Source organism: Phalacrocorax aristotelis, chromosome 1 (genome assembly GCF_949628215.1).
Source record: "Phalacrocorax aristotelis chromosome 1, bGulAri2.1, whole genome shotgun sequence".
Lineage (NCBI taxonomy): Eukaryota > Metazoa > Chordata > Aves > Suliformes > Phalacrocoracidae > Phalacrocorax > Phalacrocorax aristotelis.
Window position 1 is genome coordinate 156,659,145 of NC_134276.1, and position 288,358 is coordinate 156,947,502.

The 288,358-nt window shown below is 37.1% G+C and overlaps 5 protein-coding genes across 13 annotated transcripts; 1 reads left to right on the top strand and 4 right to left on the bottom strand.

Annotated features, from left to right (window-relative positions):
* Positions 1 to 20,481: 20,481 nt before the first annotated feature.
* WASHC3 (WASH complex subunit 3) lies at positions 20,482 to 37,588 on the bottom strand. Of its 2 annotated transcripts, none has more exons than XM_075074962.1 (7): positions 37,381 to 37,588; positions 35,633 to 35,731; positions 33,264 to 33,329; positions 31,702 to 31,830; positions 30,000 to 30,107; positions 26,019 to 26,083; positions 20,482 to 22,669 (listed from the first exon to the last, which is right to left on the bottom strand). In XM_075074962.1, exons 1-7 carry the CDS (start codon positions 37,429 to 37,431, stop codon positions 22,585 to 22,587), a joined length of 603 nt encoding a protein of 200 aa, XP_074931063.1. In that variant the 5' UTR covers positions 37,432 to 37,588; the 3' UTR covers positions 20,482 to 22,584. The 2 variants fall into 2 exon arrangements, with proteins under 2 accessions (XP_074931063.1, XP_074931056.1); XM_075074955.1 differs by having other exon boundaries at positions 30,000 to 30,110.
* Positions 37,589 to 46,773: 9,185 nt separating this feature from the next.
* On the bottom strand, positions 46,774 to 72,546 carry NUP37 (nucleoporin 37). Of its 2 annotated transcripts, none has more exons than XM_075074936.1 (10): positions 72,443 to 72,546; positions 70,915 to 71,134; positions 68,573 to 68,697; positions 67,529 to 67,601; positions 61,377 to 61,471; positions 51,724 to 51,814; positions 49,011 to 49,192; positions 48,443 to 48,493; positions 47,964 to 48,057; positions 46,774 to 47,131 (listed from the first exon to the last, which is right to left on the bottom strand). In XM_075074936.1, exons 2-10 carry the CDS (start codon positions 71,068 to 71,070, stop codon positions 47,018 to 47,020), a joined length of 981 nt encoding a protein of 326 aa, XP_074931037.1. In that variant the 5' UTR covers positions 71,071 to 71,134; positions 72,443 to 72,546; the 3' UTR covers positions 46,774 to 47,017. The 2 variants fall into 2 exon arrangements, with proteins under 2 accessions (XP_074931037.1, XP_074931045.1); XM_075074944.1 differs by having other exon boundaries at positions 72,188 to 72,491.
* Positions 72,543 to 183,423, top strand: PARPBP (PARP1 binding protein). 7 transcript variants are annotated; one of them, XR_012657439.1, is made up of 11 exons: positions 72,545 to 72,675; positions 73,850 to 74,002; positions 79,576 to 79,806; positions 81,705 to 81,815; positions 83,362 to 83,532; positions 85,901 to 86,055; positions 103,042 to 103,225; positions 109,863 to 110,041; positions 114,348 to 114,434; positions 124,386 to 124,512; positions 125,163 to 125,250. XR_012657439.1 is itself a non-coding variant. In XM_075074906.1 (11 exons), the coding sequence occupies exons 2-11, from the start codon at positions 73,850 to 73,852 to the stop codon at positions 183,355 to 183,357; spliced, it is 1,440 nt and encodes a 479-aa protein (XP_074931007.1). In that variant the 5' UTR covers positions 72,545 to 72,675; the 3' UTR covers positions 183,358 to 183,423. The 7 variants fall into 7 exon arrangements, 6 of the variants coding, with proteins under 6 accessions (XP_074931029.1, XP_074931007.1, XP_074930992.1 ...); XM_075074906.1 differs by lacking the exon at positions 125,163 to 125,250 and adding an exon at positions 183,317 to 183,423 and having other exon boundaries at positions 114,348 to 114,429; positions 124,380 to 124,512; XM_075074891.1 differs by having other exon boundaries at positions 114,348 to 114,429; positions 124,380 to 124,512; positions 125,166 to 130,789.
* Positions 125,868 to 127,130, bottom strand: PMCH (pro-melanin concentrating hormone). The gene is made up of 3 exons (XM_075081858.1): positions 126,882 to 127,130; positions 126,186 to 126,387; positions 125,868 to 125,917 (listed from the first exon to the last, which is right to left on the bottom strand). The coding sequence occupies exons 1-3, from the start codon at positions 127,128 to 127,130 to the stop codon at positions 125,868 to 125,870; spliced, it is 501 nt and encodes a 166-aa protein (XP_074937959.1).
* On the bottom strand, positions 170,668 to 228,609 carry IGF1 (insulin like growth factor 1). The gene is made up of 4 exons (XM_075074973.1): positions 228,335 to 228,609; positions 223,835 to 223,991; positions 188,515 to 188,696; positions 170,668 to 179,006 (listed from the first exon to the last, which is right to left on the bottom strand). Exons 1-4 carry the CDS (start codon positions 228,395 to 228,397, stop codon positions 178,947 to 178,949), a joined length of 462 nt encoding a protein of 153 aa, XP_074931074.1. The 5' UTR covers positions 228,398 to 228,609; the 3' UTR covers positions 170,668 to 178,946.
* Positions 228,610 to 288,358: the final 59,749 nt, after the last annotated feature.

Sequence of the window (288,358 nt, forward strand, 5' to 3'; positions counted from 1 at the left end):
CATTTATTCAAAATTCAGTGCAAAAGCTATTCTGCGTAAAGTTCATGGCACTGTGGAAAGATCTGAGAGGTCACCAGGTAGCTGTAACAGTCTTAGAAGCAACAGATGAACCAGGAGCCAGGCTTCAGCAAACACTCATTTTCTCAGGAGTGTGGAAGCTTTCCATTGGCATGGCTTCCTCTTGGTTTCGGGGGCACGGAGATGGCGCCATTTCTTATTTCTCCCTTTGTCCTCTGTCCTTCTCTGTTACCTAATACTCAATTCACACAAATTGTGTTGGCAAACAGCTCTCCTAGTATGTTAGTATTAGGATGTGGTTTCTATGATTCTATTCCAGAAAACATCTTTCTTCATGACAGTCAACAAACTAGCCTTACTTTCCTCCATTTTGTGGTCCCAGTCCGATGTCTGGGGAATTTAAACATATGCAGGTAGTAAGTCATGGGTGCCCTCTGACCTGACTGCTGACCAAAATCAACTCTCAGCTGAGATCCTGCCTACAGCTGGCATGGCTAGTTAGCTTAAAAGTGTTTAAACCAAATATTCAGGGTAATTATAGTATTATAGCAGATTTTAAAGGGTGATTGCCAGTGCTGTCAAAGGGTGAAGCTGACATTTTTTTCAGTATCCTTCCTTGCCAAACAGCTTTAAAATTTGAACATTATTATTGTGTTAGCATAGCTTTTTAGTGTTGAACTGAATTTAAAACATGCTTGCTGTTTAGGGTAGGCAATACAAAATCCCTATTGCTACTTTCCTGGAATTTCAACCAAAAGGAATGGTACAACATTATATAATCAGATTTTTTAAAAAATCAACTTGCAGTTTTACATGGCATCTTGTGTCTGCTCATGGCAGCCAGAACTGAGCGTTGCCATTGAAAACAGAGAGTCATGGCAGTATATTCACTCCAAAAATACCTTCTGGTTGCAAAAATATTTAACAATGTTAGGACTAAAGAGGAGTGAGAGGAAACTAAAGAAAGACAGGGTTGGAAACTGTTCATTACACTGTCAGATAAAAATTCAATATGGAAAAATGCACAAACAGACAAATAAAAAACAATTTCTGGAGCAAAACTGCAGACCGCTGAGTCTTCCTGAGTAGGGGGTGAAGAATGAAAGGGGGTTGACTCTCACACCACCCAGTTAAATTCAGCGAGCAGAAAGCACTGTGCATCAAGCATTCAACTCAGGACTGGGGACAGATAAGTCTTTCCCAGATTTCTAGAAAGAATAGAAACACTGCCTTTGCACATACCTCTGGGCTTTGCAAAAACAGAAATTTCGGAAACCGAAATCCTAGAAATGTCCTGCGTGCGTTATTGAAAGCATCCCATAAATCATGATAGCCCTTACATGGCATAGCAAAACGGGAATTAGCGAGCTCTCAATTTTCTTCAGGGGGAGCTGGAGATGGGTTGTCATCTGGAATACTAAATTATGTAACCTTATGACAGAATCAGCAGTTCTCCTGAATTTTTGTCAGTTTTGTCAGTTACTCTCAAGACATGCAGACTCAGAACCAGGTCTAAGGTTTAGAAGCTGAGAGAACAGATAAGAAAGAGGAGATCCCCTATAAAAGAAAAGGTAGGACTACAGGAGTTTGCCTCAAAGCCTGTGGAAATTAACATGCCACTTGTCACTGGCCTCAGTGGAAATAAGGAAAACATAAAGAACTCTGTATTATCCTGTAATGAATATACAATCAATTACATTAAATGGCAGCACATAAAATTTTTCTCCAGTTTCCAGATACTGAGGATCAACACCTTGGTAGGTTTCTTAGGAGCAAAGATATATTGTAACTGCAGTCACAGGACCTGGAGAAGAGGTACCTGCTCACAGGTGGCAGTGGATCGGTCGAGGAGACAGAGCCAGGAGGATTTCTCCTGTCTGTGGATTTTCAGTGTAGAATTTGGGATGACAGGAGATTGTGCTTGCTTGTAAAGGTCCCCGTGTAGCTTCTGGTGGGAAGACACCAGCTTGTTTGGCAGTCTCATAGGGAACACAGGAGAGTTTTTTGCCAGCAAAATGACAGAACTAGAAGAGGAGCAGAGCCTCTGAAATGAAACATACCACAAGATGGGAAAACAGAAACCTAAGTCAGGAGCCTCATGCTCATCACTGAAAATTAAAACAATAAAATAAAACTGAAAAAAAAAAAAGGGAAATAAAAACAGTGAAATTGGAAATAAAACGGATATAGGACTACAAACCTCTGGTGAGTCTAATGGACCAGTACTGATCTGGGGAGGAGGAAAGGGAAGAGAGCTATGCTGATGCAACTGGAAGAGCCACAAGGTAAATGACAACCTGTCAAATAATAAGTAATGAAGTCTTAAAACATCTGTTGACAATCAGAAGAAGGATATAGGCAGCAGAAAAGGGTGGAGATGGCTTTTCTTACCTGTGTTTATACTGGGCTGCATTAGGATCAATCAAATGTGCTGTCATACTTCATCCAACCAAACCTACAGAGTGAATTCTCCTCTCCTAAACATTCTGCACAGGAGGTAGTTCTGTTAGTCTACCGCTAAACCATTGTTTAACGTAAAATATTGCTAATCTGAATTCACTTCTTAGCATATGTTTGTTGCTGTCCTGATCTTTTTTTTTTTGGCCTATTGTGAATTTTCAGTATCGTTTTCTTTAAACAAGGGAACACAGTATTCAGAAAGTGCCAAACAACATCTTTATAATTATAATGAAATCTCCTATAGAGCGTTTCCTGTTAACTTTCATAGTGTTTTGAAGAAAATTCTTTTGAAGGCTTTTGTAGGCTATTGTCCAACATATCTGGGGAGTCTGTTTTTCAACATCTAGTTTTACTCTTCAACGTTTATTTATGGCCACTTCAGTGCCTTTAACTTCCTAGGATTTAAAAATATTTTTTTAACCAACTTACTCATCTCAGATTTGTACAAACTTGAACAGAGACCAGCTGATTCACTCATAATTAAAGTACAATCACAAAACCTGTTCTTAAAACAACTTCATTTACAGCTTGTGTTCTTTCCAGCACTGTGCATGAACAGGCACACATGTTTCAGCCATGTACAGCTACACCAGACTGATGCAGGGTACAAACAGGGAGCTATAGAGGTTGAAGTTTACAGCAGATATTGTAAACAGGATATGAATTCCAGTGCAAGTTCCTTTCAGGAAACCTAGTCGTTTTTGTCACATTTTTCCCCCAGTATTTTTTTACTTTGTTTTTAAACCTGCTTCTTTTTAAAAGATACCAATCTGTGTCATCTTTCCCCCACCCACTTAGCTACCACCCCTTATCAGAACTGCAATTTAAGATCCTAGAACAAACTGGAATGATTTAGGCTTATGTTATTTCCTGGCTGCTTATAAAGGTCAGAGTAGCTGGCTTCTTCTTGCATCTACATTTACAGTGATGGGAGCAAATGTTTTTGTAATGAATCCTCTTAAACTTGAAATACAAATCCAATCACATTCTGAAATGTCCATTCCCTCGAGATCATTTCATGTTTGCTGCTGCTTTTGATTCTCCATATTGTTCATGGTAATTCTTCTGCTGGTGCTGTGTAAACTAGTTTTCCTCTGCCACTCAGTTCTGTGCATAACATGCTGCTTTGTACACAGCTCATTATTTCCTAACATCTACCTCTAAATAGGGACAGTGCTGTTTCAAATAAGGCAGAAATGACTAAGCCCATCATACTACCGCCCAGGTAGCCTTAAGACAGCATGTCTTTGTGCAGATGACATTGCCGTTGACATCTGGCATGCCACACAGAAAGAGAGGATTCTTTGCCTAGTGGTTGAAATGTTCTCAATCAGTAAATGCTTAAATGTAGCTGGAAATTGGCAGAATATGAGGGGTCTCCTGTTAAGTAGGACATCTGCCTGTAGGATATTCCAAAAGAAGGTCCTAGGAAGGAAAATTATGAAGTGAGAAATTGTTTGTGTTAAAGCTAAAGTGTTCAAAAACCAAGTATTGTTATTAGATCTGAATTAGCTTCTCTGATGTTACATCAAACCTTACTAGCCTCCTTTTAGCAAAAAGCTGCGGCTGTTGCTTAACTTTCTGGAACGAGCCATGAATTCCATTGTTTTTCAGAGGCTGTGGTTTGATTCCCAGAACCAAAATGAATCTGATTCTTGAGCTGGCATATACCCTTAAAGCATTCCTAGATCAGGGCTCTGAAAAGAGAGGCTTTGGTTTCAAAACCTTTTCCACATTAATGGGTTCCTTATGGGTGATAATGGTGCAATTATGACAGATGAAGAACCAGACTGAGCAGTGGGCTACGCAGCAGTCGCCCTTTTCAGATTCATTGGAGAGGAGGAGTAGAGGCTGAGGGTGCTTAAATTTGGCCTCAGGAGGAAAACACGATCTCCTAACATGCCACATGGTAGCTGCTGTGTTAAGAAGGCTGTTTATGAGAGGACTCCTTCAACATCATCAAAATCCTGTGGAATCTTTCCACTCTGCTTAGATTTAAATGACATTCTGTTCCTGTCATGCTTATCTGCTTAGCGTTAACTACCTTGAAAAGGCCTTTGAGAACCGTTTGCAGAACCGTGTACCCCCCCTGCTTACTATTTTTGGTTGACAGTAACTTATGAGGCAGGTAAACAGCAGTGGTAACCAATACCACTTTAATCGACTGACTATTGAAATACTCAGCACGCACGTTACTGGTGGGCTGGTCTGTATAACTGCTGTTTCCTGTTCGTCATCACCTGTCCAGCAGTTGAATGCATTAATTAAATTTTGTCCTCAGTTCTACAAATACCTACATGCTTGTAGCTGAGCCTAGGTATGGTTCAATGACTGGCCATGAGTTCCATGCACTGCTGTGAAACAACAGATAAAAATTAGCTTCTCCTGAAAAGAAATAACTACCTGTACTATACAATGACATAACATTAAGGGTATCAGAGAGCTCAGGTTGGAAGGCACCAAGTGCCTTGGGCTATCCACCTTGATACACTGGGTTAATCAGCAGATTACAACTGGCACTCCATTTGTCATAATCTTTAATCTCTTACCCAGAAATGGTGCTTCATGTAAAGCAAGACTGATAAAAACGTGTTCATTTGCAAGAGAACCCAAAGCCAAAGCTAACATAAATTTTGTGCTCATTTACCCTCTGCCAAAAACTACAGGCTTCACAAAAGAGTTTGCTGATACCTTTATGGCAACAGTGTTGAAATGCCCAGCAGACTTGGCAGGCTAAGTTTTCAGCATTCTTAAGGCTGAAGATGTAGAAGTCTTGGACAGCTGTCTTCATCACTCCAGTCTGCATATGTGACCTCATCTTTGACGTGGCTGTTGGAATACTGTCAAAAAACATATCTTACCTCATTAGGTAGCAATCAGAACTATCTAAATGTGATCTGGATGATGCGTCCAGATGAAACAATAAGTGCTAGATGGAAAGTTTCTAAGCTATCCTTTGTGTAATATCCTTTTGAATGACTGATGCTCCTCCATCTGATGTAGTCTAATCAGTAGGTGTTTGTTTTGGTTTTCAGGAAGTGGTCTCCAAATGGTTGGTTTATCCCTTTTTTTTTTTTTTTTTGGTATCAGTCCTGTATTTAAAATTATTTTATGCTAGATGGGGGCAAAAACCTAAAGAACAGGTAGCCAAAAATCAAGCATTCATCAGATATGATGGCAAAAATTAACACCCGGGACTTATGCTGTGATTATATTAGGTTAGGAAATTTTTTTAATGTGCCTGGACCAAAGCTGCTAGTTCCTGTCTTGTAGAGATATTCAGGGCAGCAAGGCTTCAATATTCACGTGGAAGAAGCCCTTAAAGGCTGCTGAGCACATGGGCCTATATTTAAGAGGGCATCCCAAAGAGTACAGCCGCATCTCTCTCTTACCCAGCACATAAGGTTTCTTGCAGTTTCATAATGGAGTGCACATTTGCCATGCAGGTTCATGAAGCACAGGGCATCACCTGTGAAGAAAGTAACTAACACCTTCATTCAGAAAACAGGTCTTCCAGTTTTACTGCACAAGGGTGGAAGTAGCAATGAAGAAATTCTCCCTGGCTATGTTACATGTAATGTAATACAGTACCGACCCTTTTGCTCTTGCAGCAATTCACAATGAAGCAAGCAAAGACAGGTGACAAACTTTTCTTATGAAAATCTACACCCTTGGTCACCAGAATTCAATTAGACTAGAAAAGTACTATATTAGTACAATTATTAATTATTAAAGCCAAGGAAGGTCTTCCCTGGGAGTTTGGGAGTTTGGAGTGTTACCACTATCCTTAATTATCCATACACCAGGCTACACCTCATGAGATGAAAGACAAAAGCTGTCTTTACAGGAATTACTCTGGGCTTTTTGAGGAACAAATGGCAACAGCCTGGGCAGGAAAGTCCATTCATTCTGAAAGAATACACCTAAAACCAAGAACTTTAAAAAAAAAAGTATTTATCTCTTTTCTGGAGGCAGGCCAACCCAATGAAGAAAATCAAACTGTAAACTCCATGAACTTTGTATGATGCTGAGATTTGTTTATTTATGACAAAATGGAGAAAAAAGAGGCAGGAGCACCTATCTTGTAACATGAACTTTAAAGTGTAAAATAAATATAAAGCTATGAAGCAGTCAGGCTCAGGAATCCAAAACAAAGTTTGTTCAAAACGTGAGCAGAGGCACAGCTGTCACAATGCTGACTTAGCATTCTTCAGGTTTAAAGGAAAGTCAAGTCCATCAGTATTTCCACATCCAAGTAAATCGATACCTAGCCTTAGCTGCAGACACTGCACTCCTTCACAATCCTTCATCAGGGAATCAACCAGAATGTCAGTTGTCCTTGAACACACACAAAAAAAAACCCAAACCAAACAACACGTGAATAATTGCACAGTGATATCTTATTTCTGCCTTTCATACAGAAGCCAAATTGGAGTTATAAGTTGTCATAATTTCAGTTATGGTTTGGAAAAGTGATTCCCAAGCAGAGTTTGTGAACCACTAGTCATCCACAGCAATCCTCAGAGCCACCAATGCTCCGGCCTCCTGGCAGATAAAATCTGAAGGTTGACAATAGTTCATTGCTTTATCTTTTTAAATTGTTACTGACTTGGAATAATTTTTCTCTCAATTCTTTTTCAGAAAAACAAATTCTTTCTGCAGCCATTTAGGTATTACAATGAGCTTGGTTTCCAGCATGTACTTTAGGAAGTGTATATTTTTGTCCTCACTATGTAATTGGCTATTGCAAAGTGCCTACAGGAAATTTAGAAATAAGACAAGTTTTTCAAGGGTGACTAATGCTTTACCTGGAGAAAACAGGCTTTATTTTGCACTGTCAACATAATTTCTTTAAAAATTTTGGTGAACGTTTACATAGCATATTTCCAAAATGTTAATATGCTGACAGATCAGTAAATATAAAACTGAAATCAAATGAGAATTGGAGTTATTCACTCCATTTGTCAGGAAAGAGAATTTGCTCTCTGAATACTTGCCTTTTTCAAGTTAGAGGGCGTTGAGGTTATTTTCCAAAGATCTGCCGGCACATGAAGGAGGACATGTATTTCCATGTCTCCCAGCCTAACAGCGGCAGGAAGGATGGAACCATGCTACATTTACTTTATCGTAGCTCACCAAAACAAGGTTTCAGCTGTGGTTTTAAAGAAGCAGAAAACATGAATGGCCAGCAGCAGCAGCTGATGAGAACCAGAGAAAAGGGCAGCCCACTGTGAGACGGACAGAGGGCTACGTGCGTTTGCCTCCAGCGGGCTCCTATAAAATGGAGGCTGGGACAGACACCTGCGGGCTCCCGGCTGGCAGAAAGGCTTGTGCCATTTGTGAAAGCTGAGCACAAGGGAGACAAAATCCCAAATAGGGGCCATTGCAGTACACCATGAAAAAAAAGCCAGTCGTCTTTACCGCTGCCCTCATCCTAAGTTCAGTTCGTCACTACAATAATCTTGGTGTGCGAGAGAATATTTCCCCTGTACCCTCCCATTCTTGTTCCTGCTTGCTCAGTTTTTGGTGTCTTGCTGACAATGCTCAGCCTGGTTAAGTAGCACGACTCCACTATAAATCTCAGGTACAGCTCTGTTCTCAGCAAGTTAGACCAAATGGCAGCTAAAACTCTGGCAACTCCCTGCAGCCTGCCTGCAGGAGGACTCCGACTTTTCCTGCCTTTGGTGGATCAAAATCAGTGGGAGGCAATTATTGTTATTTTTAGCAGAAAGCAGAGTGCAGGAACCATAAACTGGCTGGACAGGTCTGAAATGTGGAAAATCTGAAATTATACAAAGGCTTGTTTTCAGTCCTCATTTATTGTTATAAAGCAGCAAAATCTGACTCTCTTCCTATCACTAAAGCTTTCTCACTGACTAGTCTGCCACATTTCTGTTGGCATCTCTCGCTACAGGTGACCTTGATCCAAGGTTTGTATCTGTGATTCAAGCAGTAATGAAGGAATGGAAATATTTCAAATATTGAATTAGTTTGGACCGAATGTGATTTTTGAGCACGTTTGGACAGTTTTCCTTTAAAAGAGCAATAAAGAAGCAAAAAAAAAAAAAGAAGAAAAAAAATCCCACCTTTTAAATTTAGCTTTCTGCACTAAGGTGATTAACTCTCTTCCATCCCACTCCCCCCAGTCACCCTGTGTTTTTACTCTAGTATTTGTATTACCACTTTGAGAATAAGTTCCTCCTGATTTTGCTTTGTGGAAAACTATGCGCCAGCTTTAAAGACTCTACAGTAAGTTTTTATTTATGAGTCATTTGTACCAAAACCAGACACTTTTGGAACTGAATGCTGCCAAGTCAGGACATCTAAGGAAAACAAAACTGAAAATTTAACATTAAATCTTTTTAAAGTTCCTTACAATGATCTGACAGCAGAAAAGCTCCTGCCTCTTGTCATATTTAGAATTTCATATTTTATCATATGTTTGCCTAATTGTATTGAAGCAGTCAGATGTGATAATTTCTATTTAGGTAGCGCGTCTGTGCTTTTGCACCAGTTTAAACATTATTATACTTGTTATTTTAAAACAGCTGATGCCAAGCAAATTTTTGGAGCAGTCACCCTTTGACCACACATACACAGGTAATGATGTGGGACAAAGGTTTTCTCATATTTTCTGCTCTACCCACACCTATTGGGGACCTTAAAGAACATTTATGATGCTGGCCTCAGTTGCTCTCTCTCTTTTTGTCTTGCCATGATGAGTATATGATCAGAGCAAGTGATGTCAAAAACCAAAAAGTTCCTCTCTGCAACACACTGTTACATAGTCCCACTTTTTCCTTGGGTCCTTCTTTCCCACATGCACAAATCTTCTAATCTTCTATGTAGACAAGAAAAGGAATGAACGCAATGGTCAGTAGAACTTTGTCAATCAGAAATGACTTCTAGCTTGCAATTCAATCCACCCTTTTGCAAGTACAAGTCTTTTTACTGCAAGGATGCTAGGGAAATTAATAAGCAGATGTTACAGATCTTATATTGATGGTGTTAGTAAAGACCAGAAAGACTTATGGCTTTTCAAATAGGAAAAACCATGTAACTTGATATTTCCTATATGCATGTTTTGAATATGAGACAAAGTATGGGTTCTCTTGATCATTCCGTTCCTCTTTGGTAATAAAATCCTTCTAGACTAAGTATGAATTAATCTAAAAAGCTACATATGTAGAACAAATAGGAGCCTCTTCACTCCTATTTTCTAATTCAGTGCAGGATTGGGATGAAAAAGAAAGCCAAAACACCTCACAGTATAACATAAAAAGAGCAAAATACATCATATCTTCTTTAAGGCTATCTTAGCAGCTTTACACAAATATTTCTGGCTGACCATAAAGATTTGTAATATTCCAAATGTGACCAAAATAATTGTTTTAAAGTTTCATACAAACCAATTATACCTCCTTCCAAGTACTTAGAAGTCTTTAAAAATCAGGAACAGAAAGCTAGTTTAAAAAATGTTCTTTCCAGATCTTTCTATTAAATCTTTCAAACGTTCACTTTGTCAGATAGATTGAACTCACTTGCTGAACACAAAATATCTACACAAACATAGATGAAGACTTTTGCATTTGTGGAATTTAAGCTACTGCCCCCCCCAACGCTCAAACGAAAGACGCAGAGTCATACTACCTGCCGTTTTACTAGATCGCTTGTTTGTTTGTTTGTGTGTTTTGTTTTCAGGGAAAAACGAACTTTTAGTATCTCTGTGGTTCCACCTAACCAATTAGAGAAAACCTGCTACCGTATGGGACGTACGTCACCACTTCTGTGGTTTTTTATTTGCTACTATCTTTTTTTTCTTATTAGGAATCCAAGTCACTAACCATGGAAAAATACAAGTTTACTGGAGGCTGCAACTGAGTTTTGACTCTGAGGAAATGCAGTTCTAACTCATTTCCTCAAGTGCCTGCCTATATATTCGGGGGTGGCCAAAATACACAATTTATACCATTTAGGCATTCTCCAGACATTAGAAGTGGGATACAATTTTCTTTAATCCTAGATTTGCCCATTCTTCCAGTTCACCAGCCAAAAAAACGTGTTTAGAGGATGTGTTATAGGTGCCTGTGGCAACCGGGTATGTTTATCAGGGCATCTGTTGTTGCACCTTTTTACTGCTCTGTCAGAAAACTATTTCCTTTTATTACAATTGGAGTTTTCAGTTTTCTTTCAAGAAACCCCTCCAATATCCAGAGTCTTTCGGTGTGTGCTATTAGTGCCAAAAAATAAAGTTTTACCAGACCTCTTCCCAACATCTAATTTATATGCACCACTGCCTATTTTTTATTAGGTGTTATTTGGTATCTTTTCCACACTATCCTTCCCCACACAAGAAGAATGAGTCAACCCCTTTCTCTAAGTCTCTGCTGCTTATACGTATTAAAATTTCAAGCCAATCTGGGATTTGCAACCATTATCCGTTTTTTCCCATAAACATGCAAGCTGTAAATTGTCAGTTTTAAAGCTACCTGTGCAACAGAACAATTTGAGCCTCCTCTGCAAGTGTACTGCCATTTGTGTTTCAATTTTGCAGTTATGCTCTGTATTTCCTTAGGGAGCTTCCCATTTCATTATCTTTCCTGGACAACGGTGCAGGGCAGCCATTACTTTCACGGTTTTTGCACATGGTGTTCTGATGTTTTTAAGCTGAGGGGGGCTCAACAGAAAATGTTGAGGCAGAAATGGCCAGAGGAAGCCCTACCGTGGGCTGCTGTGCAGGTCCTGCATCCTACCTGCTCTGGTGTGTTGTGGTGCCAGGCTGGGTGCTACCGGGGGCACTGTCCCCACTCAGCACAAAGGGGAAATGGGCCAGCAAAGATTTTACTGAAAGCTGTAAAGTTCCTGTGGGGCTGGACCTTACTGGGAGGAGAGGGATGATTGAGGAGGCCAATCACCGCCTTGAAGCTCTTTGAGAAAACCCTCAGATCTGATTTTCTAACTTGACTTCAGACTTTCCTCCCCACTACCATCATGCTTGGGTGCTTGTCTCTGGACCTGATCCTGAATTGTAAACTCAGCCTTACCTCAGACCTGTCTCATCACTACAGACTTGCCTGGTGATCTGGACTCTTGGTCAAACTTGGCTCCTGTCACTTGGACCCTCTCTGCTCACCTCGCCCGAGGTCTGTGGGACTGTGCCCATGCTGGCCAGCTCTGTGCCCTGCTCTTGCCTTGCCACCAGCCTCAGCTCCCGCCTCGCCCCCCCTCAGGGGAAGAGAACCTGCCCTTGCTGCTCCCTGACAAAAACTTCCCCTCTGATATAAACGCAAGGAGACTGAAACTTCTCAAAAATACTATTTTGTAAAAATACTAAAAAAAGGAACTGATTTTTTCTTCCTGACTTTCTCAAGAAGACATTTTAAATAAAACTTTTCAGAAACAAATCATCCCAAGAAGGGCACCTGGTCTGGAATATTTTGCCCCAATGGCTGAAATGTGGCAGGTCTAAAAATCTGCTCTAAGTGGCTCTGAAATTTTTATAAATACTTCTGTGCCATTTTGCAAGAAATGGACGTGGAGAATGAGGAGAAGCACGGGAAGCGGGGACTCGGCAAGTCACCGAGGCATCATGAAGGAGCTAGAGGAAGCAAAGGGAGCAGAAGATCAGTCTTTCCTCTCTGGGAGCTCCAGTGACTCCAAGGAAAGAAACACGAGCTAAAAATTGACTCAAGCTTCTGCTTCACCATCACAGTGTAAGAAAGCATGCAGGAATTTCAAGTGGCATCTTGACCAGTTGCACTCAGAGCTGACATACTTTTGGGAAATATGGATGAACATCTGGTTTAGACACTCAAATATTACTCCTCCTATTGCCATGGGATTGTTTATGCAAATGAATGTCATGCAGAAAGGGCTTAGAAGGAATGAAAAATATGACAGCCTGTAAGTTAAGACACTAAATTGGATAGTAGAGTGAAAGGGACTCTTAAGTCACATTCCTTAATTTTTGCTTTTCTTTAATCTCAGTGACTGATGTAACTATGGGGAAAAGAAAGTCTTTGTTAATGATTTAATCCTTTGCCTTTCACTGAAAAAGCCTGTGCATATAACATAGAAAAATCATAGGGCAACACTGAGAAATACTAGCACTGGTGTTTCTTATATTTGCAGTTCACATGTAACTATGTTATCTTGGCAGTAAAATGGAGCTGATAGAGCTTAGAGCTGCTGCAACTTTCCCCTCCCCACGTACCAGAGAACCAAAAACTGGAGACATCCCTCCTGAAAAATTAAACATTTTCAAAAATACTTACTTTTTTGTGTTCTGTTCACCAAATTCTTTTTTGTTTGTTTTCTGTGGTTTTTTTTTCCTTTCTTCCTTCCTTCTTTCATATGCAGCACAGACCATTTACAAAGAGAATTACAGGTGGCTTCCTGAGAGTAATGATCCAAGAGAAGAGGAAAGGGACAGCAGCCTTAGGATGTTTTCTATTTACAAATCCTAACCAAGAGGTTTCTGTTCCCTCTCATGCAACTTTACAAAACTGTCTTGAAAACAACAACCAAGCCACAAAATTATTCAGCTACTACTTTTCCAACATTAGTATGAAATAATTCCGATATTGCACGCCCTAGTGTTTTGGGGTTTGAGTGTTTTTTTCACTTGTGTTTTGTTAAAGAATGGTTTTTGTAAGGCTGACCTAATGTATTTGTGACTTCCCTCTGGGACTCCTGAATGGAAGTGCTAGGGAGGAGAAAAGCTTTTATGTGGCTTTCCCTTCCCCATTTCTTTGCTGATCTAGAACCATCTGATCTTGGCTTGTGCCAAAAGGCAAAGAGACCAGAGCTGTAACTGTGGTGTAATGGTTGCAGTGATTTTACAGGAGGTTTCATCACAATGTTCCCCCCTCTTCCCAAATCTTGAGAAACAGAAAACAATAAACCAAAGAAAAAACACTTCAGAGCAAGGTGAGGAGAAGCCAGGAATTAAGGAACTTGGTTGAAATTAGGATGGTAATGTGCATTGCTATCGCTTCATGACTTAATGAACTTCAACAACAAGCCCAAATATTTTTAAAGGCCTTTGGAACAGCAGAAAAGAGAACTTCTGATCTCTGAAAACACCGAAGAGGTTTTACTGTTCTTTTTCAAATTACCAGCTGCTATGGTTAAAAACAAATCCTGCCATCATCTATTTTGTTAATTCTTTGGTTTTTCAAAAAAACAAGTGTAACTTGTAGACCAAAACCTTGTGTAGGTCACTAAGGTTGCATAAAATACTGTGTAAATGCTGTCATAAAACCAAACAAAGCAAAATTATTCTGCCGTAAATAACATGTGGTTACCATTTGTTTACAATTTAGTCCAGCTATCAAAACAAGCTAAACATTCTGATAAATTGTTCACGGTCATTTTGTAAAGGACACAGATTAAGGGAGGTATATCCAATATCTGCTTTTCTAGTGTCAGCCAGTGCTGCTGCACCTCAGCTCCCTCTGCCTGGGCAATACGTAAGCTACCAGAGCGCTCTGGGGTCAGGCTACGTAGGGTGATTGTATACGCTGCTCACTGCATTTTCCACTGACGAACCGGTTCCACTGAAGCCATCCTAATATTTTAAAAGCAAAGAAAGAAATGCAGTGAATTCCCTCTTTGTTTCATTTCATTATTTATGAAAGAAAGGGTTTATAAAGAAGAGTGGGATTTGGGGTTGACAACACATCATTTTCTTAGTACACAAATGACTTAAGATCAGCAATTGTAATTTGTCTGGAGGATAAACACGGAAATATTTTGCACTAAAGAGCTGTTGGAAATGATGTGCAGAGGGGGAATGTCTGGTTGCCTGTGGAGGCTGAAGGGAGGCTTGCTTCAAAGCCAAGTTTCAAATATCATCTGTTTTCACTATAACACTATGTAACAAAACAAGCCTCAGTAAAATTTTCATTTAAGTGGGAGAGAATTTAATTGTTTTGCCTTTTTTCACTGTCATCTCTTCACTAATTCAGAAAGATGTTTGAAGGAATTTTGTTTGCTTGGGTCTTGGACATAAATAAAGAATGTGCGCTGCTCAGGAACAGATGAAGTGTTGCAAATTGGAACTAAAAATGTAAACATGTTGGGAAGTTAGGAGCGTGCATGTGAGAATGTGTATGTGTGGATGCATTTTTTTTGTGGAGTGGAAGAGCTTATATAATAAAAACTTTCAAAATCTAAGGGTAAAGGCTCTGTCCATAATCAAGGTAACCATCAACGAACACTTTTTTCTTCCCGGTTCACTGTGTTTTCATATGTAGGCTAGAGAAAAAGAGATCAAGCAGAACTATTAAGTGAAGACTGGCACTGAAGTTAATCTGCTATGCAAACCTAAAATCAGAAATGCTGTCTATCTTCTAGCTAAGTACGAAGTGCATGTGTTACTGGAGATAGGACACAAACTGCATCGGTGCACAATTGCTTGTAACTGACACACATGAAACCTGGAAGGGATGAGCAAAATGACTGCTGATCCTAAGTTTCTCTCTTATAGCACTCTTGGCAGGTGATTCCTGTGTGATAAGGAGTCTCGTACAATAAGGATGCACACTGAAAAACGGCCAAAGTGTGGCATTCGAAGTTGCATGGCTAGTACCTGAACTGATTGCGTGACATTAATAGTGGCTGTAGCTTGATTTTGTGCTCAGTGTGTGAATAACAGGGTAGTTAAGGTGCCCAAGAGGGATGTACTAAAAGCTAACAGAACAATACCACAACCCCTTTTAAAAAAAGAGAAAGGAAGCCCTTGTGGGGGAAGGTGGGGCTCGTGGCTCCTGAAGTCAGGTTATTGGGTCAGCAGAGCCCCATTGTATATAGTCTGGCAAACCTCCTTACTGACAGCACGTCCATTACTTATCACACTGCCCTAGTGAAGGCATCTGATGCAAGAATCCAGCGTCAAATACTTGGGCAAGATTGAGCAATTCAGTCCCCGGGAGAGGTGAGATTAGCAACACACCGTGCAGCAGCCAGCTGGGGCCTGACGATGGGTAGCTGTACTTTGTGCTGCTGGTGGCTGAGGCTCATTGTTAATGCCTGGAAATCCTGTGGAGGGCAACAGTGTGTAATGGAGCAAAGGGATGATGCCCAGGAGAGACAGGTCCGGGAAAAAACAGCTAGTGCAATGTGTGCTGATATGTATGATGATATAGACACAATAACTGAAATGGAAAAAAACGTCCAGAACAGGAGAAAGACAAGTTTGGTTACGCAACCCACTCTGTTTACACGGCAAAAAGAAAAGTTTGCACTCCCACCTGATTTTCTGAGGACTGCCTTACACAACACTAGCACAGCGTGGCCCACTTGTGAGCACAATATAATCCCCGAAGAGAACTGTCCTATTGTTCCTGTCCTCTCTGCCAAAGCTTCAGTCACCACAAAAGCATGGTATCTCTCTTCATCCAAGCTGGTCACATTTTGAAATGTTTTCTGGTAACTGTACACTTACAGCAAGAAGTTCGGGGAAATGAACAAAATTTGATTTCCTAGGGAGCTCGAGCATGTGTCTGACTGGCTTTGATTTCTAAGACGCAAGCTCTACAAGTACATTTCCTATACCAGGGCTACAGCCCATGGCCTTATGCTCGCAAAAATCTGTTGGGAGATAATGGAAATGCTGCTTAGTGAACCTCAGGTTCTAGCTGCTGGGCAGACTGGTCACCACTGGTTATAATCTCACTGGCAATGTATCAGTGTTCTGCTGATTGACCCATTGCCTGAATAAAGAGAATCCAGAATTGAGTTAGGGCGGTAACCAGAGAGGTCTAAAGGCTTCTGGCTGATGAAAGGGCCTAACCTGAGAGGAAAAGCATAAATGGGTACTTTATAACAACTCTTGCTGATATTGACCACTTGGGATCTAAGGAGCCTTCAGCCAGGATGCAGCCTTTCTTCAGCTCAAATACTATTACAGTATCTCTCTCTTGCCCAGTAACTTACCTTCATTGAACCCATAGGGACCCTGATCTTTGAAATGTCTTCCTCTCTCCTCTACCAAAACACGACTGAAAACTAGCCAATACATTCTGAAAGTTGAGGAAAACTAAGGACAGACACATGTACAAAGTGATGGTGTTTTCATAGCAGGCTGAAACACTTTCCACAATTACAATGTTATGCAGAAGCTATCAGAGTCATCCTATAAATGGAAGACCTCAAAAGAGAGACTTGCATGGTTTTAAACTATGGTAATAGGTCAACTCAACGAAGTTTGAAAGATGCCAGAAGGCTGGAAGAACAATAACAAAGCCTAGTGTTTACAAAGAAGAGGAGGCAGACATAAAAGCCAAGTCAGAGGTGAAGAGAAGTTACAGTAAGAAAAATACTAATAATAACCCCCCCACGATACTTTAAATGTATTCAGCTGCTTTGAAATTATCTACTCGATACATGCTTTTGTGCAGGCAGGCAAGCTTTTGACATCAGTTCCCTAAACCACACCAAACACATGATAAAGCATTACGAACCATTTTTCACCTAATCCATTATTACAAAAATACTGGCTGCCGCCTACTTCACCCTTTGCTTCTGATGATGCCCAGGCAAACAAGACAATGTTGTTCAAGGTTTCTTGGAAAAAATCTCCATTGTTATTATTTGGCAGTTCCCTAAAAGCACTGCACTGAGGAAAAAGCCAATGATGAAACAACTGAGAAAACGATGCTCCTCGTTTTCTCTGTTCATCCCACTCCCTACTTCTACTCTGCTTTAAAAGTAGGTAAACTGGATCGAGAAGATCAAAGGATCATCTCCGCATGCAAAAGTATTCCTTTTCAAAGAGTGTCGGGAGGTGCTATAGAGAAATCAACACCGTAAGATGTTCATTGTGAACAGTTTAGCTCTCACTGGGGAAGGATTCCCCATGCCCCTGAAAAACAGTGTGAACTGTGCTACAAGAAATCACACAAGGATTATGGAATCTGTTGGGAGCATGGAGTCAGCTGAACACTAGCGAGCATTTGTCTGAAAGCAAAAAGGATAATCGCAGTTCTTAGGTGAGTTGTAATTTAAAATGGGCCTTACAAGTTTTTTCCACTGTCCAATTCTTCACAGCAGGATAATTCAAGTGTGCTCAAGTTCTCACTACTGCAAGCGACATAAAGGGTAAGGTTCATTGAACAGTTGATGGTAATCACCTATAAAAAAACCTGCTCATATAAACATAAAAAATTACTCCCAGATCCCCTTCTTCTGACCCGTCCTTTTCAGCACTCAGATGCGTGCTCTTTCCAGTAACATATTGGTCCCAAGCCTAGCATCCACATTACTAGAAGTTCTGATTCCACAGACCAGGACAGAAAGTGATAATGAAGCACAAAAAAGGATTTCTTGTACAGAGGGAACAGCACGTCCTCACATGGATTACACAGCTTTCAGGTACAAGCTCATATCCTAGAACACAGAAAAGCTTGATAAGCAAGAAGTGTATTACCTAAATCAGAGAATACTATTACTTACCATTTCATTCCTTCTGGCAGAGGGTACCAGCTATGAAGTCTGATGCAAAAAAAAATCCACTGTCTGCAAAGTGAATGTTTGTTCAGAATTCTCCTTTCTACCCATTTACCTGAAAATGGGAAACAGGCTGAATGAGAAAATAAATCCACTTGTTTAAGGTCAAGACACTGGCTTAAACAAGTTTAAAAAAACCGAACCAAATAAAACTGGGTGTTCCATGCTACATCCATCCTCACCCAACCACCTGCATTTTAATTTAGAGCCATTTAAACTTGTTTCCTCAAAATGAGTAAAAGTATGTGGAGACACATCCTATGCTAAGCTTCTTTCTGTCACTCATTTTCTGTACGGCATGGGCTACATTATTTTAATTTTCTGCTTAGTTTCCCTCCTAATGACCTAGCCCATGGAACTCCCTTACAGCAGTACTGCATTAGCGAAGTTAGACAGTCAAACACAAGGCAGGAATATCCAGAGCTCCCTGAATTAATGCAAATGTTTTTGGAAGCACTAACAAACTTGTGATTTAGCACTGAACATCAACCTCTGCTCACAGCTGGAGTAAAATCTTGGTGGTGGGAGAAGGGAGTGCCGGAGCACTGCAGTACTCCTCACACCTTCCATTAAAGTACTGATTTTTACCAGAGACAGAACTCTAACACGAAGCAGCCACAGGCCCGAGCTAACGTGGCAGCTCCCATCTTGCCTGTAAAGTGGTCTGAATGGAGGCACCGCCATGTGAAGTTTCAGAATAACGCCTTGGGGTCTCGTGCAGGCAGTTGACCTGCATTCATCTCAGGCTGCCAAATTTTCTGAAGAGTAAGAAAATACACGTTCTGTTTTGCAGATAAATCCAGTGCAATGCTGTAACCGTGTATCAGCTTTTCAGAGATAAAACTGGATTCCCAGAAAGCTTAAGACCATGATGAACTTCAGTTTCTTGCTATGCAACATTGTGGAAAACAAAATTGACCTGATCACAGACAACTCAGAGTGCTGATCTTAGTGATATTCTCTTTTTCCAAGTACAGGCTATAACTTCTTATGACTTTTTTTCACAGAATGTCAAACTATACACTTAGTCACTGCTGTAATTAACACACACTGGAAAGAAAAACAAGACAGAGGAAGAGACCGGCTTGGAAAAAGAACCATCAATTTTCTTTTCAAATGTAGCTGAACAGGAGAGTTGAGAAGGAACAAATTAATGATTAAGAGTGCTAAATGAGGACTTCAGTATAAAGTTATTATCATGTCCAGATGTTGTTTTTCCCTTTGACAGTTGTTTGAGGTTTCACTTACATAAATACAGATATGCGTCTAGTCTTACGGCACCGACGTGCATTTAAAATGCCTGTAATAACTTTGAGAAACAGACCTTTATACATTCTGCACACCAGATCACCTGCAAAATGAGGAAGATAGATAGTGATGGGGTAAAAAGTTTGCTTAAACATCGAGTACATAATCTACTAATAGTACATATTTAATATTAACAGATGCATTCAACAGTTATTCCAGCAACAAGCTGAAGCAGTTGTCATGCTTACGAATTGTAATATTGCCCCAGATGATGATTTTAAATCCATGTAAAATTTGGGCTTATTAGATGCGTGTGAGTGACACACCTCAATGCATACTGCATCTTTTAAAAGGTCACTGCTGGTGGAAGCTTTTTAAAAGTAGAAGTAACTTAGAAACGGACTTCTTCCCTTGAAAGTACTACGTATATCTGATTACTGTGCAGCCAAGTTGAAATAGTCCCTCCATCTTCTATGCCAAAACAGATGGCAAATAATGAGCAAGTTGGAATATTCTCTGCTTATAGTATTTAGCTTGCGGTTACGGACTTTCCAACTTTCTGGGTTAGCACCATCTCACCAGAAAACCGTTGTAGATCACGGAGGACTAGCACAGCTGACATAACTCAGTCTCAAACCAACCTTCCCATTCTTAATAGCTTCTTGTGTCAGCATGTGTCCTAAGCTGAAACATCTCAGATTGAACTTGGCTACAACCGAAGAGTACAGGGATGTGTTTAGCAGATGAGACTGGCAGGAATAGTGGAGCTTAATGCGGTCAGAGGTTCCAAAGGCAGTGGAAGCATTATGGCTGCTGATGCACTGAAGGTAGAAGGGGAAGGTTTTCTCTTTTTCTCCCTGGTTCCTCACAGTTCAAACACTTGGATTTTTACTGCGCAGCGTGCTGCCACTCAAGTGGGAGAGGAGGCAAAGCGGCAAGGGTTTTTCTTAACGTTTCTGCAAGCCTACCAAGACCGCACTATTCCAAAGTAAACAGTTACCCTGAAAAAAACCCAAGTCTTAAGCAGTTAAATTCAGCATGCCTGCTAATGAAATAGTTATTCTATGACATATGTAATTATCCCTCATTTTAACAAGTGACAGTAGGCTTGAGGCTTTCTTTTTCATTCCACATAAAAATACATCTGTAATGATGTAAAAGACAATTGATTTTAGGTTTTTCAGACTAAAATTATCCAAGAAGTTTCTTCAAAATGATAAACAATGGAAGTCATACCTCCTTAACTGTGTTTTGGTAACCTTTTTTATTTCTTTAAAAAAATAATCAACTAGTAAGCCTCAAGTCAACTCCTTGAATCATGCTACTCCCTTACACAGGTTAACATCAGTTCACAAGTATCAAACATACAGTCCTCATAACCCCAGTCTTCCCCAAATTTTCTTGTTAGAATAGCAGCGATGGGACGTTCAGTCCTCCTCTAGTCAGAGTGCTAACATGGCTTAGGTTAATCCAATCCCCTATTTTCAAAACTCTCCTCTTCAGCTAGCAAATTGATGCAACTTCAGCGTAACTAGTTTTGGAGAAATATGAATTGCAGCGACTTCAGAAGAATTTTCATTATCTTGTTTAAAACAACATATGGGAATTAAATAGAACCACAGCTTTCGTTTACAAAACATAGCTTTAATTATACAGATTGCGTCAATGAGTTTTCAAATACAGATTTCCAAAAGTCACCAGTGTTTTAATCTATGCTTTCTGAAACATTATTTACTTTTGAAATACTGCTAATACGTTAATATTTGTCAAGTCTTACCAAGTGTTAACTACTGAATATTTTTGTTTAAGTGTTCAATAATAATTAACTCATCACTGAAATGTCATCTTCTAGACATTCTCTAGTGCATATGTGCTCTCGTAGGGATTCAGGCATTACTCTGATTTACAGGTTATGAAGAGCTTAAATATGTCTGCCAGACTGAAGGAGGTGCCATGCTTAAGTTGCAGGGGAAAAAAAAAAAAGCAGCTAACCTATTGAAGGGACATAAATAGCTATGAGAGAAGATAATGACTTAGTCATGAAAGCTAACAACTTTGTACACTTAGAGCTTCCATTTTAGTCTTTTCTTGGTCTTAGGAAGAATGTGAAATACCGGAAAGCGAGTGATTCCCTGGCCCACAGCATTCTGGGATAATCACAATAATCTGGGGAATTCAAATAGACTGTGCAAAATTTCATGTGGAACAAATTACATTAAAGAAGAAATGTCATTTTTGAAATGAAGTGTCATTTTTGACTCATGGAGTAGATTAAGTACTTCGGAAGGAAGTCTTCAGAGCCAGTCAGGCTCCAAGTGGATTTCTTTGTATTGTTGCCCAATGCATACCTCAAGAGGTAGCAGGGTAGTTTTATCATTATACAAACTAAATTTTGTCTTCTTTGCCAAAATTATCAGCAAAGGCACCAACTTGGAGGTGATTTCTTACCCTATGCAAACTGCTCAGCCACAGCTCCTTTCAAATAAGCCCAACCGCAGTCAGAAAGTGGTTTCTACTGACCCATGTGACAGCAAACAAGCAGCAAGAATCTGGTATGCCATTAATAATCCTCCAGTCACTTACTTCTTTCACAGTGCCATTTTCAAACCAATCTTGCAAAATTTGTTGCTTTCTACACCACTGTCACCTGTATTTGATAAATCAACTTTTCCACGCAGCAGGAATTGAACAACTTTGTACTGACTCTAACATGAAATTGAATAGTGGTATATGCTTTGAAAACAGATTCAGATTGGTTTTCAATGTATTTTTCACTTGTATTTTAGTTTCTTTCAAAACAGAGCGTCACTAATTGGCAATCACCATGAGATAGCTGACTTCTGTGTAATTCTTGTTGCGTCACTTCAGAATATAGTATATCAGAAAAAAATACACATCATCAGATTACAATTAAATATTTTCATTTCGAAAAGTTACTTTACCTGTATGTTATGGGACAGAAGGAAGGCAACTTAGGTTAAAAGCGTTATAGAGAAAAGCCAACAACAACCAGATGCAGTCTTAGAGACCTGGAGGCTTAGAGGTGTGGAATTTTTAAAGTTTTACAAAATTAGGACTTCTGAAAAGTCTAATTTCAGAAGAATTAGAAAAGAATCTGCAATGATGCAGCATAAATATTGCAAGGATCTCCCAACTAATTTTCATGGTGGAAAGGTTCAGGTTGAAAGACGCTGCCTGTTCAAACCTTCTGGGAGAGAATGTGGAGGATCTTAGTTCTAAAAATGCTGTCAGATAGATCACGTCACCCATGTGACCCACGCAAAACCTGCTCACGCTCCAAACACATCAGCACTTAACAGAGGTTTCCAAAGGCCAAAATCAGTCTTTTTAGTCACTAAATGAAGATTCACTATCAGAACTGTCTTCTGCATTCCCATCATCTCCCCAGGCAGGCACAGGGGCATCTGGGGTCCTGCAGGCAACAAAAATGTTGTATGTTGTAAATCCTAGAAGGCAGCTGAGAACACAAGCAACTTAGCATGAAATGCTAACGTCCTTTCACTACAATTGCATGCACTGTATATCCACAACATTTAACACATTAACTGTTTACAGTTTACAAGCTCACACCTTATTGGTATTGCTTCGCTTACAACTGAAAGATAAAACACTAGAAATTGTAACTCATTGGATATCAAAACTCTGTGGACATCAGGTTGAATGCACACCTTTGAGGTTATCGGAAGTAATGACAGATAGCAAAGAAGTGGCAAATACTTGTAGAAAGAGTTGAAAGCAGTCAATACTGATTAATTCTCTTTTTTTCACTCTTCAGAGGTTCTAGGACTGAAAGGAACATGCTGTACACCATTAAGCAGTGTAAATAGTACGTGAAAAAAATAAGACAGGAAATGAGCGATATTGTATCCAACTAAAACTGCAGGGATAATTTAGAGAGGCAAAAAAGAATTACTCAGAGTGGAACTTGGCTAGAACACTGGGTTAAATTTGACATGCAAGAGCAGCCATGGGATTTTTATTGACTATAAATGATCAGATCTCTTGTATTTAGTTTTGAAGAGAATATTTAAAATGGATCTTAACACTGTGTCAAAACATTTGCTCAGGGAATCTACTGGGAATGAAGTGGAGAGAAGCAAGCCATCTAAAGACTAACTAACACTACTGACTGAAGCTGCTGGCTCTCCCTGGAGTCTCCCTCCTAAGTATGTAATGGGTTTGACAATACAAGCCAGTCTGAGCCTGGTAAATTCTTAAACCAAGGTAGAAAATATACACGCAATTATATTTGGGGAAGGGCAAGAATAATCTTCACAAAAACTAGCTTCCTGTGTGATAGTTAACTGCTCTCTTTGATAAAATATTACATTTTAAACTAAGCTGACAATCATATTATTTGTTCCTTTGTTATTTATCTTGGGGCTACCCCTGTGTGTCAGGCCACAGAATTTCTTTTCCAATTTTAGTTCCGTTTATTATAATTCCTCTGCTGGAAATCCCTAAGGTACCTTTAAAGTGTTTCTAAACACTTGGGGTGCAAAAATGAGAAGTGCATTAAAGAACTGTAAGAGAGCCTTCTCCCTCCCCCCTGCACACCTCCAAAATAAATGAAGAAAGCGTTTGCTTTCTCATGCAAATACCACTTCACAATATTATTCCTTGTTGCCGTGGTAATGACAAAACAGAAGAGCTGTGCAAAGACATGTGATCTGGAGAGACCAGTGCAAAAACTCTCGTCTAGTGAGGAAAGGAAGATGGCAATGAATTCCTTTAGTTCACGAGGGCAGGACAAACTCTCCTGGAATTGTAGACAGGCAAGAGAGGAAGGATAAGAAACAAAAGTTAAAAATACATAAACTGGGAGCTTGATAGAACAGGCAGTTTTCAAACTCTGTAAAAAGTTGAGAAAGGAGCTATAACAGAAGTAGAACAGCTGAAGGAAGAGAGTATAAACCACTCCATATTATTAGAATTAGCATCTCTGCAGCCACAGAAAAATGACACTCGGTCACCGGCAAGTAGCTGGGAGAGGCTGCAGTAAGTGACTGAGCACAGAGCAATATGCACATTTTTCTAATTTTCACTAGGACTGAGTGAGCAGGCCTAAGTAACCTGAAGACCCAAGAAATGTAGTGTGAATGGCAAGATACACATTAGAAAAATAAAAAGTCTATGATATTGAGAGAAGAAAGCAAAAAGATTAGAGCAAAGGTCAGCCCTGGCTCCTTAAAATATTAAAAAATCGCTTCAAATACCACCAATTCTTCAAAGAGGCATTATGCACTTTGCCAAATAATTAGCTTGCTTTAACCGTGTAGATTTCCTATACAGTTTTCAAACTAGTAACATTTTAAAGAAGATCTGCCTAAGCATTAGTGTCGCACACAATCTTTGAAGATGAACTTTGAGACCAAACCCCAAACGTATTCTGTGAGCCCCAATCCACAGTTACAATGTTTCTGTCTTAACCCAAAAGACAATTCAAAAGCAGGTACTTTTTTAAAAAAAAAGTTTTGAAATTTTAACCTGTTACCTTATTTTTATGTACTAAAAAAAAGTCCATCCAGACATGAAGAAATAGCAGCATTTACAGAAAGGTACAGACCAGAAACACAGATTAAGAAATACACCAGAGTTGAGACATATATAGTAAAACCACGTTTGATAACCCTGTCTCAGACTTGCACAGGTTCTTACTTGTGTTCTTTTCCTTATTTTTCATTTGATCAGTAAAAATATCAACTGAGAAATAACTACTTCAGGCTTATTTGGACACCAGGAAGTAGCTGGGAACTACAGTGACATAATGTATGACAATACCTCAGTTTTCGCATATTTTTATTTATTTAATTAAACAAGTGGCTGCCTTTCCAAAATGTAAAAAGAAGTGGGCTTTCTAATATACTGACAGTTTCTGAAGAGGATGCAAAAGTCTTTCAAACAGTGTAGTGGGTATGAGGTAAGACGGAAAGTTACTGTTTTCATCAGTTATCAGTTTAACAAATTCTGTGAAATACTACAGTAAAACTAAATTACATGTCAAATGTAAAGTAAGCTTAAAGTTCATGCTTAAGGCCACACAAGTAGCTTTGAAAATGAGTATCTATTCTTAGTAGTCTTCATATCAGGTTAGCTGATATGTCAGCTTCAACTGTCAATGTTGAAGTCAAGATGTACACTCCATCTACTGAGGGAATCTGGAAACAACTGTGTTGTCCCTCATGCATCCAGCAAAATAAAACAGCTTGTTCTTATTTCTCTACAGTAATGACATTTTGTTATTGAAGTGTTGGAAGAAAACCTCATACTCTAAACAGTACAGTGAAAATGGCTACTGACGTATTATTTGACTCCTCATCGCTAAATGCACATTGTCAAATGTTACCTTGTAATTGCTATATCCTTTTCCTTGAACTGCACTACTCTGCTTGGCTTGGAAGAAGCCTTCCATTTCCTCTCAAGTCTGAATGGTAAAGTCCTGTAACCTTCTGTTTGGGAGGGTGCAGTACCCATGCATTTATATTCCAGTCTCCATATTTCCTGGGCCTCGCCTTGGGCTAGACAATACTGAAAAGACAGCTCATACCTGAGATTGCATCCCTCCTCCCATGGTACTGATGGCCCTCTTCAGACCTATAAAATGCTAAAAAATCCTTTTGTGGAAGACTTCAAAACCTGTTCTAATGGTGATAATTTAGATTCACAATAACATGAAAAAAGCTTTTCTAAGCATACATTTTTCCAAGGTTTTTAAACACATGGTTGCATTCCAGCCCTACTGAAAGCTACTAATTACTTACTCAAGAAGATCTGGATTTAGCCCTTCAGAAATCATTTTGTTTCGTATTGCCATTACAGGAACACCCTGTGTAGGAAGAAGAACAGTATGAAACTACTGGACACAAACAGGTGAACTAAATTCTACAGGTTCTTTTAGGCTACACTTTCATATGAATTTATGCATGGCACTTGTTGAATGAAAGCATGGAATGATAATCTCAGTTGCCACCTGTACGAACCTAGAAGTGAGAAATGACTGAGATCAAAGGCCCTTTTAATCCTCCCTCATTATATTTACGGCAAAACATCTAGGGAAAGTTGCAGGGAGAGAATCAGGAATGGACAGATATATTTGCAATTCATGCAGACAAAACCAGGAAGCTGAAATTATGTGTACGGATGAGAATGTGAGGAAAGAACAAAACAGCACAAAGACAGCAGAGAACAGTTGTGCTTGAAAGATAAAGACTCAGACATGCTGAAGGTACAGCCAAAGAAGGAGGAAAACCAGGAAAGTACTCCGGAAGGATACTTCAAGGCAGTGCTAAAAATCAGAAAAGTCTTTTAAAAGCATGCAGAAAAAAGGCCATGACACCAGAACAGAAGCACAATTTAAAAGTGATTCCTCTGAATACACGTACTTGTACAGTCAGGCTTGAATCTCCTATGACCTGTGAACAGATTTTAGCCAGCTATGTACGTGTTAAAAAAATCCCTTCCTTTCACTGCAAGTCATTCCACAGCTTCTGCACTTTATTTTATTCAGCAACACCTAAACATGCTCTCATCTTGGATCGAATAACCAAGAACACTTTGACCTTAGGAGATACATTCCAAAAAACTGTTCCTATGTTTCCACTAGAGTTGCTCAAAGACAACTTGTTGCTTTGCCATCCCCTGTTGCAAACCATCAGAAACGCCACCTGGACCGCTGCATGCCATGGGTGGGGGGCCAAGAGGATACAATTTCTAATTTCCAAGGGACAAAACTACTGATGGTCTAGGAGAGGTGAGGAGAGGCCTCACAACCTAAATGAAAAGTACCATAGGATTCTTCTGGCACAGGACGAATATCTGTTGTCCAAAGTAAGTAAAGTAGTGATAAAATAGAGGGCAGCCATGACTAATGTTCCAGAGAAGCATATGGTACTAGTGACAGTTGCAGTAGCTAACCTGGCAAAGTGAGAGCTAAGCTAGCTGTGTTTTCCTTGTGCAGTTTCACAGTAAGAACCACAATCAAGACTTGTTTGAAGATTCTGGAATAGCACACAGAGAGGTACATAGTTTTAGCAATCTATTGGACATATTGGCAAAAATGTGACTCAAATAGTTGTGATGTATTAGCTTGTAATAAAGAAACCTCTCAGTAATTCACAACTGATGTACCTTACAAAGGGGAAAGCATTTTAGTATTTCATGACAGTTTAAATCATACCCTCATTCTAGTACAGATTTGCACACGAGGGACTGTGTGTCTATACACCATCTTGTACTATCTAATGCTTTTTCCCTTGCTTGACTGCTCTTGGGGTTCCTTTCCCCAGCTCAGAAGTCACCGATGAAGTGTCTATGCATCAATTCAAACAATGTGAAAACCAGACTGAGTCAGATCAGGCAAAGCAGAATTTGAATTGGCTCTCAATGACAGGGGGCTTGGTATATGAGCTTCTAAGAATGGATCGGAAATGGATACGTTTTTACGTTCATACTTGGAGAAGCGTTTTATTCCAAAACTGTATGCATCAAAATATGTTAACTCTCAGTATCCTCATATATCATAGATTTACAAAACTAATCTTAAGTTTAACCAAAATACCCTTTAACAGTGCACTTTTTCCCTGAAGGAAAACTAGTACTATTGTACCTATATCTGTTCATAACACGATCAGGGCACTACGATTACTTCATGTTTCATACTTTCATATCTGGAAAATCAGAGCCTAATACTGCTGTGACCCTAAATCTTACTAAAATAAAACAGACAACTATTTTAAATCTAAACAGCAACAACACTGAGCATAGAGGTCCACTGAAATGGCACAGGTGTACTTTTCTAACAGAGGAGCCAATACTAAATTTCCATCGCATTTGTCTCTGCCCAGTAAAGATTTGAAATAATCCAAATCACTACACATTCAACACAGTGTACCCCAGCCCTACGCCCAGCCTGGACCTGCAGTTTGGGAAGTGTGCAGGTCCTGGAGAAGCCACAGTGCAAGTAACAATCTTGTTGCAAAATAGGTTTCAGTCCTCCATAGTGCAGAAAGAGGCAGTCCCTGAAGATCAGTGCACTCTCCACGTCTGGGTTTTATTTCAGTCCTTTAAAGCACAGATCAATCTGTACCAGGCCAGCCCATATCCTGGCGCCTGTGCAGTCATGTCTGGTGTTTAGAATCAAGTAAGAGTAATTTTACTTTAAACATGAAGTTTATCTGAAATCGTAGACACTCTTCTCACACTGTCAATAGGTGTTCTGAATAATAGAAGTATTTATTGTAGCAAATACGATATTGCTTTTGTAAGTTTTGCTTGAATATGATTGTTGTATATTTTAAAAAAGATGAATTTAGCACGGTCATCTGCACGCTACCAAAATGAGTTTGTTACTATTTCACAGAACAGCTATCTTCAGTGTAGAAGAAATATCTCCTCACGGTGCTAATTCTTAAATCCTGCAAATACTGTGAGCGATAAATAAATGATTAGTTCAAACATATCTTCAGTTAGAAACTTCATTTGGGCAAATAAATGACACTAACTGAAATACTTGACTGGACAAGAATACAAGTTTGGCAAATCAAAAACACACATTAATTTGTAGTACATTAGTTTGACGCTCCTACCACACTGTTTACAACTGGCAGAGGAGTCACCAGAAACTGCCAGTACAATGGATAAATGTGGAAAGTGAGATCTCATTCTTCTAGCAGTCACCAAAAAAAAAGAAAAAGCCAAATCAGACCATCCAGCACTTTCACATCCACTTTGAAGTCTGGCATTAAATCAACACACTAGCATAGCGTTCTACTCTCTGCTACTACCACACTGCTACGTTTTCCAAATGGTTTGTAATAAGTTAGCCATAAAGTGCCAATTTGTGATTCAAGTGAAAAATAAGGTCTGGAACATCATCCAATGTACCAAGCACACCAATTGTAGTAATTGCTCTGACGAGGGAGTGAAACCATTAAGTTACTTTTAACATAAGCAACATTTTACTAATACTATGACACGGTCATATTTTCCAGAATTATAATATATACTTTAGAGGAAAATTTCCACTGACAGCTTGAAAATAAAGACAGATTTTTTTTTTCTTTGTTTCCAATCTCATTTTTAGTTTCATGGACATGAAAGAAAGAGCTCTTAAAAAATGCCACCAAGAGTCTCCCATTCATCTTTTCACTCCTTCATTAGTTTTCGCACATGTAAATATTGAGATTACATTCATTTTTTTCCTATTTATCTGTAGAACAGCCCACAGATAAAGAAGTAAATAAAACTTGCATTATGACTACCAGGAAAACTGAAGTGGAACCAAGTACTGAAGCAATTCTATCTCTGTTTTTGAACCCTGCAGAAATACTCCTGCTCTGGACTATACTAGCAAAGCTGCATTTTGTACCCTACAGCAAAACCAAACTGTAACCATGTCTGTGTGTAGGGAATGACACCAGTTCTGCCAGAATAACTACACTTTCAGTGGCATCTTCTGTGACTCCAGGTAATACCACTCTGCGTTTGCACATCTTCACACCTTCAGTTCACAAGTATATTGGCAGAATTTTGTAGAACAATCTTGCCTGAAACTGTCTGAGGGAATATATTACATCACCTCATTTATTAGAGAAGATGTGCTAGAGATACTGTGGTGTTATCCTAGCTTAAAGATTACTGATGCAATATATGTCTTCAGACATTTAAAGTTCACTTACAGCTGCGCGTGATGTTCCAGGTAAAAATACTGGAGTACCCAAAGTGTGAGAAGAGAGCTGACTTACCACTTGTACCATTTTGAGGTATCTGGCATATCTTGGATCCTTGGCCACAGTTCTGACATTTTCTGTTACTACCTCCGTTTTCTGTAGCCCTTCTTCAGGTACGTTGTTCTGCTGTATGCAAAGAATATAACGCTTGAATGGTTAGGTATGCAGACCAGAAGCATAGACAGATTTCAATCCATAAAATTTGTAATTTAAGCGTAAAGTGCAACTCTTCTTACATCAAGATTATTACAATCTACATTCATAGTATTAGAGATTTCCAAGATATATGAATACAGAAAGACAGCTCTTTTGTTATTGACCATTACAAGCATGATTTTATACTTTTAGTCACAATTTAAGTTATTGCACAATATGTGGGAAAATATGTCTATACTAGCCCATTAAGTTTGTTGTATTTAATGAATAGAACAGAACTAAATTTAAATGCTTACTTTAGAATTTTTTTTTTTCTAAGGACTATATCTTTATATTTGCCCTAGTGGTTCAATGCATTTTTTCCTCAAAGTATTTATTTGATTCTCTGACAAATGTTTCATACAGATCATACAACTTTTAAACTATGCTTTTTAGTATAAACCAGTAACCTAAAGGATAACATAATGAAAGCAAAGAACCCTTGAAAGTAATTAAAAAAATGAAAACTGACAAGAAGCTATAGTACTATTTAAAGGACAATAGAAAACTGCATATTCACTATTAAACTAGCCATTTGAAAGTAGCATTGGAAACCTCCTTTCAGGAATATCTGTCCTTACTGTAATACCTGAGAGAAGGAACACTTTAAGGAAAGCACAATAACTGGGAGTCATTCTCTAACATGACTGAATGACACAATGCTAACTATCCATCCTGACTCCCACGTTGCTGGCTGCAAATTGGAGTTACAATCTTCAACAGGCAGGGAAAGGCCGCAGAGTACTCCAGCTACTGCTGCTCCACAGCAACTTCCACCAAGTAAGAGAATGAGCTTGGAGATTCCCAGAAAAGAAACTGTAACAGGAAACTGAGGAAAGAACTCCCATCTACAAATGAGCCAGAAAGCCTCACTTAGTGATGTGGTGATCACAGGATTTAAGTTTGGGTTAAAAACCCAACAAAACAAACACACAAAAAACCAACCAACAACAAAAACAAAACAAAACAAAAAGAAAACAAACAAACAAAAAAATAAAAAAACCCAAACAAAAAATTAACTGCAGGGATCGGATCTTAATGTTGATCACTTATAATATGCTGGCATTTTCTGTACATAGATGATACTATGTAGAAAACATTCCCTGTAATAACATCTTTAAAATAAAGTATGCCAGAAAGTCCAATTTGAGCTGAAAGCTCACATTCTAAAGGAAGGAGAAAAGAGTTGGAATTATGTGATTCCAACTGTTATTTTTATTCATGACCTTCCCAGTCCCCTGATGTAATTCATGTTCATGCTTTAGCGTGACTGAAGAAGAAGGGAGGCATTTGCCATTAGATTTTACTTCATTCTAAATACTTAAGCCACATATTCAAGAAATGGTACACCCTTTTTTGTCACTCATTAAAAGTTTCATTAGTGAAAAACATAGCTTTAGATCTTTACAGTTGATAGCTCTATTCCAATAGACTTGCTTCTTCTATCTGTTTCAAATGAGACTAGAAACTTGACGTGGGGCGGTATATTCCCTCAGTGTATTAGTTATGCTTCAATACTCACTCCAGTTTGAGGTGACACAGCCGTCTGCTGATCCGTAGTAGCTTGTGCCACAGGACCATTTGTAACACTATTCATATTTGCACTGGACACTTCAAATTTGACATCTTCTAGGCCAGGGATAGAGGATAACTGAACATGCAAAATACCAACAAATAAGCAATGAACGTACCATAAGTCTATGTGTACAATAAAATCTGCAGTATGCTGCTTACCACATACGCACAGGTAGGTTTCACATTAGCAAAATCCTAACTTTTTACCACTAGTTTTGGTATTTTGATTGGAGGGGGGGAAAAAAACCAAACCAAATGATTTTTCTCTTCAGATGGCTTCTACAACAAAACCCCAAAACACTTCATTGGAGCTTTCACTGTTAACACAGGGTTGCAGCACAGGAAAGGCTTCAACACCTTCCCAGCATTTTGCTACTGCACTTACCAACCACGCAAGAGCTGTGCCATCTTCTCTGCTACTTCCTCTATAGTGAAAGAAATCATGACAAGAGCAGCTCTCTTACATAACAGATGGGTGACTGGTTACAGATTTTCCAATTTTCTACATCTTGACTTTTTTTTAAGGAAATGCTGAGAGTGGATATTAAATACACCATGTATTTATTTGAAGGACACTCTATTTAATGTGATAATGAAGAATTCCGCAAAAATTACCAATACTGATTATGTCTAAATATTTTGAAAGAAATAAGAGTTTGAATGCACTGTTTGCACTACTACAGTATTTTTTTCACACAGATCTTAATGAACGGTTTCAAAATGCCCTACCCCTGCTCCCAGAAAAGTCAGCCGAAATTGCTTCCATTGTTACTGAAAGAAGGATTGGTTAAAACTTTACAGTGGGTGTTTCTCTGGTTTGGGGGTTTGTTCCTTTTTTTTCTTTTAGAAAATTATATGATAATACATGACTACAGATTATATCCTTTTTGTCATTTTAGCTAAACAAGTAACATCAGATACATTTGTGTTAGCTTAGATCCAACTCAGGTTATATTTCAATATCAAAAGGTTTACAAGGCATCTATCTAGTTAATTATAACAGCTGAAATATGGTCTGGTAACATTTACAAAGATACTTTTGCTTTACAAAGGGGTCAAAGATTTCTTATTAGAGTTTGCGTGGCAAATGCAATTTCATACTGCAGCCCTGCAACACAAGTTGCATATTTTAATATCAGAAAACTCCCCTCCACCTTCTTAAAACCAAATGTGGTAATAAAGTCAACACAAGTAAGCTGCCATGTAGTTCAGCTGCCCTTTCAAGATCCAAGCGTTCCCCTCCTATTCAATATGCTTAACAGAAACAAAACCAACATCTCAGCTCTGTGCTGTTTGTTCCTTTCTTCCTTATCAACTACATGTTTAAATGTTACACAACAGAAGTGGCAAGGCATGCAAAGAGAGAATTTGCCATGTGAACATTTTGTATTAGCTCCTTCAAATCATTATGAAAACTTATTTGCTCAATTCACACTACGAAGAGGAAGCTAGCTCATGTAACCTAGGAGGCTGTCACTATTAGAAAACAAAGTCTGTCCATATACAAACCTTTGCATCCAAAATATTGAGTGTTGTTTCAATTTGTTGGATACGGAGGGAGAGCGCTGACAATTTCTAGAATAGAAAACAATTAGGATGTGAAAACACTTGTACATCTAAAACATATAAAACAGTTCACACCTAGCTAAAAAAAAATCACTTTTGTCTTCTCCCTGCTGAAGGCAGAGTGCAAATGAGATTATAACATTATGAAAAAAATGAAGCAATGACATCCCTTTTTAGTACAGTAGCTACAGTGGTTCAAATTTTAAACACTTTTACTAGGCAGTTAGTTTTCCCATATAATGACTGACAGAATGAAGACAGGCTATGTACAAAAGAAAGCCAAAGTAAACAGGGTATTACTTTGAGCAACTGGAGAATAATGGTAGACATATTGTACTCTCACCGTTACCAAAACATCTTTCTTCAAAGCTTTTTCCAAATGTTGAAGATGAAAAGTTGTGGTGTGTGTGTATGTAACTGAGCAAATACAAAACAGAAAAACGTGATAAAGAATGCAGCAGGTGATTGAAAGTCCTATATAGTCAAAATGCAAAGTGAACCAGAACTAACCAGAAGCTTTATATGCTCCAGGTGCACCTCAATCAAATTTTGACACTTTTTTTTCTTTAAAATACAGCTTAAGTTTTTCTAAAGTACTCTATAAGAACTGTCACTCTTTTAACTAATCACTACCATACTCCACCAGACCTGTCCAAGTGAAGCTGGCTAGCACGCTGGCTGGCAGATACGTACCACTCTTGACAGCTTTCTGGCATGTTGGCAAGATTCTGCCTGGCTCTGAAGCAGAACTTTAACACCCTAAAAAAATGGCAGTTCTGCCAATATGCTAGAAAAAGTAAAAAGAGACTGACAGGAGTTAGTCTTTTTGGAGGGTGCACTGACTTGTTTACAGATGGTTCTTTGTTCATGAAGAGGAATTAGTTCCTACTGAAAGGAACTATGTGCCCTACATGTAGCTGGGGAAAGGGGGTGAAAGATGTACAAAAGACAGTTATATAACTTTACGGGTCAGTTCGACTAGTCAAGAGCCAAGACATTTAGAGTTAAGGATGGTGTCAGCCCTAATTTTGCATTTCTTGGCTTCTGTTGATTTAGACTGGGACCTTTCACATTAACAAACACTCCTCAACTTCATAAATACAAAAAACTTTTCAAGGAGTTTATAAAGCAACTATTTAGTCTCTCGGGTAACAACATTTTCAGGTTATCTAATAACTGCTTTATTCCCTAGACTTCACAGCGTTGCTGCATGCTCAAGATGGCTCTAAATACATGTTCTGATTTCCACAGTGCCTATATAAGAGGTAACATTGAGATCACGTGACAACTGAGTTTTGGACAACTGGCAACAGCATCACCAGGCAGTTACACTGTCCCACGTATCAAGTTATAATAAGTTTAAAAATCTAGAAAAAAAAAACCACTTTTTTTTTTTTCCTCTGAAGCTCCATATGTTGATGTGGTAGCCAGACTTTATACTTGTCATGGGTCTGGCTCTAGACTTTACCAACAAGTAACAGAATTTCTCAGGTTACATGGCTTAGTCTAATTGGATTTGACTGGTGCCCTAGCCCTGCTGGCTAGGGTTATATAGTAGTCTTTGTTGAATAAACTAGCAAAGTTACAGAAAAACCACTAATGACAAAAAGGTTAAGCTCAAAGCCACATTGGAAACACCCTTTCTACAAGCGAGGAAGCACTCTTGTCCTGTTCAGTGGACAACTCTCATTCTGTCAGTCTGCTGTATTTTCATTGACACTAAAGTCACTATAAAAACTTGAACCAAAATATTTTTTTCTCTTTTTTACAAGACACTAAAATTAACTGCTTCGTGTTCCATACTAATCACTTGCCAAAGATGGGTTTTTTTCTGCATCAAAGTTACTAACATTCAGAGCTTAATGTATCACCCTTTTAAATTAAAGGTAGTAAAATCTGAAATCAAGTTTCGATGCAATATCCTAGGACACAGATGAGAGGGATACTGACTGTCAAAATGGATTCAGCACCATAGGAATATGGCATCCTTCTTTCAAAACAAGACAATATCCACAGATGGAGCTGCTCGGAACAAATTTAATGCATCAAAAAGTTCAAAGACTGTGCCAAACACAGAAGTTTAAGGAAACAGGATTAAAAGTGGTATAATCAGCAGTTCATGTGGATATCTTGGGGGAAAAAAAATCCATCTTAAGCACTTAGTCAAGGAAAAGCCTTGAACAGAAAGCAGACTAATTTTTTTTTGTTTAAGCTACCAGTATTATTGCATCAAAAAGATTCAAGTGAATGGTTCCCATTTCTAAGATTGTTTTCATGGTATAAATTGACAGCTAGGAACATAATAAGCATACCTCTTCACAAACCGTAGAAAAGCGGTTGAGAAACTGCACGGTGTGAACTACAAACTGGTTTAGAAATGCTACAGTTCTCTTCTGCTGAATAGCAGGAACCTGCATTAAATAATATAAGAAAATTAGATTATATATAAGATGCCACCTCACATTTTGATTCAAAGACCTGTTAAAAATGCAAATGTTTTTGAATAAATTATTTTAGAAATCTGCCTTAAGTGTGTTTATATACATATAAACTTTTTTTTTAATATATATACATATACATGCATACAAAACCTTTTTTCACTAAGAATCTACTAAAATGACAGTTGAAAAGTCATAGAATACACAGAAAAGGCAACAAAATCCACATAAATGAAGGAGTGTTATTTAAGAAAACACTTTCAGATGAAATTGTGAATGTTCCTGAAGAACAAGTGTCAAATTTTTTTAAAAAAGAGAGGAAATCAGAATCTTTCCTTCTGAAGCTTAAGAAGGAAACACTTGGTCATCCATACAAATACTCAGTTACAACCAACACCACAGTCAAAAATAAAGAGCACTGAAATTGCTGTGTCAGTCTTTAGTGGCTACCTGTACTTTTTCTTATTTGCAAGCCCAGACTATCCTAAAATTACCCTTTAGCATCACTCCTCCAAGTCAGATCTGATGCACACACACTGTTCAGACTAAAAGGTGGAATGGTATGTTTGTCAAAAAAAGCCCTGGTACTCATAACATAACAGACAGTTGGCATTTTTATTTAAACCGTGATAGAAGACTGGAATCAGTAACATTCACAGAAATGTTTATGTATGAAGTTATAGTGCCTCAGGGTTAATTACTTTGGACAGTTGTTTAAGTCTTAAACTTCACACAGGAAATTACTCTATGGAATTGTAATTGGTTAAAGTGAAGGATTTACAAGGAAAAATATGTGCAGCCAAACTTCAGCTGCACTGAACAACAGCTGGTGAATGTAGCGACTCTGGTCTCCACCTCTCCTTTGGTCTTCCATTTGTCAGCGCAGCCTTTCACTACACTTTGCAAATCTTAACACCTCCTGATTTTCTGCGAGATTGTTGTTGCTACTATCTCAAGTTTTCGGTCTGTGCACGTGTATGGAGGGTTTGCTGAAGTTCAATTCCTGAGTTCCAGAACAGTCAAACAGTGCTTACGGCCGTATCAGAAATCTACGGGGTGGCACAAAGCATGGGAGGATCATCAGGGCAATTGGAACTGTCATGTCTTTACCCTATATTTAAGAAACAACGCTAAAAAAATGGTTTTGCATCATTAAGACACGAGCAAGCAGCTGCGCACGGGACTGGCTGCGCAGTTCCAAGACGGAGGTGGCTCAGCCTTTAAATACAACGCTGTCCCAGCACTCCTGGCGAAGCGCCTTTGGAAAACATGAACACCGCGCTCCCGGGGGCAGAGCTGAAGGCAAGACGGGCCGCCCTGTCCTCCCGCGCCCCCGCGGCGGAGGCCCGGCTGCCGGCACGAGGCCAGCGAGCGCCGAGGGCGCCGTCCCGGCGGCCCCCGGCCCACCACACGGCCGCTCTGCCCGCCCGGCCCCGCACACCGCCCCTGCCGGCCGGAGCCGTCCGGGGAGGCCTCGGCCGGCCTCAGAGGCTCTCCCGACCGCCGGGCCGGGGAGCGGAGCGAGGCGGGGGCCGGGGCTCGCCCAGCACCAGGGTCAGCGCAGCCGCCGTCGGGGGAGGGAGCGGGAGAGCTCCGGAGCCCCGGGCAGCCGCAGCCCGTACCTTGGTGAGGTCGATGCCGGAGCCCACTATGGGCAGCCCGTCCTCGTCCATCCCCGCGGGGGAAGATGGGGGGAGAGCGGCCCCGCACCCGCCTCCCGCCGCACCCCGGAAGCCCCCGGCGCTCCGTACGCGACTTCGCCGGCCCGGAAAGAAAACCTGCACGGCGAGCGGCGCGGGGCCGTGCCCTGGGCCTGCGCAGGCGCGGTCCACCTCGCCCGCCGCAATGCATCGTGGGAAGTGTAGTCCGGGGGACGGGGGGGTTGTCCCCGCGGGGCCTTGGTCCGCCCCTGCGGCCGGGCGACCCACAGGCCCAGCGCCTTGGCCAGGCGCCTCTGAAGTATCCGCGCAGCCCTAGCCAGGTGCTGCTTGTCCGGAGGAGGGCCACGAAGTTGCTGAAGGGTTTAGAGGGGAAGCCGTATGAGGAGTAGCTAAAGTCCCTTGGTTTGTTCTGCCTCGAGAAGAGGAGACTGAGGGCAGACCTCGTTGCCGTCAGTAGGCACCTCGCAAGGGGAAGAGGAGGGGCAGGCGCTGATCTCTTCTCTCTGGTGACCAACGGCAGGACCCGAGGGAATGGCAGGAAGATGTGCCAGGGGAGGTTTAGGTTGGATATTAGGAAAAGGTTCTTCACCCAGAGGGTGGCAGAGCACTGGGACAGGCTCCCCAGGGAGGCAGTCATGGCGCCAAGCCTGATGCTATTCAAGAAGCACTTGGACAATGCCCTCAGAGATATGGTGTGAATTTGGGCTTGTCCTGTGCAGGGACAGGGGTGGGACTTGGCGATCCTTGTGGGTCACTTCCAACTCAGGACATTCTGTGGTCCTATGATAAGTATAAATGCATTGCTTTCCCCAAAACTTGTGCGGTTTGTTCCATAAATCGTCCCTGTGGCTGAGGGACCCTGGCCAGGCTAGGGTGGAGGGGCCCAGCACTGCCCTCCTTCAGGTCACATTGGCTCACACTGGTATGGACAGCACTCTGCAGCCTCAGGGCAAGGCCCCAGGTAATGCAGGTTGTGAAGATAAAGCATCTTCCCTGGTGGTCAGACATGGAAGAAATAAAGAGAAAAGCCAGTGAAGAAACTGTTTCAGCACCCATATGGGTAATTTGAGTGCTGAAGGACCACATTTTGAATATGGGGAATAAAAACAATGAGCAGTGAATGACCTTGGGATCTTCTGAAAAAGAGAAAAGCGTGCCTGTAATCATGTTACAAAAGATTCCTGTACCTTGATGCTTAGGCAAAAGGAAAAAGGGGGTATGGTAAACCTAGCTGTGACCTAACGTTTTTGTTTTGTTCAGCAGAACCCATCACTGCTTTCACTTGATTTTCAAGCTTAGGGTATAAGTTGGTCTATTCTGTTTCAGCCAAGGAACCTCAGAGGTACCAGCCTCCGAGGAAAAAGGGACTAGACCATAGTTTTCCAGATATTCCTCTGGAAGAACTCCTTAACTGTAAAATAACCAACCTGGTTTTTTATCTTGGGGTGGTTGCTTGTATTATTTTTTCCTTTATGACAGATTCAAAGGACTGATAAGACCATTTAGAAGTGGGGTACTAATACAAACATGGGTTGAACCACTGAAATGGGTTCCATCATCAGAAAGGGTTTCCCATCTCTTTCTCGCTCCCCACTGATGGCTATGTGCACTCATTCTACCATTTGTCAGTTACAGCACACAGTGAACCCTTCCTTAAGGCCGTTCAAATTGCTGTCTTGGCAGAGAACTAGTGAAGAAGAGGGCCTGTTTTCTGCTTGGTTCATGCTTTGAATGAAATCAGCCACAGTGTGCATTGAACAGCAGAGTCTGGTGAGCAGAGTCGGAGAGTAGGACCTTGCCGGCTTTGGTAGCAAAAATACAGATAACTCTTCTTCCATATGCAACTTCACCTGTGACATTTCAGGAGAACAGCAACAGAAATACTACTTCGATGGACAAACACCTGATCCTTTATGTTGTGCTTGACTGAGCTCTGCCAGCCGAAACTGATAGGCGCAAGTGAAAGCTTAGGAATGGGACCTGAACTCCTGGTATGGCCAATTTGTCTACCATCTGTGTTAATAAAATTTTGAGTGTGGTGTCTACAGTTATACACAGTTATGTACAAGACATGGTGAACTGAACAGAAAGTATATTGGACCCCATCTTGTATAATATTAAATAATATGGTTTCTGCATCTTCAGCAGGTCTTCTATGAGCTGACATCTATTCTGTGGGACTGATTGGCCAGACAACTGATTGGGATCAAAGCCATTAAAGGACAAGTCATTAAACATTTGAGGACATGTTGCCCCTGTGGAGACTCAGGAATGGCAATTGCATATAGATCGTGTATCTAACCCCCAGGCTGATTAGCTATGAATTAAAGATGAGAAATGACCTTTAAACCCCCAAAGACATGGCCCCAGACAGACCATTGCACAGACTTGTGTTTGTTAGTAAACCCCAGCTCGAACAATATATGGAAATTGCATCTATTGGGCTATTCCATGAAAACTACTGTTGACTCTCAGAATTTATTCTTATGTTAGCCAGGAACAATCAGTTTGGAAAAGAATCTATTCTTTGGAAAAGGGACAGGATGTCAAACTGAACACTGAATTCCCAGTCCTGACGTCTGGACTAAGTTTTGGAGAATCTATGCTAAGCAACGAAACATGCTAGAACAATGATATGTGCTATGTTTGTCATAACACTGGAACAAAACATTTCCAACAGCTCAACCTGTTAAGTAAGACTTTACTTCATTTAAATTCTGAGGTTGTGGACTACTGGAAGGCAAGATGAATCAGCATGATTTGGGGTCCTTGTTTACAGCAGTGAATCCAAACAGAATGTAGTGGAGAAAATATTTGGTGAAAATTCTTCATGGTAACATGTAAATACTTTTACATTTAATAAAAAAACCCTGTCTTAAATTTAGAGCAATTAAGAATCTACCATAGTCTGAGGCTATCAGTAGGAAGCTTCTCATGTGATGAGATGAATAAAAATGCACTAATTACTTTAATACCGTGATGATTAGAACCCAAATGTGCTATGCTAATTTTGGTTTAAAATTTAACAATATGCTCAATTTACTTCTAAATTATTTCAGTTTGCTAAGCATTTTACAAACTTATATGCAGAATCCATGGTAGCTATACATAGAGCACCTAAGTCTGTTCCTCAAGTTTACATAAAAGTCTCATGTACTGAAGGAGCTTTTCTTTGATTTTATTATTTTCACAATATATTTATTACTAACCTGCTGTCACATGCACCTCCTTATTACTCTCTTACTGAAGTACTATAGAAAAGTCTTTTTGCCCATACTGTTTGAATTATTGAGCAATGTGTTTCCTACTGTTTTGGAGCGATGACATGCAGTTGGCAATTTCTCACATCTCCCGAAGGAAGGGCAAGGGGTTAGCCTACACAGTTCAGTAGGTTTAATCTAGCTTATAGCAATTGTGCAAATTTTTGTTGGGAAAAGGACCTGTTTGTTTAAATTCTCTAAGTGAATTATCTTGCCACCTTAATTACCTCAGAAAAACCCATTAAGTTATATTGAAGAATTAATCTCATTTACCATAAAATGTCCATAACACAAGTTTTCCAGGCAATGCCATGGAAATTTAATAATGTAAATGCTTATTCAAATCTTATCTGAATCTCTTGGTCTGCAAAGCTGGACGGGAAATCTCACAAGAATATGCTCTTGTGTGAACTTTCTGTTACTTCCTGCTTTTACTTTGGCCAAAAATACTGCATAAAAAAGTGCAACACAGCACTTTTTCTCCCAGCTGGAATTAGGAAATGCAGGGTATGAAAAGTGAAAAACACAGAATAGAGGAAAATGATCCAAAGTATTCCAAAACCTCTTAAAAAATGTTTTAATTGGTTTGCTAAACTGGAACTATTAATGACTGAACCCCCAATGGGAGGATTTATAAAAATAATGGAGTGATAATATCCAGATTTACAGTGTGTACAATTTGAAAAATGTATTTTGTACCAGCACCCATACTGGCCAGTAAGTGTCAAATTAAGGGATAGATACTGTACAGTACGTAACTGCTGGCAGTTTGTACCCTACGTATGTGTACATATATACCAGGCATTTAAAGACACAGTCATGCGGCTCCACCTTTCAGTGAAGATTAAAGACTTTAACTGTTACTCAAATGCAGCTCATTTGAGCATTATAATTTTGAAGATGTTACCTTAGAGGTGCTTTTGGAGTGCAAACGCTGTGTGTACAGGAAACTGACCAAAGCTTTGTCTTCATCATTAGCAAAAAATACTTGTCTTTAGCATACACTAAAAAGTAAAGGCAACAGCATGAGTTTCAAAGCACTGAACCTGATCTGCTACATATATTTTTATATTGCACAAAATCAGGGCCTCTTGTGAGTTGCAAAACAAAACTGCACAAGCTGTAAAAAACTGGCAAGTGCTACTGTAACTTACCATGTCCATATGCATTTTGTGTGCTTATATACTGTTACAGGCCCCAAGACACGATATTCTGTTAGAATCAGCACAGAACTCAAACAGCTATACAATTGAGAGGCAAGTTAAACAGAAACAAAAAAAACTGATCCAAAGAAATTTCCAGACATGGTGTCACCTGATCCTCCATAGGGGCAAAAGTTGTTTTTACTAAGGTGGCCCAACGAACAGCTGAAAAGGTCAGAGTGTGGATTAACATTTTTTTTTTTTTACTTCCCATGGAGTCTTCTAAATCCATGCTTGCAAAGGGTATTCTGGCAAATCTTTCTATATGAAACTGATATTGCCTCAACTATTTTTCCCCAACTGAATTTTTTAAAAAAAGTCTATCTCAATGTGTATGTCAGAATAGGTACAATTTAGCAAACAGAAGGTTCAGAGATTTACCGACCCTTGAGAGTTAAATAGACTGAGAAATACAAATGTCAGGTGTTATGTGGGTTCATTTAAAAAAAACAAAAACAAAAAACCCCTGAAATTAAATGATAAATGGTTTGCAGTTCTCTGAAAACGGCTCTTCAAGTTTCAGTTTACCAAGTACTGTGTGCTAAGGCAACATCAGAGGATTAACTGATTATTTTGTTCTGTACAGATGAACATGGGGAGCATGCTAGAAACATTAGCTGCTCTTTTTTTTTTTAATACCTATTTTATACTGGAAAGACGTAACACTAAGAGCCTTGAACTTGGCAAGACCATTCCAATCCTTGGCAAATAGTTTTAAGTAGTCCTTAAAAACAGAGAATTAAAACCAAGCATCCTAGCTTCTGAATTAACTACAGAACAAAAGATTTTCTGCCCTCTGCCCCCTTGGGTTCTGAGCAATTCTAATTAAAAAAAGTGTTAAGACAAAATGCACCTGCACATACCTAATGCAAATTGCCTTTGTCAGTACGGGTGCCGAGTATAGCGTGTGGCATTCTGCATAGCTAGGTGCTATGTAAAGCTTTGCTCTGAGGATAGACAGAAAAAAAAAAACTGTTTCAGTTTCACTACACATCCAGGGGAGCAGCGCCCCAGTCCAGTCCTTCCTCTCAGACCCACAAAGATTTTTAGCTGTGTCTAGGAGCCAGTTAAACCTCCTGTTAAGCCTGTACTGTTCGGTCAAGCTATAGATACGAGATGAACAAAGTGCTGTGTCTTGAAGCATCGTCGTGCTTAAACTGCAAAATAAGCAGACACACAGTCAAGACTGGAGTCTCTTCCAAACCCATCTTAAAGTTAACAAGTTGTGTAAGTTCTAGCCCAGCATTTTCTTGTTTCCTACACACTGGGATTTCCTTTTGGTTGCATATATTCAGCCACTTGCTTTTAACTCTCTACTGCCCAAGCCAAAAAAGGGAAAATTTATTTTATGGCTCTCAGTCAGCCAATTCCATGTGGCAAATACTTCATGTGTACCTGGCAAACAGAACATACAAGAGTTATACGTTGTATGGACTCCAAGGCCATGAGTCTCACATAACACCAGTTGTTTGCACCTCTCTGGAAATGGTCCCCTGGATGGTGGCAGGGACGGGAGGAGTCAGACTGCCGCTTGGCACCAGAAGCGTGCAAGACAGAGTAACTCCACTTGCTCCATTACAAGGGAAGAGCAGTGAATGTCCCTACACCATGGCTGCTTATCCGCACTGTGAAAATTGCACCTGCATGCTGGGGCATCGTTTATGTGGGTTCTGCATCAAATAGCCAGCCTTCTGGAGGGAAGTAAGAATTTAAAGCACAAATAATACATTTTATTGAGAAATAGTCTGCATTCATTACACTCACCTGTAATGAATATAGAGATTTCCACAGAACACATGGCAAGTTCAAACAGCAATGAGCAACTGGAGGCCTCCCGTGAAAGGAATCGTCTGTCGCACAAGCTACTGCACAGCAGCTAGAGGAAGGTGGGGCCTGGTTAATTCATATCTATTAACTGAAAGCTGAATGTATGGAAATTCCGTCAGTACCACAGGAAGAATCAGTCTGAAATTTTCAGCAGATACCAGACCAAGACATTCTGTTTTAAAGTAATTTAAAAATACTGAAGTAGGAGTTTTCCTGGGATTACCATCACCTCCACTTTACAACATAGTATTCTGAGGTGGTTTTAGGATGCAATGTTTGCATCAGTTTTGGCCAAGAAAATGATCAGAAACTACTGAAAGAGACCCATAAGCAAAGATGGAATAAAAACATTTTAAACGTACTCACATGCAGCTTTGTCATGAAAATCAAAGGAGACCTATTTTTATGTCTCATTCCATGATCAAAAAAATAACCTGTTGTTTCTTTTACTTCAGAAGTCTTTCCAGTTCTGAGGGAGGAAGACATTTCCTCAGGAGTCTCAGGGAAAAGACATACACAGGTAAGGGAAAAGCTCAGATGAACTGCAGTGTGGTATTTTGGCTCAAAGTTAATGGCTAACTGGTCAGAGATACAAGGATATGTTTGAACATGATCAAAGGTGAATTGAGAAGATGATACCAAGGGCGTGATACCAAGATGATACCAAGGGGAAGATGCAACTGCTAGCTCTTGCTCCAGCACCATTGCCTCTAAGGACCGTCCCCCTAAACTATTGTAGGATAAAGCGAACAGGCACCGGACAACTCCACCATTAAGACAAGCAATGAGATGCTCAGTGAAGTAGCATAGTGAAATGCAAACCATTCAGTCCGGTCCTCTATGACCAAAGACTGTCCACAGAAAACACTACAGCAAAGATGTACAGCAGCATTTTCACTAAGTCTTGGTTGCACGCTAAGTACTCACTTTTGAGACCCATTTGCACTTTTATCAACTTTTCTGTGCAACTGTGCTTGTTCTGCACTTTTGACATTTTCTTACAGCCAGCTGGGATAGCCAAAAGGGTTTTATAGGGTTAACTTATTTTTATTAAATCTGTTTTGGTTGCACTGTACACAGGTGAGTGAATGGTTTGAGGGGAAAAAAAAAGGGGATCAAAAGATTGCATGTAATTTATTCCAACTGGGCACTACTGAAATACCAAAATATTTATCCTTATTTAAGTCTGTTGGGTACCCTGACACCAGGTCTTGTTTACCCTGTCTTTGTGGCATCCAGCTCTTGGATTTAATAATTTCCTTGCTTTCTGTACAAGAATCTCAAAGACTGCTTTAATAATTACCTCTTTCATTGAAAGCCTAGCAAAGTGAGCGGTCTTTGAGATTTCAGTATTTTGGACTCCTCCAATTTTTATCTATAGAAGTTGTTTGGATTTGGAATTACTTTCCTCCAAAATTAGCAGAATTAAATTCTGTGATAATTTCAGGTTTTGTTTCCTTATTAAGGATAACTAGAGATCAAGCTGCAGCAGATGGTAACCCTGCTGGAAAAAGTAAAAAACATCTTCCAAATAGTTTGAAACTGTCCAATTATATCACAGTTTATGGAGACAGGGATATTATCAGCTACACATATGAAAACTCACGATCTGTGCTAATTATTGCTTTTTTGTTGGTTTTGTGGCAATATTAAAGAATTGCAAGAATTTTAACACAGCAGAAAGTGGTGGTGACACACAAAAAGTCTTTCTTGCTTAGAAGAGGGCAAACAAATTCAATTTGAAGTACATATGACAATCCACAGATTTAAAAAGACCTTCCAGGGTTACAACAGTATCAAGTATTTTACATTGATAAATACAATCCACTGATTATAGCATCTTGGAACAGGTGGTGAACATCTTTTAGTTTGTTGGTAACTCATGTAAATCTCCAAATGCACACAGTAAAAGTTCATCTTCATTTGCTTACTGCAGGTATTAACAATTTTTCCAGTAGAATGACTTTTTTCTTGTTTTTAATTAGTCCACAACCCAGAGTTACTTAAAAACCTTAATGAGTACCACAATTAGAGGAACATGCTTTAAAAGAACAATAGTACTTAACAGAAAAAAGGAACGCAACTTTTCCAGAACAAGAAGTCTTAGAGGACTGCTTTACACATTTGACTTTTTAAAGTGAGAAGTCAGTAGAAAAGCTTTGTGAGTAAAATAAACTTTTAAACCTTTAAGAAATTAAGTCCTTTCTCCTATGAAGGATGAGATTCAATAGACAATACTGAAAATAGATTAATCTATGCGGAACTTTATATTCATCTAAAAAGGTAAATTTTCGTGGCAGTTAGAAAGCAAAATTTCTCAAGGATAAGAAACAGTGAGAAATAAAATATGGTCTTACTTTTTAAAAAGTGACTGTAATCTCACTTTTTTGCTGTCCCAGTTCTGAATTGGTTGTATGTGTCCAGCATAAATAGGGACAAACAAAAGAATATTTTGAAATCTAACTACTGCCAGTAGGGATGGCTATGACGCTGCAAGGAGCTGTTACACTGGCTGAACAGCTTGGTGTTTCACTTGCAAAGGCATGCAAAAAGGATACTGAAGACAGGAGTTGTCTCTGTCTTTTACTTTTTCCTTTTTTACATCGTTTCTGGGTCTTGTCTAGAAGGGGCAATAAAAACATGTTTCTAGAAAGAATGTCTGATTTTTCTGTAAAAAGCTGGAAGTAAAAGGCTGTAAACAAAAAAACCTCACATGCTGTTTGGCAAACTTGAAGTAAACCCCTCTGTCATCTTCAGAGAAATAATACTTACTAAAATTATCATTCTGTTTATACCATTAGCTTCTTCACTGGTAGTAGTAACTAGCTTATTCAACAAATACATTCACAGACAACATTTTATGACAGTACATTATTGCATTTCTTTCTTACAAGACAGTGATGGTTGGGAAAGTCAGTACAGAGACAGGTGTTTTTTCTGTAGGTACTCTGGACAATTTCCAAGTACTTGAGCTGTGTTAACTGAGTGAGATTGCCAGACCGAGATTGCTGGATACAAAACCTCTTAAAGGAAACCACTTAAAAAAATTAATTTCACACCAAATACCATGTTAAAAAAGTGTACATTTTATTTTAAGGGAAGTAACCCAGTATCAGATGTATGATAACTGATTTTACAGAAGCTTTTATATTTGCGAGCTAAAAATCAAACACAAATGTTTCGTATTTTACTTGTTCCTTTCTTATGTTCCCCACGTGAATAAATACCAGTACAAAGAATAAATTCCTTTGTTTTCCTAGGAAAGAGACATTATGCTGTAAAGTTTCATACTGAAGGCAAATGATTATTTTACATTTCAGTTACCCAGAAGAAAATTTTATGATCTCCTCCGACTGCACATAGTGGAAGAGTTCTATGCCATGTCAAACCAGATCCTACAGCTGCACTGCCAGTAAGAATGGGCTTTACAAAAAAAAAAAAAAAAAAAAAAGACAAATATCAATACAACCTACCATATAAATAATTACTATACCATATATACCAAGTTGCAGAGACAAACAGACCCATAGATTTAGTGCTCCTTCACAACTACAGTTAAAACACAACAGAAATCCAACTGAAAAATCTGTTAATCTGCTACTTAGTTCCAGCAGCTACTTACTAAATTTAAGTAAGATGCAGCAAAATATTCCATTATAACAAATTGTTTCAACTATTTTCATTATATTAAAACTATTATTACTTTAAAGGTTTCTAAGTTTGAAAGTGCACCTTTTTTAAGGAAATTACTTCCTGTTATTTAAGTGTATTCACAACTAGTATATTCGGAGGAAATATTTTTACTCTAAGTGTTACAAATGTATACCAACTCCAGAAAAACCAAAATATTTCCTATACTTTACATTCATTGTCGCTGGATATGTTTTAATTAACAATTTAAAATTAGATCAAGCCTGTAAAATACAGAACTGGCTGGTTTTAGCCTCTTTAGAATTAGAAATATTGAAAAATTTATTAAATTAACAGGTTAAATGTGTTTTTCTTCCCCTTAGCACAGATAAGGCAAAGCAAAATAAAACATATAGATGAAGCAGCATTTTAAATAACAGGTTAAGCGTGGTGTGATTTTTTTTTTTCCTTGGCATGGATGACACAAATCAAAATAAAATAAGTAGACCAAGCAGCATTTCTGGATTGTTTGGGCTAGTTTTTAATTGTAGTTTTTAACTATTTATGAGCCTGATTTGAATAGAACAGATGCAATTCCAGTCAAAAGCTGAACTCAAAAATTTACCTGGGGATGTCCTAAATGATGGATAAGCAGTTGAGTAGTTGTCTTTCCTGGATATCCAGTGGTTGCAAACAGATTTTCATTCACTCGAGACCACCTATGAAAAAAATGAACGTACTTTTCAAATATCTCTATCAGACTATCAGAAGTGCACACCAAGTGGAGTTCTCTCCCTTGTCATTAACTGTGTGAAGCTGGCAGATATTGCACTAACACCAGAGAAATAAATTCAGGGAAATGGCTTGTAAAAGATTCACCACCCGCAGCCCCGTATGCATGTTGATGTAAAACAGAAAAAAATCATAGGAATGTTACACATAGATACTATATGTAGGTCATTCACAAATTTCACAGACGTTTACAGACCAGGGCCCCATAAAAATTATTAAAGTGAGACACAACCAGGTCCCTAAACTCACAACTGCTTGCACGTAGACAGGTTTATATAGACAAAAACCACAGAACAGAGACAACACTTATACCTGAATAATCTGGCTCGATCAACATGGACAGGTCTCTTATCCTGTGGATAACTAAAACAGACATTCAGGGTAAAAAACTGTTCTGCAAACAACTACAGCTCATGCAGTATCAAAAGCAAGTATCATTTAAACAGTGAAGGGGACACGTTGTCTACCCTCTGTGAAGAAGCTGAGGGAAAACCAGAGCATTGCTGCACCTTACATCTCAAACTGGATAACTACTTCAGTTTTCCCACTCCAAATTATTATGGTTCAATAATTACATACTTATCACTTAGAATGAAATTTTAACAAACACATAGAACTTACAGTGAGAGGTAAACAGTAGTGAGGTGCTGTCTCAAGTGGACAAAAAGACAATGTTGTTTTTAATAAATATTGATAGATAAAGATGAAACAAAGAATGCCAGGGAAAGATCTGTATTGATTTCATAATTCCTGATGAACGTTCATTTATTTACTGAATAGGTGATACATAGTGCATTTAAGTGCTATATTAGCAAACCAGCCACAGCTTTTCATGTACTGATTAAGAAAATAAAGGAACCTGTCTCATGTATAAAAATACCTGGAGCGAGTGATATCCCAGATTAGCCAATCACTTCCAGCAACTGCTCCAATTTTAAGAGTATTTTTTAAACACCAGTCTGCTGACATCAGCGGCGTTTGTTCACACTCTAGGGAGAGAATGGCTTGCTGCGTAATTAGATCATAGAATCGTATTGTTCCATTCTTCTCTGCTACCATCAGCTGTTAATAGAAATTTATAGAACGCGGTAAGCTTAGCATGTAACAGATCTTAATATTTTTATCAGTACTGTTTAACACCTTCATCAGTGACACAGGCAGTAGGGTTGAGTGCACCCTCAGCATATTTACAAGTGACACCAAGCTGAGTGGTGTGGTTGACACGCCTGAGGGATAGGATGCCATTCAGAGGGACCTGGACAAATTTGAGAAGTGGGCCCACGTGAACCTCAGGAGGTTTGACAAGGCCAAGTGCAAGGTGCTGCACCTGAGTCGATGCAACCCCCGGTATCAATACAGACTGGGGGATGAAAGGATTGAGAGCAGCCCTGTGGAGAATGACTTCGGGGTACTGGTGAACGAAAAGCTGGACATGACCCAGCAAAGTGCGCTTGCAGCCCAGAAGGCCAACTGTATCCTGGGCTGCATCAAAAGCAGCATGACCAGCAGGTTGAGGGAGGTGATTCTGCCCCGCCACTCTGCTCTGGTGAGACCCCACCTGGAGTGCTGCGTCCAGCTCTAGAGTCTGCGGTATAGAAAAGACAGAGACCTGTTGGAGCGGGTCCAGAGGAGGGCCACAAAAATGATCAGAGGAAGGGAACACCTCTCCTATGAGGACAGGCGGAGAGAGTTGGGGTTGTTCAGCCTGAAGAAGAAAAGGCTCTGGGGAGACCTTTAGCCTTTCAGTACTTAAAGGGGGCTCACTGCAGGGGGTTTGGACAAGATGACCTTTAAAGGTCCTTTCCAACCCAACCCATTCTATGATTTTATGATTCTACTCTATAGCAAACCTAGCATACTTTCAAGCAAATATTAATAGTATTAAAATAGGTAAAATTTTTCACTTTGTACCAGAAAACATTCTCCTGAACACTCTTCCACCAATAAATAAAAAGTACTTTTACCTATACAACTGTCACATTATTATACATAGTGATTACATTATTTTATCTATATATATCTTCAGATATCTATGTATATAATTTTTGCACTTGGAAGCACTAGTTCTTAACCAGAGATGCACTGTGCTTTTAGAACTGTAAAGCAGAAAGTTATTATTTTAAAAATAAAAAAATTCCTGTCTGATTACAAAGATCTGACTGACAGACATAGTGCTGTACAATGAAACAACAGTATTGATCAGTGTAACTGTAAAATCTGGATTCACACTTACTGAATTTATATACCATCTCTTGCTTCATCCTACAACAGTTTGCAACAGATTTCATCTAAACTTTTTCTATTAAAGTAACATATTCAAGTAGTTGTTTATCATGTATTGTAGAAAGAGCTTTCTGATTAAATGAAGAGCTTTTTTCCATGAGGCAATGATGGTTCTCAGATAATCATGAACAATAATTAAGGAAGGCAAAGAAGCATTAAAAGCAATACTCCAATAACATCCAAGTTCATTTGGAAGCAGCGAGCTGTCACCAAAACATGCTCTTTCGCAAACTGAATGACATGGTACAATAAGCATTTTGACCTGCAATAAGGTTTTCAGCAACCATCAGTCTCAAGTTTTACTAGCTTTTAGAAGGGGTTTTTCTTTAAAAACAAAAAAAAAACAAAAGAGAAAGAAGCAGAAAAAAAATCCCATGCCTACTCTTTAATAAGGGTCAAAGAAAAGCAAGCTAATATGTAAGATTGGTGTAATATTGCAATATTTTGGGGCTAATCTAGTAATTTTTCTGTGCTAACGAAGTTGCCCAGTAGCAGAGAAGCAAACACACCCAACTGTAATACCACCTGAATCAACAGTTTTCCTAGATTTCTTAGTAAGGACCAGATATTGAAATTGGTGGAAAGTGTGGTGAGGATAGAGATCCTTCTTCCCGATTGCTATGTAAATATTTTGATACCTTATTTGACTGCTTTTCTCTGTTTTAAGTGTGTGTTTTTGTGGCAATCTGAACAACTATTTGTAGATGCTTAAGACAGTTATTGACTGGCACAACAGGAATAATAAATCCAAGATTGCACAGACTAGACCATTAATGAAGCTGAATATTTTGGTATATATCAGCTGATTAATCCTCCCCAGTACAATAAACAGATAAATATAAAATCACAGCTTATTGATTTGTTTTGATTTTTCAGCACATACTTCATATATTCCAAGCAAGAACAACAACAAAAAAAATCCCTTGCTAACTTCAGACAGATCCTTTTCAAAACTTGGCATGCTTTATAAAAGTCTCTGTTATTGGTGAACCATGTTACCATGGCTGAGAAAAACTTGAACTTTTCTCTAGTAACTGTAAGTTAATATGGAATCAGCAGAATAGTTATCAACAATGTTTGATGTATGTAATTAGGAAGGAATATTTCTGATGGGAGGAGTGAAGGACTGAGGATAAAATGATGATTCATTTACAGTCACTTCACATTAGCAGATCCAACCAATATCCAGTTACAATGTACACTAGCTCCCCAAACTTCAGTCTTACCACAGCATCAGAAATTCATACTTTAGATAAGTCTACCCTCCTGTTACTTTAAAGATGGTGAGGTGAAGATCTGGAAAACACAACCTTAAAAGCCTCTTCAGGATGCCAGCAAACACTCATTCCAGGAGAACGTAAAACAAAATGGGCCTTCTCATTTCCTTCCAAATCCCAGACCCTAAAGCAACAAAAAAACAAAAAAGGCTAAGTATAAAACTATTTATTGCCATTTGACTGCAAAAACTTCCAGTGCCTTAATACATTTTCAGAGGAAGTGACCAAATTAAATACTGTTTGTGCTTTATCACTTCAAGAAGTCAGTAAAAGCGGTCAGTGCTGAAGTTAATATATTTTACCATGTATGAAGGTAAAATATAATTTTAACATTGATGAACTAATAGTTCTGTTTAAAAGGGCAATGTCAAGATAATTTGGCAAGTTTAGTGGTCTAGACATGAAATCTAGATGATAAGTTCCCGCTTTATTAATAAGTCAACACTACAGCCTTTGTACTATACCATAAATAACAGTAAGACAATACAAAGCAAGAAGGTCAGCTTTGGTCCAGATGATAAAAGCAATCTGGAGTGAAGTACCAAGCAACTTAGATCACCCACAATATCACGTAAAGGATAAGATCATGAACTGAAGTATTTTGTTTGTCTAACGTATGAATTTCCATGTTTTCCTGGTAAGACAAGATTGAGTAATGGAAATTTAAGAAGCTAAAAATGAAGCTAAGGCAAACAAAAGGATTTACGGCAGAGGTAACACTAGCCCAGAGGGTCTTGGCAAGCTTCCAACAAATAAATCAGATGTGCCAGTTTAATCTGTTCCTTTAGAAGCACAGAGGGTATACATCAAGCAGTTTTAAAAAAAAACAGCCTTAAAAATCAGCAATATTTGGTCAATATAGATTGACAGGGAAGCATATGCTGAAACACCAAAACGAGGTTAGGTGATGAGTGAGTTTTCTTTGGATGCATTTGATATGACTGTTAATGATCCATGAAGCTACTTGGTTTATAGAATGCAACAAAACCAAAACTGAGATTATTTTACCTCACAGCCAGTGCTCAACTGCCTCTTTTCCTACAAAACCAGTAGCTCAGTTGTAGGACAAAGATATCACAGTTGTGAATATCAGTATGCAGCCTTGCTCTTCAGACTATTTATATGCATTTTGACACTGAAACATACACATATATTCTTCCTCCCTGACAAGCAAAACCTTAGAAACAGCCAATTTTTTAAGTAGTGTTCTGCCCAGTCTTTTGAGTTAGATGAGTGGCTATGTACTATTATTGTTTATTCTAGAGGATTTTTGCTGACTTCCTCCAGACTTTTTCAGTTTATATCTCACCAGGGTGCTTAGAGCCTTATATTTAAGAGATTTAAAAAACCCTCTTAAATAATACATCATAAGTCTAGACAAAATATATGGGAATAAAGTAAATATATTTAATGAACAATGTTGTTTTCTTATGCCAAACCACACAGATCAAATATTTGTTTTCCCTGTAGAAAACACAGGGTCTCTAATCTTGAAGGATCAGTGTCCTTATTAAAAAAAGTCAAAACAAAAACCTGACAACCGTTTAAAAAATGAAATATCTACTTGATTAGGTAATTTAGAAACATACAATACTTTCTTCTACTGCCAAAAATTTTGCCTTGTAGATTTGTCCAAGCCAAATCAACACTTTCCATGTGTATTTACTGTGCAGGGAGAAAATTATGATATAACAGAAGACGGTGAATCATTTTGGCCAAAGGAGCATGCCATCATGTTTCCTTCCCTGAAGTGAGTGAGGTTATTAGGTGTTGAGACAGAAATTTATGCTTTCTACCTCCCTAACTTTGTTGTTTCTAAAATGCCAAACTTGTATCTCTTAGTTGGTAAGAATGGTAAGATTGTCAGTAACAGTATAGGAGGGGGGAAAAGGATAAATGCCCCTCTTACATTTTCTTCTTTATTTATTGATAACAGAGATGGTATAATTTAGTTTGAAAGCAAAGCAAAACAAAAAAAAAACCCCAAGCAATACTTATCAAAATAGATCCTTGCCTGAATGGATCAAATCCATGCTGGTAGGGAAGTTTACAATTACATATGTATTCAATTAACTCTTTTCAATATTTCTTTGTGACTAACACAAGTAAAAAATGTGCAAAGACCAAATATTTAGCCAAACTGAATTTCAGTTACTCAATTACTCAGTAATCATAACCAGATCAGCTACAGATGCTAAAAAACTCTCTAGTTTTGTCCACATTCCTATCACGTAAATCAATCCAAGACGACTGAGCATTTTGTCTCCTATTCAAAGCCCTTGAAACTTTACTAATATTACTGTGATTTTATACCAAAGCAAACTAGTGTCTACTTTTCTCCAAACATCCTTATTTTTTATAACCCTGAAATGTGTCATCCTCTTATCTCTCCTCCTCCCGTAGCAACCATTGTTGTATAGACTTGTTATTTGGTTTATGGTGGTTTTTTGATATTTTTAAAAAAAAGCTTCCACCATAAATGTAAAGGAGAAAAGTTTGAATAACCACAGTTGAAATAAGGGCCAAAGTTTGAATAATGGAAAGCCTCAAAAATCATATGTAATCTGCTCAGTAAATTATTTATTTTTTATGTAACTAAGGATTGAGAAATTATATGCTGCAGTGCTCACTAAATTTAAACTAATACAAAACACAGATAGTTCCAAATGCCGTTAAAGAAAATGCTTGAGGTATTAGTACATTTGTCAGTCACATCCTATGATTAAATGAGGAAATGACAACCGTAGTTATCTCACTGCGTGAAGATATTCAAACTACCTTGGAACAACTGTATCGTATGTCATATGCATGAATGTAGATAATGACATGCTGCATATGTGCAGTAATTTTATCACACAACGGACTTCTATTAAAGTTGGCAAAGTATTTATTAGAACATCTGAAAACCTGTCCTGTAGCAATGGAGATGATCCTTATTTTATATTCTAACTTTCTGAATAACACTAACTAGAGAGCAAAACCAAATCCTAACTGAAAAAACCCATCATTTGCAATACTAAAAGAACAAAACCATATTGCAACCTGCAGGCATTTCTCAAATCCCCAGAAGATGGAAGTAAAAAAGGGAATTCTTTTAACATAAGATTTCCAACAATTTTAGTGAGTGGGGTGGGGGCTAGAACAAACTTTGACATCTGATACCATTCCCAACCACAAAGCATATACTTGAACCATTACTCATGGATTACTGTCTGACCTACTCTTAAAATTGCCCAACATGTTTTTTTTTTTTAAATAGTATCTAATGTAAACACCCCTTGCTGATGTTGTTTTATATCTCTGTCAGACATATTCCACGTGTGAGGAAAATCCTATCACCTCTGAAAAAGACTAGAAGACTTTGGAGAAGGGAGAGATTCCTGCAACAGAGATCACACAACACAGGCAAAGAGCAAAGTTGTTCTTCACAACTGTTCTGTTCTTTCAGAAAAGGAAAATGGAAGTGCAGGGATCAGTTAACACTGTGGAGAATACAAGCAACACTGGCTGCCTGGCCTTGTCTCAGGTCTTCTGCCAACTCCACACGGAGGTGGTTATCAAAGATCCGAAGGGGTGCTAGGTAGGACTTGAAAGAACAGAAGGCTGAAGTGGAACTGTTTGAAGTATAGCTCTTCTAGCTGTTCAGAGAAAGAGAAATGTGTAACATTAAAGATAATTTCTAGTAATTTATTTTTTTACTGACAAAATAAAGAATTGAAGTTTTTATGAATCAGATAATGCACTGCCCAAATAACAGTTCACCGCTGCAGAATCTGTAGCAGAATTAGGTAGCAGAACTCCCTATTCAGCACACTGTGCAAAACAAGCCACAAAAATGACTGCACGGGGAGAAAGAGGAAATTAATCTGTGCTGCCTAGCACTAATCAACCAGGCACAGCCATCAAACTGTATGCGATTAACCTACAGCTTCCTAAGTTTGTGCCTGTAGAGCATTTCCACCACTTATTTTTGATCCATGAAATAAAAGCCTTTTTGGAGAGCAAATATGTAAATACTCTTTCAGAAAGTTGACCCACGTTCACCATTTTCTTTTGGTGGTCAAAGAAAATGTCAATGTTATTAAAGAATTAGTAATTAGAATCTTTCTGATTTTAGCATTAAAATCCATGTTACCTCGGGCTTCTTGTAGTATCTACTTGGATATGCAAGCATTGATCTGTTTTTCACTGGTGACTGTGGGATGTAATTCTGATTATACCCAGCAATATTAGTAGAAGTAGGAGAGGTGGGAGAGCTGCATATGTACTCTCTCAAGTGTCCCAAATGACTGTTCTTTGCTAATATGCATTTCAGAACATGCACACTCAGAAATAAGTCCAAGAAATACACACTACTACTACTACTGCTACTACTAAAATACCCTTATAGTTATCTAAAGTAAAACACTACGCAGTATTTTTGCAAAAACGTGAAGCTTCAGTTGTATATTTTGACCAAAAGAAAATTAGCTGTTAGTGATCAGCTTATTGCTTCCACTGTAGACAAAAAACTAAATACTTCTGTGGGATGACTGAGAAACTCAGTTGAAATTCTGCCAATGAGTTTGTAGAATACAAGGTAACTGCTAAAACAAATCTCATGCAATGATTTCTATTTAGAACAATTTATAGGCTAGACTATGTTCTAGGACTCTGTGACCCTTAACATAAGTCAAAATGTGTCACACAGGAAATAGCTACCATTTCATCGACATCTTTTGAAGACTTCCTAACTAAAGGCTTACTCATCTACACTTAAGACCACACTGAAATAATGTTCCAAACATTTGATTTGGAACGTGATTTTTTTTTTTTTGTAAGCTGACTGGATACTGTAACAGGAGGCCAGTTAACACTCGTATAGTGATTATCAGGTGCAACAGAAGTTTTTGGTTAATATTTGCATTGTGGCTTTAAAGTATAGCAGAAACTGTGTGAAGACTACATTTGGGGGACATTCAGAAATGCAAACAGAAAGTGTGCAAAGTCATAGACTAGTCTTTTAAAAATAATTCAAAAGTCTCCCTTATTTTCATCAATTATAATGCATAACTAGCTTGATAATTGTAATCAGCATACCTCAGAAAGGAAAAATACTTTGGTATGACATTTCTTATATGAAGAGACACTGGAGATTTCTATCACAACAAACAGATAAAGATAGAACAACATGAAAGAAGATAACTTTTTTTAACATTTTGGCAAAAACCCATAATTAAGTGTACTAGGAACGGGAAGAGACAAATAAAATATGATTTTGGAGGCAGGAATGAGTGAGAATGGCAACTTTTCAACATAGCTAAAGACTGAAATATTTATTGAATTAACAAGGTAAGACTCAAGTGCAACAAGTGCTGGCAACACATTAAAGAACACAAGACAAAAAAAAAAAAAACAAAAACAAAGAGTTACCATTGGCCTTCCTTCATATTGTCTAGAGAAAGACCCGAACAAGATAACTAAGACTGAGAGTACCCTGTAAACAAATATACTACAGATTAAAAAACCCTGAAACCAGACAAAACACTACAATACATTTTCAGGCTCTAGTTTAATTAGTTTCCAATTGTATCAAACGTTTCCCCTGAATCTCCGTCCAGGGAGCAAAACTAACCTTCTGATGGACTGGCATTTGTTGTATTTGCAACAGAGAAGGCTGAACTTGACAGTGACTGATAAATAAATTTACAAAGTCCTTCTCTATGAAGCAGCATGAGCCACGGCATAAGTAACTGGACAGAACTCAAAAGAGAATCACAGCGCAAGCACAGTCACCGATAAAGTGGGAGATAAGTTAACTGTACATTCTTTTCTATTACACACAAAAAGAGGGGTAGACGATGTAGTTTAAGGAATAATGAAAAGAAAGAGGGAGGGAAGGGGAGAGAGGGATGGATGAGTCCTTTTCAGCTTTTTAAAAACACAAGTCAATCCAGCACATAATGACCATAAAAAATTGCCGTGCTGCGTTGTTAAGGGCCTAATGCTGACAGTAATCTTTCAGTTCAATATGAGGATGGAGTATGAAGTGGTTATCAGTCAGATGGAATTAACCTTGTAACAGTCAGAAGTTAATTTTTAGCATGCATATGAGACTAGTGGGTTTTACCAGGATGGTATTTTACATGAAATTCTTCAAGAAACATCAGTGGCAAAAACTACCAACAGTGGAGGGCTGTCTGTTAAGCTCGTCCCGTTTTCCAAACATTTCCTATGCCCTTTTTGCAGAGGATTTGTTAAGTCTTAGAACAAAACGATCTGTACATCTGAATCCCTGCAGCCTCCTATACTGCGTTTCCAAATCATGATGAAAAAGCCAGCAATATTTTTTTTTTTCTTAAGAGAGTGATGCACAGGGAGTTGCACACACAGTTCTCATTAGCAAAGTGGGATGCATGTGTTCCTACATGTAATGCAAATGTTCAAAGTAGTATCTAATGCTAATTTTAAGGAATTAAATGAAATATTTCTTAAAGCGACCATAAAAGATTTTTTCATATTCATTAAACATGCTCTTATGATACCAAGAAATGGACGAGCAACTTACTTCAATTACACATAAATATTATACAGAATTTTTAAAATGACCTATGAAAGGTAGATCATGAAGAACAACAACTACATATAAAGGAAAACAGATTAAATCTGAGAAGCAATTTACTCTTTTCTATCATGACCAAATTTGGCTTTCAGCAGAAACGTATAAATATCCTATATTTGATTTTTTAAATGTATACACAAGATATTTTATTTTCCATTCAATTGTACTCAATATGTTGATATATGACATAAATAAAACTGATTCAAAATTTGTTTAATAACAGTAGCTATTTCCTCTGCTAGTCTTTTACTATTTTCTTTAAATTTTGCAATCAAACTTTAAAAATAGTTTTATTTTCTATTTTCTAAGAGTAAAGCAATTATGAAATCCATAAAAAGGACAAATACAGGAAAATACAAGTTCCTACAAGTTCCTCAATATTAGTTTACTATATATTACAGTAGAAAATAAGCAAGATAGAAATTAAATATATGCTTGTGAACAGCTTCCTCCATCTTGTAACATAGCCATCCTTGGGACAAAATGAAGGAAGTACCATATGATATTTAAGACCCAGGATTTGAATTTTCAATTAACTTTGCAGATGTAATTTTAACTACAGGAATTTTGATCTTTAATATAAATACAGTTGTAAGTAACTGCAACATGGTGGGTGTTAAGAGTCTTCCGAAGCTGTCTTTCAGAAAAAGCAATTCTATTTAAGGTTCTATTGGTTCTGAGATTCTCAGTGCAGAGAAACATGAGATTATTAAAGCATACAACATATTTACATACCAACACCTCTTCACTTGTCTATGAAGGCACACAACACTTTTTTTCACAACTACATAACACAGATGGCTACTGCATTTATTTTTATGCAAGAGTATTTTTAATTCAGTTCTACTTCACAGCTGGGAAAAGTCTTGTGTTGTGAGACCAACACGGCCAACAGAGACTACATACAACAAACAGCAAGAATTCCTGAATGACAAAGCAGCAATTTAAAGGTAAGAAAATTGAATATATCACCACAGCCTCTTCAACCAGTATCTGACTTACGCTGTCTGCCTTCCAACCGAAATGACTGAACCCAGCTCTGAGATATCACTGTTGCAGCAGCTTGTGGCAAGATTGTTTAGTGCATGAAAACTGAAAATTTGGGTTCCTTAGAGATCACTGCTAAACTTAGTACTAAGTGAAAACCAGGGAAGATCGAAACATGTTTGTATATATTCTGTACATACTGAGACATCAAACTCTAACAGAACAACACCCAAATACTCAAAACTTCATGTTCTTGTACTAATGGTTCTAGAACTTTTTTCCAAAGGTATGGACAGATGATATATCCTGAGAACAATTTCAGGACAGAAACTCAGTACAGACAGAAGAATTATTCCTCTTCTTACATTACTGCTGAAGCAAATTACACAGTAAGTAAGGAATGATTTTGCTAAGTCCCAGGGAATGCATTTTCCATTAGTTTTGAAAGTGTAACCTTTAAATTCAATAAAAAAAGTCTTCATGCTCCACATGCATGAATGGAAAAAATAAGAACTCAAGTAGCCAAAAAAAATCCTACTTATTTCCCATGGCTTTTAACCAAAGACTTTATGGTTTACTGCATAAAATGTCTTTCAGAGTTACTAAGTTGAAATCTTGATAGTATACATTAAATTAATAATTTTTATTTCCTTTTAATTTAGTATCAGTTAGACCACTGGTTTTAAACCCATTCTCTTTCATCCCGGGAACACTAAGCATGTCATAAAATAAACAAGGAAAGGCCACACACTCGAACAGCTCTTTGCCGAATAAGCCCAATATTAGTTTAGATTTAATGAAGAAATCAAGGATAGGAAATAAATCAGAACAAGCTATGAATAAGTCATACATTTCTACTATTCATTCCTAATGATTTTTTTGGGAATATGGACAGGGCGTCTATGGAAAATCTGCCTCCTGTTAAAAGTAGAATTTCTGAGTTCCCTAGGGATGTTAAAATCACAGGCCTTTTAGATTTTCAATTTATGTAGGACAGAGTAGCTCAACTAAAGCTACTAAACTGTGATTTATGCCAGTTGATGACCTACCCTTGACAAAATCTCATACACAGAGTAATAATTCTAAGAGCTATTCCCTTCTCTCTTAGCAGGTAGAGGACGGCTTAAGTGAAAAATGACTTCCCCCCCCCCCCCAGTAGTACCTGGTCATTTATATAGGAATTGATATGGTGGCAACTTCAAAGAGCAAATATATAATCCATATAATCAGAGAAAAAGCTGTAACAGTTCCTTCACTGAGACAAATTTTCAGTTACCACAGCTATTGCAAAGAAAAGTTGAAGATGATGCTTTCTCAAGTCTCTTGCTTCTACTGCAATGACTTGCAAAGCCTGCACAGCCACCCTCCTGATCTCTTCAACTGTGAGCTACGTCGGAGGCATAAGAACAGCAGCTTTATAGACTCATGTGCACTACTAGAAGGTGAGTATGGGGGACCTTTTGACAAGGAGATGCTGTCCTACAAAACCTTAATCAGCGTTTTTTGAAGTATTTAACCATGTTTTCTTTTTACTTCCAGGTACAAATAACTAAATACATGGATTCAAAGCAGCTATAATCATGGTATTATGAGCTGCCAGCCCCACTGTATTAGTATGGTATGGTCCTTAGTCTATGTAATCCCACCTCTCAGTAAGGCTATTAAATTTTGGTAAGTGGACAAGTTCACATACGTATACTGGTTTTAAACTTAACTCATCTGATGACAGAATGGATAGAGAAGGTCTGTACAGTTCAGTGCTGAGCTATGCATGTCTTTTCTCTCCTATTCTCATGCCTTTTATTCCTGTCCCAGCAAGGGAAATCACAGTGTACGTAATTTCAAGACAGAGGAGTTTGCTTCAGGAGGTATCCAGTTAGTTCAAAATGTTGCTTTGAAAAAAACCCCAAAAGTCAGAACAAAAAGCCAGTCCACAACCTAGCTAATAAGACTAGTCCACTTGTTGTCTTGTTCGTGGGCCATAAAGGCCTACTAAAAATAAATAAATGCTTATTTATTTAAGCAAACATACAAAGCATACATGCATAGAAAAAGCCAGCCACTGCTATTTCAGTAATGTTTTGAAGAAAATGCATACCTGCAGGTGTGATCATCACTTACACTTGCAATTTCTTGACCTTCCTTGGGTGCAAACACCAGATCATTAATGTAATCTGAGTGGCCATCAAAAGTCTGTCAACAAAGAAAAAGAAATACTTTTACCTTACCTGTACCTTTTACCTGTTCCATCAGTCCACAAAGTATTTAATAGACCCACTAAAGGAAAGATGTACGAGTGCTAAAATAAAGCTATCATTTTACATGGAAGGTACAAAGAGTATTTACCAGTAACTGGAGTTCTTTAAAAATATCTAACTCGTGTAGATTCACACTGTAGGTAAAAAGACCCCCCACTATTCCTTGCAGTTATTACAGAGGTCAGCTTGATGATCTTGCTTCACAGAGATCAGTGAAACACACCTGAACTTTTTATCCTCCTTTCAATCACTGAATTTCAAAGGTAGAAGATAATAAATCTCAGAAAGAGGAGAATGAGCGGGAATTGAATGTTTGCATCATCTACAAATTTTAAAGAACTCTCATTACTGGTAAGGAACTCTTATCTCTGTATTGTAGTTTTTACTAGGAGTTCCTGCAAGCAGCAAGAGAGTTTTATCCTGAAGGAATAATAAACCAGCCACTTGTCCAGTATATGCCCTTTTCCAAGGAGTCAGCACACAAATTGCCTAAGAGGATATGTCCACTAAAGATGGCCGACCAAAAGACTACCTTTAGAAAAAAGAGTGAAAGAAGATGAAACAGAAGACCATGCATGCTAAAGACTAAGAAAACTAAAAATCAGGAACAACAGTACAAGCAAACCCAAGGAAGCCATATAACACTTTAGCCATTAAGCACAATTTGTATTAAGCATTTGAGAAGAACAGACACAGCGCTCTGTACTCTCTGCTTTACATGCTGTTGTGCTGAAGAGGAAAGAAAATGGGGTATAGTGCACACTCTTCTTTTACTGTGAATTAATAGATCATCCATTCTCAAATAATAGGATATGAGCACTCACGGTGTGAGTGTACATGTGAACTCTCACTCAAAAACAAACATTTACAGTTGTATCAGAAAGCATGAAGAAATTTCAAAGGGAACCTTATTACTGTGTAATTGTTCTTGCCTGAAGCAAGAACATTTTTATTTCTAAGTACTGAGAATAATTTACCTATAACCAAAACCAACTTAGCGCCATAGCTTTTCTGAATAAAAGCAAAATCCTAGTTTTAGTAAAAATTAAAAGTTAGATAATTTGTATGTATTAATTTGTATGTATTTTGAAGGCTCTTCAGCTATCTTGGCCATAATATCAAGACACCTTCTCCTCCCTCCCCCCCCATTCCCCCCCCCCCAATTCTACTAAGTGTTTTGTACTCATCTACAGACATCAGTAATCTTTTGAGGTTTACAGTATCTTCTCAAAAACCCAAGTGAAAGAACTTACACGCATTTAGCATCATGCAAGCGTGCAAAACTCATCTCGTTTAGGGGCCAGTCAAAGTTTAAAGTACATTCAGATTCAGTCATGTGGGACGAAGTATGAATACATCATCTCTGGTCTCATCAGAAAATCTGTAGCTAGTTAAGATATCAGTTTGCTCCATCTGAGAATTTACATATATTTTCTCTCATTAACTACATCTATGGGTTTTTTTAGCAGAAATATCACTTAAAATTTTAAGTGAGGCAAATGGCCATGTGTAGATGTTGTATCTGTTACTGTTCCATCGTTTTCAGTCCCACTGATTAACTCTCAGGGCAGAGCTGCTCTTGTTTTGCCCAGCAAGGTATCATAAAAAGGAGACGAAAATATCCTCTGTATAATAGCATGACATGGAGAGACTGCAGAGGAAAACAAGGTCGAATGAAGACAACCAGTTGAACAGTTTTCTGGAAGGAGAACACACTATTTGTTCTCTAAGTGTAGCTATTCTGAGGAACAAACACAGAACTGATAAAAAAAAAATAAATCTCTCAAGCATGCACCATAACTAAATCCCTCACTCTAAAAATTTTATGAATGCCTCATCAATTCAATACAGAAACATTTTCAGCAGCCAACTTAATTTTTTCCAATAGCTCATAATTTTATTAAAACATAGTGGATTATACTAGAACTAAAACATCCTAAGATGATGCTAAACTATTTAGACAGAAATGCCAAGTCTTTTGAAAAATTTTCAGTATTCTGAATTGAAATACCCTGCCTCATTTTACTTCCACAGTTCTGATGAAATATGCTTTTTATTAAACAAAATTTGAAGCAGGAGAAGGAAACCACAATTAATTTCCAAATGAAAATCTTAAAAGAAGAAGAAGATTTCATGAAGATCCATCAGTCATATTTTACCTTTTGTTTGTTGTTCTGGGCTTGATCCAGCCCATAAATTTTGGATTAGTCGTGTTGACAAAGTAATGGAAAACTGAGTATACTTCAAGTTCCTTGTTGATAATTACATCAAGACAGTTTTTCCACTGGGAAAACAGAGTAAGATTACTCTGTCTATCCCTCCAGAAGCAACACATACTAATTATTTACTATAAAAGCCAAAATGTTCAGAGATTACATTTTGACTGTAATCACATACTTCCTTCAGCTTTGTTTGCACATTTTGTACCTCTCCTAAAAATCCCACATGTATACTATACAAAGTGCGCACTGTACAACGGATCAAAGTCTTCCATGTGTTCTTCCTGAGTTCAACCTCAGGTTTATGAAACAGCTTTTCTGAGGTATCAACTGACTGTCACTAAGAAACCACCGTATCAAACTTTATTGAAAGCCAGCTCAGCATAGCTCACCGAATATTTGTTAACATCTGAGATTTTGCAAATACAACTCAGATTTACATGTTACTTTCTTCTTGACAAGTATTTAGTACAATGATTGTCCAGGTATAAGAAATTAAGATGATCATCTGGACAAAGTATTTTCTACACTTTTTGTCAAAAAAACCCAGAAGATAGTCTCAAAGACAACATTTTTACCAGTATAAACCCGCTACTCTGCATTCTTCCTTTTCACTAATGCGTTCCTCACTATTAGGTAAAAATAGGTAGTTTTTAGCTGTTTTCTATTGTTTTTAGTATTAGACCAAGCCTGACCCAGTAACAATATGGATTTTTACTTTTTTCTCAGTCTCAGTACATCCTTAATGAAGTTCTTAGACTGTTAATTCCAGTGATGGACCTGGCATAAACAAAGCTAATAGCTTTACTGTTAAATTCAAGCCAACAGTTCTTATCTGTATTGCATAAGTACCAAACAATCTTTAGTCTTCGGTACTGTCAAAAATTAAGAAGAATCCATGATACCTTCAGCTGATGAAGAAAATCAAATTCTGTGATCCTTCTGTCCACATTAGATGCTGGAGGAACTTACTCATATCAACTGCAGTTGAATAATCAAGATATTGTAATTGCTTGTTTCCTTCTGAGGCAAAATAACTTCTATACTTCTAGTACTTACAGCTGTGGCTGTCAGCCTAAATACCACTTTCTAACATGCAACACCTGTTGACGTAATGCTCTGTGGTCTCTACACCCACTACCTATCATAAAACAAATTATTCTGATGTGCTATGCAATGAACATACTTTTGCAGAAGTTTATAACTGCAAGTCAGGACTTCTTTCTACACAAAATGTTCTAAGGGTAGATGCATCAGTTTTCCAATTATCCTTTTTGTATAAAAAAATAATTGCTCTCTTAATGGAAATGTGACTGTGGCATTTCAAATTTATTTCTAGGCATCCAGTCAAAGCTACTGTGTAATAAATTCCCCTAAATTAGAAGTGCATGTCTTAAAGTGTCATTTGTGTTGGTCAGATACCAGAAAAAAAAATCTTGTCAGAACTGGGAAACCACTAACCCATCACAGAAATTCTGTTCTGAAACAACAGCACTCAGACTGTGCTACTGAGTAGCCCCCCCTTTGCTTCCCTGGTTGTAATATAGATCATGCATTGATAATAAGCTAGAAAAGAATCCTCTCATTGATTATATTAAAAATTATTTTTATTTTAGAAGTGCGTTGTTTGTAATCTCATTCTAATTCAGTAATAAACATCTTATCAGAATTCTTCACTAGAATCAACTTGCTTATTTCAACTTGTATGTTAAACATTTAGGTGTGTTTGTGTGAAGTTATAATACTGATTATTTCTCTGGAAGGAATTAGTTCCTAATGAGCAAAAAAGCAGATCCCATTAGAAATTTCTAGTGTTAAGCCTGGGCTGTATTCCACATCAATATAGAGAGTCTGAAAGCTGGTGTAGACATCAACTCTACTCTGGAAGGTACTGGAGAACCTTTTGCTAAAGACCAGATGATGCAGGGACAGGAAGAGGTACGATAGTTATAAACTATCACAGCTGTCACATTCAATTTTTGGCAAAAACACATAAAATTGTTGATCATTAATTAACCCCCAATAAAAATAATTAACAGCTTTCATATTTATTAAACGTGGAAAAACCCCCACTCATCCACGGCTTGAACCAGTGTCCACTGGAGTCAAGAGACTACTCATTAATTTTAGCAGACGGTTCATCAGGCCCCTTGTTAATCCAGAATGAATAATAATAATAAAAAAAAGAATTCAGCATCTGAATTCAGCTGAATAAAGCCTGTAGTACCAGGTTCATCCATATGTTTGATTATTCCCACTTATTAACCATCCATCATCTACACTGTTATTAATGATTTAATTCATTCTCTTCTGCATGATTATGTACAGTTCTACCAATTTCTCAAATTGCAATAGACACACATAATAAGTAACTTTACATTCTGCTAAAAAGTTAAAAGATTTAACTCACAGCTTAACAGTAAAGCCTGTTGTCTGCAATATCATAAAACTGGCAGATATTGTATAAATAGATAACTTTAATAAGGGATGACAGACATCAACTCACAAGCAAACAAGATTAAGAACTTTTAGAAATACTTTGTCAGAAGTGCCACCCAAGTGGATTGTAACTATGTCAGTTATCCCACTGCCTGGGTAACAAAGCCATATAAGATGACCAAACATGCAGGAAGGAAATTAACGATATATGCATATACCAGGTAACATAAGTATTTTCTTTAAAGAAAAGATGTTCTGTTTATTAGTAACATTCATCTTTACTTCTTATGCCACGCTTTTATTCATTCCATTATCAGTATGGCCACATAACTGACATCTGCAATTCACTTAGTTTCTGTATGACAAATGTTATTGTCTTACTAATATGAATTACCAAACCACAAATGAAAGTTTATAATTTTCTCATTATACTCAATACACAACTCTCCCCAAAAAAGGCACTATCGTATTCCAAAGCACTAAAAAAGAAGGAACCCTTTCCCCCAATTTTTTTAGTATTAATTAACCTTTCTTATTCTGGGACATTGTTTCAAAGGCAGAATTTTGAAGAATATGTACGCATCCAAGTGACATAGGAGTTGACATGTCTTGCAAACAAAACATATCTCCAGAAAACCAAGCTTCAGCTTATGAAGTGACGACAATATTTAGACTTGGCTTCTTTGATATCACTGGTTTAAGAACATTACCATCTACACTGAAAGAAGGGGAAGTTAAACTGTATTTGAAGAAGACATTTCCTTTGTTTCTATCTTAGAAATAAACAAGTGACAGCTTATGGACATGTTTAGTGTACCTGTCTGCAGTTATGCACTAAATTCAGTATTCTTTAAGTTTTCTATTCTTTGAAAAAGTTGAACTGCAACTTCCCCATGAAAGACAAATTACTAAATTTGCTTTTCTTATAGAGGAGTCCAATAACCAATACCACATAAAATTTTACAGGTGTCTATATAAAGGAACCTTATCCAACATGGTACTTGAAATTCACCTGTAGAACATTCTGTTTATGAATATATTTTAGATGATCCACAAGCCTCTACTTCTTTTTCTTCAGTTTGGTTAAATGTTACATAAATAATTTTAAATCAAAAGCTCACGTAGCTGATAATTACAGTTACTCCCACTTTAAAGGCAGACAGGTATATACAATACAATGATTTTCCCTAGAGATTATGGATATAGGATTTGTCACAGTTCAGAGCTCTATCTCATACAGTACATTAAGCAAAATTGGGCAGAAGGGCAGTTAAAGATTAGACTTCACTGAAGATTAAATAATTTTTTTAAAAAATCAGCTTAGCTGCCCTTACCTTAAATTCATTCTTGTCCTGCAGGTCTGAAGTAAATAGCCTTAACTTCCTATCGGAAGCCGCAGTACAAAACCTACACTCAACAAAGAAAAGCACTTTAGTCAATTAACACTGCAATAGTGGACTTTTTATCAGCTTCCCTTCAGTTTAAACCTGCAAAGTGTCATGCAAAGGAAAATTCAGATTTTGAAAAAACACCAAAAGCTTCTATCTTAACTTTTCTGCTTTGGCAACAGCAGAGTTATAACTGGAACGTATTTATAAAATAGTGTGTATCAAGTGCCAAGAATACTTTTTCATGGAAGGAAACGCAGAACATTTTACAAAGCTAAATCTGAATCAACTCTCAATTCCCTTCAAGGTCTTTCATAACTGCCATTGAAACTTCCCTTGGAAGAAGTGAAGTGGCAGAGCACATAAAAGAACCAATATCAGTGTTTAAAATACTGAAACATAAATTAATAAACCAATTTCTAACATATTTTAAACAAAAGACTGTACAAAAACACAGCAGTAAGCAACCATCATAATTTAAGCAGCTTACAAGCTATTGAGAACATTTAAATTAAGTGTTTAATAGTTAACTATCTTTCTAGATTTATACCTCAACAGGTTTCACAAATAACATCTGACCTACTACTAAACAAACCCCGTACTATGCAGACCATTATAAACAGCTTTATAAGGCAGGCCATCACAATAGCCTCATCCTTAGTAAAGTTCTTAAAAGAATCCCTTCCTCACAGACAGACAAAGAAAGAATCAACTACATTTTAGGTCCATTAAAATAATGACTAAGGAACAAAAAATTTATTTACCGCACGTTCATTGGGGGAGGTGCAAAGGACACAAGAAGTAGAACTAAAAACCAAAAAAGAATGACTGCAAGAATGAAAATGTTGTTCGACTGAAGCGTTCAGAGACTTTGTCAGTGATTTCTAAAGAGTTAGATTTCACCCATAAGCTTTAAACTTAATCCAATATTAAAGAATTAGGGAAAACAGATAAGAGACAAGAATTCACTGTACTTATTATTATAAATACCTTATCTGGGGAGGTAAAGCGTCAAGTCTAGTTTCTGGACTCCAAGCTATGGCATCAACTCGGATTCCATGATGAAACGTTCTTAGCGTCTTATATTGCATGCATTCCACTTCCACATCCTCCTCCTATAGAAATATTGTAGTTAGCTAATCCTGAACATCTTGATGACTTCTAACAATTCACATTGATGTGAAATTGAAAGGCTTTCAAAATTACATGTAACTGCGATCTTTTTAGATTGAAACGCCCTCAAAATGAAAACCTGGAACATAAAGAAAGTATTATGAAATGTACAAGTACTTAAAAAGCCATGAAATCATTACATTCTCAAGCCAGAGGCCAATGCAGAGCACAAAAATCAGAACCGAGCCACAAAGATGCTGATTCTTTGCCATTCTTTGTAGAAGTAACGTCTTCACAGATACAACTACAGCCACTCATAACAGCATGTTAAGTACACACTGCAAGGAGAAGAAACAATGGGAACAAAACCAAGCATTCATTTAAGCTATCTTCTCTCCAAGTTGTTTTTACACTACGGAAAAATTCTAGCATGACCAGAACAACATTCTTCAAACAGCTGTTGCTAGAAAGATACCCTGTGCCATCTAACATGACCAAAATTACTACCTTGTCTGCTCTTCCCACTGGTGAGCACCCTGATTGGTGGAAAAGATGAAACAAGAGTTGGGGTTGTGGACACAGTCAATCAGCTGACCTCTAAAAAACTTTAAAAAGTTTTCAAAACATCTAATAGAGTACCTCAAAGAATATTCCTACAAAATTTTCTCTGTCACAATTCTGCTTTAACGTAAAGAACCCCTCTGTATGCCCTCTGCATAATGTAGAGGCAGTGAAGAACCTAGCTGAGCAAGCATGAACTTATCCAGAGTTTTTCAATGCTTCTTGAAGCAAGGAGCAAGAATGGCATTTTCTTCCCCTACTAAATACTCCATGACTGCACATGTGGAAGGGAAGGGAGGATATGAAAGTTATAGAAAAACTACTTTGTACCAGTGGCTATCAGGTTTTTATCAGTTTCTTTTAAGGACTATGCCAGAAACAAGATAGAGAGCAATACAGATGACAGTAGGTTTTTGTGGTTAGCACTAGGTGCTTCTCAGAAAATTTCCAACAGTAAGACACTAGGTAATAATAGTAAGACCAGTTATGCTGTTAGATAAGGTACAAAAATAATACTGTATAATAGAGCAGTGAGTTGAAGAAAGAAGCTTAAAAACAGATTCCAAAGATAACAGTTGCCTCCTATTGATTCTTTAAGCATCTAGGCAAAAAAAAACCCTGATTAAAAAAATCTTACACAATATAAAAATAGAGTGTTTTACATTTTAAAAACTTTCATAATATGATGACTTTAAATAGTATCAAGATAAGAAAACATATTTTACTGTTTCTAACAGTCTGTGAGAGAGATCCAATAAGAACAATTGGGAAAGCAAAAAAAAATTAGGTAACTATTTCTACAGTCCTTCCTTAAAAGAAGTATCTATAAGATTAATGCAGACACTTTAGTTGTAAAGTTGAAAGTGGTTATAATCTTCGCTGTTTCCCAGGCTAGCTGAAAGCTTTAGAAGATAATATAAATAGCAAATTTACATAGAACAAAATATAACTGTGCAAAAAAGGAGCCAATTACCCTGTGGTGATAAAGAACAATGTACTGCAAATATTAATTCACATATTTCCAAAGCTCCCCGCTTGAGTTCTCAGACAGCAGTCACCAACATTAGAAGGATATACTAAAAAAGGATTTATCTTCTAGTAGAGCACTCCTGTTTTCTTCGCAATCTATTCAGGGGGTACAGTGACAGAACAAGAGGCAATGGTTTTAAACTGAAAGAGGGTAGGTTTAGATTAGATATTAGGAAAAAATTCTTTACTGTGAGGATGGTTAGACACTGGAGCAGGTTGCCCAGAGAAGTTGAGGATGCCCCATCCTTGGAAGTGTTCAGGGCCAGGCTGGATGAGGCTTTGAGCAACCTGGTCTGGTGGAAGGTGTCCCTGCCCAGGCAGGAGGGTTGGACCTAGATTATCTTTAAGGTCCCTTCCAAGCCAAACCTTTCTTTGATGCTATGATTCTATTCAAAAGGAACTTTATACTAGCAGGATGGTAGTTTATACCTTTGTTTCATATATATATACTTATTTTCTCAAAGAACAAATATCCCAGACTTGTTAACGTAATAAACAAGTAAAAAGGTCCCCTGATTACACGGGGAGGGCAGGAAACAGGAAAGCAACCAGGGTCTTTGTGCAGTAGAGGTGCTGGCAAAGTAAGTTTCAGGAAACAACTAATAAAATTAACAATAACACAAACTAACCTGAAATCTGCATGTCCCAACAACTACGTAATTACTGCCACCATATGCAATGAGGGAACATGCATCTCCACTATCAAATGGATTGAATTTTACCACGTGCACATAATCTTCGCAATCCACTGTGTAAGCAGGGTTTCTAGTAGAATCTTGCTTCATTTTCAGTGGACTAAGTCAAGGTATTATGGAAGTGATGTCTTCTCCAAGATGAAAACCTACATTCCTACACAGAAAGTTTTAAAGAGGATGTATTACTCATCTGCATGAAGAAAAAATGTAAAAGGTATTTGTGCCACAACAAATCAGAGTTTTCTGTAACATCATATTTAAGAACACAAAAGCTGCACTTATGCTGATTATTTTAGATGTAGCATGTAGTTTCACCAATCTAAAAGATTAACCAACATACATTCAAAAATGTCCCTACAGATTTCAGCAATAACTGCAGATTTTGTTCTACTGCTGGCAACCCAACACTAAGACATTAAGGAACTGTACGCACCAGAAAAGTCACATACAGAATTTTTAGATTTTCAACTAAATGACAAGGAATGATAAATTGCTGCTTGCGTGCCTCTTTTAAGACTATATGTGTCTAAAAGCAGAGTTAATCAAGACTGCAAAACTGTAAATTAGAATACTGTAATACATAATATTTAAACATGGTTTCATGACTTAAGCCACCCCGTGTGCAGAACACCTGTACCTCTGTGTACCAAAGAATTTGTTCTTTACTGTATTCAAACAATTTTCAAGAAAATCAGGTTCCCGTGCTAGACCACAAGAGGCCTAGACACACGATTGATTTCAGAATCACTTCTTTTAGTCCAAGTACAGATTTGACACTAGTTTAAGCCCTTTTGGGAAATCGGACCTTTAAGTAAACGCCACGTGGAAAAAAAACAGCTTTAAAGCTCAGACCTTTGACAGATTTTGCTGTGCTAATGGTCTGAAGGTCTCAGCACGCAAGACTGAATATTTTGCTTGGGAGCCACTCAAGCATCACTGAGACGCAGAGGCTCTCCGTAGTTGCAACGCTGAATTATTAATATGACAAACCACTCCATTAACACAAATACTTTAGCCAGATAACTTGTCCAGTTATGCTCCTAAGGCGAAATGCAAATTTTAACTCTATCCATCGTTTTCTTCCTTTAAGGCTTCCCGCGAACACAGGCCTCCAGACTAGCTTTAAGCGCAAACACCAGGAATGCCACTACCTTCATTCTGTTAGGAAACACAACTCGAGCACCTGAGCCGTGCGGGTGCCCCTTACCTCCCCCGCCTCCTCCTTTAACCTCCTGCTCCCTCCCTTTCCCTTCAGGCCCAGCTGCTACCCCCGAGCGAGGCTGCCAGAGGCTGCGCCCGTCCAACACCGCTACCGGCCCTCAGGCGAGGGCAAGGGCCCGGGCTTGATCGTACAGCGGGCAGGCCGGCCCGGCTCCTGGGCCTGACGGGGCGAAGCTCCGGGTGCCCCCTCGGGACGGGACCCCCCGCCTCACACACCCCTCTGCAGCCCCGAGTCACCCACCGGCACCGCCACAGCCTCTCCCGCCAACAACCAGTGAGACCTCCCACCCCAGGAGCAGCAACCCTGTGCTTCCGGGTCAACGTCTCCCGCTCGCTAATTGGGCAGCTGCGGAGGATTTAAATTTAAACCGCCGGTGAGGGCAGTTTGGAGCATCAACCGTCTTGCTGTAGGAGCAGCTCTGCTCTCCTGGTCCCGCAGAGAGCTCCCCTAGGATCGCCGGAGCGACTCAGCCGGTCCGCGGGCTGGGGCGGGCGGGCGGGCAGGGGTCCTCCCGTGGGAGAGGCGGGGGTGCCGCGGCGTCGCGTTGTGCCTGAGGTGGGGAGGGGGCTGCGTAGGGCTGGGCTGTGGCGGGAGGGACCTCAGGCGGCCACAGCCGGGAGAAGGACGGGACGGTAGTGGTAATGTCGGTTCTTAAGGTTTAGGATTGGAGGCTTATTCGGGTTCTTCCGCTGGGCGCTTGCGCTGGGTAACAGGTCTTGTCCCTTGGAAACCTCTGAGAGTGGGGGGAGAGGGAGAGACGACTCCAGAGGGATTTTTGTCTGTCCCACGCTGACTTGTAACTGCCCACCTGTTTCATCCTCCATGGCCTGCGTGTGTCCTTCATGGCAACCTGAAATAATAAATCAGGCTGTTTCTTTCAAACATTTTGGAGAGTAAGTGATGTGCCTTAGTTAAGTGAAATAAGAGGAAAGGTTGGTTTTATGTTCTGACAGTAAATGGTATGGGTATTGCTCCTGTCACTGCAGTGTTAAGGGAATTGTGTTCCAGGGAAGAACAAGCTTGAAGAATGCAACTTTTTTAAGGAGTCTCGTGTACCTTGGCAAATGCAAGAAGGTGAAAAATACCAAAGCATCAGGTAGTCACATTTAGAACTGGTATTGAAACTCATTGCCAAAGGAAGTAGGGGAGATAATGACTTATGGAGTGAAAAAGAAAAAAGACTATATAGGTAGCAAAAGCATTTATAGATGTCTTTGTTAGTAAGTCTTAGAAACACTATATCTCTTGCTTCTAGGTTTAAAACATTCTAATAGATACTGGTCTGAATGTATGTTAAATGAGGATAGTGCAGAAGGTGCTCTGTGGGGCATTCAAACTGGCTGCTTTCAGAGACAAAAGACCGTTGTATTTGTGATAATGTTTATTCTTTTGTGTTGGCATAGGATACAAGGAAAGTAAGGGGTCCTCATAAAGACATGTCATACATAAGCACTTTTAACCCCTTATCTTCATAGCAAGGCAAGACTCACTAGACTTATTTTAGTGGGAAGAGTTTATTCTAGGAACATGATCTGCAAGAAGATACCACAGGATTTGCACATCTTATTGGAAGGTGAAGAGGCACATAGGTGTCTTGCATAGTTATAGTAATGTTTTTCTTTTAATTATTTCCATCTTCTACTCTAGATGATGATTGCTTTCAAGCAAAAAATGTTGAACTTGCTCAAGTGTTTCAGAAAACAATGGCCTTTATTTTCAAACTCTGAAAGGACAACTGTATGTGGGGCAGACTGCATGCTGATGGCATTACAGCTGTCAATGGCTGAAGTCAATAAACAGGTTAGCATTCAGTATGTTCTTTGTACTTAATACATCTCAAACTTGATTCGCTTACTGTAATGTTTGCTTAGACATCTATTTGAAATGGCTGTTTTGGTCACTTCATTGTGTTGTTTTAACTGGGGATCAGATGCAGCAAGGCACTAAAATTGATATGATTAAGCACACTCTTGAATCAGGGCTTAGAAAAAGAACCACAAGACAGATGGGAGGATGGAAGTGCTTTAAGTATGTATCTGAGTTCTAAACTATTAATATTAAAAACTACTGTATTTTTCCTGATCATGTAACTTCTGTTTGGTTTCATCAAATGTTTTGAGATGCATCTTTTTTTCTGAGTGCTCCGAAATGCTTTGGATTGACATGAGAAGAACGAGTATAAAACTGACTTGATATAGGCTGCATGAGTTGTGCTTACAGCAGTCAGTTCTTGGCTGCTGTTTTTCCTGAGGCTTATCAGATGAAGACCTAGATGTGTAAGTTGAGTATCTTGGGCGCCAAAAATGGACTGTCGTGGTTCAGCCTCAGCTGGCAACTGAACACCACGCAGCCGCTCGCTCACCTCCCCACCCCCCCCACCCCTGTGGGATGGGGAAGAGAATCAGACGAGCAAAAGAACTTGTGGGTTGAGATAAGCACAGTTTAATAATTACAACAAAATAATAATAATGATTATGATGGTAATGACAATAATGTTAATATAATAAAATGGAAAAGGAAGGGAAAGGGGAAAAAAAAGGGAAAAAACCCCACAGAAACACGAACGATACAACTGCTCACCACCCACCAACCGACGCTGCCCATCCCCGAGCCGCAATTGCTTCCACCCTCCCCCGGCCAGCTCCTCCCATTAACATACTGGGCATGACGTTACATGATATGGAAATATCCCTTTGGTCAGTTTGAATCTGCTCTCTTAGCTGTGCCCCCTCCTCCCGGCTTCTTGTGCACCCAGCAGAGCATGGGAAGCTAGAAATGTCCTTGACTAGTACAAGCGCTACCCAGCAACAGCCCAAAACATCTGTGTTATCTCAACATTTTTTTTTCCATGCTAAGTTCAAAGCACAGCACTGTACCAGCTAGAGTGAAGAAAATTAACTCTATCCCAGCTAAAACCATGATAGTATCCAGTACCAGTAGGAAATATATGGCCTTCTTTGCATATGTACAAGAAGCGTCTGTCAAATGATGAATAGGAGATGTAACCCTTAAGTGCCTTAAGCACTGTGGCTTGTCACAGCTGGAATATTGGGCATTAGTAATCATCTGAAACATACAAAAAACTGTTGCAACATATGGTCAGGCCTTTGCATGTGTCTCATCTAATGAGGACAATTGCAATAGTCACTTTGATAATCTACAGATATCTTTTTAGGTCAATAAGCTTAGTTATTGATGAAAACGAATTACCATTGCTGGAAGACTTACCCAAATGTTGCATAGTAAATTAAATGCATAGTACAAATCTTTAGTCAACAAAACAAAACCAAAACCCCAAACAAAGCGAAGACCTGCTTCAGTTTGTACACTCCTAGTTGCAATGTATTATTTAAAAAATTACCACTTGTACTGGAAGAAGCTTATATCTTGGAAGAAATATTTCCAGAACCACTATTTAGCTTAACTAAATTCATCACCAGAAAAGGCTTGTAGGAGGGACATAGAATCACAGAATCATTAAGGTTGGAAAAGACCTCTAAGATCATCAGGTCCAACTGTCAACCCAATGCCACCATGTCTCCTAAACCATGCCCTGAAGTGCCATGTCTACATGGTTTCTTTAAACACTTCCAGGGATGATGACTCCACCACCTCTCTGGGCAGCCTGTTCCAATGCCTCACCACTCTTTCAGTAAAGAAATTTTTCCTAATATCCAATCTAAACCTCCCCTGACACAGCTTGAGGCCATTTCCTCTTGTCCTATCCCTACTGACTTGGGAGAAGAGACCGACACCCATCTTGCTACAGCTTTGTTTCAGGTAGCTGTAGAGAACGATAAGGTCTCCCCTCAGCCTCCTGCAGGCTAAACAACCCCAGTTCCCTCAACCTCTCCTCATAAGACTTGTTCTCCAGACCCTTCACCAGCTTTGTTGCCCTTCTCTGAACATGATCCAGCACCTCAATGTCCTTCTTGTAGTGAGGGGCCCAAAATGGAACACGGTATTCAAGGTTTGCCCTCATCAGTGCTGAGAACAGGGGCATGATCACTTCCCTGCTCCTGCTGGCCACACTATTCCTGATACAAGCCAGGATGCTGTTGGCCTTCTTGGCCACCTGGGCACACTGCTGGCTCATATTCAGCTGGCAGTTGACCAGCACCCCCGGGGCCTTTGCTGCCAGGCAGCTTTCCAGCCACTCTTCCCCAACCCTGTAGTGTTGCAAGGGGTTGTTGTGACCCAAGTGCAGGACCTGGCACTTGGCCTTGTTGAACCTCACACAGCTGGCCTCAGCCCTTCAATCTAGCCTGTCCAGATCCCTCTGCAGAGCCTTCCTTCCTCAAGCAGCTCAGCACACCTGCCCAACTTGGTGTCATCTGCAAACTTACTGAGGTCACGCTGAATGCCCCCATCCAGATCATTGATAAAGATATGAAAAATAACTGGCCCCAAAACTGAGCCCTGGGGAACACTGCCTGTGACCAGCTGCCAACTGGATTTAGCTCCATTCACCACAGCTCTTTGTCTTTTGGGTTGGAACAACTTAATTTATTAGAATTACTCCTGACCTGTTTTTGTATGTAGATTGTATTCAGTTGCTAATGGTGTGTGTAGGTAATTATTTCATCCAGATTAAAGTTTCTTAATGTGAAAATGTCAGGAAATTAAATAAAACCTTTGAACTAGACATGAGTTATCTGCCGTTACTGACATAGCAAAGCAAGGCTTGTCGCTCAGTTGCAGGGTGTTTGTGTCATGTTACAGAATGAATTACATGACCACATAATACTGCTTTTTTTTACTCCTGTATACTGGGGAATTCTTTATATACCAGTAGTATTAACTCTGTTTCTTTGGTGAAAACTAGAAAATTTGCTACAGTTGCAAAATTGTGTTGCATATTTTCTGAGGTCTAACAGAAATAGAAGGAAAAAAGCTGAAAAAGTTTAACAGCATGAAGTGGGGACTGGAATGTAGATCAGAGAATACAGTGTGGATGAAAATAAGGAGTCTAGTTGTGAAAGAGGAGGGGATAAGAACAAGCAATAAGGAAGTCACAGATTTCAGGGGAAAGAAGAAGTGGTGGTGAGGAAGTTGGCATCGGGAGGATGGAGAGTATGGTAGTATGGAAACGTCTGAAATAAACATGGCTATGAGAAAACAGAGATTGTGATGGACATTGGATAATACACCAAGATTTTGGAACAAAGTGAAAACAGGCACAGAATATAAAGAGGTATGGATGTCTAGGGAGATTAGCAACTCCTGGCTAAAATTTTGGAAAGGCAGAGAAGAAAACAGGAGTGAAAGTCCAGGGTCAAGATATGAAAAGCAAGTTAACAAGTAATTGGTGAATAAAGGACCAAATTCTGAATTACAGAAGATGGAAATATGTATGTAATCCTGCATCCCAAACCCTGTGTTTTGTCTCTGTTACCTTTAGCTCAATCTAATTAGTAGCCGAATTCTCTGCTACTATGTATTATAATTTATATAAGTAGCATTAATGCAGTTAGTTCTTATTGCGCATATCTTGGTTTACAGGGATTGAAACTGATTTTCTGGCTTCCTCAATGTTGCAGTCTTTAACCATTGACAGTACAGTTGTCTCCTTTACTGGCAACCACAAGAGACAGGCTCAGATTTCTTGCAGTTCCTTGTACCCCCATGCTGAACTAGAAAACTTAATTAAAATGCCTGATGCTCAGTGAGCTGATTCTGCACATGCACACACACACCCACCTCCCCCCAATCTGTGAATCACTTGGTTTAAAAAACAGTACTTTACTGAAAGTAAAAAAAGGCAATGTCAGGGATTAAACAAATAGGATTATGTATTGTACCTAATCATCTTTCTTAGAGTGCAACAATAACTGGTCTTTCCTCTAGCTTCTAGCTTCTTACTGATACAGATGGATGTAGCTGGCTTGCATCCTACTTCCTTCAATAACACTTCACTTGGGTTGTGACTCAAATAGCAGGGGCTTTGTCTTTTACTCAACTTGTTTTTAAATTTCTGTGAATGCCAGCTCCACTATCGATTCCTATCTGCTGTGACACTTTCACCTTTTTGTTTGCCATTTGTGGCCTCCTGCCCTGCCGTACTTGTAACCTCCAACCCTGCCAGGTTTGCTAACAGCTTTGGTTCTTCAGTTATTTCTGCTTCATACATGAGATTATGTAGTCCATAATGCTACATGTACAGTCTCTCTCATTCTTAGTGTCTTCTGTTCTTCCATGTAGAGATAACTTTTCAAGAAAAGTTTATTCCTTTTTTTCCTTTAGTTTAGGACTGTACAAAAAAACTGCAAGCTTATTCCTTTGCAGTTAAGTGTTTGCTCTTCTAAGAAGTGCTTAGGCATGATTACTTAATACACCCCTACATATAAATGTAGTAATAGCAGATGCTCCCGCCTTGATGTAAAACCTTTACAAAAATATAATAAATTAATATGTAAATTAAACATTATTTTAGTCATTCCTGTTGATACATTTTCTGCTTCTGTCCACCAAAGGTCAACAGAGCACTCCTCTCAAGAGTTGGAAAGAAGAAAGGGACTCTAACTCTGATACAAGCCTCTTAAGTTACTTTGTGATAAATTTGAATTTTCCTTTTTTTTTTTTGCCTAGAATAGGAAAAGGTTCTTCAGTTGCTAATAAAATGCTATTAGTGATTTTTCTAGCCATGTATTTGTTGTCATTTATTTACTTTATCTGCTCTTTTAAATTAAGTCTCTGTTAATCTCTAATTCTGCTTATTTTCTGATACACTGTGATTCTTTTTTCCTTTTTGGAGTTTGGGGAGAAGGCAGGGGGCACATGGAATGTAATTTAATAATTTTGTCAGAGGGAGTGGCCCGATAAGATTGTAGCCTATATTATAGAGTTAATGTTAGTTAAGGTACTAGGAATGGATAGGTATGCATTGCTTGAATGTATTTGTTAGATCTATGTAACAACACTGTCAATGTTATGCTAAAGTATAACTGTACTAACACTTTGTTTTTGGACATGGCATATGTTTTCCCAGATTACTGCTTGAAGCAAGGTAACAGAGCTATACTTACTGCCTTTGAGATGTAAATGCCTGACATGCTGAAAACTATTTCTGCAAATAAATAACTTCATATAAGTAGTAGTCCTGCAAAGGCAATATGTCTTTTCTTATGAGTAAAGTTCGATATACATATCTGGTATTTTAAAGGTCAGGAACAAATACTGCGTATAAGAAACTCAACTATAAAGGCAAAGCACTGGAAGAACTTCACTATAAGTAAGACTTTGCTTATTAGAAACTTAAAGATTTAGATTATAATAGATTTTTAAAAATATATATATGCAGCTTGGTTTAGAGTTATTTTTAAAGCTATGATGAATACAAAACTTAACATTTTTGCTTTTTCCTATTCTATTAGCACCATGGAGATTTCACAGTATCACTTAGTGATGTGTTGGAAACTTGGAAATATTTGTTACATGACAAACTGGGATTATCATATGAAAACATGAAAGAACCTGAAAATTATGCTGACCTAAAAAAAGCCTATCATGCCTTCTTAACAAGAAGCAATATGTTAGATCTAATAGACGTATGTCAGAAGTGCCATGGTCTTGGACTTCTATCTGAAGATGAAAGCATAGCCCCTGTAAGTATCTTGTTTGTTTCATCTCTGTTATTGTTGATATATTTTTTATTCCAGATATGGATTTATGAGACCTCTAAATATACACAGGAGCTCTGAATTACTGCCAAGTTACTTTGCATTTCTGTTGGGAAGCAGATGAGTTTAAAATACTGAATCTTTTAAAGAGATCTTAAATTCAGTCAAAAATTATTTCTTTCTGTTGCCCTGCTGGATGGGTAGGCCCCACAGCTCTTCTATGATTATATCACTCTGCCAGTAATGAACTGAAAAATGAACCATAGGGATTTGATAAGACTGGAACAAAGCTCTATAATTACCACGTGTCATGGAGTTTTGCCTGTATGTTGATATCTAGTAAAAATATTTTTAATAGTTATAATTCTTAAAAGCAAAATCTTCCCTGTACTATATGTAGTTCCATGTTAGATTTTTTCCAGAAACAAGAACAGGTTCCACTCCAGCCACTCAGCAGCTCTGTTGCACTTTACTGCAGCTCAGATACTCTTATTACACTGCATGTGAGGCCATGCTCTAGGCTAGAGAAGTTCTAGTGTGTATTCCATTTTTTGGCTATGAAAGTCTATGAAAAATGAATTTGATTAATCTCTGTTATTGGATAAAATATATGTAAGTAGCAATTAAGGTAAGTTGAAAACTCAAGCATTCCACATGATTTGATTTGATTCTGCGCTCTCTAGAGCATGGAAAGGTCAAAAACAAAGGATATTGATACTCAAAAAATTAATGAATGTTGGATTTAGAGGCACATACTTCTAGCTTGTAATGAAAATTAAAGGGGAGTTAATTGTCTGCTTTTACTGCCCACTCTCAGCATTGCAGACTTAAACCAATTATTTTTTATTTCATCTTCTGAATTGTATCTATGTTTAATTAGATGGTCATTTTAATATGAGGGAAGCTGTATCAGTAACTGAACATTAACTGAGCTGTGTTATGAACACACCATGAATTGCTGGTTACAGCATGATTAAAACCACTTACTTGCCAGCCTAAGTAAGAACAAAAGATGTTTCTCCTTGAGAAAGTGGCCAAATATTGGAACAGGTTGCTAAGAGAGGATGTGGAATCTCATCTTTGGAGCTATTAAAAACTTGGCTCAGCATGTCACTGAACAACCTGGTTAAACTGGTCCTGCTTCAAGCATGGGTTTGAACTAGATGATCTCTGTAGGTCCCTTTTAACCTAAATGATTGTATGATTTTGTGATGAGTACGCTTATAGCCAGCTTGCCTACTTCCTTTAAGATTCAGAGAACCTATACTCATGCTCATGTGATTTTTAGGCACAAAAGGGATTATAAGAACTGAAGTTGAGAAAGGGCATAGAAACTGCAATTTTATTAAAATTCTTTTTCTTCCTGTTTTTGTGGGGAAGTTAGAGAACTTGGGTTGGTTAATAAGCTCTTACTAAACATGGTATAACATATTAAATGTTCTCCAAAACATAAGCAGCTGCTTTTAGTGCAAGTGAATTACGTAACTCTTTGAGATATCTTTTCTAAGTTAACCACAGAACCACAGATTAGCAGGTTGGAAGGGACCTCAGGGATCATCTAGTCCAACCTTTCTAGGTAAGAGCACAGTCTAGACAAGATGGCCCAGCACCCTGTCCAGCTGAGTCTTAAAAGTGTCCAATTGCAACCACTTCCCTGGGGAGTTTATTCCAATGGTTGGCTGTTCTCAATTTGAATCTTACACCTCATTTCTCTAGTGAAACTGTTGTACTTTTAAAGACTAAACCCAAAAGTAGGTTGTAAGGGCTGTGTTAACAGCAAAACACTAGCAAACTGGCAGAGACATAGTTTCACCAGGTTTTAATACTACTTTTGCTTTCTAGTCATCTTAATATTTAAGTTTATTCTAATATTTTCATTAAAGGTTCAGCTGCTGGAATTTATTTCTGGGGTAACGAATGAACAAGAAAATACTCGTTCTGTTCTTTCTACTCCTTCTACACCAGTCAACAGACAGGGCCAGGAAAATGTGAAGGTAAAAATTATTTCTGTCTCTTTTGTAATATTCTGTTTATATTGAAAAGGTAAAATATAACATAGTTTCCTTTCCAATTACTGGTGTTAAAATGTTGCTGGTTTAAAAAAACAGAACGTGTATTCAAACTCTATCACTTGTGTATGTTATAGATGTGTGTATGGGGCTAAGCGTAGAAATTTATATTCTGGAAGACAGTTCTTTTATGGCAGGCACTTGATATACACTTAATCTGCTTTGAAACACCAGGGAATAAAGTTTTCTAGAAGTATGCCATCACTCAAACATTGTCTTGACTAAGAGTTAAATGATTTGCCCAATGTTGCAAAGTAAAGAGGTAGGTGAAGTAAACTTCTTCGATTTCTTTGTATTAGCTTGTACTCCCTCACATACAGAAGAAATCTGAATAGCTGCTGTAGTGGTAGCTGTAGCAAAGCAAACAAGGTTTGTCAGTCTCAGTAGAGGATTTAAGGACTTTCTGGGAATACTGGATTCTTACCTTTTACCCTTTCAACCCCTAAACTAATCTCAGAATACTATACAACAATGCTTGAAATGCTGGAGCTCTGGTAATTTCCAAACTTGCTTTTCCCATGATAAGTGGCAATATTTGGGTACAATTCAAAATATTTCTGAACAAGAAAATATTTTTCTGAACTAAGGTTGTCCCCTAGATACTAGCACTTCTACCACTAACATAATGGCTTTCTTGCTGCTCTGACTTGTGTAGTAAAAATATTCCTTGCTCTTTTTTCCTTCTCTTAAATCTGTCTTTTCAGACTGTCACACATACACAGGTTTTTTGTGTTTGGTTTTTTTTTTAAACTGTGTACATTTGTTGTATACATCCCATCGAATAAGAAGACATTCCATAGCAAATACAGGCATTTCTCATTACCTTTCCTTTTGTTAATGGCCTTTTTTTGGCCTTTGCTTCCTTTGCTTGTGACAAAACTGTAAATTCTTCGGTTCTGGGACTGTTCTTAAAAGGTCCAGAACAGTACTGTAATATAAGCAATTACAATGTTATGTTTTGGTTATGTGAATGGAGCTTGGTCACAATTTATGTCCAAACTCAGTCAGTGGAGTTTCTGTGATTGAAATCCCCTGGGAGCCAAGGGAAAAATTACTGAATCTGCTACAGAGCTGCCGAGTTGTTTAAAATTTTAGCCTATTTGAAGTTGATGACAAATCCTTATGTGGTTTAATAGCACTAGTATTTTGCCTTGGGATAGAAAAGAAATATCTTTGAAGAGGTTTCTAAGTAGAAATTGATAGCCAAGTTTAATAGCTAGAGATCCAACCCCCAAATATTTTGTGACTATTCAAGTCCAGTATATGTAATTTTAACATATTAATCATACTTGGTCTTGTCAATACTTCCAGAATCCCCATACATGAAGTAACATTTGAAATTATGCAAGGTGAAATTCTTACTCTTCCAAAGATCATATCAGTACATATCTAATTAGCTTTAAAAAGCAAACAAAAACCCCCCATAATTTAGCAGCAGGATAACCAATTTGTGTGATGCTTTCTTATACAGGTGACAATCCTGGCAAAGAAGTGTTTGTGTTCATATTTAAGTGTGTTGGTGAATTCTAAGGATGATCTGGCATTGGCTCATATTCTAAATGTTCCTGACAGAGGACTTGGTAGAGAAGCATTCACGAACCTAAAACATGCCTCACAGAAGAAAGAAATGTCCATTTTCCTGGTATGTGTGTTAAATGAAATTTGCTGGAAATCAGAGGCAATGAAATAGATCTGTAAACATAAAATGTTGCTTTAATCTCATACACAGGACTGACACTTGCAAGCCAAGTCAAATACCACCATAAACATGATTTCTAGATTAAAAAGGCACAACAGAGATTCTATGTTTGGTCATGAGCTGTAAACATGTACGGAAAAATAATAGTGTGCATGTGTACCTCTAGAGCTCTGAAGTCTGATATTGTAAAAACAGGCATTGAGACTGTTCATATCAAACAGTGACAGAAATCCTGAAAAAGTTTACTATCTTAAACATGAATATAAGATATGCTTTTTATTATTGCTTTTAAAATTTTGAAATCGTGGTAAATAGTTTGAAATAAGGTCACGAGTATGCGTATCAAAGAAAAAAGATGAAGAAAAGGTGGCATTAAACTAGATGTTGCTGCTTACCAAATACCTCTAAAAGCAATGAGTTTGGGTTAAATAAGTATCACAAAGCAGTACTAACATCAACAAAACCAAGCCACTAACAATGCATTACAATGCATGTCAATTTTAAAGTGCTGTAAGTATGTATTTTGGTTAAATAGTAAACCAACGTTTTCCTGTGTGTGTGTTAAACTTGAGATCTTGAACCTAAAGTATTTCTGTGTACAAACTGCTTTTCTTAGAGCAACCTGGTGACAAAACCCTGCCTTTGACATGCACACTAGAACAGAGGCCAAAGTTTGAAAGGGCAGTATTGCAGTTTTCAGCTTTGACTCAGAAATTGGGGTGGGTAATGCTTTCCAGCCATTTGCAACTTGATCAGTCTTGAAATACTCTTCAAGATGTGATTGATATGGGATGTTCCTGCTCATTTTATTCTCAAATTCACAGATCTGGAAAAACAAAAACCTCGAGACAGTGGTATATTCCTTCCTCCATGCCCTTGTATAGGAATACAAAAAGCTACAGTATCAACGTGCAGTGCTCACAGAGGCTTGTTGCTAAAGAATCTAGTTTGGTGTGTGAGGTGTGTTTATACTTACAGTAGTTACAGGCAGCGCAGAGCCATCTCAAAAATAGTTGGAATAAGATGAGTAAGAATTCTTTCTGCAAAGTACCACAGTAGTCCCTCATATTCAAAATAATCAAATTTTGCATGCAGAGTGGCCTCAGTGTAGACAACAGCAGACCAAGGAAAAACGGTACGGGTATGTAACAGTCACTGAAGCAGCTGTGTTCTCAGACTTTTATGGTTGAATAAATATGGAAAATTTGTGAAATCTCAGTTCCAGGATTAATTATTTTAGCTTCTAATGCTTTGTTAACATTGTATAAAAAAAAAAAAGTATGTGTTTGGACTGGATTTATTACCTCTTCCTCACAGTTGCCAGAGGGGAAACTTCTCTACCATGTAAAGAAGTCGTCTTTTCTGGCATCTGTGTCTTGTAGAAATCTTACAAAGCCAGAATATTTTCCATTGGGAAGGCAAGGTCCTATGAACTGTACTTGATCCACAGGAAATCTTTAGCACAAAGGCAGGAATACTGGCAGGTTTACTTTCTTTGCTCGAGTAATTCCAGTTGTACTCTTTCCAGTCCTAAGAGCTTTATGTTTTAGCCGTATAGTCTGAAATAAAAATTTATATGTAGAATTAATATTACTGCATCTGTGTCAAGCATATTGGGTTGTTATCTTTACTTTACCTTTCCAGAGAACTGCTAAGCTTTTTATTCTTACTGTTATCTTAAAATTTGAGGGGTTGTCCTCTAAGGCTTACTGCTTTTGGGACATGTCTTGTTTTCAGTGTCTTTGTAGCATATAAAAATATATGGAAACTCTCAGAATTGGGTACCTGTGATGACAGAAGCCTTAACTGTCATAATTTCTCAAAACCTTTGAGTATACATTATTTTTAGTTGCACCTCTGCAAATATACTACTGAAGTCAACTTTTACATGCTTATGTTAAAATTGTTCTTGGGTCATAGACAACCCTCTGAATAAAAGAGTAGTTTTTGTGAGGTCAGTGAGAACATTTAAAAAGCAGCAACAACAAAAAAAATTCTATACCCTCTGTTAATAAAGTTTTTTTCTAAGCTGTCGAAAGGCCAATGTAGATATCAAATTAGCTGGCTCGTTTTCACTTTGGCTTGTGGGTTTTTTTTATACTGCTGCATTATTTAAGTATTGATCTTGCAAATATGTACAGTGAGATGTACAGAGCTTGTCATTAAGAGGTATTATATTGATTTCAGTTAAATAATTTCTGCTAATAGCCAGCTGTTATACACTGCTTGCAAATCTCTAGAGGCTCACTTCAACATGCGTACGTTTTCTGTATGTCTACAGTTTCATATTTGTGAATATTTCTCCTAATAGATGGCAACATCTTTTATCCGAACTGTAGAACTTGGAGGAAGAGGCTGTGCATCTTCATTATTTGACCCCTTAAAAGTCCATGTAAAGGGGCTTTCAAACTTTGTTAATTTTATTGACAAGCTGCAAGAAATTGTTGGTGAAATCTTAAATCCAAGGTAAAAGAATTCCTGTTATATTTTGGTCTTCTTGAGCAACTTTTTTATTTTCTTGTGCATATGCCTCAGAGGGGAAATCAAAGAAAATATAATCATTTTCTTATTTAATAATTCAGAGAACAGTTTACAACTTAAACCTTATTCGAAAATATAAATATGTGAAAAATAACTGGGGTAAGCTTATAGATTTTTGAGGTTATTCTTTGTATTGAATTTTTATCAAATCAATGTATTGTGGCTATTTGGTTAGTTTCCTAGTCGTAAAAGAACTTCCAAAGACTTCAATCTAGAGGGTCAGTGGGAACATAAACTGGTATCTTCTTTACTGCTTAGTTACTTCCTTAATGACTTCGTTAGTTACTTCCTTTTTGTCATTTTATTGTGTATACCCTTATATAAAGAAGTCTTTATTACTGCTGACGAATGATGACATTGGTTATTTAGCCTTTCTTTTCTCTCTTTAACTACATAAACAAAGCATAAGAATTATTTCTTAGGAAAGCTCTGGTGAAGTCACTGATTTTTAAATGGTTTTGAAGACCTGAAGTTAGTCTTTTGGGCAGGCTGATAAATGAGAGATCAGAGAAGTGTAAGTGTAACACAGGAATTTGAATTGGTAAGTTCTGGCATTACTTCAGAGAGAAGAGCATTTTTCTTAAGCATTATACAAGTTAGGAATTTTTTTCATTTATAATCGTTAATTTTTATATAAAAAACTTTAGCAAAGCAGCTGTAATAGTTCTGTCCTTGATACTAAAGAATCTTATTTTGGTTTGAACTGAGTCTAATCCACCCAGTTGGAAACAAAATGTTATAAGAAAACCATAAACATTATTTGAATTACCATTCAGATTGCACTGAAGCTGAAAGTGGGAAGTAATTCTGAAGTTGTTTTGCAGTTTTTGTTTTACTTGAATTCTGCTTCTTAGTTCTTTTATTTCAATATCCTGGATGCCAGAAATATGCTGTCTGTCATGGGGATTAAAGAAAACTCTTGACTCAACAACTACTGTATGCTTTTTTCTTTATTTAAATCATATCTGGCACTTTACATTGATAAGAATGAGAAATGAAAAAACATTTAGGTGCATGAACTTACTTTTTAGGGTGAAAAGACCATTTTTTCAGGTATATGCGGTTCAGCAAAGTGTAACATAAAATGCTACGTCTTGTTAATTACCCTTCTGTTTAGGGCCTGTGAGAAAAAATCAGAGCAGGATGGTGACTAGGAAGTATCAGTTTCTAATTGGGAGAGTTCTCTAGAGCTTGGAAATTCTTTTCAGCATTCAGCCATTTATTCTGTTGCTTTCTCTGCTGTACCTGCAGTCCTGTTTATTCAGGAATATAAATCTTGTTAACATCAGATTCTGGCATGTTCATTAGGTTGCATGTATACATGCAACACACACACGGCACTGGAACAGGCTGCCCAGAGAGGTGGTGGAGTCACCATCCCTGGAGGTGTTCAGAAAATGTATAGACGTGGCACTTCAGGCCATGGTTTAGGAGGCATGGTGGTGTTGGGTTGACAGTTGGACTTGATGATCCTAGAGGTCTTTTCCAACCTCAATAATTCTATGATTCTATGTAGGTGTTGTTGGTTTTATCACTGACGAAGAATGGAAGCTAGCTGTACTGTGGTGTTTCTAGTGTCTCTTGTACTTTACTGTATGGGCTTTATAATATCACTATTTAAAATATTACTATTGTTTTTATTTATGTATCTGTATAGTAGCTCAGTGCTTATAGGAATATACCAATCAGTTGTCTGTCTTTGAAAGAATCTTCAGTATTATTGTATTGAAGTTTTCAAATATTATAGGACTAGAATACAGCTTAGAAACTGTAAGGGTCACAACATTGGTGAACAAAAGGTGTTTTTCTTAAGTGTTTGCTAAGCCATATAAGCAAGGACTGTCAGTATGCCCTGCCTATGATGTCACAGGTAGATGCACTTTTACACATGAAACTTCTCTAGTTCCGTTACTACTGCAATCTAAAGAGCAGAGGAAAAGAAGCAGCGGTGCAGTAAAAGTTTCAGCTGCTTAGTCGTTAGAGGCCTGCTGAGAAATCTAAGAGCAAACTGGAGAACCTGTCTGCAGTATTGCTGTTTCTCTGATGTAGAGATTAGCCAAGCTGCAAAAACTAGGTTTCAGTATTTACTATAAAACAAGAAAAATACTGTAATTTTGGTTGTTTACTTAATGATTAGAAGTCTGTTATTTCTGTGTCATCTTGTTACAATGGAGATCTTATGAAACTTAAACTTGCATAAAATACAAAATAGCCAAATAAATGCTGGGTCACTGTGGAACACATGTTGAAAAGAGGCTTTCTTTGCCTGCCTGAGTCAGGCTTCTTTGCTTTGGAAACACAGAAACCAACCTGCAGATGTTAGACAATGTTGGGATGTGCTTAAGACTATTTTGAGCATAGTAGGAGATATGGTGCAACCAAGTATCTGCTAATCTATAGGGAATAACAAAAATGTGTTTCTAATCCCCAAGTCTTTTGGCAAAGAAAGTGAACAGTAGATGAGATGAGGGAAGGGAAAGCTGCTGAACAGAGTGGAAATTTAATGAAACTATGATGATTTGATTCAAATATGGGACAAAATGTAAGCAGACCTGATAGCAGGAGAAATGGGAAGATGTAATGAACTTTGGTATCTTCAAGGTGTGTTCACTGAGCAGAACGAACATTAATACAGATCTCTGGAATTTTGAAATAGTTCAAGTTTGCCTCTCCTTGTTCTCCAGATGTCTATGATTAGAAGAAATCACTGGTCTTTCAAGAATCAGTAGCATGGACATTCCTTAAAGTTTGGGATGCTGTAAAACTTGCAACTTTAAAACTCTTCACAAATTCTGTACATACAAGAATTGGACAATTTTTATGCAATAAATAGCTTGGATGTTCTACTTTTTGTCCGTTGCTTGACAAGAAACATATCAATGTTGTATTTCTCAGTGAAGTGGATGATTATTATACACCTGAGGATCTGGAAATTCTTTTCTGTTCGTATAAATCAAAAAGTGCAGTACTAATCCATCATTCTGAGAATCCTTCTCTCTTAGGCCAGACGATAATGCTTCTTGCATCTGGAAAGAACTTCTTGTTCTGGAATTACTTTTTTCAAGTTCGTAAAAGATGTGTATGACTTAAAACTGAATGATGGAAAGGCATTTGTCTTACTGGTTACTGCACTTGTGGGTTCATATAGAGGGGTGTGTGTATGTATACCTATATATACTTTAAAAGCCCCCACTGAATTTGTAGAGTAGCAAAGTTGGTAGATGGGGAGTAAGTTTTCTTCTTAAATTGGGCCCAGACTTTGCTGTAAGCATTGACCACTAGGTGACACTATTGCACAGCCCACATTAGTAGCTGTTCAGATATGAAGTTAGAGGTATTGTTTTATTCAACACATTTGAATGAGCATTATGCTTTGGAGTGGGTCTTCATTTCAGGTCCGTGAGAAGTCTTCTACAGTCAGTTGTGGAAGTTATACAGCTTGACTTGATCGTGCATGTGGATTAGTGCATTGAGTTTCCCCTTGACAGAGAAAATGATATTTCTTATGTGTTGTCTTTGTGAAGCTGTGATTACATCTGCAGATACAGTAGTATTTTGGGAGAGAAAGCATATGATACTTTATCTGGTCTTGTGCTGAATGTTTGAGTTAATTGGATAGTGTTCACATAGCCCCAGAGTTTTGTGTTCTAAAGCTGATGGGAAGTTGTGCAAGCATGTGCAAAACATTTTCTATAGGATTCCTTAAACTTAGTATCATAGGATAATTCAGGTTGGAAGGAACATATGGAAGTTTTTGGTCCAATATCCTGCTCAAGCAGGGTCAATTTTGTGGTCAGTCTATGTTAATCAGGGCTTTATTCAGTCCAGCTTTGTGTAGCCTCCATCCTTGGAGGTTTTCGATCTCCCTCTTGGCAACCTGTTCCACTGCTTGAGTGTCCTCATGGTGAAAAGTGTTTTTCTTTATATCCGGTTGGGACCTCCCTTGTTTCAATTTATGCCTGTTGTCTCTTTTCCTTCCACTAACTGACAACGTGAGTAGCCTGGCTCCATCTTCTTGGTTACCACCTTGTAGGTATTGGAAAGCTGTTAGTATATCCCCCTGAAGCCTTCTCTTCTCCAGGCTGAACAAGCTGTTCCCTTAGCTGTTTCTCATAGGGCATGTCTCCCTGACCATCTTGGCAGTTCTCTGCTGAACTTGCGCCAGTTTATCAGTGCCTTTCCTGGACTGGGGGGCCCAAAACTGGATGCAATATTCTAAAGTTTGTCCAACAAGTGCTGATTAGAGAGGGATAATCACATTCCTCAGACTACTGGCTACGCTACTGTTGATGCAGCCAAGGATACTGTTGGCCTTCTTTGCTGCCAAGGCATGCTCCTGGCTCATGGTTAGCTTGCTGAACATGCACCAAGACTCCCAGGTTCTTTTACATAAAGCTGCTTCCCAGACTGTATCATTGCAATGGGTTATCCCTTTCCAAGATTTTCCATGTTCTGTTGAATTTCATAGGGTTCCAGTCAGCCCATTCCTCACGTCTGTTTAGGCACCTCTGCATGGTAACTCTGCCCTCAAGCATATTGACTGTTCCATCCAATTTGATGTCATCTGCAAACTTGATGAGCATGTATTTTTATCACTGAGTCACTGTCGGAGATACTTAAAAAAACAGGTTCTAGGATAGACCCCTATAGTACGCCCTTTGTCACTGGTCTCTAGTTACATTACAACGTGTTTACTACCTTCTGAGCCTGGTCATCCAACCAGTCTTTAACTTGTCTAACCAAATGGGTCTATCCATCTAGACTGTAACATCCACACTTGTATGTTGAGAGTATTTTCTGACAGTGTTGAAAGCCTTGTTACTATCAAGGTAAATGGCATCCACTGTTCCCTGTAATTCCCTGGTATACAAAACCAGTCATTTTATTATAGGAGGCAATCAGATTGGTCAGGCATAATTTACACTTGATAAATCCATGCTTACAGCTACTAGCCGCCACCTAATCCTCCACATGCCCAGAAATGTTTTCTCAGAGAACTCTATGATTTTCTCAGGGAACAAAGTAAGGCTGATGAACCTATGGATCCCCAAACTGTCCTTTTGGACTTTTTTCAGCCATTTGCTTTTTTCCCGTTGTCAGGGACCTCCCCTGATCACCATGACTTTTCAAAGAATGCACAGAGTGGCCTTACAGGGACATCTGGCAGTTCTATTAGTTCTATTAGTGCTCTTGAATGCAGCCCATTTGGTTGTATGGAGTTCTGTGGCTCAGTTCTGTCAAGTAAACCTTGACTTGGTCCTTATCCACTGCTGGCGGTTCTTTGAAAACTCTCTCTATTCAGAGGCCTGGGAGACCATGTTGGTGAAGACTGAGGCAAAGAAGGCATTGAGTACCTCAGTTTTATCTGCAACTACTGTTGCAAATTCTCCTGCCTTTCTGCAAAGGTCCCTCATTTTCTTTGTTCAGCCTTTTAATACAAAAGCAGCAGGTGAAGCCGCTTCAACATTTCTTGCAAGTCTCAACTCCAGATGAGCTTTGACTTTTACAACAACATCCCTAAAAGCCTGGGCAATGTTTCTAGATTATTTCTTTGTAACTTGTTCCTTCTTTACCATCATGTGTAAGGCCTTTTTGCATTGAAGCTCTGTCACCAATTCACTGTTGAGCCAAGCTGGTTTACTGATATTTCTACGTTTTCCTGAGAACTGTGATTGACTGTTCTTGAGTCATTGCTGTCATTAATAACAAGGCAGCTTTCCTGAGCTCCTTTGCCTTTTAGAACTTTCTCACATGGGATTCCATGTACCAGTTCACTGAATAAGCTGGAATTTGCTCTCCTAAAGTCACAGCCTATACTCTGCTACTTGCTTTCCTCGCTCCCCTAGGATCTTGAACTGTACTACTTCATGATTGCTACAGCCAAGACTACCATCAATTTTTTTTCCTCCAAATCCCTGACCAATTCTTCCTTGTTTGTGAATAGCATACCCAGCCCTGTGTAACCCCATGGGTTGCCCATCCAGTATCTCTGACACCCCCTGGAAATCTTGACTGTTTGCATCCCATTGTGATGCTCTTCCAGCAGATGTTGGGGGGGTGGTGGTAAAGTGCCCTATAAGAACCAGGGTCTGTGATACAGAATCTGCTGAGAGTTGCTTTAAGAATACTTTGCCTGTTTCCTCATGTGTGTTGGGTTGTCTACAAGGAATTCTGACCCTGATTCACAGGCTCTCAACGAGCCTTTTTTCTGTCCAATAGAGGAGCTCCTCCATACCTCTGAGCTGCTCCTGCGTGTAGACGGCACTCTCCCACCTTGTCTTTCCTGAAGAGCTTGTTGTATTCATCCTCTGCAGGACTCCAGCTGTCAGGCTGCCCCGCCACATCTTGGTTATTCCCATGAAGTTGTAGTTTTGTAACCACGAGGAACTTATATTCCTTCTAACTTGTTTTATTGTGTTTTACTGGATAAATCTCTTTACACTGTTTTAGAATATTTGCAATGTACTGTTTCTCAGTAAAATACTGAGAACTTAGATGCTCTAACCTTAGTTTCTCAACTCAGCGTCATTGAAATTAAGAATATTTTGGTGTTCAGATATTTGCAGTGAAAGTTACTGATTATATAGCATGACCCAAATTAAGACTATATTACCATTCTACCATGTTAACAAACAATATGCTCATTAATTAATTAAAAATGTTCTTGTGTTCTGAAGAAACAGAAAATATCAGAAAGGCTTATGTAAGAAAATAATTATTTTATAAGAAAAAATAGAGGTTTAAACCAGACTTTTAAAAAATTTTCTCTGAAAATGCTTGCCACTTCAAAGATTAATGTGTTTTAGCAGAATTTTGAGGTAAATTATCTGCTTTACCTAAACATTTAACTTTATAAAGGAAATACTGATACACTTTAATCTGATTTTCTTCATTTAAACTTAATGTTGAGCATGTTTTAAAATATATTTACAAGTAAATAATTTTAAAAATAAACTTAATTGTGGTTTAAATTGGATTTGCAAGAAAATAGAAAACTGAAAAAGTTGATATTTTAAGGGTAAATCTGATTTAAGATACGACACTTCAGCTGTGATGTCTTAAGTGCTCTAATAGTACAATACTGCATTTAATTAAATTATTTTTGTAATTTGCTGTCCCTTAACTTCCTATTTTATGCTGGTGTTGGAGAATACACTGACCATTATGTCCTAGATATCAAAATTCAACTATAGTCCCTTAGTATAGTCCCTTAATTAAAAAGAAAACATGGAGGCTGTGGTTCTATGGCACTTTTACATCGGTGCTGGATTGAAAAATTTTACCCTTATGCCATCATACAGATATAAAATTACTAGTTTATCTGTTTCCACGGCCTCCCTTTAATCCAGATTTGAGAAGCATTCTGGCAGCTCCCTGCCCATAATTCTAATCTCGATAACTTCCAGTAAATTGCAGGAAAGTGTTTATGCCTATAGGGAACTATTAAGTAGGATATGTTATGGCGGAAGAATGAAACTGTAGCATGGAATGCGCGTGGCTGCTCATCAGGAATCTTATTCTAAGAAGAATACTTGTTTAGTTTTATAGTAGCTTTGTCACCAGACTTGAGTACCACCGCTTGATATGGAGAATATTCAGAATTAATCTTGGTGAGAGCAGACACTGACAGAGCACCAACTCTGTTTTTTGCAGTAAGTTGTTGGGAAAGTACCAGCTCTTTTAGATGGTGGCATTCCCTGAGGAAGAGTCACTTTGATTTCTTCCACCAAGCTAAAAGATGGAAATTTTTGGCAAGACAGCAAAAGCAGAAGCAGCAACATGGAAAAATACTTAGCAACAGGATTCTTTTTTTACTGTGCTTTTATCGTGGACCCAATAGGCTGCAAAACTTCAAGGGGCCTACGGTAGGGTCTTCGCCTAATACTTAATTCTTTATGGTTTAAAACATTAGAGTAATAATGCATACACCCATTGTTTGAGGTGGAATTTTTGAGTACTATGAGTGTTCTGACATAGTTACCTTTTTTTTACAGATATATTTAAAATTTAGGTAAGTTCACTGATAAAATTTAGTTGTTGAAATTTTGAAACCTAAATTAACAAGAACTAGTAATTTTTTTAAATTTATGCATATAACATAATTAGAAAAAATGTTGGGTTTGCTTTAAAGGCACAGTTACTACTCTGTTAAGAGCAGTTGTACTTTGTATTGTTTCTTAGATAAATTTTGTTCTGCTCTTCTACCCAGGTAGATGAGGTTCTAGTTGACATCCTGCTTCTTTGCGTTAGATAATAGAATTAGATCACTAGTCTCTTCATACAGTGCTAAATTAAAAAATTGGATAACTGTTTAGTTCTTATCAAGTTCTAAAACAGCTTCCTAACTCCATAATAAAGAAAAAGGCTGTGATCCCGCCCCACCCCATGGTCACTAGCTGTTTGTAATCTGTTTTAAGATATTTGTTCCTACTACGTAAGTTGGATAGCTATACATTTGTCATCTATTTTTTACCTCGGCTGGACACGTTGAAATGAATGAATAAAAATGTTGACCTTAGTATAATAGAATTTTGATATATTCTTTTCTGTTCTTGGAATAGACTTCAGGAGTCTGTTCTGCTTTTTATTAGATTTTGAATATTGTCCATATCCTCAACTCTTTTTTTTTTTTCTTCTGTATGGTACTTTAGTCTTTTCCACAAAAAATATATTTCCAGCAAATAAATAAAAGTGCTTATGCATCATACTAACTTTGCACACTAAGGCCCCAGTTCTGTAAGAACTCTTGCTGATGTCATTTAGATTTTTAGATGTAAGCAGAGTAGCTTATCTGATAATCTCAGTAGAAACAAAATAGACAAGGCATACACTTAATTTCTTATACATTAGTTACTTCAACATTAGAAATACAGTTTGATAAGGAAAATGAAGTAGAAATAGATAAGACTGAGAGGCAAAAGGGTTCAAGCAGCCACAAGATCTGAGAATATTTTTAGTAGAAGCAACCAGTGACAGAAGATATGATTTATACAATGCCTAGTTAACAGGTACAATTTTATATTGTACTAATTTTTTTTAAACTCCTTTTAGGAGCACTGATGCAAATAAGGCATTTTAGTATGTGATTCATTTTATCTTCATGTAGACATCTGTTTTTCTCTGGCTACAAGACAGTTGAGACGAATACCACCTGAACTGTCTACTCATCTTTTAGTGCTGGTTTGTGCTGAAGATGGTAAACCATTCCTTCTGTCAGTTGATCCAAAAAGTTTGGGAACTTGTTAGTTTAGAAAAAAATATGTTAACTGAATATTGTCTGTAAAAGTAAACACTCAGAGGCTGCCACTGAAGTCTTAGCTCAGTCGCCTGAGATGCATGCATTAGTTAACATAGTCTTTAATTGTGTGATCACGTGCTTTCCCCTCACCCACCCACCCACCCAGCAGTCCTGGCTTTTGTGGATAGGAAGTAAGAGTGTAAATTGAGACTGTGTAATGGAAGATGGTAATGTTTGTTGGACTCTTTCCAGCTGCTGAAGCAAATGAAGAATAGTACAGGCCATCAAAGAAGGGAAAAGGTGCTTGGTTCTAAGTCTGTTCTGCTATGGACTTACTATGGAGTACTGGACAGACATGCTGATGGTCACGTTTGGACTTTGCTGAGTCCATTCAGTGGAAGATCACTAGTATACTGTTGGATTCAGGCTTTTGTGCCTGAACGTTCCCTGCCGCACAGTGGAAGTTGGTTGTTTCTAAAGGGTTGGGGGTTTTTTAGTGTTTATAATTACTGATGGATTTTCTTTGGTTATTTCTATCACAGATAAAGATAGCAGTGAGTTTTCTAGTTGAGGTTTCTTTCAGTTCATACCTTTTGAACAAAAAAATACTTCTGCATGTGACTCTGAACAGGAGATTCTAAAAAAATTGCTATTTTTCAACATCTGTCATAGTGGTAACTGACAGATATTTATTGCTAACTGGATTTGATAAGAGTCCTCCTTCAATATGATTTAAAAGACCATGGATGTGAGACTGAAGCACTTTATCCTACAGTATTTCATGTCAGCAGCCTATGAACGAAATGAAACAGAGAAAGCTTGTTAGCAGGCACCCTGACTGGGAAGGACAAGGTCTCCCAGGCTCTCTATCATCTTAGACAAATTACATTGTTTTGTTTAATGTGTCAAGTTCATTCTTTAATTCAGTTAGGTTTCTTGCTTTGCTTTCAGTATTAAAAAGAACTAAAATTCCTAACTCTTGCTGCGGTAAAAATTATCTGAAGACAGGTGACCTTGCCCATGTAATTCTATATTCGAAACAAACCTTTGCCCTTCTGGCTGTTAGGAACTGCAAAGTGGACAACAGTTTTCAAGCTTATTCAATTTGTAATAGAAAAAAATATTTATACGATGCCAGGTATTTTAAAGTTCATTTAGGTTCAACTGATTTTCTACATAATATAAACATATAAAAGAGTAATATCAGAGCAATCTGGCATAGGGTCTCTGTTGGGGGGGGAACAAACCAACAAAAAAACCCCACCACAAACCCAAAAACACCTCCAATAAAACCCAACAACAACAACAAACCAAACCAAAACCCCAACATGCTTTTAGTTAATCTTTTTAAACCTCACTAACATTGAAGTCCTACTTGTTGATCTGAAGTTTCTCAGGAAACTTATTTGATTACTTTAAATAGAGCTATTACATTTATTGTTGAATTAATTTATAGTTTCATCTTCAAGATGGTTATTTGTTAAGTTGGGTTTTGATCCAATGAATTTTCTTTTCTGGGAAAAGGATGATACTCTTTTTACCACAGAAAGGACTCTATAAACATGGACAGTGCCCATGCCATCTCCATTTGTGCTCCAGATGGCATACATCAAGACATTAAAAGAATGCCTCTCCTACTGAGACTGGCTTGACCATACTTTTTGAAACTGCTAGATGTGGTTAGTTAGGGCTTTCTGTAGAAAGCTTTGAAATATTAATGAAGCAGCACAAATGAGGTAGGTTCAACATTTTATAAATATATTCAAGACTAATAAAACAAACCTTACCACGTAACTTATTTTATTGTATCATATCCTGGTGTAAAATAGCATAACCTATGGCACAGTGTTCCAGTAGTAATCCACACACATTAGATCAGCATTTTATGTCTTGACCTGTTTATATAAATTCTAGTTGAAGTATGAAGAAACTTTTCTTTTTCTTTGCTCCAGTTAGTACTGTGTGTATGTGATGGGGAACTGGAACTTTTCCCTGGAAAAGAAGGAATATGGGGAGAAAAAGAGATTAAATGAACTTTACTTCTAATAGCAAATATCCTTAGTTGGCATCGGGTAGTAGAGGCAAAAAAATAAACATAGAAAATGTTTTTATCACAGTTTTGTGGTTTGGTTTTTTTTTTTTTTCCTTGGTGAAAAACTACAAGGTAATCAAGTCACATAAAGAGCATAACATTTAAATAAAGGGCATGATTATCTTATTTAACTGATGCCCAGTGCTATATGTATAATAATACTTTAACTTCCAGTATACATGTATATGAATGTAAAATGTGTGGAGATTATAATGATGTAGATAAGCTCAAGATATCTGTAGACAGAAAGGACTGAACCTGGTTTTCAAGGACAACTTCAGTCAATCTTTCCACCTGCTTATTTGTCTTGGAGTTCTAGATTCAGCGCAGTATTCATGGAACAGATACTACTTATTTAATACAATGCTTTTCTTATTTGAGGGTATTGTTTTGGAAAGTATCAGTTTAGGGCTGAGGGAAATAAAGCCGTTTTGGCAAGATGCGTCAGGAGACTCGGCTACAGTTCTTATATGCATCTCTGAGACAGAACTTTTCTTCAGTGGTGTTCTCTTCTTACCTCTTGACAACTTGCACTGGATGACTCGCCCCCTCCACCCCCGCCCTTGAACTTTTCATTCTCTTGTGGTTAGACTTAATTGTGGGTTTTGGAGCAGAGGTATGCCAGCATCTTTTTTCCTTTGCCTTTTTTTTTTTTATTAAACTATCCTTTCTAAAATCTGGATGGTTCTTGACCTGTGTGCAGAGAGACTCCACATGGTGACTTTTGGTTAAGTGCACACATGGCGCTTAAATTTCTGCAAAGCACAAGTTTTTGTGTTTAACCAAGCCTGCAAATTTAATGTCAGTTGAATAATTTTAATCTGTAAAAGTTAAAGCTGAGAATTGTGTGGAAATATTTGATTCTGACCTGGAAAAAAAGCCAAAAAAAGTTTCAGGTTAACTTCAGGTTTTCTAAGTTACTTATGGGAGTCTTGTTCAGCCAGAATAAGCCAAAGCAGCAAGGTCTCTGGCCCAGTCCTCTCCATGTATTTTAACAGGAAACAATCTAAACAAGCTAGTTTTCCTCTGACTCAATTCCTATGCTTACCTAGCACTGCCCACTTAATTTATATTTTATATGAGTGTAGACACGCGGAGTTTCATTTAATGGAGGTTCTCCCAACTAGAATTCTAAAATTCATCTTCAGAATTTAACGTGTACAAAACATACCTTTCTTTCAATTTGCAAGGTATCCTTTTAGGGTAAGTAGGCAGGAATACGGAGGAAGCCAGTAAGCATGGAGGAAGTTGAAAAATTAGTCATCATCTTACTCCTGGCTACATCAACTGGAGTAATAAAGCCACTGCTTTGGGTTTTTTCTTTGGCAAAGCTGTGATTTGCAGCATCATAGATGTATCTAAAAATTCTATCATAGGTGCCAATAGCAGTTCAAGAGTTCAGGGTGTGTGAATAAATATGGAGTCATTTTGTACAGTCCATGGTATAGTTATATCAAAACTATTGGTTTCTGAGCTACACTGACTGATGTTAGGTTACACTCAACATGCTGCATTTCTATTTTGATTTGGACTATAAATCTAACTCTTAAGGTGAAAAAGAAAAGTAAACTTTCAGTAATTCTGCTGTTAAAAGCAAGACTTAACAAGGTACCCTTTTTTAGGGTTGGCCATCCTATCTAATTATTAGATGTTGCAGAAAAGTGGCCAGTGTTTCTTAAAGTCTGGAAAAAACCCTGTAGGTTAGTTGGAAGGGAAGATGGATTACTGTAATAGATCATGAAGCAGATTAACTGCAAAGGAAAATTTCTTAGAGCAGGAACGACAGGCCACACCCAAAGGGTGGTGATAAATAGCTCCTTTTCCAAGTGGCAACCTGTCACTAGTGGAGTCCCCCAGGGATCAATATTGGGCCCAATGTTATTCAATATCTTTATAAGTGATCTGGATAACAGCATCAGGTGTAGCCTGATGAAGTTTGCTCATGACACCAAGTTTGCTCAAGACACTCCAGAAGGGAGAGCTGGTCTGCAGGGAGATCTGGATAGGCTGGAAGAGTGAGCCAGGAAGAACCGTAAGAAGTTCAACAAGGAAAATTGTAAGGTCATGCACCTGGGAAAACATAATCCAGGAGTGCAGGACAGGCTGGGATCCACCTGGCTGGAGAGCAGCTCTGTGGAAAGGGACCCGGGGGTCCTGGTGGACAGAAAGCTCAACATGAGTAAACAGTGTGCTGCTGTGGCCAAGAAGGCCAACAGGATGCTGGGTTGCATCAAAAATGGCATCACCAGCAAAGATAAAGAAGTCATTATCCAGCTCTACTCAGCACTTGTCAGGCCACACCTGGAGTACTGGGTACAGTTCTGGTCCCCTCTATACAAAAAGGATGTGGACAGGCTGGAAGGGGTCCAGAGAAGGGCCACCAAGATGATCAAAGGCCTGGGAAGCCTGCCATATGAGGATAGGCTGGGAGAACTGGGTTTGTTCAGCCTTGAGAAAAGGAGGCTTAGAGGGGATCTCATCACCATGTACTTGTACTTAAGGGGCAGCTACAAAGAAGATGCAGACTCCCTTTTTATAAGGAGTCACATGGAGAGGACAAGGGGGAATGGACACAAGTTGCTCTTGGGGAGATTCCAACTGGACATGAGAGGGAGATTTTTCACAGTGAGAACAGCCAACCATTGGAATAATCTCCCCAGGGAAGTGGTTGACTCGGCCACATTGGACAGTTTTAAGATTCGGCTGGACAGGGTGCTGAGCCATCTCGTCTAGACTGTGCTCTTACCTAGAAAGGTTGGACTAGATGATCCCTGAGGTCCCTTCCAACCTGTGATTCTGTGAATTCTGTCGTTGCTTTTGCTTAGGCTGTGTAAAACTTAAAAAACAAACAAAACAAAACAAAACCCCAATACCCCAAAAAAACAAAACAAGAAATCAGCAAATAAATAACCCCAACACTAGCAAACCAAAAACCAAAACAAAAACAACCCCACAACAAAAACCCCACAAACAAACAAACAAAAAAAAAGCAACAAAACCCCCATAAAAAAAACCAGGCAATCAAGCTCATAACTGAATTTAGCATCACAAGCAAACCTAGCTTCATTGGAATTTTTTTGTCAAAAAACATGGTGACTAGAAGGCTGGGGTTGTTTTTTTGCTTGTTTCTGTTTAATTTTTTGAGTCACTACAGACTCAAAAATGTCACCGCAGAGAGTCTACGTTACTTTAAGGATATGAAATGTGATTGTATAACTTCAAAAGAAGGGTCCACAAGCACAGCATCTTGTCTCCAACACTGGCAATAAACGCGTGCTTTGTAAGAACAGAGAAAATATTTATTATACTTCTCCTGAGTGCTGTCTCAGTCTCTAATTTCAGTTCAGTGTATTTTATGAACTAAGTTCTACCTATTTTTCCTGGGAATCAGTTTTGTGTTGGGTTGGGGGCTTTTTGGTGGTGTGGTGTTTTGTTTTTAAAGTATGGGTCCATTGTGCCTATTGTTCTGTTTTTATTTCTTTATTCTTACATGTGTTATCAGCTGGTGTTCAAAGGTGAATATAATGTGGTATGTGAAAAAGTAAAAGTGGGGAGGGAATCAAACCCCTTATAAATTAGAGCTAAAAATAAAATATAGGCTACCACAGTTTGAAAAGGTTGAGGAAAATAGGCAGAAAGAGAATGAAACTGAAGACAAAATGTCACGAGGAAATAATTAAGTCCTTCTATACATGATGTTAAACATAAGATAAATGATTGCTTGGTGGGGTGAAGGGATGCTTGATTATAATCAACTTTGTCAGTCTGGATGATGGGATCATGTTCTGGAAAGACTGGAGAATTGATGACAGTTTCCAAATAGCATGCAACTTCAATAAAGCTTTTGGGAAGAGATGCATTACGATATAGGGGAGCTGAGTGGTTCTTGTAATGCTTTTTTTTTATTTGCCAAAATGCAAGTAATGGTAAAACAGTCTTTCACTTAGTGTTTTCCATGTGTACTGGGCAAAATTATTAAGCTTTTAACTCAAGGGGTTTATTCTGTCTTTCACTAAATCTTCATTAAAGTAGTCAAGACGCATTTGCTGCCTCTATAGTTTAATATTCTCTGAGATAAGATCTGTGATCCCTAGCTAATTTATTTAACCTGTTTCATAGTCATAGTTCAGAGAAGTGCCTCCTAACTAGCAATTCCTACCTTCGTACCTCCATATGGCTTTTGCACCTGTTTACCACACATTAGAGAATCACAGAATCATAGGGCTTGGAAGAGACCTCTGGAGATCATCTTATCCACGCCCCCTGCTTGAGCACTTACACTTACAGATTGTACTTACAAAATGAGCAGTTCACTCCTAACACTTGGATTTTCCATTCTTGTGATGATACTATGCTCTCTCATTATAAGCTTTAAGTTATTTTATTTTATTAATTTTGAGCAGTATTGTTGAGGGCAGCACTTCCAACCCCTGAGTGGAAAGATGCACTTATAAATGGCCAAGTGGAATTCTTGGAATTGTAACTGCTCCCCCTCATTCACCAGGTCTGGGTAAATCAGGGTGCACTGTCACAGGAGCCTCAGTCCCTGTAGCCATTTTTTGGACACAAGATCTTTGGGTTTTCTTGTGATTCTTCAAGAATCGATTATTTTTTTCTTTTTTTTTTTTTTTTTACATACTCAGGATAATGTGGTCTACCTGGCAGCCTGTTATACTTCCATTTTTATGGAATATGTGGACCTTGCAAGTCTGAGGGATCAAGACATGGTATAGTTCTCTCAGTACTGCCTATTGGAGCATCATTTGTACAACTGTAATTGCTAATCACTTGAGTTTCACTGGGGAGAGACCTGGTAGTTCTAATCCAAAAATGATCCCAAAAGTAATCTATCATACATGCAATGTGGATGGTTCAAGGTACAGGACCACAAAATGAAATTAACAGTTTAGCTGCACTTACAAATAAATGCCTCCTTATCCTCTGTAAGAAGAGTTGAAATGAAGCTCCTATATTAATCAGATTCAGCTGATTAACATAAATATATTTTTGATGTCAAACCGTATGGACACTTAATTATTAATCTACTAAATTTTTTTCTGTAGGTGTTTTTCCTAGTTGATGAAAAAAGAGATTAATAGTGTGTGCCTTTATGGAAAACAGTGATGGTCATCTAGTCTGATTACTATCTATTTAAATAAAATTGAAAGCAGATTGATATTTTGAAGCACTTTCATGAAGCACAAAAGACTCAAAAATCTGATAAGCTGTTAAATTGGAAAGCATGTTCCAGTGAAACATTTTGTTTACACTTAACGGCTTATAGGCAAAACAGTAACTGTAGGTTTAAAGAAAGTACTCTTCTCTGAACTTGTATGGAGAAGTTAGTTTTGTGTTGCAGCTTAGTGTTAGTAAATGCTGAATTCATTACCTTTCCTTATATTTTTTTTTTTAGCAAACTATTATGTTGGACAATACTTCTACACTGCTGTTTGATTTAAAAGATCAAAGCTGTTCTCTGAAGCATTTTGATTAACTGTGAATACTGGCTATGTTCAATGCTAATAGGTATACTAAAGTGCTGCCAAGATTAATGTGGAGATGACCCTGTGCCTATTTTCAGAATTGCAGGGGGGCGAATTCTGTCAACAGTGAAGATGCATTTGATAAAAGGCCGAAGCAATGGGGATCCTTTCTGTCAGGCAGTAGAGGAAGCTGTACAAGATTTGGATTTGAAGATTAAAAATATTATCGATTCACAACATGAAGTCTTGACTGCCAGTACTACTGGAGCCAGTCCAGCACGGGTAATGGGACTTCTTTTGTTCTTTTTACTATTTAGCTTTGCAAGAAAGCAAATGTCTTTTGCCTGTTTTGTTTCTTTTTCTATTTTTTAAAGAACTTTATATAGAGTATTATCTTTTCCTAACAGCACACAGCAGTGTCATTTCCCTTACACTGTGGTTTTAAACTTGTTGAAAGACTTATATTTGAGGATTACAGTGTGGATTTCAAAAAGCTGATTTACTTAAACTAACCTTTTTACCTCAAAATTCTAAATAAAATATCCTTCAAAAGTTAATTTCTTCCTGGAGTCGTTATAGGCGTAGATACTCGTAACTGCCAGATTTGCCACTAATTTCAAGGCAGTAGAGCTATAACAAATTTCCAGACAAAAACCTTGTGAAACTGGAATTAAGATTTGAAAACATGTGTCAGTAATTTTGCTTAAAACACACAGGTTTTAATTAGCTCAGCATCAAGTATTTCTAGGGGTAAGGCATTCAATATAAGGTTAAACATGAAAGAAGTCCAAAACATGGTGAAATGTGGAGTGGGATGGGAATAAAAATAAAACCCCAAACAGTCAGCGTGTAAGTTTTTCTCTTTTAGTGTTTCAAGGCACCAATGAAGCTGTCAATGATTTTAGTTTCTTGGAAGAATTCAGAATATTTACAGTTCTTTAAGTCAGGTGTGGAGAGCAGAATACAGGCTATTTGTGGTTTCTGTACTTTGAATCTGCTCAGGTTTATATTATGATCTTTTTTGTGATGAAAACATCAACCAGCTTTATTTTATTTTACATTGTTGATATATAAAATGTTTAATGTCATGTATTTATGTCTGGGAATCTTTTATAGATGCTTTGAATGTGTGTACTTGTTAGAATGCTTTGTTTTATGAAATCACTGGAATTACACCATGGTAACATAAGATTTTAAACAAATTTTAATCAAACTTCGGACATGCTTTTTTTTTCCTATTAGAGCTAAAAGTAGCCAGACTAGTGGCTAGTTAAACCAGTTTAATTGTGTGTTTCCACGGAGGAGTTGGAATATATATTTCATCCTCATTTTCCTGTTTCCCCTGAATCTTTCATTACTGTATTTCCCTGTCTCCATTCCATATCCTTCTATTCCTTCCTCTTCCCCATCTGAAAAATTGACCACTGTTATCAGTTCTGTCTTTATTTGGCTACTTGTATTACTGATAAAAGTTTTTAAAATTTATATCATTATAAGCCAGGTAAAACTATTTTAATGAAACTTAATTCTTCAGAGAAATTCACAAAAATATTGCTCTTCCAAAATGCTTCGTGTCTCTTATTGTTCTCCATAGGTCAAGTGCATAGTCAAATGACTCAGTAGAAATGGTTACCAGTATCCTTGCTGAGGCAGAAGATAGTAAAGAAGGTTGTATCCTGATGTTGTTAGGAAATGTGGTTAAATACTTAATCCCATTGAGAGCAGCGTGAAGTTAATATTTTTCTCAAAATGGACACCTGAGGGCAGCTTATGAACTTAACTATATTACTGTGAGTCTGTGGTTTGATGCTGAAGTTTTTGCCTGTTCTTGAGTTGAAGTTAATTGATTGCTGGAACATCCCATCTACTCATGGATGGGCAGATTCTATGACAGTTCTCAGTGCGGAAACTTTGAGTGCATAGCAGAGGATCATGGGCTTTAAGCTAATCCTTTTCACCATACCCACTACACTACATCCGTACTCACCACAGTATGATCACAGAATTAAAGAATCATAGAATCGTTAAGGTTGGAAAAGACCATTAAGATCATCGAGTCCAACCACTAACCTATCATTGCCAAGTCCACCACTAACCCATATCCTCAAGCACCACGTCTGCCCTTGTTTTAAATACCTCCAGGGATGGAGACTCAACCAGCTCCCTGGGTAGTCCAATGCTTGATAACCCTTTCGGTGAAGAAGTTTTTCTTAATATCGAATCTAAACTTCCCCTGGTGCAGCTTAAGGCCATTTCCTCTTGTCCTATCACTTGTTACTAGGGAGAAGAGACTGACCCCCGCCTTGCTACAACCTCCTTTCAGGTAGTTGTAGAGAGCAATAAGGTCTCCCCTCAGCCTTCTCTTCTCCAGGCTAAACAACCCCAGCTCCCTCAACCTCTCCTCATAAGGCTTGTTCTCCAAACCCTTCACCAGCTTTGTTGCCCTTCTCTGAACATGATCCAGCACCTCAATGTCCTTCATGTAGTCAGGGGCCCAAAACTACACACAGTACTCGAGGTGTGGCCTCACCAGTGCAGAGTACAGGGGCACCATCACCTCCCTGCTCCTGCTGGCCACACTATTCCTGATACAAGCCAGGATGCCATTGGCCTTCCTGGCTGCCTGAGCACACTCCTGGCTCATGTTCAGGTGGCTGTCAACCAGCACCCCCAGGTCCTTTTCCTCCAGGCAGCTTTCCAGTCACTCTTCCCCAACCCTGTAGTGTTGCAAGGGGTTGTTGTGACCCAAGTGCAGGACCTGGCACTTAGCCTTGTTGAATCTCATACCGTTGGCTCCGGCCCAACGATCCAGCCTGTCCAGGTCCCTCTGTAGGGCCTTCCTGCCCTCCAGCATATCAACACTTCCACCCAGCTAGGTGTCACCTGCAAACTTCCTCAGGGTGCACTCAGTCCCCTCATCCAGATCATCAATGAAGATATTGAACAGGACGGGCCCAACACTAAGCCCTGGGGAACACCACTCGTGACTGGCCACCAACCGGATTTGACTCCATTCACCACCACGCTCTGGGCTCAGCCATCCAGCCAGTTTTTAACCCAGCGCAGAGTGCACTTGTCCAAGCCATGAGCAGCCAGCTTCTCCAGGAGAATGCTGTGGGAGACAGTGTCAAAGGCCTTACTAAGTCCAAGTAGGCAACGTCCACAGCCTTCCCCTCATCCACTAAGTGGGTCACCTTATCATAGAAGGAGACCAGGTTAGTGAGGCAGGACCTCCTTTTCATAAACCCATGCTGGCTGAACCCGATCCCCTGGTTGTCCCGCATATGCTGCATAATGGATGTAACGAGCCATCAGAGATGATTGTAGTCTGGATGTGACTGATGTGCTGCTCAGCACTAGATCTGTCAAGCTGTATTGGGTTTGCATGGCAAGGTTTTGGTAGCAGGGAGGGCTGCAGGGGTGGCTTCTGTGAAAACACACCAGAAGCTGTCCCCATGTGAGACAGAGCCAGTTCCAGTTGGCTCCAAGACAGACCCACCGCTGGCCAAAGCTGAGCCAATCAGCAACAGATATAGCACCTCTGTGGTAACATTTAAGAAAGGGTAAAAAATGCTGTGCGATAGGAGTGAGAATACATGAGAGAAACAGCTCTGCAGACACCAAGCTCAGTGAAGAAGGAAGGGGAGGAGATGCTCCGGGCACTGGAGCCGAGATTCCCGTGCAGCCTGTGGTGCAAACCATGGTGATGCAGGTTGTCCCTTTGTAGCCCATGGAGATCCACACTGGAGCAGATATCCATCCTGCAGCCTGTGGAGGGCCCCATGCCGCAGCAGGTGGATGCACCCTGAAGGAAGTTGTGACCCTGTGGGAAGCCCACACTGGAGCAGGTTCCTGGCAGAAACTATAGCCCATGGAGAGGAGTCTATGCAGAAGCAGGTTTTCTGGCAGGACCTGTGACCTCGTGGGGGACCCATGCTGTAGCAGTCTGTTCCTGAAGGACTGCACCCTGTGGAAGGGACCCATGCTGGAGCAGTTCTTGAACTCCAGCCTATGGGAAGGACCTGCACTGGAGAGGTTTGTGAAGGACTGTATCCTATGGAAGGCACCCCACACAGGAGTAGAGGAAGAACTTGAAGAAGGAAGAGCAGAGATGAAGCATTAGAAACTGACTGCAACCCTTGTTCCTCAACCTCCTGTGCCACTTGGGGGAAAGAGGATAGAAGAGTTGAGAGCGAGGTTGAGTCTGGGAAGAAGGGAGGGGTCCTATTCCGATTAGTTGGCAATGAATTACATTGATTTCCTTAAGTCAAATCTGTTTTGCCTGTGCTGGTAATTGGTAAGTGAACTTCTTGTCCTCATCTCAGCCCCATGAGCTTTTCGTCATGTTCTTTCTCCCTGTGCTGTTGAGGACAGAGAGCAATAGAGTAGCTTGGTGGGCAACTGGCAGCTAGCCAAGGTCAAGCCACCACAGCCTTTTTGGTACCCAATGTGGGGCCTGAGGAATGAGAGATAAGGACAGCATTGGGAGAGGTAATGGGCAAAATGTGGACTGAACATTGCTAGAGAGCGGAGTAAGTGTGGGGAACTTTTGTTTTTGTAGTTGTGGTGAAGGGACAAGGGGTGGACTGTGTATAAATTGTCTGCCTTTGTGGGTGTTACGATGGTGCTATTTTGATTTTGGTGTGGGGAATTATTTTGATGTAAACTAAGTTTGTGAAGATTGTGTGATGAGTGTGTATATTAATGATAATTCTTAAATATGTGATTTAAAGAGTTGAGGGGTAGAAAAGGGAGCTTAGACAAATGTTAAGCGACTGGTATCAAATTGTATATTTTAGTGGAGCTTGGTCTGGAAGAACATTTTACTAAGCATATAGAGTGGTAGGTCACCATCACTAACTAAAAATAAAAAAAAAAGAAACAAACTGAACAAAACCAAAAACCCCCATAAGTTTTCCAAATGAATTTGAGCTGTGTAAAAAAAAATTAGAGCATCTGTATTGTTCCATTAAGATCTCAGGACAGCAAAGGTTAATGCTCTCTGTTGAGTTTCACATATAGCCTGGGGAGTTTATTGTGTTTTCTTTTTTGCTTTATAAAGAAACACCCAAACCCTGATGCTATAATTTTTCAGAAAAAATGTTCTCTATTTATGGTTTTGATAGGATGTTATGTTTTTTTCATACATAAGAGATCGAATCATTTCTCTGAGTGCAAACTTAAAATATGATCTTGAGTGTAGAGCTGAAAATAATGCCTCCATTAGCTCCTGGGAAGGCTGCTTCCTCATAAAATGTACCTAAAAGGAGTTACTTTGTTTAAAAAATATTTGCTTTTCTCCTGGCAGTAGCAGTTTTCTTCCATCATTGCTCAGTTTTCCTGCAAATACCTGTTTTATAAGAATCTAGCACTCCAGGAAAAGTTATTACTTTATGCAGTAGGAAGCACTACTTTGTGCTGAAGCCTGCATGAGTGACTAACAGAAATTATGATTAATTTCTTCCTGATAAAATTACTACTGTAAGTGGAATCTGGCTGGTGTTTCTGGAACTAACCTGAATACTCTGGGGTAGCTAATGGTCACTACCCTTGAAAGGCTGATGAACTGTTTTCTTGAAAAAATAATTTGTGTCATGATTTTAAGCTTACTAATAAACAAGATTTTTATGGCAATGATTGTTGTTTTGCCTAAAGTTCCCATTGTGCCATGGACAATAGGATTTTAGTCCATGGTTAGAACACCGAGTCACTACTGTTGTAGTACATGAGATTTCTGAAGGTCATCTTTTGGCACTTAGGAGATGGCGTTATGTTTTAAAGATTATTTTCTTTTTTTCCTTTGTGTGTAATCAGTCAAGATGATGCCAAATTTGTACTTTTCTCATCAAGACAAATTTACTGTGACACACATGACATATTATAAAAATCTATGATGTGGTGATGTAATGACTGAAGAGGTTGAGAATAAATTTTGAGGAAATTAAATGGTACTGAAATAGGCCAATTCTGTAAAGCCAAGTAACAACCATTTCTGTAATTGCTATTTCTAGCTATTGATTATAACTTATAGTAACTGACTGACATGTGTTGCTATGGTTTCTTGAAAGCTACATACACTAATTGATGTAATCAAATAGAGAGAGAAATAGAATTTGATCTTTTCAAGACTGTGTTTAAAAGCAGTTAACTGATTGGATAAATGCAGTTTATTGCTTGTCCTGTCCTTCTGAACAAAGTCAGGCTATTCAATGTTTCTATGTAGTGGTAAATAAGAAAGCCTATAGTTTTTAAAATCTACTAGTGTGTATTAAGCACTAAATTTCTCTGTTGAACTCCTAGTACTTTTAAAGAAACATATAGCAAACTTGCAGTTCTTGCAGTCCCATAGTGGCTATGGAGTTCTACATCTGTACTGCTGACTGTAGCATTGAGCGCTTCCAGATGTGGATTATTATTATTTTCTTTAAGGAATTCTTTATTCTTGTGGAAAATTGTGAGGAATTCATCCTGTTCCAAACAACAGGAGGTTGTGCCAAGTACCTCTGTTGTCAAATCTTGATGGAAATCTCACTTTTAACCAACTACTTTAGCAGATTCAGTTAGTCAGAGGAGTTGGACTTCACCAGAATGTGTTTGTGTACCCCATAGCACTCAAACTGGTTGTGAGAAAATAATATGTTAATTTCTGCTGCATTGTTTCATCATAGATTTGTATATTTTTCTGTGTGACTTGCTCATCAGTGTATACCTCCAGCTGGCAGTGATCTAAATGCTACTAATTGCTTGGGATGAGGAAGAAACTTTCCCATGGTCAGGTTCCCCGTAAATGCTTACTGCGAAAGGGAAGGAGGGGATTCTCACACCTTATGCTGATATGGGTTGCTTTTGGAGGTGAGCTATTGGTCTGGCTTGCTGACCTTTCCTGTTCTATGTTCCTTCTAATTTTATTTACTTTCAGCCAAAATTGCATTCCATAAATCATGGCACTGTGTATTGTGGCAGAGATACTATAAAGGTCTTACTAGTTCTTCTGGATGAAGAAGCTGTCAGTCCTCCTACCCAGAACAAAGCAGAACTATTATACGATGATGAAAGCTTTAATTTGTTTGGAATCACATCAGTTTTGACACTCTTCAGGTGAGTGCTAGAAGGTTTTTGTGTTTATGTTGGGTTGGTTTGTTTTTAAAGATCTTGTACTGAGTGCCTAACAAAGCATTGATATTACTTATGTAAAAGAAATGGCCGAAGTGCAGTCTGTTGTGAGGTTATGTGTAAAGGGAAAGCATTCTTAGAACAGTCTCAAGTTCTCAAAAGTGTTTTACCTCCTCATTTGCATTTTCTGTGATATCAAGATACTTTTGTCATATGGACTTTTTGAGTTAGTACATTTCTGGGCTGCAAAAAAAAACCCATGAAGGAATATCCTTTGCAGCAAACCTTCCAAATACTCACCTCTTAAGTTGAGTTTGAACTCTGAAGTTTAAATACTGTCTGTTCAAGAGATTATTGGATTATATCCTGTTTTCTTTCTACATAGTATTTATTTTGTGGAGGCAGTTTTAAATAGTTAAATAGCTTTTCTTATTATGATCCACCAATCAGGATAGTATTGCACAAAGGACGTTGAAACAAATTCACATGCATGAAGATTTAATAGTAGGATCTGTAGCTGGTGGCATACATCTACTCTAACGGTGAAAGTTCCTTTTGGGGAAGAATAAAATCAAAAAAGGAGGGAAGAGGAAAGGAGAAGAAAGAGAAAACTCTCCCTGATGGCCAGCTGGGAGGTAAAGCACCCTGGGTTCCCAGACAAGCATCCTCTGTAGTACAGTGGTTGATTCCTCAATAGTGCTTTTCCCAAGGTAACTATATTGTCTTCATAAGGACCTGTTCAATTTCTTTATAGCTTGTCCCTGCTTTTGGTACCTTCAGTGGTGATTGTGGCACCTGTTCATTAGGGCAGGGGCTGCATGGCCAGTTGCTTATGAAACTCTCTGCATGAACATTTTCAGGTTCTGTAACACAAAAGAAGAGCTACAATGTAAAGGATAGGAAAAATGATGAAGAAGGGGTGTTTCTTATTCTGGTCGCAGTCATTTCCTCTGAGAGCCTACCATAACAACACTGTCAGTGTATGTGGGTGTAAGGCTGTGAGGATAACAGCAGGGAAAGAGAAAAACAGTGACAGGTCCTAAACTGGAAGATGTAAGATCATAAAAGTTGAAGAATTTAAGTGTTCCATTAGATTTATCGTCTAACCTCTTCTATGAAACCAAAGGAATGAACACATTCTAAAAAAACTTAAAAAGATTAGTTTCACTAATAAGAATTGTAAATAAGCATGTAATAATTTTTAGTATAAAAGGCAGCTTGTAAAAACATATTATGGAGTATATCTGTCACCTCTCAAATATCTGTGGACAGCTGTAGCTATACATTTCTATTTCATTATGTAACAAACTTAAAATAACCCTGTTTACAGTCTCTTATTTTTCCACTACTGCAGATTCAGGAAAATTGATCCACGTTACTTTTTAAATTGTTTCGTTCATTTAATAAACCTCACAGTGGTTGTATTTTCATCAGAATGAAAAGGTGCTTAATCAGACTTAGGTTAATGCTCTATGCGAATGGAATCAAGGCCCACCTGAATGCTTCTGTATTAAACACTACTATTATTCAGAGCCAGAAATCTTGATTTACTTTTTTTAAGTAACTCTTTAAAATGGGTTTTAAACCACTTATTTCTGAATAAAGGTGCCCACCGTGTGCTTTAGTTTCACTTACCTAATTTGATTTTCTTCAGCTGAATTAATTTTCTTGATTTTTTTCCCCAGAAGGATAAGACATTTGTTTGACTTAAAATCTTCTTCTTGTAGGTGTAAGCAGGTACTGCTGTCTGGGAATTTATATTGTAAGCTAGACAATTCTTGTGTTTTCCTTAGTAATTCTTAGTGGTCAAATTGTTTTAGGTTTTATTTTTCCACTGTATATTATTTTAACAGTATCTGTGTGCTTCCATTTAAAAATGGATTCAAAGTAATTTATTCAAAGTATTGAATTTATGATCCTAAAGAAACGTTTTAGGAGCGAAAACTCTGCAAAAACTGAAATGAAACTTGCAAACACCACCTGTTCTCAATTTTTAACAAATCTTTGTCTTCTGAATTTCTCTAGAAGCTTTACTGTAAGGCTCAAATTGCTTTATGAATGCTGAACACCTTAATAGTACACAGGATAGTAGCTAAGGTGTTACTCTGACTTGCTTCAATATACAGGCACCTTTATGGTACAGCACTTTTTTGTTAATGCTTCTGTCACAAATATTTGATCTAGAATGTTTGCCAGTCCGTTGTCAATAGTAAATCTAGAACAGTTTACAGGATAAAAGGCAGTACCTTTGGCAGTAAATGCCACTGCAGTTTTCAGATTCTTTTTGCTAATCTGATTCTGAGTATCAGATTGTTGGTCGCCTCATATCATATGGTAGTTATTGTATTGTTTTATGGTCTTTGATCACATGGTAGATATTGGTTTGAGGTTTTTCACAGTGCTTTCTGTTATTTCTATAGACTTCATTACTGAATAATTGTAAAATTGAAATATATTTTATGAATAGTTTTGTCTGGGTTCTGGTTGGTTTGAGACCACTGTTAGTTTTCAGGTGAAGACTGAGGTTAAATGAGAGCACCTTTCTTTCAAAACTTGAGCATTTCAGGAATTTTTATTGCTTTGTTTGACTTAATAAACTTCTAGATCAATTGGGTAGATTTATCTCTCTGCACTGAAATCCTGCGAAAAAGCTACTGCTGAGAAGCAGCTATTGTATTGGCTTTCTTTAACTAAAAGTATTTTCATTGTAACTTGTGAAATGCATGCATATTTGGGAACTGAAAATATAAGCACTGAAAATATATTCTCAGTGTTTTAGAACATCCCAACCAAGCCGAGTTTTTTCTTACTTAATCTGTCCTTTAGTATATCTGGCAAATATTTTCCTTCTGTAAGCACCTCATTGTAATATTCTGGAAAATGTTCCTTTTATATATGTGTTATAGAAGTTCAAATAAAAAGGTTTTTTTTTTTGTATTTTGAAGCTGTATGCAAGGCAGAAGTGTGCTATTTTTCCCATAGTACTTTTAAAACTTTTTAAGCAAATATAAAAATGTAGTGATGATATTGAAGTCAAAGTAAGGTGATTCTGATATAATTAATGATATTCTTTATGGTTTAGAGTTAAATTTTGCATGACTATGAATTACATATTTTCATAACTTTTTGCAATAAAGGTTCTCTTTTTATAGTTTTGCAGGTTCAACAGGTATTCAGGGTTTGAGGCAACTTTTTGTTTGCCGTTTTTTATATAATTTCCATCAACTTCATATCCTATTATTGTTAAAGCCAGTCATTACTTCTTGCTCATTTCTTATCTTGCTTTTAAAAATTTCTTTCTATCTAAGGAATACCAGTGTTGGTGTACAAAACAAAGAATCACTTGAAAACCCATATCTGTGGCCACTGAAAAGGAAACTAACTTATCCATGCACTGGAGAAGCAGTGATGGTTTAATCACTTGCTTATCCTGAGGAATCATCAGTTGCTGGAAAAGTGAGATGCTGAGAATTTTGTCATTGTGGGTTACAAAGAGGACTCATGAACCAGAACAACAGCATAGACAGGAGCATGCTGAAGCTACGTATTTTGGCAATTTAAATAGCAAAACCATTGCAAGGTTCTGCAGAAATTTTGCACCAGAGGTAAACAGAAGAAAGAAAATAATGAGCTAAATAAAATAGATTTTATTTATGGAATAATTGAATTGAATGACATAAACAATGAGTTATTTTTTAAAAAAACCTGTCCTCATATGCATACTGGCCTGCCATGAGCATAAACAGAGAACTATTTATTTAGAGATGTACAGATTAGTTCTTATTTTGAGACCAAAAAAATCCCCTCTTACATGTATAAAATATTTTTTGCATTATATACCTAAAAATTTTTCATTAATGTACAGAAATATTCACATACTGAAATACAGGAGGGTGGAAGTATTTTGTTTGTGTGAGTACTTCTACTGAAAAGTCTGTAAATATGAGGAAAATTATTCTAGTTGTCAACCAGATGCTCTTCAAAGGGGTGTAAATAGAATGGTGACTTGGTAACTCATCACCAGCATTACAAATAATAACACTGTGGCTGCAGAACTGCAATATTGTAAACATACTGCAAAATGATACCAGATATTGGAACTGTAGATTTGGTTTCATTATTCTGCCATCAGTTGTGGAGGTACATGTGGTTACTTAGGAAGCGAGAAAACAAAGTAAGGCTTGGAGAATGAAGGTACTTGCCTTCCTGTTTCTGAGGAAGTTGGTATGGTAACTATTTTTCTTAACTAATTCCTTTATATGTTCTAAATACTTATCTCTTTTTAATATAGATCTCCAGCACAATCCAAAGGAACTTCTCCAAAACCTCTTAGACAACGCATTCAGAAATCTGTGGATGAAAAACAAAATAAGGTACTGTGTAGGAATTGCTATGCAACTGTAGATGCTCTGAAATAATAATGCTAAAATGAAAATGAAGTGTTAAAATTCTCAAATACTTGGCTAAAATGTATCCTATAGCTAAAGAAATGTAATTGTGATTCACTTGCAGTAATTGGCCCAACTTGAACAGTGTTGTAATATGAATGGAAATATCTAAAACACCAGAAGAGAAGGGCTTTAAACTTAAAAGTGCTTCCTGATGAAGATCTCTTAATGGAGATATACTGAGTTAATCTATATCTCTTCATTTAACCATCTGTGCATTTCAGGACTACAGAAATAAAACTGAAGCTATGTGAAGACAGAGATAAAACTGAACACAGGCATCTGATTTCAGTTCTGATAGTATAGGCATTCTAAAAGTGTAATAATGACTTTTTCATTGCATTTTTTTTGGGGGGGATGCTTTTTATTTGTAACATTCTGAGGACATTTCCATAACATTGCTTTGTGAACAATAAAATAAAGATGCTAATGTTTGCTAGTTTGCTGATGAAATGGAGCGTAACTTCAATGTTTCTGAAAGTTGCAGTCTTCCAGTGTACTGCATTTTACATAGTCTTTTCTCCTCAAAATCGTCAAACTTGCATGTTGGGACTATGGAAAGAGGGAGAGCTTGTATCTTCCACAGCATTTCAATAGAGAGAGCTAGATAAAAGTAGTGACTTAATATTTTTTACAAACTTTGTCCAGACAACAGGTAAAAATGCAAATGTAATTAGTATGTAAGGAAGAAAACAGGTGTTTTAAGCCATCAGAGTTAGTTCTAGAACAGCATAATGGAAAATATCTTTCTGCTACTGGACATGAGGTGAATTTTAACATATTACATGTTTGAGGAATAGAAAGTCATTAAAAGGAAGTAAAATTAAAAGCACTGTCAATATGTCCAGCATGTTTTACTTCAGTCTGAGGTTTGGGGGTTTTCTGTTAGGTTTTTTTTTGTGTGTTTGTGTTTTTGTTTTTTTTTAATGGGTTGGGGTGGATGATAGGTGTTTTGGATTCATGCACTAATTATGGAGAAATTGAGCTTAAAACTCATGGGCAAATTATGAAATATTGAAGCTGATAAAGGATCTTCATTAATTTAACAATAAATAGCATATTTAAACTGCAGCTTTACTCATCAAATAGCAAAAATGTGATATGCTGTTTGCATAATACATTGAAATAGATAGTTTTCTTATCTAAATGGAGGTTTTGTAGTTAGATTCATGAACAGCTATGTTCAGTATCGAAGTACAAAAATTATTATCTAAAAGTAATTACCTGTCACCTTTGAGACCTTTTCTGGAAACTTAGAAGTTTTTTGACAGAAATGATCAAAAATATGAGCCCTGAGGCTGATTCATATTATGAAGCTTTTTAAAAATACTTTTTTGCTGATCAAAAATACCAGATTAGCTACAATAATTTCTGTGCAAATAGTTCTTTCAGAGGTCTCTGAATAATTGAATGAATTCTACTTCAGAAGCAGGAATTGCATGCAAAGGTTCATCATTACACTCTCCTGTGCTGCTTTTGTTGTGCCTTAGTCTGATAAGGGTTCTGTGACTCCTATGATCCTTGTTAATACAATACAAGAATCTGACTTTATCTGTAGGACTCTTGTCCTAGTCTTGCTTCACCATGACTGATGAAATAGAATGTACCTGTAGCAAAATAGAATAAAACACCTGAAGTTTTTAGACAAAAATTTTAAGATCTTTCAGTGAACTTCTAGAACTGATTTTGATGCTCACCAGGTGCCTAATATTATTGAGGATGACTATATTGAAATATAAATGACCTTTTGTCTTATGAAAACCAAAATTCAAAGAAAACAAGCAACAGGTCTAAAGTCTGGGGTCACACTTCTAAAGTTTCTTTGGCAACTTAGAAGACTATAAAGCTTGTTTATAGTGTTATCTTTTGCAGATTATGTCTGTGATGGTGGACTCTCTTCCCCTACTTTAGCAATGTGGATGGTAAAGTGTGATTAACATGTTAAACTGAATGGCTGCTTGGAGCTGTACAGCTCAGAGCAGTGTTGAGGCTGCTAAACTGCCTCTAGTAATCACAATCAGTCTTCTTTATGGCTTTCTTCCAGTATATCCTATTGTACCAGAGAGACAAAAGTACAGCATGGAACTGAGGCCAAATATTTCAAGATGATTTTCCATTTTAAAAAGTGAAAATAAAAATCATGCAGTTCAGAGTGTAAATGTTCATCAATTATGTATCAGCATAGAGTCCTCTTACCCAAGATAAGATGCCTGAGTGTTTCACATTGTTTGCAATTCTTTTTTTCTGTGTATCAGCCAAACATTGTGATCTAAAGTACACTATATTCCTGTGAAGTCTGGAATTATTCTTCTGGTATTCCTATGTTCATTTTAGTCTTGCTGCTTCTTCCAGTCAACTAAAATTGCTGTTGCCAAACAGCTAATGACTTTTCTAACTAAAACTGAGATAGTTCTCTGCCATTTGTCTTTGATCTCCATCCTCTCACAAAAAATCCTATTTTCTTTCTTGAAATGTTAATTTCTCATTTTGTCTTTTTCTGGTTTTCTTTCTACCTTTCTAACAATTTCTACAGAGTTTGTTTTGCATGCTTCTACTTCCTTTTATTCCTTTTTCTATGAAGACTTTATAGCGCTCTGTCTTTCTCTTGTGTTTCTATGCTTTCTTTGTGGATGAATACATCTACAAACAGAAGTTCAACTATCATCTTTATATGAACAGTTCACAGATCTACATCTGACCTAAGGGTCCCTTCTGTCAAAACTGACATCTTCTGTTATTTCTATACCATCCTGTGAATACCCAGCTGTTTATCTTGAGGTGGTATGTCTATCTTTCCTGGTATATTCAACATTGAGGACAGTATCCTACTTGTTACTCTTTCACTCCATAACAACTCTGGAATATATTCTTCTCTATCCATATGTCCACTCCAACTATAACTTATTAAAGGTTTATTTTGCTTTTTGATGTGCTGCCATGTATTTGTCTTGGACGTGATAGTTGCAGCTTTGGCCTATCTTTCTTCACTGAGATTACTGTACAGAAAGTTGTTATCAAAGTGATTAGACGCTAGATGCCATTCTCCTCTTTGCCATCTCAATCTGTTCCTTTAAGTTGTAGTGGAAAGAAGTATCTTCCATCTACCTATCCCAACCCATTGATTATTTCTGATTTGCTGCTTTGAGATATCTCTCCTTGCTTACATTCAGCCTGCAATACCAGTCTTCATTGTTCATTCATTAATTTTCAGACTAGCTCTTTCAGCTGTTTGTTTTATGCTGTTTCTTACGGCTGAAGAGATTTCCTATAGGTATCTGCAGAACTCATTATCCTCCTTTAAAACCTTTTTCAGTACCTTTAAATCAGCCTCTTCCCCAAAATTTAGCAGTGCTTTGTGTTGAGATGGATGCCCATTGAAATGACTAATTTCAGTTCCTTTCTCTCTGAATCCATACATTTCTTGTCTTAGATTGTAATGTCTCTTGGTAGAAATAAATTTTGTTCTGTCTTTACTGTGCAGCCCATAGCACAATGAATTCCTTGTCCATGACCATACATCTCAAGTGCAGTGGTAATATTTATCACCTTACACTGAGTATCAGTCTTCATTATTATTTCATACAACCATCTTGAAATGTGTACAGGTTGCTTGTAAAATTCATCGTTGTAAATTTTGTTATGCATAATAAACTCATTTTAGCAATCAACTCAGAGATACCATCATATGTTTTTTGAATAAGACAATAGCAACATAATGGTTCTTCTCAACGTCAGTGACTCTTCTGAGAAGTTTCTTATGCAGTATGTGTGATGGTAACATTAGTTCCATAAAATTGTCCTAAGGACCTTTTTGCCATGCTGCCTTTGATAGGTGGTTAGACAGTTACTCTATAGTACAAATTCATGATCTCTCATTAGAACTTGTCCAATAAAAGTCTCCTTTTCTGTGATATTTGAGAGGGGAAGAAAAACACTGTAGCAACGATTAGTTTGGTGGTATGCTGAGTCCCATCAAGATGTATATGTTGAATAAAGAAATTTAGGAAAATCTAGAAAGTGAAAGGAGAAACACTTCTCCAAATTAAAAAAAAAAAAGGAAAAGAATTCATTATACCCTTATGCCCTCTCCTTTCTTAAGAGGAACTGACCACTCAACTTCTACAGAATTATGTGGGGGAGTGCAGAATGATGATAATTAGACCTAGGACAACATCATGCATATGTGTTTAGTATCTAAAAATATGGAGGGTGGATGAAGTAAATGGGTAGCTATGAACTGGAATTGGTGTTTAAAAATAAAATAAATCTGTGGGTATTTCTGTTGTGCCAAAATAAATTCCTGGCAACAGTGAAAGACAAAGAAATATTTTGTCTTTCAATCCTCATTAAATACTGGAAGAGATGCAGAAAGATCACCTAACTATAACGGCATTTGTTAGGAGGCAAAGCTGTCGCTCTTATCCTTTGAGGAGAAAGAAGCCTGGGGAACTAGCGTGTTGCATTTTTTCATTCTCTCCAGCAGAAGCAGGTGAGACTGATAATAAGAAACTCAGTCTTCCTTTGAGAGACAATTCAGAGTTTCAAGTCTGTTATCTATAGTTTAAGTGAAGTGTCTTCTGGTGTATGGTATTTTGTGGAGGGAGTCTTTAATTCAGAAAGCTCTATAGAACATCTATTGAGTTAAGTCACTTGTTGTCAGCTGTTCTTATCACTCATTTCTGCTTTATAAAAAATATGTAGGAAGTTTAGTTAGACAGAGGAGAGGTATTTTATCTAGAAAGGGTTCATCCACCCTTATGTCTGCTTCTTTGAACCATACTTCCATTTATCTAAAATGGGTAGATACCCTATTTATTGTTTGACTACTTATTTTGTTGATTTCAATGGGGTTATGTAAGTTCTGCTTATTGGTGAGAGAGAAGAATGGAAGGACTGTTACAATCACCTGCTTTGTTTAGGTTAAAGAGCGACTTATGACAATAAAAATGTTGCATGATAAGATTTTAATCTTTCTTCTGCACCAGAGAAGATTAGACTTTCAAGGTGTATGTAAAATACTGTTCCTGAACTAATGGTATTGGGTGAAACTGAGGTCTTTAGGAGTTAAGAAGGAAGGAACAAATGCTATTAGGCTGTGAGCATGCAATATATGAGAGTAACAGATCTTTTTGTGTAAACTGAGGGTTGTTTTGGCCTTTTGATACATTGCTTTAGAAATCCTGCTGCATTGTTAACACATTCACCCTGAAGCAGCTGCAAGGAATTTCAGTAGTTTGGCATGTTTTTTTCTTAATGTAACTGGATACAACCTTTCCTATATGAGGCACTATTTCCCTCCAATTGGGAACATAACTGTAGTTTTAGTTTTAAAAAGAATTTGTGGCTTAAGAACTCTAACAAATCTTGGCATGCTTGAAGTTCATTGTAATTTTACTGTGTATAGAAATTCTTCCAAGTAAAAAGCTCCACAAAGCAAAAAATCCCAGTCTGCCTTTCTCATGTGACTTGTTCATGCCTATATAAAATGACTTAATATCTAGCTTCATGCACTGTTGTTATTTTTCAATGCTTAGTTCTCTAAATGCTGTTACTTGAGAGAATTTTTTTGCCTATTTGTGATTCCAGTACAAATAAACTGTGACTTGGAAAACTATCAACAGGAAGTTATCAAGAGTTTTGTGTACGTCCTCTATACTTGTGAGCAGAAAATTTGTAGTAATAGAGAAAACAATCTTCCTCAGGTAGTAGTCTCATCTATTGTAGCAAGAAATATTTATTTCTAAGTAGAATATAATTATGGAGAATACTAAGCTGACTAGTAGTTTCAATGTGTGTAGAGTATGCAAAAAATTAGTACCTGGAGGAGAGAGGGGGAGGGGAGAAATAGGTTATGCTCAGCACAAAATCTGAAGAATGACTTTATTATTAGTGTCAGTTGATAAACCACACTTCTGCAGAAAATACAATTTTTGTTTCTACAAGACCCCTAAACTACTTCCCTACGATCCATAGCTGTGAGTTTCGACTACTTTTGAAACCAAATAATGAGGCAATTTGAGGCTAAATGTTCTCAAAACAGTGGTAGGTTAATTTGGGATAGCAAAAGGCTGATACAATGTAATGCTAAAAAAATGTGATAGTTTCAGTACAATAAAAGCTTGCTATTACCTGAGCTATTCAGGACATTTTTCATGTTTGAATAACATTCTGCCTTGGTTTGGCAATGATACTTAGCATTTATTGTTGTGTTACTCTTCCCTTTGCGCTCCCTTCCCTTTTTCAACTTTCTGTTTCAACTTACCGTTAATACTTTTTTTTTTTTTTCCTAAAAGGACAAGGGTAAGGGTGGAGAAGAGACACTTTCTCTTTTTATCTCTTTTCCTCTTCCAAATAGTGCTCTAATTGTTTGGCTGGAAAATAAAAACATGTGTTTGTTGTTACTGATGTAGGTTTTCAAATTCTATTATGCCATTCCAGTGTATAAAAACCAAATCTCAACATTCTTACTGACTAAATATTGGCAGTACTGTCTGTATGCAGATGCTGGAAGGAGATCTGGAATACATTATCAACTAACTTTTAGAAATAAATAGAGCACGCACCATTAATATTTCATATAAAAGTGAATGTTTTATATTGGCATCTTGAGCAACTGAAAAACTTTTTTAGATGCAGAGGTCAAGGTGGGAGAATGTTCTGCTTTGTCTACTCATTAGGACTACTAATTGACCTACATGTGCTGAAACACTGTCCTAAATTTGATCATACTTTCTTCCAGCTGAACAGCCGTAACAACGAAGCCCTCTTTCTGACATGCAGCAGAATTTCTTTCTTTGTATAGGGATAACAGCAACATCCCACTTGCTTGTGAGGAGGAGAGGGGATAGTAAATCTTAGTACTTTGAACACCATTCGTGTGCAAGTATTTGATTAGCAAATTTTCCTTCCAACACCATTTGTTCTCCTAGAGCTGTGGGTCATTGGAATGGTGCCCTCAAAGCAATGGATTTCAGGGAATTTATTGTAGAAGAACTCTAATTTCTAAAAGCTATTTGAAGCTGTTCGCAGGCTTCATTATCTGGGCATCAATCAAGTTTTAAGTTGCTCTTTTTTCTTCACAAACATTCCAATGGAGCTCTACTTTTTAGTTCAGCACTAGACTTGTGCTCTTTTGTTCTGCCTTTGAGCTATTAAAATTTACTTTTTGCTACTTCACTCAGTGTAATACAGTTGTTTTTACTAGTAAATACACCTTCCTGGACTAGTTGGGAAGTTTGACTTCTTCAACAAATTTAGTCTTGCACTCTTGATTTCTATATACCCTCTACATTAGAACTAGCATCAGCTGAAAAAGTGATATTTAGTAGACCTTTGTATACTGTTTGCTAAACAGTGTGATGTTCTGAGGCATGTTTCAAGCTTCAGTGACGTTGAAAAAGACAGAAGGGTTTGTGCTGCAAGCTCTTTGGTATTTGAGCTTGCCTTCTGTCCTTTGACTCCACATATTCTAATCCCTGAAAACTGAATTAGTGAAGTGTTGGATGGGAGTGGTAAAAAGAAACCCTGATGTTCAAAAAAATAACTGGATTTATTGTTGGTTATAGAATGATAACTCTCAGGCTTTCTTGCTCCAGTTTGATGTTCTTCGTGCTGTGTTTATTATATCTTCATTAACACAGCACAAATTGTAGCTTGCTTGCCGCTTGCAATATGAATATGTGCTAGAACTCTGTGCAAGTTATTGTTGCATAATTTTGGTGTGTGTCATTTGCTAGGCAATAATTAAGAACTGGGGGAATTTTGAAGATTTTAGATGAACTGTTCAAGAAACATAGTAAATACAGGAAAATATTGTTCATTAATATTACAGTAACCTTAAGCATAAAGGAAGTTTTATATTCTAAACATTATAGTTGTACAATAGGATGTTGATTAATTTTAAACTATATTAGAGTTGCATTTTCAATTATTTAAAATTCTTAAGCTTATTCTGGCTACAGCTTCTCTACCCTTCCAAACCCTTTCTGAAAAGAGTATAAAGTTAATGACATACACTTAATGACTCAGGGAGCTAAGGCATAAACTTGAAGCACACAAAACCATGTAAATGTCTATGTATATAGTCTTACCTTATGGTAAATGTTTGAAGTACAGAGTAGATTAACACTTAAAAAAGATTAGAATTGTTGAGCATCAGGCTGGCTATAGTTCTCCCTTTTAAATCTGCCTTTCTTTCACAGGCTTTTCTCTGGCACAGAGAAATTGCAGTTTGGGGGTTATGGACAACTGGGAAAATTGGGTCTTTTTAACTCTTGAAGGGATTACTGAGTTTAAAGTAAAATTATATATTTAGAGACATGTTAAGTCAGAAAGACAAACTACATTCCTGTAAATAAGTGGGATATTTGTTTCCAAAAAGATTGTAGGTGTGTTCACCTAGCCAACTGCAGTATCATGAAGAGTAGTTCAGTTGCATCTCAATGATAAAAAGCTAGAGGCTGTTAGCTTATATGAATGAAAACAGTATCTGATGAAAGTGGCATAAATTGTGACTGAATTTTGTGGATGAAAGCCAGTGTGAAAGGAGGTTTCTAAGAACATATTCTTTCTTTCTGTCTAAAACTGAGATTTTGAGTTGGAAAAAAAATATAAGGGTCAAACCTGAACTGTAAGATTTAAACATGCTTGTGTTAAGGGGAAAAGTAGACTTGAATAATGCAAACTTTTTAATCAGAAAAGTGGCTATAAACCTCTTATTTGACAAATCATTCCTGTTACCTATATATATCTCAACATTTACTTTGTGACAATGTTTCTTGCTTTTCCTTTTTCCTGATATTTGCACTGTAGCACCTGTTCAGCTCAAATTTGTTTGAATTCACCTGTGCTCTTGTAATAGAATTATTAGCTAAAAATCCTAATATATTGTCATTATCTGCTCTGTGCTATACCTTTCAACATCGTTTGTAGAATCTAGTAGACTTTCAAATGGAAGTGAGGGCAGAATTTGTCTTGCAGATTCTAGAGCATTTGTGATAAATTGTCCAGAAATTACAAAGATTGACCCTGAAATTCTAAGCTGATGTAAAGCTGTAACTTAAGTGTAAACTGAGGAAGTTTTACCTGTAAGTATTGATTCCATTAAATATGGATCTATTAATTTTATTGAAAACTTTGTTTTATTTTTTGTAGTTGAACCAATTACTTTGATTTACTGGTCCTATGAGACTAGGTTCCCTGCCTCCAAGACTAGGAGGTGGAGATTAGCGTGCAGAACCAGATACAATAGTGTTCTTCAGTATTGTAGGTTTCTGGCAACTTACGCTATATGGGTGTGTTTTGGCAAATGTGGAGTTAAACATTGTCATTCAGTGAGGAAATGGCTTTATTCTGTGAGTAAATAGGAAATCTGAAATTTGCCAAAGAAAGATCTGAAATAATTTTTTATATTGCAGTTTTAAGCATAAGTATATTGAAGCTTAGTGTTTATTTTACTGAACCCTCAGAGATGGTGACCTGTAGAAGTGTGATAATTGACTCTAGTAGCAATGACAGCTACTCAAAATGGTAGTGTCTGCAGTCATTCAAAAGAGGGGACTAACTTAGACAGAAAATCTTAGGTTGAAGCTTTAAAAGTTAATGTGTAATTTTCTGAAAGAGATTAAAAAAGATTTAAAAATTATTTTAGGACTTCAATAGAATAATTTATTAGTATTCTTGAAAGCCTTTACACTCTGTAAATGAATGCTTCATAAATATTTTTTACGTGAGCATACTCATTTTTCTGGTATTTTAAATGATGTAAAAGCTTTTAAGACAGAAGAATGGGGAAACTCATTATTTTGCCAGTCTTGCAGGTGGTATCTTTTACTTCTGGTAAACAATTAAAGCTAATACCAGGTTGCTATTTGCAGATGAAGCAATCTTCAATCAAATCTCAGTTTGCATGTACATATAAAAACGACTTGAGTGGAATAAAGGGTCAGCACTTCCTCAACTGCATACATCCTGCACCAACGCAACATTTAAAAGCTAGATATCTCACAGGTAAGCTGTAGTAGGATTGAATAAGTACATGTGATAGCTGGTATTTCAAGTGTTATCAAACAAGGCTTTAGTAAAACTCCAGTATAAATATGTTTTCAAGAAAAAAGACATCTCATTGCTCTGTGTATGCTATGATCAGTTAAATGGCCTTGCATTAAAATAGTAATGCTAAGGCTTTGAAAATATAAATATCTCTGAAAATATGTATTGATGCTATTTTAAAGTAAAAAATGAATACATTTTACATACATTATGTAATGTTTCTTCTTATTTTACAAAAGTAAGCTAAGAAAAATTTGTATTTTTGCCCTTCAAAAAAGGGAAAAATGTTTTACTCCACTACAAACCATATCATATATATAATTTCTAGACCCTTTAAGCATATTTTCCAATATCTTAAAGCTATAAGTCCAATTCCCTGAGTTAGTTGCTATTATGTATTTCTAAGCAATGTCATTTTAAATTGGCAGTACACTTAGGAACACATAGCAAATGTAACTGCAATGACCAGCATAGTTTTGTTTTACTGATAAAGCACTAGTTTTGATTTTTAAAAAATCATATGACAGTCCTATGATAGAAAAAGGATGAATAATCCCAGGTAACTTTTTATTTCTTCACATATGTTTTTTGATATTCTTACATGACAGAAGGTATGAATTCATGTCTTGATGTACCAGTGCTTGGAACTATTTCTGAAAATGTTCACCAGACTAGAAGTTATACAGAAATGGGAAAGCTGAGCTGTCAGCCAAGAAACAAGAACTCCAAGAATGAACAGATGGATCTGAATAATGACAAAATAATCTGTGATAAGGAAAGTGAACCATCTTTGCAAAGAAATGCTAAAAGACCTAAGGCTTCAAACAACCTGCAGAAGGAATTGGACAGCAAAATAGGTGGAAAAAAAAGCCATAGCAAAACTGCAAGCAAGAATAAGTTGATTGCTGGTCAGGCAAAATTAACTGACTTTTTTCGACTGTAAGTTTTTCTTTTGACATACGTGGTCAGTTGACCGGTTCAGAAGTTGTAAAACTTTGAGAAAAGGGTGAAAGTCATTAATTGCTTCCTTTCATACTCAAATAAATACTCAAAGTAGCTTGTGCGTAATATTAGACAAATACTTAGAAGTCTGGATTATGCAGAAGTCTTTTATTTTTTTAATAACAATAGATCATTAATAATTACAACTATGTTCTTTTTTTGGTAATGAATTATCTTTCCCTCTACAATGTGATGGGAAAGTATTTTTGGATGCGTATATATAGACACACTAAATAACAGTATCTTCAAATTACATTAAATACATAATAAAATGTTTAATCTTCAAAGAAGGTGGTGTAGATCACTAGATTTCAGACTTGCCAACAAGGTCGATAGACTCTTCCCAGCATACACCTGAGCACTACGGGGAAAAAGAAATCTGAAAGTTTAAATCATCAAAGGACTGGAATTCTTTATGGTCTCTGGAAATATTAATTTAACAAATGCCTTCTCCCCTGCACACCAAATCACAATAGATGTAAATTGGAAATGCAAGATTTTTCAGTCTTAGGAAATCCCAAACGTGACATAGGGTTTCTAAATGAACATTTCTCAAATTGCTATAAAGACATTGTATTATACTTTACCAGAATGAAATAATTTTTGTGTAAAAATGCAAATACACTTACTGTCAAAATCCCTTCTTCCTATGGGGAATTTAGCTGAATTTTCTTCATCTGCAGTCTCTCTCTCCTGTATTGATTCAATATTTTGAATTTCAGTGTCCGCTGGAAAAGCCATGGGTCCCTTCAGTGCAAGATAAGGTAGTTGCTTTCTACCCAAGTCGATAGGCATAATATGGTTTAAGAAATTGTGTCTGGAACCTGTGTCCTGTTTTAAGGGAAAAAGAGTAGCTGTTTATCAGTTGTGTTCACTTTTTATACTTTATACTTAGCAATGACTGCATGTATTTTGTCTTTCAAGGTGATATTTTAAAATGACCTGCATTACCTCTTTGGGAATTGGTTTTATGGTGAAGAACATGATAAAATAATAAGTCTTGTTCGGTGAAGTTAAAAACCTGTTGCTGCATATAAGGAGATGCTGAATCAAACATAAATCCAGGCTTCCCCCTCCCCCCCGCCCCGAAGTTTTGGCTACATATAGTTCTGTAAAAATCAGGTTTCTCTTATTTGACTGTTCAAGTTACACATTTAAACTCTTGGAATTACATACTTACAGTTGAAAATTTATTCTTGACTATAGCATGCTAAACTGGTACATTCCCCAGGTTATTGCTTTAAATTATTGTACGTGTTTTCTAAAGGGTTATAAAGAGAATTTACATTTTAAAATTAAGCCAAAATGTAAAACTGAAAACTTACCAAAAACTTCATGGTTCTGTCATCCTCTTTGTCTAAAGCACTGCTGTCTTCAGTCTTATAATGCTTCAGCAAAGGTATAGCTCCTCTGTTCGCAGTTCTATCTCCATTTTGAAGAGTTTTTCCTAGTTTTAATGTGGCTAGCAAGATATCTTCATCTTCCACTTTTTGCAGAGACTTTGAAACTGAGAGTAGAAAACCTTGAGAAAAAAGAGAGAGAGAGAGAATTAACGTGTATGATGAAATACACATTCTTAGTTAGTTAACGCTTGCATAGAAGTTAAGCAGTTCTCAAATTTTAAGAAAGCTTTTCCAGTTGTAAATTAATACGTTCTCCATCTCTGCCCACTTTATATATTTTACCGATTGAATGGAAACTGCTTCAATGACTGATGAGTTCACTCTTTTAAAATGACTCATATTAAGGAGTAACCTTTTCTATAATCCTTCTAATCCCATCTGTTGTTTAGAACTACTTAAACATTTCTTTAGCATGGAGAACTTGTTTCTTTGAATGTTTTTAGAACAGCACAGATTAATTCTTTTTGATGGATCAGTATAACAAAGATCACAGGAAAAGTGATGCCCATTTGTGTTTATAAAGCCTTACCTCCAATTAAGAAGATTTAAGAAAAGGAACTAATCTACATAAGTAAGCAGGACTGTTGTAAAGGTGTGATCTATCATAGTTTTTGATCAAAATTGATTCACTAAAGAGTTGAAAAGCTTGAAATTTAACAATAGCTTAGACTGCTACTGTGCTAGAGCTGAATTAATTTATATTTTGAAGTCCATTATGTCAGGTTACATTATTTAGAGCTTATGTTTAGAAATCTTTATTAATACCTAGGTAATTATATTTGTCTACATTGTCTTTCTGAAAATGGACCTTTCCCAGATACAAATTATAATATAGTTGGATATGCTCGCTAAGAATGTAGAAAGAAAAGTAGACTTCAGTTTTTCATTTAAGAGTCTTTGAAGTCTACCTATTACCCTGTGGAAGGAAATATAGAGTTTCTGCATAACATAATTTTATTTTTTTAACCTTATTTGAAGGTGGTGCCATTTGCTTTCCAGATTTAACTACTCTCTTAATGTCAGTGATACAAACCACCTATTCAGTGGCTGTGTACCTCTTAGGTAGTTCCCATCTCTTAAATTCAGATTTGTTTTAACCTTTAGGTTAGTGCTAGGAACGAAACATCCTGCCAGTCAAGTCGAACCACTATGAAATTGACCAAGAAACTGACTAAGCAGAAAGAGTACTGGTTCCCACTTCTTCACTCTTCATTTCACTTTTTCTCTGTATTGTCATATACTAGGAACAAAATGTAAGTTTTCATTAGGAAAAGTGATTTCTAACAGTGGTAGCGTTTTTTTTGTTGTTTTGTACTGATTTTCTGATGGTCTTCACTAGTACCTACCACTGATATGGTGTGAAGGACAAAGATTGGTATTTAATAGCCTAGACAAGTGTACAACACAACAATGGTAGCCACAGATAGCAAGTATCCCTTTTGTCTTTATACTTGTTACAAGTAGTCCAGGAAGAACTATATGTGGTGTAGCATGATCTTAGGGAAGTACAGACACAGTAATAATGATTCCTGATGAAAACAGGCAATGATACAACACTAATCCATAGACTGAGGATGTCATGTAGAAGAATTGACCAGCATTGTTGGATCTGTAGTATTTTCAATCACTGTTCACTGTTAAACTTCCTGGAAAAGCAGACTGCCTTGCCAAAGTAACTTCTTGGTAAGAAGTTTCCTGGGAAAATATATCCTGCTGGACTAAGCAGATTTTGACTGAGACATTTTGGGTATACCCACTTTTCCCCCGATGAAGAAAGTGCATTTAATCCTTTCCAGGCAGAGCGTTTCTGGCAAACAGAATTATCGCTTCTCATTCTTTTAATTTCCTTGCTGGAGAGCCTGTACTTGCCTCTGGGCAATTGAAGTGGTTTCTTTTCTTTGACTTTAATTGCCTGGCTACAGAGGAGACAAATTTGAAAGTCAATTGTATATGGTTTTATACTTCTAATCCAAAACATCCCTTTCCTAATTTGTATTCTTCCCTCACATTCAGTATTTGTACAGTTTTGTTTAATTAATAAAGCAAAAGCCATGTATGCTCTGTAATGGTACTTTTCACTTAGCTCAGCCTAGGCAGAAGAGAAGGAGTGCTTTGGAGCTGCCATTGGCAGCAAATCTTCCTCTTTGTATGTTGGTATATGAATTAAGAGTTGGGGAGCAAGCTGTCCCAGTAACTGTGTAGGTGGCAAGAGCTTCTGTTTATCTGAGGCTATAGTACCCACAGGTATGTAACATATATCAGCCATGGCTTGCTTTCAAACACTTCTCTTTCATTTAAGATAAAGCACAGTTAAAATAAGAACAACTGACCTGGATGAATTGGAAAGTCCATCTACAGTGTCTATTTAGTTGTCTACTGTGTCTTTAAACTGGTGTCCATGGAAGAATATAAGATCAGGACAAACTTGTGGTAATCACCCAGTATCCTCTAGTGCTTCTTGAACTGGCTGTTAATTTTTAAGGATTGCTGAAAATCTGAGGTTGTTCTAGTGATAATTGGTAGAACCTCCTAATTAGACTGTGAAGAAATTGATAGTGTATGTCTAGAAGTTCAGTGACTTCTCTGCCTCTTCAGAGCAGTGGCTAACATTTGTACACCTGCAGATTAGCGATGCACTGTGAACATCTCTTCATTATGCCTTTGGGAATCCTAACACTCCAATGTCTGCATTTTTTCCTTTTCATCTTGAAACTTTCAATTTTAGTGAAGATGTAAAATGTTTTAATATGCCAGCTTCTATGTTTTATCATAGTTTATCAAATTGGCTTTCTATTTTCATGGTAAATATTAAACTAGTACTGCTTACAGAGCAATAACAATTATTTTGAGAAACTCTTCTTGCTTCTACACTGCACCTTGTTACTATGAAATATGAACTCTTAACATCTGAAATCTGGTGTGGTATATGTGAGTAAATAAAACATGGGTGATAACGTGCCTGGAATCCGACTCATACTCATTTTGAATTCTTCTAGGAATAGGTTATGAAACAATTGTAATAGTTTTATTTGGTCTTGCAACTACTGTAATTGCCATGTGCAAGTGTTTGAGCCTAATTCCTAGTATTGTCTGAAAAATAAATAAAACAGGTGTATCTTGTATAAAGCCAAACATTTTTTTCTCTGTACTATTATGAGAATTGAAAAACTTTGCTGTGCAAGAGAGAGCATTTAAGCAACCTTAACAAAACATTTTACTGAATCTTAAAATAGAACTGAAATACCTGGTCAATGTTAATTTGCCCAGTAGTATACTACTTCTGACTTTAAAAGGTGGTGGGTTTCTGTTTTCTTCTGGGTTTTTTTTGTTGTGGTTTTTTTTTTTTTGGGGGGGGGGGTTGTTGTTGGTTTTTTTTTTTTTTTTTTTTTTTTTTATTTGGATCTTGTAAATTTTATATAAACAGCTGTATTTCACTCCTTTTTGAGTGCAGTCAGAAGATATTAGTCATTTGATCCGAGAGCCACACATACCGAGACTTTGGAAGACTGACTTAAAACAAAAACCCAAACTCTTCAAAATATGCTTGTCCATTTGTGTGATCCTCTAGTAGCAGAGGAGGAAATGTAGACTCTTTCTTATCCCTACAGAATGTAAAGGCATGGAGTTATGTGCATGAGACCTATATTTCCAGGGCACTTAAAACATTTCAGTGTTTTTGAATAACAACAAATAACAACAACTTTCTCACTTTGATAAATAACTTAATGTATTTGATTTTTTTGTACTGGGAAAAAGAAATGTGTGGCACTTATTAAGAGATCCATTTTGGCAATAGAGTTAAAAGTATGCATTATGCATTGTGTCAGAGACTTTGGTGCATCTGTTTTAATTTCTCAGGCATAATTTTTTTTCCCCGATCTTTTTTCTTGTGATCTTGGATAGAGTAATGTCCTGGTTTTGGCTGAGAAGGGCTTAATTCTCCTCACCATGGGGGGTTGGCTACCTTTCCAGCTTCCCGCGCTCTGCCGCGTGGCGGGGGGGGGGGGCTGGGAGGGGCGGGGCCATGGTGGGGGCGGCTGACCCCGACTGGCCAATGGCAGGTTCATTCCATACCATGTGACACCATGACCAGTATATTGAGGGGGGGGCAGTTGCGGCTCGGGAGCGGCGCAGCGTCGGGTCGGCAGGCGGCTGCGGCGTGTGTGGTTTGTTCCCGCGGTTCGTTCCCCCTCCTCCCTCCCCCGGGGCTTTGCACCTCTCGTTGTTCTCCTTTACATTGCATTTCTGTTGTTGTTTCTTTTCATTTTAATTATTCACCTGTTCTTATCCCAACCCACGAGCGTTACCCTTCTGATTCTCTTCCCCATCTACCGGTGGGGGAGTGAGCGAGCGACTGTGTGGGGCTGAGTTGCCGGCTAAACCACGACAAGTAAAAAGAATAGACTGGTGGTATTAATTGTTGATTTGTGCATTTTGTTTGGCACTGATACAAATGGAGGTAAAAAAAATACCAGAAAGGATTTATTTGCTTGGGGAGCTGCGGTTCCTTCTTAAGCCTTGACGAGGAATCCTAGATTTTCTATGCTGGTTCTGGGCTAGCCAGTTGTTTTGCTTCAAAACTAGAATGTAAATGGAATCTAGCAAGCACATTTGACAGGAATCTGGCTACAGCCAGTCAGTAGGAAGTAATGAGGTTATGAACTGTACCTGAAATCCCAACCCCTCCTTGGGTATTAGCCGTGTCACTTATATTTACCCATATATTTGCTCATTGCTCATTTTGGACCCAGGGCCTGGAACTTTTGCTTCAAGGTGGACACTCTTTCTTTCAGTAACCTTATCACCTCATTATATAGGCTGTCTGTCTTAAATTCCTAAGTGTTTTTGTTCCAAACAACTCCCACTCCCAACCCAACAAGCAGGTGTCAATGTGCTATTAATGGAAAGAATTTATGATCAGCAGTTCACAGGACATAACAGAAGTAATTATCATGCTTCACTTTTGACTGTGGGAAACTAAGACTCTTGCCTAGCACCGATTCATTTTTCTTCCCTGATGAATTGGTAGTCGCTCAGAATCAACAAGTTGATGTAGCATGAAGCAGGCACTATGCTGCTTATAATGGGACAGCTCTGGGCCTGTGCAGGAGCACAAGTTTGGAGAACATCATCTGTTTATGTGGCAGTAGAATGTACAAGGAAAGGGTGGGGATGAATCCCTGCAAACTAGGTGACTTTTACTGAATTTCTGCGCGAGATCCTGAATAGCCATTTCAGTCCTCTGTTGAATTATAGTCTATGTATTAATAGAATGAAATGTTGCATTTGTTTGTGTTACAAATAAATTTCACAGTTGGGAAAACTTTAAAATATTTTCTACTGTTTGTTGTTTTGGAAGGAATTTCAGAATTTCATTTGGAGGAACTACATAGAAATGTACGTATTTCTTAAGGAATTGCACAGCTGAAGAACTAGAGTGTTGCATGTCTAGCAAAAGATAACGATAGGTGTATTGGTCATTGCATCCTTTCTTACTTAAGATTCTTCCTACTCAATAAAATGATCTGTTCTTGTGGGAATAATTTGCCAATACAGTATGCTTAAATTTAATTGAACTGTTGTTTTCCCTGATTAAAAGCAAACAACCCCCCCTGAAACCAGCCCTCCCTCCCAACAACTAAGTTTCTTATTCCAAAAGACCTTTTGCAAAACAGTCCATATGTAACTGTTTTAAGAGATTCCCAATTAATCAGTAAAGTGGAAAGAGAATGGAAGATTCCTCAAGCAATATGAGTTTCTCAATGAAGAAAAAAGCAGTGCTGCAGATGAACATGCTGTACTAAAGCTAGTATAGCTTTAGTATATGAAAAGCTAGACTAAAAGGCAAAAATTGAATAGCAGAATTATTAATATTGACCTATTGATTACAGCAGATTCAAATACATTTTTATCTGCTCTTAGATTGAAGATAAATCTGTAAGCAGAGAAGCTCATTGGTATTATAACCCTTGAGTATAGCTTTGGACTTCAGAGTATAGATGAAATCCTTATGTCATTTTTTCAAGATTTATTAACCTCAATCTGCCTTTAGAATGCTTTGCGATGTCTGCCAGAATGCCCGGCTTTTTTGTATGTCTCTTTAGACTATTTGGTTTCTCTTCAGTCAACTGTACCTCATCAAACAAACTGTACTTTATATATCCATCTTTGCAGTTACATTTGTATTCTGTAAGAAGTGTTTGAATTAGTCTGTTTTTGTGTAAGAATCTACATTTCTGAGAAGTCCCTAGTGCATGAAGTTATTGTGGATGAGCCACAGTCGATTTTTCTGAAACCAGCCAGCAGCAGGAACTTCCTTATAAGCATAATAAAGAGGCCGAGAAATATGGGGCCCCTTTTCTTTGCAGGCAGATGAGAGGATTTCAGCCAAGAAAAAAATACAGGAAAAAGCAGGAGGTACAACTGCAAGTTTGAATTTTGAGTACGTGATATCTGGGAGATGCCATGAACCTGGTTATCCAGTGCAAGTCTGCTAGAATTTCTGTGCTTTCTACTCTTCATCATTACTGTTCATACAGTTCTGATAGTCTGAGGGGAGTAATTTGTTTTGCCTAATTAACACTGAGGCAAGAGAATTTCTTTAGAAGTTTGCCTCTTGAAAGTGCTGGACCAATGCTACTGGAACCGTTAGTGGATCAAGCCCTCTAAAGGGCAGTGAATGCTATTGCTGATACACAATGATCATAAGACTGACCATGGCTTGCGTTTGAGAGGAGCGGCAGTTCTTCTGTTTGCAACTTTATAAGAAGGAAGTCTGGGTATGGTAAAGGAATGTTATTACCAATATTGTCACAAGTCTTATCCGTAAGTTCTACTGAAGGTGTATTTGTGTTCCACGCATGTTGGTACAGGTTCTTTTAGAAAGCTGAATCCTCTGTTTGTGTAATGAGAAGTTGACATACTGCCCACATGGGGCTATAAGATGAATGAATCCAGCTCTACCACAACTCCTTTTCACAGACCAGGCATACAGTAAATCAGCACTTTGTAAAAATCCTAAGACTTGGTTGTTCATTACCTGTTTTGTTTTTTTTTTAATCAATAATCTTAATTTTTATTTAGGTCTTTTTAACATTTAATTCCCTTTTAAAAAGATTGCATTTTCATCTGAGTTGTTTCTACTATGCTTTGTTCTTATGAAAGAGTAAACCTCAGGTTTTAAGAATTCTGTTTCTTCTGAAGCAATAACATTGCATTATGAGTCCACAAAGTATTTTTACACTGCTTTGGATGTGAGGTACATACTTGAGATATGCTATTTTGTAAGTAATTCTTGAAATGAACATGAAGGTCAGAGGTGTTTACAAGAAGCTGTGATGCCTAAAAAGAGCAGAAATGCTCTAGTGTACTTTTCATGTGGTAAGCTGAGTCACATACCTATGGCGTCATTCTGGGTTTCTCTGCCTGGGTCCCGGCACGAGGAATCAGATATCTTCTCATTCTGTTATTGTGAAGTGAAATTCAAAACCTACAAAGGTCCCATCTGCTATTCTCTATTTTATTTGCCATGCCAGTCCTTGATTCTGACTATGCTACTGTTTACTTCTGCCATTCCTATCGTATTAGCACTGTGGTGTACAGAACCTTACAATATTTGTGATCTTCTAATTACAGCAGTAGGTCGTCGTTGCAATGCTTGTGACTGTTATCCAAGAGCTAGGGGTGATACTATGATTTAGTGACTATTGTATCCTTTGTATCCTTGCAACACTTTTTCTTGACTATGATCTATGCCAGCAATCTAGCCATATTGTACCTGCTTCTGTTATATCAATTACAGTGAGGTCTTTTCCATCCCAAACTTGAACTTTGTATAAGACTGAAATATCTCTCACAGACTCTGAAGAAGAGTTGAGGCTGTTAATCATACCATTTTTACACTGTATTACCTTTGTCTGCAGATCAGACTGTGCTACCACTGATACTCAAAAGTACAGCCAGATACTTATAAAAGTTTTCAAGAGTTACTGCACAGAATGGCAGTCACACTGGAGATTCCAGTGGAAGCTGTCCAGGAGAAATCACATAAGTTTCTGGATGTATTATGTACATCTATGCCAGCATGCCTTGTAATTCCCATAAATGAGGGCCTGTTGGAGTCAGCCAAATGACTCTGGCAGATGTCTGCTTCTCTAGTGTTGACAGTCCAGATGGGTGGATTGTTGTTATCCACTGCTTTCAGCAAGCTTTGAACAACTCCATAAACACTGGCGCCGGGATTGTTAACTGTGGCAGCAGTCCACTGGACAGATGATCATCAAGGTCTACAAAGATCAATGCCACAAGATAAAGAATTACACAAAACTTTAGTTGATTAGAAGCAAAACCAACCTGCTTTTAAATTATCTCATTATAATTAAGAACCAATGCTGTTTTAATCAGGGATGTCTTTCACTGAAGATAGCATTGTTGTCAGTGAAATATCAGTCATTATTTGCATTGATACAGCATCATGAAAGGTTTGCCTTAGCTAGAGTTATATTTTGTAAGACACAGTTAATTTCCCAGTAAAAAATCATAAATGGTTAGCCTAGTATATCCCTGTGTTTAGCACTTGTTTGTCATACCTTGTATTTTGAATATTAAGGGTAGTTTTGCCCAAAGGCAAGCAACATCAGTTGTTGTCTTTGGGAAACGTACTGCTGCAAGGACTTTCACCAAATATTATGACTTCAACTTGGTCATTCATTTAGATGCCAAATTTTGGATAAAAGTACTGTTTGCAGCTGAAATTGCTGTCTCACCGTTTTGGTGGATGCTCTCTACCATTCATAATTGTATCCACATTGGTTCGCATTCAAAGAATAATTACTTGCTGACAGAATGGCTGACTCTCTGAGATGTTACCAGCATGCATCCTATATAACATACTCTGTTTTCATTTTTGCTGGCCCTGCCTGCTATGGACATTGAGTTGTAAGGGACTTTTAAGGGAGCAAGTATTTCCTGCCCTTTATACTACACATGTGGGTATGAGGCAGCTAAGTACACATAATATTTATATATGAGATCTTTTTTAAATGGAAATGGTACATATACTTGAAAAATAGAACCAATATAGATTATAGTTTATAGATTACAGGTTCAGCTGGATGACTCATTGCTACTTTGCATGGATAGTGATTCTTTTTGGATATATAGTGATTTGCCAGTGTTGTTCTGCTTAGGATCTGAACTCAGCTATAAATTTTGTTCCTCACTGCCTACTGAAGCCTTGTTTACTGTATCACACTTCAAAACAGCTTGCCCTTCAAAATAATGGGCCTATTTAAAAAAAAAATCAAAATCCCCAGTGCTGTGTTAATTAGTATTATGTAGGGGTGGTACAATCTTGAATCTCATCTGTTTTTGACAAATGTTTTTCTTGATCAAAATGGAAGACAGAGATTGCATTTACCCATTGCTTACCTAAACCTAATTCAAACTTTTTGGAAACTTGAGCTACCAATCATTTTACAAATTTCATGCTTAAAAATTGCTGTATAATGAAATTTTAGGCATTAGTTTTTTTTCTGAACTGCTAAGACTGGATTCAGTTGAACTCATTTACAGTTTCTAAGATGTTACTAATATGCAGTCATGATCAAGAATTGGTTGCTACTACCTGTTGATTCAGAGATTCCATCTATAACTATAATCATTAATTTTAAATAAACATATTAGACAATTCCTGGTAAGGAACAAACAGGTTTTAAGATCGGACTTTGTCATAAAATCTATATATTCCTGCCTGCTGGAAGGGCAACACAGCAGCTCACAAGCAGTCCAGGAGACATCTGGAGTGCGCTGATGATGACTTCTTGACACAGGTTGACTGAAAAGCTGATGAGGGGAAGCACTTTGATGGACCTTGTACCTATAATTAGGAACTGGATGTGAAGATCAGTGTGACCTTGGCTGCAGTGACCATTAAATGGTGGAGTTTGGGATCCTGAGAAGAAAACAGGGCAAATAGGATCACAACTTTGAATTTCAGAAGAACAAACATTGCTCTGTTTAGGGTTCTGCTTGGGACAAACCCATGGGGTGGAGTCCTGAAGAGAAGAGGGGTCCAGGATTGCTGGATTACCTCCTCTAAACTCAAGATTTGTCCACCTGAAAGTTAAGGGAAGGTGGCAGGAGGACTGTGTTGAACAACAATAAGCTTCTGACAAAACTCAGGCATAATCATAAAGGATGTGGAAGTAGGGACAGTTAACCTGAGAGACTATAGAGAGACTCCGTCTGAGTGTGTGAGGACTGGCTTAGAAAAACCAAAGACCAGATGGACTTGAATCTGGTGAGGGGTGTGAAGGGCAAAAATGAGTTCAAAAGCTTTATCAGCATAAAAAGGGGAGGGATTTTGAAAATATGACTCTGCTGCTGAATGGGGCAGGAGACTGGGCACCAAAGGACATAAAAAGTCTAGGGTACCTAATGCTAGTTTTGCCTCAGTCTCTACTGATAGGATTTGCTTTCAAGAATCCCACATCCCTGAGGCCAGAGGGGAGTATCTGGACTAATAAGGACTTTCCCTCCATAGAGGAGGATCAACTTAGAGGGCATATAAAGAAACTGGACATACATAAGGGGGATGTCCCTGCTTTGAGCAGAGGGTTGGACTAGAAGATCATGTGAGGTCCATTCCAACCCCAACCATTCTGTGATTTATAGTTCCAAAATAATTTTTACATCTCAGTGGAATCTCATGTTGGCTAAATTTACATTTTCCTAAACGTTAGTATATCATTAGCTTAACTTTCTTTTAATTTATATCTCCTGCTTCAGCAGATGTATGTTTAACCTGCATTGTCTACCTGATTTATTAGTTCATCTACCAAAGAGTCTGGAATATTGAACAAAAATGCTTTCTTCAGGATGTAAAAGAGAGTGCAAACAATTTAAATAACAACATGATCTGTAAGTGTTCAGATTGAACTGGTTTTCTTCCTGATCTTTTGTCATAAAAATTATTCTTGTTCATTTACTTAATTCATAAATATGAGTTTAACATTTAGCATAAGTATTTGTAACCTGAAGTGATGAATTTTCTGTCTTGCAAGTCAAAAATATGTCTGGCAACGTCACTGCTTTTTGATAAAAATAATTTATCATGACTTTTAATTGTAAAATATAATTATATTAACATATTTTGCATTTGTATGTTTAATAAAGCCATAGAACATTCCAGAAAATGCAATACAAGATTTAAATATGGAAATGTTATATTTATTGGTGGCAAATGATGGAAAGCCATATATATAGCCATACGTTTATTGGTGGAAAGTGGTGGAGAGACATTTCTTTTTTTCATATTTAATGAATGAGCAACAAGTGCGTATTTATTACATTCTATAGGGTTGTTAAGCATGAATAGAAACAGAAGTTGGAGAAAATACAGAGAAGTCAACTCTTGCGGTATAGTTCCACACTTCTTGAGTTTTGAACAAAGAATGTGACCTATTTGACTTCTAAATCTGACTTAATTTCTGATTTATGCATAACATGTAATACTGGGTCTAAACTTAATATATACGTTATCGAAATCATGGAATTATATGTGAAGAATTGTGTAAGATATGGTGATGTCCAGGGTAGATGCCAACATGGTTCATTTGTCTCCTCCTCACATCTATAAGTTGAAAGAGGAAAAATAAATTCTTATCATTATTATGATATTTTTACAGTAAACTAGTACTTAAGAGCACTTATGTATTGGTCCTTATTTGGCACTCTCCTTGCACCATCATTTTTGATTACATAATCTCTTGAATATTTTTGTAGATGAAGTCATAGATAATCTTAAAAACCAACAGTGTTTTGATGTTAGAAAAATGTATCAATTGCAATCATCTGGATTTTTTCCTGTTGTTGAATTTTCTTTCATAAACAGGCAAACAGTTCTAGAATGGTAAGGAAATTGTTTATCATCAGCATACTAAAATGGGTACAAAAGCTAAACAGTTAGATGTGACATTGATTATATTGAATAAGATTATCCCTGCAGTATTTGCCACATGCTGATTGTGCAAAATCATGCTTCCGATGACGTATTTAATTGCATTCCTTTAAATATTTTGTCATTAGAAGTAGGCAAGCTCTACATTTTGCTAGGTATTGATTTTAACTTTACATATTTTTGAGAGCTGTAGTGCTTAATGAAAAATTGGTTTTAATTATGAAAAGAATCTTATATAAGTCTTCCTTCCCATTTTAAACACTAACTTGTTATATTTTGTAATCATTTAGAGATGAAGCTTGTTAAATCTGTAAGTGTTTTATCAACCGGAGGAGGTCACTGAAGTTAAATTTCTAATTAGACTTAAGCATATACCTGTTTTAGGAAACAGCAGAATTTGGCCATCAGATAATGAACTAGGATAGTGAAAATGTGGTGAAGTAGAAAGCAGGTTGGTTTTATATCAAAAGTACTTGTTAATTATTGTTTTAAATATAAAGATATTTATACTGATGATACATTCTGTTGTTTATTTTGAAAAGTTTAATATATGTTGAACTAAGCCTGCAAACGAAAATGCAGTGTTTTGTTACCTGAGTGTATGTGCCTAGATTTACAATCATTTGAAAACATAGTGGGTCTCTCACACAGAAATTTCACATGTGGGAGGTTGAGGTATTATGCTTTAACAAATGTCCAATGCATGACATATAGTGTCATTGAATAAATTATTTATATACCATCTGCTGTAGAACAATTATTTTAAAAATTAAAAAGTCTGAATGCAACTCTCTTGCATTCCTTGGTCAAAACCAGCCAGAATACTTAGTTACTATTAGTCTAAAAGAGCTCATAGGTAGAGCAAAATTAATATAAATGCAAAACACTTCTGGTATTCACCAGCAATAGCTTTTCATTAAAGTAAAAGTATCTGTGTAAATATATACATAGACAAAAACATAGTGAAGTTACTTATCTTTGGTAATCCTGGGACTGGGAAATGGGTCTCACTGAGATCTTTGCATTGACTTGACATTTCTAGCTTAGCCAGACAATGAAATATCTAACCTTACATGTTAAAATGTCACAACCTTAAAAAAAAAGTTGGCATATGAATGAATAGAACTCAGCCTAGAGTTGGAGTATTTGGGGGGAAAATTCACATGGAGGAGTGTAAATGTTTCTCTGTCAAGTTATTTAGAGTACTAATAACAGCAGTACTACTATTAGTTATTAGCTTGTGGGAATCCCCAAATGCTAGGCATGTTAGTCTTGGCAAAGGCTGACAAAAGGCAGGTAATGCAGTCAAAGATTGGTAATAAATTTTGTAATATTGCATCATCTTTCAGTCTCTAGCACTACTGGACCTTGGAGACTGCTGGCTGCTTTCATAAAAAAGAGTAAAAGAGTCAGATATGTATGTAAATTTTAATTCTAACTGTGAGCACTTGAGTTTGCAAAAGAGAAAAGGGGTACATTTGCTACTCTGGGCAGAAGAGCATACATCCTGTGAGGCTTCCAAAGGGAAAGCCTAGAAGATTGCTACTGCCAGCTGGTGAGAATGGAAAGCATCAAGTCAATAGACTGTAAGACTGGTTTGCGGTTTAGACATGTTTGTAGGTCTTGCTGATTAGGAAAAGTTATGCTGTGAACTAAACATAGCTTTTTCCCTTTCAAGCTGATAATATGCTATGTCCTATTTGGAGAAGAGAGCTTTTATGTTTTGCTTGTTTGAGTAAGAGTTGTTCCTTTCATTACTGCTAAATTTTTATGCTCATTTGCGGCTGTAAGTTCTTTCTTGATGTGACCCCTGTGTGCTGAACAAACAGAAGCTCTCACTACATATTCATACCCAAAATGGTATACTAAGAGCAAGAAACTGCAACTGCACAGTAGTTGCCTAACGATAGCATTTAAGCATGGCTGACTATATATTCAGCCATTGAAAAATGTATCCTGTTAACAAAAGTAATACCTGCATAGGCGATTATGTTCATGCACGCATATCTAAGAGTGTGACTGGCGCCTGGTATTTGATCTTTTATATAAGCAAAAATCTTTCGTGTAAAGAGAATAGAAGCTATATTTTTGATATGTAACAGTATCAACCAGAACTCTACTTTTCATGTTGTCCATCTGCCACAGTTAGGTATGCAAGAGGTATTGTATTTGATTTTGCATGTATTTTTCTAGCATACAACAGGCAAAAGTATTTTTTCAAATGTTATGAACTATTCACTAACTTCTACAGCTTAATCTTTAGTTTTAATTATTATCATTCCTCCATTAGTGTAACATGCTCTGCTGTTTCTGTATCATTTATACACAGAATTGGGATGCTCTCTCCAAAACATCATCCTCGCATTTTTCATAAGCAGCATTGTAGTTTTAAGGTTTCACGATCATTTCTGGTGGGCTTTTTTATGTATAATAAAGCTTGTAGAATTCTCTTAAGTGATTTCTGTATCTGCTCTAGTAACTTGCCATTTAACTAGCATATTTCAAATCCACTTTCAAAAACCGCAAAATATGGGTTAGATTGTTTTAGCTGTAGGCTAGTGAGGAAACAGCAGGTGTTTTTATAGTTGCCTGTGTACACTGTATCTGTTTTTAAGTTATAAGGAGCAGAGGTTACAACCATTAAGATACCTTTAAAAGGATATATTAAGATAAAAAGGGATTTTTTTAAATATAATTCTAACAAAAAATGTTAGGAAATTATAGAACACATTTATTCTTTGTTAATGCATTTGTTTACCACATAACGTATTTGTAGTCCTTGAAAATATTATGATTTTGCAACCCTATGGAGAATCTGGCCTTCTAAAATAATAGGGCAATGAGATGTAATCCAGCTGTAGGAGTTCAAGATACACATGGAGAAGTTTAAAAGATGAGCTGGAGCTGTAGTTAGATAATAAGAGAAGCTTTGAGCTAAATTCTATAACTTCATCCTTTCAATCATCACTTTCCTGATGTGTGTGGTGATTTGGGATCTGGGTCAGCTAAATAACATAACTAGATTTTGTGTGATTTATTCATGGCGTTCATTTGTGACTTCCAGAAGTGAAATGTGTTAAGCACTTAATAAAAGAGTCAAAATAAGACCTGTCTGAAGCCTTCACAGGTATACAATTATCACATTCTAACTGGAACACTTGTTAAAGTGTGACCTTTCATATAAAATACATATATATACACCCATAAAAATGCTTTTCATTAAGAAGATATTCTGTGGAAGTATATTTGTGCTAAGTGCTTCTGGAAGTGAGAGACTACTGGTAGCAGGAATACTATACATGGAGGGGGTGACAAAGAACTACTGCAAATGAGACTTGATAAATAATCACATTTGCTTCATCCTGTTTAGAGAATAAAAAGAAAAGTGGATTTATACCAAAAAAGCACTTAACCCCATTTCTAACTTAAGCATGTCAACAGTATAGCCAGTGATTCTCTCAGGGACCTCTTGCATTTTGCAGCACTGGCTCTGTGTTACTGCCCTGTGTTACAATGATTACAGTGTTCTATTGCCATCAAGATTCCTAAGATGGTTTTTAATGTCATTGTATATCTGTTCATCAACTACTGCTGCATAACTTGGGTAGGTAGTATACAACAGTAGGATTGCCAGTAGTATAACAGCTATTTCCCAGTTCTCCTTTGCTGATTTCATGTGTAATCAGGGAAATTTAGTGTGATGATGAAGAATATTAGTTCTTGTTACTGGCATTTAATTTTACCCTCAAATGAGAATGCTACATGAAATGTAATTCAACTGTAATACAACCCTACACTGATTTGGGAAAAAAAAAACCCCTATTCTTTAGCAGAATGCTGGGGAACAAATACTTCTCTCTGACATGTACCATCTCATTTAATTCTTAGTTTTATGTTTGGCTGGCTCCAGAAACTGATGGGAAGTAAGAGCATTTGCACTGCATATTTTACATGTGCCTCACTAGACCTAAGTAATTTATTCACCTGTAGGTTATTCACTGAGATATGTACTTGTGATTTAACACTGTATCTGAATAGAAGCTGAATTTATTGCCTAACCTTGTCTGATCTGGAAATAGGGAGCAAAATTCACAAGATTCTAAACTGGGGCCCAATGGTCAGGCAATTTGTATGCTATTTGGTTTTGATGGAACATCTTTTAGTTTACACTGAGTGAAAATAGTACAGGTGATCATGGCTCCTGTGAACAGTCTTTCCTATTCTCCCCTTAAGATCATTGTATATAATAGTGAGATGAACAAACAAACCCCAAGAAACTTGGGGTTAATTGAGCACAAGGAGGATGTGCCACAAGAAATTCCATGTTCTCTACCCCAAAAAGGAATGTTGAAATTTCTGACATGTACCTGATGATCTTTAGCCTGACTCCTTAAGGAAGTAAGACTTAGATAGTCACACTGAAAGTGTAGATTCTGTAAGAGTGTGTTGTCAGCTTCTACCTCTCTGCCAATTTCAATCAAATTTGTTTGGGGGGGTGGAGGAGGAGTAGGGATCTTTCAGATAAATAACTTCCTATCATTTTTGTTAAAGTAAGTGGTTAGAAGCAGAGAGACCCATTAAGTTTCCTGACTGAAATACAAGCTTCTGTCTCAGTTCGTGCTTTCTTAGGCTTTAGGGTATGAATGTGGTTGAGAGTTCCAACTGCAGGAAAAGCTTCAACTGGAGCTCATAATAATGGCGTAAGTTTGAAGCAAACTAAGCTTCATTAGTTCCAATACCCATGGAAGTGTTGGTTACGTTGAAACTGAGTACTAGCTGATGCAGCAGCATTCAGAAAAAGGAGCATGAGGTGGAAAATTAATCCCAGCTGTCCCAGTTATTTATTCTATGACACTGGACAGTTACTTTTTCTGACCTTTTTGTTTTGTTTTTCTTCCATTCAAGTGTCCTGTAGCCCAGGAGACTGTTAGCCTTCTTTTGCAGCAAGGGCACATTGCTGGCTCATGCTCAACCTCTAGGTCCTTTGCTGCCAAGCTGCTTTCCAGACAATTTACCCCCAGCATGGGAGGTATTTTTCCCCAGGTGTAGGACTTTGCACTTTCCTTGAACTCCATTAGGTCCCGGTCACCCCATATCTCCAGCCTATCGATGTCCTTTTGAATGGCAGCACAACCCTCTGGTGTATGAGTCACTCCTCCCAGTTTTGTATCATGAGCAAACATACTGAGGATATACTCTGCCTCATCATCCAGATCATTAATGAAGTTGTTGAATGGGATTGCACCTAGTACTGAACCTGGTTTACACCCTGGGGTGCATGGCTAGTTACTACCCTCTATCTGGACTTTGTACCACTGATCACCACCCTCTGGGCCCAGCCATTTATCCAGTTTTTGATCCACCTTACTGTCTGCTCATCCAGCCTGTGTTTCATCAGCTTCTCTATAAGGATCTTATAGGAGACAGTGATGAAAGCCTTGCTAAAGTCTAGGTAGATAATATCCACTGCTCTCCCCTCATCTAACAAACCAATTGTTTCACCATAGAATATTATCAGGTTGGTCAAGCACGCCTTCCCTTTCGAGAATCCATGCTGAGTATTCCTAATGACTTGTCCTTCATGTGCTTGGAAATGGTTTCCAGGATTAGTTGTTCCATCACCTTCCCAGGGGTAGAGGTAAGGTTGACCAGCCTGTAGGTCCCTTGGTCCTACTTCCTGCCATTTTTGAAGACAGGAATGACATTTGATTTCCTACAGTCTCAGCCTCTTCTCCCAGTTGCCATGATCACTCAAAGATTATTGAGTGGCCTTGGAATGTTGTCAGTGAGCTCCCTCAGCACTAGGGTACATCCTGTGAGGGCCCATAGACATATCCATGTCCTGCTTGCATAAGCATTCCCTAATCTGATCCTCTTCTACCAAGGATAAATTTTCCTTGTTCCAGACTTTGCTCCTGGTCTCCAGGGCCTGGGCTTCTGAAAGGCTAATCTTGCTAGTAAAGACTGAGGGAAAAAAGGCATTCAGTACCTCTACCTTTTCCGTGTTCTGTGTCACGAAGACCTCTGCACCATTCAGCAGTGGGCACGTGTTTTCACAAGTCTTTCTTTTGCCACTCCTGTACTTAAAGAAGCTCTTTTTGTTGCCTTTTGCATCCCTTGGCAAATTCAGTTCCAAGTGGTCTTTGGCTTTCCTAAATTCATCTCTGCATGCTCAGTGTCTCTATTCCTTTCAGATTTCCTGTCCCTGCTTCTACCTTCTGTATTATTTCCTTTTTATGTTTGGGTTTTGCCAGTGTTTTGTTCATCCATGCAGGTATCCTGACATTTTGCCTGACTTCCTGCTCATTGGGATGGACTGCTCCTGAGCTTGGAGAAGGTGATGCTTGAATATTAACCAGCTTTCTGGGCCCCCTCTTCTCTCCATGACCTTATCACATGGAACAATACCAAGCAAATCCCTGAAGAGGCCAAAGTCTGCTTTCCTGCAGCCTAGGGTTGTGATCTTGCTTTTTGCCCTCCTCTCAGGACCCTGACACCACCATCTCATAGTCACTGAAGCCAAGGCTGCCTTTGACCTCCACATCCCCAACAATTCCTTCCCTGTTCGTATGAGGTCCAGCAGAGCACCTCTCCTCTTTGGCTTCTCTGTCACTCGGGTCAGAAGGTTATAATCAGTGCAATTTGGGAAACTCCTGGATTACTTATGCCCTGCTGTGTTGTTTCTCCAGTGTATATCGGGATGGTTCAGGTCCCCCATAAGGACCAGGGCCTGTGAGCATGACACTACTTCTACCTGTCTGCAGAAGGAGTCATCTGCTTGTTCATCCTTGTAAGGTAATCTGTAGCAGACATCCAATATAATGTCACCCATACTGGTCTGCTCTTTAATGCTTATTCATAAACTCTCAGTTGCTCATCATCCACCCCTAGGCAGAGCTCCATGCATTTGGCTTGTCCTTCCTAAAGAGCCTGTTTCTCTCCATTGCAATGCTCCAGATATATACTACTCCATAGTACCATGTCTCCATGATCATAACAAGATCATAGCCCTGAAGATGCACACAGATCTCATTCCTCATGTTTATTCACCATTCAGCAGGCATTAGTGCACAGGCTGATTTCCCAGAAAGAGTTTGAAGGTTTTTTCCATAGTGTTGCCTTGGAGGAACTTCCTTGCTTACATACAAATACTTGAGGTGACCCTACTTAAGCTCCTTTGTGTTCATTTTCATTCACACCACCACAGGCCCTTTGCTCATCAACTGGGTCTGTCAGTCCCTCACAGGGCTGCAGGTAACTCTCTCCTTCCCCTCTCGACACCTGAAAGCCTAAATGTCTTCTGAAAATGAGTCTTCATTTTCTGTATTGCTGAGGCGCTTTTGAAAGTTTTAGCAAAAGAAAGTTATAATCTCACTTACTTTAAAATACCTTAATTTTCTTCATTTGTCATTTAATGATATACACTGATAGATAGCTGGACAGATATTAGTCATTGACAGGCATTTAAGAAGCATTCATGTCATTTATTGAATTCATATGTCTGTCTGGAAGACTGGAGAGAGCAAAGTTTAGCAGGTAAAATGATTATACTTTCAGTGATGATTTCTAAGTTGTTTGTACACATTTAAAGCCACAGTAATTCATGCATACTCTAGATGATAGAACTTCACCCATTTATTTACAGACACATCTGTAAATAACCTTGTGTAGAATCTTAAATATCACCTATATCCTTCTTGGAAGATTTAAAGTAAAGAATTCCCACTCTGACAGTGTGCTCCTTACTTCTGTATGAATTTATTGATCGTTAGTTTCAATCTCTTTGTTGATGTATTGGATTTCCATGGCAAGGTTTTGGTAGTGGAGGGGCTACAGGGGTGGCTTCTGTGAGAAGTTGCTGGAAGCTTCCTTATGTCTGACAGAGCCAACGCCAGCCAGCTCCAAGGCAGACCTGCTGCTGGCCAAGGCCGAGCATAGCAGTGAAAGTGGTAGCACCTCTGGGATAACAGATTTAAGAAGAGGAGGGGAAAATGAAAACTGTGCAACAACCTGCCACTGGAGAGAGGGGTGAGAATATGTGAGAGAAACAGCTCTGCAGACCCCAAGGTCAGCGAAGAAGGAGGAGGAGGAGGTCGTCCAGGCACCAGAGCAGAGATTCTCCAGCAGCCCATGGTGAGGCAGGCTGTCCCACTGAAGCCCATGGAGGTTAACGGTGGAGCAGATATCCACCTGCGGGCTGTGGAGGACTCCATGCCAGTGCAGGTGGATGCGCCCAAAGGAAGCTCTGACCCCGTGGGTAGCCCACACTGGAGCAGGCACCTGGCAGGACCTGTGGACCTGTGTAGAGAAGAGGCCACACTGGAGCAGTTTGTTCCTGAAGGGCTGCAGGCTGTGGAAGGGACCCATGCTGGAGCAGGTCATGAGCAACTGCAGGCTGTGGGAAGGACCCACATTGGAGAAGTTTGTGGAGGACTGTCTCCCATGGGAAGGACCCCACGCTGGAGTAGGGGAAGAGTGTGAGGTGTCCTCCCCCTGAGGAGGAAGAAGCAGCAGAGACAACATGTGATGAAATGACCAGAACCCCCATTCACCATCCCCCTGTGCCACTGTGGTGGGAAAAGGTAGAGAATTCAGGAGTTAAGTTGAGCCCAGGAAGAAGAGGGGGGTGGGGGGAAGGTGTTTTGAGATGTATTTTTTATTTTCTCATTATCCTACTCTGATTTGATTGGTAATAAATTAAATTAATTTTCCCCAAGTTAAGTCTGCTTTGCCTGTGACAGTAACTAGTGAGCGATCTCTTCCTGTCCTTATCTTGACCCATGACCCTTTCCTTACATTTTCTCTCCCCGTCCAGCTGAGGAGGGGAGCAACTGAGCAGCTTTGGTGGGCACCTGGCATGCAGCCAGATTCAGCCTACCACAGTTGACTAGCTAGTCAGAAAAAAAACAACCTAGTATTAAAAGCTTGATCTTCCTGTACTGGAAAAAACTAAGTCACCTATTAACCTTTGTTAGACTGTATGGGTTAGATTTCTACAGTCATTGTCTAGTGTAAAATATTGATTTAATGGCATAAATTACATAGTTTATTATCATAATATAGACTGCAAAACGACAATCGAACTTATTTTGCTCTAAGCAGAGAAGTTTAAACTTCAAAACCTTGCAGTGAAATATATGTTGAGATTATGACCTTTGAGAATACTTGCACATTGTATAATTCATTGCTATCCTGTTATTTTGATTTAATAACATGCATAGGTTTAATATACCTGAAACTTTGAACCTGAATATTCAAATGTGATTTTTGCTGTTGCTGATAATAAGGCACATGTTATAAAACAGTAAAGTCATAAAAATAATAGAAAATGTATTACAAAAAAGGAAAGCAGTATTTGTGTTCTGTTGATACCCATTCAAATACACAAAAGGTGTGTTAACCTGTGAAGTAGTATACCATATGCAAAATGACACTGTTTTCCAAATATTACATCATATCTATTCAGTATGACAATAGCTTTAGGCATGAAATAAAACTTTGATTGCCATTGTTTTAGACTTATGTGGAAAGATGCTTATGGTGCTCCTGGAAATGCTGCATCAAACTGCACTTATTTCCCAGATTTATATTGGGCTAAAAGAAGTCATTAGCAATTTGCATTTTGAGAGCATTGTTGGTACAATATGATGGTGTGAGTCACCAAAAGCTTAGTGACATAAAGAATTACAGCCTGAAGGAAAAGAAATATAGTTTGCCCAGAGTACTGCATCTGATTTAGTATATTATGATCAGAGATTTGAATTGCCTTTTTATATCTTGTTTTTCAAAACATGAATTTAGTGCTGTTAAAAGGTACTGACTCAGAGTTTTGAAACAATTCCTCTGTGTCCTTCAGCAGACACAGCCCAGGCAGCAGCAATTTGTGTCTGTGAACAGATGTAACACAGGCAGCAGAATAGTGATCTTCCCCACACGATTCAACTATGTGCCTTGAATACGACTTTAAAGCAGTGATGGCAAGCTTCCGGGTTGCATGTCAGAATTGTCATGTGTTCCCATTGTCAACAGAACACAGAAGATTGGTGTTTGGTGCCTTTACTGCTGGTGTTCATTTTTCCCTTGTCTGTTGCTTTCATGGGCTACTATGTGAAATGGACTGGTGTGATAATGATAGAAATATTAGCAGGTGATCAAAAAAATTTATTCATCATTTAACCTTTAGTTCCCATAAAAGGCAAGATAACACTTCAAGGAGACTGGGCATATCTCAAATTCTGACTGCTTCTTAGGCAGCCTTAACTGGGACTATAAGAAGTGTAACTTCCTACGCTTTCTGATATAAGCAGATCTTTCTTCAGAATTAACTATGTATATAGTTTTCCATGGAAGAATATTTGAAAGGAAGAAAGTAAGCACTAATTTTGAACTGAAGAAGTGGAAGAGACTGTGATTTCATTTATGGGGAGCAAACAATTAATTTAGGATCTATCCCATGGAAATATATTTTATCTTAATTGATTAAATTACAATATTTTGGCCAACTACAGATAAAATAAGTTCTTTTGGCAGAGTAATAGGCTTCGATTATCCTACACTAAAATTGACACACCAGTTCTGAGCAGTAGAAGTTTTACCTACATGGGGAAATTTCAGTATAAATAAATGTGAACCGCTTTTAGCCGCAGATATTTTAGGATCTTAAATCTAGATAAAATTACATTTAGAGATTTGTTTACTGATAGCTGTTACATGTGAATATATTTCTTATTCGCATCTTGTGGAAAAATGGGAGGAAATCCTCCACGCCAATTTTAACCTTTCAGTTGTTTCCATTCCAAACTGCATGAACTCTTATTCTACCCAGTGTTCACAACACTGTCCTGGTTAGTTCTTTTTTCCTCGACGCTTCTGTTTGTAGCCATATGGCATGTGAGAAAGGGGGAATAGTATCAGCTTTTTTAGCACAGGCTTGCCAGACTGCACAGTAATAGGAAAGGCTGCTGCTATAAACCTCTGCTGCTGGGAGGCCTCATCTACTAAACCTAGCACTGTTAAAGTCCAGCATTGACTTTGTAGATTCAGTGGGTTAACATCATGTTGATGCTTTTGTATTCTATAATCCTGATATACAGTGATACTGCTTGTAACGATGTTACTTCATATTTTACAACAATTTTTGACTGATGTTATATGACTGATTTTTCATAAGCACTGGCACTTTCATAAGCACTGAATGGAGGAAGAATATTAATTGGATAGCTTTATTTCTTTAATTTTTTTGTCAGAAAATGCACATGGCTGGAGGACACTCAGAAAATCCTAACAGTCAGATACAGGATAGTAGCGGTAGCTACAGGTTAAAACCTGATCTTAAATTCTTTTGAAGAAAAATGCTGTAATGCTGGGAAAGCATATAGACTTTAAAAGACAGAACTTGTAAAACTTAAACTGAACAGTTTAGGACAGAATAAGATACTGGTGCTTACTTTGTATTTTAACAATAGTATTATGATGGCTCATCAGTACTGTTGACAACACAGGAAAAAAAGAAAACCAAATTGCTCTGTGAAAACTTTCCCATTTATGTTCATAGTTCAGACTAGAACCCTTCTTTCTGTGGGAGCATTAAAAGGATCTCATTCTTCTATGCATTATTATTACATAAAGCTTGTAGAAACTTCCTGTCTTTGACACCTCTACACATTACCAAGATTCTTGAAATGTGCAGCCAGTTCAAAGTTGTTAGAAAAAGATAGATGCACTGCTTCATATATGATGATCGTGAAAGATTTATTTCTCTATGTAACAAGTATAAAAATATTTTAATAAGGAAAACTTAGCCTTTTATAGGTTTTGTTCCTTTGTGTTTTATAAAAATTATCACAAACTAAATTTCATGCTTATTATGATATAGATTCTTTTGTGTATGCTTCTGCCAAAGAATGTTAGAAGAATTCTTAATTAGGTTCTATTAAAGAATTTTTTAAATGCAATTCAAGATGCTGAGATGCTTTTTGCAAAGTGGGTTTTTTTTCTTTATGTATAAGTAACACACCAGGGCACAACTTCTTTTTCTGTCAAGGCAAATTTTAGTGGAGCATAAAGCTTGGCACAAGCTTGTTGCTCACCATAGGTATTTCCACAGTTATTCTTGCAGGATTCTTTAGCCCGACAGTGCACTCGTAGGACTAGCTAATCTAGCTGCCTAAAAGAGACAAGAAGATAGCTTTGTATACTTGTGCAAGGTCCTATCACCTGGCAAAACTATTCTTAGCATAAACAGTTAAAACACTTAAAAGAATTCATATTATTCTAACATCTCCTACAACGTGTTCATTTGCTGGTTTATTTTAAAAATATTTTTAATTGGTTGAAACACCCAAACCAAACAAAACCGTAAGCCCTCCTCCCTCCCCCCAAATCCAACTTTTACTAAGTATCAGTATATATTGGGAAGGCCAGAGCTGTTTAGTATAAATTTAGACTAGATCTAAATTGGCCTTCAAACATCTTTTAAAATGCTTCATTACAGTCCAAAAATATGTCTTTGGAGCTTGCTTAAACTCATAGCTCTTGGAAGCATGAATACATCTATTGAAGTTACTATGATGTTAAAATATATTGCTTTTACAAGAAAGGATATTAACTTCTCTGTAGCTGCTTGCTGCTATTTACTAATGAACCTGGATGACTGTAAGAAATCTAGAAAGTTACAAGAAATCTAAGCAGGAAAAAAGAGTACCTGTATTACCCAGAAAAACTCAGCTGCAGTTTCAGCTGCTTAAATGGAAAATCCTCACCAGCTCTTTTTTGAAAGTTCCGTGTAAGACTTATATGACTGTGAGTCTACTTAACTAGGTGATGAAACTAATTTTCTTCATGGAATGTTTTTTTTGATTCTTATCATTTAAGTTTGCTTTTTACGATGATAACATTTTGATAGCAAGAAAAATGAGCATTTTGTTTTCTTAATTTGCTAATTAAAAGTAGGAGAGATTTCTTCCCCCTGTCAAGTTTTTTTGTGAGATCTTAATTTGTTTCTGTTTAACATGGAAGAGCTAGTCAGCAGAGCATTTGCACTGTGTGCAGCCACTTTGTAATTAGTAGAATAACTGATTTGTTTGCTTGGAATTTTGTGTATTCTGGTGTGATGCAAAAACACTGAAAAAGATTGCAGGGGAAGGTCAAGAATCACCATCACTAGCAATCTCTAAAGTCAGTCATGGCTATGTCCATCAGTGTTTTTATTTTTGGTAGTCCTTGCTTTAATGAAATAAATTCCTAATCCCAGGATTCTCTTAGATTTTAAATTGCTTTGTGCCAGACACATTGCTGTCTCTTATTTGGTTGAATGCATAGTTATGATGATTCATTAATAGATAATATATTTAGTCATATTTTGTGCTGAAAATAATTAAAATAACTCTTGTTAGAACGTGGATCCAACTACTAGATTTAGATTCTTGCATTATGTCATCATTCTGACTCATTATGCCCTTTTCTCTATAATTTTAGAATACATACATTACAGGTCTATCTGTCTTGTCTGCTTATAACTTTCACTCATAACTTTCCTAATCACTGAAAGTGTAAGAATCAACGAAAGCAGTAACAATTCCAGAGACAGTAAGAATGAATTATATGCATATGTATAAAAAGAAAAAAATGTTGTTTGATTGAAGTCTTGACTTATGAAAATATAGTAAGAAACTTGTGGTTGGATGCAATATTTTGAAGCACACAGTTTTTCTTCTAGAGTTATTGTGTAGAACCTTGTCAGGATCCTAGGTAGTTCTTTTCTTTATTGCTGCTGACAGTCACCTAACTTCTGCTGCATGATCTGGTTTTGGCTGGCAGCTTGGGGACTTGGGTCCCCAAGTGGAGGGCAGGCTCTGCACTCGTAATACGTTTGAGAAAGAATTCCATTGAAAATCTAATTAAATAGCAGAAAGCAGGTAAAGGGATTAAAAATCAGGGTTCATTTTTAAATCAGCTATTTTACTTTTAGAATTTAGGAAGTAGCCCACCTGTGAAGAGGGAAGTCAGCAAGATGGAACTTGTGCTTTGAAATCCTTCAGCCGGTGATATGTATAGATGGACTTTTCCTGAGTGAAGCAAAATTCCTTAAGGTCACTGAAGTTTTATTGCATCTCTTACACGATCAGCAGATGGAAAAAAGATTGGCAGGAAAAGAGGAACATAAGGTCCAGTGAGTCCTATCAAAAAGTCTCTAGTGCAATATGATGGCCAAGTACAGACCTTACAACTAAGAGGTGGAAGGAAGTTGTAAGCACTTAAATCAAGGTTCAGCTTCTGCTTGCATCTGTCAAAATTTGTATAATGTCTGGCAACACTTTTGGCCTTGGTGATAGTGGAAAGATACCTAAAGACCCACCAAACTGATCTCATTTTGGGAGGTTCATATAATATCACCTATCCAAAACCAGGCATAGACAGCACAGAGAGGTGATATATGTCTCAGAGTTAGGTATACAGCTCTTGCCTCTCATTTCAGCACAAAGGGTCTCTGACCTCTTTACCTCTTGTCAGAGTCAGTGAATTAGGTGTTAAGAGATTGAAACTGCCCCAGCAGTGAGATGGGTCAGTGAGAATAAAGCCAAAGGCTTCTTTTCTTGATTTGGCACTCAACTACTAACAAGAATTGCACCTTGGACTTCAATAGACTTTAAATACTATCTTTTCAGGTTGATCAGTAATCTAAAAACTGCTTTTTTTTTTTTTAAAGAAATTGTTGCTCTTCCCTTTTTATCTGCTTGATCCTCCTTAAAAAGGTTATATGTAGTGATGATATTGCTCAGTCATGCAGCTCATCCCATGGGTTTTGAGTAATAGCAACTGCATTAAATATATGTTCAGAAATGAACAATTCTAATTGTAGTTTATATCAGAGTTCTAAGAACCGAGCTGATAGGCAGGTAAATTCTTTACTTGCTTTTTGGTGACGTGATTTTTGTTCTTGGTGGTTTGAGTTTATGTTAAATAAGTGTTCATTTATTCCCACTTTTTACCCTCCCTTTTTGCTATTAAATATGTTTCTAGTTTAGCCAATAGTCCTTGACTATTCAGATGGAGGTGATCCAAACCATGTAATGCTCTTTTACCAAGGAAAGTGAACTTCTTTTCTATACAACTGTTTACCTACCCAGTGATTCACTTCCGAAACTTCATTTTTATTTGTACAGAATGTAAGATCTATGTTTGGAAACATTTTATCATATCCAGTTTATAAGTTATAGATTTCCTCAGAGAATTGTCACATAAAGAAGCAGTGGTAATCACTGTCTGCACATTTATCTTCACTGTATGAATGTGATGAATTTTGAGAGACTCCACAAAGAAATTTCACAGAATCACAAGTTGGAAGTTGGTTCAGTATAACTAATCTTTTTTTTTTTTTTTTTTAAAAAAAAAGGTTAAGTGTTACTATCAATGTCAGTATTGCCATATGCATAAAATTTGGCCATGAGATCCAATTATTTATTTCTCCTAAGATGGCTCAACATCCTATATTTCCTCCAAGATTAGTATGAGTTCATTCTGCACCATGTCAAATTATATTTCTAATCTAGGCCAAACCGTGTGTGAGAATACTTTTTTCTCTAGTGGAAAAATGATATCTTGGCTAATTCTTGGCTGGTATTTATTTTGCTTTTACCTGGATTTTTTTTCCTTTTTTTTGTTGTTGACATTTTCTGTGCAGCAGGAAATCTTGTTTTCAATCAAATATACTTGAATGTTTTAAGAAAAATTGTTCTTTTAGAACTGAGGAAGTTAGGTTTATTTGAAAGTAAGATCGTAAGCTGACAGTGGAAGTTGTCTAAAGCAGCAGCAGTTAAGGAAAATAAAATAACTTCAGTAAATTAACTTAAATTTAAGAAATCTGTACTTGGATGTTGTCTGATTGCAATTCCCATTTCCTACTAGCTAACTGAAAGCTTTATATAATTTCCACTAACACAGGAGTCTCAGCTCATATTATTTGGCCCTTAGCTGGATTTCTTCTAATTTCTTTTCAATTTTAGTCAGAAACCCTGTTGGCATTTTAAGAGATTTGCAATCTGTAGCAGTCATATTATACAGAACAAGAGGAAGAGTCTGTGCTTGGTCTTCTGTTTAACAGGAAAGCTGTCTTCAACAGAAGTGCTCCACTGCTATTGCTTTTGCAACATATCATTACAATCAGTATCATTTGTTCCATGCTTTTTCAGCATCTGTGAAGCAGCAGCTGGTTACTGCTTTCTTCATCATCAAAGTGCTTTCAAGGACATTGGACTAGAAACTTCTAGGAGAATTTTATTAATTTGCAAACACAGAAATATGAGTATTTTAATGTTGCTTTCAAATGTAGGTCAAGTAAGACATTAAAAATATTGGGGAAGGCTTATCCACCATAAGAATGTGTGCGTTGATCAAATATGAAAAACCTTCTTGGAAGCAATGGAATTTTCTTCCTATAATTTTGATGATTCTCCATTATTTTGACAATTTTGATTATCTTCTTTATAATTTCCTTTCATTTTGCTAGGGATACCAGAAATACAATTGATCCCTTTAAATCTTTTTGTTGACCTAAAATGTCTGCATTTAATACACTTCACTCCACAGATTTACGCAGCTCTAACACAAATAAACCATCTTCAAACAGAAATCTGGGCACATTCTAGCCACCTCTAAGCCTTCTGCAACATTAGACATCTACAAATAGCACTGAATTGATAGCCACCAGCCTACATTTTACATATGTGAAGTCTGGCAATAAAAGCAAAAAGATTTGGACATTTCAAATTAGAAGGCATCATACTATAGGCAGGTCATTTGCTTATTTGTTCTTATGTGTAAGTGGGATTCCATTTTTATGGTAAAGCTATCAAGGAATGTATCATGAAGAGGCAATTGCCGTCCTAGCTGATCATCAACTTCTTTTTAATAATAATTCAACATAAACTTGGGGAAGATAAGGTCCAAAATGATCCAAAATGATCAACACTTGAATGTTTTCAATAGGTAAGAAACAGTGGTAGAGGCACTATGGGACATAAGAATATTGGATCATCTCAACACTCTTTCGTATTCTTTATTTACTTAAGGGCAACCTGTTGCAGATGTTGTTAACAATAGCTGAAGTCTGATAAAATAAAATATACAGCTAAATTGCTTTGATGATACTTTAAGATGACAACTGTGTGCCATTTGTTACACCTAAAAATGCAAACTAATTCTTGCTTTCAAAGTTCTTTTAGAATGGATGAGACTGGTGATTTTGCAAAGAGACACTTTGCTGTTCAGATATTTCCACCTATCAACATATTGTTAAAGTATCTGTAATTTCATTGTACTTCCTTTGGTAAATATAAATTCAAGGAACTACTTTAATTAGCTACTCTAATTAGGAGAACCTAATTCATTTTATTTTGTTGTTATGAAACCATAGGATTGTTGAGGTGGGAAGGGACCAACCTCACTGCTCAAAGCAGGGTCAGCTACAGCCCATTGTTCAGGACTGCGTCTGTCTGAGTTTGAATATCTCCAGGGTGGAGAGTTTGCAACCTGTTCTGGTGTTTGACTACCCTGACAGTAAAAAAAGGGTTTTTTGTTACATTTGAGTGTAATTTCCATATTTTACATTCCATTGACTCACTTGTTACCACTGAAAATAGTCTGGCTCTGACTTCTTTACTACCTTGCATCTGATATTTATACACACTCATAAGATCTCCCCTGCACCTTTCTTCTTGTGGCTAAACAGTCTCAGCTCTCTCACCCTCTCATCTTACCTTAGAAATTGGAAATTATTTTGGATAGTTGAGGAAAACATCTTTTCTATCTTCCTAACACAATTCTAAAGGTTATTCCAACTCTCCTATTGATGTATTTTCATTATTCCCAATAATTTTGTTATAGCTTTGCCACTGCTGATCCTAACACCGCATTCTTCACTCCTCCCCACCTATTAAAATCTCTTGTGTCCACTGCATGTCTCTTTAGTATGTAAAGTAAAAGGATGTGTCTAATCAAAAAATATTTCTCATTATAGTTTGAAAAATCAAAAAATTACAGTCAGTGTCTGCAGTTGTACTACATTTAGGGTGTAGTGATTGGAACTTATATTGTGGAATACCAAAGTACCTGCTCTTCTTTTGATTTCTGGCACTAGGAGGTGAAAGTGGTCCTTTCAGATAATCAGCCCAATGCCTTTTTTTATCCACCATCTTTTTTTTTTTTTTTTAAGAATAAGAATGTATTGGTTTTGGTTTTTCTTTTATAATGCTTCCTTAGCGTTTGTGGCTCACCCTGTTCACACAATCATTTCCTCTTGGTTGATAATCTGTTCTTGCCTCCCTCAAAATGGCCTAAAAGCATTTCCTCCCTTTGCCTTTTCCAGCATTTCTGCCTGACTTTTTTTTTTAAATAAACAAATTAAATTAAAAAAAAAAATCTCTAAGCTAGCCTTTCCAAACTGGCAGCCTGGTTGCTGTAACCCTGAATCCCCTTGAAGCCAAATGCTTTAAGGCCACTTGAATTCAGGGAATTGAAATTGCCCAGCAAATGCCAAGAACTAAGATTACTCAAATGGTCCTAGGGAATTAGGCTCCAATTTTTTACTAAAAGCCTTTGTGAGGACATCACCTCTAGTTCTTGGCCCTTTAAATTTGTCACTCTTGGTTATATTTATGAAATTGCTCTTTTATTTAAGTGCTTTAAAATTCCAGCAAAACCACTGACAGAAGCTATCTATGTTTCTCCCTGATTTCTTTTCTCAGTAACATTATCGTATTTCTGACTAGCTTACCTTCTTCAAAATGTCTGTCCCCTTAATTATTTAAATGAATATTCTCCAATTGCATTAAATGCTGCAAGTTTGCACTCTCAACTGCTCTCTTCTCTGCACTGACTTTCAACAGATAAAGGTCAGTGAGGGACAAGAAATGTGACCTCAAATGAAAAAGACCAGGCAAAAGGCATTTCGTGAGGTTTGCATTCAGTAGCAAGTGCTAAACATTACAATTTTTACTCTAATTCAGGTGCTTACTTGGAGATGCTTCATTCTGGTCAAGCATCTTGGAATCTCATTCTACAGAAATATGTAAGAGGTTTTCAGTCTCTTTCTTGCAAATCTTTACATCCATAAATGAAAACATTAAAAAATCAATAGCAGAACACTTTTTTTCATTGGAGTATGCCTTAAGAGTATAATTCTTTCATGCAAATTGCAGGATATAAAAGTAAATAATAAAACACATGGCTATGAAATAAATCAAGGTATTGTGGTTTCCTAAGTACTGAGGATTAGGGATACTGCATCCTCAATCTTTTTCTCTCATTGATTTGAAAATGAAGATATATGAACACCATCTCTTTTTACTGTTGGAATATTCCTCCACATTCTGATAGTAACTGAAATGAGGTCAGTTAAGCATATCCCTGCCATACGGTATCAGGGAACATGGCAAGGATAAAATAATGTAGAAGGAACTTTCTTTTTCATATTCTAGATGTAAGTGTAAAATATTTACTGGATTATTAGAATTTATCCTCTTTCTTCCTCTTCCTTTTTTTGTAGTAATTACACTTTTCCTTTTGCTGCAGTGTTAGAAGTACATGCCTCAAGCACGCTGAAACAATTGGGTTTTTGCAAAGTCTTTTTAAGTCCATAGTGTATCTCCACGCTGATGGTGGACTTTGCTATCTTACTTTTTTAATCCATAGTATTATAAGAAAGATGAACAGTTTTTTTAATTAAGCAAATTTAGCTGTGGAGAAAGAGGGATTTTTTTTCTGACTTATTGGTTCCTGGCATGTGCTGCTGTTCTTCATATTAATTTTTAGATAGCATTTTCATTTATCAAATAAAGTTTCATTTGGAAACCCACTGAAGTTAATGGTTAAATTCCTTTTTTTTTTTTTTTTTTTTATTTCCTTCCCTTTTCCCCTTGCCTATGTGTTTATGAGCTTTGTTATTGTGGGGAATGTTATGACAGTATTATCTGTATAAAAGTTTTCAGTAACTGCACCATACTTCAGATTTGTCTTGCATCAATCACATAGATCCAAATTCTATGATTTCTAATTGGTAAAGTTCTTGGCTATAGTAGAAGTTTTCCTCAATTTAAGACCTGCAGCATTTGGCCTGTAGTTTTTCCTGTACTAAAAGAACTTGATCATGTTTTCATGAAATAAACATAGTATTCTTTTCTATTGGTTTTCCTTTCCAGGATCTCATTTCCTCTAAGACATCTGGCATGTAAAATTGGCTGACAGGAATGTTGCCTGGTGCATGAGCCTTGGAATGTTAGCACTCTAATACTCAGTGCCATATCATGAGGGTGTTTTTCATCATGTTGGGAAGGATAAGTTTCCAATTTATTCTTGTGCACAGGCTCAGCGTTTTTGTTTTAACAGTGCCTTGACGAGTTATATGTAGGAGCCGGACCTCTAGCTAGTAGCATATAGAGAGCAATAACTTGTTTAAATAACCAGTCTCAAAACAAGACAGCAAAACTGAAAGGCTCGATTTCCTCTACGAATTGAATGGCATTAATACATTCAGAATGATTGTAGATTATTTTTTTCCTAACTTGTGTTTTTACTTATCTGTTACAATGTTGAGGTACTGTAAAAATATTTGCTTACCAAAATAGTCATGCTTTATGTCTTTCTCATTAAACAAACAAAACCAAACTCCAGTCAACCTAAAATCATTCTTTAGTTCCATAAATATAAAAGTAGAGGTTTCCATTGATCGCACTAGATTTTGGAGAGGGCTCTTAGGCAGGCTTATAGCTGACTTATTTTTAGTTTTCTAATATAAGGAATGTATAATTGAAATATTCAGAGCTGCTGTCACCTACTGCACATAGCATATATGAGTGGTATTATTCTTCTGTTAGTCAGACTTGCATCACATTTGAGCTGTCATACATTCAGCTATACTGAAGTCGGGGAGCTGCAGCTCCTCTCAAAACCCTCTAAAGGTTTTGTGTCTGTCATATTAGACAGTGAGGTGAGTGCCAAATTCACTGAAGCTCTCCGAACAGAATATTTTGAGGCTACAATTGCTGCAACAAGTTAGAGAAGTAGAGCTACAGAGCAAATGGGGGTGGGTGGAGGAGAAGGCGCAAAATGAGAAGGCAGGGCTGAAAGCAAGCAAGCAAAAAAGGATTTATTGAAATCAATGAGGAGAGGAACCAAATATACACTGCTTGAGCTTCCTCAGAGGTACTCTGGTCAGTCATTGCTGGTATACTTTCCCTATGCATCAGTATCTCAGGCTGTTTTCTCCTTGATACCACTGCTCCTCTTTCTTGCTCGTAGCAGCTTGACACTTTCTAATATGTAGGTTCCCACTCCGTGATGTATTTTCCTTTCCTGTCTGGTTGTCCTTAACTCTGCATTATGCAAAAAAATTGGCTTTTGGCTGCTTCACATCTGTGGGATTCCCAGGGGAGAAATCAGATTATTTTTATCTAATCAACAACAAATATAATAGTGAAGAACCCTACTAGCTGTATATATCTTCACACTGGCACTGTAATATAAGTGTTTAAACTTTTAGGATTTCTATTGCTATGAAGGTAGAGAGCTTGCCTTGATGTCTTGTTAATGAAAGATAGCAAGTCATCAAAAATATGGATTTTTTAAAAAGAGGTCTTATTTTAGAGAGCAGAACATTTTGCATGCCTAGCATAGCCTTGAGTGTCTACTGAGAATTTGCACCAGAGACAGAACCTAAAATAATATAGCCATAGAAAAGATACTGAATGAATCTGAAATCTGTGCCTGTTTCAAATTTCAGCTATTGCTTTTGCACAAAGGAAATAGTTTCTTGTTTGTCAGATGTAAAATAAGGCTTACGATATTACATATATGTCCAGCCTAGAGGAACATTTTCTAAAGGTTTGAAAATAAGTTGTTTGTAATTTTCAGCAAATTAGGTAGTTTTGTCAGAATGCTGTGTGCATATGAATTTCAAAATTTACAGTAAAACCAGATTTCAACACCTCCTATGCAGAATTAAAAAGAAATGTGCAGAATATACATTATGAACTAAACTATGCATATCTGTAGCATTCTGCTAAATGTTTAATATTTATGTTTTGCACTGTATAGATTAATTAATGTCACCTGCCTCTCAGACAACGGACAATGCAGTTGATGGAACGCAACAATCATTTAACGTATTTTGTTTACTTTGCCATCTCTTCCCAAGACTAAAAAAGCCCAAGCCTTTCATGTTTCCTTGTATGTCATGTTTCCTAGACCTCTGGTCATTTTTGCACCCCTTCCGGTACTTTTAATTCCACACCATTTGTGGAATTTTATATAAAAACTGAGTGCAGTACTCCAGTGGAAACTTTAATGCTTCTGGAATTGCTATATTTTCTTTCAAACTTCTACTCCTCCTCCCCTAGTTTGAAAGATTCATTTTACCACAAACTAACTCCTTTGAAACAGCATGAACAGTTAAGTAACCTTTGTTTGCTAAATACGAAGAGTATTTCATCTTGTATCATTAAATCTATGTGTAAAGTATTAGAAGAGCCTCTTTTTTTTTTTTTTTCCTTCTTCACTCTGGTCTTTTCATACAAGGATGTGAGAAATTCCTCATCACAATAGTTGTAATTTTGGATCCCTAGCATCATGTTACATGAGTGATAAGGCATTTTCAGTTGCTATATGAGAAAGCTTGCCACAATTTCTCAGTCCTAGATTTTATGCTAATAGAAAGGTGAAGCATTAATATTTGAAATGTTAAGTATCTGCTACGTTCATCCTATGTGTGGTAGGACAAAATAATGACACTTTCAGGGGACATTTTTCTCCACTGCTTAAAGGGAAGGCATGGAAACAAAAAATTCGAGTGGCTATACATAGGTGTGATGAATGACTGCAAATCAACAGAGGATAAAGATGGAAACAACTTGGATATTCCTCTCCCTATCTTCTCTCTTCGGAGTCAAGCCAGATGCTAAGGTAAAGATAGCAATTAAAGTTAGCAGAAATGAACTGTAATATCAGAATGACTTGTTCAGTGTCTCAGGATGTGTAAAATTCTACACTGAGGTAGGTGTGCAGTAGTTAATATTGATGACCAAAAGTAATACTTCAACCCCAAAGCTGTATCCTGATATTTAGAGGTGTCCCTGGGTCAGCTGGCATTCCTCTCCAGGTTTCTACTCTGTATTAGCTCCTCTGCATGCCCTAGAATATAAAAATGAGAATTTTGAAACAATTGTTTTCACCTGAAAATGCTGCTTTGTCAATACATAAACTTCATAGTCTTCTATATCAAAATGTTTTTTCAGTGGCAAGTTTAAATTCTTGAAATGTTCCATAGTATATTTTCCAAATACAAGTTTGAGGCAGTCATCTGACTTTTCTTTTTAAAGTAGGGAGACATGCACTGCAATTTCTTAGTTACAAATCTCTTTAATTTAAGGTGAGATGAATGTTTTTCTTCAATAATTTTTCTTCAATGATGAGGCGCTTACATGCTTTTACTGCTTTCTTCTTGACACAATATGTAAACAGAGGTGTCACTACCAAACCTTTGAAATGAGCAAAATCTTAGTCCTCTTCTGAGCATAGTGCACAATGAATAATTGGCACGCCAATTTAGTATATTGTCTTTTCCATATTCAAAATACTGTCCAAATCTCATCTGATTAAGCATAAAAAAACCTCTGTCAATGCCATTAGGCAATTGATGAATCCTAAATTTTTCATTGTCTCCTTTTGTTTTTCACAAGACATTGTTAAATTGCATGTTAGTCTTTCCTCTCGGTCTTCAGATCAGAGACTGAAGGAATTGTTTTCACAGTGAGATATTTTTTTAAGCATTTCTTTTTTAAATTAAAGTTGGAAACTTTAATCAGCTGGTAAATTAGTGTGTACTTGTTACAGCTTGTCTGATGTTCGTTTCCCTCATAAATTTTTTACAAGAATCTTAAATCTTAGCAGCCACATGGTGGTTAGAAGAGGGGTCTCAGCTAGCAGTGATTCAAAAAGTATTGGTTTGTTATCTTCTTGAATCAGCTCCGGGGTGTGTGTGTGTGTGTGTTTGTCTGTTTTGAAGCTTTTGCCCTTTTGACAGGGTAACATCTGTTGTGCAGCCCTACTGACAGCACAAGTGAGAAATATGTAGCAGTTGCTGATTTCTCCTCATTCAGTATCACTTGACTGCTTACACGATGCAAATTCTTGTTTTGGACCCATCTAGGCATTGATTTCTCAAGAGATTATTAGAGAAAGAGATACAAAAACCCATTACCATCTCTTTTGGTGGCTGAATTTCTGTGTATGTTTTTCCAGGAGACCAATGAGGCTACATTTTGGTAGAAGAATAGTAAAAAGAAAGCTGTTAGGAGTACATATATAGTTTAGATTGCAATTGAAACTGCTACATATAAGTGTTTACAGTGTTTGTAGAAACAGGTATCTGTTTGTTGGACTTTTTAGAAGTCTGTGATACCTGAGGACTGTACTATATGGTGGTTTCAGTAAGATTTCTAGGCTGATGTCAGAATACCAGCTTACTGTCTTTCACCTTCTGAATTTGCAGTCTGGTAGATTCTGATGTCTGATACTTCTATACTTAACTTTTAGGATGCTATGTTAGAAGTGGGATAAATATATTTCCTATATATATACCTGATATGTTTATCTAATACTATGTTCAAATGAATGTAATAGCTTAATTTTTCTTTGAAGTTACTCTGAAAAGTCTGGGTTGTCTTTATGTATGTATTTTAGTACACAGGTTCAATTCTTCATCAACAAAGACAGAATTTGAAACAGTGACTAGGAACAATGAAAAGGCAAACTTAAATGTGTGAAACAGCGTTGTCCCATGCTATATAAAGACAGATAATCTCTTTGTAACTGGAAAAGGATGCCATAAACATTTCAAAGGCCTTGACAGTACTTCCAATTGATTTCAGTAGCTTCCTCGTCAGATCTATCCTACACTTGGTGCCTTATTTCCCAAATCTAGGGTAATAGAATGTCTGTAGAAAAATATTCTTTTTAACAGCAGATACAAAACCAGTTGGAATTCTGGAGTGCAGCTTTTGGTCCTGTTATGGACTAGCTGTATATTTTTTAAAAAGTTAGCTAGAATTTGCTCTTTCACTTTTGTCTGATGCAAAATGAAGATAATTCGGCTTAATTTTCTTCTGAAAAACACCCTGAGATGTTCCATAAGTAGAAAGAATTATTCATTCATGATCTCATAATGTAATTATCTGTACTAGTTACTGTCAATTTTTTATGTTATGTTCAAATTATATGGCATACCACCTTAATAATGTGTTCAGGCTTCAGTGATCTGAGGCACCCCATGACACATTTCTAAACTGAGAGTTTTAGAGGGGCCTTCATCACAGAGTATTATATAAATACTGTTATGTTTCAGCTTTTACAGTTTTTGCATTTGTCCTTTCAGTTTCCTGAAACTTTTGAGGTTAAAGTTTTACAGATTTATCCTCTCCCTGAGTAGTATCTGTAATTGTATGTATGCTCTGAAATTGGGGAAGTAATAGACATTTCTGTGAAAGGGGCAAGGGGAAAGAATCCACTGTGTTATTATATATTATTGAGTATTGGTTTTAGCCAAATATTGAACAGATATTTTCAGAGTGGGAGAGACATTGCAAATAAAAGTTGTATTTGTTTGTTCTTTTGTTTGCATTGATAGATTTATGAACCTTTCAAAACTTTATATTGCACATTAAGTCAACTTTTTGTGCAGCTGGAAAATCCCTCATCTATACAAGCTTGGCCTGCATACATCCATGTACCACTAATGATTCTCACCCTTTCTGGTGCTTGAGAGAATTTAAGAAACTAACATAACAGGTCAGGAAGAAATCACAGGGTGCTGGAGAAATACCGTGGTGTCATCAGTTAAACTAAATTTTTTAACCAAGGTGCCAGGGACAGCTTACCTGCATCTAACACTACTGTGCTCTGGGATATTGGGCAAGTTATTCTGTCCAACTCATATTAAAATGAAAACATCACCATGCATTATCCACATTTGAGGGTGTGAAAGCCATAATGAGGGAGGTTTTGTAATATTTTTTGGAAATTTTCAGCTTTAAGCAAATAAATTATTGTGTTTATCTGCTTCTGGGAATCTGGAAGGAATAGTGAGCACTGCAAAGGGAAGAACAAAGTTTCTTCCTCATGGCCTAGACTTACTGTCTCATGCAGAAGCCAGATATCATGGAAAATGGTCTCCAGAGAGATTCTCTGGATGTATAATTACTAGAACATGAGGGATGGGGAAAGAATGTTTAGCACTGATAGCTTTTGTACAAACAAACTTGTGCGCACACAAAACAGTAGTTGAAAAGAAGCAGAGTGAGAAAGAAGGCACTTACAGTATTGATGAATGCTCAAGATGTGCCAGAAAGGGTAGTTTTAGAATTATATGGTTAGAATTATATATTATATAGATTAATATTATGTAGATTAATAATATATATTATATATTTTATATATATAGAATTATATATATATTAGAATTATATAGGTTATATGGATACTTTCTAAGAAGCTAATTTTAGAAACAGCGGTGGCAGCTCCTTAATTACATTTTACCTGAAAAGCAAAGATCCAGCTGCATAAAGAAGACCAGGGAGTGTGAGGAAATGAAGAGTTTGTCTATTGTTAGAAGGCAGTGAAGAATCTTACTCTATGAGAAACCTCTTTCAAAAAATCAGAGAAAGAATATGTGGATTTGATGGGGTTTGCATTGGTAAGGGAATAGAAAGAAGGAAGAAGTAAAGGAATGGAGAAAAGTAGTAAGAGAGCATATATTAAAATGGTAACTAGCAGAACAATATCAAATCAAGGGATTTTTACTCTGACGGGAAAGAATCAGAGCTATATGAAATATAGGAAGCCTGAAGTTTATACTGTTATTTATTTGAAAGGCATACAGTAATTTAAAAATCCTTAAATAAAACAAGGTTTAAACATACCTCTTATTAAATATTGTTGAAAAATACCAGCGAAGGAAGTAAAAAGCACATCCAGAGAGAGAAATTAAAAAAGCATAAAACTCACTGCGTAGCTTTCCACTGAAGTAGCAAAAGGCATATAATGAGTTAATAAAGAAAAATATATAATAGTGCATCTATATTAATAGACTTAAATTACATGGAGAGATACTTATGGATGTAGAATTATAATGATTTCAATAACATCCTTTTTATTAATAAGAAACATTATAAGTGGGCCTACTTATGATACATATTTACATACTGATTCAAGTACCTTGCAGTATCTTGGCCAAAGACTCAGGTGCCATTCCTATACTGGCAAGTCTGTTACTGCACTGGCACTTAGAGCAAATAAGTTGAAAGAACCAGTCTGCTTCCTTGTTGAAGGGAAACAGAAATGCAAAACAACTGAAAGACAATCATGCCAACTAGAGAATGTCTTTATTTAGTGCCCAGGAAATTTCCAGTCCATCTCAGAACAGAACGGTTAGAAAGTGTGTTGACCTTACCGTCGAGATTTCAGCAGTATTTCAGAGCCAGACTTGCTGGCCACCGGCATTCTACAAGATGCAGAAATGCAAGCTTCAAACTGATATAAAGGGAAACCCTAGATGTCAGTGGTTACCTAGAAAGGCAGTAGAAATGTCTCCATTTGAATATGAGATCTAAGTTTGTGAGATGCTAATGAAATTCCTTGACTCGCTGGAGTCCTTGGGTAGTGATAGGGTTAGCATGCTACAAGCTCAGCTATTAAGTTATCTTGTTTTTGTATTACAGACAGTATAAACACTGAAATAGAAAGCAAAAAGTGAAATTAAGGATAGGAGGAAATGTTTTAATATTAACTGGCACTGCTGTTCTGGCTGGCATAGCAGAGAACGTGCAGTATTTGAACTAAGTTAAAAAGCTGGGTAAAAGAGCTAAATGCTGTTTAGAAAGAATGAGAACAATAGGAAACGTGTTCAATAGTAAGTTATATTTGCAGAAAAGGCTAATTTGAGTGTTTTGTCTGAAGTCAATTTATTGATTGCTAAAACAACAACGGGATGTGCTTAAATCAGTACGGGATTGTGTTCAGCACGTTAAATTACCAAGAAATTTACTGACTGATTTGGCTCTAAGAGCTAGGAATGAGGTAGGTGTGCTTAAAAAAATATTTGAAGCTGGGAATTACCAGCAATGATAACAATATACAGATGAAGATCTGCAGGGAACGCAATGATTTGAAGAATGTGAAATGAATAAAACTATCTCCTTTGCACAGTATGAATATAGATTTTGGTAGGGATTCTGCAGTCAAGTAATTTCAATAAAATCCATATGAATCCAAACACAGGTAACAGACTGATACTTCTGTAGGGTGAACTAGAATACAAATAATGGCTGTGGCAGAAATATAAACTATTTGAAAGAATTAAAGAAAATATATATCTGTAGTACCAATAACTATACCAAAACTAAACAAAAATTAGCAGCTTCTCTGTAGCCTGTTAATGGTGGAAATAACTGATTTTCCCTGCTCTATCTGCTTTTAAACTTGAAAGATCTTAAAGTGATTGAAGCTGTGTAGTGTGTTGTGCGCCCAAGCTGTTCCACCTCAAGAATGAAAATACCTCCCTCTTCTGTAAGCCACACTGGGATCTGGAATCCATTCTGTATAGCATTTAAGTCTTCAAAGGTTTATTTTCTTTCAATTTGCAAGCTAATTGCAGTATGCATAGAATCAATGGGAGATGTGATTTGATTCCATTTTCAGCCTGATGGCATTCAAACCTTTATCTCTCACTCCTTGACAGCATGCCCAAATCAGCAGACTTACTAGCTTTTTCTGTTGAAGGACTGGGAAGGCATTTTCTGCTTCTCCTATTGCACTGGACCACTATGTAGCAAGAATATAAGATATACAGAACAGAAGGAAAAAGCAAATAAAAAGAGTGAAAACATTACTTAGAGGAGAGAGCACATGCTGAGGAGGCGAGTCCTAGAGGACTTGGATCCTGGTCCAAATATAGTGCATTTTAATTGAAATAGTTGTTGTATTAAAGGTTAAGTCCAAGCACTCCCCAAACAAACAAAACCAACCCAGTGGTAATCTAGAAATTCTGCTTTAATCTTTGTTTTATCTCAGTTTGACTAACACTCTTCTTCCTGTTCTGTTCAATTTCTTCTCAACATTTTGGTTGTCAAAATACAGAGATGACAAATGACTTCTTTTCAGAAAGCCAGCAGAAAATCTGTGTACCACTGATGCATAGTGCAACATGTGCAAACTGTTATGAATGTTAATAACTCTGTCACCCTCTCAGTTGGTAAAACATACTTCTCAGAGGTAACTCCTTTTCACAGACATGAAAGATTGGCTTAGAATTACCACTAATCAATGTTATCTAAAAAGTATGTACAAGAGATATAATAAGTAAAATATAAGGTTGTAAGCCAAAATTAAGGCAATAATGTGTGACTAAAGGAAATTTTAACCAAGCATAAAACAGCATGAAAATAGAGGACAAAAACTTACATAGCTGAATGAAGTTGGCCAAGAAGAAAAAGATCAGTTTAGTTCTCCACACATAATATCAGCTCTGCACTAATAAAATAAGCATTTCTTCGGTGACATTTTTAACAGCTGCTGTTGACAGTCCTAATTTTTACTAAGCCTACAGAAGCCCTGCTGGCCTTTCAGTAGCAATGGATTTGTAGACTGATTTTTCTTTTTAGCTGTGATCCAAAACCAATTCCAATTAGGGCAATGAATAAGATAATTTCTCAGTAAATCAATATCCAGGCTGGGTTAATTCACAGCAACTCTTTGATCAAGAAGTTCTATAAATTAAGTTATCTGCATCTGAGGAAGTGCACAACTGAAGAAAGGAGCTGGTGACTAAAATTTTGGTTTTTTTCTGAACTATTTATTGGACGTTTCCTTAATCCCTGTGAAGTGTTTTGATTTTGATTGTGTTAGCATAGCTTGCCATACAGCCGTATTTATTAACACATACATGTTGTCCACACAAGACTGAAAACTTGTGGTAATGTATACAATACATAGAGTTAAAATATTTTAAAAAATTGTGATTAAGATTACAAATGAATGGATTCTTAAAATGTTCCTTGGCCACGTTGCCAAATCTACAAGATGTTGTGGTGTCTGTTAACTGCATCTCATCATCAGAAAGTAAGAATGAAAATACATTTGTTATTGTTGGGTGATTATTTTTAAACAGAAATCTCCATAAATTGCTCAGGTATTACAATAAGACAGTGTGAGTTTAAAAATTATTGGCTGTGAATATATAAATATACATAATTTTGTGTGAAGGGGATTGTGCACTTAGAGTCTAGAACGGCTACTGTGCCAGCAGGATAAAAATACAAGAATTCAGAGTACAGATAAGATGGGGAAACCAGTCCAGGAAACTGTTTTGCACTGTAGCCAAAATCAATATCTAGGGAAAAACGATAGAACAAGGCAACATGTGGTGAAACTTTCCTACCCTCCACTGATTTACACTTTAGGGATTTCTTGGGCCAGAGGCCTTCTTTTTTTGTGTCTATTTGCATTTGCAGTGGTAAGGCTGACCTCAGGCCTCCCAGAACCATGAGTTCACTTGCAGAGTGAAGTATTGCCCACAATAAAAGTTGGAATTATGAAGCACTTAAGCCAAATGTAGATACACAAGTTCTTGGGACCACATGGGGTACATATGAGGGTGATGCGGGGGCTATGCAGTATTGTTGTGAGGCTACTCTCTATCATATTAAAAAGGTTATGGCCACTGTGGGAGTTTAGTGACTGAAAAAAGGCAAACATTACACCTATGGGAGAGGACCAAGATCTGTGGAGATACAAGATGGCCTCAGTACCTGGAAAGTTATAGAAAAAAAGTCTTCCTCAAAGCTGTTTCCAAGCACATGAAGGACAAGACGGCAACCAGGAACAGTCCGCATAGATTTATCAAGGCATAATTGTGCCTGATTGACCTGGTTGCCTTAATATCGCCCATACACTTTATGTTCTTACCATTCACCCCTTCTCCAGCTCATTTAGGAAAAGGGTGACCAGTGTGGATGCTAGAACAGATTGCAGCAGGATTTCACATATGGTGCCCCTCCACTACCGACTAGCCATTTTTCCTGATTTATTTTTTCTGCTTTTTAATCAGTGGTGTTGACATATGAAGAACTTCCCTCTTATTTCATGACAGTTTAGTGTTTTTAAGAACTTTGGATGAGGGACCTAATTTACAAGAATTTTGAAAATCCAAGATCACTCTGGTCTTTCTTGACTACATCCTTGTCCTTTCTTCCAAAGAGCTCCCAACCGATACCTGAGGCTTAACTTCCCAACCAACATCTTCCTTTTCCAGCAAGATACCATATTTATCATACAGTATTTATCATACAATATTTATTTACATACCCACAGATTCTGCTCTTCAGAACCATTTAAGTGATGGAGATATAAGGCATGGTAGTTTGTAGGTCCTTAAATATCCCTTGGATATCTTTGAAAGAGTCAGAGCACATTAGCTACCACCTAGCTCTCATATAGCAAGGAGCTTCTGAGTGAGTGGCTATATACCAGAGTCCAACTTATCTTCATCTGTGGGTGAATAAAGTTTGTTCCTTGTCATTCATTAATTTTATCTAAGATTCCATAATTCCTTCTGCTGACACTTCATTTTATCAAGGCTTCTGAGTCTCCATGTCAGTCCTGTCTTAGGAGTGAAGCCTTCTCATCCTATTAAGGCATGTCCTGATTTTGGTGTATTCTGAGAATTGAAATGTATATGCCAGGGAGGAGAAAGAAAGAATGCAAATTACTGCAAAATCTATGTGGATGAGGAATTTTCAACGCATTTTTTATTAACCATAATCCTTTATTAGACCTCACAGAGGTGTAAACTATACATACAAATACATTAGAAAGATACCCTCTTAAACAGTAATGCTTCACATTTTGGACCTGATACCAAGAGGGTTGCAAACATTTCAGTACATTCTACAAACCAAAGGGTGCATTAGCCTTTATGTATACAGAGTGACAAAGCCCTTTACTGAAATCAAAGTAGATAAAAGTGAAAATCAGTCAACTACCTCTTCCAACCTTTACCTACCATAAATGCATATAAAAGCCTTTAAAAGCATGAATACACTATTATTTATGGAGCAAAGTTTACTGTTCTAGACAGCTTGTAGAGAGAGGGGAAGAGAATGGTCAAGATGGCATTACATGAACTGCAAACTAGCAAAAAATTCTTGATTTTTTTTTAATATTTGTACATATTAAGAGCTCCGTATTTTGATTTATTGGTTGTTACTAGAAAAGCTTATAAGTGCTAAATGGGGAGAATAGCGCAACAAAGACATTGTTGAGGTATTTGGGGGATTCTGCAACACAATGATGTTACATACACAGTATGAAATATTATTTGTCATCAAGTAGTGACATTGTATTATGAGTAAGCACAAGAAAATAAAAAAGAAAGAATAAATCCAGTTAGAACTTTAATAGAGAGTTTAAATGGTTTTTAGTGAATGAACATTGAACACTTGTCACTGTTTGGTTATAATGACTTGAAATGTTGATAGTAGCATTATTCAGTAGTGAAATCAGATATTCATGTATCCACATTCATGCTTGCGTCATGGAAACCCCAGTTTTAGTCAGGATACCAATTGAAGTCCAACAGTGAAGAAAGGGAGGACAGTTAATATTCTTATTGGAAAGGGTGTCCTGAAAACCTAGTGCTATTGATCTCTTCATTTAGCACTTCTGGGTGGCTTTGCAGGTAATTTGAGGAGAGAAAGCTCATGTATGATTTGATTATCAGCAGCAGGTGGTGCTGCTTCTTCTACTTTAACTTTGTTTCCTAAAATCCTGAGGCTTGATAAACATATTTAATATTCAACCCAAGGACTCCAAGGATTAAGAAACTATAAAGCAGAACCATCACATTCTGATAAAAGCAACGTGAAGTATCAGACTACAGTTGAAGCTGTTCAGAAGATTATGAAGTACCAGTATGCTTTCAGTGGAGCATTTTATGACTCATGTTTGATGAGGCTTAGTTTAATCAGGCAACTATTATCATTATACACTTTTAACAACTGTTTTTTTCATCTTCCATAGGATTTCCATAGAATTCAGTTGAACTAATTCCTTAGAAATGGTAATAAATGAAAAGTTAAGACTTATATACTGTGTCATGCAGTGTAACTTGCATGTGTTTTATTATATTAAAAAATGTCTCTAAGTGGAAATAATGAAGAGTATTATAGTTCTTATGTAGTATTTATAGGAATTTGATTTGAAATTCTAATCTAAAAAAAAGTTAAGATAGAATTCATCCCTGCGCACAAAAAAAGGACATTGTACCTCTTTCATTGGTAGCGCTTTAGTCTATTGGTCTTAGATCCTTTGTCTTTAATCATTGTCAGAGTAGGCTTTTTTTTTCATACCATAAACCATTTTAATGCCAGTAAACCAGGAAGAGTGGAACATTAATTTGATTTTAGAATTTACAAAGTTAAATATTTCATTACCAAATATGAATGTCATTGAATCAGTTGTAAATGTAGTTATCTGGTTAAACATTTTTCTTTAACACGAGTACATGAAGCATGATTCTATTTATCAAGATAGAATCCTTTTTGTTCTGCAAGTACTTTGTTGTTGCTTTAGAGGAATGAGATGATACTAATGAATGTAAAATACAGTAAGATGGAATGTCTTAGATTTAGTTAGAAAATGGTTCATACATTTAAATTGTGGAAAAAAAAATGTCCCAACTGTATTTGTGTTGTTTAAGAACTTCAATCAGGTGTGAATATGTAAATATTGTAGGTGGGTGTATGCATGTTAAATATTTGTGGGAATTTTTAGCAGCAGAAGTATCAAGGTGATGCTTTTTATGACTTTTGTGAACCAAGCTGGCAAAATAAAGTTATTGAAAAATACAGAGAAATCAAAAATTATTATAAATTATTTGAGATATAGGAATTTACAGTGCTAAGTCTTTTCCATTTCTGAAATAAGTAAGGGTACTATAGAGAGGCATGAATTATTCTTACAAATAACATCTAATTGACAAATGGATAATTGAGGTGATATTATTAAATGACAGAAATTGTCATTCTTCTCTGTTTATATTACCCATTAGTCTTACTTTGAAGGGATGCTTACACATAAAAAATCTCACATAACAGAAGTTATCTGGGGAAGAATGAAATAAAACTAAATTTTTAAATCAATGTTTCCATAATAAGGCCCTCAGAGTTATATCTGTATTTTATATCTGTACTTAAACAGATAGATAATTTGCTTGATGACACCAAAGAAGTGTCTCATGATTTAAAAGTCAGGTCATTTCTTTAGGTGTGAGAAACAAAGGTAGGATCTAACTTGTGACATCCATATTATACAAAGGTCTTCTAAAATTAGGTTCCAGTTGGATTATTGACCATAATCCATGAGAAATGATGTGTAAAAAGCAACAAATTAAAATTTTACTGGAGTAGAAAAAGAAGAAAAGCATACATACATGTGCACATACACATTATGACTTTATATATATATACACATATACATACATATGTCTGCGTATATGTATATATCTATATATACATTCACACACCCTTTATGCAACTAGTATAAGATTTCCTAATGTAAGCATCAGGGAGGTCCTTCTTGTTTTAGTCTCTGCTAGACTGGTATCTCTAGACTGTACTATATGTAATCAAGTTTCAGATATTACCATAACACCCTTCATGTAAAAAAATCAAAGAAGATTTATATATATCAGCTACTGCGTGTTTGGACACCTATAGTCCAGTAGAATATTCCAATGCTGCGAGAAGCAAAATGTAGTGTAGAATTAGAATGAGTAAAAACTTTGTGTTAATAAAGTCTTTCCTTCTTTCAAGACAACATTAATCTAGTTGTTTTACTTAACGCTATTTCCACACATGAGCTGGATAATTAATAATCTCATCAAGGCAAATTCTTTATTTTTTGTGGATTGTACCCAAGAGGAAAAAATCTTAATCACTTGAAAGCCTCATCTCCTCCTCCTTACCCCTGCCACCCAAATCAAAACAAAGTGAATAAAATAAAACACCCCACCCCCCAAACAAACAGACAAACAATAAGATTATGATGCAATAGTGTTTTAACTAGTTTTGCTGGGGGGAAGGGGAGGGAGGAATTAATGTTAGTTTTGAATAGAAGGTTGGCATTTAGAAGACTTGTTTGCACTGAACAGTATCCTTAAAAGAGGGACCAGTATAGGTTGAGTCCCCAAATAAATTATTACTATTCCTTTTCAGACTAAAAATAAACATTTTAAATATATTGATTATACCTTCATCAGAACATAAGTACTATATCTAGCCTATAGGTTCCAAGAATCTCTATTTGGGCTTAATTTACCATCATTTCAAAACAAAACAATGAAATGTGTAATTTTGCACATTAGGATGTTCATAGTGATCACATAAAGTAAAAAAAAAATTCACAGACTGTTAGCCATATATTTCAACTTTTTCTCACAATTTGAAACTAGTGAGAATTAAAAATAGCATCACTTTCTTGTTAGGAATATTTATTTTCATTCTTTGTTAAAATCAGGTGCATTTCTTTGTGCATTTCTTTTGGGGGGCATGCCATGAGTGAGAAGGTGATCAGGTAAAAATAAAAATGTGTGCTCAATGGAAATCTTGATCATACCAAGCCACTGACTTTAAGCCAAACACTACACTGATTTCAGGCGAGAGTGTGGCTTAAAAATCTTTGGTATGATATAGGACATTAATCTGTACAGGCTTTCAGTCATATCCATTGTTTTCTGACTTCAAATGCTTTTCTTCATCTGTATTTCTGACTTGGAGTATAGATTCAGAATTGCATTTCAAGTCTATGAATTTTTGTGGCATTTTGACTCTTATTCCTGCCCCATCTCCACCAATTTAAGATTTCTTTGCTGTTGCTAAGTGACAAAAAGTTGAAAAATTATGGCTAGTTGTATTTCTACTTTAATAACCATACCTATATAATTGTCATTTTCATACATTAAAAAAATATTTATGCTTTCTTTTATATTTTAGTCAAGTACTTTCTTAAACAAAACAATAGCACCACTTTGGCATTGTTGGCCAAATCAGTAACAGGTAAAGCAAATATGCATCCACTTTTCTGAACTTGTGTTATCATGCACTTGCTTGTTAAAATGGAGACCCAAGAAGATGCAGTGCCTGGCCTAGGAGCCAGGCCATTAACCAACTTGAACAGTTGATACTAAGTCAACGACCAGCTCGTGGGCAACTGAACATAGCTACTACTTGTGTATGGAATTCACTTCTGCAAAGAAAGCCTACCACTAATTTACCCTTTAATTTTAAAAACGGAATTGACAGTCTAACCTGTCTTGGGCAAAAGTTCCCAACTTTAATGTATCTACAGAGACTGTAAGCAGTATCCCATTATCTGATTTTATTTTTTCTCTTATCTGAATGGAAGAAATGAGCCTCATACAAGTCTTTCACACAAATATAAGTATAGGTTTGTAAGTTCATTTTGAGCTGAATTTAGATTTTATTAATTTTCCATTTAAACTCTTAATGATTAATTATTGTATTATGGAAATGAGGCTTAAATTTTGCTACCTTGATGAAAGAGATACATTAACTTCAGTGCGTTTAGATTTGTAGTCCTTTTTGAACTAACTGAAAACAATGAGACATAATTCACTTTTTTACTTCTGAACTTCAGTGACATTCTGTGGAATATTTTGAGTTATATGTCTATTCTAGAATGCAAAAATCTGTGACTTCTGTCATGTGATTTACATGATATAGAAGGATGGAAAGTGGGATTTTCTTTACCACGTAAGTGATTTATTAGAATCAATGCCATCCAGTGGGACCCCTGTTCCTAAATATCTGGAGTGCTTTTGAAAATCCAGCTGAACCCTTCAATTTCTCTAATTAGAGGTTTTTCAAGTACAACTACTCTGTACTTTTGGGATGGAGATGTTTTGGCTCATGCTTCACCTTCTTTAAGTAGTGGATTTATTGAGATTATTAAGCTAATGCAGCCCTTTCTCTTTCACACAGACTGGTATATCATGTGCTCCCTGCCATATGACTGGAGATTTCTTATATGAGTACGCATTTCTCATCCATGCATTTCTCACCTCTACAGTGGTGGAGCTAGTCTCCATCTTGTGATACCATTCATTCTCTAGCAAAGCAAAGTGTTGCCTTTGACTCCTGTAGCTATTCGTTATTTATTGTACTTTCTGTCAAGAATTGTTCTAATTTGTTTAGACAGTTGTCAAGTTCTGATGTTATATATTGCTGTCTATGAGTGACATTTTCTAATGATTTCTCAACAGGAGAAATATGGTGGCATGAATGTAAGTGCATGAATCACAAGATAAAACCAAAATTTGAATTAATTTACAGGAATTAAATTGCACAATGGTGTAAGGTTATTCAGTTATGTTAACACTGCATCAGTAAAATTTTACCTACAAAGAAACTTGCCACTACAGAGATCTGCAAATTGCTTTTGTGCTCACACCTTTCCTCCCTCCTCCCCTTAGAACTTAAGAGGAGATAGGGGAGAGAAAGAGTCATGGGACACAAAGTGGAAATTTGTGTTATATCTGTGATAGCAAAACAATGGCTTATTCTTCGAATGCATTTCAGAATTCTTAACAGTCATTGAAATAAAAATACATCCCTCTACATCCCCTCTGCCGTAAAAAGGCCTGTGAGAGCTGTGACAGCTACCAGAATTGCTACCTCAGTTTATTGAATTGGTGGAAAATAATTTAAGTTAGTTTCCCCATCTCTTTCTCTATATTTTCTTCCTTCTTCAACATATCTATCTCTGGCAGTGACAGCTGTGACATATTCTTTTTATTCATTTACTGTTCTGCTTTTATGATGCAATGGCAGCCTATTGTGCATATAAACATGCACATCACAGAAAGTGGAGGGTTTAAAGGGTCACACAGGAATACATTGCATTTTCCTTGGAAAAAATATAAAACCCAAATTTTCTATGGGAATAAAAACTTGTTAGACTTTTAAGACCTACTTTTCCCATCTGTTTCACAAGAAACTGTTGAGGAGCTGTACAATATGCAGCCTGCAGAGATTCTTCTCTTGTGTGTTAATCAATAGTTCAGTCATCTATTCCCATGGATGTAGCAGAAAGTAAGGCAGATTTGAGCCTTTAAAAAGAGATATTTCCTTTACAGATCTAATCTAACATCTGATACAGTGTCCTCCCTGCCCTCTTTGGGGCTGACAAAGGGATACTTCATCTCTTGTCTGAGTTTGCCTCATGCAGAGTGGTGGGGGAGAAGAAGTCGAGTTGCAGCTCTGGACAGGATGGAACAGTGCATTCTCCCCTGCCTTCTCTTCTCTCACAGATAAATTTGTTGCTCACCTTGGGATATGGTTGGCTACCTATCTCTCTTTACTGCATGCCCGATCTAGCACCGAGTTGGTCTACAAGGATGGAGCATAGGACACAGTGTTATTCAAGGCAGAATCAGTGCAGTACCTACCAAGGTTACATGGCAGAGATTATCTGAAAATATGTGTCTCCCACAAGAGTGCATGAAAAGCTTATGTGAGTAGCAGTTTGAAGGACTTTATGGTTCATCTCTTCTTGAGAACTCTTTCTATACTGTAATTTGGTGATTAGATTAGCTTTTCTTACAGAGAGATGCAGCAGCCTAATTAACAGTCAATTTAGTCACATCTGGTTGTGGGAAGAATGAAAATGGCAAAGAACTTGAGTAACCCTCTCTCACGTTTGAATAGAATGTTGATATTTCAGAAAGATTTAGGTCCTGATGGGCTACCCTTTGAAGTCATTTGAGGGCTGTTTTTCAAATTGTCTTCTCCGGGCCCAGACACCTATGAATTTGTGTTCCACATTACTGTGAGGACACCATCCCTCAAACATCTAAAAGGAAAAAAGTATCTGAATTTTCTTTTGAAAATGGGAAAGTTATTTCCATGTTGGAATTTGAAGCCATTTTATTTCATTTAAAGTGAATATTTTAAAAACTATTTTGTTATTTAATCTTTGGCTTGATCTTTTCATATTTGCTTTTTCTTATTACTGTTTTGGCCAGACCCTTTCATGTAACAAACTATAAAATAGCACCGTTGTACTATAAAACAGAGATTTTTACATACTGTTTGATATATGTGTATTATTGATATGCTAAATTTTACATACTGCATTATATGGAGGAAGAAAGAAGTTACCTATACTGTTGCAAAATAATTACCTGGAAGAGTCATTAATGGTTTGAGAGCCTATGTATGCTTTAACTGCTTTTAAAAATCTTTTGTCTCACAAATTGCAATAAACTGCATCTTTGCAAGAGAAGGAAAAATAAAACTGTCTTAAAACAAATGCATCTATAACCCATATTCTGTCAAAATGCCACAGATGGAATTAATGGATGTTTAAAACGGTATATGTTACCTTACTGCTGCTGTTACTGGGAATGTCAAACTGTGCAAATATGAAGGGGTAGACAAACAATGTTATCAGACACTGTAAAACAAACAGCCTGTTGCTTGTATAGAAGTGCAAATAAAAAAAACACCACTTAGACAAGGCTGATGAATGACTCTAGCAGCCAGTGTTCATAGGTTAATTTAGTGCAATTGGATCCATCAAAGGCCCATAAATTTGTAGGCTTTTGAGGGGCACAGGACTTTAAGAGTTTTTGTGCAGGACATTTAAAACAGGTTAACAAACAGTAATATATCAACCACAGAAATTTTTAGCTCTGGGCTGGTTAAAATGTTCTGTTCTCTAAAGACTTAATATTGGAATGTTTAGTTGCATTGTTCACTGGGAGAATGCCCATTGGTTGAGATTGCATCAAGCTTATTAAACCATAGGTTTTTTTTTTTAAGTCTTCCAATGTTTAACAAATAATTTATTTACAGCAAAGTATCCTGCAGATGGCACATTCATTCTTCATTCTTGTGGATGGCATGTTCTTACATTCTGTAGTTTCTGTTTCCTGTGTTCCCTCTACTTGTATTCTTCAAATGCACTTCCTGAAGGTGTAGAAAAAAGAAATATTATTCCAGATAGGTTTTAATATGCTGCATGATCAAAAAACTCATATTAGAGGGAAAACAGTTATCCTGAATGCTGGAATTGCTGGAGCCCTTCCTTCACTTCCCAGAGAACTAAACTACACAAAACTTCTGTACACTAAATTCCCTGTTCTCCCAGGCATAAACACTTTAATTACTGCCATTGTTGATCTTGGCAGAGGAAACATCTGCATACTGGAATGTGGATGGGCTTAGACAACCAGTAGGTACCTAAGATTTTCTTTCTTTCAGAACAACGACATATGCAAAAGCAGGATGTGTAGGGGCCAGGGAACTTTAGAGTTGTAAGTGCAGGATTTATGGACCCTCCTGGGCTTTGGTACCCAGTGGTCAGAGGTTTTCAAAGTTGCTGAGTGGGACCCTGTTACCTACATTTTGCATAAATGGCATATTAGATGTGTAAGGTTTTGGTTGGATAAGGCCTTTCAGAGGATAAAAAGTGTGGGTTCACTGCAGGAGCTGCAGCCAAATAATATTTATTTTCAAAAGAGACAAGGTCATGTGCCAGGCAAATCAAGAGGTCTTTGGAATGAATAATGCCCTTAGTTCATTATCCTTCCATGCACCGTCCAGTTTCCAGCAGCAGTGATGTGTGTAGCATATATCTTTCAGTTTGATTTCCATATTTGTCATGCTTGTAAATATTAGCTGGGCCCAAATCTTTGCACATTCTGTACCAGACTAGAGGCAGAATTGTTAAGTGACTCTTCATATTTATAATCCTCATCAGAAGTAAAATTCTTAGTTAACTGAAATGGTGTCTGTTGGCTTACGAAAAGGCAGAAATTGAAAATCTCCCTAAGAAAGGTGAGGCATGTGTATGCAGTTCTACCACTGCATTACCTGCTATTTAAGCCCTAAAAAAAAAAAGTATCTTTAAAATTTAAAAAATAATGAAATTTTTGCCTGCTTTTTGATGGGCAGAAAGAAAATGGAAGCTGATTTGGTGCATTACATTAGTTTTGTGGGTTATTTTTTAAATTATTTCCTATATAAAATCCTATTCTATATATAACTTTTCCATTTTCCTCCAGTATCTATTAAACATAAATCAGAAACTGGCAAAGAATCACAAAACTTGAGCTTGCATAGAGCTTATTAATTTTAACTGGTTTTGGATTGGGTTCTGGTGGATATGAGTTGAATTATTATTTTCAGAATATAAAAAAACCCCAAGCAGTACTTGTAATTGTTGAATTAATTATACCACCAACAAGTAAGAACACTGAGCCAAACTAAGATTTATCATCACTGACAAGCCAAATTTGTTAATAGGAAAGTATTAATAATGAAGAAATGTCTTTGTTAGGAATCTGCCATTGTAGACATTCTTAGTCCAAAATGCAATACTGCATGAGGAAGAAGAGCTTAATCATCTAGTCACTATTCCTGTGATCAGTTCAGTAGGATACTGGCTTGTCTTCATAAGATTTTGCTAACACTGCTGTAGAATGGATCCTCTAGCATGGATCAAATACAGAAACAGAAATGTCAACAGAATTCTGCTTATCCATAAGTGAAAATAATTTTTGCTGTTTCGTTGCTTGTTGCTCTTCCAGCCTTTCCAACAGTACTTTTCTGTCTTTAGTTTTCCCCAAGTTGTACCTTATTTTTACCCTGAAGTACTCATTCTGGTTGAACCCTTCATTTTTCACTGATTTTCACTGAAATCATCATTGCAGCACTTCAAAGGAGTCTGCCACTGTTAAAGATACTGCCTTATACTACAAATACTTATACTGGTAACAATGAATTAAGAAAACAGGAATTTCTTGACTCATCTGCCCTGTTTTTTTTCCTCATGGCAACAAAACAAAACATCCTTGTCAATGCTGCCCTGAGGTTTCCTCTTTGAAGAGAGTTTACCAGCATATAGGAGAAGTTATATGCTACATTTTATTTGCAGAAAGTCATACATTCTTAAAGGCAGCATATTCATGGTCTGTAAAATGGACAGTGAGGGCCTTATTATGAAACAACAGCCATTTTGCATTTCAGTGGCTTTCAAAGTATACTTAGATTGAAAATTAAATATAAGTTTCCAAAATGAAAATATAGATTCCCTCCACTACTGTCGTTGTCCGATGTAAAATGTCTTTGTGATCCAAATAAAGCAAATACTAAGATGCAGCAGGGTTTCAGTTATAGCTTTTAATATTGACATGTAGATAGAATAATACACAGGCTACCTTTGAAATTGAGGGAAGATGGCAGGTTACTTTTAGAACAGTTTCTCCTCTGGAATCAGCATTTTGATGAATAACTACAAAGAAGTATCACTGTTGCTGGCAGCAGTAACATGCATGCCAGAAAATGCTTTGACCCACATAACATATTTTGTCAAGTATGCAATGTTGAGACCATTGGAAAAAAAAAAAAAGTGTGAATTCCTGAATCAGGTTCTCAGACCTGTGTTTGCACTGGTTTAGAAAAGCTTGCCTTATTTCTTAAATCTTTGAAAAAAGGTAATTAGAAATAAAATTGTTATCTGTGATAACAATTTTATTATCAGATCTTCTGAGCTGATATTCAGACTCAGACAAAGACAATAAGCATTTTAAGATGACAGATGCAAAATGTCAGCTTTGCATAAGTCAGCTGATGAACAAAGAAACTCAGACCTGTAACCTATCACCTTAAGCATGGATCTGTGGAAATGGGGCAGCATTTATCATAAGGATAACGACTACCTCAGTGATAGTAAAGGTCATTTAATTAAGATGGAAGGGTATTGGAAAGCATGCAGCAGCATTCTTATCCTATTAGGATGGACAGTCAAACCTCACACTGGCATTAAAAGATCTCTTGCTTTATTGGTAATAAATGGAAAGTCTAATGTTTGTAGTAACAGGCATGATAACTTAGCTACAAACTCTCTGGGGTCTCTTTGAAAGCTTTTTAGTTCTGTGGGCAGTGTGATCAGTAACATAATAACAAGGCTGGAAAGTAAGCAATGGGAGAAAATAATTTTCTGAAGTGAAGATGCCAAGTTCTTCTATCTGTTACACTTAAAGGTTCCCTCATAGGCTTGGTAATGTGGCATGGCTGTAATGCAAATTAGGATTAGTGCCATTGTGCATATTTTGGCCTGTAAATGTATCTGTGAGTTGATACTGAGCCAATTGCAAAAGAATCTGTCAATCTTAGAAAGATTACTGAGAAATAATGCAATACTTTTTCTGTTTTCTTAATGGCATTTTCTTAAACTAAAAATTTTAGCATCTTTCCCCTCTCTCTCTTAGTCTGACTTAGTATTTATTTAAACAGTGAGGATTAGATAAAATCTAAAAAGGATTTTTTTGAGAATCTGCTTCCTATTGATACTTTGTTGGTAAAATTATTTATGTGTATTTTCAACATTTGAGGCCTAAAGAAGAATAAGGACTAAAAAGCTAAGGAAAAGCAGAATTATATCAAGAGGTACACCTCTTTGGTCCTTTTGCTCAGGTTACAACAGGATGGCTTGGAACTGTTTTTTTTTGCTTTCCCTCTTCTTTTTTTACGGGATTTTAAAACCAGCCTTAACAGCTCACATTCACATGACAGTTTTCAAAGTACCTTGTAGCCTTAAATTGATGAGAACTTTGTGCCACTGGTTCTGTGACACCGCTTCATTCAAAAAGGTCAGAGTCTTTCCTCACATACACAGTTGTGGAAATAGCTCAATTTCCTTTGAACAGAGAACAGTTGTTTTTCAAAGTTCTATTCACTAGTTTTCCAAATTGCTATTAAAACTTAAATAATCTACATGATGTACACTGAAGACAGAACTATAATTCCCCATCTTGTTCCTGTTTTGCAGCTTAAAACTCTAAATGCAAACCTAGTGTAATTATAGGTGAAACCATTACTTTGCTTTCTAGCACAAACACAGAAGTTTTCTCCCTGTTCCTTACTCCTACCTTACTAGTTGATGCATTTGCTCATTAAACGAGATTTTAGTCTGAAAGCAATGACAACAATTATTCTTACAGTTTTAGGCTAAAAAAAACCCCAAACTTGATCTATAATGTGCTTTGTTTTTCACACCTGTTCTCTTTGTTAAAAATTCAGGGACATCTTTCTTGTGTTTAGAAATGCTGATGTATAATTAAATTGTGTCCTCTTTAATAATCTCTGATTATATACATAAGTAACTGCAATTAAGGTAGAATTTTATGGTGGTTTTGTATTATGCAGTAGATCGCTACCTACTTTTTATGAGTTATGGCAAGATGAGTACCTAAATATCTCTTATTTTTCAACAGTAAGAATTCTACTGAAAGCTTTCAACAGAGTATTCAAATAAGCAGCAAGTAAATAAAATGGGCTTGGATGAACATAATTGATGAGTGTTCATTAAAGGAGTGAACAACAGATGGTGCAGGTTGGTTGGATTATTTGAACAAATGTGTAGGTTTTCCTTGTTCTTAAAAAAAATATTATTTCTCATTAATTTTTGAAAGAAATTTATTACAAAAGAAAACAGCTGCAAGACTAATAAGAACATTTGTTGGATTACGATTCTACAAAAAATTACCTATTTGTTTAAATGTACAAGTGTTTTAATAAAATTTAGTTTTAACAGTATTTTAGCTCTTTGTTTTACTGGGGTCTTGTTTTGATTAGTATTATAATTAATGCAAAAAGGTGAAATACTAAATTTCAGTAGCTTAATTAAGGTGGTCAGAAGCAAAGAAAGGGATTTTGTGTAATATTAAATTCCTTGAAATTTGAAGTTTTGAGAAGACTGAAGATAGCTTAATGAATATCAGTTTCACCACAAAAAAAAAAAAAAAAAGATAGAGCTGCAAGAGATCAGAAATCAAAATGTTTTGCTTTGGAAATACCAGAATATTCAATTCCAGCCATTCCAATGTGAAACTTCTGACTATCTTTTTTCAAAACATCTTTTTTTTTTTTCATTCAGTGTACTAAAGAGATACAGAGAGCTAATTAATGTTAATAATATAAATATTAATACTAAAAAGGTCTATACATTGAAGTATGTTAAATAAACTGAAAAAAGAAAACCAATCTTTATCACCCTTGGTCTTAGTGTTGCAACAGGATCTGAAATTATTCTATTCCCTTACCTAAATAGTCCAGAACTGTTGTCCTGAATTTTTTTTTTTATTTCATCGATCTGAAAACTAAACGGAAAATCAAATTTTAATCACCTAACTTTCCTTAGGAAGCCTATTGGAGAACACTAATTATATTACCTATAGTTCTTGCATATTTTATGCCATTTCTATATTTCGGGACAGCTGCTCTTTTACTAAGGAATCTTAATGATCAGGGCAATATATTCTAGAAGACAGATTGACTGAATATAGGTTTTACGGATGGAACCTATTCTACTCTAAAGGAATAATTTACCTTTGCAGGTGAAGTTCAGAGGAACAGAAACAAAAGATATAAGGTAAATGGTTTACTAAATCTTAACCAGCTATGTTGGTTTTGTATAAAATCTTCTTCAGGTATGATTTTTAGAGCAACACATGAATGGTATTGAAAAAACTATATAAAACTAAAGCATTTTCTCATTGACCAACCATTGTCCAATTGCCACCAAGAAGACAACTTTTCTTCTATGCCAGATTTGAGCATTTAAAAACAGAACTGCTACTTCACTGTATTTTTCCTGCGCTCCAGCTTGAATATATTTATTGCTTAAAGCTGGAGAAAGCAATATGAATGCTCCAGAAGCCTCTCAAACTACAAACAGGTTTTCATCCCAGACAGATTTGCTGACCCGGACAGGTTAGGTGACTTCTGCAGGCTTCGACTCAAAGAATATGAAGTATACCAGGGATTAGGGGGGACACTTCTTTTTAAGTAAGGGACACACACGCTGGTGAGGGTTTGGTATCCTTTAGATAGGTGTCTGAGAAGCGCACCAATAGAAACTGTGTATTACTGTAGTTCACAACTTACTCAAGGCCCGCAGTGATGAAATCCAGCTGGAAAGATACTCTGAGTTAGCCCATCTGCTCACTAGAGACTTTAGGGTGGTTAGCCTGTAGCTATCACATTGTGCTCTGATACATACTTCATTTCTCTCCACAAGCTATTACGTGTACTTGTTGCATTCATTGGCTGCTCCAGTTTAAGGTAATGTCGTCATGGGCTGAATGCAAAAAGGAGGTGAAAGCTGGGCATCTAAATTAGGGTTTACTTAAGGTTAGGTATGTGCCCCATTGTATACAGCAGCTGAGGCAATAACAAAGTGCTTCTAACTTCCTTCTTTCTAAATTTCTTTTCTGGTGAATCTGTGAAGTATGCTGTGTATATAATGCACCTAAGTATGTCATAAAAATGTGGTTTTTTTTTTACTTTTCAATAGACTTTTATATTTATTTGTGAGTAAAGGTCTTAGAAGAGGACAAGTAATGATCCTATAGAGAAAGAAATATTTCTCTTGTTAGCTACAAACAAACAGAGCTCTACACATACAGTCTCTGTAACTGGATTAAAATTAGTTCTTGATGTTGGCCTCAGAGTGGCAAACAGGCATTTTGGGGTTCTCAGCCCATGTTAATCATTCAGTGCCTGGCCCTCATCATTCAGATTTGTGCATGTAGTGTACCAACACTTGTCTGTAATCTAACGGTTAAAGATCAGCTTTTAAACTAACCTATGAACAGAAGACCAGCCCTGCTCCATCAAAGTAAGTTCTTCTACAAAACTGTGCATAGAAGGAATGATCTGCTCAACCAATAGGGAAAGTAGATCACTTACAAAAAAAACTTAAACCAAAACACAAATCCTGGATTTGTCTACTAGAAAAACTATGAGGAGATACCAAATAAAAACTACATTAGAAGTATAAAAGGCATAAGAAATTGATCGTGTATGCAAACTGAGAGTAACTGTACAACATCTTATATATTCCACTTAATCCTGACTTAAATCTTGTTTCTAAATAAGAAAATATTAAAGAGGTCATGTACATTATCTTACATATATATTAACTTTATATGTACATGTATCTCATATAACATATAATCTTAAGAGAGAAAAATATGCTAAAGCAGAAAAAAAAAGTCAACTGAATAATAATTTGACTTTAGTATAATTAAATTTTTCATTAAAATGAGTGACATATCAACACTATGAATTAGCAAAATGCATTCATATTAGGGGAGCCTATCCAAAGAAGAAAGTATGAACCTAGCATTGTCTTTCTTAATGGAGGCATGTACAGCTGCAAAAAGAAAAAAGAAAAAAAATAATTACATAAGAGTAAGTACCAGAGCTTTTTCACATAGGGCTTTTCTTAACGAATTCTGTTTCCCTTCTCTTCCCTTCCCTATATTTTACATTTATCCATCATAAATCTGGATTACAGTTTCTCCTACCCCTTCCATATTTTGTTTCCTCAATCTAATTTTCTTCTTCCACAGATATTAACATAAATTTCAGATTATTTTTCCCATCAGATTTCTGTTATTTTGTCACCAAGTTCCCATCAAGAAGGATTTATGATTTTTCTGCTTCTATTCACCTCTCTGCTCCTTTTCCCTTACATTTTATTTGAAGGTGATGTTTTCTTTAATATGTTTTTTTTTCTCTGATTTTATTTTCTCTCCCCTTTTCTCGAAATTCTGTCTATTCTGTGTGATGCACCATGGTTCATTCAGTTCCTCACTATTTCTCATCTTCTCAGCCTCTTTGATCTAATTCCCCCCCCTTTCTATTCCTCTACTCTTCATTGTCCTTTTACTGCCCTTTTCACTGCTTGATTTTTTTCTCCTTTCAATTTCCTGGATGATTTCTTCTGCAGCTAGATTCTCGCAATTACTACATAATCCCTCTAATTTTTTTCTTCTTCTAGTATCCCCTGTTGCACTCCCTCCCCTGCTGCTGCAGAAAGATACAAGTCCTTTCTTCTGTTCTTTCCTGTTTGTAAGAAAAAGTGGTTTCCTGCCTATCTTTTGAACAGGGAAGAGGATAGCTGCCTAAAGAATGACATCATTCCTTAGCCCTCCAAGGAAAGTGGTGTGGAGATCCATCAGAAAGCTGGCAGGTATCTTGTCTCCTTTTACTTGAAGTTACAGAATGTTTTACCCATCACCTTAGCAACAAGTATGGGAAGGAGCACACAGATTACTGGCCAAGCCTGTTCTCTTCTTTCCCCTCAAGTCTTAAATATATGTGCCCAGACAGGAGTAAACCACAGGGTTCTCCTGCCTATAGTGGAGCTCTACCTGAAGAAGACCTCACGTGTTGTCATGTATGCCTTTTGAGATGTTCATGGCTAAGGTGATACTTTCCAGGAAGAATCGTACAGACATTACTTTAAAAGGTTGAGAACTCCTGAGGAAGAGGTGACAGGATTCCATTCTGTGGACTGACTTATGGAAAAGAAATGGGTGCTGTAACAATTGCAATTGGTCTTTGCCTAAAGATGATGTGAAGGAAATCAATACATAGTGCTGGTGTCCTGGCTTCCTATAAAATCTTAGGATTTCATGCAGTTCAATTTCTTACAACAAAAAATTTTCAAATAACTGCAGGAGTGTGGCCAACATATGTGTAGGACAGACAGGGTCAACAGCAATAAAGTATATCACTAGAGGCTTACAGCAGATGACAGATAACATGTAAAACAGATGTTCAGAACTCAAACAGGGGAGACAGTTGGACATGAGCTTAATGGTAGCCTAGCCTAAGATGAGTTTTCTCAACTGCAGGCTTTGTTGAGGAGAGGTGAGATTTAACTACATATGTGTACAGTATATTTAGTATGAAAGGACAAAAATCTGGATACTCTGAGCTCCGCAACTATATAAATAATACCAATGAATATTTGAAGTGCTTGGAAAATATACATATTAAACATTAAATAGTTAAAATGAAGTATGTAATGATTGCAATGACTATCCATTTAATTTACTTCCATAAATTAAAAAAAAAAAGCCAAAATAATGAGGAAAGAAAAAAATGATTTGTTCGTTTACATGCAAAATGAATAGCAGAAGACCTGTGTTTTCCCTCTTGATCACTCACTCTACCTCTTCCTGAAAAGGAAGGATGAGTGAGGAGGTTCTGTGTAGATCTGTTGTTAAATATTCAGTGTTTGGTTTCTCTTTTGAAAGAAGTGTTAGGTGCAATTTATGATTGGATGATGTGAGTGCTTGTCACTTACTACCCAGTAGCAGGATGAAGCCTCACAGCTACTAGCTTAGCAATTCCATCTTTTATTCAGTGTTCTAAGAGATGAGATAGAACACACCATTTCCTAGTTATTTCCTACCACAGACACTATTTTCCAAAACCCCACCAAATCTCAGTGTCCCTAGTAGGCAGAACACGTCAGTTGTTTACTACGTTACCAGCCTTGATAGAATTTTCCTTCCCTAAAATAGGTAGGTTTTTTTTTTTGTTTGGTTCATTGTTTTTTTTTGTTTGTTTGTTTATTTTTTGTTTTGTTTTGTTTTGTTTTTCCAGCCTGGCCTACCTTTTGTGCTTTTGGCATATCAGTGTGGCGCTGAGCACGTACAGAGCGTGCAGATTTAGGTGGCTTTATTGGAGCACAATACATCTCCAGCCTCCTCAGGTCACAACTCTGGAAGCAGCATTCATCCACTATTCCCTTTTGGTGTAAGCGTCTACTGCTGGATCCATACCCTGTAGGCTTACCTATTCAAAACACAAATGGAAAGTTTTTATGTTAGAAAGAAAATGCAAAGATCTCAGCAGCAATCATATTAAGTTGCATTATTTTAACTGAATCACCAATGACAGTTGTAGAGGCTGCCTGTGTGTCTCTATTCTAAAACCCTGTTCTCAGATACAGCTTTGAAAGATATTCCTTTAAATGGCCATCTTTGGTCTCTGTTTATGGGTGGTTGCCATTTAAGCGTTTGAGCAAAATTATATCTTCTTAGAAAAGTATTATTAAAACATTTTATTGAACTGTCTTGGCATTGAAAATGGAGAGGAAGGAAGTTGAAATCTGGCATTTAGCAACCTTGCAAAGGAAGTTTGCCCTTTAGGTTTTGGATGAAAACTATTGAGCTGACTGGAGTAGCTGGTGTTTAAAGATCACAGATCGTGCCTGTGTTGTAGGCAAGTATTTTCTAATGAAAGTGCTACACTGAACCACTATGTGAAGTCAGAGTGTGCTCCAAGGGGGAAATAAATACTGTATACCACTGCACAGCCTATAAGACTGCAAGCTCAAAAACCAGTGGGAAGCAGGAAATAAGGTAACAAAGTAACCAATGAAATGCAACAAAAATAGGAAGATGGTTGATGGAACAGATAAAACCGGAAGATTTTATGTTCTGTAGCTTTGCACAAGGTAGGAAATGGGACTGACATAACATGGCTTTCCTGTGTTTTGTGTTTGCGAATGTAGAAACTAGTTGATTGGCAAATGTTTTGCATTTTTCACTCAGCTCCAGTAAAGGGTGACATCTGAATTCATAGCACTCTTACACTCTTCTCTTTTTTTTTTCAGTGATTTATGATTTCTTTAGTAACTGTTGATTTCTCTGCTATACTATTTAAAGATTACAGATGTATTATTTCCTGGGCTTGTTTGTATGCAACCAAGTTGCCCTGTTACAACTAATTAGAAATGTAGGAACAGCAAATTCACAAAAATAAATAGTTGCTTACTTACTACATCTATTTTAAAATTCTGGTAGAATTTTTTTTCAGGCAGTAAAATTCTGAAAAGATTAAATGTTTTGTTTTGACATTTCAACATTAAATGTTTCCATTTACAGAATGATCCACATTGGTTAGGAACCCAAAAATATGGAAAAAAGGAAAGAAAATTGCACCAAGAGCCAAAAAAATGAAGTAAGTCAATTCAGCCAGCTCTACCAATTTTTTTCTTGCTTTTTTTTTTTTCCCTTTAGTTTTATCACTGAGACAAAAAATCTGTTATTCACAGAGTTTGGCAGGAGTTTACATTTTACTCAAACTAGATAAAGGATAAGGGTATCAAAAAAGATGAAAATTCAGTTTCTCTTTGGGAAATTATTGTCTTCAATGCTTATACAGGAAATTCTAGGTTAATATCCATATATTTGTCCTCCAGTTGTCAATTTGAAGACAACACTGCATTTTGCAATTCTCTGTGATTAAAACATATGTCCACTGATGAAGAACCCTTGAGGCCTTAGTACATCCGTAAAGGAAAAGACCTCTAGTGGTAAAGTATGTCTAACATTTTAGCCAGCAATACAGTCAGCTAAGAACTAACTATCCCTATGAGCTTTGTAAACCCAGACAATAGGGTTTTAAATGTCTTTTTTTTCCCAGGGACTATAAATTAAACAGAAAGAAAAACACGCTTACTTAGTATATTGCAAACCACTGAGGGCCTCTACACTGTACATTGCCTGCTAAATTATTTGTTTCATAAGACTACACAGAAGAAGAAGCCAGTAGATTACAGTAACATTTTGATTTGTCTGTGTATGTGTGCACTGTTTCTCTGTTTCACTGAAAATTATTATAAATATTAAGACACAGAGTCAAGCATTTCGTTTTTGGTTGTAGTTTTTTTTTTTCCCCCCAGACTATTTTCACTCACTGAGTTATAATATAAAGTACAACTTTTCCCTGGAGATTTTCTGGAGTCTGTTAATCAGGTTGTCTTAGCCTAATGCTTTTAAAATTTAACAGTCATGATAAAATGTGGAGTGTCATTACTGTGTAGGATACCCAGAGCTGTTCCACATTTTGTCTTGCTCTCATTTAAAGCATGGAAGGTCAAATTCTGTTCCTGGATATGCAGATGTAGCTCTTCCTAATAGATCCAGCTGAACTGTATCTACAAATAGTTGAATAGTAAAGCTTACCTTTCTTTTCTCAGTCTGATAGTTTTTCATAAGCAAACACACTCTAAAAGCTTCTCTTCAAGAATTTTCCTTTAAATGGTATTTCATAGCAGCTAACACGCATAGAGGTTTGGTCGATTCCCTGGCTACTGCCAACAGTATAAATAAGGATGGACAGTTCATTGGTTAATTTCATGTGGCTTATCATGACCTTTCTACCTAGCAAAAAAGTTACCAATTAAAAAAAATTATACCAATCCAATATAAGATTTTAGAATGAGTAATATTTTGCACTTCTAAGAGTCTTATAAATGTTAGCTCCTCATGACATTCATGCTAGGTAGATATTATTACCTCTTGGTGACAAAATTTAGAATCAATGAGATGATATGTGTTGGCCAGGAACTTCCATGAGCTAACAACAGAACTTGATAGAAGAAATCTTCCTTCCATGAGTAGCAAGGCCATAAATGTCTAGTGACTGAGAGTGACAGTTTTATGGGATCCACTGGTATATGCAGGGGTTATAAAGGAAATAGTAAAATGCAATGTAAAGTTTGCACGTTCTCAAAATTTTGTTGTTTAATATGGTTAACATTTAGCTTTGTCGTGACTAAAGCCAAAGATGATTGGTAGAGGTGATTTTTTCTGGAAAATCTTTCATCTCCTTTAACATTCAATAGTTCTTTCCAACTTTTCTGTGTTGAGCCTGTACTTATACAGCATTGCTTGTATTTTGCCATTTAAATTTGGCTCAATTATATAATCTGATGCTTTCTTTCCTTAATTATTTTTTACTCAAAACACAAGGTAAAACAGTGACATGTAATGGGTTATATAGTGTTCTACCAGCTTACCTATATAATTTCTTCTATAAAATTTATGACTTTTTGGTAAATACAGTATTTCAACAGGAATACATATGATTTTCCTTTGATGGTACATAAAGTAGAGGAACTAGAGCCAGGTACTCTAACTTTTAATAACATTACTCATTTATTTGTGCATGATGTCTTCCCAATAAGTCAACCAGGAACTTAGGACCCAAGGAAATGGCAGGAAGGTATCCCAGGGAGGTTTAGGTTGGATATTAGGAAAAGATTCTTCACCCAGAGGGTGTTGGAGCACTGGTACGGGTTCCCCAAGGAGGTAGTCATGGTGCCAAGTCTGGTGATACTCAAGAAGCATTTGGAAAATGCCTCAGAGACATGGTATGAATTTTAAGGTTGTCCTATGTAGGAAAAGGAGTTGGACTTGATGATCCTTGAGGGTCCCTTCCAACTCAAGACCTTCTGTGACTCTATAATTCTATGGTTACACAATTTTTTGTTAGTTGGACATTGTAAATTTTGAGGTTTATTCTTATCTAGCTACTGTCTTGTTGTGTGATTACATGGAAGTTATTTTACCCTTTGGCGTCTGAATTTAACCGCTAGTAATGGTAATAAATTACCTTGAATAAACCATGAAGTATTGCCTTCATGGTACTTAGTAATTAGTAGCAACATTCCTCTGCACTGTCATAGGCATAAAAAGTTAATACAAATCCTGAAGCCTGGAATATTTCAGGTGAAATTCTCAGTGTACTTCAAAATTATTTTTACTGTAGCCAGACCAAAGACATCTATGAGTTGTTTTTCTTTCTGACAGAATAATAACTTTATGAAGGAGGATATAATATCTTACAGCTCTTTAAAAATTCTGTATGGTACAGGTAACAAGTCTGGAATCGAATCACCTACACATTGGTGACGTGGTCAGCAATGGAACTTGACATTTGTTTATAAACTTAAATATTCTTGTTTTACATGGCATACTAAATGCTCATCCTTCATAAAAAGATAACATTAGTATTGTGAAGTCAAATGGTTTTTTTTTTTTCTTTAAAGAAAAGTTTTCCCAAGGTTTTTGAAAGACATAAGCAATCAAGTATACTTAATAGTCATATAAAATAGAAAATGGTATTACCGAAAATGCTGTACAACAGATAGAACACATAAATAAAAAAATATAGGAAAGATTATGCTTTTTCAGTATTTGTGATTCTTGGCTCTACTTTTGAGAAGTATCTGATGTCTAAATCAATTATAAACCAATAGATTTTAAATTTCTGCTGTCCTCTTGAGTGCTGCAGTATACAAAATATGCTATCGCAGACAAAGATAAGATAAAGAATTACAAGGAGATACTATCACTTCTACAGATATTATCAGTATTTGACCCATCTTTTTCTGAAAGGACTGCAGGATCAGATGGTCCCGGTTCATCAAGTTCCCAAAGTATGCACTTACATGTAGGCAAATGTTCAAGCTCCTACACGGTCTGTTGGACTAAAGCACATATGCAACAGTAAGCACATGCCTGAGTGCTCTCCTACATAGGGAATGATGTAACGAAGCACTTAAGGTAATCTCTAGACCAATATCTGTATTAGTAAATAAATGGCTGGTGTTTCTGCACATTTAATACCAGTTTTCTGTGCCTTAATTTCTTTAATGACATTGCGTTAAAATACTGGGCATCCATATTGTCCTTTCTCATCTTTCTGACACAATTTCAGTGCTGCCTTCCAGCAGTTATCAAAAAGTTCCTTATATTTAGTCAACCTTCAGAGTGCTGCCTGTGGATGTATAACAGCCCCAGGCATTCTTTTTTGCTGACGTACACTGATTTCCTTGGAGGTTTCTTTCCTTTTTTGTCAGTTGTTAGCTCAAAAGAGGTTTTATATCATGTAGGTCAAAGTTTACTTAATAGAATTTTTGGCTCTCATTTAATCTACTGTACCAAATACCTGAATTTTTCTTTCCATGTGCTACCAGCAGATACAAAGTCTAGTCACACTGTTCTGAAGTTGCTTGAAAGCAGGCCAAGGCACAGAATTACAATAGTTAAACAGCTAGTTTCCTTACTAACAGCACTTCCCTTTAAATAATGCAAAGCCAGTGGAGTAATTCAGCAGAGCTTGTTTATGCTTTATTTCTTTGTTACCCTCCTTCCCTCCGAAATGCCGCACCGGTGCTGCCATTGGTTCTGGGATGAAAACTGACGGTTTCAGTGTGAGAAGCACTGGTGTAGGTGGACAATGGAAGTTTCAACTGTCAAACTATCTAAGCATTCTGTGCAGAATTATAATCTACTGTTGTAGCATGAATATTAAAAATTACATGAGAAATAACCCAGGATAAACACAAAGCTAACCTACTGTTTGGAGGACTCCAAGAAGAACTGGGGTAACATGTCCTGGAGCTTTTATGTGCCTCTTTATATTTGCTGTACATAGCATCTTTTTTAGCCCAGCAGTAGAACCTGAGGATGCCATTTAGACTGTAATTCAGAAAAACATAAATCTGAAAAACAATTAACTTACTCCTAACCTACTACTAGAGTAAATTTTCAGCTTTAACTGCAGCTTTTAAAGTAATGTGAAAAGCTGTTGACCTATCAGTGTACTCTAATCTTGTACTCAGAAACTCAAAATGTTTCCACCAAAACATCAGAGTAAAATAACTTGTACATTTTTGAGGCATTGATAGCAGTTTTGGGGTACCTCTGTGAAGGAACCTCCAGAGAAGTGTGATGACAAACCATTTTTTCTCACTTACCACTGTGTCCAGTTCGTAGCTTACAGTATCTGGATGTATCTAAGCACGCTATGAGGCAGCAGGTCGGTAAGACAGAATATTTCTGTGGCCTGGACAACAAGGTTGAGAGTCTGTGGTGCTATGTTACAATGTAGTAACTGAACAACCACATCCTGTATGCTAGATCCAGACTGGGAGCTGGTGGCTGGAGTATTTTTGAGTTGCATGTACTATCTGCTTTATGGTGGCACAGATGACTAGGGATGCTGAGTCTGAGATTTATCTTACTCAGCTTTACTATCTGAAAATTAGTGATCTAGTTTAAGATACTGAAGTCAACAAGCAGGTGATTCTGGAGGGTGACTTATTCCTGTTTTGAATGTTTTGCTTAAAATGAAATTAATCCCTGTCCTCTGAAAGAGCCCATGTTCATTCATTGGCTACAGATGAAGCTACTTGATCTACTGTTAGACTTACATGTACAATTTCTTCTAAGTAACTGAACTCAAAGAAAACTAATTCCATTGAAAGTGATTTGTCCTAAATCCCAAAATGTATGTCACTGGTGGAGTACAAAGCCATTCTCTTTTATTTCCATTTTTAAAATTAAATATAATGACACATATTGTTCTAAAAAGCATAGCAGCCAGTCTACTGTTTAATTATGTATCTCCATACCTCTTTGACTGCGTTCTGTATATCAGGCTAGTATTCTTGTCTATTTTTGTATTAAAAATGCATGCATATGCAAAATAAGAGGTTGTTGATGTCATTTTTCATCTCCTTGTGATCTTAGACAAATGGTTTAATGTTATATTGGTAATACTTCTTGAGGGTACTCTGGAATTTCTAATCTGTATTTGGAAAATTATGAGTCAATGTTCAATCAGCAGGAAATGCCTGTATTTTGATACTTCTATGAACTGTTAAAACAAACAAACAAACAAGCAAACAACAAATCTTGTGAACTGTTGTAAAGTCCCTTAACAGAAATACCTCAAGGTTTAAACGTTGCAAAGTAGGCAATCTGATTTTCATGTAAATAAATTGCATGCATTTTGAAGCTACAATATTTAATATTTAGCTTCCATTTTCCTTCAATGTTTTGTTAGTGCCAAAAAATAATTATGCTTAGACTGATTTTTGTTTGTATTCATCAAAATGAGCATATATTAGCATTTATAAATGCTCAATGAATGGATGCTCTAGCTCTGAAGTCTAATTTAATATGCATGAGAATAGAGGATAAGCTTTATCAGTATGCACAAGTAAAATCTTTATGAAAGCGTATGCATTTGTTAATATTGAGATATTGCACTAGAGCTACTGCTTTGTGGAATACTGGATTGCATTAATTACCGAGTCTGTAGCAAGAAGATGTTTGCTTATTGCTCTGAAATTCTAGGCAAGTAAGAGTGGGAAAACAGAGGCACTCAGTTAGCACTGATCTAGAGGAGATATCTATCAAGACTTCACAGAGTGTTTTGCCTGAATAATTAAGATTTATAAACTGCACCTTATAAAAAATGAAAACCCTTTGGCGTTTCAAATAGAGAGTAAAATAACTATTTCAATTCTTTAAAGTCAGTTAGCCCACAAATGTAGATTTATTCCAAAAGGTGTCTTAATTTTTAATTTGTATGTCTGTGTTTGTTTAGTCTGCCACACAGCTGAAGGAGGCAATTTTTTCCTCTAGAAATGTGCTTTCAGAAGCATTTTTTTCTTCATTGTGTATTTAATTGGAAAAAAAAATCTTTTCCCCTAAACTTATTTCCAAAGTACAGCACTTGTAACAATTTCCTCTCACATATAGCTGCACTGTGCTGTGCCTTTTTTATGGAATGGCTGCTTTGGAGGCCATTAAGTATACTAAGCATGGAATAGAGCCCTTATGCTTCACACAGTAGTTCCTAAGCCAGTTGCAACTTGTGAAGAGAAAGTCCCATAGTTTTGTAAGTATTGCACTGGGGATATGAAACGGAAATTTCACAGTTTAGAATTCTTTTGAGGAAAAAAAAAAAGCAGAAAGAGTGGGAAACAATATAATGTATTATTTTACACCAGTTCAGTGCTCTAGAGGGTGAAAACCTTGCCAACCTAGCACAATTTACAAGCCTACGTCAGATTCCAAGGCTGGAAAGTGACAGATGCTGCCAAAAAATATATACTTTGGCAAAGGAAATGCTTTGCTGGAAAGAAATTCCCTATTGCAAGAATAGCCAGGTTTATCAGGGTTTAGGACAAGATAGTTAGAAGCCACTAGGTCTTTGTTACATTTAAATATTGCCACCTATAGTGCATCATGGAGGATGGTGGTAATAGAGTCATCCATCTATAATGAGAATACATTCTCTCCTCTTCTATTATATGCTCTCAGAGTAAATAATTACTTCTCACCCTTGTGTGTGGTAGAAGGATAATCAGTCATGACAGGACCTTTCATATCCTTCTTATGCCATAGCCAATGTAAAATTGCCTTTTATTTGGATTACCTAATAAATAACAATGCAAAAACCATAACTGGGTGAAATCCTATCATCACTGAAGTCACTGGGAAATCTTTTAGTGCAGTCAGGATTGTGTCCTGATGAATCAGGTGCCAGAAGCTGCTTATATATAACCTGATCCAAGGACTATTAAAATCAGTGGAAAGACTTCCATTGCCCTTAGCAGGCTTTGCATCAGGCTGAGAATGAAGAGTCACTTGTGTTTTCTTCCAACCTTACAGGTCAGTGAGTAAATACTATCCTAGTGGCATCTAGAGAGGTTTTCAGGGAATGAATGTGGTGTGATTCCTTGAAGGAGGTAAGAGCAAAAGAGTACTGATGTACAATGTGAAGCAGAATGACTGCGATGTGGTTAACGCCACTGACCACATAACAAGCAGTACATTGCTTTGCACTGTGTAATCAAAATTATTATGTCTATAGGTACCCTTTCTGAGCTGTGTTTTGAGAAATGAAAGCAAATAACAAATGGCAAACATGGTGCTCTTGTTACTGTATTTTGGAATCATCATCTGGTTAGAGGCAGGAGGTGTGAACAGCTCTTGCATTAACTAACTCCTGTCTAATACCTTTCACACTGTCCAGGAGTGCGCCTATTAACACACGTTATAATTTTTATTTCTATTTATACAGCTGTAGCACTAACAGGAGGGTAAGCAGTTGAGCACAGGTCATTCTCAGCATCCAACCTGGTACAATGCTGCCACTACAGAGCATAAGGATTAGACAAGATTCAGCTTTGTATCTGCACTATTGCCTGAATCTTGCTTAGACTTTCAGTTATTGAACCTTTCTATACAAGTTAGAATGACATTATTTTAACTACTTCAAAAATTACTTTAAGCGTGGTAAGATGACTTAAGAGTTTTGACAAAAGTCCAGCATGTAGTTTTCTTATGGCCAACATTTAAAATGTGAATAATTTTCCAGAAAACTTATTTTTGATTGTGCATTACTTTGGGTGTATTGGTATACTTTTACTTGTGAAGACTGACTTCCAAGATTCCTGATTAGCAAGAACAAATTAACCACTACAGTCAGAAAGGGAATTAAGACAGAAAGATTAAGAGACAGAATCTTCTGTCTTCACTGACGTTAAACAGTACTTTATCCTAAATTAAAGGAGCTCTTTGCAGAGAAAGATAGTACTTAATTTGAGTAATATTCATGGAATCTAGCTATCAACTATTTGCACAGGAGAAGGCTGTGACAATGCCAGGAACTGAACCTACATCAACAAAAGCACTGGGCCAATGCTTTAACCATATACCTGTCTTCCTTTATTTTTGAGTCAGTGGGGCACGTAAAAATCTAATCTTGAAACGAAATGTTCCTTTGAGGTCATGATGCTCCTGTTAAACTTGTCTATTGAGATAAAAGAAAACGGGAAACTTTCCAGTGGAGTACATAGTCATTAGGGAGTGAGATGAAGTCACTGGGATGAGAAAGGGACAGTCATTTGTGTCTGGAAACAAAACCAGAACTAAACCTAGCTGAAATATATACTGTTATGCTTGATTCATCTTTCACTCACACTGGTTTTCCACCAGTTGTAGCTCCATTCTGTAGTGATTTAATACTGCAATAGGAGCTAGGAGAATCAGTTCCTAAAGATAGGAACATAAAGAAAAAGAAGTCACTGCTGAATAAGAAATGAAACTACTCTTGTTTTCCTTGACCATCCAGCTCACCTTGTTATTACCGAAGAAATGCAGAGGTATTATAAAGGAACACTGGTGTAGTACAGGGAGAAATTGGTTCTAGCACAACATCTTAAATACCAAAACTACAGTTTCTGTAGGATCATTGAAAATGGAAGTGCTTATAGGCAGTAAAGTTGGTTTATGAAACAAATAGGAAGTAATCTTTCTTTTACAAGGCAGACAATGCCCTTTCCAGTCACAGTTTTTAAAATGGAATGTGGTTTCTGAGTAGATTTCTTAAAATTCTCACTTGCGAAGTTTCAATGGCCTTTTCAGGGAAGTTCAAAGGTTTTAAAAATTCATTTCCATTTAAAGATAAGTTTTTCTAAGTAACCAGAGTTATTAATTTTTTTTTTTTTTACTACTTCCTTTCCAACTTGTTTAGACTTGATTAATCATTGAAACCTCCACATCAGTTAAAGATGTTTTCAATGGCTTCTTTTATTTGACAATCTTGCTGTCCTTTTCTTTCACTAGGTTTGTTCTGTGGGTCATACAGGAATAGTATAAACTTGAAAAGGGCTATGGCAATGCTGAAGTTGATCTGGCTTTTAAATTGCACGTGCTCACTGACTTCTTTTGAGCCACAACCTTGTACATCCACAATCATTTAAGCAAGGGGATCCAGTTCAGCAGAAAAGAAGTAGGATGAATAAGTATGCTTACAATGGTGTAGACTTTTTAATTTATCTTATTCGTGTACTAATGTGTAAGCTTTATTGTGACTCTGTAAATACTAACACTGTTAGACTTGCTTCAGTCTACAAAATCATTCTTCCCAATGCTGGGCCAGTGTTTTTGCACATCATGACATCCACTTCATCAGGCTGATCCTACCTGTGTTCAGGAGCTATGGTGGTTATGCAAAATAAAAGAACAACAGTAGTGGAGAAATAAAAAAAAAACTTGTCTTAAGTACACTTGGACAGTGGAGGGCTTACATGGTATCACAGAAAATGAGAAAATAGAACCAAGTAATTCTTATGAAGTAAATTTCAAAAGAATCTCTTTTATTCCTGTATTGGTTATTAGAAATCACAGCCATTTTTAATTCTGAAGCCTTCAACAACTATTGTTCAATTGTTATTCCTTCAAATGTTAATAGATCTCAAAACCTGGAGGACCTTGAAGAGAGCTTTTGATCATCTGAATGCAGAGATTCTGAGTTGTGTCTGAAGATACTTCTTGGACACAGGCATCAGTATTAAGGCCTTTTCAAAATTTTTTGTTTTGAGTCTTTAGATAGTCAGTTCTGTAGTTACAAGTTACTTAGCTGTATTTGAAATTAGAATCAGAATCATAGGATCATTAAGGTTGGAAAAGACCTCTAAGATCAAGTCCAACCATCAGCCCAACACTACCATGCTTCCTAAACCATGCCTTGAAGGGCAGCATCTACACATCTTTTAAATACCTCCAGGGATGGCGACTCTACCCCCTCTCTGGGCAGCCTCTTCCAATGCCTGACCACTCTTTCAGTGAAGAAGTTTTTCCTAATAGCCAGTCTAAACCACCCCTGATGCAACTTGAGGCCATTTCCTCTTGTCCTATCCCTAGTTAACAATCCAGTATTCAAATATGATATTAAGAGTTAAGTTGTACAAAAGAAAACTATATTCAGGCATACTCTGTTGGTACCAAAATTTGGCTTAATAAGATCATAAATATTTTCAAGTAACTCTACTTAAGCAGTTAATTGTAGTTAATCTTATAGTTAAATCTGATATATTTAGACGTAAACCAAATCAAATAGGATAGAAAGCAATACTTCTACACACAAAAAACCCCCACCAAAACACCAAAATCCTTGTAATTTCTTCTTTGCTTTTTCTATCTGATTTGATATAACTAAAGAAATGGGCAAATGTCCTGGGGAGGTTAAGTCATTTTTAGATATTATAGATGTGCAGTGAAAAAGGTTCAGGTTTTTTTTTATAACATACTCAAATTAGCTTTGTCGTTAGCTACTCAAATGTCATTAAAAAGTGGACTAATCTATACAATTTCCTCTGACTCTGCTTCCTAAAAGTGCTGTCTCATAATTGTGATAATACTTGTAATGTCCTGCACTTTTAGTATTTACACATTTGTATTTACACAGTACAATATTTCTTTCTCTTAGTCTTTCAGTACCACTTTCCACTGAGAGTGATTTTTGGATAAAATATGACCATTGCTCTCACTGAACCTTTGGTCAAAATGTATACCAAATGAAACTTTTCTGTGGTTTGGGAAAGTTGGATTAATTTTTCCCCTTTGTTTTTAATTTTGCATTCTTCTGAACTCCTGTGCTAGCCAGAAAAGGAGGTGTCAAAATAACCCAAGGAGGCTGTGCAGCCTGTCTGGGAGTGAGAAGTTCAGCAAGTTTAGTGATACTAGCTGTACACCTAAGATTTCTAGCAAAAGGGCCTTAACCAGTCCGACACTTCAATCTTACAGAACTCGTTTTCCCCATTTGTGAAATTCAGAAAACTTTTAGATCAGCATCCAGGATAAAATCCTAAATGGAAGTAAAATGAAGTCACTTTCACAATTCTGTTTGTCTAAAATGGGTCTGAGTTTTCTCTTCTTTGCTTCTAAATGATTATCTAAACTGCATCTCTTGTGATTTTGCTTAATTATTTGCAATCTCTCCTCATCTGTCCGTTGCTTATGCCCCTCATGCATTACTTCTTGTCTTCTAATAACACTTCATAGCTCTTCTAATGAATTTCCTCAACTCATTCCAGCATTCTAGGTATTCTTTGTTTATCCCTCTAGCAGTCAGACAGAAGGGCATTAAACAAGTTGTTACCAATTTAAACTTCATAATTGTTTTGACTTTCCATCCAGCATCATAAAACTGCTATGCAATCAACTGTAATCACTCTGAAGATTAAAAACACAAGTCTAAACTATTGCATATGGTTTTCTCTGTACAACTTCAGAACAACACTGGGTTTAGACCAGAAAAATTTAACATATATCTCATCAGAATTAGTGACAATAAAATCCAGTCAACGTAAGCATCATCCTTGCTATCTTCTTGATGCAAGAAATAGTTGCATATTATGGACCTGTGAGGGACTGAAGCTCTATCTTTCCCTCTTCATGTGTCTGTCTCTTTTTCCTTGAATGACTGTGATCTGCCGACAGCTACTATGCAGCATTTTCATAGAATACTACAGGTACCGCAGAGGCATATGCTGCCTCTCCAATGGCTTCCTGTGTCTTCAACTCTATATGTTATGTGACTATTACATGAATTACATGCTGTAGTGATAGATACAGAACCTTTTTTCTCTATCATATGAGATAGAGAGGTGGAGCTGTTGTAATGAAGCTGTATCACTAGCAAATAGCACTGGAATTTCCTGGATATTATTTATATTATAAAGCAAATTGGCTACACCTCTGTAAGATTTAAGTGATCAGCACATAGTAGACAAAACTTACCCTAGTACATAGGGTTTAAAAAAAAAAAAGGCTTTCTGTCCTTTAAATGGTTTTTATAAATTGTTCTTAAGATCAAGGTCTACTGAAAAATGTAAATAAAATATTTGCCTGACAGGGACTGCAGATATTCTACATCATTCTCAAGGTTTTGAATTCCTTTTTCCAAATAAGACCAGCTTTATGGCCAGTCACACATTAGCCCTGAAATCACATTATGTGTAACATGCATTAAGACTAGCTGTAAGTATCTATACCTTTTTCCTTCAGTGTTGAGATTCAGGAGATTTTATAATTGTTGCATCTTCCAGCCAGCGTGTGTTGCTGGAATGCCTGGAGAGTGACAGTGGCATTATAGTAATTGTTTTGCTGTGTTATTTGTGTGTAAAATATGGGTGGCAGGTCCAGTTTCTTTTTTACACTAGAGGGCTCCTTCACACTTGGTTAGCAGCATGGCAGCACCTACAAGTCAGAGCAGTGGAAACATGCTGCAGTGTAAGGGTATGCCTGTCCTATAGGATGTAACAGGCTTGCTGTGTCTTCACAGAAATTGCTTCTGCATCTCATGATATTATCACCTCATGAGAAGTATCAGAGAGGCTTGTGATAATTTTCTTTCCTTCTTACCACATAATGTGGGAAGAACAGAAACATTGTAGAACTATTTCTGAACAAAGAGAAGTTAAGGTTCACTCCCTGTTCAGTTTATACATACACATGAGAATAGTAAATGCCATAATTAAGCCAGTTGGCAAACTGGAAATCTTATCTTGAGTGTTTCCTAAAATTATGGTCACTAGGTAAGATATTTGGAGGCTATTGAAAATCATGTCGACTTGTCTTTCTGTTGTTGGAGTGGCTGAGTTAATTGAATTTCAGTAGTGGGACCAGTATTTTTACAGGTTGAAGAAAATGCTTATGCCACCCCTGCATGTTGCAGCAGTTTTTCCTGTCGGTATTTGCACCTTGGACTATAGTGGCTCAAATAACAGACAAAAAATAGAAAGTGAGAAGAAGGTTTAACTCTTGGAGGAAGGCACCTTCATGTCATAACTCCTCTTGACCTTCTTCAGACCAGAATTTCAGGTAGTTTTGACCTGTAAATACAGTTCTGTTACTTGAAAAAATAAATTGGTAGCGAAGACATGCAAATCAGGAAGTAAAACACTTCTCAAATATCTCTCCTTGTCCTTTGGCCTCTTTTCTGCATTATTAATAGTGTTCTTAATTATCTATAAATAAATTCCTTAGTATTAATCAGTCTAGGTTTTTGTAATTTCTAGCTTAAATGAACTATTATGGTACAAAACCAGCAAATTTACAGACAAAATAGCTGTGTTCTGTAGTTCAGTAACCTTTTAAGTTTCTAAAATAACTGAACCATATTGTGTGACAGTTTGTGTCGTAAACACTGTTGTCTGTTCAAGTAACAATATCAGAAATTGTTCCCAAAACACTGAGTTATGTAGATATATTAAAATATTGCTACTGATCTCCGCAGCTTAAGCACTTAAGCCCTACCCTGCTCTTTGTCAGCTTCATGCTTGGAAAATGTCACTGGAGTGACAGCTGGTGGAGTGAAGGCAAAGAGCAGAGAGGAAACATTGAAAAATGCTTGGAACATGTTGCTGTATTGTAGGGAGAAAAGATACTAGAAATATAACAAAAAATATAAGGCTTTTAAAATCCACAACAGGTTTATTCTATGTAAAAGACTGTTTAGTATGGATTGTAACTGAACTTAAAAGCATGATGAGCAGTATATTTATCAGAACACCTTGCCATTCTTCAGTAATGCAGCAACAAGGAAGATTATCCTTTCCCCTACTCCAGGATGACGTCATTGTACTGATAAGTAGGACTTAGAAAAGGTTTATGTTCTTAGCACTAGAATTAAAGAATATAATACTCCTTTTAAAATAGCAATTTCTAGCTCTACTGATTTTCAATGTTTATCTTGCAAGATTGTTAGGAAATTCAGAAATCATTTCTCTGGTTTGAGAAAAAAAGAGTGGGGTGATCTAAGGATAAATAAGCTATCTGCTGTAGTGTTCCTTTACCACTGTATCACATCTGGCAAGTATCTACAAGGTCTTTCAAAGTGATATGCTGTAAAATTGCTAAGAAATGCAGTCTTTAAAAAATCAAACATATTGTTAACATTTTAGTGTTGAAGCTGGTAGTAATTATTGAGTACTATATTTGTTTCCTAACAGAGCAGACATTCTTAATTTATTATTTCACATTGTAAATTTTCACATTAGACACCACACTGGCTCAAGATAAAATATAAGTGACAGGACACTTGTTCTCTCTTTTTATTCAGAAGAAACCAGACATTATTGCACCATGTCCTGTATCTTGCTCAGATTCATTTTGACTCATTTCCTTAAAAAAATTGCTGAAACCTCTCCAGAGTTCTTCACGGACCATTCATTCATTATTGTCTCAGTGCTCTGGCGCAATTATATAAAGTCGTATTTAATGGATGTAGAAGAAGAAAGGTTAAGAGTTAGCTCTTCTGGATGGGCTATATGGCATCTGGTATAGCTCAAGCTGCAATCAGTGAGGGGCAGCCCAATCCCTAAAGAACAATTCATCCTGTCTTATTGCACAAAGTGCATATAAGTGTTTGAAAATTAAATACTTCTGCAAAAGCAAATGAAATATCCCGTAACACTATCATCAACTGAGGAGCAGAACACAAAGTTTGGTAATCATACATATAGATTAGGATTGTTTGGCACCATTATATTGCTATTGACACTAATAGTTGGAGCAGGTAACAACACCTAAACTTCAGATTGCCTGACGCTTTCTAATATTAATTTCTGCCTTAACTTTGTTATAACTTAACCAAACCTTAACTTGTCTGGGTTTCAGGTTTTGTTCATTTTGCATCTTCGATAAGTTTTTGAGTTTTTTTGTTTTCTTCTTGTAAAGGAATGAGAGAAAGAAAGATGCAGCTAAACCCGTTGAGTCATTTCCAACAATAAGATTAGAAGCCACATGGTTTTGCCCCTATTAAAACGTAAACCTCTCTTCTCTGAAGTGTATGGCTGTTTCACTGAATAACCCTTGTTCTTCCATGATGTGAAGGTGGAATATGAGGAGGAGGCAAAAAGGAAATTACTTTGGATCAGATGTGTGCACTTGTGTCCTGCATGTGGAAGTTCACCTAAAAATTGCAAGTTTACAAGGTTCTGAGGTATTTATCTGTAAAGGTTGGCACAGGTATTTATCAGTCCAGTATAAGTATTTACCAGTTCAGTTCTCTGAAGAGTTGGGCTGCAGCAAGTGTTTTTCTTTTTATACTGCCCTCATGATAGGATTTGTCATCTGTCACGTCTCCTGCTCTTTGGAATGGTTGCTATCATTTGTTACTGCTACCATAACTGAACCTGCTGTCAAATATTGACATTTCTCCACCTGAACACTGAGGTGAGGTTTCTCTTAAAAACACTTTTTTCTTGGACTCTGCTGAGATTGAAGTTAAATGAGATGTGGCTGCTTTGTGGTTAGGTGTGGGTAATTCTATAGAGATGCTTCACAGCCTGCATTAACCAGGACTGCAAGATTGATACTTATATAGCTATCCACTGACACGCAATTGCTAGTACACCATGCAGTCAGTGCCCAGCCCAGATCTGGTAAGAAAAATTGGACACAGTTGCAGGTGCTGTGCGTTTGTGAGAGGAGAACTGTCCTTGAAACCTGGTTCAAACATGATTCACCCTCAAAGGAATCAAAGTCCTAGTTCAGGTAAGGTAGCTGCCAAATACAGAACTTTATTAGCAACTTTTAAAGGCTCCTCTGTCTTAAATTACGTTCTCTTTTGATTCATCATTTTTACCTCTTTCCAGATGAATTTTTTTCTGCCTTGCTTGTAGCACCTTTCTCTTACTGCTAATTCTCGCCTTCTTTTCTTCTGCATGCAATTCTGATGTATAGTGACTGTTTTTAAAAGAAATTTACTAGAGTACCAACTCCTTTAAATTAATGATGGATATCTCAAAGCTCAAACATGAAACATTTGAACAGAGTTTCTATTAAATTTGAAAGAGTAAAACTTTTCTCAGCTGATTTTCCCAGATCAAAATTACTTAGCAAGTCTGAAAAATAATACCTTCACAGTTCATTAACACAGTGTTGACCCAGAACTGACAGATATCCTACCTACAGGGAAGTCACTGACTTCAGGGAAGTTAAGGTCATGGGAATACTGATGGAAACAGGGCTAGGAAAAGAGCATGCAAGGCAAGTGCGCACTTCTGAGGTGACTCTTTTGATTTATTGCCTCATCTCTGTATTAGCATTGGCAGAATGTTGTGGAGAAAGAAAAGAAATTGCTTGCTAGGCTCTACCGCTTTTCTGAGAGGATGCAAGGAAAGCGGTGTGAAAAGTGGAATGTGTGGGGAATTAGAGTGAGAGCACAGTATTTTGTTGCTGGCAGATGTCTCCTAGGCTTCACCATTTTACTGGGGTGGTACAATTCAGTTGTTATGACACATCCAGGAAGAAAAACAGAAAACACGAGCTGGAGGCTTGGAGAAAATTAAATGATGATGACTCAGAACTTACACCCCAAAGTAAAATGAAGGTTGAAACACTGCATCGGTTTGTTTAGCAGAGGAATCTGAAGCACACATGAAGAAATGAGCTTCCAATTTATTGAAGCTTTGCACTGATCTTCAGATGAAGAGAGTAATATTAGAAAGCTAGTGTCAAGGTGAAAGGCAAGGATGATTACAGATAAACTGCAAGCTGAGCTTATGCTTTTGCTGCCACTCTTCAAAATATTCTTTTTGTTCAGCGTGTAGTCAGCCCCACATCTGCTTCTGCTGAAATCCAAGGAAAAGTGTTTCGGTGCCTAGAAGTGTTATTGTTTGACTCGTTTGGCTGGGAGAATGAGTCTCAAGTAACCTATGAACTCGGTGCCATATACTTGCAGTAAGCAGAGGGCCTGCTGGGGTGATCTACTTAACTTGCCATTAAGTTTTATGTAACTGTTATAATATTATTTAAAAGAGGTTTGAGAGATTCTCTGCAGTAATATGGCATACATTAACCTCTAGCTTGAAAGCAGTAGCCAATTTTTATCCCATATGTAAACAGATCTATTTTTATTGTATTTACTGAACTGTCTTCCTAAGTCTGGTAGACTATTACCTATAATTTATCATCCTTACTGCAATGTGGCATTTTGCTTAAAACTTTAACCCTTCCAGTGGTTGAGTTAGATATGGGGGAGCTTCTAAAAAATAGTATTTGGGTGGATCTGAATCAGGGAATTTCAAAAGCATTTAAAAGGTGAATAAACATCTTTGCCTCATTTTCACACATGGTGAAAGTAAGACAAATACAGATAAAATTGGTTTGTTCAAGGTTGTCTAAGCTAGTTAGTCCCAGAGCTAGAAATAGTCATATCCATCCCAGCTGCTTTATTCTTTACTCATTGCCTATCTACAGTAGCACTCGGTCTGTCCTCTGAAATATAAAAGGTGAGAGAGAGAGTTTACACCAATTAGGCTTCTCATATTCAGAAGCCTTATTTCTGGGTTCATGGATTGCACAGAAAGGGACTGTGTTAGCCATAGTTGTGTACTGCTAGACTCATGTAACCATTTCTTTTTCTGGGTGCAAAATTTATAAACAAATTTTCTGTACATATGAGAAATCGGTTAATAACAAGATCATCTTATGCAGCTTATTAAGAAATCAAGGTACTGTGGGTTTGATACTGGAATTAATCTGTGTCCAGAATTCTTGTGCACTTTAAGTAGCAGCTATAATTGCCAAGTGTTGAAAGACCAGATGATGGTCTTGTTATTTGTTACCAGAGGAATTCAGGTCCTTTTATCTTTGCCAAGGAAGCTGCAATTCAGTCTATCCCGGATGATGGTGGTGTATGGGGCATATCATCCTTCATCTTGTGAAAGTACAGGCTCAAAACTTATTGAATAATATGCAGCCTGTGGGGTATAGTAAGCCTTTATTTCATGTTTTTATGTGTCATAAAGACAGTGTTAGCTCTCTCAGTGGATTATCAAGAGGGCAATGGCTACATTACACCATTGCTGTTGACTGTGATCACATAAAGGGACAATCAGTCCAACATAGTGCCTCTGGTTTACAGCTCCAGTATACTGATATTCTAAAAGGACAGGCTACAGATAACACTAGATACTCCCTACCGCATGTCACTTCAGGCAAAGGGTACGTGTCATTCCCTTTACTAGTACCTGGCAATACTGAATTCTGTATATCACCAGCAGCTTGGCAACAAGAACTACTCCTGGTCAGTGCTTTGCTACTGCCCTGCACAGCAGCTGCTCTGGAATGTCTGCAGTGAGAGCAGAAAGAGGCTAATGATTCTTTAGAAGTGTGCTTTGGTTTGAAGAAAAGGAGAGGGGGTTTACATTCGCAGTTTCTATTACATCTTGTTCTCCATTGCTATAGTTGTCAGGCCTAACCCATAGTGAGTTGTTTTGGACTGTTAGATAGACCATTTACTCAGCGATTCTGGAGTACTATGCTATTTATTGACTGCATACATTTAGGCACATCATGGCCCCTTTGTAAAGTAGAAGCTCAAGTTTATTGTCATCCATTAAAATGAATAGGATTAGCTGTCCTACTAGACCATATCACTATGAGTTATATTTGTGATGAAACCTTTTCTTACTGCGTCTGTTGTCTGAATCCAAGCTTCCAGTGTTAACATTGGCTTAACAAGCTTTACATTTTATTTTGCCCTTATAAAAAAAAAATAAAGAGCTCACATTTCAAAATAAATCTCCTGAACTGTACTTTATTTAACATTTGACACAGCTGAGTTTTTAAGCTGCTGAATGCATATATAATGCATTTTAAAAAGTGACATTGCTATGGTTATGAGTTACACAACAACATGATGTCAGCCCTCTGATTGGTGTCATGGTATTTGGCAATGCCACTTGGACAGGAAAGTCCACACACAGAAGCCTGTCCAACAGTTCTAAGAATTTTATATCTTTTGAAGTATTCAATGTATTTCTTTATGTGTTGAAGCACTGGCCTTCCAAACTCTTGTTTTTATTTTCCAGCAATCTCAGTGAACTTGGGGTCACTGGATTGCTTGCTTTCCCACTGGCTGCACTAAAATCAAGAAGCCATCAGCTAAATTACGATAGTTTAAATGCATCTAAAAAGAATTCAAAGCAGTACTTTAAAACAGCATTATGGCTCTGCTTTCAACATGGCACGAGGATATTACACATACCACAAGTTTTCTGTGATTATAGTTGTTGTTTCAGCAAGAAAACAATCTACTGTTGATACAAATTAGGTCTTGGTGTTCCGAGATATCTCTCCATCTCCTGAGACTATAGGGAAACAGCAAAATGAAAACTTTATCAAAATATTATCAATCTATACTGCCAATATGGCAATGATAGCCTATCAGTTCCTTTGTCTGCAAAAAGACAAATTAAGGACTTGACCAACAAAATCATACTTATCTGTTTAGGTTGTTCAGAACAAATAGTTTTCCAATTGTTGCATATAATATGGTGATGCAGAGTGGGGAAAGCAAGAAAAAAAATGAAGTGCCTTTTTATTTAGTAGATTACTGTCCATTGCCAACAAAGCTTGATATGTGAAAAACATAGTTTTTGTAGTGACTGTTGCAAAATATACTGGTGGTCTCTGATAGCATTCACATCGTAAAATTATTTGAATGAATTCTCATCCAGTTGGTAGTTTCAATTGACTACCCATGAATGGATAAGCCTAATTTATGTTGTCATTACTGTAGACAGGAAATTATTCCAGCTGAAGAGTTAGCATGCATCTCTAAGAGGTATTTACACAACCACAGTACTTCATGAACTTTTTGTGAACAGATACAGGGCTTCTCTGCACCACCTTTCACAAGCTCCTTCATTAGCTGAAAAGGTAAATAAGTGGGTTTTTGTCCTCTTAACTGTTTTTAAGCTTTTCATCTAAAATCAGATCTCTTGACCAAGATATTTCAATAATTTAAAATTTTTAAATTATTCTGCACTGAATTCTATTTATCACCAGCCATTTGGCAACAAAACCTATTCCTGGTCAGTGCTTTGCTGCTGCCATGCACAACAGCTGCTCTGGAATTTCTGCAGCTCACCAAGATGAGGTAATTTCTGTTGCTCCTATGAAAGCAGAAAAAGGCTAATGATTCTTTGGAAAGGTGCTTAGTTTTGAACAAAAAGAGGGAAGATTACATTGCTTTTGACCCCAGCTGTCTTGGCAAAAGTGCTTTGTTAGCCCAGGTAGGACAGGGTATATGTTGAAGCTGCTTTTGAGCAAGCAGCACACTTGCAGCTGCATGTTTTAAAGTCTGCTTTGCCTTTTTGCTTCAGTTTCCTCTGTATAAAGGGAAGGTACTACTTCACGGTTAAATTCATTGACACTTGTATTCTGTTTTGAACATACAAAATGCTAACAGAAATGTTAAAATTACGTCGCAAAATAAAATAATCCTTGCCATCTCCAGTTGGATATGCAGTTACTTGGGGGACAAAAAAACTTACAAATGCTCAGAGAAACAGATTATTTCCTGGAAAATTGTAGGGTATAATGTATTTGTCTGAGTGCTGCCATCAAATACTTCTATGATGGGCACTCTAGAGGAGTTTATGAGGAAAATATTAATTCTTATTGTCTGCAGTGTTTTGGTCTTGGAAGTCAATAGGGCATGAGACCACCTATTACATAGTGAAGGCAGAATAAATATTTGAAAGATTTTTTCCTTCTCCCCAAAAGTATGCATCCTGTATAACTATGGATATGGGGTTTTTTTGTTCAAGAATGTAGTAATTTAGTAAGGGGTTGTATCATAATGTAAAACTGATTGCCTTGTGTCCAAAATTAAGGCTAATATTCCCTGATTTTATGGGATGCTTAAGACCACAGCTTAAGTCACTTGTTCTTTCATTAATCTCTTTGAGTTGCAGCACATGCTTAAAAAATGTGTTTAATTAATTCATACATTCCTGCATTATTTGTGGTGACACAAATTAATACTTTTTAATAAAACCTGCAGATTCTCTTACTCCTTATATTACAATGTATTTAGAATTATTGCAGTAAATTTAGGTGCTGTCAGATGGTCTTATTGCAGTGGAGACTAGGTCTACATCATCAGTACCGGAAACTCCAAAATAAGACATCATAAAGAAGTTTGAGAGATTTTTAATTATATTTTTCTGGTCAGAAGACAAAGAAAACAATAAAATATGCATTGCTTCAACTTTCTGCAATGATTATAATTTTTCTCGTGTTCGATCTTTATCCTGAATTGTTTGTGATCCATGTTTAGGCTTTGGCATCTTGCAATTGTGGTTAGTAGAAAGGTAGCATTTACAGCACTTATTAACTACTGTCTGTTCCAGAATGCCTCTTAGAATATTTATTCAAATTCAGCCTTCATTATTTTTAGCTCACTTGGGAAATTATTAGCTTTCATCTGATGCCTCACATATTTATGCTAGAAATAAGAAGATTTCATACTAAGCGTATTAGTATGTTTAACGTCAGAGAGGAAGCCAAGTCATTATGCCAATTCGTATTTTAAAGAGCTTTTAATAATGATAGCTTTTTCACAAGTATTCAATAAGGTCCATAAGCAAAATTTAGACAAGTAGCTAAGGTCCCTGACTTGTATTTCCAAAGATACTGTGGCAACAGAAAGCACAGGAATATGCCTAGAAGGATTAAAAAAAAACCACCCACAAACTCTCTAGGACCACCTATCGTTGATTTCAGTGGAAATTAGGTATATGACTGCTTTTGAAAAATCTCTTGAGTGTCTATCTGCCCCTTCAGTGGCTAAGAAACATTGAAAATCTGCCTCATATGCCTTTAAGAAACTCCAAGGTCTCACTGGCTTTTCATGAGAGGTGTACTAATTTTTGAAAGTAGATTAACACTTCTAAAAACTTAGTGTTCGGGCTTTTAGATGTAGCCATCTACCTGCCACAGAATCAAGACCAATTTAGGCACTTCATCAAATATTTATGTATGAAGAATTGGTAACTTTTAATAGTTTGTACCATGAATGGTAGATGAACTTTAAAATTACACTACAAACCTTTCAGGTCGGTTTGAATGAATGTTGAAAATGAGGAGTTATTTGATGTGCATGTACCCTTTTCAAATCAGGCACAAGTCGTATCTATTGATTGCTCAAAAGAACCTCTATTCGCTATATTTATAATACCAAAGGAAAAATATCAGAAGTTCAGCTGGTAGTTCTTAGGAAAAACAGATGACTAGTTAGAAACCAGTGGGAATCCAGTCAAGGGAAAATATTTGTGGTGCAATGATACTTATGGCCAAAAAACCTAGGAAAATCAATGATCAATGTTTTCTTTAGTGAGCATAGAGAACTCCTCAAATTAACTCACACTATCCTCAGTGCACTGAGCCAAAGACAATTGAACTTAACAGATAAACTTGAGTAAGTATCCATGGACTCCTGACTGTGGATTATGAAGTGAAGAAACTCGTGGACAGAGCCAGCCTGGATTATTAACATCACTATTTTCCCCTTCTTTGGCATCATCTTTGTCACTTCTTTATTACACTACATATCAACTTTTCCTTCACAATGTCTCTTTTTTCACTGCCATGTGAAAGTGTAAATATACACTTTTTTTTTAGTATTATACCCTAAAAAAATCGCAGCAAGGGCACTGCCATCTGTTTCATAATTCAAACATAATAATTTTGCATTCAAAATCTGTGGCAGGTAATCTGATTCTTGATGGGGGGGGTTGAACCCTGATTTATTAAAAAAATGTTGCTCTTTTTTCACAGATCTGAGCTTCGTCTGTTTCACATCAGAGTATAAATTTCTATTTGAGAAGAGCAGCAGACAGTAAGAATATCATCACTTATGCATTCTGTTCATTTTTAGTCTTCTTCTTAGTGATAACAGGAAATAGTTGTCTTTTATTGCATCAACTCCTACTGTTTTAAAAAAATAAAATAAGATCACTATGTAACAGAAATGTTAGTAGTCGACTTAACACCCTTAGAGCTGCTGTTCTAGAATTTCATTCCATTGTTTGCAAAAAGAAAGATATGGGTCAAATTCTACAAAAATGTCTTCCTATTATTTTTTGAATGACCACGTTATCTTGACCACTTTGTTTTTTGAAATGATTGGATCTTGGGATAGCTATATTAAATCTGCTGTATCTAGTTCCTGAAACAGTGGTGGAACTCTACAAGTGTATTAAAGTCCTTCTTGTGAATATTTCACACAAGTTCACCCTTCATGACTTTTAAATGCAGAATTCAATACATAACTGTGAAGTGAGATAATGTTGTGGAAACACTTCCCCCATTTCTACCCCATTTCCCTCAAGCAAGACCAACCGGGAACAGTAGAACGCACAATATTAAGAGTAGCCTGAAATAAGCTAAATTGTATACATATTTCTTAATAGCAAATATAAATAAACCTTTCTGGTTTTTAGCGGTGTACTCTGACTGCTTCAAAACAATACAGTTAGTGAAGAAAGATTGTCAAGATCTGAAGAACCTAAAGAAAAATTTGCACCCCCACAGCTGGTTTGGAAATTTTAACGACTGCAATTACTGCTCCCAGCAAAGGGATCACTTTAGAGAAGATCATGGCATGTGGTTACCTTTGAAGTGGTTCTGTACTGTTTCTATATTGCCTTGGATGAAGGGAGAAACTGAAGTGAGGAAGGTAGAGGGACTTTGTGCTGTTGATTCAACTCATTGAATGGCTAAAAACTTCAGGTGGGGTTCTGTCTTCAGTCATATTACTGCTTTTATAGATTAGCCCATTAGGTCAGCAGTAGCTATTTTTAAATCTTCAGACTGCCGGAGTATCTCAAAACTGTATGCCTGTTGTATCAATGAGTATCTCAAAAACAAACGTGAGCATAATTCGGTGTCCTTTCTCCGTGATGATACTTTACAGGACAGCATTCTAATGGAGAAAATGCTTCTTTAATGACATCCAATATTTGGATGTCACTCTAGATATTAAATATTATTATTGTCTTAACTTCTTAAAAAACTGATGGGCCATGTATTTTCACAGGACTAGAAATGAATCCATGTGAACAGCAGTGTAAACACTTTCTTCATTATTTATGCATGGGTAAGTGCACCTTGACTCATTATGCAGCAATAAAAGACGAAGCAGTGTTGCTCATTGTGGCATGTAAGAGTATATTCTATGTATTGTGTCAAGAAAGAAAAGATAGATAAGCCCTTCCCTTCTACTTTTACTGTCTCAGGGTACAGTGCTTTCTTCAACAGGATTCATACTTAGTCATACTATAGCCTGTGAGTTCTTAAAGGCTACAGGAGCAACTTGTAACTGGCATTACCTGCATAAGGCACATTCTGGGTTTTTGCTTAACCGTATTATACTATGGCAGCTAAAATGAGCTTGGATTTGCTTTGATCTGAAATGTGGTCCATATGAGTGCATCCTTATCTCCACATTGAAGTTTACTGTGTGGTTTTAAATAGATTCATCCCACCAAAATTTAGGCTCTTAATGGAGGGTCCTTACTCAACTGACTTATCTGACATAAGGATAAAATTGCCATAGCTTCCTTGCTTAATTTAGTAGACAAGGATAAGTATGTCCTACAGGATATTCAGAGCTTAATGAGAGCTCTGAAAGTTTCTCACTCCTCTCACTGGCTGTAAAATGAACCTGAGTAGGCTCCTAACTCAGATGCCTCATTTAAGTGCTCAAAAGTAGATGGAATGAATCTGAACCAGAATCTCCTTGTGTATATTGGATCAAGCTCTGTTTAGTCTTTATCATTCAGAAGGTTCAGTCTACATGTGGATAAATGAAAATTACATTTGTCATAGATTTTCTGTCTATAAAGAGCTGAATTTAAACTCTATTGTCTGAAAAGAGGTGAAAGGAACAATACAGTCAACAACTAAGAATACAAGAGAGAGGTTTTCTAATACATCTCTCCTTCTCTATATGAATTCTGGAGGTGTAATAACATCACCTGTTCTTCCTACACCTCTATCCTCCTCTGAAAAAAAAAAAAGAAGAACAAAAAAAAACAACACCAAAAATCATCAGTAAGGAATCTTTTGGTATTACTGAATTCCAAAATATAAGTAGGGACATAATGCAAATTATTTCAGTAGTACCTCTGTTTTCATTCAGTGCCCATTGACTTAGAGTAAAATGCCAGAAACAATTAGAAAAAACAGAAGTGTTCTAAAAGCAAATATCTATTTTGCATTTTATCTTAGCTATATATTTCAGGAATAAACATGACTTTTATTCAGGGCATGTATTTGCCAATAATACATCTGATTAAACTAGGAAAATTAGACATACTATCAGTAGCTTGCTCCCAAATTACACAAGAAGAAATTAGATACATTTTCAGTAGCTTGCTCTCAAATCTCTTCAGTCTATGAGTCACCAGATTCTTCCTGCCAAACTAAATATGTCTGTGAAAGGCTGGAAACTTTAATGGAAAGAAACATAAAACTTGAAATACGTAGGAAAAACTAAGGTTTTTCATGGAAGACCTGTTGACTAGTAATTCAGGAATTCAGGGGATGTAGAAACAATTACATCTTACTTGTCTACAGAAGTTTCAAGGTATGAAACATATTCAATTTAAACCTGCTTTGTTAACCTAAAATACGTGTCCTCATTAGCTTTCACGTAACCTAAAGTAATCAATGAAGACTTACAAAAACAAGTTGTAAAAATTTCATTATAATATTGGAAGCTCTTATCCAGTCATTTTGATGGGGCTGAGTTAAAAGAAACCTTCAGTATAGTTAATTGGATTTATTACACATAACACCACACAGCCATCAAAGCTAATTAGGAATGTACTCATCTTTTCAGATCCCAACCATAGCGACATTTTCCCCATAATACTTATACTTTTTCTACCTTTGCATAAGCCATATATTTAAAAATATTCTTTAGAATACAGACTTCTTGTGAAATACAGAGTGTGTGTACGCAGTTTAAGCTTTTAACTATTGCCTTAGTAGGATATGGCTGTTACTTAACATTCTTTTGAAGTCAAAACAGTTTTCAGTAGCATTTATTTTCCTTAGAAGTTGCTGTTTGCAGCAGCTGGGAATGCTACTTAAGTGCTTACTTGTTTGGAGATAGAAATAGTTAATAAGTATTGCTAGAATATTTGTTTTCAGAAAGAAAACAGTTTTGTTCACTGAGCTGGATTGAGCCACAGTGGTCTGAGCCAACCCCTTCTTTTTCTGCATACTCAGCGTTGTATAAATTTCTGCCCAACACACAAAGACACAAACACTATAAACAAATAGTTCTGTATCAAAAAAATATATCATTTCAGGGTTGGGTGGGAGCCATAATTTTCTAATGGAAGGGCTTTAACAGGACACTCTTTCCCTACTTCCACACTTTCATGGGCACATAAGGAAGCAGAAGGACCTGATGTCAGGAAGCATTCTCTTACTCTAGAATAGTTATATTACATAGATGGGAAAACCGGGATCACAACTGAATTTCAACGGTAAGATGGGGAATATATAAATATGCTGTAGAATTAGCTTTCTTTGACAAAAGGAAGCTATTCCTGTTTTCACTAGAAAAGGATTTAACATGAGGTAAGCAAACAGCTTCCACTCCACCTTTCCAGAGCAAGAATATTGAAAACACATTAAATTTGACTGCACACAGTATTCAGTCAGAAAATAAAGCAAGTATCTCAGACTTGTGTCTGATTTTGTAGGAATTTAAGTTTACTAAGGAATTCAAAGCAGTTTTCTAAGGAATTCCAAACCAATTTACCAGGAATTGGCATTGAAGAGGCAATCAGAAATATAATCTAAAAGTTGCTCAGATAAAATTGACAAGAGAAGCTAACCTATGTAATTTGTCTAATACTTAAATCTAAAAAGAAGACAGCGTTTCACTTCTCTTGCTTTGATACAGTACAAAAAGCTTTTTATCCTGTTATTCTGAAAGTTATGTGTGAACCAATATCTAAGGTACAGCCCTTCGGTTGAAGTAGGCATTTAGTATTTAGCTGGATTAAATTTTTTGAACTTTTACTTACAGTGACAAAGCAAAAATTTCAAAGCAAAATAAGTTGGAGTGGCCCACTGGTCCGTGTACAGTATGCCCCTTCAAAGGCTATGGTTGTGTTAAAATTCTTGTTCTCAGAACCTCATTCACTGAGGCAAACATGAAATATACCTGTCTTTACTTAACAATTAGATACAGTACTTGGGCTATATCTTGCATGGTGATTTTGCATTAAATGCACCGCAGAGAAAGTATGAATTAATGGCTTTTTCTTCTTTTTGACATGGAAGTTCCTGAAGTTATTACCAGAAATAAATTTAGCATAAATTCTTCAATAAGTATATATTTGTGGTATTTCTTTTGTCTTGATTTCTAGACTGAGAAATGACTTAACTCTTGGTTACCCCTTTCATTTGTTGTCACATTTTTGAAAAATTAATCTTGTACCATAGAGGAATACTGACATTTGGGTATAGTTTAATAAATAAGTTCAGATCCATCCTTTTTTTTTAGCAAAACTCTGAAATGAAAATGGCTTTAGGTGTCTATTTGATTTGCAGTAATGTGAGAGGATTTGAAACATATATAAGAGCTAAAGTGCTGAATACGCTCTAGAGACATGGCTGTATGAACTTCCTTCTTTGACTTCCTTCTTTGAGCACTCTGTATAGATTGCCATAGATGCTCAAGTAGTTAATGCAAAATGTTTTAATTAAGAGACTGTGTGGTTCTGCTAAACTGAATAATTTGTTTTGCGACCCTTGATGCTGTTGATCAAATAGTACAAATTCATTATTAATACCAGAACAAAGGAAGAGGTCCATATGCAAATGTTTTGACCAATTGCATAAAGCATATGCCAGATTTGAAGTCAGTGAAGGGTTTTTCTTGGTATTTAAGATTCAGTGGAAAAGTAAGAGGGGCAGATATGCCAAGAATTAATGCTGATCTTGCCAAGTGCTTCTTTGAGTGACTTTATCCAACATGAGACTAAACAATATATTAAATACACATATAGCAGTTAGGGAATCAAATGTCAAATAACAGCTTTCTGCTATGTGACACCAAATTTGAAACTTGGTCTAGTGCACAGATAGAGGCAAACATCATAAAAAACATTAGCATCTCTAACATCTAACAGCTAATAGGGACACACATACATTGAACTTCTGGAGGAAATGTACTTATTTGCTTTTGGTAGTAGACACTTTTTGCAGAGATGTTTCCTGCTGAAATTTTGATCCATGGTTTGCTACCAGTCAGATCATTAAAATTATCATTACTACTACAGTCACTCTTAATGAAAAGGTTGAAAAATTATTAAATCCTTGGTGACAGGAGAACTAGCTGTAGAGGAGACCTGTTTGCAGAGTCTAAATTTAGTGTGTTTTCGAGGCTAAATCCTCCTAGACTCACTGTGTGATCCGTGGAGAAAGAAGGCAGAACCTCTCTGTTATTAAAGAGGTGACTTAAGAAGATTAACATCATTAAACTAAGGTCAGCTTTTATGAACTCTCCCTAGCCTTTCTTAATGTGGTAAAAAAGGGCAAAATTTTTTTCAAAGACTGGCTTATTTTCAGAGAACTTCCGCAATGATTACTACTGGGGCAACAAAGCACACACCAAACTTAAGTATCTGTTATTTGACTACACAGTGATACCATTGCAGAGGCCAGAGCTGTCTTTTTTCCTAGAGAGGTACGTCAATAACTGTGCCTATTGTCCTGGTTCCCTAAGCACTGACCCTGCAGATCTGGCTAAAGCACATCTTAGCTCATTTCCAGGCTAGATTTCCTGTAAGAAGTAAGGAACCTGGGATAAAGAGTGAGGAATATACTCAAATCTTCCATGGATACAGGATTTGGACATGAATGGGGCATGTAGCCAGACCAAGGAACTTAAAAACACTCTCAGATCTTGCTGTGTAAACATAGCCAAGATGACCAGCATTTCTTTGCAAAGATTTGTAAGACTGTCACTGACGCACAGGCTGTGTGTGTCCACTGCAGCTTTTCAGCATGCTTTTCCGGGGCTTGTAACATTAACATTCCTCTCAGTCAGGGACACAGAGAGGAGCTAATGACTCATAGCTCCTACAGGTACGGAGCAGTTAAAGAACTGAGTGCCATGCCATCTCTTGTAATTATGTTGATAGGTTTGACAGGCCTAGAAACTGTAATAACATCTTAAAAGCAGACTTCCTGAAGTAAACAAGAAGCTGTTAACTAAAGGGAAATGGAAGAAGCAAAATGTAATTGCCTATTGCTATGCCCCTTATTTCCTCCTTTGTAAGGCAGCAACTCCTCCTTATATACCTTAGTTCTACAAAGAAATGAGATCTGATGACAGCTCTGATTACCCAAAATTATGTTCACTGTCTTATCCTGACTTTTGGATGATTATAAACCAATAGTCTTATGTTGTGCACAGCTGGGGATATTCCCAAGGACAACACACAATTCTGATTGTCTTAGTGGGAAAAAATGTAGTAAAAATCTGTAATGATCCTCCACAAAGCAGTTAACACAGGGAGCATTTGGCTTGATACCAGAAAAGCCTGCCTTTTATGGGATTCACTCTTTTACATGTGGAAGCATGTGCTAGATCATGCTCTGTTCTCTGAAGAGTATCAGAGGTACTGCATTATACCAGGTATCTAAATTATACTACTTTTCTGTGCAAGTGAATCTTCGGAAGCCCAAAGCAGATTTTTTAAACAGAAAAAGGGTGGTTTTTTAATTCAGGAAATTGATTGGTATGGTTTTAAATAAGTATTGCCATCTAACTTGGGCTTTAGAAATTAGGATGACTGAAAGTGTCTAAGGAAACAAAGAAGCTATTTCTTTATGGGCACTTGTGTGCATTTTTAGCCATTTATTGGAAAAGGAAAACGTATATTTTCAAAGGAGAAGAAACTAGATAAAAAAGAATATTGCATTTGCTCCTTAGAGCAAACTACATTTGCTTTCCTTTCTCACAGTAGTAATAGTCCTCAGGAAACAACATGAGCAAGAATGAATGATTGTCTGTCAGATTCAACTTGTATGAAGAAAAAATTTTTTTTTTTAATTAATCTATGAAGTAAATTCCTGTGATAAGGCTAGACTGTTTCAAGCAAAATTTCCCCCCTCCTGGGCTATCGCTTCTGTAACTTTCCTGTAATTTGTCCTTTCAGTTTTTCCAATGTTCTCTGCCCTCAGCATTGTTTTGTAAAAGCAGTGGCATGGTAGACTTTTCTAGGCATTAAATTTCAAATGAACATAACAGCCACCTGACTTTACTTCATGAATCCAGGTGAATCCAGAGCTTTTAAGACTAGAGAAACATGAATTGAGAAGAGTTGTGTCTAAGTGTAGCCACTTGCACACCTGTGGCCAGTATCTCTGTTGGCTTCTCCTAACATAAGCTAGCACACAGGAACTTGAGTGGCAGAAGTTCTGCTAGAGACGTGTTGCTAGATAAATGATGGCAACAAACTGCTCCTCACTGGTGAAACAAGGGAGAGAAAAAGCTGTCAGAGAAGTAGCCAATGCTGGCTGGGGTTAGATGTGACCTAGGGAAAAAGCAGATGCTTTGTTTTGGGGATTCTGGGGTTTATGCATTGTTCTCTTAATAAACTTTAAGAAATGCTCCTTGCCAGTCTATCTCATGAAGAAAGGGAGTGGTAGAAACCACATTTGACTTCCTCTTGAAGTCAATAATTTCCTTTGTGTGTGGTAAGCAGCTAGGGCATCTCTTCAGAAGCTGTAAAGAATTTCCTTTTATAGCTAAGATGTTGGGCAGAGTAGACTATATAAAGGAAATTTTTTTATTCCAGACCTAACCCTAGATATAGCCTTGTGGTTATGGAGCACAGAGTTTCAGCAGAAAGTAACTCAATTATTTCTATCTTCATTTCCACCCACAACTTCCAAGGAATAGTCAGAAGCTTTGACCTTGAATCTGAACCAGCAGTTCCACCTCAGCCAAAAGGTATTCTTTATATTTGAAGTCTCTAGTGAAATACAGACTGATGGAAGAAAATCCTTCCCTCACAGCTATTTCCTGTGCAAGTTAAAGGCAAACATTATCATTGATTATACTTTATATAAAGGAACCAAAGTATGAGAATAGAAGGCCTAAAATACAATTTAAGTTGTCATCCTCCTCACAATAAAAGAAAAAACCTCACTGGATTTTCACTTCTGCAGATATGTGGTATTCTTAAAAAGTCCCAAGAAATGGAGCAACATTTTTAACTTCCAATAATATGCTGCATTCTGTAGTATGTTTGATATGAGCATCTCAAGTTGTTTTACCAATGTTACTAGTCTTTCTTTTCTATAGTTCCATATTTTAGATTAAACACTAGCAAATTAGAGGAAGAAGGCTAAAACATATTAAATTGCTGTCTCGTGAATCGGAAGTAGTCAAGCAGAGGACACATATTACTTAGCATTCAATGGTGACATATCAACTTAATAAAATTCCTGTTGAGTGTTGCAGTTGCAGTCTGTCGATTATAACAGTGCAAGACTTTCCTAAAACGGGGTGGTCATTCATTAGTAAAACCTTCCAGAGTCTTCCATACAAAACAAGGTAGACCTTTGTTGTGTCAACGGTTATATTATTTCAAGGAAAAACTCAGAATGTAAGAAAACAACAAAGAAATCTAGAGAAAAATTCTTTACTGACAGCAGATAAAACTCAAGACTGCAAGGGTAAAGATCTTTAAAACTTCAGAAACCCATCCTGGTATTTTAAAGTAACGGAGATCTAGCTTAGGGAATGTAGAGATTTGAAACAGATTGTGCAACCTTAGAATAACTGAGACTGAAAATGAAGAGAGTTATTGCTGATTAGTATTTCACATGTCCTCTCAGCTTGAGGAACACAAAAATATGCATAACAGTAACTCTGCTTGGCAGTAAAAGCCACCTTTGTGGTAAGCAAGTGTGATAGTTCTCTGAACTAGCAGCAAACATTTTGTTGGGAGAGGAATGACTGGGAAAATGCCTAAGATACAGGCACAGTAAAAAACCACAATTGCTATGTTGTTCTAAGGATGCAGTATATTGTCTCATTTGTTTTCTGGTGCAGAAACAGGAGGGGGAGATGAAAGTCTTCCCTTATATTCCTTCCAGCCTTGAAGAGAAAGTATTTGCAGGACACTCAAATAGCCCCTTAAGTGTAACTCAACTACTGGCAAATATAGCAGATTTTGGTGTTCAAATGAACACATACAGAGTTGGTAGAAAAATGTAAATTCTGTTATAAGAGATTCCAGTATTTTTAATACATGGTTTAGCACCAGAATACTAAGTTAAACAGCACCCAATAATAGATGCTCATTAATGATAACTAAAGTGTTAAATACAGAAAAGAAGGGTTCTTTAGTGAATTACTCTGCATATATGAAACTAAGGCTCCCAGTTTCAAAAGTAAACTTCTGTAGAAAGTGCCAAAAAGATAGTAAAAATGTCTGCAGCTTGTATGTTGAGGAAATCAGGATCTTCTGTAAATTAAAGGTGCAAGAATCTGGATTTCCCTAAGTTTATTTTTGTTGCAAGCAAGGAGAAAAATATTGAAAGCAGTAACTCCATGAATAGAAATGAATAGGAATGCGGTGGGTAAGATCAGAAAAAAAAAAAGTGATATCTTAGAAGGCAAGAATTATTAGGATTAAATGAGGATTATAAAAGTAAAAAAAAAAAAAAAACAAAAAACACAAAACCCCAAATAAACAACAAAAATGACAAGCACATATTATTATTAAAAGTAAACACTATCTTCAGAGGCTCTAAAAGCACACATTCTTGCATGTTTTAAATACATGTATTAATGAATGAATTAAGAATGAATGTGTTCCTAGTTAAAGTTTCATTAACTTTGTTATTTGAGCAGCAAAAAGCTGAAAATTAGAAATAGATTTCTATTATTTAGAATTTGTGTATTTCTTGATCTTGACATTTGTAAGAAGGCACTACAATAAAAGAGTTACTTATCTAATTACTCCAGCTTTGCACAATCTAAAACACAGCAAAGGAAAAATATTGTGATGTTTTCAGTTCCAAAGTGTAGGTCTTGCTCCAGTAAGTTATTTGAGTACTAATATATCCACACTATTGCAAACTTAATTTTATTTGTTGTCTGTACCAGTGTTAATCTTTATTATCTCACCATGCATGAATTTTCCTTCTCCTGCATTTAAGATGAAGGATGTGTGTACTTGGATGTGGTAACTTTCTTCTTGCTGCCTTCCAGCTTTTCTTTTTTTCAAACCAGGTGTTGAGGCATAGTGTGTTTTTAATATGATACAATGTGTATTTGAACTGTTTATGAGTAGTCTGACATAAGCGGTACATGCAGATCTACCTCATTAATATCTTGGGTCTAGTATGTGCTTTCATTCCTTTAATTTCAGTGGCAGGTCAGCAGAAAGCAGTAAGATTGCAGGTGGAATAGCAGCAGCTGGAAAGTGGTTAAAAACAATAACATGTCTGAAAAGGAAAATTTGTCAGAAACTCAGAGAGGCTGAACACAGGCACAGCTTTATTCTTTACTGAAACTTCATGGTTACTGAAGACTTGGGCATCTCCAAGACAGAGGATACTAGTCATACTCGGCAGACTGGTTTGATAATTTCTAAGGTTGCTTAGAGCAGTAAAAGTTTAGCAGTTCAATGAAAGAAAGGGTTGACTTACTGAAGTAAAAGCCTCTGTCTCCACACACAAACTGAAGAGCATCAACCAGCTCAGCACCACAGAGTGTTTCTGGGCCAGCAGCAGCAGAACTGGTTAAGGTAAGCAAACACAGGCCAAGGTAGAAGAAATGAATGTAGGACACAGTGTGCATCTTCACCTGCCAAGGAAGCAAAAGCAGTGTCAGAATTTCCCAACAGAGCCCTAAAGAAAATTATTCCTGCCCCCTCTGAGTTGAGACTGCATGTATACTGTAATTTGTTAGACAGTAAACAATATAAGGAAATGCCTCACTGTAATTTTGCAAGCCTACATATTCTAGTGCATGTATTCTGTAAACTGATTACTTCCTCTGGTGAATATTCTTACTTCATATTCACACCTAGTTAGAGAACCTTGTAATAATTATGACTTACGGTTGCTCCTGCAAAAGGAGGGTGTGGAAGAGTGCAATAGACAGGGAAAGGGAAGCCCAGAATAATAAGAGTAAGGAAGACTAGACAACCTTGAATTGTTTTGTCTGAGACCAGATAGGCTAAGAGTGAATATGACAGTTGCCTGCCAATGTATTGTGGGAGGTGAAGGTGGCATATGACAAAGAGCTATTTAAACTAAAGAACAGCACTGGCACAAGAATAAATGGCTGTAAACTGGATGGAAAGAAATTTGGCCCAGTAAGAAAAGGGCTCCTAATTAGTACTCCATGGTTGTCCAGTTACCTTAAAAAGGGATGTAAGAGGACAAAACAAAAGAAGTTTCAAAGTAGAGCATATCAAAGGTACAGAAGAGTTGATGTGGGACCTTCCATAGTAGGGGGCCGCATTCAACGACTCTACAGTCCTCTGTTACTAGCAAGTTAACATTTGGAAGCATTCAAGAAATTAAGAGGAACACTAGTGAGAATCTTAAGAATTTGTGGATTTTTTTGATGGAAACAGCTATACTTTCACTGACCTCCATTATATCCTTTTAGTCAAGTTTGGCTATGAGGTACACACAGAGTTGATAATTCTTTTCTCATTTACATTTTGGTAGAAACTATCTTTTTCCTGGACTTAGGATTGAAGAAAGGTCAATCCTCAGTGGGTGTAAATTTATACCTTTCCATTTATCCACTTCCTGTTATATCAATTTATATCGACCAAAGATCTTAACCAACGTGTCAAAGGAGACAGCGTTATTTTTTTTAATACTAGGAAAAGCTATTTATATTTAGTAGCAGGACAGTGAAGAATGTGCTTAATGCATATTCTGAACTGATTTAGATCACTTGCCAAATATGTGAGTTTCAAAAGGTGTGTATCTGCATTTAATTTTATTATCTTTCAAGGTTAACATTGGTATTGCAGTCAGGTAAGAAGTTACAAATCTTTCTTGCACACAGAGTTAGCCTTGGCTTAAAACTGCTTTGTATTAGCAGACTAGTGCAAAGTAATTTGAGTAAAATGATTAATCTTCCCAAAAGTTTCTTTCAGGGTTTCAGGGACCATTTAATCATATTTTTTCACTGAACTTCTGAAAAAAAGATGAAATTGTCTATTCTCTGCTCGTATGGGATCTGATCCAGTGCAGTATTGAGCCTTCTCTAGTCAATATTTTTTAAGAATTCTTATTTTCTTGGCAAGGGATCTTAGCACCTTGCTGGATGAGTCTTCTATTTTAACTTAAGTCAGAGCTGAATAAGAGACAAATCTATACATGTCAGAATTTACTGCCCCCTTTTTTTTTGCTGATATTTCCACTGTGAAAATAATTAACAAATCTAAATCCCATGATATAGCATTAAAAAAAAAAAAGAATAATTCTTGTCCCATTCACAAGAGTCTTTAGCCAACTTTGCCATGCAAAAACCAACAAGCTTTAGTGCATGGACATGACTTCAACGGTAGATGGAGGAAGATCAGGTTATAAATGACTGATGATAACATGAGGCATTATTTCCTGTAATGATTCCATATCTTAACAACATCAATTTCTTTTTTCCGTTGCCATATTTTTGAATTTCTCAGATAAATGTGATGCACCTGCAGTTTAAGATGGTTCCCAGTTCTGAGGAGGTAAAGCAAAAAACTGTTTAGCATACCGCCTCAGAAGGCTGAAAGACTTTACAAATACAAGAACATTATGTATTTAACAATCTGTTTTTGTATAACATTTGGGCCAGAAATAAACATAAATCTTAGACATTTAACAATTTTGTATTTTTCAAGACTTTTCAGCTGGGTTGCATTTTCAGATAAATATCAGCACTGAACTACAACAAAACAGATTATCTACTGTTTTTCCTTTAGTGGAAGCCAAAAAGGCTGCACAGTATAAACCACAGAGAATTTCTAACTTTATCTCCAAATTTAAAAACAGTCAAGAACTTTCAAACAAGTAAAAACTTTGGGGAAAAGAAGAGGGTCACATGTTTATGCAGCTCAATCAATTATTTGTTAAATTAAGTGCTGTTTCATCAAAACAAATTCCAAAACATAGTTTAAAACTTAACTCCATCATTTTAATTAAACATAACATTAGTTGATTCAATATGTTTGTGATAAAATCAAAGTTCCCATTTATGTCTGAGGGGAATATTCTCGAGAAAATAAAAAGTTGCAATCCAATATTGCTTGAGGTTCTTTACAAACAGGCAGGGTGCTTACAATGTCCCCAGTTTGACTAGAAAGTTGAGAGTTTAAAAGAAAATGCATTGGCATGTGGGTGGGGTTTATTGAAGCATCTAATTACATTTGGAAATTGAATACAGGTTCAGGATGAGCCTGGTTAAGCACTTCTTTTAGTTGCATAGAATGACTGACCATATTTTCACAGCTGGAATTTCCTCCTTTTTCAGTAAAATAACCAGCTTTAGTTACATTCCTCTTTTAATAGTCTAGAAGAGTGGCACCACAGACGAATGGCATATATGAACGCTCTACATCTCTTTTACCTTTTAATTCTTCTATATATGTTCTCTTCATCTAACAAACTATCAGTTGGCACAAGTTGTGCATAAGAATTTTTCACAGGCTTGATCATTTTGATAACATATAAGAACATCTATAATAATTATAAATATCTTAGAGGGGGCAACATTTTTATGGATAGTGTATGCTATAGAAAAAGAATCAAGAGTTATATTCAAAATTATATTTTGCTACATAGAGGCTGGAACTGATTACCAAGCCATAGTAGAAGTATGTCGTTAATATGGAATAACAGTATTCACTGGTAATTATTTTGTAAATAAAGCATATACACTCCAGGATGGATCAAGGTTTAAATACTGCTAACTTCGGTTAAAGAATCTGGGCTATATCCTAACTTAAATCAATATGTTCCATTGATTTCAAGGAAGCTTGGCAGGATGCACTAGCTGAGGAACTAACACATTACTTCTATGTCTCTTAGTGCCTTGCTCAATACTTTAAAAAATCATCTTCATCCTTCCAATATATTGGAAGGGATGCCCATTTATACATTAAGAGAAGGGTTTCATCCATTGCAATTACAGACCTGTTCTTTTGAATCACATTAAGGAATGAGATAAGTGTGTTTTAACAGTAAGACACTATAAAAATATAATTAGGCCCTCAACAATTAAAACAGGAGAATTCTGTCAACTGCATAGGTGTCCTTGCAAAATATTAAAGAAAAAAGTTCTTAAAGGTTATAATTTTGCTGATAATGGAAAGTTGAACTAGGGCCAGTTGACAGAAACAGAGGTCAATGCACCTACTGAAGCCAAATTTACTTAAAGACAGTTTATGTTAATGTGTAGAAATTATAAGGTCATAACATGAAACTTCACATGCAAACTTTCCTGAAACAGCCCTCCCTACAAGGGAAAACTTGGAGATGAACATGTAGGGGAATTTCCATTTTCTTTATGTACAATTGCTTAATCTATACAAATATGCAAGGTCAGCAAGAGTCGCAGCTGGTTTCTAATGTAGAAAACAAACTGAACTTCACATTTACTTTTAATTTATGCAAGCAAAAAACAAGTAAATGCTACAATGCTGCCAGAAAATTGCTGCAGTGACAACATCCCTTAAAAGTTTCCTTGTGAAAGCATGAACATTTTATCTATCACTGTCTATAATAAAGCTGCAGAAACTTAGGATGTGAATAATACCGTTTTTCCTATAAAACCCTGCACCTGCAGAAAATAGCTAAAAGTTCTTGTTTTCAGAAACATTAATTAACAATATGAACAATGATGTAATTGGACCCTTTAATAATGACATAACTGAAATATTGCAAAGTTCTCTGAATAGAAGTGAAATGTAAGACATGTATCTGCAATAGTTTACCCTTACAGTTATCTATGTAATTGCAACTATTACATACAGCCATTTTCCAGATCACATAAAATTGCATGTTCAGCAATTTATAAATAACTCTCAATTCTAAAATAATGTTATTGAAAAGTGCACAATACTCCTCAAACCAGAAGCAAACAATACACAGTAAAATAAAGCTAAAAAATTATTTGAAATAGTAATAAAGATTTACCTTCAAGAAATCACAAAAGCAGCACTTAACTAATTGTGTTGAAAGACTGTTGATTTTTTCCATTGCTTCTTAAAAGTGCAAAGTCTGGAAATGAATTTGTTAGCAGTAATGATGAGAAAAAAGAAATCCAGAGAGATGTGAGATGTTGAGAGCAATGTCACATTTCAATATTGAGGACTTTATTCCATTGCGCAGGCTCTATCTGCTCTGATTTTAGCAGTGACAGTGAGATTTAGCAAACAGAAGAGGGATTTAGAGAAAAATCCTCACATTTATCTACATTACACAGACACTGTAGACAGGAAACAGCTGGGGGAGCATTTGCCTTCTCTCTCTCTCCCTCTTCTGGCAAAGTTACCGAGTAAGGACTTTTTTGGGCATGGTGACAAATAACATCATACCTTTGCATTTTAAAACTAGAGCACAGAAGCATATTTTTTTCCCTTTAGAAAAATGTGAATTAGTGACTGAGGGGTTAGCAGACAAAAAAGCTTGTGCTGCCATGAAAAATAAGAAAATGCATTCTGGTTTACTTTCAGACAGCTATGTGTGCATTTATATTTATGTGTGTGTGTCTGCATTTCAAATATATAAAAACTTCTATATGTAAGGGCATTGCTTGTATATATGCATACCTTTGTACACATGTACACATTTTATTTATGCATAGAGGCACAGGTATTTTATTTATATGGTATAGAAAAGCTGGCAGTAGGTTATCTACTTTTTTCTTAATGCATCTTTACGTTGTTAAACTTGGCTCGCCTATATGCTGAGTAACAATTAAAACTTCCAATTCTCTGTGCTATTAACCCTAAAATAGCAGTTTGTGATTTGCTAAAAATAACAGAATTGTTGAGCACTACCTGTAAATAGGGCAAAACAGCTTTGTGATCTTTTAGCAACCACACAGAAATCATGTCATTTCCTAGAATTTATAGTGCTATGGATACAGTAACACAAGTAGCCCAGTTTGGGGGGCTTCCATGACATTTACCCCACATGTGCTGTTGTAAGTATAAAGTGATTTCCCCCCTTTTTAGTAGTAATCTTCGTAATTACTCTTGATAACAATTTAAATGACACTGGGAAAGAGAGAATTTGACTTTGGTAGTTCTGCAATACCTAACTTTTGCCTTTTTATTTTTCCTCAATTATGAGTATATTATAAATAACACCAGCTGGCCAGCAACATGCTCTCACGGGTTATGATGTCATTCAAATCCCTCAACTGTGTTAGTGGCTTGCAATGTGCTCCAAGCCAGCTGTTTTTCTATTTATAATGTATGCTTGCATTTCAATACTTAGCTATTGAGAATAAAGTTGTGATGCTGTTTTATAGATACAATTTGTACTTGCTACCCTTTGGTTTTGGAAGATGGCATTTAAAAGTAGAGGATTAAACAAGACTGCAGCTCTAGAGACCAAATACATGTCACAAACAGTGCATGATTTCCACAAAAGTTGTTTCAGAACATTGCATTTTGTCCCTGTCCCCTTCCAATCAAGTTAGAGCTGCATGCTGAGGTGCTAGCTGTACTTTAGGATTGAAAATAACAATTGAGATCATGTTGGCCCAGGCCCATTCTCAGTTTTCAGATCCACCTTGAACTATAGGGTGCTTGCCAGGCAGAAAGGACACATTTAGTTATTTGTATCCTCTATGAATGGCTAATACTGTGTTCTGTCCAGTTTTAAATAGTGTATGGTTAGCTAAGCTGATTAATCTTTGGAAGGGATTTCTTCTAATGTACCATAACAGCAGAATCACAGAGGGCTTTGAGGTAAGTTTGCTTAGTTCAGGTAATACCAATATTTCACATATTCTAATGCACATTTGTACTGCAGGTACTGTATTTTAGTATTCTGGTCTGTTTTATTCTTCCCCCTGCATTTCAGAGGTCATTGACTAGTGGCACCATTCTACACATGATTTGATGTAGCCTATTGCAACTCGTAGCATATGTATCGCTTATTTCACCAGCCTAATACAAGAATGTGGGAAGACAAATTATCAAAGTTCTGATATTCTTTATTTTTGCCCTTTGCAGTACTACAGATGGATATACATACTTCTGTTTTTTTCTTCCTAAATAACAGAAGGAATCCCTGCATTCATCACTTCCCCACCGCCTGAGCTTCAAACCCTGGTTTCACCCCTCACAGCTTGCTTTTTCCTGGGTTTCACAAGACCTCTCTTGGTCATGAGAGCAGCATGCAGTAGAAGACGCAACATTCAGCTTCCAGGGTAGCCAGAGAATTGTGGTGTCTCTACACAACTGCTAATCCTGTTTCTTTCCATGGAGCCATTCTGAACTCCTATCCTCATTCCACCCGACCTGCCTAGCACTTCACTTCTTTCTTTTAGTTCTAGTTTTAAAGTGGTATTGTGAAAAGACAGGGAAACAGAACAGACTCAAAAGAGGTGTTTGGTAGTAATTTTTAGACTTACTGTTAGTGCAGAGCTTTTCCTCACTAGCAAGTAATTCCATTTTTTTCTAGAAAATTAAGACCTCCTCAAGACATAGGGATCTGAGGATCACTACTCTCCTGAAATATAGCTTCCATTCTGGTGATAATATTCCAGTCAATCTAGTAGTCTGTTAACTAATGGAGATTTGTTCATTTCTCCCTTGTTAAGTATAATAGCTTTTACTTTATAAACCAGTTAGAATAAAGTACTATATGATTACTAGTTCATGACTGAGTGCTTATGCAGTTACATACACTCCCTTGAATAAAATGTACCTGTAAACTACAGTCTATGGTAGTCATCAAAATATAAAAGATGATCAGGCCAGAAAAAAATATTTAATTGGAATGTGTATAGCTATTCTACATTAAAAGGCAATAGCATATGTATCTTTGTCTGGCTTCTTAAGTATAACCAGCTGTGATATTATAGCCACAAAGATGTATGAAATGTGTGAGAGAGATAATCAGATATTTAGTAATTTATGAGTTCTGATCCTCATCTTTTGCACTTTAATACTCCTATGATATCACTAACATGCTGTAATGCTGTAGAGCTCATATGTTTGTTTTTCCAGGGCGAACTCCATTTTACAGGAGACAGCAAAACTACAAATAATCAATTATTCTAATTAATATATTCTGCCTCCCTAAATCCTTCCTTAAAAGGTAGGAATGTTGCCACAATGCCTGAAAAAATCTGAACTATAGTAAGGCAACTGATATATCATCCTCTTGCATTCTTCTATACTGGATCACTGTTACCTGTACGCAGTTATTTGTTTTCTGGAACGAAGATAGAACCACTGTAACAGATACCACCTGAGAGGGTGATAAGGCTGAGAGCATGGTGGAAGACAGGATGGAAGAAGACAATAAACACAGTGGCTGGTGGACAGCTGTTCTTCATTATATGAAAATAGCAGAGACAAGGTTGTCTTTTATTATGTTGTTTTAAGGACATTCATCCTGCACAGAACATACAGAGATGCAGTAAGATTCATACACTGTGAAAATATGGTGGAGCTATATTGAATGTCATGGGTAATGCACCCCCTGTCCTCTCCACCCCCCACCAAAAAGCAGAAGAGCCGTCTGAAGGAATGACATCTTTTCAGTCTTCCCTTAGCTTAGTGACTGATTACTGAATTCAGTTCACTAAGCCAATGGGAACGGTATTTTCCATGTCTTTCTTTTTTCCCTTGAGGTCCCAAACATGATATTAGACATTAAAGATATTAATAATTTGCCTTAATTCCAGACATCTAGTGCCATTTTTAGTGCTGCGTACATCCTGCATGCCCTTCCACTACTTCCCCTACAGAGTGATCGTTATTTCCCATAAGTCTCTGTGTCCTATCTGTTGACCTCATATAGATTTCTTGCATAGTTTAGGGCATCTCAAATGGCCTTCAGCACCTGCAGGTAACTGAGCCCCAGCATAAGGCCTTCTTTTGGCATGCTGCTCTGGGATTCTTGTAAGTGCAGCCTTTGGCCTGAGTATTACCTTTGGCTTCATCATAAATAGAGATACTCTGTCTTCTGTCATTTACTATTTTTGTGATCCATTTGTGAAGAGGTTTTAAAGTGGAGAACACAACAATTTTCATCGAATTTTAGTATGATCTGAGCGTATATTTTCCTTATTCTCCTTTGCTTAACCTCCAGCTTAAGCTCTTTTGGTTTGGAGCTGTCTCTTTTTATTTGCTTCATAAATCATCTTGCTTACTTTTGGATAAGATAAAATGTTATTTACAATGTTAGTATTATTTCCTGAAACACACAAATGATTGTTTAGCTCTTATAGTCTCTAGTGAATTATTTGTAAAATATTATGTGTTTACTATTGGAGAAGTTTGGCTTTCTTTTCTAGGAAACAACTTTGGAGAAAGGGGTGAAAGGGAGTATTTTACTAATACAGAATGTTGTGTTGGTGATAAGTCAAGTTTATGGTAGAAAATTCCTTTCATCCAGTTAAAAGTTAGAAAAATCAGGAAAGAAATAATTTTACCAATTCATTTGACCTAATGATCTGTTTAAAAAAAACCCCAAAGACCTTTTGTCATGGTGGCCTAAGTAGCATCATCACTACATGAAAAAGAAGTAAGAAACTTGGTGGGGAGGATGAGGGCATGCAATTTGAGCTGTCATTATATTGGCAATATTGAAAAGATACCAAGGAGAGAGCAGTGCCATGAAAACCAGTTTCTCACTTGGGCAAAACAGGGAAAGTGCCAGTTTCATGATTAAATGAGGATCAAGTAAATTGAAACCTTTCATATTCACTGACCAAGAAAAACATGAGTGTTTCACGAGCAGGATGGATGCATAAGAACCTCAGTCCAAAATTACTGCTTGTAGGTAGTAGTGGTAGAAACAATCAGTGTTAATAACAGGTCAGAATTAATCCATGGACTTGTAAACTGAAAGTACTGAGTACTTCACATTTTATGGCATAAGATAATAGCTTTGCTAAGATCACAAGAAGGCAACGACTGTACTGATTGCAACTAGGGTGCAGGGAAAGTGGGTGGTTAGAATGCTGTGATGAATAAAATGAAGTACTTTACAGTTTTAATTTATGGTACAAGTTAAAGTACCTACCCTTTTGAATATCCATGTATTAGTATGTTTATTTCCCTAGGTTTTAGACACAATTGCTGCTAAAAATAACACAAAGACAAATATTGACCTTATTTTCCTGCTCAAATGGAATACACATCAACTATTGGATATATTGTTTTCACAATTCAAATACTTAAATTTTTAAAAATATATTATGGAAATTATTTATTAATTATTATTAAGGGGCATGAGATCATGTGCAGTTACGACTGGTAAAACAAAAAAAATATTAAAAGTAATATTAAATAAACAAAACTGAAAAGCTCAAACAAAATGTGTTTCAACATTTTGAAAGCTTTTTTTTGTTTTTAATTTCTGTTTTGTGGGAAATTTTGAAATAGTTTGTTCTGATTCAGAATAATCAGAATACCAGAATTTTCCATTAATCTGGAAATTCCCAGTTTCATCTGTCTGTAGTCTTGCTCTCCTTTTCCCAATGTTAAGCAGTGAATAGAGCATCTTTGCTCCAAAAAGTTGCTTTCTTTCTTATTCCTAAAAGAAGCAAAATGTCAAAATTGACAAAGAAAGAAAACTGAGAAATATGTCTGCATAAGCTTGCATGCACAGAAAGAAGGCAAAACAAGTGGAAATTGTAATAGGCTGGGGCTTACATATATTACTTATGTATATGTGTATAGCTTCCTGCTAGATGAAGGAACATCAGTATCACAGGAATGCATGGCCTTAGATATTCCTTTCATTTCTTAATCATTTACCTCCACATTTAGATGAAACGTAGAGACATATTCATTTTTTTCCTGAGCCATCTCAAGGGTTAATCTGTGATCATAGATTTTTATCAGATACAGTCTAGCATATATATGTAATGATATCTTGCTTTTTCTGTAAGTTAGACGTATGAATGGTAATGCCTATGTGTGAATTTTTTTTTTTTTGGTTTGCTGACTCAGAAAGAACTGTAAAAAAGAACAAACTAAATACTGTAAATTTTTTATCACAAGCATGTTGCATATTTCCATACAAAGCAAACAGTGTGAGCACAAGGCAAAAATGCCTATTTAGTTTATCTTGGCCTGAAGAGTTTTTGCATGAGTTACAATAAGGTATACTTTCTGAATTCTGTACTTACAAACAAACACTATTTGGAGATGAAATAAGATGTCTCTAAACAAAAAGAACATCTGCTTAGACCATTTTTAATTTCTTTAATTTACAATTAATCTGTCTCGTACTGCATTGCTTGGGACTTTTTTCTTCTGGGCTCATTTCTCTTCACTCCCATGATTTACTACACAGAAGGGGCTTATCTCATAAAATTTATACAGTGTTCTGTGGACTGAAGCCAGTATGTTCTGCACCTTCAAAGACTAAGCCCTTTCACTGACATTTTAATTTCTATTTTCTTCAAATAGAAGTTACAGATACATTGGTCACCTTTAGTTTGGCCTTTTAGTTACAGTGATACTCTGGTTTATTTTGATCAAAACCTTAAACACTAATGAAAAAAATAACCCAAACACATAACAGCCTCACCTAATTATAATTTTTAGATTTTGGTCAAGTATGCTTTCATTAATAAACTACTGAATAATTCATTTAGCTACTGAACTACTAAAAAGAACCCACAGAATGACAAAGTCGGCCCAAATAAAAGCTATATTAATACTGATTAATGAGTGCTTCTCTGTAATAAAGACTTAACCAGTGTCATTTAAAGCTCAGACCTCAATCTATACTGTAGCCCTAGGATATAGCAACCATCTCTTCAACTGTCATCTTAAACGATATTGTCTGATCAAATTACCAGATCAGATTTCCTTTCCCTCTTTTCACCTTAAAATCCGAAGTATGTGGGACTATAGCAGAATGAGGCTCTGCATTTAGCAAAACAGGAGAAGCAAATATATCTTAATGCATGCATGGATTCTGTAGTTCTGAACAACATCTGCTTGGTAAGCTTGATGTATTTTGCACCCTTTATTTTCATCCGCTTTGTCTTTGATAACATTATTTTGTCATTGGATACGTTTTTAGGTTTTCTGAAAGGTGTTGGCAGCTTGGGTCATTGAGACTGATTTTGCCAATCTGTGGTTTTGGATTTCAGGACATCCTGTATATGAATGCATTAAAACAAACAAAAATGCACCTTTGATCTCTAACAGATCTTAAACACGGTTGTGTTGAACTTGGCTCTTACTATCATTTCTACCTCACCTTGAGCCGCTTGAGCCATTTCTCCAATCAGTTCCATATTTTCCTGTCTGTGAAACAGGAATAATAGCTCTGAAATGTTTTGTAATGTACTTTGAGACTCATAGAGGGAAAGCACAGCAAGCCACGTTATGTATTTTTTTGAAAACATCATCATGGCCAAAAAACACCTCTGTATGTTTATAGGAAGTGACAAGTTACTGTGTTAGCCCTGCGCATATTATGTCTCTGTCATCTTCCAAAAGTGTTAAGCATAGCTGGAAGAATTCCCAACAGATGCTTCCTTTTACTTATTTTCTTGTTTTTTCTTTTACACCATTCACAAGCACTCTTGTCAAAGACCTTCTTTGCAAAACTGTTTCTGGGATGATTGTTTTTTATACAATCCTAATATTAAAGTATAATAAAAGTTTACACCTCATTACTCTGCTGTTTAAGAAGGCAATGCTCTTTTTTAAACTTATGTAAGTGAGGAGTAATATATCTGAAAACAATTAAATATATCTGGAAAGGGAATTGCCCTTGGGATCTCATGAGGTGGCAGACACCAATGGCTAGCTATGTATCGCTTGGGAAGTGTAGGGAACAATTTAATAAATAATCCTTAGTCTAAATATGTACACATGGCTGATTTATAGAATAGGGTCCTGATTCTACATGCAGACTCACTAGTATGAAACTTTCTTCCAGTATCTGAACCTGCCTACAGGTTGAGCCATGCCCCTGTGCAGAAAAAAACCCTCCTGGCAGAGAGGCTACTGTCTGGGTTGGTCTTCAGTGGTAATGAGCACCTGCAGCACTAAATTGACTTCTTTTGGTACTAATAGTTCATTACCATTTAAGATTGGTGAGATCAATTTGAATCTTACTTACCCTTTCAGTAATAGTTTAAACTCTTTCCTTTCAGTGTTATGTAGAATATTAGATAGTTTTTTTTAAAATATAATAAAAAATCATGAATGAGAAAGGTTTTATCACATGGAAAAACACACAAAGATGACGTGCTTTATCTTTGTTAAAGAGGGGCAAGTTCTGTGAGAGGTATCATGCATTAGAAGTTTAGATGATGAAGAGAAAAAAGAATCTTAAGCCAAATTATTTCATTGTTTAGAATTTTATCTTTTCTTACAAAAGATTAAGAGAATGAGAACACATTGACTTCATATTCTGTGTTATCTATTTAAGCAGGACTTTCTTGTTTCTGTGTCTACTTTTACAGCAATCATATCTTTAGTTTGCTAAATCTTAATTTTTCTTGCATAGTTTTTTGTTACGTAGGATATTTTCTAGATCAAAGATTAGTATTGCTTCTTTAGAAAAATCTTCCTATTTAAAATCTTCCTTTTTATGGGAAAAAGCATCATCATTACAGTAAAGAACTGAATATTGGTGCAGTTCTGCGATGCTTCCAAACATCTTCAGTGTTTTGAAGCACTCCTGTAAGATTTGAAAGGTGTAGCAGGCTGTGTAGCAGATTTTATCAGTGGAACAAAAATCTTTGCTTATTGTTTGATTTAAAGAGTTTCTCTTTTTTATATAAATGTCTATTGCCATTCTCTTGTCTTTGACAGAAAAGAAAGCATGCATACAAGCATGGTATCTACCTGTACTTTGCAATGTTTGTGGGGTTTTAAAAAATATTTATCTGTCTATTGGTGAATGATTCAGCTTTTTAACAGGTTTTTTATGTTTCTGCAATCATTAGTACCGGATCTATATGTTACTGGGTCATTCAGAAACACAAGTCTGAGCCAGATCAGCTGAGGAACGCAAGATCACTTTCCAGCTGAACAAGGCAGAGCAGAATTCAGCATGTGGTTTTATGATGGTTGCAGAAGGAGAAGTTATTTTATTCTTCATAACATTAGAGGGGTGCAGGCAATTGTTATGTGAGCTGGCATAAAGATTGCAGGTACAAAATTAACCTGTCAAAACTTGAGAAAATTTTAACAGGCACAGTGAGTTTTGTTTGAGGCTGTGTGTCATGTATGCTTCGAATTCTTGTATATAGTATAAGGAACTCTAAAACAGAGTGTATTAATCATTGAACCATGGACTCTAGCAAGAATGAAACATACTGGCTTAGAATCAGTTGCATTTATTTTATTTTAAAACTTATCTTTGAATCTTTTTGTAGAAGAATGCAGTGCTCTGATAGGCATGTTAGGTTTCTGTTTCTTTCATTCTAATTTTTATTGATAATTTTTGTCATTTTCTTCTATTCTTATTCTATAAACATGTATTGTTTATATGGAAACGAAAGTATGCTAGGTGCTTGTCTGTCTAATTTTTGTTGTGGTAGGTATATATGATTCTAGTTATATTGAAATACATGTAAACTTACTGTTTAGTTATATACTGGAACAACATTTGTCTGTTTTGCCAGTATTTCTTCCGTCAGAAGAATCTATAACATTGCTATTGTATAAAAACAACATCCCCTCCCCTCTACATTAAAACAGGGGATTTTGTGGTTGAAGAATCAAGCACATGGTATGAAAAAGTAAAATTTACAATTGCACCTGAATCCTTTCATCGGTCCCCACTGTATATTCAGTTTCTTCCCTGAATGAAGAAGGAATTCTTTGGGGGAAATACTCTGTGGTCATGTAATTACAGGTAAGGATGGACTCAAGGCTACATGAGTGGCCATATGCTTGGCATTTCCAAGACCACTTTGCAATCTTGCAAAAGATCCGTCTGAATAGCAATCGTGTCAGTTCTTTGACTCTGAGCATGGGACTCACTTCTTTTGCTCATACTTTACTCCTCCTGCCACAAAAGTGGTATCTCATTATCATTTAGTAAAATTATTATTGTTTCTCAGTGGCTGCGCATGGCATGTAGTGCCCAAAGATAGGAAAACCAGCCTATATTATTGTGTTCAGTGCCATACTTACCAGCGATACTGTTTTTGGAGGCTGTGCCTACACTTCACAGGGTGGGCAATCCAGGCACCACCTTTCTTTGGAAATTACAGCAAAGAAGGATGCCTGCTCACATTTTGACTGAAGGTTCAGGATGTGGACAGGATGTACACCTTGACTGGGGAACTTCGAAGTACTTCTCATATGTAGTCACTGGAACCTCATTGACTATATATTGCCTGGGAAACAGCCTCCTATAATTTCAATGTGTCTCAATCTTCCTGAAGGCAGCCATTACATGACCTTGCATGTAAAAAGATCTGACATGATCCAGATGCACTGTGTGCTAGTTAGTTGTACTTGCTGACTACTACTGGGCTTTCATGGATGTCAGGTGAGTTGAGAAGTCTAGAGCAATCTTCATTCCAAATACATGACATCCTTTCAGAGCTCAGCAGGCACGTGGCCTTTGGCTATCACACTACTATATATGACAAACTAACCAAGGTTTTCTCATGACTTAGTTGGGAAGAAGGTCTGTCTGCTATAAGAAATGGCTTAGCTGATACTGTTATTCTCCATAAAGGTGCGAAGGCAGACGATGCCAAAAGAGAATTTTTAGCAGATACTAGTGATAGGCCTTAGGTCCCTGATTTTATCCTTGCAATTACAGTTGGTTATGTTTATCTTTTCTTCCTGCCTTGCACAGATACACCCTGCTGTGCATAGTGAAAAAATAAAAAAAAGCTATCAAGTTCCACTGGGTTCAATACAGGGAGACATGTTTAACATTCTTATAGACCCTTCAAGATACATACTGATTATGAATGTTTAATAATTTATTTTGAAACTAATGAAGTCTGTATTTAATTTTGATCATGTGTGATTCTTTTTTAAAGGCAGTATTTGAATAACAGGTGAGATAGAATGGTTTGATAAAAAGAAAAAAATTATGCTGTTGTCTCTTCCATCCAAACTGACTGGTGGCTTACTTACGACCTACAGAACTGTAAACATGTTTACATTCATGCTTAAATACTGTTCAGTGTGATATCAGTAGTGAAAGCTATCCTCAAAATAACTGCTGGAACAGGTATGTAATTCTAATATTAATGAAAATAATTTTTCATTATTTGATTAATATGAATAGAATGAAAATGTTCTCAAATTCATGTTTTACAATGCAGTATTTTAAATATGTATTATGTGAACACTTCTGTTTTGAGTTGTCATGTGTTATAAGAACCAGCTGAAGTTCATGATGTAACCATGTTAACACTTTTTAATAGCTTTTTGAGAACACAACACAATTGTGTTAATGATAATCAGTTAAAGACTCTATTTGTTCCAGATGTTGCTTTCCTAGGCAAAAAGAAAGGTTTAAAAAAAATTTCTTCTTTGTCCCTGTTTAATATCAACTACTCAGAAAAGTCCTAATGTAAACCTAATCTCTTCCTTTAGATAACATACTAGCAAACCATAGCTTGCATTGGATTTGTGAATACAATTGTGAAAGAAACTGAGATGCCTAGAAAAGCATTTTCTTTTTCTGGCATGGGCCTTTAGTTCCCAGTGGCCTAAAGTCCCACACCACAAAATCACTATAATTGGCATCGCTGGCAACTTCTTCTCTCATTGTCAAACAGATCCTTTACAGTAAATTTGTAGGAACTCTGAAATTGAGCTAATACCAAAAGTATCAGAAGGAAAAAAGAAAGCAAACCACACACAGATTCAAGTATACTATTAAATGATTGACTTTTGATACACTGTAAGATTAAGTGACTTATATTAACAAATAAAAAGCATTTATTTATTAGTTGCTTATATCTGAAAGCTTCTTCCAAGAGAAACTGGATATTCAATGCCTCATCAGCAACATAGGTACATTTTATTAGACTTATGTTAGATAGCCATGTCCAGGCTTGTCCATAATGTTAAATAAATACTGTTCTTAAAGGTTATAACTTCAGGAAAGAAAGGAATCAGGATCTTGGGAGGTGATAAAACGTTATGCATATATCTCTATGTTGCAGCAGTAGCTGAAAATATCTTTAGTCAGTACAGTAAACTGTAAGAAGTAAATTTTTCTGGGACTTTTCCTCCCTCCATGAATCAGGAAAAGGTACGGCCCAGAAACTCTCTTGCACTGTGACAAGCTCAAGAAAGGGAGTCCTTTATGGGTCCTAGATGCCTACAGTTACGTAGCTCCTCTACATTGCTCCAGAAGATCTCCCCAATAAGGATATCTCAGGCAGAGAACATGTACAAGACTACAATGACTATCTCATGATTTTGAACTACACCATTCATGCTCACAGGGCGGCCTTGGGATATGATCTCTTCTAGCACCTCTTGTAAGGATACTTGGACTCTTCTTTGCTCTTTACCTTAAACACTCTGTGGTCCAGCACGGTGCTTTTCATAAAGGAGCCTTCTTACTGTTCCCCTTCAACATTGCCTTTGATCATTCTGTGACTGCATATTCTGATTAATTATGACAAACAAGGTTGGAGAAGAGTGAGGAAGGAAGCAGGAGTATCCAAGGAAGGAGGTGAGCCTACTGTGCAGAAGTAAAAAAACATTCTCCTGCCCTCTGCACTTACGGTCACAGTATTTTGAGGACTGTGTCCTTTTGGACAGTGCTTGTTCTAGGCAAGTCCCAGTTTCTATTTGTTACACCAAGAACATAAGAGTTCTGGTCAACTCTGTCTCGGTTGTTCTGGGCATGTTTTGTGAACATCTTTGGTACTATCATACAATGAGACTACAAGGAATTTAGCTACCTGGAACAGCTGCCACATATCTGCCGAGTTTTCCTGTGGTTCACTCAAAACACAAAGGCATGGCCTATGAAGCAGGTGGACTGGCAGTGTGGAGAGCACTATAAGGATCACCCAGGACTGCAGAGTTCTTCAAAATGCCTGTAGGGAGAGCATGCACTGTCACTGTTTATTCCAACGCAGTGAAGACCTTGACCTTGGTAGATACCGCTCTTGCAAGGTAAGGGAAATATACCATCTGTATCAACATATATTGGGCATTAGGCCAAAATAGTAGGGTCTTTTTGTAAGCGGCAAACCCAGTTTTTCTGGTTAAGTGTAAAAATTACTTCTGTTTTCCAATTTAGGCAGATTTTAGTAGCCTTACCTGGAAAAAAAAGAGTTTTAAAGATTAGTGTAACCTGAAAGACAGACCTTTTATTCTGTTGTTAAATACAAAGACTCCTCCCCCAGAAGGCAGAATATGTTTTTTACCAATACAGTCAGAATGTACATAAAAAGGCTACCCATATTAATCACAGTCAAATTAAGCATTGACTTTTTACAGAAGAACTGTGACATGTTCATGCCCTTGATGAGCTGCCTTATTTGGATGTTTTCATACTGTTAATGACTTTTTTTCCGTTTGATCAGGGAAAAGGAGAAAATTTAACTACCACTCATATAATGACAAGTTGTTTTCAAAGTATTTAAGAATAAAGCATCCCCTACAGCAATATGCGTTTGTGTAGGAATAACGCACAGAGTGCCACTAGCCTTCTGTCTTACACAGACTGTTGGATTCTCCACTGTGTATTCATTAAAAAAATGTCTATTATCACAGTTCCTGTATACAACTGCAAACAGTACATCCTGCCTTACAAAAAGCAAATTAAAGAGTCAAGAATTGCTCCCTCTCTATGTCTGTCAATAATCTTTTGGGAAACCTGCACCTAGCAGTCACTTTACTGCCCAGTGTTGAGGATATTCTGGATGGCCCCCTCTGCACTCTTTTCTTGGTCATGTGGGTAAAATCACTTCCCTGGACTCCCTGGTGCTATATATGTATAGAACTGCAGTAGACAGACAGATGAGCTGAGCTGGAGTAGTGGTGCTCTGTCCTTAAGCCTATTAACAGTGACCTGTTCAGTCTGCACTGACTGTTTACTTTTGCTGAATGGTGATCCTGCCTACCGAGGCTGTTCTTGTGCCTTAGAGGGGAGGGGACCATGGTCATATAGACAGGAGAGATGTTCCACTGTCTTTATCTGCATCCTCATGACTGTAGACCTGGGTATCTGCCTCATTACATTTCCCCTCCCAGGGAATGATGTAGTCTACTTCCTCTTGCTTGTCCCTGAGGTCATGATCACACCCTTCTCCCAGTTGTGAACATCTGGTCTCCAAAGGAAAAAAAGCCTGCCTTATGAGTGTAGTCTGTTCAGCAGGCTTTTGGAAGAGACGTATCTTGTGTAGAGGTACAGGGGTTAACCAGTCTGATAAGAGATTAGGGCAGGATGGGCTATGTTGTGTTAGGCATGATGTTTTGGAATACTGTGGTGGGCTGGCAGGAGTGCAGATCATCTAAGCTGTGTAAAGAATTCAGAGCATGCTGAAGAAGACCTCTCTTATTTCTTGACATTAAAACTGCAATGCTCTCAGTTTCACATAAAGGAGATTCGACGTGCTAGACAATGTGGGCAGTCAGAGAATCTGGTCTTGAGTGTTCTGCTGAAACTGTAACAAGACAAACTGTAACAGCATCACAGCAGTTGACTTGACTCGTTCTGGCCATAGCCCTGGCATGGCTGTTTTAACATGTGCCAAGCTGATTATAGTCTGCAGGAGACTATGTGCCAACTGAGAATTGCTGGAAGGCTGGCCAACATCAAAACAGTTAGAGGGTAAACTGCTTGTTGACTTTGTGAGTGACTTCTGGGAAGAGGGGCAGCTTCTGGCAGCCTCTGAAATTACTGAGAATGGAAGGAAGTAGTGTCCTTTCAGAAATGCAGTTTGGGGTGGTTATGAGAAAAAATAACCCTTGTGCTTCTTTGAGACAAGAGTTGTGGGAAAGATAGAGTGAGTTCATGGACTTAGTGTGGGGGGAGGGAATGAAGAAACTTGCTGGTTTTGTTAGGAAATTGGTTAGTTTTTCCTTGCTCACTCCAGTTCAATCCAGAGAATTGGGGCCCTATATGAGCCAATGAAGTCAGGATGGTTTGGAATACATTTTCCTTATTGGCCACAAAAGCCCAAATGGGAAGGTATTTAAGTCCACCCTTTTAATAAAAATGGGCACATATCATGCAGATACACCTGGACTTTATTCTTTTTGCCAATAATAGGTTGACCAACACCCCTCAGTTGATCATTGCCGGTCTTCTTAATAGGGACTTAAATTCATAAGCCATAGCTGTATTTCTTGGCTTTGGTCTGTGCTTAAAAGCATTACAGGTGGACAAGGAATTGGCAGGTAAACTCATGGCACTTAAATCCAGGCACTGATTCATGATAAAATGTATTTAGTCCATTAAATCAATCTCCTTCTGAGCATTTTTTTCTTCTGCCCTCAATTCCCTGTATCACTACAACCAAAAGGATTTGTAGTGTCTGCATGTTTTTAAAATAAACAGAAAAAATCCTTGATGGTGCTGGACTAGATGTTCCTGATAACGTGTTGCCAACAGAAAAGTTCTCATCCTTGAAGAAAGTTTTTCAAGTGGTCATGACACTCTCAATCACGTAAGCCTCTCTTCAGAACAGACATTCGGTGCCCTCAAATGACTCTTCAGACTTGGCACAGAAACAGGCTGACACAAAAGGGGCTAATTAACACACACATTTTCATGTGGAGGAATCTGGTTTCCAAACAGATTTTTTACCAGCAATATAGCTGACAAGCTGAATCTGCTAGGGCTGTTTCTTCCGTCCAATTTGAATGAAAATGGAAACAAGGGATAGGAGAAAGAGACATTTCATTCCAGTGACGATACAGACATGATTAATTCCTTTGAGCCCAACTTCTGTCATGTTATATTTCTTCTTAAATGAAGCAAGGCACAAAATATCAGAGGAAACAAATTAAAATATAGATAAATGTTACATGTGCCATGTACATATCCACAGAAAATGCAGGTATCTCCATTTCTGGAGTATGTATGTATTTGTGGAGAAAAGGCAGAAAGGGGGTAAAAAGTGGTCCTATGTTCTAGCACTGGCCTAGAGTCATGAAGACAACATTCCATTTTTCACTTCTGCTACAGACTTCATACCCTGTAAATCCCTTATAATGATTGCAGTAGTATAACCCTACTCTTCACAAAGGTTTTAAGGCTGCATGTGCATCTGTCTAGACAATTGTGACAGAACAGTGAGACAAAAGCAGTGGATTTCGTAGAACCCAGAAATTAATCGCTGCCACCTCTACTCCCTCACATTCCCCCAACACCAGTGAGGAGAAGATGTCCTTAATGTGCAGGGCCTCAGGTTCTCCTGCTTACTTTCATATGCTCCCTGTTCTACCTGGATTGATTCTTTACCAATTATTATTTTACTGTCATAATTATGGGAAATCGTATATGCCTCTTTCCCCACCATAGAAACAACTACCAAGTGTTGATAGCTAATTGCTCCAGACTAATCCACTGCATGTACCCTTGCATCTGGCAGGGTATTGTAGTAGCTGCTAGTAAAAGGCTCTGAAGATAAGAACAGATTTTCACAGGTTTTAGTGTATCACAAGGAGTCCATTGTAACATTGTGCCCTTTGGATTAACATGAAAGAAATGTTTTTTTGTCAGTTTATCAAAGGAAAATTAAAGTTCTTTAGACATCAGTTACATTGAATTTGAGCCTTTAATCATACTGACAAGAAAAGATAGAGAATATGAGCTAAAGAATGTGTTCATAGCTTTAATGTTGGATGACTGGTATTTAACTCTGTGTAAGCTACTGATTTTTTACAGAGGAGAGTTTTATCTCACTAAAGATGGATACTTCTGTATCATTTCAGTTTTAAATATTCTACCCCACAAACCTCTATAGATTTACCCCATATGGTAGATTGGATTTCTTTCATTCCAAAGACTATTAGATAAATTTCTAGAAATGGTTCACTCAGAAATCAGTTCGTTTTGCATCCAGCAACACAAGGAACTCAAACAGAATTTTGGGGTGAAAGAAGTCCTGATTTTCAATGACACTGCCTAGGCAGTCCTTATTCCATGTGAAACTTTATTTGCAGTATTATCAAATATTAATGTACTGAAAACTGGTACTGGACCAACTGCCAGAAAAAAACTTCAGGAAATGCCTAATGAAAAGAAGTGCTGAACTTGAAGCTTCTTTTTAAGAAAGTAAGAGAATGCTAAGTGAAAATCATATGCAAACAGAGGGTGATCTGGTTAGTAAATTAATTACTGTACAGTTATTTGGGATTACAGGCTTTTCCACATCTAACCAACAGAAAAATGAACAAACAAGTTAAAGTTCTAGAAAGAAAGCCTCCTGGACAAACAGCTGGGGGTAATTATAAGACCATGACCAAGCCATGAACAGTGTAGGTGTTACTTTCAGTTTGGAGCCAAAGGGAAACGGAGGCAGTAAAAACATGTAGGAAAGAGCTGTAAATATAATAACATAAAAGGCTACCTTAAAAAAAGTAGGCGGAGTAAGTAGAGAGCATACAAGGAGTAGAAAATATACACATTCAAAAGAAAAGCACATTTTTAGAAGCTGAAAAGTGTAGCAATAGCTTGAGAGTTGTCCAAAGTCAAGCTGAATCAGATGTTACAAAAACCCCCCACAAAACCTGAATAAAATGCTTATGTAATTTTCTCTTCTACTCTTCTTATAGAGGGCTTATGACACCTTTCTTCTGTCTTGCTATATAATTTTCCTGTTTTCTCCTTCTATATATTTTGCAGTGCAGCAAGTATTTTGTAGTTTTCCTGTGTTATGTGCTTTTCTTCACTTCTGTTTGTAATTCTGTGGTTGTCTGCCTCCTTTAGCATAGATTTTCTTTTTCACTGCTGTCTATTTACTAACTGCAACCATGTTGAGCATTTGGGATAGTGAACTTCAGGTAGAAGGTGGTATGCAAGAGATTTCTTTCTTGGAAATCTTTGTTTCTAATTAAACAATATTTTTTGCTGTAAGGGATGTTGAGTCATTGAAAGCCATGGGTGACAACTTGTGCCAGCAAAAGTATTCAGTTAATATTAAGACTCTGAAGCCAAGCCTAATGGGAGACAGATTTATGTGGTATGAAGAAGTTACAGCTGAAATCTTGTGAGATAAAGGGGAAGTATTGAGATGTGCCATCAGTGGTGTAATTAGCCTAGGAGGAATGACAGCAAGGACTGTAGTTTTAGGTTGCCTTATATAGTATATAGTATAGTGTGTCTTCAATGTCTTGCTGAAGTATTAATCAAAACCAACATGAAACAAAAATAGTCCGCAAACAAATTAACGATAGTGCTTTGTGTAAGAGCATAGGTATTCTAACCAGGAAATCTAACATCTATATTTTGGACAGACACAGTCATGTATTTCACATTTCTCACGGTCTTTACTCAACAGAATAGTGTTATAGTCATTATCGTTACATAGCTGAGAGGACCGTCAAACTAGTTCATTTTTTCCCCCTTTTATAAATTGTTTTCCTGTTTATATTGTGCAACATGCTTTTTACCTTTGGAACTACTGGTTAATGCTCTGGAATTCTGATTTATTATTTGAATGTCATTAGGAGGCATCAGGTATAGGTTTGAACATTTTTTTAAAGTAAGTTCTTGTGGAAAGCACCGTGCAAACACTACAAAAACTTTTGACAACAAATCTTGAAGGCTGTTGACAGAAAATGTTGAGCCACAGGCAAAAAAAAGAAAAAGAAAAGAAAAAAGGAAAAAGAATGTGTAACTTTACCTTGTTGTGTTGGTGTGGACTGAGCATGTATTCCTCTGTTTGGGAGGTGTCAAGTTGAGCACGCTATCTAACCACAGCCCTTTATAGTGGCTGAGGTCTAAACTTGACCCAAGTGCATGTTTAGCCAGATGTCATTTGCGATTACAGGAATTTGGACTGACTTTCAGCTAAACCACAAACCTGGATGAACGAATGTTGTTCCAGATGCATTATCTCATAATCCTAAAGAAAATAAGATCTCAGATGAAAGAACTATAGAACTTTCCTTTGCATGAGTTTTGAAAGCTAAGGCTAATCCTGAGATCACTGGAAAGGTTTAACTTACTGCTGTGTGAAATTTTAGCCAAACAGAACTTAAGAGCTTTAACACTTCTAGAATCTCCTCAAATTAGTAAAGGAATATTCTAAATTAGTTGAACTGGTTCAATGGTCTTGGAACATATAGCAATTTCTCACTTTAAATCACTTTAATATATTATTATGTGTTAGCTTACATTGTGCTAGTAGCATCTCGATCATGTATAGAATATTCTTCATTGTGGGGGAACTCTTTATACATAGCATATCCAGAAAGATCACAGAGATACTGTAGTTCAAGAATACCTCAACATAAAGACTTGTATAGAAAAAGAGTGAATTTTTTTAGGAGCCTTATTTTATCTTTAATAAATACCCATCCACTGAACATTTCTAAGATGAGTGTGTATACTTTTTCTTTTTTTTTTTTTGCATGAGTATTGGCACTCTCTCTCTTACTCTTCTGTGCTACAGAAAGCAATCCAGGCTACTTGTTTAGTTACTAACTTTTTGCTAATTAAAGATCTTGGGTGACACCTCCTCCAGCACAAAATATTCCAGAAGACACAAAAATAAGCAGGGCTTTCAAACAGCAGTGAAAGCCCTGTATCTTCTGCACAGCTGAAGGTCCAATATTGTTAGTACTACTCTATCACCCTCGATTTCAGATCAGGTTGTGGTGTGTTAAGATGCTATTTTCTGTCAGCTGAAGTGTGGCATAAGTGGATCTTCTTAGCCTGTAGCATGAGCAAAAATGAGTCTCAGTTTAAGTTGTTTTCTTTGTGTACTGAGCTAAGCCACAGCACATTCCCTTTGTTTCTGGCAAAGAGTGAATGGGCAAACAAAGACCATGTGTTGTGTGATAATTTGTCAAGCAACTTGATGGTGTGTTTGAGTCCCTATTGAGAGATATCCTAAATATTAAAAAAAAAATTTATGCCTGGTACAACTTGAAAAACAAACTGATTTGTATGCAGATACAATAATTAACAAACCAGCCCACATTCTTAATGGTGGGACATTTTATTGGATTACTGGGATCACAGAATTTAAAGAGGAAAAGAATATATATGTCCCTAAAAGACTATGAGTATCATTGTTTTCTTTGGTGTCACCAGAGTGATTAATGGTTTTTGAGCTCCTGGACTGCTGTGGAAGCAGCCAGAAAATGAACAGATATCTATGAACATAGAGGTATGGGAAACAGCGACATGGGATAAATGTGCAGGAACTGGAAATCAGTTATGCTGAAGACATTAACTGTTAATAGCTTAGAAAAATATTTGGCTCTGCTCACAGCACATACATCTTTGACATGTCTGTATTAGCCTAATGATGAAGGATTAGCAAGACTCTTCTAGGTAGCTAATTTGTACAGGTTTGTGTCAAAAAAGAATTATATTCTTTTGGTTTGGGAATTTGACACCTTGTTATAGATAATTCAGAGTGTATGAGAGAACTACCTTATTGATGCCAAATGACAATCTCCAATAATGGCCAGCACTGTTATAATGAGGATCACAGATTTGACTATTTACTCCTTCCAACTGTACTCTTTCTGGATGAGAAGTGAAAGTCTGCTAAATTGATATTAAGTTATTTTCTTACCTTCTTAACATTTAACCTGCAGCAGTCAAGTTGGCCTTATCTCTTGTTGACCATTTACATAGCTAATCCTTTCCTACCATGGACACTTTAAAAAAATGACACCTATTTAGTGAAATGAACTTCTGCTTTTGTTTAATGATTTATTTGAACTTAGATGATACTCTTGGGAAGAGTAAGAAGAATATGTTGTTATTGGCTTTGCTGAGAATGGCTAGTGAAAGAATCACCTGAAATAGATTTAAATTCTTAACTTGTGCAACATAAATCAGAAAACACATCTCTCACACAATTCAAGACTTGTTTTCCATGTGTACATACCAATTAGCTACAGGAATGTTTTGATAGTGTTTTCTAAATGTGTTGTAACACTGCTGAGGAAATTATCAATTAAGAGTGCTAAGGTAGCTGGCCAATGTCATTGCAAGGCTACTGTAAAAAATCTTTGAAAAGTCATGGCAGTTGGGTGAGATTCCTAAGGACTGGCAGACAGAAAAGACACTCCTGTTTTCAAGAAGGACAAAATGAAAAAGCAGCTGATATTGTTTATTTTGACTTTAGCAAGGCTTTCAGCACTGTCTCCCACAATATCTGCACAGACAAACTGATGAGGTTTGGACAACATAAACAGAAAGTGAGGTGGATTGAAGACTGGCTGAACTGCTGGGATCAAGGGGTAGCAGCATGAAGTCCTGCTGGAGGGTAGTCACTATTTGTGTGCTCCAGGACTGGATACTGAAGCTGATACCATTTAACATCTTCACTTATGATCTGGGTAAAGGGGGAGAATGCACACACAGCAAGTTTGTGGATGATGCAAAATTAGAATGGTTGATACACTGAATGGTTGTGCTGCCTTTCAGAGAGACCTTGACAGGCTAGAGAAATGGGTCAACAGGAATCTCATGATTTCTGACAAGGGGAAATGTAAAGTCCTGCACCTGGGAAGGAAGAACCCCATTCACCAGCACAAGCTGGAGACCAACCAGCTGGAAATCAGCTTTAAAGAAAAGACCTGGTGACCTGGGGATCGTGATGGACAAAGGGACCATAAGCTAAGAATGTGCCCTTGTGGCAAAGAAGGCCTACAGTGTCCTAGGCTGTATTAGGCAAAGCACCGCCAGCAGAGAGAGGGAGGTGACCCTTTCCTCTTTTCTACTCCAGTCCTGGACTCCCCCATATACGAAAAGGACACTGACATACTGGAGTGAGTCCAGTGAAGGGCATGAAGATGATTTAGGGACTGGATCATCTGACATGTGGATGAGAGACAAAGAGCTATGATTGATAAGCCTGGAGAAGAGAAGGCTAGGGGGCTCTTATCAAAGTGGGAAGGGAGAGAGGAAGTAAAGAAGGTGAAGCTAGATTCTTCTCAGTGATATCCTGTGAAAGGATAAGAGGCAATGGAAGCCAACCAAAACACACTATATTCAGATTTAACATAAGAAGGAAGGTTTTTATAGTCAGAGTGTTCAAAGGCTGGAAGAGGTTGCCAGCAGAGATTGCGGAGTCTCCATCCTTGGAGATATTCAAAACCTGAATGGATATATTATTGAGCAACCTGTTTTAGTTGACCCTTCTCAGACCAGAAAGGGTGGTGGATGAGGGGAGAGCAGCTGTTACTGTTAGAGGATTGATAGTCAATGCCCAGATATCCCTTCTAACCCCAACGATTCTGTGACGTGAAATGACACGCAAGAACTATACCTTCCACACATTATCCATGCACTATGTAGACCAGTTTGTCTGCATGAAATATTACTTACATGGCTGAAACAATCAGAAAATGTGTCTAACAAGGCAAAATGTTGTTTTGTGAACCACAGTGCATGAGAATTTATCCTTGACTTTTTTCCTGGGGTTGTGAGGAACTCTTGGGTATACAGGTAACAGAGAAGTATGGTTAGGGAAGCTGGTTGGAAGAATCCTATTTTGTTTCCTTTTCTAGCCCATGGGAAGGTTTTGGCAGTTGTCTAGGCATTCAGTTGTTTATAGGAAACAATATACAGGGTCTGTAAAGCAACAGTCAGAAACTCTTGAGCATTCTTCAGTTTTCATGAGTGCACAGTCCTATAAGCAAAGAGCATATACACTGACTAATTAATAAGGTGTTTAATATTCCTCTCTTCATAGATGAGATTTCTGCTAAAGTAATATCTCCCATTCCCTGTGACACACCTAACAACGCATTTTAAAAATTGAGAAGGGCTACATTTCTAGTTCTTGATATTGACTTGTTGGGGAGAACATATTTATTTCTTATATGGATACAAATAGCTGGGAAAAGCATACTGTTATTACTAACTTGGCTCAAGTCACAATTATGATGTTCAAAACTAGACAGTACTTCTACAAATATCTTTCTTTTTTCACTGTCTGAAGTTTTATATGTTTTAACTTTCAGCAGTAAATGTGTCACTCATCCAGAAGCTTCATCCAGAAGTCGTAGTTGGCACACACTCCATTATACCAAATAATACTAAATAATGAAGAAGAATGGAGACTGATTATTAATGCAAAATTACTTGAATAAGCGAATGAATAGAATGACAAAAATAGATTAAATAATTGTGAGTCTCAGAAAGGATGTTAAAATGTACGTCTTACATAAATCAAAAATGAAGTGTGTACGACACAGAATGAGTCATCCTGTGAATAAGGGGAAGATGAATTCAAATGTTATTTGCCAGTAGTAATAGATGGTACCACTCTGGTTCTGTCAATCTGGTAAATAATAAAGATGGACCTAATACAGGAAGTCAGTAGGAGTTTTGCTTGGCTAAGGAATGTAGCATAGAGCGCTAGGAAAGTAATGAATTTAAATAAGAACTATCTATTGCATTGGCCTACATTCTAATCCTGCCTCTAGCGAATTAAATAGCAAAATGTTTATTAACATCACTAGGACCAGGGAGGAACCCCCTCTTCTCTGATACAATTCCTTTGTTAGCAGCAAAGTAAAATGTTAGATAACCTGCAAATAGCCAATAACATGTTATTTTTGCTCAAAATAGTAAAAGCTTTAACAGACTTTTTAAAGTAATGTCCATCAGTTAAGGACAAGGTAGGAATGTTTTTCATTTTAGAGGCAGAAGAAATTTAAATTTTTATCATATGCCACAGTACACATGAAAGAAATAGCAAATCTATAGGACAAGAGACTTATAAGAATTAGCATACAGATGATACCACATTATCAAATCTGAATTATATCAATATCTATTATTACATTAATAATTGAATATTTCATCACTGAATTAGAAGTTGTAAGTTTAAAATCAAATGGTGTTTCCATATAAATTCTGACTATGGATAAGATATCATAGATGAGGCTTGAAAGTTTTTATTATTTAGTGGTGCCTAGATTGAGTCAGTTTTTAAAAGCCTCCCTCTTTACTGTACACACTAGGCTGGAAAAAGTGAAAAGGACTGCTCTTTTATTCTGCTTACAAACCCGAATTCTCAAATTTTATCTTGTCGCTGCTAAAGGAAAAAAAAAGTAATAGTGGCATGGTTTTAGTGTACTGAAAGTAGAAAAAGAGTAGAGAAGTAAAAAGAGACTAGAAAGACGGAGGGGAAATAAACTTGGCAAAAATAAAATCTTGAAGTGCAGGAAGGTCAGAACAGGAGAGAAAGCTTGGAGGAGACAGATGTGCTTGGGAACAAAAGGAGTAAATGCAATTTCTGGAGTAGAGCGAAGCCTTGGACTCATTAAAGCAGAGCAAAACAATCAAGAAGGAGACTTTGGGGAGCAAAGAGAGCAATCACACCTTGGAAGGAAAAAGAGAAAGAAACTGGGAAGTGGGCCTGAAAGAGGAGAGCAGGGGAGAGTTGAGAAATGAGGTTTTGGGAGAAGAGATAGGGCTTTGCTAGGATGGAGTTAAGCAAAAAAATACTGCTAAAGGCTCCAACTCTCTGAAATGTCAGCCAAGGTGGCTGTCTAAATCTCTGGGTTTATTTATTTGTTTTGCCACAATATATAAAGGAATTTATTTAGTTAGTGAAACACATTTTTATTGCATTCTGCAGAGCCTATTCTCCCTTCAGTGTACATGCTAATGGGAAATTGTTGAATAAACCGATGGGAGAACAGATGTCTCTGAGTAGTTTTCCATTGACAATTTTTTCTGCTATTTAGAATTTTTAAGAATATACAAACTTTTGGAAAAGTCCACACAGAATGTGCCTAATTCATGCAGGCTATGAACACACGAATTCATACCTAATTGTGAAATATAGAGGCCTGAAAAATGGCTAGATGATATGACTCTGAATTACTTAATCACTAACATGGTAAGATTGTCAGTGATGTTACTCCAACAGAAAGTGCTTCCCTACGTGAAAAACAATTGTACACTGTATTCCCAAAGACTATCTTGGACAGCGAATTAAACAGTCTGAGTGATTAATGGATTCGGCGAATACTGGAACAGATTAATCAGTCTTTGATTATGGTGTGTTCAGAGAAGTAAAGAAGTTACGAGAAAAAAAAAAAAAAGAGTTCTGCTAACAGTATAGCTCTTCCATTGAAAGCTATAAATTTTTGTAGAATTTGTTCAATTATGCATATTTAATCAGACATATCACATTAGGAAAAGAGTCTGCTTCCTTTACTGGTAACAATTAGTATGTCACTCTTCAGTTGAGATACCTGAAAGCAGCAGAAGGCCTTGAGAAGTTCTTCATATAAAGATGAGGAAGAAATAATGTGTTTAAAAACTTCTTTCATTATTTTTCTTTTTTTCATTGTGTACCAGCACTGTGCTTTGAAAAGTTTCTTCCCTTGTTTAATCTGATTGTTGGCTTACACCACCATGGTGCAGCCTGAGCTAAGGCAAAGCAACCTAAATCCCAATGAATCTGCAGTATCTCATCTATTAATACCCACATTTTCTTTCAGAAGTTTCATAATTAGCTAACTACATAAGAATGTTGTTTGTACCTGTTGGCGAATCTGTAGCTTATATATTCTGAAGACAAAAATGAGGAAAGCAAAATATCTTCACAGCAGCTACCAAAATAAGATTTTTCTTCTAATATGATGTGACAACTGTTGTTATATTTTGGGCAAGGATATTAGGAACCAAAGATTAAAATCCTTCTTTACTTAGGAAATACACCTTGTTTGGGTTCCTTCCTAACTTTGTTGAGTTGTTCTGTTCTGCTCAGTAGAAGTATACACATATATATCTATATATCTCTCTCTCTATAAAGATCTTTCGCTCTTTGAATGTTACACTGACACACACACACACAAAAATTAGTATAAAAAGAAAAAGGAGGGGGTGGGCTACACAACTTCTTTTAGTTTGGTGTGATGTGGATAGAAAGGACAAACCATACCCAAAAACTAAAAAGAGAAGGGTTCTCTGCCATGTCACTGAGTGGAGGAAAGGGCAGACTTAGGTGCACTCCATGCAGTAATTGTCAGGTACATGTGTTGCACCAGCTGTCATCAACAGAGTGATTCCTGGCATCTTGTAAGAAACCTGCTGGTGGCTAGTACATGGAGCCATAACCTCCATATTAAAAAGAGGGAAACTCTGTCAGTTTGGAGTCCATTTGAATGCTGACTATTGTAAAGGGTGTTTGTCTTTAGCAGGGATTACAACCCAGGTTGAAGAGTCCTGAACTATTTAAATCTTGGCTGAAGAAAAAAATTTTTTCATTATTTTGACTAGTCTCAGAAAAGATGGGTACAATAATTGTTTTGACTTTCAGTGTCTTGGGGTACCCATCTCAAAACCAGACCCAGCAACTTATGTATTGTGTGCATGAGAGTAAGTGATGCACAAGAGAGGCACGTATCACAAGACTTGCCTTGCAATTGACCTCTATGAGACTTCATCCACAGCCTCCCATAGGGATCTGAGTGAATATAAGACCCCCTACAGGTCAGAGAGTTCTGCCAACTTGCATCAAGTTTACATTAAAACAAGAAAGGAAAAATAAATTCTCAAACCTTTCAAATGGAGAAACATTTTTTGAATTAAGATTTATTATTTGGTTTCATAATCTGTTACTTGACAGCGGCTGGCTATACAAAGTGTGGAGTCTATTGGATTAGTTTATATAACAGATGGTTCTGTTTTCAAATTTACTCCAAATGTTCAAATGCTTTGGTAAATTAGTATTTCCCATCTGATAATACCCCATGGGCTCAACTTTAATCTTCGGTTTTTCAACAAAAAAAGAGTTAATAAAGACCACTGGGAATTATTGACACTTGATTTGAAAATGACAGCCTGGGGAGTGACAGGAGTAGGGTAAAATGCATAAACAACGGCAATAAGAGGATTGTACTAAGGTTTAAACTAAAATCGCAATGTATGCAGTGTTGCAATTTATTTCTCAAAATAATTTTATGGGAAGGTTTCAAAATCTGTTTCATGTGTTAGACAGGTGTGTATGCTTCTTTCACTATCCAAAAGTTCCACTTGTGTAAAAAACAGTATTGACCATGCATAAAGCAAGCAAGACCATGCCAATAAATTCATTAAGCCTCATTAAAGCTCTGTAAAATAGGTGAGATTATCAATGTAATACAACACCCCATCACAGTGTATTAATGGTAATAAATGGGCCATCTTATGTATTTTTGAACCTTTGGAAGAAAAAGAAATACAAGACAGCTTCTAGAGACCTGCAGGGAGTTCACTGTGTTTTCTGTTTCTTACTTAGTAGACATATAGAACCTTCAACACTATTCTTTCTCTCTCTAAATGACATCTGAAAAAAACCTTACTAAAGGATATTAAGAAAATAGGAACTGCAAAGAGTGAAGCTGCTGTTTCTGCATAAATTCGCTCTCTCTACGTATATGTGATATGATACCAGTTGCAATTACATAGCACTTTTAATTAGACAACATCCCACTTTTCCTACTGAACTCTGACCTCATTAATGGCTGTGACAAATAGTGCTCATTGAAGGTTGGTCTTTACCCAGTAGTTCTTCACAGCCTCATTTTTCAATATATGACCCTATGCATTATTTATCATGTGCCATCCAAACCCTGTCCTGAATATAGAACTCCTACTGTGTACAGAAATATTTCTACTGGGCTCTTGCATTAGTGCCAATGGATTAGTTAAAAAGGAATATGTGACTTAGATGGGATTCCAGTATGCTGGACTTATGTGACCTGACTCCATACGCGATGTAAACGGAGAGTAAAGATTTTCAGAGGGCTATGTGGATTGACTATCAATTTGAGTAGACTGCTGTCCAGGGATGACACATAGAGGATTATTGAAAGCAAAAGTGCAGTTTAAGTCTGTCCACAATGGAAACTTAAGAACCTTACTCAAGGGTACAGGAAGGCACATCCTTGCACACTGGACAAAAGCCCTATCCCTCACCATTGGTGGGGTATCTAAGTTCTTGCTCTCAGTAAAGAGCAGGGAACATTATTATTTCCAAATTTGACTAGAGGAGGAGACAACAAAGGAGTTGATGGTACTGTTGCGATGATGTTGGTGATACAATAGCATTCACTTGACATGTTAGAAATCCAGGTTTAGTTGACTTCCATCTCTCTCTGACAGAGGAATCAAATGTGTAGTCAACAGCCATTCCACTGTTTTACTTGATCAGGCAAGAAAGAGGACAAGGTAAACTCCTTAATTTAATGGCTACAACATGCAGTTGAGAATGGGGGAGGAAATGAGTTACCAGCTGCTGCTTAAGATAGGGAATATCTGTTTTTCTTTTCTCCTAATATGGAATCCTTTAAAAATATGAAAAATTGACAATGGAGTGCAGGGCTTTCTAATCCAGCCCTGCTGTTGCCTGGAGCCTAACAACTTGTCCAGAAATCCTTTCATGTTGTGGCATGGTTTCAAAAGGAACCAGTGTTTCTACCCTCCCTTCCTTGCATTCCTCAAAAGTCTATTGTGTGGAAGTTCTGAGTATGACTCACCTCAGTAGGGGGAAATTGAGTCTGTACCTCCTACAGCCCTGGCAAATGCCATACTGACTAGACTATTACCTAACAGGAGGCACTACCTTCTTGGCCAGATAGGTTTCAACAGAAATCAGTAGGAGTAAGCCTTTTAATAGACATATACAGGAATTTCTAGATTCCAATCAGGTTGAGGAAAGCACATATATTGAAATAAGCCCAATTTACAGTAGCATACCTCTCTGTGAATATGCAGAAGCAGAATTTTAGATACTTGTTACACTGTGAAGTAATTGAGACTCCTAGGGAGATGTTTCCAAGATTGGGTGGAAATGGAAACGGGTGTTAAGAGGATCTCAGAATTAGAAGTAGGCTCTGGCTTAAATTTACATGAAGACCTACTATCATTATTTTAGTAATTTCAATCTGTCAATGACACTTTAAAGTTATTAATGATCTTATTTTAGTGACAGTCATGTCCAGTACAGATTATTATCATCTCAGAACTATGTCAGACTGTAGCTAAAACAGTGAAAGAACATAAGGTGTCCAGCCTGACATAGACGAGTTGGTATTATAAAAACATTTTAAGAGTAGAGCTCATCTTAAGAACCCTTTGGTCTACTGACCTCAGTTATAACAGTAAGAGCTCAGCACTCTTGCTGTGTGGTTTCATACTGCACAACAAACAAAATGCAACTACCTTGTCCACTTTGGAAAATTTCAGATTTTTTGACTTTCCCAGCAATACCTAAGAGCTGCCACAGCAGCTGAGACAGAATCCATTTATCCAGGTAAGCTTTAACTTCTCTAGCCTTGAAGACATCCCTCTGTCTCCTACATGTTCCAGTCTCCATGTTATGCTTCATGGCAAAACCCTGGTAGGTCTCTTCATTCACCAAACAGCCTTGAGTACCATGCACTACATAAGGCCTGGCTTTGCTTGGAAGAACCATATTGTCATGGACTTTGTATCCATATATGTATGCACAAGAGAGGCACATCGTAACTTCATAAAGCAATTTGCATTGCAGTAACAACACAGGAGCAAAAATTAGACCAAAAAACCACTGAACTTTCAATCCTGCAAAATATTGTGGATCCTCACGTGGGTCATCAGTGGGTCTGGGTTCTTGAAACACAGATCTGTAACACAGATGTTTAGCACTTGAGCTAACAAAGTAATTTGTAGTAGCAGAAAGCTTTTATCTTCCACTAGAGGGGAATGGATACACATACTTTCTGGTGAGTTTAACAAATCTTTGCTAGCTCATGAAGAAATTATGAGGCTTGGGGGTAGTAGGTTAACTGGTGTTAAGGCAAAGATTAAGAAAGTCATAGTCTAAAAATAGAAACACACCCCAAGAATGACACCTGGTTTCCTTTTATCTGCCTCTGGATTTCTGAGAGCTTTGGGATATGCTCAGGTCAAACTAAGAAGGGAAAATAACTGAAAAAGTAAGACTTTAAGAAAAACACCAAGTATTACAAGAGGCACAGTAAAAGTGTCTGAGTAGGTGAAATTTAGTAACATGTTTGGTGACTGAAAGCAGGGTCATCAGTTCAGAAGTGCTGAGCAGCCTCCACTGTAGACATCAGTTCCTGTGTTATGTACAATGGCTCAAAGCCTCCTGGTGCTGCCCTTAGTCCGTTCACTACAGTCAACAGCAGCTTACCTGACAAACCATCCCAGTGGTTTCCAAATTAAATTACTGTGAAACAAAGATGACAGGACCTGACATTTAGTAAAAAACCTTTCCAAAATCACTAACGATGTGAAGATCCCAGTTCTGGGATCCTTGATTGCCAAAGTTGGGAGGGCTTTTGAGTTTGGGTCTCAGCCAGGCCTTCAGTCCAGTGATGTGCTGAGGGCCTTCAGCTCCCTAACAGCCTTGGCTACGGATGCTCTTCTGACTGTGTCACCTTGGGCCTCAGTTACTGCCCTCGATTTTTATTTTCCCTACCTCTGTTCATTCTCCTATTAATGCCATTTCTCTTCCCTTTCCCTCCCTCGTGGAGATGAATTTTTATTCACTGTGGGCCTCTCCAGTTCCTGCTGAAGTCAATGAGTGCTTTGCCATTGACTTCCGTGGGAACAAGATCTGGCCTTTCCTAGTCTTTCTGTCTCTTCACCCACCCACAGCTGTCATCTATCTATTCTTATGCTGCTTCTCTAAGATTTTTAATTCTCTGTCCAATATTATAAACTTCATATTTTTTTAATATTTCTCTGGCCTCTTTATGCACTGTAATCTGAACCTTTTGCTATTTAACCTCCCTAACGTTTCACACACCCATTCCCTTGTCCCTCTTTCATTTTGCTTCTTTTCCAGCTTTTGGCTTTCCTATTTTAACCTCTCTGACTGAAATAGGAAACAGAAAAATAAACTAAAGTACTAAGAACTTCATACAGTAGCTGGGTGAGGTGGTGGTTTGGATTCATCAAAGGGTATTCGTTTTTCAAATTTTAATAGCCTAGATAGGAATCTTTTTCATTATTCATCTGTGTTAGAATTGTAATGAAACACTGCAGTGGGGGGAATTAAATTTCTAGACAGATGCTTCATAAATAAAGAAGCCTTTCATAAATATCAAATTATGCCACTATCTTAGCATGTGCAGGTTCTCTGTCATTACAGAAATGTGATAATTATCTCTGATAATTCATTATAATTTAAGAATGGATAATGAGTAGAAAATGTTTGCATGAAGGAGGGAAATACCTGTAGCACTGAGGTTTTACCTTTTCTCTTTTATATGTGAGGTGGGGGCGGGCAGGGGGTTGCAGTATTAGTTCAGCACTAATTTCAGCAGAGAAAATTAGTATGTGGTTAAGTAGTATCTCTGTTCAACAGTACATTTAAATGTGTGTTCCACTAACTGCAGAATAGTACTTTTTCCCTGCAATAGGCTCTTTCTCTTTGAACAGTACTCTGTTCCCATTGGCACTTTCTTATATATGATTAACATGAAAATGTATTTTGTTGGTTTTTAAAAAATATTTTATGAGCAAAATTAAATACTTCACAGTTTTCTATTGTATTCCAGAGATAAATAATCCATTCACTGCATAAACAGGTTCATGACAGGCAACCGCAATATGAAATTCTCACACTCTTTCATGCCAAAGTACATCATTTTTACCTGAGAGGCCACTGAGGGGAATGAGAACTGAGACAACTGGCCAAGGTACAGCCATTCTGTGAAATTACTACTGGAAAGGGTTCCAGTCATGGTGGTGGTTGTTGACCTGTAGTACTTGTGACAACAAGTATTTGACAGACATTCCCTAGCTTTTTTGATAAAGGGAATTGAACTGCTCATGGAATGCTGTTTGTTGAATAATATATTTCTGTCACCACCTACCTAATCTGGATTAAAACTGTGGTCAGGTTTAAGAGATATATGGACAGGTAAAAAGAGTGTGAGTAGTAATGACAGTTCATTTTAACAGAGGAGGAAGCTCCAGTGTGATGGACGTAATTTGTTAGGCTTCCAGGAAGTATGATGCAAGGGCTAAAGGGAAAGTAAAGGAATAAGAAGAGTACAGTATAGGGAAAATTCCTCTTTTCATACATGAAGGGGTAACAGAATGTGCTGACATATCTGCAGTACCTCAGCTGAGCTAGCACAAGTAGCACAGGTGACAAAGTAGAATAAGAAGAAAGAAAACAGGAGAGATGTGACTCCTGGACTTGGATGTTCTGGAAAATCAGGTTGGAAAAGACTTCAGGAGAGCATGTCCTTTGCAACCAGGAAGCATATGCCATCTTGGAGGTGCTCTGAATGGCAGATGAAACATGAAGCAGCCTGTGATTGCTTGTTATGAAGCCATGCTGTGATTAGGCACAAAAGAATTTTTTAATGGAAGTGAGACATGAACTGAAGAAGGTTGAGAAAAACTGCATTTCAGTTCAGTGTTCATTTCCTCAGCAGGTTTTACCATCCTCAACTTATTCTTGACAGACTAGTTCCAACCATTTACCTCTTTTACACTGATTACATTTTTATTTCAAAGCAAAAATTCGTATTCCTTGTCCATATCACATCTAAAATGTAATGAGAACTTTTACAATTTAATTAGCATTGTTACAGAATAACAGGCTGCAAGTCTTACCGTGTGCAGTAAGATACCATATAAAATCTGTACACATACTTACAGTATTTCATTATCACATGATCAGATAGGAAACTTAGGGTATTCATCATTAGATTTCTTGGGAAGTAAACAAAGAGATCAAGAAACTCTTGTCTGCAAAGTGCCATAACAGTTATATATTACCAAAGTGTTACAGTAAGGTCTGTTTTGTGAACAGAAGAGAGGTTTCAGGTATGCATCACCTGCGTATAATATTTATGTATCGTATTTGTGTGTAACTATAGAAGTAGACTGATCTTTAGATTGTATTAATGTTAATATTTTGTGTGTGCAGAGGTGTGCTTAATTATTGTATAATTCTGAATCACGTGGTAAAGTCCAGTCAACACTCCTTTGTGGATTTAAATGCAAATCAAGTAGTTCTGGCATTTAATTTTTATTAATCACAAAGTACTCTAAACTTTCTCAGAGTCTGATCTTTTCATCCTAAGCTTATTTGATCTTCATCCAAGTAACCAGCATGATTCAGTATTCTCCCAGGATATAATATTATAGTTTGCAAAGTGATTGTTAAATGCATTAATAATTTCAATGGGATCATTAATAACGTCTCTTGTCAGTGACCTAGCTTGGATAATAACTTTCTTGTGACTTGCATGAAGTAAATTTTCTTTTTTTTGGGGGGGAGGGAGGGGTATCCTTTTCCAGAGGTTTCTAGATGTCTTTCAGTTGTTTTCCCGTGACTGAAATAGCTTTTAACTGTGGTATGTCTTGAGGTTTATGCATTCATTTCTAAGAAAATGTGATAATTGGTTAACCAACCATTCCTCTGTAGTTGGCCTGATTGCTTAACCTAACAACTCCACCAATATTTTCTGTAAATAACAGTAATTATACATATTTTTCATGAAAATGTCATGTAGTTATAGGCTAATTTAAGGCAGTAAGTGTCTATTGACACAAGTCATATAAATCTAATAAAATAATATGGCAAAGAAATCTCTTCTGGTCTGAAAATTAATCTGGCAGAATTTCAGTTTGTAAAAGCAATGTATCATCGTTGTTAGTATTTTCATGTCAGGATAGTCACGTGATGGAAAAGGGTAGTTTTCTGGCTGTTGGCGTACCATTAAGAACCCCAAAATGCATTGCACCTTGGAGAAAGACATGAATCATCTTTGCCTCCCTATTTACCCCTGCTGGTTTGATGGAACACCATCTTGCAGCATTCATCTTACAATGACAGCAAGCTATTCCTATATATCTCTATATTCTCTATATTGCTCTCTCCTGTTTTCCACATGGAGAATAAAGAAAGTCCAGCTACTTGTTGGCCCTGCAAAGAGGTTGCCACTGTTCAAGCAAGGATCACACTTCCTGCTGCTTTATCTACTTCAGTATGATGTGTAGCAATGGATCCAAGGACCAAGGTGACATCCTTTGTCAAAGAAAGTAGGTTAAGAAAAAAAATTCCATTGTGGAAACAACAATATAGCCTGCTAAAACAATAAGAGGGAATTCCCTGCCAAATATTGACATAACTCATTAGCAACCAGTTTTGTAAGTTGTTGCCTCTGTGCACTGCCTGGTGTGAGAAAGCCAGTTTTTACTGTGGTTGGACAATGAGAAAGTCTTTAGGTAGATCTGCTTGTAACTGTCCTTCACTGAAACATATTCCGGTTACTCTTTTCTGCTGTCTCCTTCCATGTGATGCATCCATTGTTGTATAGAAAATAAGCAAGATTTATTATTTTTTACCAGCAACAGTCCCACCTTTGACTCTTTTGCACATACATTGAAAGGGCAGAATGAGGTCCATAGCAGAAGACTACAATGTTTACTGTGGTTGCTGTTCTTTGGACAGCAAATGAAGCAGCTAAGCTAATGTGACACTCATTATATGTGCAGGACCATTCATTTTACTGCTTGTCTTCTGCCTTTCTAGACACAGAAATTTTAATAATATTTTTCAGATGCATATTGTTATTATTGGACTTTTGGGGGGTTATCCTAAACTTGGAGCTATTAGTCTTCAGTCCATTCCCTAGGTCAGATTAGAGTCACCTATAAGAATCTAAATCTTCAGTCAGCAACCAGTGGGTGTAACTGAGCTGGTTGTAACAGCTGAGGAATGCAGGCATTCGTACAATGACTGTGTCATTGTATGCATTGGCATAAGCATCTCTCTAGGAACTTTGCCCTGTTGCGCTTACCCTCTTCCCTTACCTTTCCCAGAAGAAAAAAATCTACCATTGGCTAGTTTGGTGGTTGCTTTACTCTTCTGAAACATTCTGGTGAAGCAATGCCTAAACACAACAGAAGGGTCCCCAGGATGCTACAGGCAGAATTTTCCAACAAACTACAACTTGGATAATGATTAGTATAGCGGAAAGAAGGGTGTTCAATCTGGCCTTGTGTTGTACAGTCCCTATAGGTGTTGATTAACAAGATACTAAACAAGGTACTAATTATGTATTGCAGCTTCAGTCCTCTGAAGTCTTGTGTCCTATAACTTTAATCTTTCTTTGCACGCAGGCAAACTGGGTAAGTACTTATCTCCTCTCTTCACATGAGAGGCTGAAACTTAGGTTGTTAGCGTTACAGAATCATAGACATTAAAGATGGAAAAATTTTATTAGATCATCTACAGTAGTTCATCATCTTGCCAATACAAGCATTTTACTATAGAACAATGACTCCTTGCCCAAAGCCGCAGAGAGAATCGGTGTCAGAGCCAGGATTAAAACTCAAGGAGTTTCTGGCTCCCTGTCCTCTACTCAGACAGCAAAAGCATACTGCAGAAAAGCTAGATTGTCCAAACATTAACAAAAAGCAGCAGGGATGATCTGATTAATTCAGATTTGTTGCTAAAAGGCCTGTAGTGGTTTTGATTAGCCCTTGGGCCCTCATCAGTCTTAGAGGGGTGTGTGTGGTAAATTTCCTTTTATCAGTATGTTACCTAGAAGATCTTGAAGTAATATGTGTTCTTGAGAAACATGCAATCAAAACATTACTTCAAGCAAATCCCTATGAATATCTGGATCAGAAACTTTATGATAAATAGGTCAGACTTAATCCTGTAAGATCTTGAAGGCAGAGGCTGTGTTTTCAACATGTCCATACAGCACCTTGCTGGACACTCTAAACAGTACTATAATATAAATTAATAATTATTAATATTTATTTATTGGATGAGAGCTAAAGTTAGAAGTTATTTCTGAGGTGTAGCTTCACTTGTTCATAAGCAGTTGCACCATGATAGTTCTATATGCTTAGTCCACAGAATATTTGTGAGTATCTGTTGTTCTGTATCCCATATATATCTGCAAGGGTGAGTATTACATGTGATGTGCTTATTATTGATATTACTATTGCATAGCACTCAGTATATATATTTCTGTAGACACTCAAGTAGCTCCTATAGAAAGAACACTTAAAAAGTCAATATTTACTGCACAGCTCAGTTTTCACTTCAACACCAGAATTTTCATACACAGGTTTTTACAATAAAAGTATTATTGGGACCAGAAACACTGCCTAGTATTAAAGTTTTCAGATGTGTCTCATTATAAAGTCTTGTTTTCAGTAGCTAAACTTTAACTATTTAAGGAAACTTTTCAGTGAGATGTATGTACTTCAGACAGGGTTTTTTTTGAGTAAATTCTACACTGAGTAGTCCAGTGAGAAGGTTTGAACCCTTGTGTTTTGAAGCACAGATTAAAAAATTGTCAACTATTAATCTTTATGTTGGAAGTCTGTTTTCTTCCTGTTTTGAACAAAAATTTCAGGGTAAGTTGCTCTAGGAGGAGTTTTTCTTCACTTCTTCCCACTTAAAAATGAAGCTTTCCACTGATCTAATTCTATTTACTCTTGAACACCAAGGTTTTTACCTCTTCAGTGCTCTTTTGGTCCTTCACCTGTTGTCAGATGACTTCTCAGACACTAAAAAATAGCACTCAGTGTTGAGTTTTCCATTGCATTTTAACAGGAAACTGAGAATGAGTGGTTACATGCTGTGGCAATGCAGAAGATAATGAGAATTAGTTCTCTGCATGTAGCTAAGGTTGTGCTTTCACAATCACTTGAAAATGATCTAAGTAGATGCTTCTGCCAGAAGTGGTGACCTCACCTATCCCTAGAAAATGGTGGCGTATTCCTACTTCTTGGCTTTTAGAGAACTAATCCAGATAAAGACTACTAACTTTTTGGCTGAATTTGTTTGCTGACACTGTAGCCATGCAGACACTAACACATGAGTGGTAGTAGGACTGCTTGCCTATGGCAGGGACAGGGAATGCTAGTGCATATAGTCAGCAGCTGAAATGACCTTAAACTAATAATTACTAGCAGTCATGTCCTCCTCACCTTTCCATTGACTATGTATAATCTTTGAATTTAGTCAGCAGTCTGTTAGTATAGACATTAGTTGGTAAGACATATTCAATGATTGTCGAATATGCCACTAGTTAATCTTATCTACTACTTGAAAATTATTAGGGATAGTCATAGGGATTTTGTTGTATGCCTGTAATTCCTTTATTGAATTACAGACCACCTGATTTGCACATATAATTTAGCCATGAGGGATGGAATTCATTTTACGTAACTTCAAGATGTTGGTAACGTAAACACTGAAAACTGAGCTGACCAGTTAGCCTTCCTTTAATATTCAATGAAATGTTATTGGGACTTCTAGATTGGGACCTGTTTCAATAATCTGTCTTTAGAATGATTAATCATGCTCTTGAAATGATTGTCTTGCTCTATTGAGTTAAAAAAAAACATTAATCCTCTGCAAATGAGTAGTCACATGACAACATATACACTGTTATATGAGATGAAGGCAATCAAAAAGCCTAACCATCTAACCTGGTAAACTCAAGGACTGGTTAGGTAAGTAGATTGAGTCATAGAAAGACTGGAATTGGTTGGCAAGTTCATGATGCAGCTAGGAACAAATGGGGATGAAGGCAAGAACAACCAGTAAGAACAATCAACTACCAGCTCCCTTCCTCTTCTGAATGATAGTGGTCTGTGCCATGCAGCAAGATATATTAGCCTTACTCATGACTTATGTGCGTTTCAAAATAGTGCAGCCTGATGGATGTTGCCAATTTCGTACTTTGCTGTTTTAAAACATTGGCATTTATTCCAAGTCAAGCACTCAAAAGTGAAAATTGTCATTAAGTTCATCCCTGAAGGATCATCAGCCATGCTACACTCTCCATGAGATGGAGATCTTGGGTGGGAGTTTATACTGTGCCTATTCAAGATCAGCATATTTCCCTGAATTTAAAGGTTGTACATGCCTCTGTTAAAAATAAAAACAGATATGCCTGGAAGAATGAAATCAGTAACCTCTCCCCAGATTCCAAGAGGAGGAAAACACAAACAAGTAAGAACATAAAAGTTATTCAGCATGCTGTTGTACTGCTACATGCAAATAACTTGAAAGGATTTAAACAAGTAGAAAAAATTTTTTGGAAAAAACAAAACTGTAGAAAAAAATGTCATTGCAAAATGTAAATAACTGTCTAAAAGCTTTGTAAGTACTTTTGTTTGTTTTCTAACTAAATCTGACACCTAACTGTGTACAGTAATATTGTCATGCTTTGTTTGGTGTTGTGTATTATGGACCAACTGAATCAGAGATCTATCTACATAATAAAAATTAGACAGATTTTAAGCATTTGTTGAACTGAAGCCAAAGCAGTCATGTTAACACACAGTTCAATTATATTATGTTTTAAATATAAGAACTAGAAATATATTAACTGTAATTGAGTAATATGTAAGAAATAAACAGCTAATTTTCCAGCTGGGCATTTACAACCTTTGGCATGTAACTAATAGTAACTTCAGTGAGATTTAAGTGTGTTAGGTTATGCACTATGCATAGGAGCATGAGGCATGAGAACAACTTCAGCATATGAGAACAGGGGATGGCCCCAATGAAAAGCACATCTGTAAGTTTCATATACTGTGAATTCCCTGGCTCCAGTTGCAGCTCATGCCATTGTTTCTAAATAGCTATGAGATTCTTCCCTGTGTCAGTGCAAAGAATTGTTAAAGTTTAATACTACTTCTGTGCTGCTCGTTATTTTAGTTTTCTTGGCACACTCCACTGAAGAGCGGAATGCTTAGGGCTAAAAATGAATAACTTAATTAGAGTAGGGCCTTCTGTTACTGGGCCAAATCCTGAGTCCTTCAACTGAGCAGAACTCCCACTAATTTGAGAGGAACTTTTGATCAGTTGACTGCATAACGTGAACCATTGTCCCATGTTAACCTCTGGTAGCTTAGTCTCATTGCAAGACACACAGGGAAAGCCACCTTAATCCTGAGGAGCTCAGTCTAAAAATGGGTCACTAACAGCCCTCTTCTAAAAGAGTTTTTATGTACTAGCTTCAGCTTGATTTAATATTTTCTACTGCTGGTGATGCAGAGTACCTATTTTAGAGTAGCTGAGGTTTTGTTTTTGAGTTACTACTGCTGTACTCAGGGAAAGCAAGAGTAAAATTCTTGATTGTTTTTCAGTAAAAACAAAATCTAGTTGGAAATGGCTTGCATATTCTTCAAGATGATTGGTTTTGCTAATCCAACTACCTTAAATTCTTCGTAATTTCAGATGAGCAAGCCACTGGGAAATTTTGTTGTGCTGCACTTGAAGATGGTTGCAGTTCACTGATGGGTAAAGCAGGGATTTCTCCTTCTAATTCTGTTTATGACAGTCAGTAAACAATATGATCTGGAATACTTTTGGAAGAAAGGAATAGTGGTGCAAGAAATATGGCTTTAAAGGCTTCTAATCTGACTGCATACATTGTTACTTTGTTCTCAAAGCAAAAGTACCTAACCGGAGAACTATTAATAGCATTTTTATTGCTTAAGGAACTTATTATTAAGAGAATGTAAAGGAGAAAAACAGCCAGCTCCTTGTCAAATGTCAGCTTTTCTGACAGTAAGGGTAAGTTTTTCAGAAGTCCTCAGATTTTCTTTACCCTGTGTCTTTTCAAGTCAGTAGGAAAAATTGTATTAACTCTGATGAAATTTAGACCAGATTGGAAAAAGATCATTAGAAATTTCAGAGAAACAGAAAATTTTCACTTGCATTGTTATCTGTTGGTCTCATATATTGACATTTATGGTAATTTTTCCATTCTGCTTTTCATTGCATTGTGACTGAGGTTATCACAATCTTAGTCTAAATCTTATTTTAATAATCTTAACACTAAGCCCTTTTTGATGGATTTAGGAAAAATGGTTTAAGACATTTCTTTTTCATTCAAGGACTTAATGTGGTGAATAATTTCACAATAACACTTGTAAATTATATGTTATTATCTTGATAATCCAGAATATTCACATTATTTTTATTCTCAATTTGTCAAGCTTTAATTTCTAGCTATTAGTTCCTGATATTTATCTTTTTTAATTTAAAAAATCAATAAAACAACTATTGAAAGTCTTCTCATTCAATCACTAACAAACTATTATCAAGTCACCTAGTTAGCTTCTTTTGGATAAATTAACTAGACTGAGCTTCTCTGTTCTGTCATTCTAAGACTAATTTTCCACCCATGATTCATTCTTATTTTGCTTTCCTGGGCCCTACAGGATTTTTAATATCTTTTTTTTACATGTGGGCATCAGAATTACATACACTGTTCCAGTAATGGCCTCATTAGTGAGAATCACATGTAAAAATCGCTACAAAATGCATTATTCAAATACTATTGAGATAGGGGCCAGATAGTACCTTGCTACCCTGACAGATATAAAAACTGTAATAACATTCCATTCCAACCTTTTCTTTGGTTTTGGTTCCTGTGGTTCTATGCACTCACCATGTTCATTTCAGTTTGAGTTTTGGTTGTTCCAAAACTGTAAAGTGAAACTCATCTCAGCCCACAGTTCTTCCCCTTCTGCCCCCTCAATTTTATGTTGAAACTATGCAAAAATGTGCATTTTTGTTATTTTTATTTAAACACAAAAATAGTTTGGCGTAAGTGTGCTGAAAACTGGGTCATGGCTTGTTCAGAATATCTGCAGCCCTTTCAAGGAACATCGGTTGTACTTAGGGCTGGTAATTAATTTTGAATTCAACAGAGTTTCAGGTGGCAGGTATGAACATTGTCCTGAGTTAAATGACTATACTTTTTAATGTTTCAGAATATGCTGCTGTATGTAAGTTAATTCTAGTTCATTATCTTCTGGTGAGTTATTGGCTGAAGCTAAAAATTAAAATATTTTCATATTCAGAAGGTAAGAGACAGATTGAACACAGTTCATTTAAATTCAGTTTACTGACTGTGAAGATGACTCTGTAGGGAATTAAACTGAAGTCTGTTTTTCAATAACATTTGTGATTGTGATTTCCTCTGAACACTGCCTTATACAAATTGGGTTCAGCATGGTCAGGCTGAGGACTCACAACAAAGTCACATTAGTTTAACAAGAAATCATGCATCACAGGAACAGTTACAGCATAGGAGGGTGTTTTCTGCTCAAAGCAAATATGAGCTCGTCCAGCATGGATGTGCAGGCACATGGTTGAATTATAGAAGCTTTGTTCAGTCTTGGTAGCTGAAATTTTGTATCCTCTCAGTATGTGTTTCCCTGTTTCTCTTTCCTTACAACTTCAAATCAAACCGATGCAAGTCATATTCTTCTTGAGTATTGGAGATAAAAATCTCCTTCAACTCACTTCTGTAGCTAATTTTCTGCTTTTAGTTGCTTCTTGATTTCATTTCTTAACCTGTTATTACTTTTTAATGTCTTTTTTGTTGAATCTCATCACTTTCATCAAATGATAACATATTCTGGCTTATATCAGGGATAGTGTGGCCAGCAGAAGCAGGGCAGTGATCGTGCCCCTTTACTCAGCACTGGTGAGGCCGCACCTTGAAAACTGTGTCAGTTTTGGGCCCCTCAGCACAAGAGGGACATTGAGGTGTTAGAGCATGTCCAGAGAAGGGCAATTAAGCTGGTGAGGGGTCTGGAGAACAAGTCTTATGAGGAGCAGCTGAGGGAGCTGGGGTTGTTTAGTCTGGAGAAGAGGGGAGACACCATCGCTCTCTACAACTCACTGAAAGAAGGTTGTGGTGAGGTGGGTGTTGGTCTCTTCTCCCAAGCAACTTGTGATAGGACAAGAGGAGATGGCCTTAGGTTGCATTGGGGGAGGTTTAGATTGGATATTAGGAAAAAATGCTTTACTGAAAGAGTGGTCAGGCATTGGAAGAGGCTGCCCAGAGAGGTGGTGGAGTCACCATCCCTGGAGGTGTTCAAAACACATGTAGATGTTCACTTCAGGACATGGCTTAGGAGGCATGGTGGTGTTGCGTTGATGGTTGGACTTGATGATCCTAGAGGTCTTTTACAACTTTAATGATTCTATGATTCTCCATTAGAGTTTCATTGCTAGTTATCAACCCACTTTGCTGCATTTGTTTTGCTTGCTCTTTCAGCATAGTCAAATATCAGTTACTGTGATCACCTGCTCACCAGTTCAGACCTGTATATGTGACACAGGTTAGCCCACTAATCATGTGACACCCAGCAAATGTCTCCAAAAGAAATTAAGTATCTGAAGTCTGGGAACATGGATGACAAAGTTAATCAGGTAAAGGGAGACATTTAATGCAGATCTGGTTTATTTGTCATATAGTCTTCCACTCCATGAGAAGGCTTTGTCAGCTCTAGCTTAACTGGCAAACCCTACACAGCAGAGATGAATGCCAAATTTTGTGCTAACCCTTGTAAACCAAAACCATCATGTTTCTTGTAGCTCTCTTCATATCTGCTATAATACCTAAACAAAATGGGGTGAGTTGAGGACAGAGTTGCAGCCCAAACTTTGAATTTCCTAGCTTTTGTGGGCTTAAGTCATACCCTTAATGTTATTTGAAAGTATTTTTTTGTGGTTTAATATATACTATAACTTGTTCTTTTGTGACAACTGGATTTATACTGGCTTCATCCCTAATACCACTGGAAACTGGAAGCAGGTCATAGTGTGAGCCTGTCTTCCAAATATTTTAAACAGAAAGTCACCATTCTGCACTCATTGCTCTTGTTCTCCAATAAAAGTTCAGTGTTCCGTATTAATTAGAATGATACCTCTTATGTCAATACCACATCCAACTTGTAGACTATTTGTCCTTCTGACTGTTAAAGGTGAAAAAATGAACAAAAATCTCTTTGTACTTTTTGTCCTTCCTTTTTTATTCATATGAAAAGAGCTGGCTTTAATGAAAAAAATGGTGGTCTTTTACACTAGAAATTCTTTTCTTGTCTTTTAAGTTGATTTTCCTTGACTGATTCCATAGTTGCTCTATTCTGTGTTTGAACATTTTAATGCTACAGGCTGCGTTCACATTGACAAGTCTGCCTATCTCTGCTATTAAGTGCTGTGTAATATGTCTGCCTATGAAAACTGTAGGCCTTAGTTGTCTGAGTAATATTACATCACATGGCAAAATAAGTTCATGTTTACATGTGAATGTTGGCATAAATCCTGTGTTGAAGTCCTGCCTTCTAATGACTGCTCAGGTCACAGACCTGAACTCTTGCTGGAAGTCAAATCACTTCCAGCAAAGTGCCCTTCCTCCCACGTATGTACGTGAGTTTTTTATTTTTGATAAAAAATTCCTCTTGCCACACCAATCCTGTGTAGGACTGACAGCCTGCAGAACAATAGATGTACCAAACCCACACGCTTCTTCCTTGAGGAGGAAGATGCTTGATCTTTACCTGTATGGATAGAACTCAGTTTCATGAGAACAAAAAGAATAGAGACACCTGTGAGAGAAAATGACTGAGTGGAAGAGGGGAAGGACAACTGGAGAAGAAAGAGAAGATCTTGAAGAGTCCGTGGGTACTACTTGTGTCCCTACACAGGTAGAGAACAGGAAGTTCCAAATCCAAGCTTCACCCCACCACATTCCATACACTGTTCATGTGTACATGAACATATGTGTCCATAAATCTCAGGGACTGATTTTATGGTCACTTCAACGAAACATGAGTGGGGGCTGTCTTCCCTTTCTCAGCCTTATTACTACATATTCCTGTCCTGCCACCTCCTCTTTACAGGCATTATGGAGAGACCATTCGTTCAGTAAGTCACCTCAGTGAACTGATCTGGCTGTAGCTGGACCCCTTTTTGCTACCTTTTTCACTGTCATTCTCCATGTTAACTTGCATACAAGTTGGACTAAAAAAGTATGGAACTTTACCCTCTGTTCTGCTGATATAGCTATACGGGTGGCCTTTTTTTGTTTGTTTCAATGATCTGTTTACAGTGCAGCACCATAAACAGTTGAGATAAGAATGAGGGGGGAGTGGACAGGAACGTTGTAATTTTACTTTACCACTGAATGAACTGTAACATTCACATTCATACAGCATTCATTCATTCAACATGTATATAGGCACAGAGAAAAGCTGGATAACAGGAAGTATTCCAGAGACAGAGGGATCAGATAAATCTTGAACAGCTAATCTGCTCTCTGTCTGACCAAAAAACTTTGCTGAAGTGACTTTAGTAACTCAAAAGCTTTTGATATCTATCCAGAGAGTCAATAAACATTGACTTATTTTTGGAAAGGCAACTATTGTTGGTATATTAGTTGGTTCCTTATCTTTTCATAAAGGTGTAAGTCAGCATTTTAAAGCAGATTGGGACAAGAGATTTTAGGAGCTGTGATTTTCAGGCCTGTTCTCAAAAGATGTGGAAGATCTTACCCCTGTCCAGCCACTGGCTAAATGGGATCGCTCAGAACACTGTGTAAGGACTATACGTGCAGGAGAAATACCTTTTACATAGATTTGGGACTCAGCTCAATACTGTCTGATTTAATTAAGGAGCACTTAAGAAAGCTTTATTTTTGCAGCTGTCTTAAGTGTTTTTCTCCGTTAAAATAAACCAGTATAAAACCCCTCTTTCTTTGTTATTTGATGTAGCTTTCACTTTGCAGAACATCTGTAATAAGGGGAAGAAACAATGGCTTTTCTGCTGTTGAAAGTCAGAATTGTGAAATATGAGAGTAAGCATTTGGCAGATTAAATGTTAATTTTTTGTCATCTTACTAGCTTTTCTTACTTATTCTGAGGCCTGTGTACTTACCCCTTTTATCACTTTCTTGTACTTTTCTGACAATGCAAAGAAGTCAAGCTGGTTTTTCCAATACAGGGGAATTCCAAATGCATATAAAGCTGTCATAGTGAACCATGTTACCAGAACTATTTCTTCTCCCTTTCTTCCTTTTTGGTGGCTAGCAGAAGTGTGCATGGGGGTCTGGCAATCCCAGACTGAGAAAAAAGCTTCCTAATAGCATTGGTGTAAGCTACGTTAAACCTAAATGTTTCATCCATATAGTTTTGTTGAGAACAGCGGAAGTTCACAAGCCTGTGAATTTGCCAGAAATAAAGTGACATCCCAGTAAAGGGAACATCTGCCCAGACTCTCAAAGTTGGGAGACCTCACCAAAATGACGGTGGTGACACTGTGGCAGGTGAATAGTAGTAAGGTGGTTGTCATGCTGCTTCTCCAGGAGACAGATCATCTCTTTATTATTGCCAAAGGTATTAAATTATATATATGAATCTTAAAATATATACATGCATCTTGTTTCCATTCTTTTGGGCTGAACTCTAAGTAGCAAAAGGAAAAGTCCTTTTTGCTACCTCAAAATACAACATAGAGGAATGTGTGTATGTATGTAAATGCATACAACCATGTGTAACTGCACACAGCACAGAGGTTAGACTTAATTTACTTTAAAATGCATAAGTGTATTCGTGAAATGGAAACTAAGAAAGTCCATAATAATATTGAATGAAGTCCCAGCACCTCCTAAGAGTTGAGAACAGAAAGCAGTTTTCCAAGCTTTCATGTATGGAAATACCAGATGAGTAAATGGGTGTTATCCATGCTAGGAGCTTCCAGGGCTACTTTCTCTTTGTCAGCAGCATTGCCTTAAAACTTGTTTTTTAAGGCCACCCAACATCCACAGCCACTACTAATTTAACTGGAGCTTTGGGTGCCTAATAGCCCTGAAACCGGGCTTATGGCTTCCATAATACTTCAGGAAAGGCAGTCACAGAAAAACAGTTTAGGGAAATTAACATCTGGCATTTGGCTTAATGTAAGATTTGCTCAAGGTGACAATTCCTGGTAAAAAATTACGCTGGACAGGAAAAACAAAAAAAAAAAAAAAAGAAAGAAAACCTGACTTACTCATAGTGTAATAACACTGTGCTTTTAAAACGCTTTTAACCACAAACTGTTTGGAGCAACCCACTGCAATCTATTAAGTTTCAGCTCGCAGGGATTTTACTTTTCCTCAACCCTTCCTTGTATATTATGTAAGTATTTTTAGGAAATTCACAGTTCTTATGTATTTAAAAGAAATACCTAGCTTTATGAGGAGAGACCCATTAATATCTATAGTTTCTAATGTAGACTTTGCAAACTAAGGAGATTTTTCACTATTGATTGATGGATATGTTGTAGAGTAAATTATTTTTCTTTGTCCTTCTGGGATTTATTTCATTTTAACTTTGGGAGCAAATCCAGCTTAATTTATACAAGTGTCATTATATAGAGTACTGGAACTTTTATCACATTTCTTGCTCTGGGATGAGTAAAGTAAGCAAAAGTTGCCTTAGACAGTATACCAATTCCAGAGCAAGCATTTTTTCAATATCTAGCTTATATGGGAGAAATTTTTACATATAACATATATTTGTCCTTCTTGAACTAAGCAATATAGGCAATACAGGCAATACTTTAATACTATACTGGTCCTTATAATCACAGTAATTCTTTCTTTATCCACATAGACCTTTCAGGAATTTCAGTGAGAACTGAAACCTGCTCATGCCAATGGTGATGGATCTAATAACTTTTTGTAAATTAATAAAAAATTCAATTACATTTTTATAAGAATAACATCCCCACATATTTTTCCATCTCAGTTTTAGGTGTGGTCATTTTTTCTGATGTGCAGTAGGCCATGTTGTTTGGATAATCTGTTTGGGAAATCAAGAAACAATGAAATCTAATGACTAAATCCTACTTTTCATGGATTTACCAGGGTAGCCCATTATCTGCTATTCTACTTTTGTAGACTTATGAAATATTTTATGGAGAAGCCTTATTTCACATTTTATCAGACTGTGTTAGGATAACAGTTCTTGTATCTAGGAATAGAAGTACGCTTAATGGCTAGAAGTATTCTGTAATGCCTCTTGGAAGCTGATTAAAGACAATTAGTGTTTGCTTTGGGACTGTGATGATTTTAAGCCTTATTAAAGGATTCACCTAGTATTCTTCCTCTCCCCATCATTCTTGTTATAGTTATGCAGCATATAAACAGCTGAATCATTCATAAAATGAAATTTATGAACCAAACTTTAGCATGGTTGTTGTCCAAAGAATATTGAGTAGTGCCAGAAGAGATGGGGACGTGAGAGTGAGGATAGGGCCTTTCCTCACATGGAGGAAAGAGTGACCTTCATGTAACAAGTCTGAGATGACAGGAACAGAGGAAGAGAAAGGAGCTGCTTGGTGAACCAAGTGTCAATAGTATAATACCTGGGAGAAGAGGCAGTAGGAACAGGAGACAGATCTAGCTTGGGAACAACTTCTGATTTCAATACCTAATTCAGAACAAAACTGCTTCAGCTTGGGCCTGGTACCTAACCGATGGAAGATTTGAAAGAAAACGCAAGTAGTGGAAAAGCAATACTTGGAAGAATCTCTGCCTACTTGTTTTGCTAGAAGAATACCATTAGACTTGGTTTCTATTTCATGCAAACATTGATAGGATATCATTTCTGATGATGGTGATTGTGCCAAGTATATAATTTGGGGATGTGCTAGAATCTGTCTCTTTTAAGGCTGACTGCAAATAGTGTTTTATAAACTGAGCAATATAAATTGAGCAATAATCATCAGTGTCACATAAATGCAAGGCTAGCTCTTCTGCCACTTCAAGAAGCTGAAACAGTGTTAGCCTGATGCAGAATGGTCAAATGTCACCTGTACTATGCATTCCACTTGAAAATTAAAGAAGTGTATTCTGAGTTTTAGAAATAATTAGTAACTCAGTCCTCACACAAAACTCTCTTGATTTCAGTGGGAATACTCTGCATAACAGAGCGGATGGATCTTAAGCCTTCAGCCTTCCCATCTGCTTTTCTAGGGATAAATTCAGCTAGAGGTATGCATATCTGATACAGAGTCTACGAATAATCAGGAATTAACACCTTCTGGAGCATTCTAAACCCTCCAGATAAAAGCAGATGCATATTTTGCTGGAGAAAAAAATGCAAGTGTATATTAAAATAAATTATTAGTACTACTGTAATTTAGTGTATTAATAAAGTAATTTTACTAAAATTCTGGTAATGAAGATATTCTGGAATGTGACGTTGTCATGTAGTTCAGGGAGCTTGGCATATCGAAGAATGAAGCCAAAAGACATACTTTGGAAGCATGGCATATGCAGAGCATCCTATTAATGCTGTAAAGCTTTTCAAATATCTCTAAGAGATTTCCAGGAACTATCTTCCTGCGTAAAAAGGGTAGTAAAGGGACATTTTCTGCTGGTACTAAGGTTACGGGGGAAAGGGGAAAGTTTGTGGACTCAGGGAGGCTGTCAAGGTGATTAACCTCGGTTGCCAAGGGTGATTCATACTCTTTTTCTCTGACAAATAACCCATTCTGATTTCATTAGATTAAAGAGGTCTGGCAGATCATGGTTTTAAAACTGTCTGTACTAACCCTTATGGATGAAAAGTTGACATTGTATATTCTGGAATAGGACAAAGGTTTGTATTAGACAAAGAGACAGATTAAAAGATCTGAAATAATTTACTCAGGCTCCCCAATACTTCTATATGGGTTCCTCATGCAGAAGATGATTGTCTGCCTGATAAACTAGATCTGCATAGAAGTTATTAATTGCTTTATGAATTGTTTTCTTGGAAGCTTTTATTGTTCTGAGTAGATGATAACTAGCACTGTTACAGATGACTCTGCACTTGTTAGTCCTGACATTGTCCCAGTGAGAATGTCGGTAAAAGTTCCTCTCTGAAGTCAGACTTGCAGAGATCATCTCAAAGCCTCAACCTCATTCTGGATGGAGGGAAAGTAAAGGGCTCCTTACAAAAAAAATATGTAATTTCGAGGTTTTAAAACTTAAATAGGACCACTGAAAGACACGCAATGGGTTAGAGGTGCATTAAACTCAGAAACTGTAACAGAGAGACTCTGGGATACACCAATCCATGAGGATTTTGTGAAGAGGAAAGATAAACAAAAGGTTAGATGGATCTTCAGTGTGCTGAATGTGTCTCAGTTTTTATAGAATACAACTGAACTGTCCTTAACTCATTTTAGAATTTTGCTTTGTGGTTGACCTTTTCTAGATTTAATGACACATTTTTCAGCTGTAGGGCACAGGAGACATGCCAGTTTCAGTGATTAAATAAAAACATTAAGAGAAAATATATATATTGTTGCCTAGCAGAGAATCAAAGCATTTTTTCATAAAAGCCACATGAACTTGTTTTCCAGGTCTTCAAAATGGCTGTGCATTTGACATCAATAGAAAGGAACTGGAAGAGAGAGGTGATTTGTAGTAGTTGTGCTTTGGTGGTGATGATAATTATTGTAATATCCCCAAATACTTTTTATATGAAAACAAATATTGGATTTGAAAAATAGTGCCAGAAAGTTAAGGTCACACTGCAGCTACATATTTTAAAATGTGCTTCACTTTACTGACTTTAATTTCTGTCTCTTTAAGATCTTTTTACCAATTTCCAGATGTTACCTCAAATCTGACATGGATAAATGAAGACTCTTAATCTTTTCTCTTTTAATCCCTTTTACTTTCTTTCTAATCACTATGAATAATGCAATTCTGTCTACTTAGTCCCAGAACCCATGGGTAACCTTTGGGTTGGGCTTTATTCCAGATCTTCACATCCAGGCTCTGCATGTGCCTTTGCCATCTGAGACCTTCACTCTGGGCTGGGATGAATCTGCCTCTGAACATGCCTGTCTGTGTACCCTAACTATATAGACACAAGAAAAGCGAGTAGTTTGGATTAGATAAATTTTTAGCAGGCCATAAAGGGATAAAGTAATATGAGATGATGAGGGCCTGGATCAAGGATTTAGCAACATGGAAGTATAAAAAAAAGTGGAATACAAAAGATGATCTGGAGAAGGAACTTTTAGGCATAGCATCATTTTGAGACATCTAGGCAAAAAGGTTGTTTTTGTTCTGTCTGGAGTTAATAAGAACTTTTTCTTTCCTTTTTTTTTCTGAAGAAAGGCAGATCCATGACTTTTGTTCTTTTCAGAACAGAATTGATACATGTGTTGGAGGAATATTACTGAAAAGAAGTTGCCCAAAGTGTGAGTATTCAAACAACAATGAGCTTTGAAGATGGCAATGAAAACCTCAGTGTTTACACTAGACAAGGAATGGGTGCAGTAAATAAACCTCAGTCAGAGGATCCTGTTAACTTTTGCTAGTAGAAGGAATGGGCTGAACGTGACAGTTCCTATTCTTTTCAGTCCCTGAAGACATGGAGCTTTAAGAGTAGGCTACCACCTGTGAAGGTTATGCTGTGTTCATTGCCTAGTATGCAGATTTATTTTCCTATGATTTTGAGAATTCTTTCGAATCAATCAATTTTGTAAAGCACCAGGGCAATTCCTTCCTTTCGGTGACACTGGAAGCTAATAATCTGTCAATGCAAATGCTTAATTTTCAAAACATGAAATCATTTGGCATACGAACTGTGTCGATTTTTGTTTGTTTCATGTCTATGACATACAAAGCCTGAAACTGTGTGTGATAGAGAAGGGGAGAAAGGCCTCTAATTTGCTCATGTTTTGTATTGTAAATGCTCTTTTATATTTCTGCATGAAAAGAGTAGGGCTTTTAATAATCTCTTTTTTTGGCAAATGATCAAAATAGAAACTTAATTTTAAGCAGGAATTAGTCAGTTGAGTTATCCTCTTATTTCTCTGAAATTTGATTCCAAGATCAGCTATCATTTCCTGAAGGTCTTTTGATAGCTTCCTTCTTTTCTTTTTATTTTATTTTTGCGTGACTGTCCTGTCTTCTCAAAAAACCTGAAGGTAAGCACACTAGCTATAGTGGCACGCTTACCAGACTGAAGATATAGTTGCTGTATCCCTTATGGAGGTAACTATAGAATGCCTCCATACAAGGAATATATCTAGCTTACATTCATACTATGAATATATTTAGTGTATAGCCGTGTATCTTCCTCCTGGGTGTTGTGATTCCTGCTCAAGTAAATCTTTTACTGCTCTGAAATTGCCCCATCAGTACAAGGAAAGGTGGTTCTAGGCTGACAGAGCCAGACTTCAATTTCTTCAACACCAGGACTATGTGTATGAGGTATTGATTTGCATTTGCAGATTATTTTTTGTTTTGCTTATATGGACTCCAATTACAATTAAAATGGATTTTTATTTATTTGAAAAAGGGCTATGAATATTAATAGGATATGTAGATTACCTGAACGGATATAAGCTCTTCAGGCAGACAAGGCCCATGTATTCCATGTTTCTAGATATTTTTCTATTTCTTTGTTAATTTGAAATACAAAGTTCTCATCTGCCTCTTTCAAACTTACTGTCCTCCACCAGTCTGTGATAAAAAAAAACAATAAAAACTGCATGAAGTCTAATTTTTTTTTCCTTTTCGAATGAATATTCAAACAAGCTGTGTTGTCCAGACGTCCAAAAATCTCTGTGTGGTATTCACTGCAAAGGTTAATCCAATTCCATAAAGACTGGAGTTAATAGATTTCATGGGCATTGCTTAAGTAAAATTACCACCTAAGTGAAATGGGAAAACATCACATGAAAAACAAACAAAACTGTCTTGTAAAAAGATGTCTTAAGCCCAAATGAAACAAGAATATCATTGAGTCTAGTTAAAAATTGAGGTGAAAGATTGGAAGAAATTTGCAGGGAACTTTGCCATTTTGTTTTACAGAAAATGAATGGATGTGTTCCCATTTCTGTGGAAAATTTTGGAGGTACCTCACATAATTTATAATTGATTTTCCACTAAACTGTTGAAAAATCTTTTTTTTTTGCTTCTGCTGCTAAAGTGCAGCACCAGCAAAAATCTGCAGAACATGTTGGCAAATTCTTCAGAAATTAACTCTACCTCAAAAACCTGAAAGTATGATGTCTTTTTTCCTTTTTTTAAAAAATTTGAAAAAGAGAATACCATGAACGTGTGGAATACATTAGTTCCATAATTCAGTAAAAGGCCGTAGTATTGTAGCAGTACATTTTAACAGAACATTTCAAATGACATTTTGAGGTAAATTTTATACTTTTTAGATATGAAATATAATAGCGCCTATTTAGAACTCTTGGACCTAATCTATGACTTAGATGCCATACACCAACAAGTGTCAAACCTGCACTTGGTTTGCTATTTCCTAGATTTCTAAAAGTCTGGATATTAGAACTTCTTAAAGACTCATATCGTGGGTTTTATTACTGTATAATGAGCCTTTCAGCTCTGAGTTGCTGACTGAAATTTTTGTAGCAACAAAAATGCTTTATTATCTGGAGAGCAGTTAAAGAAATCAGAAGTTTCAGTTACTGTGTGAGTACTTTGCTCACAGCTTGATTATAGTACAAAGAGCCATTAGAAGTAACCTTAATTGACAAGTTCACCAGAAAGCAAGGAGAAACAGTTATCTTTTCCTCTAAAGTACAGTTCTATCTGTACTGTTTTGAGCTCTCATGTTTGATATAGGCAGGAGTGAGATGTACATTTTCACTCCTCATATTGTAGCTGTGCTGTGGAAGAAGAAGTCTTTAGCTAAAGCTGAAGGTCCTTTAGAATTAAATACACAATTTGCTGCTGATGTTAGTGGGACCCGCATTTCACCCTTAGGTTCCATAAAATTCAACCCGGAACTATTCCTAATGCACTACATTGATTTTTCAAAACTATCTCCAGAGCATCTTTTGCAAAATTACTTAGTCGGCTTTAGAAACAGCTAAATGAAAGGGTTTCACTTGCTCTCTCAAGCTACAGCCAGTGATCTACCATTTATCTCCTAAAGCCCTCGAGAATATATTTTAGTTTAGCTATGGTATTAGTTCTAGTCATAGCACTGATATGAAACAAAGTGTGTAAGATTAGTTTCACTGCTAGTAATCTTAAATTTACACATTTCACTTGGCACTGGTGAGATTTTCGGTTACCTCTTGAAAAAGATTTCTGTCAGTATTTCTGTCACTGTAGATCCATTATGTAGCTTGCAAAGTGCTGTTAAAGAAACAGATGTATACCTTTGTTTCTCATTTCCTAACAGCTAATGTTAGATTATGGATAATATGTTGCTAAAGACCCGGGTTCGCTCAAGCTTATTTTCAAAATACCCATTTCTATCTCTATCTTGATAGAGAGCCAAGACTGGATATTGTCATGTTTTCTGAATTGAAAATCTTCAAATACATGCTAGAATATTACCTGAAAACTCTCAACTGAAATTCTAATTAAGTGACAATATCTTTTCACATGATGTCCAAGCCAATGTTGACTACCTTCTACATATAAATGTTTAAAGCATATGAATTATAGCCAGTTTTGCACTTCATACAGAACATTTGTGGTTTAAATATAACCTAGAATTAAGAAGTTGATTCCTGCCTGATTATTTAGTGACTAATTGTGACAAACAAAATCCTACTTGGTCTTTGACATAGAATTTAGGGGGTTTTTAACTTGCAATGGTCTTCTACACCAAGTATATTCCTTATTCGTACTTTTGGTCACTTTTGATGAAGACTGCTCATTTGCTTAAGCTCTAAACGCATGTTTATATGATGCAGATCAACTGAGCTCCACGGTATTCAAGGTAACACCTGTCTGTAAGACACTAAAGGGAAAGTATGAAACCTGACTTCAGGTTAACAATCTATTCTCATATTATTTCAGGTTTCAAACTAACTGTCAGAGTAGCATCCACCCTCTAGAATCTGATTTAAAGATTCAAGGCTTCTATGCTCCGATAATTTTGCTACAGTGTACTTTGGCTGTGAAGGTTCTCATGCTGGTATTTATGTGTGACATGTCTCCATTTACTAAAACCACACTAGGAGCTTATTTGATTTATGTGATTTATTTATAATTATTTAGGATGTTAATTTTACTGCTCTAAATTTGCTGAGCTGCAAGGCCTGATGGATACCACAAAAAGAGATCTTTTTCTTTATTAATTGATTAATTCTGTAATAATCTGGTGCTACTTCATCATTAAATTGATCTGTAGGTTCACAAAGACAAAACTGTAGGGGAAATCAGTGGCAAAAGAACTCTCAGCCCTTCTCCCTCTTTTTAAAAAAGGTAATTACATCCGTTTTCAAGTTAGCAAATCCCAAGGGAAAATTGCTATCTAACTTCTATTCTCTCTTCAGTCAGTTACAAAATAATGGCCAAAGATTTATTCTATTGCTCCTGAAGATTACTTCAATATATAGAAAAATAAAATGTCACAAGTACCTTACTAAAAGCTGAATATTAGTGTTGATCTCACATTTTTTATGGCTTCTTTTTAGTTACTGTTAATTTAAGCTGATTCTAGTGGGTGGTTTAGATGGTAATTCCTCTGTGTAATTTGTGTTGCTTTTTAAAAAATAGAAATTTTATAACATAATGAATTATATGCTGGAGGAGACCTTTGGCTCGGGTAAATATACAGGTTGGGAGTAGAAAAGTGCAGTTAAATACAGGCTTTAAGAGTGTATAATGAGATCCTCCACTATTATAAATATGTCTCTGAACAGATGCAAATTGGTGAATATATTCTTGGCTGTAAAAGTGATAATATCAGCTAATCCACATTTTTGGGGATTTGGGGGGGGGTTAGGTTTAGTTTGGTTTGGTTTGGTTTTGTTTGTTTGTTTGGGTTTTTTTTCATAAAATCCTTTGATATGTGCAGAAAAAAGGTGAAATACCCCAAACTAAATTATCTTCCCTATCTCTCATATTTTAATCTGCTATGCTGTCCCTTAGGTGTACATGCCATTCTGATTCAACTGGCTATTTTTAGTTTTCATTTTAATTTCATCTTGCTCTCATATTTATTACTGTTTTCTGCCACAAAAATCTACAAACACTATCTATCCTTTTGGAGTCAGTGATTCTCTTTAACCCAAATTTATACCCAAGATATTACAAATAGTGAGATGTAATAAATATCAAGTAATAGAATGTTAAATTCTGCACTGTGATTCAAGACATGGAAGCAAAATTATTTATGTTTTGTACAGCATCAAATAAGTTGTTGTCAATTAGTCATGTTCTGCAGATATTGGAAGTACAGACAGCTTAAGATCTTTTGACATGTTAGGAGCATTATATGCAAGAAAATTCTGACATTTTCTATTATAAGATATTTTTTAAAATTGTGTATAACTGCTAAAATTAAACTGCTTGGGTTGGAATTTCCTTGTCTGACTGGGGCTGGTTTTGTTCATTTTAAGTTTCAGTTTCTCAAAAGATAACTTTTACACATTGTCTTACACGTACTGCCATGACAATGATCATGAGTCTGTACTTTGAAGGAGGGACTTCTTATGTGCAAGAAGAACTGTTTGACTTTTAGAGATGGAACCTTTACTTGCCCTTGAAAATTTGTCCGGTTTTGCCTAACTTGTAGTTCTTTGAATAGACTTAGTTTACACATCTTCACTACTGTTTTGTTAACAAATTCTCACACACATCTTGTGAATATTGTCTATGTCTTAGGCATGCCTTGTCCGCTCAGGGATCCAATGCACAATTAAAACTAAAATGTCTTCAGTCTCATGGAGGAAATAATTCAAACTGATTCCCTCTGCAGTGGTTTCCAGGATGCTGCATGAAGAACAGTGTCTACACCATGCAAAATTTTAGTGCTTTCCATACTAGCTTGAAATTATTGGCTGTATCTGCATTGCATAGGCCAAATATGGCTATTCTTGCCTCTACATAGGGCTATCTTGTACTGCTTCTGATCCTGGGTTAGGTGGTTACCGTTTAGGTATCTCTGCATTTTGCTTCCTTACCTGCTGTAATTATATCCACAGCCTACCTGTATTCTTCATAATCTTACTCTTGCTCCTGAAACGTTGTGGAGAAGGTAGAGAGGAAGAAGGGTGTACAAGAAAGAAGAGAAAAGGCTAGGTATATATACTCTGAATCCTGCAGGTGGAGGGAGGAGAGCAGCATAGGGAGAGTATGGAGGTGCGCTGAGCAGGGAAGGCTCTGGAGATTGGGACAGAAGGGCCTGCAAACACAAAAGCAAATGTCTTAGACACTCTACTCCTTGCATTCCTGTGTTGTCTGTTATTGTAGGTATGGAAACCCTTAGCAGATGGTATCTCTTGTCATTCATCAATGTCAGGCTCAGACAGAGGGTGATAAGCCTTCTACAGCAGAGTGACTGCATCAGTAGACAAAGTAAGAGCTACGGATGTCATCTATTTAGAACTCTGTAAGGTCTTTGATATGGACCACAGCAACATTCTTGCTGCAAGATTGCTGAGATATGGATTTGATGGATAAACTGTTAGATGGATAAGGAATTGGCTGGATGTCCATGTCCAAAAACTTGTATTCAATGGCTTAGTGTCCAACTGGAAACCAGTAACAAGTGGTGTCGCTGAAGGATCCGTACTGGGACCAATATTATTTAGTATCTTCATCAGCAACACAGACAGTGGGATGAGTGCACCCTCAGGAATTTTACAGACAACACCAAGCTGAATGATGCAGTTGATTCGCTATAAGAAAGGGATGCCATCCAGAGGAACTTCACAGGCTTGAGGAGTATGTCCATGTGAACCTCATGAAGTTCAACAAGGCCAGGTGCAAGGTCCGGCACATGGGCTGGGGCGATCCTCAGTATCAGTACAGACTGGGGGATGAATGGATTGAAAGCAGCCCTGTGGAGAAGGACTTGGGTCTACTAATAGATGAAAAGCTGGACATGAGCAGGCAACATGCACTTGCAGCCCAGAAAGCCAATCATACCCTAGGCTGCATCAAAAGAAACGTGGCCTGCAGGTCAAGGAGGGGATTTTCACCCTCTGCCCTGGTCTCATTAGATTCTATATGAGTTACTGCATCCAGCTCTGGAGTACCCCGTCCAAGAAAGACATGGAACTATTAGACATGGTCTCGAGGAGGGCCAAGAAAATGATCAGAGGGCTGGAGCACCTCTCCTATGAAGAAAGGCTGAAAGAGTTGGGGTTGTTCAGCCTGAAAAAGAGGAGGCTTATTGCATCCTTTCAATGTATAAAGGGGGCTTATAAGAAAGACGGAGAGAGACTTTTTACCGAGGTCTGTAGTGACAGGACAAGGGGCAATGATTTTAAACTGATAGATTTAGATTGGACGTGAGGAAGAAATTTTTTACAATGAGAGTAATGAGACACCAGAACAGGCTGCCCAGAGAAGTTGTGGGTGTCCCATCACTGGAATTGGTCAAGGCCAGGTTGGATGGGGATTTGAGCAAACTTTTAGTGAAAGATGTCCTTGGGGGGCTGGACTAGATGATCTTTAAAGGTCCTTTCCATCCCAAACCATTCTATCATCCTATGATTTTAAGTTTCTAGTCCTGCCATTAATTGTGTTAGCTCAGGTTGCAAAGGACTGTGTTGTGATTCTAAAATTTGTGATTCAGATGAGGACCAATAGACTACTTTAGGTCAGACCTCTAGTTTTTAAGATAAATTTCAGGAAATTACATTAAAAAGTACTGCAAGAGTGTTAAAGTTGCAAAGTCAAGTACTTCAAAGCTGTGCCAAAACTGAAGATATTTGTTCTCTTTCCAGTAGTCTTTCGTGTGTATATTACAGTGATGCTTTTAACTGTACTTTTGAATGTTAAACACTTTCCTTCGCTCCACTGATGAGGCAAATTTTTTAATAAATAGTAAGACAAAAGCTGGATATTCTGACTGCTAAATAGAATGGATTAAACACCATCCAGTTCTGTGTACCCAAGGAAGCAATCTAGATTTTTGTGATGAACACATTACTTATCTATGTCTGCAAATAACAGCGAAATAATTTTTTATATAGCCATTCACCTTCCAATTTCAGTGTCAATTTCTTAAAATGAACAGGACAACCCATCTTTTTCAGAGCTATTGTTTCACAATCATATTGTCCTCCAGAAGAAAAAGAATATAATAGGCATTTTACATTCCTCTTTTGATAGCTATGAGAACTAGACACAAACTGTCTTTCTGGATTACAACTATAGAAAGTAGAGGGTGTAGCAAATCTGGAAGCTAGTAGATTGCAGACTGCATAAACTATCTGTTTTAGCAAGTACGCGTTGCTTATACAAATAGATTAGCAAAGTAAAGCACTTGGTGCTGAGGACCCAACACATATACTATCCATATTCCCAACATCTCGCTTTGGACAAGATTTAGTAAGGTTCCGTGGACCAAAATTTCGTAAGCTGAAAAACAGCAGTCTGAAAGAATAGACCTTCACTGTCTATCTGTTCCTGCACTTTATGGATAGCATTGGCAGAATGCATATTCCAATCTGGTGCCCAGCCCAGGACAGCTAAGTTTATGCAAAATCACAATGGCCTGAATGTTTACTGGGGATAAAAATAAAGGAGTAGAAAAGCTGCAACACACCAGTGGTGCTTTCTTACCATGAAAGCAAGAAAGGAGGGGAGGGACATTACTTGCCCTTCATTTCGCTGGCACAAGACAGAGGAGAAGGGGGTATGAGAGCAGGGAAGTGAGATAAAGCTAGTATTAGTTTTGCGTGACTTCTTGTACGACTTTATAAAAGATAGCTGCACACAGCCATCTGATTACTCCCTGGCGGGGTGGAAAGGTACCCTCAGAAAGAAATCCTTTTTGCCCCTACTGAAACAAGAGCTTCTATCCTTCTGTTCCCCTTTTTCTCAGTATTTCAGTGAAATGATTAATCTGTCTTGTGCTTATGCTTTTGGCTGAAACACCTATTCCTAGAGCTGCTACACCCTTCCAGCCTAATGATGGGCCATTAACACCCCATGGCTTGCATACCCTGCCTTAAAGGTCCTCACAGCTGGACCTCCTCAGTCCCAGCAACTACCTCCATCCTCCCACTCACGATGCATTCAGCAGCCAAGCTCTCTGCATGCCTATTCCCTTGCAAAGTCAGAGAGGGACCACTGTTCAACAGCCCAAGGCCCAGGCATGTAGCTTTAAGCAACAGCCAAAAATCTGAGTGGGAGGAACACCTGCAGCTCAACAGAAATGGGTCAGCAAAAGTGTTCAAACAACAACAAATCTTTATTCCCTGAGAGGGCCAGCATGACCCATAACTTCTCAGGAGATGAAGAGGGAGGGAGATTTTTTGGAAAGGGAGAGTGAATAGGAGAAAGAGAAAAGGAAGTGGGGGACCCAATATGCCCACCACTCAGAAATTCCTTAGTAAGATAGCATGGCCCACTAAGGATGAAAAATACCCCCCCAAAATGCCACTGTAGCAGTTCTTACACACCCATGATTATTGGGAGGGCTAGAAAGGCCCCAGCAGATGCCCTGCTGTGGGAAGCCTTCTGACATGCCTTGCTCCCCTGGGCCAACTTGGGTGCCTAAGGAGTGTTTCTGAGTACTGAGGATAGATAACATTCATTTTGGGGGGATGGAGATTCCATGTCAGGGTTCAGCTGACCTTTCTTCTCTGGTGTCTCCTGCAGCTGTCTCACTCACTGTAGCCAGGGATCAGGGTTTAGGAGGGAGACCAAAGGTGTCACAGGAGCCACTGCTCACACGATCTCTCCAGAGATTTCTGCTCTCAAGCCTATGGGCAAGTGTGCCACAATCTGTTCTCTAGGTGGCCCAAGAACTTCTGTGGGGTCTGCTGCTCCTATCTCTTATTCTCACCATTCTAAGCACCCTCAGGTCTTAAGTACTGCATCAGGGCCTCGAGGCTAAACTTCTGGGACTGCCTCCTGCCTGCACCAGTGAGGAGGTAAAGCACCAGGGAAGGAGATGGGGCTGCCAGTAGGAGTTCTTCTTGAGCAGTGAAGTCTGAGGCACTAAAGAAAGCAAGTCTGTAAGTGTTTGATTCCATGTAAAGATACAACACAGCACTCTGTTGCCTATAGACCTTCCCTACACCAGTAGCATGTTCTAAAGCTCATTCCCTGCTCTGTTTAGGAAGGATAATGGTCTTTGGACAGACATCTTGGGCACCGCATTAGC

Coding starts and splice junctions, on each gene's coding strand:
- PARPBP (XM_075074883.1), top strand. CDS start 73,850: ATGATGATTGCTTTCAAGCAAAAAATGTTGAACTTGCTCAAGTGTTTC. Junction 74,003..79,575: donor TGGCTGAAGTCAATAAACAG/GTTAGCATTCAG, acceptor CTATTCTATTAG/CACCATGGAGATTTCACAGT. Junction 86,056..103,041: donor GGTGAAATCTTAAATCCAAG/GTAAAAGAATTC, acceptor GCCTATTTTCAG/AATTGCAGGGGGGCGAATTC.
- NUP37 (XM_075074936.1), bottom strand. CDS start 71,070: ATGAAGCAAGATTCTACTAGAAACCCTGCTTACACAGTGGATTGCGAA. Junction 68,698..70,914: donor TTGGGACATGCAGATTTCAG/GTTAGTTTGTGT, acceptor ATATTTCTATAG/GAGGAGGATGTGGAAGTGGA. Junction 67,602..68,572: donor GCTTTACCTCCCCAGATAAG/GTATTTATAATA, acceptor TGTTGAGTGTAG/GTTTTGTACTGCGGCTTCCG.
- PMCH (XM_075081858.1), bottom strand. CDS start 127,130: ATGTGTATTTCATCATACACGTTAATTCTCTCTCTCTCTCTTTTTTCT. Junction 126,388..126,881: donor ACAGAACCATGAAGTTTTTG/GTAAGTTTTCAG, acceptor CCCTTAAAACAG/GACACAGGTTCCAGACACAA. Junction 125,918..126,185: donor AGGAAGAAGGGATTTTGACA/GTAAGTGTATTT, acceptor TTTTCCCCGTAG/TGCTCAGGTGTATGCTGGGA.
- IGF1 (XM_075074973.1), bottom strand. CDS start 228,397: ATGGAAAAAATCAACAGTCTTTCAACACAATTAGTTAAGTGCTGCTTT. Junction 223,992..228,334: donor GCTTTTGTGATTTCTTGAAG/GTAAATCTTTAT, acceptor CTTCCTTGGCAG/GTGAAGATGCACACTGTGTC. Junction 179,007..188,514: donor ATATGCCAAAAGCACAAAAG/GTAGGCCAGGCT, acceptor CTACACCTTCAG/GAAGTGCATTTGAAGAATAC.
- WASHC3 (XM_075074955.1), bottom strand. CDS start 37,431: ATGGACGAGGACGGGCTGCCCATAGTGGGCTCCGGCATCGACCTCACC. Junction 26,084..29,999: donor ACCTCAAAATGGTACAAGTG/GTAAGTCAGCTC, acceptor CTTCCTACACAG/GGTGTTCCTGTAATGGCAAT. Junction 22,670..26,018: donor CTAAATCCAGATCTTCTTGA/GTAAGTAATTAG, acceptor TGTTGCCTGCAG/GACCCCAGATGCCCCTGTGC.